The sequence below is a fragment of the Epargyreus clarus genome, unplaced genomic scaffold (assembly GCF_041222505.1).
Source record: "Epargyreus clarus isolate Ecla_fem2 unplaced genomic scaffold, WU_Ecla_fem_2.2 ptg000026l, whole genome shotgun sequence".
NCBI lineage: Eukaryota > Metazoa > Arthropoda > Insecta > Lepidoptera > Hesperiidae > Epargyreus > Epargyreus clarus.
This window is the reverse complement of record NW_027332233.1, coordinates 6,987,691-7,220,454: the sequence shown is the minus strand read 5'-3', so window position 1 is coordinate 7,220,454 and position 232,764 is coordinate 6,987,691. Positions and strand designations below refer to the sequence as shown.

The following is a 232,764-nucleotide window of genomic DNA, read 5'->3' as shown; positions in this document are numbered from 1 at the left end:
GCTAGATCGTCGAGTTCCGATGCTAAAAATAACACGTTGGTTGGGTTCCTTTCACACGATTCTGTGTTTTCAAGATCACTTAACTTCGGTCCCAGTTGTAATAATCCTTCACTAATTTGCGTGGGAGCCGTGGTGTAGTAGGCTCGAGACATCCCTATTAGTTTGGATAGATCTCTGTCCGGTAGTGGGTCTTAAAGACGGTAGCAGCTAAATAAAACTTAAAGAAGATAAACACATCAGACTTTAAACCGGGAACGCGTAAATTCCTAAGTGAAACAACCATAAATTGAAATATAAAGTTTTTGTAATAAATCCAACTGCAAGCAGAGTTGCATTCAGCGGGCAAAGAGTTTTGCTTAGCGAGTTCTTTGTAATGAGAATTAGTTGGTTTTTGTTTGACTTGTTTTTGACAAATGCGAGCTTGTTTGTACGAGGCTGTAATAAAACGTTTGCGGTCGAATAAAAGTTTCAGTGTGCCGTGAAAAAACTTTTTAAACATGATTAGTGGGTAAATTTGGTGTAAATGAGTTATTTTTTATTAGTGGGATAACTTCCACTCTAATTGTGGGACAGTTATACCTTTTACATTATAGTCTATAGGACATAGAGAGAGCTTAATATTCATTTGAAAGGTGGTAGACCCAGTAAGTTTTGACCGGAGAGACACTGTCATACCGATTTCTAACGTAAAGCAGTTTTTGCGTTTCGGTGTAAGGGCGTGGATGCCGGCTAACTTATATTTAAATTGACCATCGTATTCCTGAGGAGTGGGAACGCACTTGGGATCCACTTCAGGTAGGACCTCCGTTCCATATGGAGTTGGTTACGGATGTCCACGGGCGACCGTAGCCATTCAATATGGTACTGACCCTTACCATGAGTTTTTACGTTTTGACAAATATGACTGATTTGGTATTTGTTTACGTATTTGCCCATGCAATTTTCAATCAGCGCCCCTAGCGGATTGTATCAGAACTATAGAGTCAGAAACGTAACATTAAATGTCTAAATTGACAAAATGGCGCTTTATGTTTTATCTCTCTTTTTTGCGAACATGTGAGGTCGACAAAAAGACTTGTGCACTTACTTATTGTTACGTTTACTCAGTCTACTCAAGAAAACGGAACAGAATAATGAATTGAGTAAACGTAACGTAAAATTGTGGGATGTTTTGAAAACTCATGGTAAGGGTACATACAGGTGAACTGCTCGTTTTTTACTTAAATCTTATAAATAAGTGAACTGTGTGATCGTTTATTTATGTATTTAATAAATATAAAACAGGACAAACACTAATAAGTGAAAGAAAGAAGAAATTAATGAATAAAATGTGAACAGCATGTATTTATTACCAGTAGTCTTTTTATACTACTTTAATAAAATAAAATATTTGATGGCATTAAGATTAAAAAAGGCTTCAGCCGTATCACTATATCATCACTATTTATAGTTTTATAGATACAGTGGTCGTATTTTAGTATAATTATGTTAACACAGCTGATTCTCTTATTTACATATATTTGCAAATATTCTTACGGCAGTTTTATTACGAAAAATATTTGCAATGGAAAATAGTTAATGATGTTAATGATGCAAGTAAGGTACACATTTCATAAATTCTTGCCATATTCACGCTGTTTTAGCGTGTTGCCTTATCAACCACGTGCGTATCCCCAACCGTAGCGACGTTACTTCCTACAACCGTATCTCTAATGTTGGCTTAACGCAGTTATGATTTTAAAACCCTTCTCAGATATATATGTAAGTGTATATTTTTTGTTAAATAGAAGTAGGTCATAGAGATCTGTAACTAATCCCAAACTGGATTAGAGTACTACATAAGGTAAGTCATTAATGCATTGAGTGTCTTTCGTCCCAGACGTTTAATTCAGAAATTAGAAATTACTGTAGCAGTAGTGTCACGGAAGTTGAATCACGAAGAGTTTCATCATCACATACATAACTGCATTTAGTTGATTCAGGTCCTTTTCGTAAGTGTTATAGGAGGTGACAAAGATATTAGAACAAGGAAGCAAGGAAGCAAATAAGAGAGCATCCTCTTCCAGCAGAGTAGTCTGTTTACTCTACTTTTCTTAAAGATTTATTGTTACTTTAGCAAAACGCTTTTGTTTAGGGCCGAGCTGTCTTTCAGATTTCTAAGAAGCGATGATTTACCTATGTTTGCTGCTCTTACTTTTTTTTATAATATAAGAGTAGCAGACGAGCATGCAGTCCACCTGATGGTAATTGGCAACTGCCGCCCATGGACGTCTGTAATCAACCCCAGATAGGATTAGATATTCCTACCTGAGATCGGCCACAGATGCGCCGCTACCCCTGAGGACTAAGCTGGAACGCCTCGGAAAAGTCTGTCTCCCTTACCAAACCGGAACACAGTAGCGCCTAACACTGCTGTTATTAGGTAGAAATAGGTGTGGCGATGGTGCTGCCGGCGTCGAACCACAAAGGGTTCTACCACCTTCAAAACTACTACTACTACTATTACTGATATTGAAATATTATAAATCTACGAGGTACCTCGCTTTCAGTAATTAAATATCAATTATTTGTAGTATTAAAGCTTTCCTTAGAAGTATATTTCAATGTAATGAATTACTTTTTAACGAAATATAACAATTTCTTGTTATATTTCCGCTTCCAGCCACGAGGTGTGCGTGCCTCAGGATCGCATCCCCGCTCAGCGCGTGCTCTGAATAAAATGAAACACTCTGTACATCGTCTTCGGGACGAAACAACCTCAGACTCAGATGACCTACATTTTGTTTAAAGTTTCTTTTGATTTAAGTAAAGTTTGTTTGTTTTTGTGGCAAAAAAGTATTAAATAATTTATCGCAGTGTGGCAAAAAAGTATATAATAATTATCGCAGTAACATTGTGAAGTATAAAGTAGTGTTAGTGATAGATTGAAACTCGGCGTTTCGGTCTGAGGTTCAATTCCCAGACGTACTTCTGATTTTTCAAAGTTAGTTGTACGTTTATATTATAAATTAATCATCATTTGCTTTAACGGTGAAGAAAAAACATTGTGAGGAAACGTGCTTACGTGAGAGATCTTTAAAAAAAAAATCTTAATGGTATGTGAAGTCTACTAATACACCTGGCCAGCGCGGTGTACTATGGCCTAATCCTTCTCATTCTGAGAGGAGACCCGTGCCCAGCAGTGGGACAATAATTGTCAACGAAAACATTGTTATGAAAGTGTCAAGTCTCCGTATTATTAAGGGTGGTGTACTAAAGTCTACCCTTGTCATTCTGAGAGGAAACTCGTGCCTAACAGTGAGATGATAATCTCGATGAAATATTGGGCAACTGCAATGAAGATTGTAGAAGAGATGTTTTGTAGGTAAATATGATGCCGAGATTAGAACTTTATATGACGTGAATTTTCGAAGATTTCTCTCTCATAGATAAAAGAAGATTTAGATTTTATTTATACTAAAGTTACTGTGACTATTTTCCAGTAGGACTGAATCTATTCTCCTACAGGTTGACCCAGATACTCACCGGACATGGCTGTTTCGGTGAGTATCTGAACAGGATACAGAGGGAGGAGACGGCCCAGTGCCATCATTGCGGGCATCACGAGGATTCCGCACTGCATACGCTGCAATACTGCCCAGCGTTGGAGTCTTAGCGGCGGATCGTCGCGTCAAAAGTGGGGCCGGACCTGTCTCCAGCGGCCATTGTTGGGGCAGCAAAGCCTGGGAGGGCATGATTACCTTCTGCGACATAGTAATACATGCCGCAAAGGAAGACGCCGAGCGAGCTAGGGAGCGAGCTGAACTCGTTCGGAGGGGGAGTCGCCGCGGGCGTACATAACGCCCACCGGCGCGGTGTCCCTGTAGTTCCGGGACCAGAATAGGGCTACGTTATCCCCTGCCTGTCGTAAGAAGCTACTAAAAGGGGCTTCAAGGGTTGCGGGTGGCAAGAGTGGGAGCTTGAACCGCCCGGCCAGCAACCCCGGGAAGAACGGCTGTATGTGTGGTCGCATACCGTCGTGCACATCTTGGGCGGAGCCCAACGGGGCAAAGCGCTAAGAGGACTCCGGTTGCGTTCCTTTGGAGATCCCGGAATCCTCTACGCAGCGCCGAGGACCGTCACCGGGGGGGTTTTAGTGCGGTAAGAATCCTACATATCCCCGTGTCACTCCCACGGCATAGGCTACCTTTTGAAGGTTTCCCCCTCGTAAACAAAAAAAAAAAAGACTGAATCTATTCTACCTAGAAAATACAATTGGCTTATTACAGGACATCCAATGTCTTTCAATAATGTTTTCTGTCTTTATTTGTTCACATACTATGTAAATATACTTAGTATATGTAAGGCACATTACACGACTTATTAGTATAATGTGTAATGCTACTGTTAACGCCATCTGTGTACGATTATAGTAAACATGCTAAAGCAGTGATAAATGGTGATTAATTTTAGACATTATTTTTAAGGTTGTACTTCAATATGAATGATTTTTTTTTTATTTCCTTTTTCTTAATATTGACATGTATTTTCATTGGAGCATTGGACAAAAATGGCACAATGAGCGTGATTGGAATAAAATACTATATTTATGCGTCTATGGTATACGTGCCACCCTAATGTAATGATATCAGATTTTTTTAAACCAATTAATTGATAATTGTCGATATACCCATGTGGAAAAGCCAAAACATAAACAACAACAGGTACTTGTTACAATATCGTCTTTCTCTATAACGCATCGATGTTTCAATTTCTTTCTTCTTTTAAGTATACTTATTTGTATTTTTTATAACATAACGATGAAATCGAAATAACTGAATAGATAACTGGTAAACTTAACAATAATTTATCAATATTAGGCACGTATGAAGCAATGTAGCCATTTTTTATGCTGTTTGTAAATGCAATAGACTTTGCCTGAAGCATTCGATCATAATCTTTATTTAGTAAATTTTTGGGTTCAATAGATATATAGGATGTACACTTAGTCAAAAACGGACCAAAAATTTAATTAGCCGATTAAGGCGTTGCTATGTACCTACTTATTTCTTAACCAACTTATATTAGAATAACGAAAAATAAAACCAATAAAAAACAAAGTGCAAATAAGCGGAACGTGCTCGTTTATTAAATCTCCAGAAGAGTAATACTAAATACCATTTTGTAAAAATGCAATACCAGAATTTTGGCAATATTTGCTATCGTCCATATCAATTTTGCCTGACGTAGCAATGTTATTCCAAGCAACTACATGTTCTGAATAAAGTGTTCTGTTTTATTCGCCTGTCGTTCTAGCCGTCCTTCTAATTAGATGTCCGACTTTTTTATTAACCGAATATAGTGGACAAACCAGGAAATACGCCAATCAAATTAGGAAGGTGCAAACGTTTGTAGTATCTAATACGACATGTGGTTTTATTCACTCCGGCAACAGTGGTACGTTTTCTAATAATACATTATGTCGAAAGCTGGAATTAGTTTGGGAGAGAGGTACCTACTACCGCTACATTTATTTCTGCCTTGAATCAGTTTTCCGTTTCGTTGAAAGAAATGTGTGGATGCCGGCTAACTGAAATATGAGGCGAATATCTTAGTCCTCAGCACTGGCAATGCATTCTATATGTTTAGGTTAGTTAGGTTGGTTGGAACTTAGTTAGGTTGTGTGCTAGTAAGCACTTACCATTAGGTGGACTGGAAGCTTGCTTGCTAATTCATATGCTTAAACAAAATGTTGCCGAATTGTTTGCCAAGGAAATTACAAAGAATACGGAGTTAATTCAGTACTTCAATTGTTGGTACTTATTTTTTAAATGTCTATTTACTACAATATTTTGGAGTATAAATAATCCTAACTTTTCTAGGACGCACATTTTATTTTTGAGGTGAAAAAGCACGTTTATTATTTTTTCAAATTTTATCTAAATACTATTATACAAAAAACTTATTGAACCTTAGATTTTTCTCAATATTTGCTATCATCGACATATTTTTGTCTTGGCTTGCGTGTACGAAGAAACAGTTCTTGTCAAGCCAGCACCGGCACGACGCGTGTTCTGAATAAAGCGCTCTGTTTATATTTTCCGCCCATATTAGTATCAGCCCTCCTCCTAATGTAATTAGATGAAGGAAGTAATACTTCGATCAAATTAGTAAAGTGCATGTTTTGTGGAACATAAGCAATTCTTCTTCTCAGCTTTTTAGCTAGGGCCGTTAACGCCTTTGAAAGGTTTTAAATTTGTACCTCCAGATACTTTTTCTAGAAAGAGATTTATCATAATCAAACAAATTCTTAAATCTTGACGACCTTTCTTTCTGCCGAATTATTGTAATGTACTTAAACTCCATAGTTACTTTTTCTTATGTGGGTCGGCAAAATGTTTGCGCTAACTAAGTTAAATTTTAAGATTAATTTTTGAAAAGAACCAGGTACCTATTTGTGTTAACATTCCAATATGCTGTGAAAAATCACTTGATTGGTCACAAACGCATGTTTCGTCACACTAAGCCACGCTTTATGCAGTTCTATCATACGTCATCAATTTCATGATTATATAGGTACGATTGACTTAGTATATTTTGCTATAGAATGAAAGGTAGATATTTTAAGAAGTAGTAGTTTACACGACTATTTTATATGGTCCATGAATGTTTTTTTCGAAAATGTAGGGTATTAGGAGTAGAACAGAAAGACGTTTTGGCCAGAGGTAGGTACTGTTTATTTATTCTCCCATCGCATCGGCCGCCCTGATTTAATTAGGTGCCCGACTTTTTACTTAGCGAGTGAATTGATTGTAGTGTAAATCCGACGAAATAATACGTCAATAGAATTAGGAGACAGACTGCAAAAGTAACATAAAATAGAGAAGAAACAAATGAGCATGTAGCATGATGGCAGATAGCCCTTGTCACCTATGGACATCTGTAATTAACTCCAGATAAGATTGAAATCCTACCTAAGGTCGGCCTTCCTAGTGGACTTAGTTGGAATGCCTTATATACCTAAGTAAGTCTTTCTTACTACACTCCTGCACACAATAGCGCTTAATAGTGTTGTTATTGGCAATAATAGGAGTGGTTCTTCTGAAGTTGAACTACAAAGGGGATCTAAAACCAGTGGACCGCTACTACCTAGAATAATCTATTGCTCACTTAAGAATCTAGGTAACAAATATGGAATGTTAGGTATCTGTAGTAATTAATTTAAATCCGGAATATACATGGGAAATTTTCTTATTTTAAAAAGCTTCGCTGAAGCCCCAAGAGAATAATTTGCGAAGTTAATAAAACTTAATTCATTTAACTGGATTCTCTGAGCTTCAAAGGATAGCAAGTGGGAACAGACAGGTAATCGTTATTAATTATACTGTAAGGGTAAGGTTCCAGGAAGACTTTTATAATAAACAATTAAAAGGAAGTTGTATATATGATATATGCGGATGTATGATGAATTTGGCCGTGGTTGTTTATGTATTCGTTTATATGTGTGTCCATGGCACCCAGGATGTAAATAATCTTAGTTAATGGACGTACTCGGTGTACCTTGATCATTTTTTTACCTATTATAAGGATAAAAGCAGTGAAGTCTAGTGGTTAAGAAACTCGGCCTTTCGATCGAGGGGTCTGAGGTTCAAATCCCAGGTACAAATGATTTTTCAATATTATGTGCGTATTACAACTTAATTATCGCTTGCTTAAACAGTGAAGGAAAACATCGTGTGAAAACTTGTACACCGAGAGATTTATAAAAAATGTCTACGGTATGTGAAGTCTACCAATACGCATTTGGAAAACGCGGTGGCCTAACCCTTCTTATGCGAAGAGGAGACCCGTGCCCAGCAGTGGGACAATAAAGGGTTGATGATTATAAGGATTACTCTTATGTATAGTAAATAGTAAATTAAATTATGTAACGTATGTAAATAGTAATAGTAAATTGTTATTCGTATTACTTAAGTAATATTATGTAGAAGTAAAAGCAGCGAGCGTTTTCAGAATAGACCCGTGCTCAGTAGTGCGAAAATCATGAATTAGGTGTATATTCTATTCAATTACGAAAGTACGGGACTAGTTAATTATGATCTCGTAAACATAACCGAAATTGTTGCGACGCCATATGCCGTCTCTATCGGGTTATGGGGATAATTTAGAGATGTACTCGTAACAATATATCCGGCGCCCACACGCGTACGTGCTCATCCTACGCTATTGTAGTTACGAGGTAGGTACGAAATTTACGACCATGCAACATTCTTATTAGCTTCTGATGTAAGTAAGGAATTACTATATTTTTAATTAGTTAATTGTATCAGGCGTTACTTTGCGGAATTCCATGCTAAGTTAGGATCAAAACTACTTCGCAACAATTCGCTACCAATATGTGTGATGGTATGTATTTTAAACCATTATGCTAGCGATTAAATACTCTACCGATAAAATTATGTACACGCTACCTATGTTCTGTGAACACAACAATACACATAATTAATTAAATACTGGATTTAATATTAAAACACCATTATTAAATGGATATCAAAAGTAAAATCAATTTAAATCATTCAAGGTTTTAGCATTTAATTGACTAAATAGTAATCCTCGTCACTCTATTAAAATAAAGTTTTATTAGTAAGTATGCGTTCAAAGATTTTTGTCTCAATTTATAACTCGAATACAGAGAGTATTTCTCTTTCTTATTAACTTTGTTTAATCCGACCACACAAACAAAGAGCGTTCAAAGCACAACGCTCAATTTACAGCAAGTTTTTGCGGTTTTGCACGCGCCCGGCTGAAGACAAATAGATCTCTTTGTTGCAACGAGGAAGTTCTCTCCACACACGATTAGATACACGATTGCGTAAACCTTAAGAATACTAGAGAAGTATTTTTGAGTTTTCCAAAAGGTTTAGGAGGTAGAACCCTTTGTGGTTCGACTCCGGCGGCACCACCGCCACACCTATTTCTACCTAATAACAGCAGTGTTAGGCACTACTGTGTTCCGGTTTGAAGGGTGTGGTAAGGGAGACAAGACTTTTCCGAGGTGTTCCAGCTTAGTCCTCAAGGGTAGCGGCGCATCTGTGGCCGACCTCAGGTAGGAATATCTAATATCTGATATCTAATATCTGGGGTTGATTACAGATGTCCATGGGCGGCAGTAGCCACTTACCATCAGGCGGACTGCATGCTCGTCTGCTACTCCTATATTATAAAAAACAAATACCAGAGAAGTATTTGTGAGTTTTCCAAAAGGTAGATCAAGGTAGACATAAGTGCTATTTGAAAAAGCTAAATTAGCTTCGATAATATTTATGCAAAATAAAAACCAAATTACGATCCTTGTGTGTATGCGTTGATTATAGGTGGCTATCGATGGTATTTGCCACTTACCTTTAGGTGTATTACACCCTCGATTGCCCCTTATGTATTATAATAATTTATAACGAGTTTGCTTATATGGTTACATCGTGGCGAAACCATTAAAGAGGTAATACTTAATTTAATAATAAAAAATAAATAAGAATTATCAAACATATTTTCCTTGTTAATCCTCTAGGGATGTTTGTGAAAGTCCTGTTCCTTATTAAGTAGGTAATATTTGAGCACAAGACCTTAGGCTGTTATTGTTTGTTTAATATGATTTGTTTTCAATGTCCTAACGTGACTTTGGGAAGTAAAGTCAATGTTAGCTAAACGACTATGGTAAAACTAAATATTTTAGATCACGGAAAATTAGCATGTTTAAATAAAATTTGAGTAAATCTCATTAACATAGATTATCAGATACCAAAGTTATATTAATTAAAAAACAGCTTATAAAATTTAAACGAAAAATTTTAAAAACCTTTTTCTTCACGTCTCGTTAAAAGTTTCTATCAGACAAAACGTGACGCTTCCCCCTAAACCTTTCACGGTTTTGATGAATAAAATCGATGCTAAAGTTTACTTGAAAGTTCGAGGCTTACTTTATAGATAATTTTATAAGACTTCAATTAATTATTCTTTAAGACTTTCAGCCTATAGTATTAAATTAGCAAGAATTTATTTGAAATTTATCTTTAACATTTGCATGAGTAATCTAAGTTTTAATTATCTTTTAAATGCTGTGTTTAGCCAAACATGTTTCACACACATTTTTATTCTATTAAAGACATTTTTTTATAGATAAATTAATAATAATAAGGTATTTATTGTTCTATGTAAATCTGTGGCTCTCGTGGTCAATTTTGTATATTCCAAAATAAACGCACTAAGAAACTAATGAGCCTTTTTAACTTACTCGAGTCCTTGAGTTAGTAAACTGGTTAAACGAAATTCGAGTATAAGGTTGTGATGGAAGCAGTAACAGCCTTACTTATCTTCTATAAAATTTTTTAGTCTCAAAACCATAAGATATTTCTAGTACTTTATGCATATTAGATGTTTTCAACACGCATAGTTCCACACTAGAATTATCTGTCTTGGTTGCCATGGACACACACAAACCTGAATGACGAGAAAAGAAACACAGAAATCTTAATTCATCATTTAGATATCTGTCTGACCGGAGATCGAACTCGGAACCCTCTGCATTTTAAACCGGTATGGTGACTGCTCCACCACGCAAGTCGTCAATAAAAATCAGTTATAACTTGCTACAAGAGTGAGGTGAGAAAACTATTCCCAGAGTCCTCCATAATGTTGTCTAAAGTATGTATATGTTTAGTGTGGTGCATTTAATCCTTCTGATTCTGAAAAAAGATTCGAGTCCAGTAGTGGGACAGCAATGGGTCGAGGATAATGATTAATGTAATAAAAATGTTTATTTATTTATTTATTTAATTATTACAAAATCCACAACTCTTAAAATCATACAAATACATTTCTTATATAGTATTTCTTACAGCCAATTACGGATTTACAATTTTTTACAATTTTTTGTTTCATAGATAAACTTTCATCCCGCTTCTCACTGAAACTATTTCGAATTGATTGACAGTTAACATACATTTTAGATCTACTTACTACTAATTGGTAATAAGTTGTGACGACACTTCCTCCCCATGTCCAGTCAATTGCTAGTACCTACACAGTTGAATATCTTTTTCATGCAAAAAGATTTTTCAGCTCTTCAACTTGACAAAAAAGGCAGTTAGCCTAACGCACATCTAAGACGAGGAGTTTTTGTGGCTTTGTCCTCGTTTCTCAGAAGATAAATGATACATACCAACATATTGCTGTATCTATATATATTGAATGATTTGAGTGAATGCCCTCGTGAGATCAGGGATAAAAGTACCGAATATAATTTTTCTTAGAGTGAAATAAAATGTATGTGATTTACGATTTGAAGATAGGACCAGAAAAACGTATTTTGAGTTTTTATTTATTTTAGTGTTTGATTTTTTTTTATATAAGAGTAGCGAGCATGCAGTCCATCTGATGGGAAGTGGCCGCTCGTGGACATCTGTAATCAACCCCAGATATGATTAGATTCCTACCTTCTCCTGAGGTCGGTTACAGATCGCTACCCCGGAGGACTAAGCTGGAACGCCTCGGAAAGGTATAACACTGCATGATCCTATGTATGCAGTATAGGTCACTTTCTAACTAGGTGAACTGCTGACCTGGAAAGCTATTGGTTTTAGTTCCCTCTGGACCTAACGACGTGGTACAAACTTGGAAATGTATGTCTAAAAGTTCTCCAAAGCTTACGTATGATTGATGGAGACAAAGTTTCATTTCTGTTATTCCAATTTTATTACACTAATATAATAATATGATATAACGATATAAATATATGTGACAGCCACGTGATTGAAACGCTCGAAAGAGGGGTCCGAGGTTCAATACCCAACACCTCTGATTTTTCAATTATGTCAATTAGAAATGAATTATCACTTACGTTGCCAGTGCAGGCAAACATCCTGAGGAATCCTGTATATCAGAAAAGTCTCAAAAAATAGATCTCAATGGTGACGTGAAGTGCATCAATTCACAGTTGGCCAGCGCGGTGGAGTATCTTTATGACCTTATCTTTCTCACGGTTTCGGTTACAGTTACGGAGCTCCATAACATTCCTGTTAAATATAGTGTTGCGGGACCAATTAGAGAGTTTATGGAACAACGCGAAATCCACAGCCTCGCAAATAGACTGACGCTTAGCATTAACATTTTACGATGAGTTGAGTAAGGAAGCTAGGAGACCGGTGACAGTTCATGTTGACAACAATCCCTGCTTGTTGTCAGTGATTGTAGCGGCTTGACGTCAGCAATCCTTGATGACTACTGACGCCGTGCATTGTCAGTGATAATCGCGGTTTTACGTCGACAAACCTTGACGACTAATGAGGTCGTCCGTTGACAGCGTTTGATAGCAATTGTCGCCGCCTTTCGTCCACATCTTCGTCGATTGTCGTTGCCTTTTGTTGCCGTATGTCGACAGCAAAATGTCAGTGATTGTCGGCGATATAAATTGCCGCTGTATTAGCTCACTGTTGCTCGTGTGTTACCTTCCTTTTTCTTTTTCTTTGTTTACGAGGGGGAAACCTTTAAAAGGTACAATGTGCCGTGGGAGCGGCACGGGGTTATGTGGGATTCTTACCGCTCTAAAACTCCCCCGGTGACCGTCCTCGGCGCTGCGTAGAGGACTCCGGGATCTCCAGAGGAACGCAACCGGAGTCCTCTTAGCGCGTTGCCCCATCGGGCCCCGCCTAGGTGAGCGTGACGCTCGCCACACCGTCTGGTGTGCACAACGGTATGCGACCACACAAACCGCCGTCCTTCCCGGGGTCGCTGTCCGGGTGGGCCGAGCTCCCACTCTCACCACCCGCAACCCCAAAAGCCCCTTTTAGTCGCCTCTTACGACAGGCAGGGGATACCGTAGCCCTATTCTGGTCCCGGAACTACAGGGACTGTGTGTTACCTTCCTAACAAGATGTCTTCACGGTTGATGAATACTGGGAAGACACACACCTCTACGATAATGGTATGATATCGATTCAGATCTTAATAATTTTATGAACACGAAAGTTTCAGGATGTTTTTTTCCATCAGTTAATAATAATTTAATTAGTTATTTAGTACATTTAAGTAATCAAGGAGTAAATCGATTCGATTTACGGCAATAAGTTATCTGAAGGCCGTCGCTTGTCAAAGTGGTATGGGATTCCTACGGGAGGACTTATAGGATCTTCAAATAGGATGAGACTTATCATTAATATTATATGAAGTGATGAGTTCAGCTCTTGAGACATTTTATGACTGTTGGGATTTCACACTCTCCGACGGTTGTAGATATATTTAAGTTAGTTTTGTTATGTGATGCCAGTTATCTGGTCCAATAAAAATAAGTTGTGAAAATGACCACCGTGTTGGATCATATTGGCGGTCCCGGGCGGTATTAGGTAGGCGGAGTTTTAAATAAAATTTGAATTTTTGATTTTTATGTATATAATTTCAAAACATCTGCTCGTACAATATACTTGGCAAGACAAATGTGTATTAAATGCTTTATTACTACGAAAGGTTAAGAACCACTCTTAACGCCTTGTTTGAGTGGGTTTGTAAAAGTAAACAGGTTTAATAGGACTGTCCCTTTATAATAGACTCTGTCAGAGAGGTAATAAACATAGGCTTTTATTTATCCTGAAAATATTTCGAGATCTTTTTTATTTTTATATGTAGAAGAAACAAACGCGCTTTGATATGATTTAAAGACTTTAACAAATCCTAGTTAGAATTACAATTCTACCTCTGGTCTACCACAATTGCACTTCTACCTATTAAGTTGGTCTCCTCAGAGAGTGTCCTTATTCTTACCACACCCTACAAACAGAACTAAGCAGCACTTAATCCTAATAACCTAAATCCCAATTAATCGCAACATCCTCATGAGTATAAGCACGTAATTTCACTACACGACTACGAGTAGTTCGGGCGTAGTAGCTGGGAACTAATGAACGAAGTTTGACTGCCACTGAATGCAGTTATGATTTATGCAGTTCAGTTCTGGTCCCGCTGCGTCAACTGCTTGTCTTGGCTAACTTGTAACATTATAGAGGTTCTCAAAGTTGTACGTTCGGCCAATTTAAGAAATGTATTCTAGCGACCCCCTAAATTATTAACTTTATTAATATTTATCGATATAAGTTCTTTTCAACAGGGCAGGATGATGTGTAATGATTAGCCTAATGTAGCAAGTTGGTTATGATTTTATTTTAATATAAAAAGCAACAAATCTGTAATTGCGCTTCAACACTCTTTTCTGAGATCTCTATTTCCTCTCTGCCTACAAATACATAGTGATCGAAAATCCTCCTTTCTTGTAGTCGGTTAAAAAGTAATACTACGAGTAATAAAACGATATAAATTTGTCGGTTATCCGTTATTGCTAAACTTGACCAAATTCGTCGAGTAGTCGTTTATTTCCACACGAATATATTTGCGCAATTTCTGTAACTTAATGAAGGAAGTTGGAACTCTCTTCAATGCAATGTGATTTATACGAAGAGTTACTTGAAACTAAGTAACTAACGTTAATTTCATATTTAGCATTAACAGTCGCTTTAACAGCTTATTAACTAAAATCTTAAGACTCGAAATGAAATATACCTTTATTATGGCTGTGTAAAAAAGCCGTTACTTATAACTATAATAAATAAATATGTCATGAGATATTTAGCAACTGTATCGTGATTAAAATTATGTTTCATTTTATCTAAATGATGTATAGGTCTGTTATGTACACCAACCCTGGGAAGAACGGCGGCATGGGTGGTCGCATGCCGTCGTAAACACCAGGTGTGCGGGAGGAGCGTAAACTACTCCCCCTAGGGCAGAGCCCGACCGGGGCATCGCGCTCGGAGGACTCCGGATGTGTTCCATCGGAGATTCTGGAGTTCTCCGCCAAGCGCTGAGGACGGCCACCGGGAGGGCTTTAGTGCGGTAAAAATCCCACATAACCCGGCGTCGCTCCCACGTCATCAGGTACCTTTTGAAGATTTCCCCCTCGAAAACAAAAAAAATACGTGTGGCACTCGGAGACTGCCGCGGTAAAGCTATTGCATAGCATTTTTTATGCTATGAAAACGCTCAGAAGGAATTCCAGAAATGCAATATATTCTTCCATAATCATCAACATTTACATTAATACATCTTTATCCACTATTTTATCATATCTCCATTATATAAGAGACTGCAAATTTCAGCTGACATTTCATAACTCCAAGCAAGACTGAACATTCTAAAATATAAAATAGAAAAGTATTTAATAAGTGACATAAAGTATTAACAACCAGCAATATAAATGGATCAATGCGATGTGCCTGTGACATTTGTAACATTCGGCATGTTACAGGTACATCGCATTTTTCATTAATAGATGCACTTTGTTTATTCATATTTATAACACTTTGTACACAAATTATTTGTACCATAAATCATAATGGCGTGTTTGATTTTGTGCTGTCAAGTCTGTCAGTTGTAATTGTACGTTTAAAAATAACAAACACGTTTACGTTATTTTATCAATCCAGAATTCAACATAGCTTATGTTGATAAAACATATTATTTGGATAATATGGTAATATAATTTTGAATTTTATAATGGGAATATAAAATATACTTCACGCAATTTTAAGATTTCTGCACGGATTATAAAAAAATGTGTATTACTGCCATCTGTGTTCAAGTTGACGAATTAAGGTTATCAAATAAAATAATAAGGAATGTAAAATAATACTTTATTCAATTATATCCATATTTTTCTATTGACAGTCAACAACTCGGTTGCCTGGAGACTTGATATCCAACAGTCCTCCACCGCTATTTTCACTTACACCACCAGGGGCACAGGCAGCATTTGGTCAAGGTGACGGCGCACCAGTATGCCATTTTCAGTTCTGACTTCATAATGGAGTCTACCTAATCTTCGGATGACGACTCCGAACTCCCATTTAACTCTTGGGTTGGTGTAACTGCGGACTTGTACCTTATCACCTTGTCCGAACTCCTACGTTGGCGGTGCATTGTAATGTAATCTGGATAGTGGGGCGGATTTCTTAAATAAGGCATGCATATAGGTTCTTACCTCTCTGCCGAACATTAACTGATAAGGTGATAACTCTTTTGTATTAGGTGTACGTCTCAAGCGTGCCTTGACAGTTAACAGTTTATCAAATAAACTTCCGCTCTTGCTGATATAAAAGAACATTCAGGTATTAGCCGATTATTTTCTTTTTGTACATTCAAAAATTTAAATTTTAGCTTTGTATATATTTCTTCAAATTCGTACCTGTATTTTATTTCCTCTTCGAAATTTTCTTCTTCTGTAAGCCATTCAATTTTTTCTTGAATCGCGTAGAATTTGTTCAAATTTTCTTGTAAAGAATTCAGTCGTATATTTATTTCTTCAATGTCAATTTTTTCTATTCCCGAAATGTAATTTTCGGTTCGTTTCATTAACCCACGTAATGTGGCTCGTATTTCCTTATTGTTTTTTAGTTCATTCGACATCTCGTCGCCAATATCAAATAAAATAATAAGGAATGTAAAATAATACTTTATTCAATTATATCCATATTTTTCTATTGACAGTCAACAACTCGGTTGCCTGGAGACTTGATAGTTGTTGAAACCGAGTTGTTGAAAGGTGTTACTTATTTTCGTTACGGAATTTCTCGATTCGGTCGCCGCGCTCAAAGCCCGCGATAAAAGCTATGCAATAGCTTAAAAAAGGTCTATTATGACATGTTTGTGCAATTTTATCAGTGTTATACGTAGGTATATAATACACAGATCACTGTGTATAATACACATTTGGAGGCTCTTGCTTAATGTCCCTAACATCAAATTGATTGATAGGAATTCAGCTATAAAATATAGCATTATACAATTAATCAGATATGTCTGTGCAATTTCTAATTGATTATTAATTCACACAGTGCCCCTACTTATCTATTCAGTAAAAAACCTATGAATGAGCAGAATGAAATGGGAGCACGGAGCAAAAAGGTTCAAGTACGTATTTCCAATTTTAAAGTTCTGAACCCGAGTCGATTTTCAATAAGCGTAATCGCAAAGTAGAAGCTTTGTTTGGCTTCCAATTAATTTGCAAAACTCAGCTGAAACTCAAAACAAAGATTGCAAAGGCAAAGGGATTTTTTCAGTTAAAACTCAAATGGCTCTAATTGATTTAAAAACATTTTAATAAGCAAATTGCATTGCAAGTGACTCTGATATATATAATAAATGACCATGCATTCATACGATACTAAGTGGCAACTGTGGTCCGTGGAAATGTATTATCAGCCCTAGATACTCGTAGGAGTAGCGTCCTGTCGGAGGTCAGCCACAGATGCTGTTTCGTAGGCCTAATTTGGAACACAATGAAAATGTCTCTTTGTTATTAAACCCTTCAAACAAAGAAACAGCAGCGCTTTACATTGTTGTAATAAGGCAGATATAGGATAGGCTGTGTTGCCTCCGGAGTCGAACTTCAAAGGGATTACCTTTAAAGTAAGTATAAGTTTAATTCCATCCCTTCATAAAAAAATATTGAAATAAAAAAAAAATGTATGGATTTTGTGTTTACGTCTACATTACACAGATTTTTGTCAATTGCGCTAATACGTCACTTTTAGGTGTTATTTATTCATGTTGTTAATAGAAATAATTTTACAACATTTTACAACATATCTCATATTTTCCTAAAAATTTCAGCATCCCTACAAAACTATTGTTGAAAACAAACACTCCTGTTACACAAACAAACAGATCATACAACTAAACGCGATACCGTAATCTGCGGTATACCTAATGAAAGCTTTCCACTTTTCCGCGGCTTAATTATATTAGTATCGCGGCAACGGGCTGTCTGGCTGTCTGTCCAATTACACAAAGCGACGCGCGATTAGTAGAATAATCCTCTTCTATTTTTGTTTGGTTTTCTACGGAGATGAAACGCGTGACCGTCTAGACATTCTTATTTGAGACTAGCTGTGCCCCGCAGTTTCACCCGCGTTAAAAATAAATAAGTTACTCCTTATTACATCATCTACCTGCCAATAAAAGTCCCGTCAAAATCCGTCATGCCATTTCAGAGATTAGCTGGAACAAACTGACAGACAGACAGACAAATTTATATAAAAAAATTTTTTGTTTATTTTTTTTATAATATAGGAATAGCAGACGAGCATGCAGTCCACCTGATGTTAAGTGGCGACTGCCACCCATGGACATCTGTAATCAACCCCAGATAGGATTAGATATTCTTACCTGAGGTCGGCCACATATGCGCCGCTACCCCTGAGGACTAAGCTGGAACGTCTGTTTCCCTTACCACACCCTTCAAAACGGAACACAGCAGCGCCTAACACTGCTGTTATTAGGTAGAAATAGGTGTGGCGGTGGTGCCGCCGGAGTCGAACCACAAACGGTTCTACCAACTTCTACCCTTCTTGGTCATGCATCGTATGTATATTCATTTGCTTGTGGTGAAAAGCGGTTATTTCAATATTAAAAACAGACACTCCAATTTCATTTATATGTATAGATAACACTTGCATAACGTTTCGGATTGCTGTCTTTTGACGGTTGAGGGTTAAATTGTATATTAGAATAAATACGCGGTGCTTATTTTAATTTATTTCATTTGTGGTCAACGCGATATAAGATTTGGTAAGAAATACTTTTATGTACACTAAAGAAAGTGCCTTTTATTGTGTTACTTATTTATTGAGAGCTTACATTGTAACTTAGTAAAGATACAGATGTCTAAATAAGTCGCTTTATTTATCTACGAAAAGTGTTATAAAAACGATTATTTTCAAAGTAGTTATAATAATTATCATCATGAAGTGTTTATAATCAATTGGAAATTAACCCATAATTAATCATAAAGGGAATAATAAATTGGAAATGAACACTGCCAATCCGATCTTGACTATGAGAGGAGTACCGTGCCCAGTAGTGAGACGGTAATGATTTGAGGACAATACTTAAATCAATTTTATTTAACCTAGATGTATAGATAAGAAGTAATAAGATATGTTGTATACATACATGTACAGTTATATATAGATTTTAGTAGACATAGAAACGGCGCAATTACAATTCATTTTCACCAAAAATTATCCTTTGAGTTTCAGCTTACAAAATATCTCCTTTCTTTCTTATTCGAAAATGTTATCTTTACACTTTATAGAAAGGTTTCTTTGAGGTGAATTCAATAAATTTAAGCACTATTCAACGAATCCCCGGGGAACTTTGGAAAGTATCTGGTTACCGGATCTGTTTAGGCAGGAGCTCCTTTGGCATAAGTATTATTTAGCTGGTCTACGAGCTGGTGTTTCTCAATTCCTTTGAATTGTCAGTTTAGATTTAGGTATAGTATGCTGAAATAATGTATACGCCGTTCTAGTACTTATTTCTTTTTTGTTAAAAAAATAGCATGTAGAAAAATTGTAATTTGTCTAAATTCCAAATTAATATCTATGACCATCTCATATAACAAGAGTTTTACCTAGAGCTGGTCAGATGCATTGTGACACCTGACAATTCCATATCGAACAAGGACTCTATCTAGAGCTGGTTTCATTTACGTCGTGATACCTTAGAACTAAGAGGGATGCTACATATGAGATGAAGAAAATTTGTCACTATATGATTAACCAATCAAAAAGTAACGCTATCATTCAACCTTCGAAGATGAATTTCATTTTACTAACCTGTTACTATAACTATTAGAGTATTTATCTACACTAATATTATAAAGAGGAAAACTTTGTTTGTTTGTTTGATTGTAATGAATAGGCTCAAAAACTACTGGACCGATTTTAAAAATTCTTTCACCATTCAAAAGCTACATTATCTACAAGTAACATAGGCTATATTTTATATGAAATATATTTGATAAAAAGATTTTGAGGCGGTATAAAGTTTCCCGGGTCAGCTAGTCATATATATATCATATATATAATACGGTATACTAAAACAGTAATAGCTTCTAAATGAAATTCAGTATATAACGAATAGCTCTCGATTGTATTTTGTAAATAGGTTCATCATTAAACGTAAATAGCTGACCGATACTGATTAGTTTCCGGCAGGTTAATTACAGGCTATCTACCTAATTCTATGTTTACAGTAACGAAATGTTGATTACACCCAAACCACGTACAATTTGTACCGTTCGTGATTCTATAATAAATGTTAGCCACGAAGCCACAATGGATAGTTCTGCTATGTAACTAATTAATATCTATAACCAACTCATATACCAAGAGTTCTACCTAGAAATGGTCACAGATGCGTTGTGACACCTGACAACCATATCGAATAAGGACTCTACCTAGAGCCGGTCACATATGCGTTCAGATTCCTGTGAATTAAGAGGGTTGCTAGGTTGCTACATATGAGACAAAGAAAAATATGTCACTTTATGATTAACCACAAAGTGACGCTATCATTTAATTTTCTAACATGAATTTAATTTTATTAACCTGTTATAGTCCGTGCCAAATTGCTAGTCCGCTCTGAAGTTGTTGCGAGCAGGTGTGGTCATATAATTTGCTATGGCGACGCGACTCATTTCTATATTCAGAGCAGACTAGCAGATTCGTGCGGACTATACTATAACTATTACAGTATTTATCATAGTACTTATGTAATACGGTATACTAATAGTAATAGCTTCTAAACGAAATTCAGCATATTATGAATAGCTCACCATTGTATTTTGTAAATAGGTTCATCATTAAACGTAAATAGCTAACCGATACTGATTAGTTTCCGGCAGGTTAATTACAGGCTATCTACCCAATTCTATGTTTACAGTAACGAAATGTTGATTACACCCAAACCACGTACAATTTGTACCGTTCGTGATTCTATAATAAATGTTAGCCACGAAGCCACAATGGATAGTTCTGCCATGTAACTAATTTGTGTTAATATTTCATTGTTTGAGCGGAGTGAATACAAATATTTGATTAAAATAACTAACAGATGACATATGGTCGAATGAATTTGTAACGGTATGATATTCGGTATGTAATTAACTATCGGTGTTTTATCCGGTATGGTATTCAAAATACCGCTGGGCAGACAGGGTCGAGGCAGATTTGCGCGAACTTAAAGCCAATAAGTGGCTTGAGACTGCGCAAATCAGGGACAAGTGGCGAAATCTCGTGTCGGAGGCCAAGACTCACTTTGGGTCGCTGCGCCAGCGGAGTAAGTAAGTTTACTTACTTACTTACTCCGCTGGTAAGTAATTAACTATCGGTATATAATTAAAAGAATGCTGAAAAAGTTAGTGGACAATGTCCATTTTTCTATACGATTGGAGGCAAAACACGAGCGACAGTCAGCTAATACGAGTACCTGGGGGAGAGTTCATGTCAAGAATCGTTGACGACGGTCGTCGACGACAGGCGGCTTCTTCTCCATAACGAAATACCTTGTGAAGTGGCGGTACATGTATTGACGTTCAAAACAAGCCCTGTAAAGAAATATTTTTGATTTGATTTGATAATAAGCGACAGTTGCTGACATGAACTGTCGCTTGACTATTTTTTTTTGATAATATAGCAGCAGACGAGCATGCAGTCCACCTGATGGTAAGTGGCTACTACCGCCCATGGACATCTGTAATCAACCCCAGATGGGATTAGATATTCTACCTGAGGTCGGCCACAAATGGGCCGCTACCCGTGAGGACTAAGCTGGAACGCCTCGGAAAAGTATGTCTCCCTTACCACACCCTTCAAAACGGAAACAGCAGCGCTTAACACTGCTGTTATTAGGCAGAAATAGGTGTGGCGGTGGTGCCGCCGGAGTCGAACCACAAAGGGTTCTACCACCTTCATATTTAATGATACTATTTGCATATCACTGTTTAAGTGCAAACAACGCTAAAGGACAAATAAGAGTTCCACTGCAGTAAAGAAAGAGTTCTATCACTTTATTCAGCACTCGTCAAAACGCGAAATTCTGAAAAAAATACAACCCTCTTCTTAATTTAATTTAGGCAACCCAAGAGTTGAACCGAGTTCACGAATCTCAGGACAGATGGCGCTACTAGCACGGACAGACGGTCGTCCCTTACGGGGCAATTTTCATAATAAAACCATCCCGCTAAATGGCTCCGTACCAAACGCCGCCGTTCAGCGCTGTCCCATTGCCCTTGCCAATTTGTTTGATACATCTTTTTTCTTTTCCACTGCGACCACTCATTGATTTTATTATCTAAACTTTGGGGATAAAGTAAATCGCGCCTTTGTAAAATAATTTCATAGGCTTATTTTTTCTGAAACTGTCCATTATTAAAATAAATAACGCTTAACGCTTTCAACACTCGCATACTAGGATTCCCTGTATCGTGGGTGCTATGGACACACACACACACACAAGTACACAAACACCCAGATCCAGAAACAAAGATCTAAATTTATCATTTAGGTATCTGTCTGGCCAGGGATCGAACCCGGGACCCTCAGTGCGTCAGACCGCTCCGCCACGCGGGTCGTCAATCAATAACACGTGCGGGGTTTAGGGGTCCCGATCTTCCTTATAGCATAGGAACGTGGAACGAAATATTCTTCAAATGGAGATTAAATAGGAAATACATACAAAATCTTACGAATAATTCATAGACTAGCCAGCCTTCTTTAACCACCCCTTGTCAAATATCAATAGTCTCTCAATTAGTGATGTGAATAGTGAAATGAGTGTAACACATTTTGATTTAAACACATTTCATCCATTAATTACGTCTTAAACAGTTGTTTGTTATATATATTATTCCTTATGTCTACGTAAAAAATATGTGGATAAAGAGAAAACAAGATAAATAATTAAGGGACATAATAACATAATTTTGAGGTTGTTGAAAGGAAAACTCAGGAAGGTACGGAGCAAATCGTTTCAAGTAATTTTTCTTTTGGTCCTGTTTTTGTGATTTTTGATGTTATGGATACATCCAAAGAACGATAAAACCTTGACTCATTAACTTTCTTGATATAGAATTCTCATTCATAATTCTTTGAATACGAAATATTATAACATGAACGTATGTTCTGTAATAAAATACACACATGGTAGAGTCAGTGTGGTTCGACTGGGGAGATACCATCGCTACACATATTTTAAGATCGAAGCAGTTATTACATTTTGGTACAATGGTGCAAATGCTAACTTACATATGAGGCGACCATCATAGCCCTCAGTACCTTTACCATGAAATTTTACGTTTTGACAAATATGACTGTTTTGGTATTAGTTTACGTATTTGCCCATACAAATTCCAATCAGCGCCCCTAGCGGATTGTATCAGAACTATAGTGACAGTAACTAGAGACAAAAAGTTTATCGTCACTTGAGCACTTATTGTTACGTTTACTCAGTCTACTGAAGCAAACGGAACAGAATAATGGATTAAGTAAACGTAACGTAAAATTGTGGGATGTTTTGAAAACTCATGGTAATGGTACAGAAGTGGCATCGCTGTGATTAACTTCACGTAAAACTTGTTCTACATCTAAAAAAAAAAGTGTGTGTGTGTCAGCTACGACGCACGATTGGAGTTTACTCCGGAACGATAATTATGATATATATCGAATAGAAAATAGTTAATGACGTTTTAATGTTTTATATATTGCTAATTATTTTTATTGTAATAATTACTTTCATATGGGATTTGAACTTACTGTATTTTAAATTAATAAAAGCACTCTTGATTCATATTTTGGTAAAAAACGCTACTTCCTTTTTGAGAGGATATGATGATTGTAATAAAAAGGAGGGATTGTAATGGACCCAACGTTGCCGCCCAGCGACATGTATACATGTCCGAAACGAAATGTACCGTAACCGTCCACGGACATGTATACATGTCCGAGTTTAGCACCTTCGTATTTGGCTTATTTTAAACTAGTGGTGCCCGCGGCTTCGCCCGCATTTTAAAGATATAATATGACATACATAAAACAGAAAATTCGTACTTTCATTGGAATGACAGTGGTGCCATCTGTCGAAATTTAGTCTTACCAACTCCCAAACCTTCGTGGGCTCCTGGACAACAACTCTGCAAAAGATCATCACTTGATCATATGCATACTCGTAGTTTCCGATTCTATAAAATTTATATAGACAAATATTCATTTTTATATAAATAGATAGATGATCAACTAATGGATAAGTAAAGTAACTGTAGGTAAAATCGAAAATCGAATTTCAATCTTCTGGGTTGAAAGATCGATTCACTGAATCGATCCATTACCGGAGTCCGTTCTGGTGGGATTTCCGTGGGATAAAAACTATCCTATGTCCTTTCTCGGGTCTCAGACTATCTTTGTACAAAATTCCATTCAAATCGGTTCAGTGGTGTAGCTGTGAAGAAGAGACAGACAGACAGAGTTAATTCAACATTTATAATATTAGTAAGGATTAGTAAGGAAGTAAGGATTTGCTGACGGATACATAATTTCAGTGCTTGTTTGATCCTGATAACCTTTTTTTTCGCTATCCTCGAAAAAATATCGAAGATAGAACGATTCTTAGGGCCTCGATTTTTTGTGAATCGATTTATTGCACTTCGATTCGAATCGATTCAAAAATCGATCTTTTTCGGTAAGAATTGCCACCCCTGTTATAATCCCAATAAATCTATGTTGCAACCGTCTCCGATTGCAAGAACTCATTAAACTCATGGTTATTTAGAGTATGCCAAAAGACCCACAAACGTAGGTAGAATCCATTACCGGAGACCGATTAAAGAAATCGACTTTTTTGGTCAAAAAGATCGCTTCTCTGATTAATAGATCTAAGATCGCTATCCCTAGTTCCTGTGGGATTTCTGGGATAAAAACTATCCTATGTCCATTCTAGGTTCTCAGACTACCTTTGTACAGAATTTCATGAAAATCGGTTCAGTAGTTTAGGCGTGAAGAAGAGACATACAGACAGACAGACAGAGTTACTTTCGCATTTATAATATAAGTAAGGAAGTAAGGATTAGTAAGGATATCGATTAAAATAATCGACTTTTTGGACCAAAAGATCGATTCTCCGATTAATCGATCTTAGATCGCCATCCCTAATTCCCGTGGGATTTCCGGGTAAAAAACTATCCTATGTTCGTTCTCGGGTCTCAGACTATCTTTGTACAAAATTTCATTAAAATCGGTTCAGTGGTTTAGGCGTGAAGAAAAAACAACCAGACGGACAGACAGACAGACAGACAGAGTTACTTTCAGATTTATAATATTAGTATTTATAATATAAGTAAGGATTAGTAAGGATATCGATTAAAATAATCGACTTTTTGGACCAAAAGATCGATTCTCCGATTAATCGATCTTAGATCGCCATCCCTAATTCCCGTGGGATTTCCGGGATAAAAACTATCCTATGTTCGTTCTCGGGTCTCAGACTATCTTTGTACAAAATTTCATTAAAATCGGTTCAGTGGTTTAGGCGTGAAGAAAAGACAACCAGACAGACAGACAGACAGACAGAGTTACTTTCGGATTTATAATATTAGTAAGGATTATCTATGTTTTATTTGTGGCTAAAAATACTTTTAATATGTAGTCTGTGAACCTATTTTACCGATACAACGCATTCCTTCACGTCACTAGTACAAAAAAATAAAATTATGACATTTCTATTCAGTGACTTCACTGGTGTTGCGCGTAAAGTGTGGATATATATGTTTGTCTCTTTCTACGTAACGCCTCAACTTTTCGTGTTACACTTGATTTTACTCCTCATAAAATTTCCGTACTGGGCCTTATAACTCAAATCGTTTCTTAAGGAGTAAACTCCAAAAATACGTACGTTAATCCTAATTGATATTCTAATCGATACCTAAACGAAGGCCTGTCGATTTTGACTTAGGCATATTTTTGTTACTAAACTTGACATTTGTAAAAGGTCGTGTGGCTTCTGAAATAACCCTTAACTGTTCTAAATAGCATGCCCGGCTGCAATATCTAGTTTGAATAGTTCCAGCTCCATTCGAGTAAATTTGCAATAATTATACGAAAACGGTACTGTACCCTTACCATAAGTTTTCAAAACATCCGACAATTTTACGTTACGTAAATTACTCAATGCATTATTCTGTTCCGTTTGCTTCAGTAGACTGAGTAAACGTAACAATAAGTCAGTGCTCAAGTCTTTCTGTTTGGCTCGCAAAAAAGAGAGACAAAACATAAAGAGCCATTTTGTCAATTTAGACATTTAATGTTACGTTACTGACACTATAGTTCTGATACAATCTGCTAGGGGCGCTGATTGGAATTTGTATGGGAAAATACGTAAACAAATACCAAAACAGTCATATTTGTCAAAACGTAAAAACTCATGGTAAGGGTAAAGTATCGGCCTACGCTTCTACGAAATCAAACGTCATTTTATTAGCTCCGCCCAACGACAGATTGGTATTTTAACTGTGGACCTCCACTATGAATAATTCACGATCGCATGAAACCGTATCGATGAAACATCGAAATAAAATCTATCTGAAGGCATCGTCATAACTCGTTTACGTGCTTATGTTACATAGTTTAGAAACAATCGACAACATTGACATTTTATCGAGAAGTTCACTTGACAATTGCCGAATATAAGTAGGTACTGTATTTTTATAATAAACTTTATGCATTATGCGCGATTATTTAAATCGAATTACATCGTTAATGGAGTTTAAAATAGAATAAATGTCGCCATTATACTCGTAGTACCTTTTTGTTGACGAGGGGAAATCCTTCAAAAGGTATGGTGCAGTAGGAGCGACACCAGGTAATTTTTTTTAACCACTTAAACGGGTGGCCCGATGACTTTTTTCAGCGCTACGTGGAGGATTCCGGGATCTCCGACGGAATAATAGACGTTCTCCGAGCTCCGTAACAATGTATTAGGCTAAGCAGCTATTTTACCAGAAGATATTTTACAGATAATAATTATGTTGTCAATTTTTTTCGATTTGATGAATCAACTTACTAGTAAGGCAACATTACCTACTGACCTGTCTCTACCATTTAGAGGACCGTATGATATTTTTATACTAAAAAAAAACACGTCTTTAGTAAAACCCTGTTTTATTACAACTTATACCAAACTGGGAAAAACTTTTCATCCAATTTCGTATTATGTTGTACGGATTTAAATCCATCACTAAGGGAGCTTTATACAAGCTGTGAACAAGGCTAGTTGAATAATAAAACAATCGACGGTCAATAAAATTGAATTTCTGTCGGAAACGTCTAATCAGGTGGTTCGAACTTAATTTACATTAGACAAGCATTAGACCTTATTTATTGACCACTTGTATGTACATACGCGTATGTTTTCAACATTAATATTCATGTCGCTAGTCCGCAAGGGACTTAAGCAATACTTTTGAGATCTCTCTTGAGGTATAAAAAGACTCAGTCCTACACGCAAATCTTATGTTCTTGTACATGACTTGATTTTTGATATCGACAGGATCTTGAAGCTTATGTATCTTCATATCTTTTCGGTAAGTCAATCTTGTATTCGGTTGAAAATGTTTAATTCTCTTGGATTGCCTTCCTCTTATTTTTCAGTTTGTAATTATTGTTATTATTTCTATGCTCAATTTTCAACAGTTTAAATAGTATATACTTGTTTCCAGCTTCTAACAGTAAAACTGTGGAAAACAAATGGCTCATTTATTTTTTTTTGTAATCTTTCTCGTACTTCTTTCAATTTAACATAAAAGGTCCTTTAAGTGGGGACTGAATAAATTAACCGACTTGGTATTACATGGATCTCACCACTTTACAGTAGAAGCACTGAGTTGCGAGACTTGTATTGTTTTTACGAGTTATGTTTTTGATGGCATTATTGAAGTCAAACCAAAATGATAACTTTCTGGTTCTCTATAACATTACTGCTCTAAGGTATCTTCGCATGCTCTAATCTATTCTAATATATTGATTAGTTGATTGATAAGCCTCTTAGTGGCGGTGGTCGGGGCAATAGATCAAACAGTGCGATATTTGATCACATTAGATTGGCAATGTCGTTATAAACGGTTGAATTGACAATAGTACATTCAATTAATTAATTATATGTAGTTGATGTATGTTTTATTTACATGTATGTATGTATTAATAACATATCTTGTATAAACTGGTTATAATGTAATATTAAAACTCTTTAGGAAAGCTTGTTTAAAATGTATTCTTTCTCCTTTGTTTTTCTACGGATTTTCTAGATTTAGTAACTAATGACGAGCTTCAGTGGTAAAAAAAAATGGAAAATATATTATTACTTATGGTCGAATTTCGATGTCTGTACGATCACAGGTTATTGGAATTGGTCGTTATTAATAATTAATTAATCTGTGGATTTTTTACATACCAGTTCGATCGAAATTTGCAATGTCTAGTATGAAGAAAATTTCAAAAATGGCTAAACATTTGATATATTAATATTTAATATAGGGTTAAAGAGAAATAACTAACAACATTTCAAACATTTTACCATTTTTTTTTTGTTTACGAGGGGGAAACCTTCAAAAGGTACCCGACGACGTGGGAGCGACGCCGGGTTATGTGGGATTTTTACCGCACTAACACCCCCCCGGTGGCCGTCCTCGGCGCTTGGTAGAGAACTCCGGGATCTCCGATGGAACACAAGCGGAGTCCTCCGAGCGCGATGCCCCAATCGGGCTCTTCCCTGGGGGAGAAGTTTACGCTCCTCCCACACACCTAGTATTTACAACGGTACGCGGCCACACACACCGTCGTCCTTCCCGGGGTTACTTGCTGGAGGGTTCGAGCTCCCACTCTTGCCGCCCGCAACCCCGGAAGCCCCCTTTTAGTCGCCTCATACGACAGGTAGGGGATACCGTAGCCCTATTCTAGTCCCGAGACTACAAGGACAACAAACATTTTACCTGACTCGGCTTTTCCAATAGATTTAAATAGGTTCCAGGCCCAAAAAACCCAGCCCAGTCTGCGGGTGAGGTTTAGGATATTATCATATTACATAACTTTTACTTTTACATACCCTTTGATATTAGATATATTTACTGTCCGATCATTATCCGTTTTAAGATATTCAAAGGTAGCGTAATAGAGAGATAGGTATTAAGTTCCGTAAGCAATAAAGGGAAAATTGAATACGTTATTTAGTAAGGGACTACAACAATAATAGGATTTTATGGTTGGCACTTATGTGTATATTTTATATATGAAGTTCAAAAATATTACGAGTGTACCATAGTATTGTTTTGATTATCTATAATTAAAACTGGAATTGTTTTGAAACCACAATTAATTATAGTAATAAACTTAACTGTGAATATGCATTGAAATTATCGTTGCTACTCGTTTTTTTATATTATAGGAGTAGCAGACGAGCATGCAGTCCACCTGATGGTAAGTGGCTACTGCCGCCCATGGACATCTGTAATCAACCCCAGATAGGATTAGATATTCCTACCTGAGGTCGGCCACAGATGCGCTGCTACCCCTGAGGACTAAGCTGGAACGCCTCGGAAAAGTCTGTCTCCCTTACCACACCCTTCAAACCGGAACACAGCAGCGCCTAACACTGCTGTTATTAGGTGGAAATAGGTGAGGCGGTGATGCCGCCGGAGTCGAAACACAAAGTGTTCTACCACCTTCAGACCACTCGTATGTTTAAAGAAATAAAAATAAAACTGAAAACAATATTTTTCAATTCCCATTTCAAGCGATCCATGATAAAACTTTTATCGCGTCAATAAGTTTTTTTTTTACAATTCATACTTACTTACTTAATATAAAACATATTTTTAGTTCGTCATTTTTTATATGACATTAGGTAAACATGAAAAGTACTAATCGTACCTACCCAATTTCGTCCTCAATTAACCCACCAATTCTTTTTCTAATAACGAAATGTCTACATAATGTGTTTTACAATACATTTTGACAAGTATTAGAACACAAACACATCGATTGGACGTCCACAGTTACTTAATAGGTATTTTTTATGTGTTTGTGTTTAGTTGATTGATGACATAAGCTTATTATAGTTTTGTGTACAATGTGCTGTGTGGTTCATGTGTAATAAATAGATTGGACGTATAAATTATTTGAGTGGCGCTCGTTCGATATAGAGTTGGTTGGCTCTCAAGGATACAATACACTCAATCAATAGACATAAATTGAATTGTCACGTCTGTTTTACTTCAAAAGTTCGACTTTTAAGCTTTTATTTCTTATCTGCGTAATACTACACTATATAGATAATTAAGAGTCTATTGGTAGAAAAGAGTGTCTAGTAGACCAGCATCCAGATTTTTTTAAAGATCGTGGACTGTGCATTGCGTATGATAAGTTAAGATTCCTACTCTTGACGATTCAGTTGGTCAGCTTCGGATAAGTATGTCTCCCTTAACCCTCCCTTCAAACCGGAATATTATAAATTATAACAGAACTGAACACTACTGTTATTAGGTAAAATCAAGTGCGTCGGTGGTGCCTCCAGCGTCGAACCCACAAAGGGTTGTATATTAATGTATAGAAGATAGTAATAGGCTGATGACGATGAACATAAATAAGGTAACATATGGTACTGGTAAACAAAAAAAAATCACATACAACGAATCCATGTGGAGAAGCTCGTATAAAAATTTTGTAGCGATCGATATTAATCAATATTAGATTTCTAACAGCCTATAGAAGAAAACTAATTTTCAATTTATATTGCATGTCTCGCAGTTACTTATTATTGAGAAATTGAACCAGACTGTGGGCAATATTTAAGAACTCAATCAATCAGCATGTGAAAGGTGCTTAATATTTTACTATAATTGCGACAGAATTCACGATGAAGACATTTGTCTTGCTGTCGTACCTGTTAGAACCAGCTGTCAGTAGTAGCATGAGGACTAAATAATAAAATAATAATAAACATTTATTTCAGACAATATAGACAAAGATACAAAAGTATAATTGAATACAGAGCTCCATATCATATATACCTTACAGACTGACATACATACTAATATATACTTATAACTAAACTAAATGTTTTTTATAACATAATATGAGCATGCCGTCCATCTGATGGTAAGTGGCTACTGCCCTCATGTACATCTGTAATCAATCCCAAATAGGATTAGATAAACCTGAGGTCGGCCACTGATGCGCCGCTACCCCCTAAGACTAAGCTGGAACGCCTCGGAAAAATATGTCTCCCTTATTTCGCCCTTCGAACCAGAACACAGCAACACTGCTATTAGGCAGGAATAAGTGTGGCGGTGGTGCCGACGGAGCCTAATCACAAAGGGTTCTACCACCTTCAAAAAGCTGATAGTTCACTACGAAAAAATATAAATTTATGTTTTATTCTACCCATGCGAAGCGCCGGCCGCGGCGGGTTGCTAGTTTTACTATAATTAAGACAGAATTCACGAATCAACTGTCAGTAGCATGAGGTCATGTTGCTCGAACTTACAATTGAACGCCTGATGTAATAAGCTTGATGTGGTTTATGACGTCATAGTTCGCGTTACGAAGCGGTCATCATGTAAGTCTGACACGCAGAGTATCCCGGGTTCAATCTCTAGCAATACAGACGTTTAAATGATGATTTGAGATTTTAGTTTTAGGGTAATAATAAATTCTATTGTATATTCACCTTTTCTTTTATTATTGGCACCCATGACATGGGTATTGGAGTTTATTATACGATTGTTATTAAAGCACCGACTAGGAGTTATCTATGGCCTGAGGTAAATAGATCGAAAGTAAAATAGCTTAATCAACATAAAATAATCTTTATTTGTATTAATATTTGATATCTTTTTATTACAATTGGTTTACGGGTATCGTATATGCATTAAGCGCCTACTTCCCTATCTGTGAGCAAAAACAATTTAGATGAGATTTGGATGAAATGTTCTGTCATAAATGAAACCGTATACACATGTCACCTGTCATGGGAAATGTGTAGCCGTGCGTTTCCATACTAATGTAACCGCCCACGTCCTGTTATGTTCGAAAATTGTGTGTCAGAATAAATCCTTGTACAGTCAGCTTCAAAAGTAGATGAACAGATTAAGATTTCAAAAATACCTACACACCCAAACGTTTATAAGTAGGTAAACACACCTTTTTTTTTGTTTTTGAGGGGGAAACCTTCAAAAGATACCCGGTGCCGTGGGAGCGACACAGAGTTATGTGGGATTCTTACCGCACTAAAACCCCTCCGGTGGCCGTTCTCGGCGCTGCGTAAAGGACTCCGGGATCTCCAGAGGAACGCAACCGGAGACCTCTTAGCGCGTTGCCCCGTCGGGCTCCGTCCAGGTGAGCATGCCGCTCGCCACACCGTCTGTTGTACATGATGGTATGCGACCACACATACCGCCGTCCTTCCCGGGGTTGCTGGCCGAGCAGTTTGAGCTCCCACTCTTGCCGCCCGCAACCCCGAAAGCCCCTTTTAGTCGCCTCTTACGACAGGCAGGGGGTACCGTAGCCCTATTCTGGTCCCGGAACTACAGGGACAGGGTAAACACACCTAACACCATAATTAGATGTTGTCGTAAAGTTTCAAAAGTAGATGAACACTATAGTGTCAAAAGTATCTGAACAGTGACATATCATATAAGTGTCGTTAGCCATTTTGCACTTGCGGTGTTCAGCTACTTTTACCGCATAAGTTATCTAATTTTGACGCTTTACAATGTTTATTTAAATATGATTGGGGTGTTTAGCTACATATGAATGTTAGGGTGTATATATATTTTTGGAATTTTGATTTGCTCATCTATTACTGAAGCTGACTGTACTTACAGAGTTACTGTTTATGCAGTGGAATAATATAGCTTTTTTGTAAAAGAATTGCAGGGTGTCTGATACAAAGGGAGATCGTCAGTGTAAAGTATTTTTATGTACCCCTTAGGACATTTCCAAAAGGAATGTTTTTTTTTATATTTTTTTGTTTGAAATGGTGAAATTGCAGAGTGGTTCTATGTCAGCGTGGTGAAGATAGGGTGCAAAGACGTCTTTGCATATTAGGTTGTACTAAATCGACTTGATTACACTACATACGTTTCATTAATTATGTAAACCAAAGGTCTATGATGTAAATAATAAGAAAATCAATGGTTATCCTCATTATTGCATAAAAGCACACGTTTAACCTGCGCATTTAACGCGAATCAAATTTTCTTTTTTTTTATAATATAGGAATAGCAGACGAGCATGCAGTCCACCTGATGGTTAGTGGCTACTGCCGCTCATGGACATCTGTAATCAACCCAAGATTGGATTAGATATTCCTACCTGAGGTTGGCCACAGATGCGCCGCTACCCCTGAGGACTAAGCTGGAACGCCTCGGAAAAGTCTGTTTCCCTTACCACACCCTTCAAACCGGAACACAACAGCGCCTAACACTGCTGTTATTAGGTAGAAATAGGTGTGTCGGTAGTGCCGCCGGAGTCGAACCACAAAGGGTTCTACCACCTTCAAAATTCTAAGTTTTAAATACTTCAGCGTACTGCCCGAAATAATTTACGTTTCCTTTTCATTTTCCTAAAATACGTAACTTACGAGTACCCACACCATTATTGACTTGTCTACCGCTGACAGCTTTACATGAGTTATCCTACAGGAACTATGATGGAGGGCGATGTAAAAAGTGTATTAATACGGAAGGTAAACAATATAACCCGGTTTTATTTAAATCGGTTAAGCCAATGAAACGGGGTCAGGTGCCATTTATAATTTTAACGAATGTGTATTTTGTATTGCCAATGCTATGTTCATTTACAACGGGTTTAACGTAAGCTTTATGGATTGTAAGTTAATTAGTAAAGCTCTGGGAGCGAAGTGGTAGAAAATCAGTCTCTCAATCGATAGAACCATGGTTCGAATCTCAGGCAGGCACCTTGTGATTTTTTAAATTAATGTTCGTATTAGAATTACTACTAGAATGATGAAGGAAGACACCGTAAAGAAATATTCGCATTAAAAAGAATTGGCAATGTGTGTGAAGTCTACCGCACTTGACCAGCGTTGTGGACTATGGTCTAAGCCTCTTTAATTTTGACAGGATACTCGTGCCCAGCAGTGGGGCAGTAAAGGTTTGATGACGTATTTAATTAGTAGCGTGGAATTATTAGTGATGTTTGCGGCAGTTTAGTCGACCTTGTCATCGATAGCTTGTAGTCACGTTATGGTCGAACGACGCCAGATGTCACGGAGGCACGCATGACATCTATATTAGGCATAGATTTATGAAAAGAAATAAAACTTTCCTAATAACTATGGAAGTTTAGTTTACTATTTTTCTTGTTATTTAACCTTTCACGCCTATAAATTTTTGTATTGCTTGATAGTGAAGAGTATGAGAATGAATAAGTTATTTAAGTAATTAGAAATGATTATAAAACGTGCTATTTATTTCGCTTATATAATAGAATAGTTAAAATAATGTTGAAATGGTAAATATAATACGTAAATTAAGTATATAAATATATACGACATACGTACACAAATAAATAAAACGAAATTGCAGTTTTAAAGGAGATTTAGGCAGATTTGAGTCGATAATAATTATGTGGCAGCCAGTGATGTAAATATGTATAGTTTTACTAAATATTTAGGTTATAAACATACAGGGTGAATTTTATATGGTATATTTCTGGGTATTAAATGTATACTTAATCAATTTAGTAATCTATATGTAGCAGTTTCAGCACAAATACAATTTGCCAAATAGAAAGTATGAAGTGAATGGAGTCATGTTACATCACTGAAAATGAAAACGTCACTCTGAATGAAATTCAAAACGAGATCCGCGGGTAACTTGTTCTCCTAACTTCAACCGTTTGATCACAAAGGCGTGCGATATTTTATACCTTCCCTATTAATTTCATGAGTTAGGGCTGGATATTCACAGAATATTAGATCGAACTAAAAATATCGATCCACAAAAAATATCGATAATCTTTGATATTTTTCTACAATAGATTTCTTAACTCACCGTTTTTATGTAAATGCAACCCAAATGGTATCGATCGATTTCCTGATATCTAACATCGGTTCGCCACATCGTTTCCTTGTTGCCTATTAATTAAAAAAGTTGAATTTTTGTTTTTAAAAATCAGTACGTACTGCAGAAGTGAAAATTTAAAACCGATTTTAAATTTCCAAAAAATCTTCAATCGCATATATGGAAGATTTTAATTTAAAAATCGATGTTTCGATACTAAATCTCATATCGCCATCCCTAATTTAATTCTTGGCTTGCTAAACAAAGGGTGGTGCACGTTTTCGTTTGTTTCTTTTGCAAAAAGCCGCCGCGCGTGTAAACACCGTATGTTATCCGATTAACACATTGTACACATTGTCTATTAATTAAGGGAAATGAAATCGCCGTGTCGTTAATTTATTGCATATGCTTGTCTCGATGTAATTAAATTTTATTAAAACTGGGTTTGTTATTGCTTCCTTTGTTTACTCCGAGGTTATGTGCAAAGTATTATGAAGTGTGCCCTTAGATAAGAAATGTTTATGAGTTCCCGAAAATTAAGGCATATCTATTACGGAAAATAATGACAGATTTAACGATCAGAAGGCCTTAGACCACTATATATGTATCCATTGACGCCACGTACCATATAAAATATGTCCAACGCATAAGTAAAACGTTCCTAAGTTTTATTTTTTTCATTTAGGAGTAGCAGACGACCATGCAGTCCACCTGATGGTAACTGGCTACTGCCGCCCATGGACATATGTAACCAATATCTAGGGGATAGGGTCCTAGATACCGCAGGTCGGTCACAGATGCGCCGCTACCTCTGAGGACTAAGCTGTAATGCCTCGCAAAAATTATGTCTCCCTTACCACACCGTTCAAAACGGTACACAGCAGCGCCTAACACTGCTGTTATTAGGCAGAAATAGGTGTGGCGGTGGTACCGCCGGAGTCGAACCACAAAGGGTTCTACCACCTTCAACCGAAAAACATACTCGAATACACCATTTACAGATACAAATTAGCAGCACACTTGTTTTAGAAAATTAGTTAAAAATCCAATTCACAAACGTACCACTTGTAAATGCTTTCGATGAATATCCGCTTCGGCAACTCGCGTGGGCGAAGCGGGGGGCGAAACCAGTGGGCGAAGCACGGGCGAAGCTAGTGGGCGATAGAGTTCTGAATTACGTATGATGGTTATAAAACAAAGCATTTTACTGACCTTTGTTTTTGACTCGATATAAATATGGACAGTGTTTACATTACTTCATGATGAATATTTCATGTGTCTTTATTTAGAGTCATTTTATTGCATATCTTATTAATGTAATTTATGTGTTAAAACAAAGAAGTGCAGTGTCAGACGCCACCTTCATTATATGATTATTTAGCAGTTTAAGTTAGCGTAGAATTACTCATTAGTCATAAATTAGGCTAGATCGTAATTAATATAAAGTACCTATTAGTCACTTGGTACCTTATACAAACAAAAAAAAAAGTGTGTGTGTGTCAGCTACGACGCACGATTGGAGTTTACTCCTTACGAACGATAATTATGATATATATCGAATAGAAAATAGTTAATGACGTTTTAATGTTTTATATATTGCTAATTATTTTTATTGTAATAATTACTTTCATATGGGATTTGAACTTACTGTATTTTAAATTAATAAAAGCACTCTTGATTCATATTTTGGTTAAAAACGCTACTTCCTTTTTGAGAGGATATGATGATTGTAATAAAAAGGAGGGATCACAGACCTATATCTAAATAGATGACACATGTACCTTCATTTGTATGAAAACCAAGCGTGCCACTTTTATCCGATCGACTGACACTTGTCAAGAAAGATTTAGAGATGTGCATTGTTAATTCTCCGTCAGAGAGAAAATCGTTTCAAAAGTCGATTCGGTTCTGCTATAAAAATCGATTTTGAAATCGAAAAATCGATCGAGAAATCGATCGTCTAGATTTATTTTACTAGTGCTCTGCGAATGTTTTGGTAAAAAAGTCGCCGAATCATCATTATCAAAATCTACCGTGTCGTCCATAAATTTAGTCAACAAAATAAAACAAGATGTCTACGGAAAAAAGATTTAATACAAAATAAATATTGCTTAAACATTTATTAAATTCTGGTGTTAAAATAGTCTCAGCATGGGGCCAACTGAAGTCCTTCGACTTCAGTAGACCCCGTGTATATGCCGTATTATAAATGGATAATAGACCTAGAAAAACTTATATTGCTTCATTTTTTAACATAAGAACAAATACATAAAATGATAAATAAAAACACTTGCTACATCAAGGTAGCTTACACTGTTTTATATACATAGTTCTCATAGAAAGTTGTAAACAAATCGTTATTTGATTATGGCGATGGTGCGTAGGCGCACTCGCAATCCGCTAGGCGTGCTTAAAGATGTATCGTCATTTGATTTAGATGGTTGGGGGAAATTCTGTAAAACACATAAAAGGTAAATATCAGCTTAAAGACGTCCTGAACTGCAGAGTCATATTATGTTACCGATGTTGACTTTCGCAAGATAATTATATAGGTACGTTTTCCAATTTTCTTTTTCTCGGCGTATTACATTGTAACGGCATGTTTGCTGTAAGTTTTTGGTCCGAGTTCTGTAAATCACAAGAATAATCAAGTTATTGTAATAATATGTAATACCTAAAAAGAGAATAAATAAATCGTACAATGTAGAACATTCATTTATACCAGTATATAATGAAAAAAAAGACTTTTTAACTAAAATACAACCGACTTTAACATCACTACACAAAGTTAAAAAAAATTGTAGCTAAGTTCTACTTGAGGTCGGTCCCAATTGGGTTTCTATCCCCGAGGGCTAAGTCGTAACGCCGTAAATAAATATATCTTTTTATCAAACCCTTTAAAACTATAACGATGTTATTATTAGCACCACCTAACTAGATAAGCTTAATTAAATTCACTAACTTGATAATCAGCGATAGTTTTTAAAATACTCATAGTCGGTATTGCAATTGAAGTCAGTCTTCGAAACTTTCCCTGAAACTGCCTTCATTGAAGTGAGCCGAACAAATTCGGCTATATTTGGTTGGGAACCAATCTTTACGCCCGGTCGCGTCAATCCATTTCTCTTTAATGTTTGGGTCACTTGGAAACCTGTAAATTTAATGGTAAATATTTAATATTTAAAGAACAAAAAACATTAACATGATTAGAATAAAAAAATATGTTACAAAATATTTATTAAGACAGCATTATTATTCATCCATTTCGAAAATCGATTAAATAATCGAGAACAAGAAACTGGCATGTACAACCCCAGGTACTCATTTTGAAATAACCAATGACAATCATCTTTAAGCAACAAGATGAAATATCGATCGTTTTACTTTTCATTGCGTGTTTTAATACAGAAGCTTTACAACTTTGTAACCAAAATTTGCAATGGATTAAAAATTTGATAAAACACAGTCAGTAACTAATTGTCATTGTGAAACCACAACAAATTTTAAATAATTAATTATAAAATAAATAACACATATTTTAAGAAAAACGGTACTTACGTATGAAAGGAAATATTTTCTTTATCGCGGCTACTTTTACTTGTAGAATTTACACAATTTATTATAGCGCAATTCGGCATGTTTATTGCTGTCAATTGACATCCGATGACAACAAATGTTACTTTCGGACTAAATGACATTTCATCGAAGTGAGCTGAATCCACTTCCTTTAACCCGAGTTTTGGCCACGCTAATACGTACACATGCGGGATCTATTAAGATATAGATCTGTGGGAGGGATTGTACGTTGCCGCTCAGCGACATGTATACATGTCCGAAACGAAATGTACCGTAACCGTCCACGGACATGTATACATGTCCGAGTTTAGCACCTTCGTATTTGGCTTATTTTAAATTATCTATGTTTTATTTGTGGCTAAAAATACTTTTAATATGTAGTTTGTGAACCTATTTTACCGATACAACGCATTCCTTCACGTCACTAGTACAAAAAATAGTACATTACAATACGAGGACGAAAAATTTTTTTCTGACAAGTGTGAGTTTGCAGGCCGAGCCGCAGGCGAGGACTGCAATCACACGAGTCAGAAAAACATTTTTCGTCCGCGTGTTGTATAAAATTTTATATTACGGGGTCGGAAATGGGGGTTTTGCGCACGCGAAGCGTGCGTAAAACGTCAATTTACGCACGCCGTGATATAAATAAAATTATGACATTTCTATTCAGTGACTTCACTGGTGTTGCGCGTAAAGTGTGGATATATATGTTTGTCTCTTTCTACGTAACGCCTCAACTTTTCGTGTTACACTTGATTTTACTCCTCATAAAATTTCCGTACCGGGCCTTATAACTCAAATCGTTTCTTAAGGAGTAAACTCCAAAAAATAATGTAATATAATTTCTTATATAATACTTAAAACATTTATAAATAATAAATGAAGTTACATTAGTTTAAATGTTTGAAAGTTGGTAGAACTAGTTTAGTCCGACCATCGCCACACATATTTCTACCGTGAATTAGTTCTTGTGATTCGGTGAAAGGGTATGGATGCTGGCTGATTTCCTTTTAAGGCGACCATCTTAGTACCTACTCAGGAATGGAAAGGCATATATAAACGGGCTTAAATAGAATATCTATTCTATATGAGGTTGCTTACCGATGTCCTTGTCCGACACTGATCATCAAGTGGACTAAAAGCACGCTTGCTAGTCAATGACTACTAACCATCTTGCGGTCTATATGCTCGCCTGCTACTGAATAAAAAAACATAAAAATAGACATCACATCATATAGGTGCAGTAGAAGCCGGTTAATGCTGTCATAATGCAATATTTTAGAAACTTTACCTCAAATTTCGGTTGCCGTAATTTTAGCTATAGTCATAAGCAGAAACGCAATGTATAATATACCAAGCGTCTCAATTAAAATTATTTTTATGTAAACATTCTCTTGGAGTGTCCGCCAAATTTCATTCGAGACGTGTATACAAAAGTTCAATTTAATTGGCTGGGCATAAGAAAAAATCATCTGTAAATTGACCCCAAGATACATACAAATAAAGCAATTTACTCGTATATAAAAACTTTGAAGACAAATCATTTCAATTATCATTTAGCGACAGTACAATTAATAACTATGTACATATAAAAGCTAGACCTATATAAGGTTTGTTCTTGTTCTGTGGTGGTAATAAATACCTAGATCACGTTGTTTGTCGTGCATCTGTTTAATGTTATCCGAGCTATCGTGGTTTGTTTTCTTGGTTAAATAATAACTGTGAACAGATTACGTTGTGGTGTGTTGATAATTATAAAAATAATTTAGGTCAAATGCTAAAGTTTTGAGGAATATTGAGGAGTTACGATAATGTATGTGCATTTTTTTGTCTATTTAGAATGTTTCTTTTTAGCAAATTATATTTTTCCACAATTTATCTGCATCGTTATTAATATTAATTTGATAATTTGTAGAAGGCGGAAATTGGTATATATCTGTATAAGGTGGGCAAAAATTTGGATATTATTTATTTATTTAGTAAGGATCGTATTTTGTGTGTGTATATATGTATATAGCATCTTATAAAATTTGTCATAATATATTTTTTATTAAAGCATCCGATGATAAAGTAAAGCAGGTGCTAGGGATTGCGTTAAGGAGATTGATACGGCGAAGAAATAAAATTTAAGGCCCATTTACACCCCACAAGCGTAATAAACGTGCTATAACGAGTCCACGTTACATTAGCGGTATGAGGTCATTGGATGGAAACTGTCCTGTAAAGAGTCCTTTAGAGAGTCCTCTAAAAAGGACTTTACTCTTCACTAGGTAAAATGTGTCCTAAACCTGGTTATTTGATAGGGATACAGAGGGGTTATATTTTGTATGGAATATTTAAGTGATGTTTTAAAAGGGAATGCTAAAAGACCAGCGAAATACATATTTTCGTGTCAGTAAACAAAATATTATCAAAAATATTGGAAGTAAAACGTGTTTTGTGACCTCATGAATAAAATAGTGATATAGGACTCATACGAGGTGTTTTAACAACAACAGGGTTGTTTTACCCTGCTATTCTTTATATCCTTCGGTTTTATCAACACATAATGGGGTGGACAGGGATTATTCGGGTCTCTTGGATAGCTTTCTCGGCCGGATATATTCTCAAGTATGTGAATACTTCCTGGATTAATATTATTTCATGATACTGTTATATTATTTACAATATACAATATATATTTAAATAAGGCATTATAACAGTACTATTAATATGGAAACCAGTTTAGTGAGGGGGAGTAATTACGAATTAACCACCTTATAACCACCAGATCTTACTGATAAATGAAAATCAAAATATTTTGTTCAAATTACATTTTGGACATCTTTTTAAAATTCAATAACGTGGCACTCCGGAAGCAGAGTTTCGCACTGAATTTCGATTCATACTTTTTCTAAATAATATATATGAATATGCCAAATATATCCAATATACTTATTGAAGTGTCTGCATTATAAATTCAAACTATTTACTCACTAATACACAACGTGTACCCAAAAATAGATCAATATTTGTTTTTCATATTGAAACCGTACATGCATGTGTTACATTTAACAAGACAAACAAACAGTCAATTAACACGTCAGTATTGTGAATGTATAAACATTTCAAAACGTTTATTGAACTAGTCGCATCGACATGAATGAATAAATAATATTATTTGATTAGTCATAAATCAAAAAGTAAATTAGTTGTGTGTTATATTTAATACACTTTTGGCTTTGATTCATCATCATCATCAACCCATTAACGTCCCACTGCTGGGCACGGGTCTCCTCTCATAATGAGAAGGGTTAGGCCATAGTCCACCGCGCTGGCCAAGTGCGTATTGGTAGACTTCACATACCTTTGAGATTTTTTTTATAAATCTCTCAGGTATGCAGGTTTCCTCACGATGTTTTCCTTCGCCGTTTAGCAAGTGATAATTAATTTCTAATATGCACATAACTTTGAAAAATCAGAGGTGCCTGGGATTTGAACCTCGGACCCCTCGATCGAGAGGCCGAGTTTCTTAACCACTAGGCTATCACTCGATATTTGCTTTGGTTATGTGTTACATAATATTAACTATTGTGAAACTTAACTTAAGGTTCTTAAGTTCTAAAAGTCTTCTAGATTTTACTAAGTATTTATAACTTTTAAGCAGATCTTTTATATTTAAAGTCCACTATTGTTGTTATATTAGTATCATAAACTTAATACTTACTTAATAGTTAGTAATCCGTCTAAGATTACTTTGAATAAAGACCTTAACTTTAGGTCCTATTTATTTTTTCAACTCTTTGTTTGTGAACGATTTCCTTCAACTATTTTTAGGCCAAAGTTTCAACTGTCAACAACTGTTTCTTAAGTCAACAACTTCACTTAAGAAATCGTACCTTTGCAAAGAAATTGAAGTAACTGAAGCTTTTTACCTTAACCTTAAGTGATCATTGTTGAGACTTTTCTGAAAGAAAAGTAACCGTTTAGTATTTAATGGTCTAAACTACCAATTGTATTAGGGTTCCGTTCCGGTTAGTGGTTAGGAATTCCGGTAACCCTATTATTAAGACTTCGCTGTCTGGCCGTCTGTCCGTCTGGTACCGTAATAGGTAGACACTTCAATTTTTTACAGAGGATGCATAATGGTAGCCGCTATAACAACAAATACTTAAAATAAAAAAGTGGAAAATAAATTGGGGTCGCCATACAAGAAATCGCTATTACTCGACGTTTTTGGCTTTATCTATTGAACCGTAATATGTAGGCAGTTAAATTTTCACAGTGAATTTAATTCAGTGGCTGCCGTAATAACAAATACTAAAAATAAAAATAAAATGAAAATGTTGGTGGTACGGAACCCTCCATGTGCGTTAGACTTGCACTTGGCCAGTTATTTTATGTAATTTCAAAGTTGTTAGGAGCATGTGAGAATCTTTTTTATATTATTATTCATTTATTCTAAATACCTTTATTTCTATAACTTCATAGGTTATTTAGCTACTATGTTACAGAGAGAAGGGTGCGATAAGTAGCATAAGTGGCTTGGTCAAGTGGGGTCACGAGGCGTACTTATACTTTGGGGAATGCTAAGGTTTTGTGAATTATCATATAATAAGAAATTTATTATATTGTTTTTGTTATAATTGTGGCCTTACATTTTTATAGTTTATAGTGTAGGCCTAATACATTTGAGGTATTTTAATAACCAAAACCCCATCCAAATTGGATGAGTTTTTGAGAAAATTGTGGACGTAACAAATATAGCGGTCGAATTCAGAATCGCGTTTTTTGAAGTCGGTTAAATGTTGACAAATTTCGAAGCATGGTAGATAAAAATTGGTTAAGATTAACGTTTATGACTAACGGATATTAGTGAAGCTCCAATTGTATATCAATCTCTGTATCAAATTTGTTTGTTGTAAACTGTTTAGCAGTTGTTAATAAGAAAGTTTGCTGGCAAGATGAAATAAAATGAAAATACGTAAGGGATTTTATTATACTTTTTATCGTAATAGGGTTCCGTTGTTACACTTTGGGCACATTGCTTTAATTCATAAAGTTGAATATGGATCAAGACGGGAAAACCTAGTAATCTGTAATTATCCTAATGTATCTAATTCGTATGTGCCATTTGATTTATGTACAACTTAATTTAATTAATTTTAATGGATGGATAATTATGTTTTATTTTTAATCATCAAAAATTAATTCTCTTTGATTTAATGAATTGAAAATTCATCAGGTGCATTTAATAGTAATTTTAATGGACATAATTATGTTATATTTTTAATCATCAAAAATTAATTCTCTTTGATTTAATGAACTGAAAATTCATCAGGTGCAATGAATGTCGTAATGTCGACATTTCATTAACCTTCGCAAATCGAATCATTAAAATTTCATTCTCTACTAATTACTCGTTTTATTTTAATTCCTTTGTAAGACTAAAGGTTAATGGTGTAATTTATTTGCATTTGAAAAAGAGATATATGTATTTGAGCTTATCATAGAGACAGCCATTGAGGTAGTTTACGATACCGATTTTTTTATTTTAAAATCGTCATACATTTGTATTCCTTGTTTTTTTTTGTCGTGGGGAAACCCTTCATGGGAGAGACCCTTCAGAGGATATGCCGGACTCCTACCGGCGGTTCCTAAAACCCCACGGTGTTCCTCTGTACGCCCTTTGTCGGGACTGCGTGTACGCTATACATTTGTATACATTTGTATTCCTGTCTTATCCTTTACTCTTACTTAGTAATAACATATTTTACGATACCATACATTCTTAAAGAAAATGTATTTTGAAGAGAAACTAGAGTTAGAATAGTTTTTAAAAATATTCTCAAAGGGTCGTGAAGTCTATTTATTTCCACATGTGTTAAACGTGGTGGACCATGTCCTAAATTCCTCATCATGAGAGAAGACCCGTGTCCAGCATTGGAATAGCAATGCGTTGACATAGTCGAATAATTGTCAAAGGCAATGAATCTTCAGATAAATAATAGATCGCCCTAATGGGTAGTTCCTCTCACTAACCCTGAAACCTATCAAAGGGAATTACTATCCGTTATTGTCATGCGGTCTGCGTAATCCTGGCAATGTGTACCAGGACGTAATGACTGTAATATATCATATTGTACCTAATGTAATATATCATATTGTACCTGTATATCTAGCGTATAGTTTACACCGATTAATGAATGTTTAGGGATAAATAATGACTTGCGCAGTTTAGTTAGGTGATGATAATGATAGAGATTTTTAAATTTTTTGTGGGATAAAGTTTTGAAGAGATGGAAGTTTGGATTTTTTTAATGAGTAATTAAATTGAATTTTGTAGGTTTTTATGCACTTATACGCTGATTTACATAGCGATAATACGGATCTCATTCTGACTTTTGTAATGCGTAGATTTTCATCTCATGTAATGTAAGTTACAATACGATTTCATTTATAGCGATTTCAAGTGTTTATATTTACAAATGCAGAGATAAAGGTATAAATGAATTAATTAATTCGTGTAATTAATTATTAATACTCATATATAAAATTTATACTCTAATTTGATGTATGCAATACTATAAGAGAAACTTTTTAATGTACGTAAAGCTTAAAGCTTCTGTAAGTTTAAATAAAAAGTACTTCTTACTCGAATATATGGATAGTTTCATGCAGAACGTCGATCAGATGAATTATTTTGCAATCCGACGTCTGAAATGTTTTGTATTTCAGTTCTTTTGACTATCAATGTAAAATGGGATACATCGTGAAAAGATGAAACATTTTACAGCATAAAACGTATTTCTTTTTATTCACTACATTTACAAATATATACATTTACAAATACCTACATATTTCTTAAATAGATTTGTTAGCAAAATTTGTTTAATATGTAGCTAATGAAATGTGACTTTATACGCGGATAAAATCAATTAATTGAAGAAATTTCCGAAAACAATAATGTTAAATATGCTATTGGTTTGAAATTCAATTTTACAAGTTGGAGTCTGGGGTTCGAATTCATTACAATTATTTATGGTTTTTCACGATAGACTATGGCCTAAACCTTTATTCTGTGCAGACCTGTGCCCAAAAGAGAAAAAGAAAATAAAATTAATTTCATAATTTAATACAAGAAACTAGAACTTCAACACACATCAACCATTATATAAATTGATATACTAATGTACCTAGGTAATTTTAAAATCGACCAGTGTCATAAAATTACATCAATGTTGCAGTGAATGTGGAAATGGATCGCTAACGATTACAAATTGATATTGAAGTGTAACCGTTAGTTATGTAGGTTATTGAACAGTATAAAACTATAGTAGTTTAATATCAAACGAAAGTCTGTTATATAAACTTTTACTTGTTTTTTTATAATATAGGAGTGGCAGACGAACCTGCAGTGCACCTAATGGCAAGTGGCTATTGCCGCCCATGGCTGTAATCACCTCCAGATAGGATTAGATATTCTTGAGGTCGGCCACAGGCGCGCCTCTAACCCTAAGGCCTAAGCTGGAACGCGTCGGAAAAGTATGTCTACCACAGCTTACGCCTCCCTCACAATTAAAGACAATAATGATCAATTGAAAAAAAAACCTGATTTCAAATATATAGACACGATTTGAACCTCGGACCTCCAGTATGAGAGGCGAAAACATACTATTATGACATCGTACGCGTCTTATCATTCTATAAAAGATTTGTTAAATAACATAATGAATTAAGTTTAAGTCGTTCTTATAGTTTGGCCTACAACTATTACATGACTTTATAATAGACTATTCATGTATTTCCGATATCATTTGGACAAATTATTGCACATTACATTAATCGATAGGCCTATGGTATTCGTATTACATAATCGTAACTGTTCAAAATGATCGGGATATCGGGGTTGCAAACTCTAACTATTAATAAATTTGTGCATATGTACTTTATCTACGAGTAAATGGTTTATTTTCATAACTATGTTTTCGTGGATTCACTTGGTTCACTGGTTTGTTTAAATAATAATGCGACCAGCATTTTTTACAAGATCGAAGTAGTAAAAAAGCTTTCAGTAATGATGGTCACTGTCGCTCCTCGGTATCTTTAACCAATTCCATATAGAAGGGTTTTGAAGGAAGATCGCCTCATTTGTAAGTGAGTCGGCAACCAAAGGCTTCCACCGAAATACAATATCTGCTTCGCAATAGAAATAGGTCCACTAACCTCATCGAACCATACTGATTGTACCTCAATCTTTCGTCTTTCTTCGATCTTTTGATCTTTCAAAATACATTTTACAAATATTCTTTCAGTAGATCTTATTAATCAGGTTTATATAATGATGTTAAAAGAATATTTTATGTACCCTAAACAACGATTTCTTTGTAAATTGAACAAAAATAATCACAAGGTAACATAATTCGCTTGCTTGCGTATTCGGATTAATGATTCAACCGTAAATTCTCCTTTGAAGCCTTCCAATTTATTGTAAAATGGGGCCTTGAATCCTCATACGTAATATTACTTTAGCGAAGACGTGGCGATAACTAGTCTGATTCCAATGAAGTTGGGAGACAAAACTGCAGGATGATCCCATCTGACTACAGATGGCTTTATTATGGAAATCATACTGTAGCAAATATAGATAAGTGGCGGTTACGTGTAAATTATATTACGTGAGCTTTCTTAGAATATTTTAGAATGTATGAAACGAAGATATATATCTAAGGACTTTTATGCGATTAAAATATAGACCGATATCTATTGAAGATACTGTAAAAATTAAATCTTTATAAAAGCGATTATATTCAGATAGAATCGTCCTAAAGTGGAAGAAATTCGTAACAGCCGTACATCATAATCGCTTCGCGGGGCAAGCGTCGCATAGGAAATCCCGAGCGTAACACCGAGCGAGCACTTGAGTTAACCGCGGCAAACATCCGAGACGGCAACACCCTGGGCGAGACGCTGGCAACATCGGTTACTAGTACGGCGTGTTTATTCTGCCGCGTATATCGACCGGTCTTGCGAGCGCGCGCCGCCCGGCTCAGTCACCGTCACCGCACCGGACGCGTCGCGCGACTCCGCGCACCGATGACAGCTGCTGCCGATCGCTACCTGATACACAACAAATACATCAAACATCACGTCGAACAGTCAACTCAGGCTACAGTTCCGTAGTAATATACCGCGTGTGATCGTACAGTACACTGTTGTGTCATGTGATTGTGCTGCGGTTGCTGTGTTGCAATCCTGAGGCAGCTGTCGAAACGGTAAGATTTGTTTCATTAACTAATTTGCTTAAAAATAGCTACTTTGTTGTTCTTTAAGCTAAGGTTAATCGAAGGCCAAATTCGAAGGACCTTGAAAAAGCTCGCACACATTATGTCAAACTGTATGTTGTAAACACTTTGTTACACTGCTTGATAAGAGATTACGTACAGCTTAACAGTGTCCAGTATAAAAGAATCGTGATTATAATTATCAACCAAAATAGTTGTAAACCCTAGTACATAAATAACAAAAAGAAAATAATATTAAAAATACGTAGTTTAGGTTATTCTTAGATGAATCCTACTTATTGTCAAATAACACTAAAAAATAATGAAAGTGGTAAACATAACGTATAAGTAAACTATTCATTTGAATGTTCTCTTAATTTAATTTCAATAATAATCATATCGTATTTCGCAGAATAAAATAACTGCAACCTATTTAAAATTTATTACGAAATGGGTCAATTATATCATCGGGATAATTGTGGCTCTACAATACAATACAAGTGCACACAGTCCAATGACCGTCTACGGGAACGCTACGGCGTAGCGGCGTAGACGCTCGTAGCAATTAGCGTCATATTTCCCGCGTTATTTATCTCTACGCTCCTTGATGGAAAAGTTTGTTTGAAACTTCGTTGTGTAGAGCTAATCAAACATGTTTAACCGACTTTTATAATTACTTTTACATGTACATGTCATAAACATTGTGGCTAATTGCGTACATACTTACATACGTACTTTATGTTTCTATAAGGATACATAATATGGATGACGCTTAATGTTAGTTTAAAAAGGAGTGTATCGTATGTATAATCCATGCTAAATTAGTGTGAAAGTTTTTCGAAATGTCTTCGGTCTTTCATGAAATAATCTAATTCGCACTAACGGACGGACAAAAAATGAGTGCATAATGCATATGTTCTTATTATTATAATACTAAAAACAATAGCAGAAATCTATACAGATTTTTTACTATAGTTTATAATGGAATGACTCGTCAAATAATAAAATATAATATTATTATCAGACTAGATATTCTGTTCCCATTATCTTTATTCCATTATCAAGGGGATGATGCTTCATAATATTTTAATGTATCCGTGCGTCTTGATTTTGAATTTTGGATTTTTGTAATATATAGCGGTACCTCGTTACCTGTGCTACATGTTACGTGTGGGTAATTGACGGCTGCCGCTCATGGACATCTGTTATTAATCGTTGATAACTGGAGTCTTACTAGAGCTCGATCACAAATGTGCTGTTAACCCTTGGGACTGTTGGAATGCCTCGTATTAGTTTTATATCCCTTACCACACACTTGAAACAGCAGCGTTTAACACTGTTGATAGAAGATAAAATTATTTCTTTATGTTCTATCTTATTAAGGCATTTAAATATGTACGAATATTCAGGAAGAATACATTGTTTTTAATCTGCAATATACCAGAAAATATTTCTGCAAAAAGTAATTAAACAATTATTTTGTCGCTGATTAATATTGGGCAGTTCTCTCTAGTAATTTATAGACATACTCTCTATAGCAAAACTTTCAGAACTTTTATGTACAAAAAGTCATTCTTACAAAAAAAACTATAACCAAATAACTATCATAGAAGAGTCTTGAGGAAATACTTCATCTTTAGTAGTTGCATAGTTCAAGATCAAGATCACTTAAGTCTTGACTTCAAAGACAGGTTTGCCGCAAAATGGAATTAAGAACTTCATATATAAAGTTGTTATGTTATGATTATTTTGTTTCATTTATTGTTATCAAAAAACATCATCACAACTACATGTCTATTAGCGGAGTCGTTCAACTGTCATTCAAATTTGTAATATCGAAGAAATTAACAAAAAATAAAAAACCTTCGTTTCTTTTCGATAGAAAGTAGAGCACACATTTTCCTGCTATCACTTTCGGAGTGTGTTTTAAGAATCACATCTTCTTTGAGATTCTGATAGTTTTTGTACCCGCTTGTCTGTTTGTTTTTCTTGAAAACTATAACAATAATATGTCAAATAATAGTATAGTGTTTTAAAAGATTCGGCTTAATTTTAGAATACGAGGCTCTGAAATGAATACTTAGTGGTTAAGTCGTTTTACTCTTAGGACTCCCGTCTGAGTCGTGCAAGTCGTTTAAGCCAAAACGAAACGAATATAGATTCACATCTTTTGGTGCTTAAGCGCATAATTTTGGAGTCTACCTTCCACTTCAAACAGTTCCAGTAAACTTGTCAATGAGTCTTATAAGTCTTTAAGAAACAACTCAGCCCTAAGGTTAAAAGATTTCGACTAATTCTTTAGTTTTAAGACTCAAGACTGAAGACGTAACAGACCAGTCGAGTCGTGAATTGGTAAAAATGAGTCAAGTTTTTTCAACAGGACTTAAAGGAACTTTTGAGTCTCTTTCATTATTTCTAAGGAAATATCGTCTAGACAATAATTACCTCTCGTAGATTTTTAAGGGCTGATGTATAGTGACTTTAAGGGATACTGATTGTGGATAGCACGATTCTGTAAATAGGAATCATTATTTGTAGATTATTACAAAAGCATAACATGCCTATTTCTGTCTACTAAATGAGTTTTAAATTACTACTTACCGATATAACATACTACGCTGGGCTAATTATGATATTTCTAATTTTGAAACGAATTATTTTAGTTCGTCGTTCTATAATAATCCTTTTATTAATAATAAAAAGAGTAGGAATATCACTAACGGCGAAATAAGGTATTATTAGGATAGGAGTGATTGTACTCAGTACTTATTAATGATATATCCGGTTATCACTAGCCTCCAGTTCATCATCATCATCAACTCATTACTGTCCTACTGCTGGGCACGGGTCTCCTCTCATAATGAGAAGGATTAGGCCATAGTCCACCGCGCTGGCCAAGTGCGTATTGGTAGACTTCACATACCTTTTAATTTTTTTTATAAATCTCTCAGATATGCAGATTTCCTCACGAACTTTTCCTTCACCGTTTAGCAAATGACAATTAATTTCTAATACGCACATAACTTTAAAAAAATCATAGGTGCGTGGGTGCGTGGGATTTGAACCTCGGACCCCTCGATTGAGAGGCCGAGTTTCTTAACAACAAGGCTATCACTGCCTATGCCTATCCAGTTAATTCTTATAAATTAAACCGCGGATGTGTCGACGGATAGTGGTCAACTTAGATTATTGGTTACTCGTATGTTGGGTCAAGTTAGATTCCAGTTAGTGTCAACGTATTATTAAAGTTTGGCGGATGCTTCCAGTATTCTCCATCTGTACATGACATTTATTATTATACTAGTCTCTACATCCCTTGTGATTAACTCGTGACTCCGTTCATATCTATACAATGATCGTGTCAGACACTGACCGTGACAGACAAAATCATATTTTACTAAACAATATTTTGAGTGATACGGTTAGTGTTTGCACGGTTGTGTTATGACTTTTTTTTAATATAGGAGTAGCAGACGAGCATACAGTCCACCTGATGGTAAGTGGCTACTGCCGCCCATGGACATCTGTAATCAACCCCAGATAGGAATAGATATTCCCACCTGAGGTCGGCCACAGATGCGCCGCTACTCCTGAGGACTAAGCTGGAACGCCTCGGAAAAGTCTGTCTCCCTTATCACACCCTTCAAACCGGAACACAGCAGCTCCTAACACTGCTGTTATTAGGTAGAAATAGGTGTTGCTGTGGTGCCACCGGAGTCGAACCACAAAGGGTCCACCTTGAAAATGTTAGATGTACATACAATATTTAAAACTATTTGTATATTACTAATAGTATTTTGTCTATAGGCGTCTGATACGCTATGTCTGTAGATGGTAGTTCATCCTACAAAGTAATCTAAATAGACAATATACAAGTAATCCAAACATTAACGTTTTATTTACCTACCCAAAACTATTAACATCGAAACTAGGTTTTGCTATAAATTAAAGAGAAACCTCCACAGGCATCTACGGTGCCTCGAAGGCGACCTTGAATAAAGGCTAACTGAATTAATCATGCGAACACCGCTCGCACCTCATTTAATTAATAACATCCAACGGACATTTCACTCACTATACTTCTGTGGGTATATTTGTAGATTTTAATTACTTTTTTAGGATTCCGTACCCAAAGGGTAAAACGGAACCCTATAAGACGCGACTGTCTGTCCGTCTGTCACAGGGCTCTATCTCCTGAACCGTTCTTTCTTTCTTTTTTTCTTCTTTCTTTCTATTACAACAAATACTGAAAATAAAATAAGTTGAAAATAAACGGGGGTCATCATAAAAGAAACTGCTTTCTTTCGACAATTTTACCCGACTGCCAAGGAAGGGTTATGTTTTTCGCGCGTATCTTGTATGTTTGTTTGTCTTTCTTTAATTGTTTTTTTATAAAGCGCAATAAGTAGACACTTCAATAGCTGCTAAAATAAGAAATATTTACTAAAAATAAAAAATAAGAAATTTTGGTGCTACGGATCTCTTCTGGCAAGTTCGACTTGCAGTTCGCCTATTTTATTTATTTTTCAGTAGGGAATTAATACACGGTTTGACTGATGGAAATTGGTAATTTCTGTAATGAACCAAATTCGATTGAAATCGGTCGTGGATGCGTCGTTATCCCCAAGGACTAAGTCGGCACGCGTCGTGTCAGCTCTGTCTTGAGACACACTCAAATACTAAAAGGAAATAAGATTCAACGCTAAATCACGCTCATATAAGTGCAAAGGGCTCTCTACTAAAATAATAAAACTCACATTTTAAATATTTTGTGAAACCAATGCAAAAATATTTATAGGTGTATATTTTCACATGAATGGGACGGGAATCCTCCAATAGTGACGTCATACATATGATATTTAATATATTACTTTAATTTATTAAATATTTCGTCAATAGGCTTATAACCCGATCCAATTATGTGGACTTTTACCACCTGAGTGGAACTTAACCTAATAAACCTTTTTAAGTTACGAGTAAAAGCGAAGTTAAATACTCGTAGAAAAAGTTGTAGGAATCCAAGAAAACTTATTGAATTGATGCGAATCGTAAAAACAAATTGGTTACCAAAATATATCTGTAATTTTCTGAAAAGTCGGCCACTAGGATTTTATTGGTATACATTTCAAACCGAGTTTTCTTTTAGTTTTTAAAATCATCTCCGACTGGATTCTATGGATGCAGATATTTTGCAATTACCTTTGCAGTGCGCCAGTTTTTATCGAAGTTTTCCTTCGGAAGCGCGGAAAAGATTATTAGATTATAGAATGAAGTGCAAAGCACAATTTTTATTCTAACATTCCAAGATTCAAAAGTTGCCTTATTTGAATAAGATTCAAGTAGCAAACGAGCATGTAGTCCATTGACGGTAAGTCACTGCCGCTCGTGGTCATCCGTCACCAACTCTATATAGAGCACCTCTTCGACCTGAAGTCGATTATAGATGCGTTATCACTTGAGGACTATGACTAAGTCAACTCGCATCCACTCTTTCCCCAAAATGGAAGAACGGCTTCACGTTAGATGTAGAGGCGGAGTTACCATACCAGTCAAACCATGGTCGTATTTCGGTTCAAATGTAATGTTTTAATGTATTTTATTTATGCTATAATTAACTTTTTTTGCCATAGAGTGCTAATTGGGCACTCTACGGCAAATAACGGCTTTGAATATTTTTATCACAAAACAATCTATACAAATACAAGTAATACGTTAAAATCCGAAACAATTCGTCAAAACGGAAGGTTTAACTACAAATTAAAGGTCATGTGTAAAGAAAGAACAAAATGTACAGATTAATATTATTTCCTAGTAGTACCGAGCGGGGTTATAGGCATACAATCTACATGCCTCATTTACATTATTACGTAATTTGTAATAAGTCGCTGTGGGAATATTTGGAACGAGGCATAGAAATATATATGGTGTAGTTCGTTAATTGTAATTTCAGCTCATAGGTCGAGGGCAATAAATTATGAGCTGTCGTCGCCGCAGATTGATGTGTATCGACTGCCCAAAGAAATAGGCACGTAAGCTTAGGCTTTGGACACATTGCGTGTAAAAATGTTAAGACTTACTTTTTGTATAGCAAACTTTATGCAATGCGTCTGATGTAAGTTGATCACTCAGCTGCATAAATATTGCTACCTATTACGACCCGAGAACAGCAGCAATCAACCATGTATACCTAAAGTCTCTCACAGGTATAGTCCGCGTCAAATTGCAAGTCCGTTCTGAAGTTGTTGCGAGCAGGTGTAGTCATACAATTAGCTATGCCGACGTGATTCATCTCTATATTCAGAGCGGACTAGTAGATTTACACGGACTATACTAAGCTTAAGACCTAAGTTACTTCGTGTTTTTTCTTCATTAGCTACTCGTACCACAATCTACAAATCAAAATACACTGCTGTTATAAGGTAGAAATCGATGTGAAGGTAGTGCCATCACAGTCGAAACACGAAGGGTTTTGCCAGCTTTAACACTATTTAATACTTATATAGTTCTTCATTGACGTAACGAATTCTTAAATTCTATTTATTTTATCTTTGCATAGAAATTATGATACGCCTCAAGGATCGACCTTTATACCAACTTTGGTAAAGTTAGAATTGTCGGTAACTTGCTTTGTTATTGAGCGGCGGTATCAAGGATTGTTAAAGAATAAGAGGTCCTTTATAGTCAGGTACATAATAAAAACGTCTGAAGTATTTTTTGCCAAGAAGTATGCAAAGTAGAAGGTGGTAGAACCCTTTGTGGTTCGACTCCGGCGGCACCACCGCCACACCTATTTCTACCTAATAACAGCAGTTTTAGGCGCTGTTGTGTTCCGGTTTGAAGTTTGTAGTAAAGGAGACAGACTTTTCCGAGGCGTTCCAGCTTAGTCCTTAGGGGTAGCGGCGCATCTGTGGCCGACCTCAGGTAGGAATATCTAATCCTACCTGGGGTTGGTTACAGATGTCCAAGGGCGGCAGAAGTCACTTACCATCAGGTGGACTGCATGCTCGTCTTGTTCTCCTATATTATAAAAAAAAAAAAAACTCTTGTCTTGTCTTTATAGATTGACAAATATTTAAAAAACTACATCTAGTATTTTTATTATTAATTTATATTTCTTCTGTACTTTTGTTACTTTAATATCGTGGATATAATATAGATATTTGAGCTAAGATTTTTTTGTAACATTGAGCTAATAACAAAAAATATCATTTTTTATTTGTGTTCAATTATAGATTTAGTTTAACAATTTTGGTATTGTTAGTTTTTAATCTTAACTATTTTAACAAATTTAATATGAGACAGTTATGAAAGGAATAATTTTATACACTTACAATAAATCGGAGGTTTCGTGATATCATTCCATCAAAATGAGACAGTACAATTTGCTTCGTCTGCTCCTCGGAAATAGACGTACGGAATATTTACGATTTATTTTGCGTAAGCGAGCTATTAAGCGGGGATCGTTGATAGAACGTTATTGTTACGTATCATGTATGAGATTAATTGTTTTTAAATAGACGTTGACATACCAGTCATTATTGTATGTTTTTAGTGGCAAAAAATGTTCATGTTTTCTGTTGATATACAAAAAACCTCCTCCTTTTTTGAAGGCGGCTAAATAGTATAGATAATATTTTTATTTGTATGGAGTGATAGATTTCTTTTAATATGTTCCAATTACATTTGCTCCTTTTAAACAAGAAGTCTAAAATTGTTCTTGTCTAAAATTAACTTAGTTAAATAAGTGAGTTAATTTCAGACGTGAACAATTTTATTCGCGTACAATAAATCGGAGGTTTCGTGATATCATTCCATCGAAACGAGAGAGTACAATTTGCTTCGTCTGCTCCTCGGAAATAAGCGTACGGAATGTTTACGATTTATTTTGCGTAAGCGAGCTATTAAGCGGGGATCGTTGATAGAACATTATTGTTTCGTAACATGTATAAGATTGATTGTTTTTTAAATAGACGTTGACAAAACAGTTATTTTTATAAGTACTTAAGTGGAAAAAAATGTTCGTGCTTTATATTCATGTAGAAAATAGTATAATATTTTTATTTGTGTGAAGTGATAGATATACTTTTATTTGCTCAGCTTACCTTTTAACTAAGTTAATTTCAGACGAGAACAATTCTATACGCGTACAATAAATTGGAGGTTTCGTGATATCATTCCAACGAGACAGTACAATTTGCTTCGGCTCCTCGGAAATAAGCGTACGGAATGTTTACGATTTATTTTGCGTAAGCGAGCTATTAAGCGCAGATCGTCGATAAAACGTTATTGTTATGTAACATACATAAGATTGATTATTATTTAAATAGACGTTGATATATTTATCATTTTTGCAGAAAAAAATATAGGTGGTTAGAGTTTTCCAAGAAAACCGTTCAATATTTATTCCTTTTGTGTTTTAATTTTTTAAGTAAGTTCATTTCAGACAAGAACAATTTTATTTGCGGCCAACAAACCGGAGGTTTCGTGATATCGTTTCATCAAAACGAGTCAGTACAATTTGCTTCGTCTGCTCCTCAGAAATAAATGTAGAGAATGTTTACAATTTATTTTGCGTTAGCGAGCTATTAAGCGGGGATCGTTGATAGAACATTATTATTACGTAACATGTATAAGATTGATTGTTTTTAAATAGACGTTGACATATTCGTTATTTTTGTAAGTATTTAAGCAGAAAAATATAGGTGGTTAGAGTTTTCCAAAAAAACCGTTCAATATTTATTTCTTTTGTGTTTTAATCTTCTAAGTAAGTTCATTTCAGACAAGAACAATTTTATTCGCGACTAACAAACCGGTGGCTTCGTGATATCGTTCCATCAAATCGAGTCTGTACAATTTGCTTCGTCTGCTCCTCAGAAATAAATGTAGAGAATGTTTACAATTTATTTTGCGTAAGCGAGCTATTGAGTTGGGATTGTTGATAGAGCGTTATTGTTACGTAACGTGTATAAGATAAAACTTATTGATTTGATGAAATGTCGATACATTTTTTATTTTCGTAGTAAAGACGTTTTATAAAAAAAATCTTTAGCGAACGGTCATCATGAACGAAATTACTTAATCTTCATTCTTCAGGTTATACAACCGACCGCGCACGATGTTCGACCAGTCAATTAACGTTAATTCTCTAATAAGCAATTATAATTTTTAGATAAATTACCTGTATAAATATCGCGGTATTAATTGAGATTGCGTTACACAATTAGTTACATGTTTGTAAAACATGATACATGTATGGTTGGCTAAAGATTGCGTTACCTAACATGTAATTGATATGTACCTACTCTTAACTGAGTTAAAGTTGTTGCGGTGGAGACTACAAGTACCATATGTTATATGAAATACGAATGGATCGATGGTAGGATAAATAAATAGCGGAATGGCCTTATTCATGGATAGGCATTCATATGGTTAGATAAATCGCCAGACTTTTATTCACTACACGTGACCAAAGGTTCAAATTTTAATGTAATTACAAGAACATTTTACAATTATTTGTGATTTACACATTTATCAGCTTTTAAACACATTGTTTAATTATTTTAGAATATTGCCTATTTAAACAGATAAGTATCTGTATTTAATACGTTAAGATTTTATGGGTTCCTAAGGCATCACCTTTACATTTATTCGTTATAACAGCAATGCTGTGTTCTGATTCGAAGGATAGCTGAGATACTTATATCATTTGTATATATTTCATAAAATTCTTCTTTAATAGAATCGATTACAGAAAGAAAGCGTTGACTATAAAATCCTATGGACAGAGTTTTCTTTTCGGTTCCTCTCAAAAAAGCTCAAATTGACATTAAAAGGCGACATCTGACCAGGTGACGTGTAGCACAATGATTACCATGCCGGTCTGTTGCCGCCCAAAATTCCCTTTATTTCCTCTTTCCGTTCCATTCCGATTCGATTACCCCCGAGGCGAATATTTAAATGAATTAAACCTTTCCATTCGCTATTTTTAAAAGTTATTTTGTACCGTTCTTTGTGTATGAATCAGTAGTACAAAGTATATAACTGCGGAGCGTCTGAAAATGAAAAAGGACTTTATAGAGAGAAATACTCAGAAATGTTAAAGTAGATTTGAAAACTTTTATTAAGAAATAAGGGATATAGTCTTACGTCTTTTCTTTAGTGTCTGGACGGCTTCTACGACTGGTTGAATTTTAAATTTATCAGATTATTATTAGATCTGTGGGTAAGTAGGTTTTTGCTTTAAGCAGTGATAAAGCTACAGTTTTGGTTTCAAAAGTGATGTAAAGCTGGGTATACGAAAATAAATAACCCTTTTTAATCCTGAGTGATCAACTTCAGGAAGGATTCCTCTCTTACCTTGAGGTTTAGTTACAAACTCTGTAAAATGAATCAAGTGCATAATATACAAACTTGGTACACAATACACCTAATACGGCGAAGAAAAATTTTGTAAGACAAAAAAAAATAATTTCTAAAAAAGTTTTTAAAAGTGTTTGAAGTCCAGTCCCTTCCAGTCTAGGGGGAGACTCGTGCCCAGCAGTGAGATTTAGCAGGTTGACCACAATATATACACATAAAATATAATATACAAGCAACGAATATTGCAATATACTCGTACATAGAAAGTCGCAAGTCAAAATGTTAGTGGTATGAACAGTAGCACTACTATGAGTTGGCATAGAAACGCCACTATAGAAATAGTAAATAGAAAACTATTGTCATTTTGCTAGTGAATAACATAACTACTATCGTTACGGTATTTCTTGACAACGTCTGTCAAATTAATGACTTATGGGACCGAATTTGTATGGCAATAGATCATAATGACATTCGCTAGCGATTTGATTTCGATAGGTTTTTTACGTTACGAGTGGCTCACACTACGGAATTTAGTTCTACGAGTAACCACCAGAGGCGCTGTACAATTTTTCATACATTTATTTTACGCAGTCGCTAGCGAGTAATACTTTTGTAAACTCATGGTAGTGCTACTGTATATTAAACGGAAATGACCTCGCCGTTCAACGCGTGCTATCGTGACGTGGTCTATACATTTTATAAATACGACTAAACTTTCCGAATTCGCCGCCTATTAGAGCCCAGTTAAATATTTCGTGCCATTCAAACCTTACATTTTCATTTCTATTCAGCCCGTGTGGTCGGTAACTTGTTTCCACGGCTAAAGTTTCGGAATTTTCTATCACGAATTAGTTAGTAATTAAAGCGAAAGTTCGTAAATAGCTGCTTTTAAATGTTGCCGTTAATTGGTTCCCTAAACAAAAAAGAATAAAGTTACTAGTCTGAACGTAATAAAGTTAGTAGTAATAGTCTGAACTATTTTGCTTAAAGTTTGAATTTTTTTATTATTTTTACGCAATAAATGTCAAATTTCAAATATAGGTAGGCAACACTTGGTTATAGTTGACTATTAATAACGGTGTTGTTGTAGAAATAACTGACGTGACGACGTGTGACGTCCATGAAAATTAATTTGTAGCCTATATTTAGTTCTTTTTACTGAAAATTGGAGTTGAAAGAGTTATAGGTACACGTATATAGAAACACGGCTCCAGGTCAACTTTTCAAAGAGAATGTGTTATCTCGACGGCCCTGAGTAATGCTTTCGGAATTTATTCTATAAGATTCCTAACTTTATAATCTCGATCTCAACTTCGCGGGGAAAAGAAACGAAAAGTTGTCAAGAAAACTAAAATCTATTCATTTTTTAATGCACATCGTCGTTACATCTTAATTTTCTTTTGCAGAAATATTTTTTAGAAAGTTTGTGTCGGAATTTATTTCGAATCCCACGAGTCTTTTTGAGAACTATTACCATTTCGAGATGTCTGCAATTCATTCTGAATAATACAAGAAATGAACGATAGCCACGCGTACCTACTTTTTGTTCTTTATTAAAATATCTTTTATTCATTGTTTTAAAATCTCGCTTTGAAAGAACCAAGTAAAATTCTCGCTATTTGAGATGCGGATAGCTAGAATAGCTCCTCTTTTTCGTCCATATACGGAGCGGAGAAGTAGAAGTTATTTATCGAAGAAAAGTAGCTACATAAAATATTAGCTGTCCGCCTTGCTACAAGCCTCGCTTTTGTATTTCGAGCTTATTGATGTAAACGATAATATATATCTTATGATAATAATAAGCAGCGATAGCTCAACGTTTGAAGCCCGGCTCCTGAATTGGTTTTGAATCCTAGACATGCATCTCTGATTTATCAAATGTATGAGCGTATCAAAAGCACTTGCCGTAACGCTGAATCTTGGGAAAACGTACACACTTGAAAATTAAAATTATTCGTCAAGTGCAAGTCGAATTCGCACACGGAGGGTTCCGTACTACCAAAATGTTCATATTTTTTATTTTTTATTTTTTTTATTATAGCAGCCACCTTTTCTACATATTCTGTAAAAAAATCAGCACTATGACAGACGGACAGATGGAAAGACAACGGAGGCTTAGTATTGGATATGAATACGGAACCCTAAAAAAATATATATATACTCGTGTCCAGTAGTGAGACAGTAATGGGTGGTTTGCTATATAGTAAGCTTTATTAGATCTTATAAGCTTTACGAACTATCCGTACACTAACGGAAGCAATCATAAGCGAAAACCTTCCACTCAGAAATGAAATTGCGCAATAAAAATTAATGGTTCAATTTTTAATATTTTCTGGTCATAACAGCGCGTAATAAACGTAACTGGTATTGTATGGAAAGTTCTTTGAGAATGTAATTGCAGTTAGCACTTACAGTGATGATTATATTACAAGAGTCATTTATTTCGAGAATTCTACCGTTTTAATTGTTTTAGCAGGCTGGCGAATATTTTAAAAAAAATAAAGCGAATCGTTTATAATGCAATCATATTTTGGTGTAGTAATACTTTTTTGGGTGATGCAGGTTGGACATAAACTATCTGGAGTTGAGTGATGACCATGGTAATGATCATTACCATCGGATGGACTTTTTTATACAAACTAAGATTCTTTCGATCACATTATACAAGCAGAGCACTAGCATTATTATTAACGGTAAAATCGTGAAAAACTGAGAGTTCTATAAAATGTCTTCAAAGGCCAGCGCTGTCGACTATAACCTAATGCTCTCTACCTTTGGTAGGAGAGGAGACCCGTGCCTAGAAGTGGAACACAAAAAAATACGCCTTTTACTCTCACAGCCCCACACTAGGATTCCCTGTGTCATGGGTACCATGGACACACACATCACACACACAAACATTCAGACCGAGCACACCTGTACTCTAGATATCTATCCAAATACGTCATTCAGATCTCTGACCGGGGATTGAACCCGGATTCCTTTGCGCTTCAGATCGGTATGGTGACCGCTCCGCCACGCAGCCTGTAGTTCCGGGACTAGAATAGGGCTACGGTATCCCCTGCCTGTCGTAGGAGGCGACTAAAAGGGGGCTTCCGGGGTTGCGGGCGGCAAGAGTGGGAGCTCGAACCGTCCAGCAACCGACCCCGGGAAGGACGGCGGTATGTGTGGTCGCATACCGTCGTAAACACTACATGGTGTGGGAGGAGCGAAAATTGCTCCGCCAGGGTAGAGCCCGTTGGGCATCGCGCTTGGAGGGCTCCGGTTGTGTTCCGTCGGAGAACCCGGAGTTCTCCAACAAGCGTTGAGGACGGCCACCGAGGGGGTTTTAGTGCGGTAAAAATCCCACATAACCCGGCGTGGCTCCCACGTCGTCGGGTATCTTTTGAAGGTTTCCCCCTCGAGAAAAAAAAGGTTGTCATAATAATGGGTTGACGCTATAGTATCTAATGTTTGTGTTATTTTGAAAGGAGCGAAACAAGTGTACCTACATTGTTTTTATGACCCCATTAATATAGCTTAGGAAATTCTTATACAAACTTTGAAGATTAGGACGGCATTCTGAAAGTTAAATGTATTTTTTATGAAAATTAAGTGATGAGCATGTACGCTGCGTCCTACGGCATTAAACTGGAAGAAAGATGTAAAAGAAAGAGAAAAATCTAATGTCGTCATATAATTAATATGATATGTCAATCATACAGGAGTCGCGTTATAAAAAGTATAACTATTGTAGAAGAAATAAAAGGTGGAATAAGAGCGACGCGTAGCGAAGCGGTCATTATACTGGTTTTACATACACTGGGTTCCGGTTTCGATGCCCAGCCAGACATATGATTTAAAAAAAACCTTTTTTTTGTTTTGAGTGAAAATATTTTTTAATGAAAGATCCGACTGCTTCGTAGCTGTTTTTAATCCCAAAGGTTGGCCTTCACCAAATGGCCAAAGGAAGTATTAAAACAATAAAGTTCGTAATTGAAGTATTTAATGATGTCTATGATCCGAAATCAGCTTTCATGATACCCCGGTCATATTAGTGCTATCTCAGATAGACGCCATTTTATGGCGGTCTATCCAATGAGCGGCTACTTTAAACCTGTTTCATATTTCATTTGTTATTAACAGTATGTATAGAAGGTACCCTTTAAAGCTCTCAAGGGTACTTATTCCCTCATTTTACACCGTCGACATATGGAAGTATATCTACATATTGGATACAAGCTGTTTCCCGCGGTTTCTTCTGTATTTGAAAGTGCAAGTACTATGGAGATTTCATGACTTACATTTTTTTTGCGGACGCCTAATCATTGAGGATACTTACATACCTAAGAGATTTTTTAATAAGTTCCAATCGCCTTGACCAATACGGTGGACCATGACCTATCGTTCTCGTTCTGAAAGACCCGTTCCCAGTAGGATACTAATGGATTGAAGATGTATTTGATTTTCGACAGCGACAATTTCAACGTCATGGCACTGCAGTTGTATAATACAACTAAGATTTTGCTAACATTTCTTCATCTGTAAGTAAGCTTTCGTTTTATCGGCTTAAAACCTCTTAAAGTAGAGCAAGGTGAACATTTTGTTACAGAGGTTGAATACATAATACAGGGAAGCGGAATAGCCTTCATGTTGAATGTTGCTCGCCAAATAGACAGAATCCTTTGTTGGACGGAGTGCCTGTGCAGTTAGTTGGTACATTTTTAAGAAAAATCCGCCTCCAAAGTTATAAAGAATGACCTTTTTTGTACTAAACTTGAAAACAAGTTTTTGTACTAAACACAAAAACCTACAAAAGTAGCTTTTTGTCTGACATGTCTTGACATTAATATAATTTAGGTCTAATTAAAGGAAGTAAAACCGATTGTAAGAATTTTAATGGAAGTTGAAATGGTTATTGTTCTTTTTTAGCTGCATGGAGGCAAACTTAAGTTCCAATCTTGACATCGGATCACCAGCAACTCAATCTACCATCTACATGTCTAATGCACATTTTTGCTAACAGTTAGTGGACTAATCCGTGCCAGTATAACATTCAATAAAACTTTCGACAGTTTCAACGTCTGCTATCCAAATATAACTAGTGTCCTTCAGATCGGAGCGCATATAAAATTTATCGTCTACCAGTCGTCTATGCCAACCGATGTTGCATAATTTGTAGATGGGTTGCGATCTTTCAACTAATTGTTGGGTGAAGGTTAAGATCTACAAGCGGGGCTCGGGTTATCCAATTTTTAAGTTAAAATATAAAAATCCGGCAAAAAATCGACAACTCAGGCATTATTACAGAGCGTGCAATTTTATTGAATACTAGCTGACCCGGAAAGCTTTGTACCGCCTCAAAATGTATTTATCAAATATATTTCATATAAAATATAGCCAAGCAACAACCGTAGATAATGTAGCTTTCGAATGGTGAAAGAAATTTTAAAATTGGTCCAGTAGTTTTTGAGCCTATTCATTACAAGCAAACAAACATACAAAGTTTTCCTCTTTATAATAATAGTATAGATTATTTATATTGCGTGAATTTAACTTGTTCATATTTGCGATAATTTTTGAAACTTAAAAAAAACATGTTTTTTTCATTGAAAGTTGATTTTTTACAGTTGGACGTCAATATAATACCTATCACCACTTCGCAATGTGTTACATTATGGAAAAGATTCAGCGAAATAAACTCCATAACACACATCTTTTCAAAAAATCTTAAATAGCTTCACTTAAAATGCAAATACTAACATACATATTTTATTATTACAGGAAAACCGTGAGTAATGGGTGTCAGTTTTAATTATTTGGCAGGGTTAGCAGTTTGCTCTTCTTTCAGGTTATAAATATATTCAACAAGTCTTGTAATGAATATTAATATCTATGCATCAGCAGGCAGTAGGTTCGCCTCACACGGGGAAAATGCTAACAGTATTCGCTAATTTGAATAAGTGGCGGATCAAACAACAAAGTGAATAAAAAATAACAACATACAAATAAAGTCAAGGTTTCTTTGCAAGGCTAATTAGCAGATCCGGTTCTAGGCATGTCAGATAACATAGTTTTAGCTGTTTCGCCCGTTTCGGTAACTAATTTTAACGATATTTAGCAACTAACTTTGGTTTTGACGTGGAAAACGTATTAACCTACTTCGTTTGTTTTAAATTTAACACATTTAGGTATTGAGGATATTTATGAGACCATATATACTATTTGATATTTATAACTTTTATTACCTCGGAAAACAAAGAATACTTGTAAATGAGTAACATTCGAATACAAATTGATAAAGTAACTGTCAAGTCAATTTTTATTATGTTAATAAAAATTATGAAAAAATAATTTGAATGACGACTTTTACATATTTTATAAACTGCGTGTAAAATAAATACATTGTGGAAAACGGTTATAAGAAATAAAATATATACATAATCATATTACTGAAATAAAACTCACAACAGTACCGACAGCAATGCGCTGCGGCTTCCTATAATATATAGTACAAATAAGTTCTGAGATGTAACAGATGGCCTGGAATCCAACAGTTATCTTACGTAAGAGCTAACTAGAGACGGAAATAAATGAGGCTGGAATAGACACTAAACAGGCACTTGTTAAATAACAGTTTGCATTTGTTGTATTAAAAACATTATTAGGGCTCTAGATTAATTTTAAGTAAAATGGGTCAACGTTGTTTGTTTCACGTGTAAATAAACAGGGGTGATCTAATTTCGTTTTATTGTACAATATTATTTTAAGTGTTCTTTTGTACGTACTTGTATAGGCTAATATAATGTTAAGTTATACAAGTTTTTTTTTAATTTATTAAAGTCTTTGTGGTTCGACATAGATAATGCGGCTTGATAACAGTTCAATGTTAAGTGTTGCTTTCTGGTTTAAGGGATGTGGCAAGGCAGCACATTTATACAATCCAGTATATAATGAGGCATAGCAACTTTCAATGATCTCAAATAGTACTGTCGTATAGTCCACGTAAAACTGCTAGTCCGCTCTGAATATAGAAATGAATCGCGTCGCCATAGGAAAGTGTATGACCACACCTGCTCGCAACAACTTTAGAGCGGACTAGGAGTTTGGCGCGGACTATAACTGTTGTAACTGTGTGTGTAATATTATAAGTCGGCTACATACGAGTATGTATGTCCAATGTTCCTGATTGGTAGAGACCATTTACAAATAGGTGCGTGTTCGTTAACCAACATAACATAAAGACCGGGACCCATTAAAAGGAACGTTGAAAACAAAGATACAATTTGATATGAAATCCTTTCACTAGTAACGATGGAGCTGTCGGAACCAGGCGACAATAGTTCAACTATTTCTAAAGAACCGAGATCAAAGGATGTTTGCCGTGTGCAATGAATATTTCATTTTATAAATACTTATACCTACCGCTTTTGTCTTTCATGCGTTTCAGATCTCGTATGAAAGTTCGCTGAAATGCAAAATTTCATAACTTTACGCCATAAAAAACTTTACATTAGATCAAAGTTATGTCCAAAATAAAGTTTTGGAGTTATTTGCAATGTTATAAAATCAAACGAAAATATCATTTTGCACCTATTTAGATTTTTAATATAACTTTTTAAAAGGCATAAAATTGAGGATTCTGAAGGTTTTTTACTAGACTACCATTAAAGTTATTACGTGGCTAGCAGGCTATTATAGTAATGGTTTATCTGATGTTACTAGAATATAAGATAAACTAACATATTGAACATGTTCAAGGTCTTGTAACCTCGAGCGCACTGGCACTCGTGCTTTCAAAGATAATTATGTACATTTTTGGAGTTTACTCCTTAAGAAACGATTTGAGTTATAAGGCCCGGTACGGAAATTTTATGAGGAGTAAAATCAAGTGTAACACGAAAAGTTGAGGCGTAACGTAGAAAGAGACAAATATATATATCTGTAGGATTGAACGTGTAAAATGAATGAGATGGAATACATTACACAGCGTATCTCATTCTCGGGGTCTCCTCTTTGCGCGATACTTCGTAGTCTCACTGTATAGTTCACTACCTCCAGTCTGAGAGTTGAATGTGTGCGTATGTTTGTACGTGTGTGTTGCGCGCCTGCGTATTATTTTCTATTCGATATATATCATAATTATCGTTCGTAAGGAGTAAACTCCAATCGTGCGTCGTAGCTGACACACACACACTTTTTTTTTTATAATATAAGAGTAGCAGACGAGCATGCGGTCCACCTGATGGTAAGTGGCTACTGCCGCCCATGGACATCTGTAATCAACCCCAGATAGGATTAGATATTCCTACCTGAGGTCGGCCACAGATGTGCCGCTACCCCTGAGGACTAAGCTGGAACGCCTCGGAAAAGTCTGTCTCCCTTACCACACCGTTCAAATCGGAACACAGCAGCGCCTAACACTGCTGTTATTAGGTAGAAATAGGTGTGGCGTGGCGGTGGTGCCGCCAGAGTCGAACCACAAAGGGTTCTACCACCTTCACCATACATGTATAAGAAAAACTATATTTTGTTGATATTTCCCCAAACTTGAATAGCATTTAAAAAAAAATTATTTGATAACATCTTAGAAATATATCAAACCTTTTTTATTAACCAATTTTTAAAGTAAAATAAAATAATACAGTACAATTTTCAAGTTTTCCTTAATCTATTATCACTTTTCTGTTATTTAATTTTAGACTAAAAAACTATTCAAAAGCTTAGTCTAGTTCAGTTAAAGGACTACGTATAACTAACATGGTTAATACAGAAACAATCAAATGTTTAATGGGCAGTAACATGGGCGGTACGCGTTGAAAGGCTATTTAGATATAATTACTTTGCTGGTGATGATATACAGAGTTAAAGAAGTTTTGTTTTTCATTCGGTTATTCATGTGTCATTCAAATTTACCAATAACTGATTTTGAAGATATAAAAATAGGTATGAGTCGTTCCTGCTTAGTCCTCAGGGGTACCAGCGTATCAGTAGCTGCTTTCCGATCGGCCTGTAATCCTATCTAAGGCTGATACTTGATTATAGATGTCCAGGTGATTTGTCATTTACCGGCAGGTGAACTTATTTGTTATTTGTAATACACAAAATATCAGATGTCAGTGGTTCTCAGAGTTTACGTAATATCTTTATGTGTACCACCCACTACAATTGAATCTCCTAGGGCTATGAATCTAGACATCATTATGGTATTTAATATCAAAGACGAAAAATACAAGTAAGTACATCAAAATATAATGAAATCAAAATACCACTTTTATTAACTGAAACGAAACATCTATTATTAAGTTTGGGTTGGCGTATGTAAATAAAGCCCTTGGGTTCCAAGATAGCTATTACAATGATAATAAGTTGTAACTGATTTTTTTACTATGCTTTTATTAGCTTGACTTGTATGTATCTAGGTATGTATGTATGTAACGGAATCTTTGAACTCGATTTTTAGCCACTTGGAAAAGTCGCTTTAATTAAAATTTTTGAACAATTATCAAGAACCGATGACAATACACGATTTTAATAATTTTGTCCCATTGTCCGTATCAGGATCATCAGGATTACCAATTTTCGACGTAGGTGGCACACAACTAATTAGCCAAGTTATGCTTTTATCGACCTACAAAGCTCACCATGGCAAATTTACTAGATTGCAACATTAAAAAACATTATTTTTTTATTTTAATTAACTATGAATAAAAGCGTATTTTTTTTTAATCAAAAGGGTAAAAAGTATTGTATTAAATTATTTCCATAAAAATGGAATTGCGTTTATTAACGTCATGAAATAAAACGTACGAGTAAATAATAGCCGTACGGCAATTTCTTTTAATTGGCGTGTAGATTGACTTTCACAATGAACTTACAACTCAATATATTTTCAGAGTGGGTTGCGGGTTCGATCTCCGCTCAGACAAATATTGTTAATGAATTTGGATGTCTGTTTTGGGTTCATGTATATGTCCATGGCACCCACGATATATAGAATCCTAGATTGAGGCTATGAGTGTACAAAACATCTTTGTTTTTATTACACCCGTTATAAAAATAACTCTTTCTAGACTCATAGACCCGCATCAGGGTTTTTCCAATGTCGAGAAAGATACCCAGACCCATAACAGAAATTTAAATACCTTAGATATTTTTCTGGTCTGGGATTGAATTAGGAACCTACTGTATATGAAACTGTTATATGGTCAATAAATTAAGCTTTCCTTCATCAAAAAAAATCCAAATATCAACCTTCACTTATTAAATATTTTATTGTAATACCTCATTATACATTGGAGCATGAACAAATTTATTCCAACCAAAGGAATTATTTATTCGCATTATCGTCATAAATTCGGAATTATATTGCTCTACAGCAGTTTTATCCATTTCCGCAGCTCGCTGGTATATCGACGTCGTGCGTTGAATTTCTGCCACATTGTTTTATAGCTTCCGCACTTTATGGTAATAGCAATAAGTCCCGAGCGCTGCTATTACGCCGTCTTGCATTACCTATACCATAATACTCTATTTTAATCGGTATGTTTCTAAATGTTGCGGATATTCTGGTATGTAATGGCAACATTATTCCTGGAAATGGATAATAAATTCAAGTAACCATGGAAACAAGAACAAAAGCAGGGATTCTATGTAATATTTATCGCTTGTGAAGCGTGCGTAAATTGTGAAATAGATTTTTGTGAAAAAATCCTTAAGTTGGCTTGGGGTGAGAGTTAAATAAAACGATTCGTAAGGAAGAACCGTTATGTTTTCTCCATGTAATTTTTCTTTCCTTTTCTGTCTCTTTTTATTATTATGCTATTTAGAGTAGAAAGCATGCGTAGAAATTTCGTAAAAACATTTTTGTTATTTTTTCTTTTAAATGATATTAAATTAATAATTACTGACTTCTTTTAAAGAAATGCTTGTATTAGTACTTATTGCTATTATATATTTCGCACTTTATGGTAATAGCAGTAAGCCGGCCCGAGCGGTGCTATTACCCATACTATAATACCCTATTTTAATCGGTATGTTTCTAAATATTGCGGATGTTCTTTTATTTTATGGCAACATTTTTCCTGAAAATGGATAATAAATTCACGTGTCTAGGGAAACGATAACAATAAATTTTTCGCGAATCGTGCGTAAAGTGTAAAGTATTTTTTATGGTATATTGATAAGAATTAAAATACTTTTACTACGTTTTATTTTTTTAATTCATTTTTTCGAGTTTTACAAATCTTTTTAAGAATGGAAGCAGAAAACCAGTGTACAATCAATTTGATTGTATACAGGGTGTCGGCGCCTTTAATGGTGTAATTTATGGTTAATTCTATCAACAAATAGCCGATTTTTTAAGTACTTTACCAGCCAGCAAATAGCAGTTTTACAAAGCTTCATAGCTTAGTTCGAAAGAACCTCTTAAACTATGAATTTTTACGCCTTTTCATTCAAAGAAGATTCGTGTCCAGTAACGGAACATAAGCTAATAACAGAATGAAATTGACAGAATCACGGAATTCTACCACATTTGATGTAACAAATGCTTTAGAGAGAGGCACGTTGTCGTCGAAACGGAAACTACTTCTCTTGTTACTATTAGGTTAAACGTAACATCGTTAGGTAACCGTATAAGTCAGTGTGTGAAAGAGAAAACAATGGAAAGCGACCCCATTATCCCGACCAGGAGAATCGGTCCGTGAAACTGTAGCTTCCGGGCTCTTTGTGATTTAGGAAAGGACACATGAGAAATTCTTCTCGAGAAAGCAAATTAACAGGCTATTATGTGCGTACTGTTAATTGAAAAGTTATTTGTGTAATTGAAGTTTGTAGTGTTTATTATTTTGGGAATTCGTCCTGCACTCTTTGAAGTTCAAGTGGTTCATGTATCTTATACGACATGTATAACGCAGTCATAGCCTAGTGGTTAAGAAACTCGGCCTCTCGATCGACGGGTCCGAGGTTCAAATCCCAGGCACCTCTGATTTTTCAAAATTATGTGCGTATTAGAGATTAATTATCACTTGGTTAAACGGTGAAGGAAAATATCGTGAGGAAACCTGTGCATACCTGAGAGATTTATAAAAAAAATAATCTCAAAGGTATGTGAAGTGTACCAACACGCACTTGGCCAGCGCGGTGGACTATGGCCTAATCCTTCTCATTCTGAGAGGAGACCCGTGCTCTGCAGTGGTAATGGGTTGATGATGATGATGATGATGATACGACATGTTGCCTATTATACTTCAATCAAATTAATTTAATTTAATTCCTAATTGTATTATTTTATACTATTTACATCTAAGTTCTAATTTAGTTCGTAGTGGTAGCAGATATTCGATACATTGTTTACGCTTCAATTCTATTTGTGGTTGATTACTATTGTCCTTTACAATAACCATGTTCAAGTGAGGTGGACTGCATATTTATCTAGTTAACAGTACTAAAAGTCATTGGTTGAAGTTACTTTTTAGCATCACACACACTATTATAATAATAATATCGCGACATCAGTTTCGGTTAAGCAATATAAAATAATTTTGATACGAAAGAAAATGTTTATTTAAGTTCCCTTACAGATTTGCGGAGGAAATCAAAAAGGCAGAGGTACTATTTTATTGTGAAAAGGTAGCTTCGGGCGCCCAATACAGATACAACAGAGGGTCGACCTTTCCGTCCCTCCATTCAGCGATAACTTGGCCTTTTCTTCACAATGGCATCTCGGAGCCGGGTGACAAGTTAAGTCGCTTGTTCGAAATGCTGTAAAAATAACTCCTTCGATACATTACTTTTGGTGTTAAGTAATTGATATTTTATACTAAAGTTATTAGGATGTTTCCGTTTTGTTGGATAGTTCAGTCTGGTGTTTTTTGTTCATAAGTTTAGAGGAAATATTTATACTCTGAAAAATTGGGGATAGCTGTATGTAACGAGATTCTTTTTTGTAAGCACCGAGGGGTTTCATATTTTTTTTGGTTTTATAGGTGCAGCTGCCGGTAACGTTATTTTGTCATAACATTTTAAAACTGTAGCCTACACTATTACGCTTATAGCGTTTTATTTCAAATTCAAAAATTATTTACAATAGACTAGTAGTACGGTTTCAACATTCCGTGTAAGAAAGTAGCGTAAAAAGATAAGCACAAAAAGAAAAGAAATATGAGACCCCGAGACCTTGGCGGAAAATTCAAGGAAGGCGAAAAGCAGGGCCATTGCATGCAACGATACCTAATGCTAGGTTTTAACTTTAATGAAATATTGCCTGAAAAATTTTAACAACCGCCAGTTATTTTTTACTAAAAACTGTAACGTTTTGCCTCTTTATTCCAATTTGTGTTACGGGAAAATTTATTCGATAAGCCGCATTAAATAACGCTGGCAAAATTTTCTCATTTTGTTTTATTTTTATAGAAGGCCTTTCCATGTATGGGTTAATATTACTTCAAATTTTACGATAATGCTCGCGTGACAGTAAAAAAGTGTTTACGATAATATAATTTTGCGACTTATGGCAAATTTTAGAGGTATGACGGATAAAATTGAGCAGGCGTGATTTTATGGGCGTATCTTAAATGTAAATAAAATAATTGGTATATAACAGTGTAACTAAAAGTGGAAGGATCTATTTATATCTACGTAACTACGTATATAGTCCGCGTTAAACTGCTAGTCCGCTCTGAAGTTGTTGCGAGTAGGTGTATTCATTTCTAACTTCAGAACGGACTAGCAGTTTTACGCGGACTATACTATCACATATATTCTATAACGATATGATTTTTTGTGCTACGAAGTTGTCTCATAAGGTGCACCTACTCCAATTCGGATTTTTCTCATTTTATAGTCTTTCTGTTTACACTTACCTATAACATAACTTAGGTAGTTACAAAAGAAGCTGTTTCTCGCAATTATTAGATTACATTTTATTTCAATTTATAAAAACTACTCAGTTAAATTATTTTTGATTCAAAAGAAATTATCGTAAATAGAAATGCGGAATATTTATATATTTTCTATATCATACAAAGAGAGTGATTAAAAACTTCCTTTGAAATCAGTTTAAAAGATAATGTTACATTTTACAATGTTTTAAAGCATTTATATTTTTGTACTTACATTTTTAAGGTGGTAGACCTACGTAGATAGATTCAGGAGGCACCACCGCCACCGAGGCACCACCCATATTTATTTCTACATCATGACAATGTCGCTACGCGTTGCTGTGTTTTGATTTGAAGGGTGTGGTTAAGGACACTTATATGAGTCCTTCCAACTTAATCCTCATTAGTGGCAACGTATCTGTAGTTGACTTCACGTAGGACTCTAATAATATCTCGTCGGTTACAGATTTCCATAGGCAGTAATGGTCAATTACCATCAGATGGACTGCATAGTTGTTTGTTTTTTATTTTTTATAATATAGGAGTAGCAGACGAGCATGCAGTCCACCTGACAATAAGTGGCTACTACCGCCCATGGACATCTGTAATCAACCCCAGATAGGATTAGATATTCCTACCTGAGGTCGGCTACAGATGCGCCGCTACCCCTGAGGACTAAGCTGGAATGCCTCGGAAAAGTCTGTCTCTCTTACCACACCCTACAAAACGGAACACAGCAGCGCCTAACACTGCTGTTATTAGGCAGAAATAGGTGTGGCGGTGGTGTCGCCGGAGTCGTACCACAAAGGGTTCTACCACCTTAAGTATTATATTGGTTATTTTTATATTATAAAAACAACTTATCATGATTAATGTGGTTACCGATAGATATACTGCGTTTTAATTAAAAGATTGAATCGCTTTTAAGCGCCGTCGTAAACTCTAATGCATATTACTCACGTGAGTCATTACCTTTTTGCGGTTACTGCGTTAATGAAAGTCGATAAACTAAGGAATGACGTGTTGATTATTTCGTTGTTTGCAGTTCAATATTGACCTAGCCAAGTTTAATCACTTAATATGTTTGTTCTATGTGGGTTTAAATGATTTTAAAGTTATCTACTCTTATCGTTTTCATTACTTTGCGACTGTTGGGTTCGCATTGTCTTTGAGAATGTTTAAGTTTAGGTTAGCTAAGGTTTAGGTTATAGGATAATTGTCCCGGTAGTAGTGGTAGTGTCCCGGTAATTGTAGTTCCGGGACCAGAATAGGGCTACGGTATCCCCTGCCTGTCGTAACAGGCGACTAAAAGGGGCTTTCAGGGTTGCGGGCGGCAAGAGTGGGAGCTCGAACCGCCCGGCTCAAGCTCCCACTCTTGCCGCGGCGACCTCGAGAAGTACGGCGGTATGTGTTGTCGCATTCCGTCGTATACACCAGACGGTGTGGTGATACAAACTTACCTGGACGGAGCCCGACGGGGCAGTGCGCTGAGAGGACTCCGGTCGCGTTCCTTTGGAGATCCCGGAGTCCTCTACGCAGCGCTGAGGACGTCCACCGGGGGGGTTTTAGTGCGGTAAAAGTCCCACATAACCCCGTGTTGCTCCCACACCACCGGGTACCTGTTGAAGGTTTCTCCCACGAAAAAAAAAGGTTATAGTATAATGCACTGGTCATATATGGTTCGATTGATTTTACAATATATTATAATCTATCCTATATTTTTTTTACAAATTGGCATGATTTCCCAAAAATGTCTTCCTTATGATTTTAATAAAAAATTTAATACATAACACAATATGCAATTTTTTTAATATGCATATTTAAATCTGTTACTGTTAACTGTTATAACAAATGAATCTTCTAAATTATTTTTATGTATTAAGAAACAAAATATAAGCACGACTTCAATCTCATCTGTTAAAACTTTGTCCAATAAAATTCGTATCATAAAATAGCACAATAAAAAATCCAAAAGCTTTAAACCTCGAAATTTTCGAATTGAATTGCTGTTTGTTTGAAAAACAACAGAGAACGTAAGTTTATGTTGTATTACAGGCCGTTTTATGATTGGTCGTAAAACAGCCTCCGCGAGCCAATTTCATTCTTTAATTAACCAACATTCTTGTTTTACAGGCAACCTCAAAGAAATGCGGATTGTTTAACATATTTCGAGGATAAGATAATTGATTGTTGGGGTTAAATGATAAAGGTTTTTTAATCCTAGTCATAGATAAGTATAGATATCTCATCGCCTTGTGATTGAAGGAAGCCATTAAATGGTTAATTGTATCAGGCGTTACTTTGCGGAAATCCATGCTATTAAGTTAAGATTAAAACTACTTCGCAACAATCCGCTACAAATATGTATGATGGTATATATTTTAAACCATGCAGTATGTACCACCCTCCCTCCCTCAAAGGATGCATGCAGATGCAAAAATTAAAAATATACACCACCATACATACCACCACCAACACGTGTTTCGCTCCAAAACGGAGCATCATCAATCAGTAAACAGATGATTATTCGCAGATTTAATGCGAATAATTAATCTATAACCTTATTATCACACAACTGTCATCAGTTGTTTACATTTCATTGTGGAGGGGAGGGTTGGATACCATTATAAAAGGCATGCATTAGGTTGACAGCGTCACTTAGCGATTAACCGTCGTAGAGTCAACTTACCCTGATGATGCTCCGTTTTGGAGCGAAACACGTGTTGGTGGTGGTATGTATGGTGGTGTATATTTTTAATTTTTGCATCTGCATGCATCCTTTGAGGGAGGGAGGGTGGTACATACTGCATGGTTTAAAATATATACCATCATACATATTTGTAGCGGATTGTTGCGAAGTAGTTTTAATCTTAACTTAATAGCCATTAAATGGCTTAAACAGCTGACACATCTGTCAACAATTTAATGGCTGTCATAGTCTAATTTACGCGGATCAATGCCTACATGCGCAGTTAAGTGGTGCAAAAACACGAAATCGAAGAAAAAGTGCGGAGAAATATCGTTTCATTCGTAAATGATCTAAAAACTACATTTTTTTTTAATATTTTAAAACACGAAAATAGATGACAGTGACAATTTATTGTCAAAACTGTTTACATTTTCTTGATAGGAGTGAGTAATCTTTACTAATCTATGATCCTAGTATGTTAATTTTGAATTTACAATCTTACAGTCGCTTTTGTTGAAATTAAATACCGTTGTACTTTGTACGTGTTTTAGAGGTAAACTTTTTGAATTTCTTTAATATACCTGACTAGCATTCTGCTCACGGATTTTAGAATAATTATAAGTTTTATTTTAATAACAAAGCTCAACTAAAATAGTGTTTTTAAATCATATAAGAGGGTGTGGAATGGGCTGACATGAAATGGTGATCAGCTCCAGATATAACTCCTTACAGATGTCCATGAGTTACGCCGCTTAACAGCAGGTAGATTGTATTCTTGTACACTCCTTCAAAGTTATAAAATAATCTTACGCATTGCATGTTCATCATCATCATCATCACCATCAATACATTACTGCCTCTCTGCTGGACACGGTTCTTCTCTCAGAACGAGAAGAATAAGTCCATCATCCAGTGCGCTAGCAAAGTGGTTACAACGTATTTATCAATATTTCAAAATATAGAGCGTTTTGTTACTGGGATGAAAATATCTTTCAACATTTTTCAAGTACAATACAGTCGAATACTATAGGACAAAAATAACACGACAAAAAGGAAAATGCGGCTCCAGGCGTACAAAGCCGTTGCTGATGCAAGAATAAAATAAAAAGTTCCTTTTCGCATGTTAAAATGTCAAACGTGGGTAGTTTCATTTCGTTACAACGTCAGTTTATTTTGATTACGCTAGCATGTAAAATGTGGATCACGCAATTCAATTCGAAACGAGATTGGAGGCCACTTAAAAATAGTCACTGCCGCGCATGGAGATCTATAATCAACTCATATTAGGATATGGCCTTTGATTTTTTTTGTTCACGAGGGGAAACCTTCAAAACGTACCCGATGCCCCTTTTAGTCGCCTCTTATGACAGGCAGGGGATACCGCAGCACTATTCTTGTCCCGGAACTACAGGGATAGGATTATGGCCTAAAGTCGGTCTTCGACCAGTAAGCTCCTTCCTTGAGAACGTCATTGACTCCTCATAAGTTTCTTCCTAAAATAAGAAAAGAACAGCTCGTTTTGGTTAAGTATGCTCCCGCTCTTGAATGGTACGAGGATATATTTTATGTGATATTTCAGTCAAAGTATTTGACAGATAAAAAGAAAGTAATTTGAAAAGTAGGGACAGAGGTTTTACCAGGAAAAGACTACTGCTACAACCATTCAATAATTTCTCTGTTTGTTCATTTACGAGGCTATCAACTTAGTCTTAGGAGTGGCTATGCATATGTTGGTTTCTGGTAGAGTCTGTAAAATATGAAAATTGTCACAGATGTCCATGGGCGGCAGTTATCATTTACCATCAGGTGAACTGCCGATTCGTTTGCTACTCCAATGTTATAAAAAAACCACAGACCTGGTCTATGATAAAATCCTCGTCGAAAATATAACGAAAACTCATTAAAAAGTCAACCATTCGCTTCTATTACCTTCTATCGATCCAAAACTACATTAAAATCTAAACAGCAATACATTATTCAGATGCAGCTACAATCTAAGATCGGCCTTCGTGAACGTAGTATTCTAGTAAACGCGACACTACTGGCCGTATGGTATTAATATACGTCGGTACCTTGACCTAACCTTCACCCCGGCCGACAAAGCCGGCGATATTAAAAACTTACATTATAGTGCATTATCCACTGCTTTAAAAGTTTGGCAGTAGTTATTAAGATTCTGGTTTTGAGCGGCAATGGATGTCACGTTTTGTCTGTGCAGCAATTATAGTAGACTTTTTCATGAATAAAATTTTAGCTGTCCTTTCTGTTTTTATGTTGTTCTAGTTGTTTGTATGCAGCATTGTTTTCAAAATATTATTTATAAACTAGATTGTCTTTTTATTTTTAGAGAATGCATATCATCATTATCATCATCAACTCATTACTGTCCCACTGCTGGGCACGGGTCTCTTCTTAGAATGAGAATGATTAGGCCATAGTCTGCCGCGCTGGCCAAGTGCGTATTGGTAGACTTCACATACCTTTGAGATTTTTTTTTTTATAAATCGCTCAGGAATGCAGGTTTCCTCACGATGTTTTCCTTCACCAAGTTTTAGCAAGTGATAATTAAATTTAATTTCTAATACATACGCACATAATTCAGAAAAATATAATATATCTAAAATTAAAGTATATATACTTTCCACGCAGCAGGTTCCTCAAAGTTAGTTGTGCGGATGACTATATTTTACAATTGATGATGCTTATTGTATTTCTGTAAATTAAAACAGTAAATTGAAGGTTAACAGACGCAGAAATCATTTGCAAATAAAGGCCACAAGCATTTGCTAATAAAGGACAAATGTATTATACTTTAAATTAGAATGAAAATGAACAATTCCGTGCAGTCACGAATAGAGTAAAATAAAAAGGTTTCAGTTATTTCATGTTTGTGTTAGACGTTCGCTCTACGGCGTGGCGGCGGGCGTGCAAAACTTTAATACTTATTTAACACTTGAGAAATGTGAAGTCCTGGTAAGTTGCCGTGAAGTATTTCTTGGAATATTTATCGTTCGCAATGAGAGTACGAATAGTTGGAACCGCGAGAATAGTTTTGACTATATTATATTATAAATTCTCAAACATACGCGGAAGTCATTTTCAAGTTTCATTTTCGTGGACTGCATGGGTACGGATATTTTATATAGTATTAGTTTTTGCCCGCGGCTTCGCCCGCGTTTATAAGAAAATAATATGACATACTAATACACATAAAACTGAAAATTCGTACCTTCATTGGAATGACAGTGGCGCCATCTGGCGAAAATTGGTCGTACCAACTCTGAAACCTTCGTGGGCTCATGGACAACAACTTTGCTAAAGATCATCAATTGATCAAATGCATAGTTTACGATTCAATCCTTAGTAATATCGAATAAAATAAAAACGATTAATCGATCTTAGATCGCCATCTCTAGTACCCGTGGGATTTCCGGGATAAAAACTATCCTATGTCCTTTCTCGGGTCTCAGACTATCTTTGTACAAAATTTAATTAAAATCGGTTCAGTGGTTTAGGCGTGAAGAAGAGACAGCCAGGCAGACAGACAGAGTTACTTTCGGATTTATAATATTAGTAAGGATAAGGATTTTAGTGGCAATAGCAAAAAAGTGGCGTAGTAAAAATAACATTTAAGTAGTTATAGTGTGCATTTTAATTGCTATTAAAATAATAAGCCATAATAGAAATTCTAAAGAAAATTACAGCAGGCACTAACACAGTAGTCGTAATCAACTTTGTAACGTATTTCTGTCATATTTGCGATTGCAGCTGTATAATTTTAACCTTAATGTTTTAACTGAATGTAATGTTACTTTAGCATGACTGTAATGTTTTATCAAGTTTATTAAGGTATATATAACTTTTGGAGGTAAGTACCTATATTCTTTTAAAACACTTTAAAAATTATAATGTCGCCACGAATACAATAAAATAAATACTATTCTTAGATTTGTTTCTTTATGGGATACTGTAACATACTACAACACATGTTAAACCGGTTTACAATACTTTTTTCTTTCGCGTTTCATCCCTTGGCGTTATAGAAAAACAACTGAAGCGTTTTCAAAACAACCCACTTTGGTCACAAATCTATAAAGTTCATAACGGAAAATATTAAAAAAATGTAATTCCCGTATTATGCGTGCACGCGGGCGGCTATATGCAGTAACTCGATATAATTTCATTTCAAAAGAATTTGTTATTCTTCAACACTTATGGTTCGATGTTTGGCCTTTATCCCCATTGTGGAACCACAGTGGATTTACCCTTTAGCTTAGCGGGTAATGCATCTCCCGCTCCAAATGTTACTTCTTGAGGGAACTCATTATTCAAGTTACAAGGAGCTTAAGTTAGCATTTTAAGACCTGTTTTTGTGTCCATGATACTTACCTCTGCTCTTTTCGAGACAAAGTTCATGATTAATTATGTTTTATTAAGTACAGAAACTTATTATACTTATATAAAATTATAAGTATGTAATAAGTTTTCTTTGTTCAATTTGGAAGGTAATAATACATATTATTCAATAAAAAAATATATAAAATTGTTTGCCTTATTTCTAGACACATTTGACTAAATACGACATTTCAGATACCATGTGACGTCATAATAGTGTAATCACAATATTAATGTTAAATTTTAGACGTCGTAATCGGTCGTTTACCTTAAGTATTTGTATTCCGAGCTTTCGAAGTCCAAAGTTAGGAGCAATACCGTCTCAAAAGTTGTAACTCAGCCGTAAACAATACCGTAAGGGATTAGAGATACTCGTACAATATTATTTACGGCGCGTAGTTCGGTTATAAATATTGTACACAGATAGCGTATCTGAGTTCTCCTTTTGTCTGATTCTGATCTATTGTTAAATAGTAACAATGCGTGAATTACGGCAACGTGATTAATATTGTACCCAGATGCCGCGCTTGATATAATTCCTTAGGTACGTTGATTCAATATTGTGATTTATATATTGTTCTTCCCAGTTTGCTGAACGGATACAATATATTTTGTAATGCGATTCGATTGAGGTGACGCTTGTCTCACCTATTTCTGTGTTATTGTCGCGGTGTTCATACTATTCCTGTCTGACATACTAATATAAGATTAAACTTCAGGAATAGTATCCGTGAAGCCCCATTTAGTGTTGCATCAGACAAATTCATATTTTTCTATTAAATTTTTTGACAAGCATGGGTCGTGTATGGGCGGTAGCGTTGTGGAAGATACCTCAACCTACCTAACTACTAGCTACCTACCTGAATACGTTTACACTCAATGTATATTTTTTACAATGACATTTTTATTTTAACTGATACAGTCTGACTTTTTTGGTATAGATATAAGTTTTTAAATAGTTTGAGTTTTAAACTAGATTTATGAGGATTCAGATGTTCTTCTTCGCTCTTAAAACAAGTGACTATTTATTTTCAATATACATTTTACTTTTGTATGTTGATCATTAACAGAATTAGGCAGTATCGTCGCTTCCATACTCTGCAGGACATATTGAATATTATTGCAGTCGTTAAATCTCGTTTGTCTTTAAAAGCATTCATATAAAGACTAGATCGTATTATTTATATACCTTGCAGCAAAAGTTTGTGTCAAAACTTTTCCTTTTAGTAACTCGGTATATTTATACAATATTTTACTTAGCACTCCCGGTTTTCAGTTTCCATTTTATCGACTGGTGTATATTGAACGAAAACCTATGAACTACTAAGAGTCGAGACGGTACCTATTTAACTGCAAACTGGGTCACAGGAATCAGAAGTAAATTAAAGCTCCGGTGGCCATCTTTAATTTAAAGACACAATTTATTTCGTACCACAATAACTGGATTCAAACTATTCTGATAGTCATGTTTTCGGAGTTATATGGCTATTTCAGTTATAAAGTTGTTTGGTATGTTTTTTTTATAATATAGGATTAGCAGACGAGCATGCAGTCCACCTGATGGTAAGTGACTACTGCCGCCCATGGATATCTGTAATCAACCCCAGATAGGATTAGATATTCCTACCTAAGGTCGGCCACAGATGTGCCGCTACCCCTGAGGACTAAGCTGGAACGCCTCGCCTGCATGTGTTATTATAAAATAATTTAAAAATAGGAAATTGAAAACACCTTTAGTTTATATCTAATCACGTAATAGAACTAATTGGCATTAACCTTTTATTATTCCGTGGAGCTTTGGACTCAATTCTGTTATAAAGTATTGGAGTAACTTTTGCGCTTATTGTTTGATAGGATACGCGAAATAGTCTATGGTAAAGTCTTATAGAGCAAGATCCCAGGGCCACCAGACGTCACGTATTTTCTGACGAAGGAAATGTGGACGATTGAGTAGTGTTAGTATGTACTAAGAACGCATGCCTACCTGCTAGCTTGCTCAGACGGCCAATTTTCAGGTATCAGGTAATCAAGGTAAATAAAAACTTTACTTACCTCACGTAAATTCTCCAAGCTGATTTTTACGTATATTTTAGGCAATATCCTTAAAAATAAGTCGCCAATACTCCCAGACACTTTCCGTCGGCCGTATTGCTTTGCAGACGCTTTAAAGCTCTCAAAATAATTACAATCTCAATAATGGCCCTGGGATCTTGGACTATTAGATAAATACCGTAGTTTTAAATTTAAACTTCTGTTTTCTAAAACAATACACTTGCATTATTTGCCACGCTTTTATTAGCTTGACCTGAATGTATGTAACGGAATATTTGAACCCGATGTTTACTCACTTTGAACGGTGCGATTAATTGAAATTTTTTAACAAATTTCAAGAACCGATGATAATATACGATTTTAATAATTTTATCCCGTTCTCTTACATCTTTTCATACTATACTTAGACACAAGAAGAAATATCGTTAATCCTGATCAGGATTAAATATTTTTCTTCTGCGATTTTAGCGTGGTTTTTAGTTTTTAAACTATATATATTTTTTTTAGATATTTAATCATAATAAGGTGGAAAGGTAGAGCCAGCATGGTTTGGAGAGGACAATCAGCACACCCATTTAAAGCGTGTAGCAGTTTTGCATTTTAGTGGACGGATTTAATGCCCGTTGATTGGCATATGTGGTTAGTTCGCGAGTGGCAACCCATCTGTGTTCGGCTTCAGGTGGAACTTCTTCTAAATGATGTACATAGGCACTGTCACTGGATTTAAAAGACCGTATATAATCTGGTGGACTTAGATATAATAACATAGATTAGTAAAAATGACTCACTCCTAACAATAAAATGTAACCAGTTTTGACAATTGAAATAGTTGCGTAAAAAAGTTTTGTCACGTCTCCGTGCTAAAATGTCCCTTAAAAGTCAAAATTTCAAAAAAATAACCTACAAATCAGCCGTTTGTGGCTTCATTCAATTTCAAGGCGGCGAAGTATCTTTACTTATCAAAGTATAATAATGATAATATTGGAAAAACATGCTTTGATTATCGGTTCACTGTGGATTTTACGGGATAATCATAGGCTATTTTTCAAAAGAAAAGAACCAAAAACCATGCACGTTACACGCGATCGAACCACGGAAGCGTGTCTACAATAAAAAGAAAACAACAGTTGTTTATTGTCATTTACCTTCAAAAGTTTTCACACAACACGTAACCTTTATTAGGAAAAGTTCTTTGACGAGCTATTATTACATTTATAGTAAGGTAACAACAGAAACAAAACGTGCGTTACTGCAGTAATAAAGGCTTTATTTAGTTGTCGTATCGATCGCAAGAAGTCACGGTCGTACTTTTTAGGGTTCGGTACTCAAAGGATAAAAATTAAAAACTGTCTGTCTGTCTCACAGAGGGCTTCATCTCTTGTAACGTAATAGATAGACTCTTATATTTTACACAGTTTACATAATGGTTTGGTGGTTGCTATAATAGAACAACAAATAACAACAATAATAAAGCTTAAAAATAAACGGAGATCGGCATACAAAAAACCGCTATTAATCAGCATTTGAGCCGCAATAGGTAATATATTCAATTTTTCACAATGCATTTACTACTATAGTTGCTATGATAAATGAAAATTTGGTGGTACGGAATTCTCTATGTACAAGTTCAACTCACACTTGGCCAATTATTCAATTAGCTATTTCGAAATGGTGTGCCAGAACCAACACCGGATACTCAATATGTAATAAGCGTAGCGTGAGTGTCGTAATATATTTTACCTACATGATTACCTGTGTGACGTAATGTTTACCACGCCATAAGCCCTGAGGGTCGAAGGTACGATTGTCTAAATATTTGTAGTGTAATACCATAATACTAAGAGTAAACCGAATATTGAGAAATGAATCGCCATTAAGACTAGGAAGACTGATATACAGAAATTGAAATCAAAATGAAACGTAATTAAATCTTTGAAATCACAACCGCGATTGCCTTGAAAGGGCTTTTTATAATATAGGAGTAGCAGACGAGCATGCACTCCACCCTATGGTAACTGGCTACTACTGACCATGGACATCTGTAATCAACCCCATACAAGATTCCTACCTGACCGGACACTACGGACCCAGATGCGCCGCTGCCCCTGTATTAAGTTGGAATGCCTCGAAAAATGATATCTTGGTTGAAGTTAGGACATTGAATTTGTGCCTCAAAAAGAATAAAGTCGAGGGTTGAGATAATCCCCTTACGGATTGCTGTATACATACATAAATCTGATGTCAGAGTTTCTGACACACAATATCCATTTTATCTTCCATCTAAAAGTACCACACTACCGGCGTACTGCCGGTAACTGTAAACGACACGTATTTGATATTTCACTGCGGATTCAAATTTAGACATTAAGAAATGGTCAAACAAAATAGTATTTCTGTTATAGATTCTTTTGGTAGCTTTGTGTATTCGTGTGTAGCTCAGAAGGCTTAGTACGCACTGTTTATCCAAAGCTAACAATAATAGAGTCCTATATATTATGCACACACTGCTTTCCTCTCATTTTTGTTATAATGGTAGGTATACACTTAATTTATTCAACATGGGTCCAGTTTAAGTAACTAATGCATCTAAAATAAGAGATAAAGAGAATAATTATATAAAAAAAAGACAAACCCACTGAGTTTCTTACCGGATCTTCTCAGTAGAAGTCGCGTTCCGATCCGCTAGTAGTATAAGAAAAATATTTTAACTGACAATTTGTAAGTGCCGCCGTTGGCCTATACAAAATAAATATATTTAATTTCATTTCACTATTGCAGTAATCTTTCAAATAATATAAGAAGATGGTAGAATCCTTTGTGGTTCGACTCTGGCAACACTATCGTCACCCCTATCTGCCTAATAACAGTGATAAGGGAGACATATTTTTTCTGAGGCGTTCCAGCTTCCCAGGTAGAATTAATTATCTTATACTATCTGGGTTGATTACAGATGTCCATGAGCGGCAGTAACCACTTATCATCAGGTGGACTGCATACTCGTCTACTACTTCTATATTATTAAAATAACTTCTTCATTGTTAGAATTACAATACCATACGATTGTGATGAATGTAGACCTTTACACGCTAATTAATCAATAATCAACTTGAAATCCCCCGCAGTGGTAATCAATTTGATTCAATTTTACTGACCATCAATCGCATACATTCACAATTCCCAGGCTGACTGGCGTGCTCGTTTGCAACTTAATAACGCAATTAATAAACCCTCTCTAAACATGATCGATAGCTTCTAATTAAAAGCCATGAGCAGTAATGTTCTCGTAATAATGGTCATTGTGTGGTCGCATTTTCATTTAAATTACAGCTTTTAATGCAATTTATATTTATTACGTAAGGTATAAATATAGGTCCCAGTATGTTGTAGTATATTATGTGTATGTTACATAAGAGGGTAATGTATATATGAATAATGGCAGTGAAGCAGCCAATGATAAGGAAAATTTTACCATTACCCATAGATTACTAAAGATTACTCACTCCTAACAAGAAAATGTACCCAGTTTTGAGAATTGAAATAGTTGCGTAAAAAAGTTTTGCCACGTCTCCGTGCTAAAATGTCCCTAAAATATTTGAAATTATTATTATAAATTATTATTTATTAATTATGTAAATTACGCAGTATTACTTATTTATTCGTAAATTTTCTCTAAAAATGTTTTTATTTGTCAAGAATTCAAAAAAAGAACTTACTATAATAAGCCGTTTGCGGCTTCATTCAATTTCAAGGCGGCGAAGTATCTTTACTAATCTATGCCATTACCATTATCTTTTTATTCGTGATCCGCGGTCGTCTAACAAAAGTCTCCATACCACAGTTCCAATAAAAGACCTCCGTCGCAAATCTTTCTCATATATTTTTTTAACAGACTAAGGAAGGTAATGTTGTTTGTGCGTATGTACGTATGTACTCATTATTTCGCATGTCCTACAGTTCAAACGGCTGGACGGATTTTAATTTATGCGGCGTGGTTGGATTCGTCTTAATTGTAGTAATCGCTAGGCTATGTTTTAGCCATTAATATATTGTAATGGTAAATAAATGGTCATTTATGGCTTTGGGCAGTTACAACATTAGACGATTCGTTAATACATTAACGGATTTGATAGATATGTTTTACTCTTCATTTTCAGCCCTTTATAGCAACGTCAAGTTTTTCATAAATAGGTACATGAATTACCAACCTTAATTTTTAATTCAAGGTTCGACAATTATAAAAAAACTAGGTATCGCTTGGGTGCGCGAGCTGCAAGCAGCTCGCGGGGAAATGTCTTGTTTAGTTTTGCATGCAAGATTTTTTACAATTTTTGTTTCTATATATTTATTGAAAATTTGTTAATTTTTGGGGCCGTTTGTAAAGGATACGAGTTAATATTTGCAAAATACCAAGAATTTGGGTCCTGTTTTTTTTGTCTATAAGCCATACATTTTAAAAACATAATGACACAATAGCTTGAAATATTACATACAAAAATACTTATTTATAAAACTTGTTATTTATTGCATGGCAATACTAAAATATTTTTTTACCAAAATGTGTAGTCTATTAGTACATACGCGTCATACATTATAAGGCGTTCAAAAGTATACAGCAACTTGAAATATTACATAAAATAGTGCATATCGACCCAGGAATGCGTTATTGCTGTTACGCCAAAAAGTCTGGAAATACGTTATATACATATTTGGAATCAGATTTTTTCTGTGTTGTATGATCTAACACTCGTGTAGCTCTAAGAGCATTTTAAATTCATTTACAGCGTAGAAAATTTCAATGTTTTTTTTCGACCTTAAATTGCAGTAACCCTGTAAAAGTCCTTCGTTTTATTGTACTGCGCCTGTTACACTAATTTCACTATCAAAACATTTAAACACAACACGGGTTACAGCGTTTTCGCGGTCTGAGAATTTTAGTCCCAGCTCAGTTACAGTATTTACGCGGTATGAGATTTAAAGGCGAATTATAGTTACAGCGTTTATATGGTATAAGAAATACAAATATGTCATATTTAAATCCTTAATTATGTAAAACAAATCACTAAACTTTTAATCTTGTAATGGACACACACATATAAATATGGACATAAAAACTAAATCTAATCACTTGTAATGGACACAAAAAAATATCTTACAACATTTTAAAGGCATCCAATATTTAAGTTTCACAATATTTACGATATTTTTAAATGTTACTACGTGTGCTCGCGCCCTTTTGACGGAGTCGACGAAAATGTTCCATTTGCCGAGCGGTAGGCGAAGTGGCAGGACGTGTAAGGTGTTCATTAAAGTACGTTTAATTATTAAAAATAAGTAGCATTTTAGGTATAAATTGAATATTATAATTACAGTCTGTGTTTAGTAAAAAAATGTAAAAATTTAAGCTATTAATGGCAAAAAGGGCAAAAGGTATATTTAAAATTATTGCTTCTACCCATTTTTTTAATGCGGAGAAATTCAGAAGAGCATCCATGAGGATTCTTGCATATCAGATCAGAAGATCGGGGGAACAGTGGTATGTCAGACTCTTACCAACTAAAACTCCGCAGCGTTCCTCTGGACGTTCAGAGACGGTTCACGAGAAAACATTAGCATTACTGTCACGACCCGGCCACCAGACACTTCCAACCATAGAGCGAACCACCAGCACTACCTCTAGCGTGTGCTGGGCCATCTCTTCGAGGTAATCGTTACAGTGATGGCATGTGGCCGTCGACACCCGCCCGATCCAGCACAAATAATTCCAGAAACATACATAACCACTTCTCAATAACGCACGAATTGCCTCAATAGTCCTCAGGACGGCTCTAGGATGCACCAACCTTGAGTTCCACGTCTCGGTAATCCATTGGCGCAGCTCAGCTCTGTGTCTCTCCAGTTCCTGTCGCACGGGCGGGCGGCTCCAGGATTGGCGTGTTTCCTCGCGCCAATAACCTAGCGACGAAAAGGTCATCGCTCCCAAATCTCAGAGCAAACTTCCCGCCAACACGTAGGCTGCCTCACATGAGATAAGGCAGAAAATCTACCCAAGGTCGCCGCCGACCTCAGGCGCTGAGGGGTCCATCCAAAGCGGGGTCCGACATTTCACCGGCTATCCAGGATGAATCCCAGATACGTTCGCAACGGCCTCACATCGATACGAACTCCGGAGACGACGATATAAGCATCCTGGGGCGGCGCCTTCCGAGGGCCATGAAGCATCGCCATGATTGCCATGAAGCACAGTTTCGGATTTTTCTAGATTTTTAAACACAACCGCCGTATGCGGCCCACTATGAATACCGTGCAAGCGGTGACGCGCAGGAAAGCATCCCTATGGTTTCCGCTACAGACAGTCATCAGGGTGTTGTATACATAACGAACTATGCTGACACCCGGAAGGGGAGCTCCTCGCAGTACTCAGTTTTAGCCGATATTCCACAAGATAGGACCCAGCATCAAACCTTGTGGAACTCCGCACCATATTTCCCGCCGACACCACCGGTCTTGGCCAGGGTATTCCACCATACGCCTAGATAAGTAGTCCCCGACAATCTTCTCCGGTAGAACCTCCGTGGTAACGAGACGCTACCCTCTTGCAATTCCAGGGGCGGGTGTCAAACACGTTGGCCATATCAAGTGATACAGCCAACATTACCTCACCCCGGGTAACTGTATTCTTTGCCAGGGACTTCGCCTACTCGAAACCACGTAACATACGCCAACGGTTGGTTAATGCTATCGTACCGAACTTTCAGGCTTTGCTCTTCGCGAAAGGTCATGCAACATACCGGTTGACCCAGATACTCACCGGACATTGCCGTTTCGGTGAGTATTTAAAAAGGATAGAGGGAGATGACGGCATAGCACACGCTGCAGTACTGCCCAGCGTGGGAGTCTCAGCGGCGGTTCCTCTTGACAAAAGTGGGACCGGACCTATCTCCAGCACCATTATTGGAGCTATAGTTAAGCGTAGCAAAGCCTGGGACGGCATGATCACGTGCGACATTGTCATGTCCACGAAGGAAGACGCCGAGCGAGCTAGCGCACAGCTTGGAGGAGGAGTCGCCGCGGGCATACATAACTCCCATCTGTCCCTGTAGTTCCGGGACCAGAATAGGGTTACGGTATCCTCTGCCTGTCTTAAGAGGCGACTAAAAGGACTTCCAGGGTTGCGGGCGGCAAAAGTGAGAACTCGAACCGCCCGGGCAACGATTCCGGGAAGGACGATTACGTGTGCTCACCTGGACGGAGCCCGACAAGGCAACGCGCTAAAAAGACTTCGGTTGCGTTCTTTTGGAGATTTAAATTTCGAGAGTTAAGGTATCATTATATTCGTCTCAATGACCCGAGTGTCCTTAGATAGGTGTTAGAAAAAATATCACAATGGCGGATTTTTGGCGCGAAATAGTACCACATTTAAAAAATAAAGTTAACCGAACCTATCGAGCAGGGTATCAAATGAAAGAAAATTAAACGAAGATTATAAAAACATATTTGTATATATATAAAACAGCAAGGTGACTGACTGACTGACTAACTAAATGACTAATTCATTTTTCGGAAATAAACGTACAGTCGAAACCACGGACCATAGAGTTCCGAAATTTTGCACATAGGTTCTGTATGTAGCGTTAATAAGTACTAAGGAAGGCCTTTTGAAAATTCTACCCCTAAGAGGGTAAAATAGTCATGTCAGTTTTTTTTTAAATCCTTTAATTTTGAAGCAACTACTGTAAAATTTAGTATTTCCTGGATAGGAACAAGGAAATACCCATTTATCCCCTTCCTAAAAATCAACCCCGTAGAGGATAAAATCGGGGTTGAAAGTTCATTTGAACAACCGTCAATTTTGAAGCAAACGCTATGAAATTTTGTATCTGGTTTGCTGGTAAAAAAATAATGAAATTCTACCCCTAAACGAAGTAAAATAATGTTTGGAACTTTAAATTACTGAAGTTATATATTTTATGGAGCATAAATTGTGATTTTTTTTCGCGAAATAGTAACACGTTTTAAAAAAGTTCTACTTCAGCCTTTTTAGTGCATTCGTATTTTTGATTTTTTAATTAAATGACATGTTTTATATTTTCTTTCATGTTCTAACCTAACCTAACCTAACAAATTCTACATACCTACTATCTTTTTCTGTACTAATGTTACAAAAGTAAAAGATTATTTTTTATCATGATTCAAATATATATAGTGATTGAAGGTGGTAGAGCATTTTGTGGTTAAACCTCATATCAGCAGTGTTAAGCGCTGCTGTGTTCTGGTTTGAAGGGTGTAGGTAAGGGAGACATACGTTTCCGAGACGTTCCAGCTTAGTCCTCAGGGGTAGCGGCGCATCTGTGACCGATTCCAGGTAGGAATATATAATCCTATCTGAGGTTGATTACAGACGTCCATAGGTAATAGCCACCCACCATCAGGTGGACTGCATGCTCGTCTGTTACTCCCATATTGTGAAGTGTAAAAAAGTGAGCGCTAAATGGCCGAATAGACAGGTGGTATCCCTGTATCATCAGGATTAAGGAGTTTAATATTGAATATATGCGCAAGCACAAATAATTTACTTTTATTAAGTTGAAAATAATTGTATATTAACAGGGTTGAGTAGGTTAAATTTGTGGGCAGTACATAGATGGGTGACCGCCACGTAATGTTATTTGTCTCCTCAAACGTTTTCGTGCTTTTGAATTTACGTTCAGCTGCTGGTTCCAGATGTTAACAAATAAGTCTGGTGAAAACCTCAAAAAATATTGTTTTAAAAATTAACAGTTTTAATGTTATTGGATATCCACAACCACTGTTTTTCTTATATGAACTAAAGGATTTACTTTACCTATTCGACTTTCGTTATTATATCGGACCATCGAATCTATATAATCTGTAAGAATCTAGACTGTATTTTGAACTTCACGTCAAATTCAATTCTGGGAATTCTGGAATATCAAATTCTGGAAAGTAATGATAAATGACAAACTAAAGGAAAAGCGTAAATTTTAATAATATACATATTTTTTCATATTAATTTGGCAGTTAAGTTCCCGTCATTCATTAATTTAAACATCTCGCGTATAAACAATGTTTTTGGTCTAATATTTCAAATCATTCAGAAGCGGACGTTTTGTTCTTCTAGAATTTATATTTTTATGTTTGACTTAGTTGAGGTTATTTTTAGGACCATTGTAATAGATTTTCAACTTGCTCTGCGCGGAGTTTCGTTTAATACAAATGTAAAATTGACAATTTGGGAGAATGACTTTTTCAAGTAAAAGTTATGACTTATGTATACTTCTAAGAATTATACATAAGTCATATGTTATGTATAATCTTTAAGGATTAGTATGCCAATATGTATTTTATTCAAAATTTTCCTTTTCCTTTAATTTGTCACATAACATTACTTCCCAGAATTTGATCCTTATAAGCGACACTATCAGATAGTGAAATAATATAGAAGTTTATTATTTTTCAAAATGAACTCGTTCGATTCTCGGCTAAGGAAGAAGATATTTTAAAAACCGAATGATGCAGTTTTAGTTTTATCAAAATCGGCCTCGTAACTCCTTTCAGCATTTTTCGCAAATCCTTATAGTTTCGGATTTAGCCTTGAAGGCCTATTTGAAAAATTCACCCTGTATAGGTGTATTTGGAGGTTGCTAGCATCATCGGCTATTTGGACCACGTAACATACGCCAACGGGTGGTCAATGCTATCGTACTGAACTTTCGGGTTTGGCTCTTCGCGAAAGGTCATGCAACATACCAGTTGACCCAGATACTCATCGGACATGGCCGTTTCGGTGAGTATCTAAACAGGATAGAGGGAGATGACGGCCCTACGAGGATTCCGCATAGCACACGCTGCAGTACTGCCCAGCGTGGGAGTCTCAGCGGCGGATCCTCGTGTCAAAAGTGGGACCGGACCTGTCTCCAGCGCCATTGTTGGATAGCTCCAAGACATAGCATGATCACCTGCGACATTGTCATGTCCACAAAGGAAGAAGCCGAGCGAGCTAGGGAGCGCACAGCTCGGAGGAGGAGTCACCGTGGGCGTATATAACGCCCATCTGATCCCGTAGTTCTGGGACCAGAATAGGGTTACGGTATCCTCTGCCTGTCTTAAGAGGCGACTAAAAGGGGCTTCCGGGATTGCGGGTGGCAAAAGTGAGAGCTGGAACCACCCGGGCAACTACCCAGGGAAGGATGGCAGTAGGTGTGGTCGCATACCGTCATGTACGCCACACCGAGTGGTGAGCGTCATGCTCATCTGGGCAGAGCCCGACGGGGCAACCCGCTAAGAAGACTCCGGTTGCGTTCCTTTGGAGATCCCGAAGTCCTCTATGCAGCGCCGAGGATAATTACCGGGGGGGTTTTAGTGCGGTAAGAATCCCACATAACCCCGTGTCGCTCCCACAGAATAGGGTACCTTTTGAAGGTTTCCCCTCTTGTCAACAAAAAAGGTGTATCTTGAGGGAAGTATTATAGGTACCTTTTTATGTAATATAGGAGTAGCAGACGAACAATTAAATAATTATAAATTATTACGTAAGAAGAGAATCTAACATCTTACGTCCCTTCCCACTATGTGCATGGTAGGGCAACACTCCAAAAAGAATAATCACGAGTAAAATTCATATAGGTAACGTAAGCCACAAACAATTTAACTCAAATAAATAGAATACTCAAAAACTCAAGTCATAAATAATTTCAAACCAGTTATTGCTTTCTTAACATACCAATAAGTTAGCTAATTAAGATTGAATCATATATGTACCTTTTTAAACGACTCATAAATAAATTTCGAAATATACTTATACTTATAAATCCTGTAATCGATAACCATTACTTCTCTCCAAATCTCTCTCCTGAAGGTGGTAGAACCCTTTGTGATTCGACTCCGGCGGCACCACCGCCACACCTATTTCTACCTAATAACAGCAGTGTTAAGCGCTGCTGTGTTCCGTTTTGAAGGGTGTGGTAAGGGAGATATACTTTTCCGAGGCGTTCCAGCTTAGTCCTCAGGGTTAGCGGCGCATCTGTGGCCGACCTCAGGTAGGAATATCTAATCCTATCTGGAGTTGATTACAGATGTCCATCATGGGCGGCAGTGGCCACTTACCATCAGGTGGACTGCATGCTCGCCTGCTACTCCTACTTTATAAAAAAAAAAAAAAAAATTTAAACAATTTGTCTTGCTTTTCTTCTTTTATATCTTATGACTCTTCTATGAACTCTGACTATGAATTCTTCTCCTCCGAAATGGTAACAAGTGATTTAAATACTTTAGTGTTGAATGCCCAGTCCATTATTATTACGTACCAAAGACCACAGGTATTCTCCATTGTTTGATCCAATATAAACATGAAAACTAAAATTAAACTTGCAATTAATTCTATTTAAAAATGTAACTAAGTAAGTACAAGCTGTAACCATACTTTTCCAATTGTTAGTAACGTAATGGATACTTAGGAATAACGCAAATAGAACAAAAATTCAATAACCTAATCCCTTTATTATTATTATACGGATAATATAATGTTAAACAATATAACATCGATAACTTTAAAAATCATTATTACTTTCGAATATTATCAGCACAATAAGCCCTAGTACTAATATAGGACTGTTATAATTATTCGTAATATACGTATACATATTTAACACAAACTCCGAAACGTTAAGTGTTAAATGTATGACAAAATACTAATAATTTGAGCATGCAAAAGTTGCCTTATAACATTAAAGTTCTTCTAAACAAATATAACATTTGCTCATAATAACGGTACTGCCATTTTATATCTCGACTGTGTAAGTAAGAACTTCTAATATGATTAATATTTAAAAATTAAATTATGATTTATATCAAAATAAGGTAAAATGAAAACATAAATATTCGACCCAATCAAATTCCTGTAAAACGGCCGGCTAGGCTACTACATGCCTATTTAATAAACTCAGATAGCAAACTTAAGACAATCTGTACCAACCAACATTTGTATCGATTCTTAATTTGTTGTATTTAAATATATCCAATAAATTAACTTACGCAGTTTTACGCAGGCGATCCCACTGGCTAAATTGTTGGGGGTGTCTCCAATGAAAGGCTTGAATCAAGCTAGTTATTTTTGTTTAATTCCAAGACCTCCACAAACATCGTCCTTGACATCTGCCGTTTCCCGCCATAATACCCTTTTGTTTTTTTTTTAAATCACGAGTACAGCGTTACAGTCAATTAAATATGTGGCCAGCATTATTTTTCGAGTGAAAGGTTTTAAACTAATTTTAATTTAATTTATTTTTATAATGTTGAACTAACGCAGTAAGGTATAATTATATGTGACCTTACAATAAATACTAAGAAAAAATGTAAAATGGTGCCGGTCATCGTGGTGGTGGTCATTAAAGTGGGAGAAGAGCCTGAAACATTGCATACAAAAATGCATATGTATGAAAAAATATTTTTTTGTTTGACAAATTTGATATATTTTTTTAACAAAATGATTTTTTTTCAGACTATAAATACCTACAAACACCTCATACTTTATAATGATATCAAAAGAATACAAGTTTGAAATATTACATACAAAAATACATGCATATGAACTTTTGTATGACAACACTGATATAATTTTTCACCATAATATTCAAACTGTTAAAATCGACAAACACCTCATTAATTGGAATGACGTCAGAAGGAGACAGCAGCTTGAAATATTACATACAAAAATGCATATGTATTTTTTTTTGTATGGCAACACTGAAATATTTTTCCACAAATTTGTACAGTATATATGTACCATTAAACGCCTCATACAGAAAAAATACGTCAAATGGTGCCGGTCATTAAAGGGAAACAACAGCCTCAAAGTTTACATCCAAAAATACAAATGTATGAATATTATTTTTTTTTGTATGGCAACACTAAAATATTTTTTCAAGAAAATGTGAAGTCTATTAGTACCTACAATCGCGTCATACATTATAAGGCTGTCAAAAATATACAACAGCTTGAAATATTACATACAAAAATGCATATGTATGAAACTTATTATTTTTTGTATGGGAACACTGAAATATTTTTTTACCCAAATGTCTTAACTGTTAATATCAACAAACGCTTCATACATTGGAATGACCTCAGAAGGAAACAACAGCTTGAGATATGGCATACAAAAATGCACTTGTATGAAAATTATTATTTTTTATATGGCAACATTGAAATATTTTCTCACCAATTTATACAGTCTATAAGTACCATTAAACGCCTCATACAGAAAACTGACGTTTAGTAATGCTGGGCATGGTGGCGGTGGTCTTTAAAGGGAGACAACAGTCCGAAACACCACATACAAAAATACAAATGTATGAAAATTATTATTTTTTGTATGGCAACACTAAAATATTTTTTAATCAAAAGGTAAAGTCTATTAGTACCCCCAATCGCGTCATACATTATAAGGTTGGCAAAAATATAGTAAAGCTTGAAATATTACATACAAAAATGCATATGTATGAAAATTATTATTTTTTGTATGGGAACATTGAAATATTCTTTTACCCAAATGTTAAAACTGCTAGTATCGACAAACGTCTCATACATTGGAATGACATCAAAAGGAAACAACAGCTTGAAATGTGACATACAAAAATGCATATGTATGAAAATTATTATTTTTCGTATGGGAACACTGAAATATTTTTTTACCCAAATGTCTTAACTGTTAATATCAACAAACGCTTCATACATTGGAATGACCTCAGAAGGAAACAACAGCTTGAGATATGGCATACAAAAATGCACTTGTATGAAAATTATTATTTTTTATATGGCAACATTGAAATATTTTCTCACCAATTTATACAGTCTATAAGTACCATTAAACGCCTCATACAGAAAACTGACGTTTAGTGATGCTGGGCATGGTAGCGGTGGTCTTTAAAGGGAGACAACAGTCCGAAACACCACATACAAAAATACAAATGTATGAAAATTATTATTTTTTGTATGGCAACACTAAAATATTTTTTAATCAAAATGTGCACAATATTAGTACGTACAAACGCCTCATACATTCTAATGTTACCAATACAAGACAACAGCTTGAAATATTACATACAAAAATACATATGTATGAAAATTAATATTTTTTGTATGGCAACACTAAAATATTTTTTTACCAAAATGTGCAGTCTATTAGTACATACAAACGCGTCATACATTATAACGTTGTCAAAAATTTACAACAGCTTGAAATGTGACATACAAAAATGCACATGTATGAAAATTATTATTTTTTGTATGGCAACACTGACATATTTTTTTACACGTTGGTACAGTCTATAAGTGCCATTAAGCGCCTCATACAAAAAAATGACGTCAAATGGTGGCAACAGCTTGAAATCTTCGATAATCCTGTAGAAAATGCATTTGTATGAAAACATTTTTTTTGTATATGGCAACATTGGATTTTCGATTTTTTACATAGGGTCCATTTGAAATAAAAAATATCTCCCATACATTACTTATATGCTCTGTCTACGGTTTCCGCCCAAGTACTCAAAAAGTGAAAATCGCGAAAAAAAATTCTGTATCCCAGTGTTGCCAGTCGATTAAGACGAAAATGGTCAAATGTCATTACGGCGCCCAAAAAAAATTGTCCTGTGAAAAAATTTAATTCAAAATATTTCTCCTTCTACTTTTCACATTTTTGAATGAAAAGTTCCAAAAAATGTATGAGTGGTGAAAAAAAGAACTTTACCTGGCAACACTTCGAGCCGAGCTCCATGACCGCCCAATACAAAGCAACTCGCTTAAATGTTGCCAACCTCAAAATATTTCATTTCGAAAAATGCATTTTTTCGTACATTTTACAAAATGGCTGATACAAGGTCCGCCATCTGGTTTAAAAAATATAACATTGCCATATGATAAAATTGAGGATACACTCCGGCCAATAGAACAAAAATGTCGAAAAAACATTAATAAAACCACCGCGCTACGACCCCACAAACACACCTCGAAAAATGAAAGATTTCAAACTCCAATATCTCGGCGGCCATCTTGTTTTTCCAATTTTTTCTAATTTTATCGTAACAGTCGTCCCACAATTAGCCGAAAATGACACCAATCTCAGGTAGGCGCGCTGAATAAAAAAAAAGTTGAAAATCGCAGGAGGGCCGCCATCTTGAATTTTGTATGTTTCCCATTTTTTCTATAACCACCATAATATACCGAAAAAATATTTCATACATTATTACTACCCCCCACCAATAGTTTAGGCTGGGCTACTCGAAATGTCAAAAAAGTGAAAAAAAAAATCTAGCTCCCAGTGTTGCCAGTTAATTTGGATGAAAATGGTCAAATGTCATTACGACCCCCCTGACAAATACCCATGTAAAATATTTTCATTAAAAATGTTTCTCCTTCTACTTTTTACATTTTTGAATGGAAAGTTCCAAAAAAAGTATGAACGAAGAAAAAAAATCCTAAACCTGGCAACACTTCAAGTCACGCTCCACAACCGCCCCATACAAGGCGATTCGCTAAAATGTTGCCAACCTCAAAATATTTCACTTCAAAAAATGCGATTTTTCATACATTTTACAAATTGCCTGACGAACGATCCGCCATCTGGTTAAAAAATTAAATAAATCCAATTTGGTAAAATTGAGCATATATCCGAGAAAAAAAAAGAAAAAAATAAAAAAAATATTTAAAAAAACACATCAGTGCAACCCCGCGAACACACCTCGAAAAATGAAAAATTTCAAACTCAAGTATCTCGGCGGCCATCTTGTTTTTTCAACTTTTTCTAATTTCATCGTATCAGTCGCCCTCAAGTTAGCCGGAAACGATACCGATCTTGGATAGGTGCAAAATAAAAAAAAAAAGTTGCCCAATCCAGCTCGGCCGCCATCTTGAATTTTGAAAGTTTCAGATTTTTCCCATAGACACGGAGGCAAATAAAAAATTCCACTCATACATCAAACCCACCCCCCACCACTCCTTCAGGTCGAGGAAGTCGATTTTTCGTAAAACTGAAAAAAAATTCCTGCGGCCAGTGTTGCCAGTCGACATCGACGAAAATGGTCAAATGTTATTACGACAGCCAAAAAAAATATTCCAGTGAAAAATTTTCATCAAAAATATTTCTCCTTCTACTTTTCATATTTTTGAATGAAAAGTTTGAAAAATTGTAAGAGTGGGGAGAAAAAAACTCAAACCTGGCAACACCTCGGACCGAGCCCCACGACCGCCCCGAACAAAGCAAATCGCTCAAACGTTGCCAACCTCCGAATATTTCACTTCAAAAAATCTGTTTTTTTCATACATTTTACAAATCGCCTAACAGACGACCCGCCATCTTGTTGAAAAAAAAAATAAATCCGATTTAGCAAAATTGAGGATATATCCGAGAAAATTTAAAAAAATGGCAACAAAATATTAAAAATCCCAAGAGATACGACCTCCCAAAAACACCTCGAAAATTGAAAAATTTCAAACTCAAATATCTCGGCGGCCATCTTGGTTTTTCATTTTTTTCCAATTTCATCGTAATACCCACCCGAATATTATTCGAAAAAGAAACAAACATCAGGATAAAGTCAATAAATAAAAAAGTTAAAAATTTTAAATCGGCCGCCATCTTGAATCTATGGCATCTCATATTTTTCCCTTTGCCTCGGGGGGGAGAGGAGAAAACCCGCCATAGACAACAAAGTCGCTCCTAGACGGCAACATGGAGAACGCACGTCATTCCTTACAGGATTATATATATACTAGGTATCGCTTGTGTGCGCTCGCTGCTAAAGCAGCTCGCGAAACGGTTGTCTTCTTTAGTTTTGCGTGCAAAATTTTTTTACATTTTTTCCCCTATATTGAAGTTTTATTCATTCTGTTTGGGGCTGTTTGGAAAAGATATGAGTTAATATTTGCAAAATACCAAGAATGGTCGTGATTTTTTTGTCTATAAGCCATACATTTTAAAGACATAATAAGGAGACAAAAGCTTGAAATATTACATACAAAAATAACTATTTATAAAAATTGTTATTTCTTGTATGACAACACTAAAATATTTTTTTACCAAAATGTGTAGTCTATTAGTACATACAAACGCGTCATACATTATTTCTATATATTATATTATCTATATTAATTCTATACTTATAATAAATCTGTAGAGAGGTCAATTCTGTACAAGAAATATATTTCCAAAATAACTATCAGGGGGTATTTAGGGATCGATACTGATGTCAAGAATGCAATCATTAAAATTTTTGTCTGTCTGTCTATATAACCGTTATAGAAAAAAAAACTACTCGACGGATTTTAACGAAACTTGATACAATTATTTTTCATACTCCTGAGCTGGTTATAGTATACTTTTCATCACGCTACAATCAATAGGAGCAGAGCAGTGCAGAAAATATACCTCTTACATTATATCCTTCTTTTGTAAATCGTATATCATATTTATCCTGTCCATCCTTTGAAAATATCCAAATATACCTAATAGATCATGGCCCTTCTTTAGTAAATCTTATATTTTACCCCTCTTTTAAAGTCACAAAAATGTTGAAGATTAATACATTTTGTATCCTTTACTTGACTACATACTACATCCACAAAATCTGTGTCTGTGTCTGTTAATAAATAATTATACATTAATACGTAAGAAGAGAATCTAACATCTTACGCCCCTTCCTGCTATGTGCATGGTAGGGCTACACTCCAAAAAGAATAATCACGGGTAAAATTCATATAGGTAACTTAAGCCACAAACAATTTAACACATACAACCAATTAAACTCAAATAAATAGAATACTCCAAAACTCAAGTCATAAAAAAATTTCAAACCAGTTATTGCTTTCTCAACATACCAATAAGTTAGCTCATTAAGATTAAATCATATACATTTTAAACGACTCATAAATTAATTCCGAAATATATACTTATAAACCCTGTAACCGATTTTTTGTATGGCAGCACTGAAATATATTTTCACCCAAATGTTCAAACCATAGATATATTATCCTACTGACGTAGGGTTCAAACTGTTAGTAGCTAACAACGCCACGTATTAGGTAATAACTTCAAAAGGAGACAACAGTTTTAAATATTACATACAAAGATGCATGCGTATAAAAAATATTATTTTGTGTACGGCACCACTGATTTTTTTTTTACCACAATGTGAAATCTATTGATACCTACAAACGCATCGTACATTTTAATGTTGTCAAAATATACAACAGCTTGAAATATTTAATAGAAAATACATATGTATGAAAATTATTATTTTTTGTATGGCCACACTAAAATATTATTTTATAAAAATGTGCAGAATATTAGTACCTACAAACGCCTCATACATTCTAATGATATCAATAGAAGGCAACAGCTTGAAATATTGCATACAAAAATGCATATGTATGAAAATTATTATTTTTTGTATGGGAACACTGAAATATTCTTTTACCCAAATGTTAAAACTGCTAGTATCTACAAACGCCTCTTACATTGGAATGACATCAAAAGGAAACAACAGCTTGAAATATGACATACAAAAATGCACTTGTATGAAAATTATTATTTTTTATATGGCAACACTGAAATATTTTTCCAAAAATCTGTACAGTCTATGAGTACCATTAAACGCCTCATACAGAAAACTGACGTTTAGTGATGCTGGGCATGGTGGTGGTGGTCTTTAAAGGGAGACAACAGCCCGAAACACCACATACAAAAATACAAATGTATGAAAATTATTATTTTTTGTATGGCAACACTAAAATATTTTTTAATCAAAATGTGCACAATATTAGTACGTACAAACGCCTCATACATTCTAATGTTACCAATACAAGACAACAGCTTGAAATATTACATACAAAAATACATATGTATGAAAATTAATATTTTTTGTATGGCAACACTAAAATATTTTTTTACCAAAATGTGCAGTCTATTAGTACATACAAACGCGTCATACATTATAACGTTGTCAAAAATTTACAACAGCTTGAAATGTGACATACAAAAATGCACATGTTTGAAAATTATTATTTTTTGTATGGCAACACTGAAATATTTCGTTACACATTGGTACAGTCTATAACTGCCATTAAGCGCCTCATACAAAAAAATGACCTCAAATGGTGGTAACAGCCTGAAATCTTCGATAATCCTGTAGAAAATGCATTTGTATGAAAACATTTTTTTTGTATATGGCAACATTGGATTTTCGATTTTTTACATAGGGTCCATTTGAAATAAAAAATATCTCCCATACATAACTTATATGCTCTGTCTACGGTTTCCGCCCAAGTACTCAAAAAGTGAAAATCGTGAAAAAAAAATCTGTATCCCAGTGTTGCCAGTTGATTAAGATGAAAATGGTCAAATGTCATTACGGCACCCAAAAAAAATAGTCCTGTGAAAAAAATTCATTAAAAATATTTCTCCTTCTACTTTTTACATTTTTGAATGAAAAGTTCCAAAAAATGTATGAACGATGAAAAAAAAAACTTTACCTGGCAACACTTCGAGCCGAGCTCCATGACCGCCCTATACAAAGCGACTCGCTCAAATGTTGCCAACCTCAAAATATTTCACTTCGAAAAATGCTTTTTTTCGTACATTTTACAAAATGGCTGACACAAGGTGCGCCATCTGGTTTAAAAAAAAAATATTGCCATATGATAAAATTGAGGATACACTCCGGCCAAGAAAACAAAAGTGTCGAAAAAATATTAATAAAACCATCGCGCTACGACCCCACGAACACACCTCGAAAAATGAAAGATTTGAAACTCAAATATCTCGGCGGCCATCTTGTTTTTCCAATTTTTTCTAATTTTATCGTAACAGTCGTCCCACTATTAGCTGAAAATGACACCATTCTCAGGTAGGCGCGCAGAGTAAAAAAAAAGTTGAAAATCGCAAGAGGGCCGCCATCTTGAATTTTGTATGTTTCCGATTTTTCCTATAACCACCATAATATACCGAAAAAATATCTCATACATTATTACTACCCCACACCAATAGTTTAGGCTGGGCTACTCGAAATGTCAAAAAAGTGAAAAAAAAAATCTAGTTCCCAGTGTTGCCAGTTAATTTGGATGAAAATGGTCAAATGTCATTACGACCCCCCTGACAAATACCCATGTAAAATATTTTCATTAAAAATGTTTCTCCTTCTACTTTTTACATTTTTGAATGGAAAGTTCCAAAAAAAGTATGAACAAAGAAAAAAAAACCTAAACCTGGCAACACTTCAAGTCACGCTCCACAACCGCCCCATACAAGGCGATTCGCTGAAATGTTGCCAACGTCAAAATATTTCACTTCAAAAAATGCATTTTTTCATACATTTTACGAATTGCCTGACGAACGATCCGCCATCTGGTTAAAAAAATAAATAAATCCGATTTGGTAAAATTGAGCATATATCCGAGAAAAAAAGCCAAAAAAATCAAAAAAATATTTAAAAAAACACATCATTGCCACCCCGCGAACACACCTCGAAAAATGAAAAATTTCAAACTCAAGTATCTCGGCGGCCATCTTGTTTTTTCAACTTTTTCCAGTTTCATCGTATCAGTCGCCCTCAAATTAGCCGGAAACGATACCGATCTTGGATAGGTGCAAAATAAAAAAAAAAGTTGCCCAATCCAGCTCGGCCGCCATCTTGAATTTTGAAAGTTTCAGATTTTTCCCATAGACACGGAGGCAAATAAAAAATTCCACTCATACATCAAACCCACCCCCCACCACTCCTTCAGGTCGATGAAGTCGATTTTTCGTAAAACTGAAAAAAAAATCCTGCGGCCAGTGTTGCCAGTCGACATCGACGAAAATGGTCAAATGTCATTACGACAGCCAAAAAAAATATTCCAGTGAAAAATTTTCATCAAAAATATTTCTCCTTCTATTTTTCACATTTTTGAATGAAAAGTTTGAAAAATTGTAAGAGTGGGGAGAAAAAAACTCAAACCTGGCAACACTTCGGGCCGAGCCCCACGACCGCCCCGAACAAAGCAAATCGCTCAAACGTTGCCAACCTCCGAATATTTCACTTCAAAAAATCCGTTTTTTCGTACATTTTACAAATCGCCTAACAGACGACCCGCCATCTTGTTGAAAAAAAAAATAAATCCGATTTGGCAAAATTGAGGATATATCCGAGAAAATTTTAAAAAATGGCAACAAAATATTAAAAATCCCAAGAGATACGACCTCCCAAAAACACCTCGAAAATTGAAAAATTTCAAACTCAAATATCTCGGCGGCCATCTTGGTTTTTCATTTTTTTTCAATTTCATCGTAACGCCCACCCGAATATTATTCGAAAAAGAAACAAACATCAGCATAAAGTCAATAAATAAAAAAGTTAAAAATTTTAAATCGGCCGCCATCTTGAATCTATGGCATCTCATATTTTTCCCTTTGCCTCGGGGGGGAGAGGAGAAAACCCGCCATAGACAACAAAGTCGCTCCTAGACGGCATCATGGAGAACGGCATGTCAGTCAGTCAGTGGTAAGTTCAGGATTATATATGTATAATATACTAGGTATCGCTTGTGTGCGCTCGCTGCTAAAGCAGCTCGCGGAACGGTTGTCTTCTTTAGTTTTGCGTGCAACATTTTTTTACATTTTTTCCCCTATATTGAAGTTTTATTAATTCTGATTGGGGCTGTTTGGAAAAGATATGAGTTAATATTTGCAAAATACCAAGAATTTGGGTCGTGATTTTTTTGTCTATAAGCCATACATTTTAAAGACATAATAAGGAGACAAAAGCTTGAAATATTACATACAAAAATAACTATTTATAAAAATTGTTATTTCTTGTATGACAACACTAAAATATTTTTTTATCAAAATGTGCAGAATATTAGTACCTACAAACGCCTCATACATTGTAATGATATCAATAGAAGGCAACAGCTTGAAATATTGCATACAAAAATACATATATATGAAAATTATTATTTCTTGTATGGCAACACTTGAATATTTTGTTACCAAAATGTGAAGTCTATTAGTACCTACAATCGCGTCATACATTATAAGGTTGTCAAAAATATACAAAAGCTTGAAATATAACATACAAAAATGCATATGTATGAAAATTATAATTTTTTGTACGGGAACACTGAAATATTATTTTACCCAAATGTTAATACTTCTAGTATCTACAAACGCCTCATACATTGGAATGACATCAAAAGGAAACAACAGCTTGAAATATGACATACAAAAATACACTTGTATGAAAATTATTATTTTTTATATGGCAACACTGAAATAATTTTCCACCAATTTATACAGTCTATAACTACCATTAAACGCCTCATACAGAAAACGGACGTTTAGTGATGCTGGGCTTGGTGGTGGTGGTATTTAAAGGGAGACAACAGCACGAAACATCACATACAAAAATACAAATGTATGAGAATTACTATTTTTGTATGGCCACACTAAAATATTTTTTTATCAAAATGTGCAGAATATTAGTATCTACAAACGCCTCATACATTCTAATGATATCAACAGAAGACAACAGCTTGAAATATTGCATACAAAAATACATATATATGAAAATTATTATTTTTTATATGGCAACACTTAAATATTTTGTTACCAAAATGTGAAGTCTATTAGTACCTACAATCGCGTGATACATTATAACGTAGTCAAAAAATTACAACAGCTTGAAATGTGCCATACAAAAATGCACATGTATGAAAATTATTATTTTTTGTATGGCAACACTGAAATATTTTTCCACCAATATGTACAGTCTATAAGTACCATTAAACGCCTCATACAGAAAACTGACGTTAAGTGATGCTGGGCATGATGGTGGTGGTCTTTAAAGGGAGACAACAGCCCGAAACACCACATACAAAAATACAAATGTATGAAAATTATTATTTTTTGTATGGCACCACTAAGATATTTTTTAATCAAAATGTGCACAATATTAGTACCAACAAACGCCTCATACATTCTAAAGTTACCAATACAAGACAACAGCTTGAAATATTACGTACAAAAATATATATGTATGAAAATTAATATTTTTTGTATGGCAACACAAAAATATTTTTTTACCAAAATGTGCAGTCTATTAGTACATACAAACACGTCATACATTATAACGTTGTCAAAAATTTACAACAGCTTGAAATGTGACATACAAAAGTGCACATGTATGAAATTTTTTATTTTTTGTATGGCAACACTGAAATATTTTTTTACACATTGGTACAGTCTATAAGTGCCATTAAGCGTCTCGTACAAAAAAATGACGTCAAATGGTGGCAACAGCCTGAAATCTTCGATAATCCTGTAGAAAATGCATTTGTATGAAAACATTTTTTTTGTATATGGCAACATTGGATTTTCGATTTTTTACATAGGGTCCATTTGAAATAAAAAATATCTCCCATACATAACTTATATGCTCTGTCTACGGTTTCCGCCCAAGTACTCAAAAAGTGAAAATCGTGAAATAAAATTCTGTATCCCAGTGTTGCCAGTCGATTAAGACAAAAATGGTCAAATGTCATTACGGCACCCATAAAAAATAGTTCTGTGAAAAAATTTAATTAAAAATATTTCTCCTTCTACTTTTCACATTTTTGAATGAAAAGATTCAAAAAATGTATGAAGCATGAAAAAAAAATCTTTACCTGGCAACACTTCGAGCCGAGCTCCATGACCGCCCAATACAAAGCGACTCGCTCAAATGTTGCCAACCTCAAAATATTTCACTTCGAAAAATGCATTTTTTCGTACATTTTACAAAATGGCTAATACAAGGTCCGCCATCTGGTTTAAAAAATATGACATTGCCATATGACAAAATTGAGGATACACTCCGGCCAATAAAATAAAAATGTCGAAATAATATTAATAAAACCATAGCGCTACGGCCCCACAAACACACCTCGAAAAATGAAAGATTTCAAACTCAAATATCTCGGCGGCCATCTTGTTTTTCCAATTTTTTCTAATTTTATCGTAACAGTCGTCCCACAATTAGCCGAAAATGACACCAATATCAGGTAGGCGCACAGAATAAAAAAAAAGTTGAAAATCGCAGGAGGGCCGCCATCTTGAATTTTGTATGTTTCCCATTTTTCCCATAACCACCATAATATACCGAAAAAATATCTCATACATTATTACTACCCCCCACCAATAGTTTAGGCTGGGCTACTCGAAATGTCAGAAAAGTGAAAAAAAAAATCTAGCTCCCAGTGTTGTCAGTTAATTTGGATGAAAATGGTCAAATGTCATTACGACCCCCCTGAAAAATACCCATGTAAAATATTTTCATTAAAAATGTTTCTCCTTCTACTTTTTACATTTTTGAATGGAAAGTTCCAAAAAAAGTATGAACGAAGAAAAAAAATCCTAAACCTGGCAACACTTCAAGTCACGCTCCACAACCGCCCCATACAAGGCGATTCGCTGAAATGTTGCCAACCTCAAAATATTTCACTTCAAAAAATGCGATTTTTCATACATTTTACAAATTGCCTGACGAACGATCCGCCATCTGGTTAAAAAATTAAATAATTCCAATTTGGTTAAATTGAGCATATATCCGAGAAAAAAAACGAAAAAAATAAAAAAAATATTTAAAAAAACACATCAGTGCCACCCCGCGAACACACCTCGAAAAATGAAAAATTTCAAACTCAAGTATCTCGGCGGCCATCTTGTTTTTTCAACTTTTTCTAATTTCAACGTATCAGTCGCCCTCAAGTTAGTCGGAAACGATACCGATCTTGGATAGGTGCAAAATAAAAAAAAAAAGTTGCCCAATCCAACTCGGCCGCCATCTTGAATTTTGAAAGTTTCAGATTTTTCCCATAGACACGGAGGCAAATAAAAAATTCCACTCATACATCAAACCCACCCCCCACCACTCCTTCAGGTCGAGGAAGTCGATTTTTCGTAAAACTGAAAAAAAATTCCTGCGGCCAGTGTTGCCAGTCGACATCGACGAAAATGGTCAAATGTCATTACGACAGCCAAAAAAAATATTCCAGTGAAAAATTTTCATCAAAAATATTTATCCTTCTACTTTTCATATTTTTGAATGAAAAGTTTGAAAAATTGTAAGAGTGGGGAGAAAAAAACTCAAACCTGGCAACACCTCGGATCGAGCTCCATGACCGCCCCGAACAAAGCAAATCGCTCAAACGTTGCCAACCACCGAATATTTCACTTCAAAAAAATCTGTTTTTTCATACATTTTACAAATCGCCTAACAGACGACCCGCCATCTTGTTGAAAAAAAAAATAAATCCGATTTGGCAAAATTGAGGATATATCCGAGAAAACTTTAAAACATGGCAACAAAATATTAAAAATCCCAAGAGATACGACCTCCCAAAAACACCTCGAAAATTGAAAAATTTCAAACTCAAATATCTCGGCGGCCATCTTGGTTTTTCATTTTTTTCCAATTTCATCGTAACACCCACCCGAATATTATTCGAAAAAGAAACAAACATCAGCATAAAGTCAATAAATAAAAAAGTTAAAAATTTTAAATCGGCCGCCATCTTGAATCTATGGCATCTCATATTTTTCCCTTTGCCTCGGGGGGGAGAGGAGAAAACCCGCCATAGACAACAAAGTCGCTCCTAGACGGCAACATGGAGAACGCACGTCATTCCTTACAGGATTATATATATATAATAACTAGGTATCGCGTGGGTGCGCGAGCTGCAAGCAGCTCGCGGGGAAATGTCTTGTTTAGTTTTGCGTGCAAGATTTTTTACAATTTTTGTTTCTATATATTTATTGAAAATGTGTTAATTCATGGGGCCGTTTGTAAAGGATACGAGTTAATATTTGCAAAATACCAAGAATTTGGGTCCTGATTTTTTTGTCTATAAGCCATACATTTTAAAAACATAATGACACAATAGCTTGAAATATTACATACAAAAATACTTATTTATAAAACTTGTTATTTTTTGCATGGCAATACTAAAATATTTTTTTACCAAAATGTGTAGTCTATTAGTACATACGCGTCATACATTATAAGGCGTTCAAAAATATACAGCAACTTGAAATATTACATAAAATAGTGCATATCGACCCAGGAATGCGTTATTGCTGTTACGCCAAAAAGTCTGGAAATACGTTATATACATATTTGGAATCAGATTTTTTTCTGTGTTGAATGATCTAACACTCGTGTAGCTCTAAGAGCATTTTAAATTCATTTACAGCGTAGAATATTTCAATGAAATGTTTTTTGTCGACCTTAAATTGCAGTAACCCTGTAAAAGTCCTTCGTTTTATTGTACTGCGCCTGTTACACTAATTTCACTATCAAAACATTTAAACACAACACGGGTTACAGCGTTTTCGCGGTCTGAGAATTTTAGTCTCAGCTCAGTTACAGTATTTACGCGGTATGAGATTTAAAGGCGAATTATAGTTACAGCGTTTATATGGTATAAGAAATACAAATATGTCATATTTAAATACTTAATTATGTAAAATAAATCACTAAACTTTTAATCTTGTAATGGACACACACATGTAAATATGGACATAAAAACTAAACCTAATCACTTGTAATGGACACAAAAACATATCTTACAACATTTTAAAGGCATCCAACATTTTAATGGCATTTTAAAGGCATCCAATATTTAAGTTTCACAATATTTACGATATTTTTAAATGTTACTACGTGTGCTCGCGCCCTTTTGACGGAGGCGACGAAAATGTTCCATTTGCCGAGCGGTAGGCGAAGTGGCAGGACGTGTAAGGTGTTCATTAAAGTACATTTAATAATTAAAAATAAGAAGCATTTTAGGTATAAATTGAATATTATAATTACAGTCTTTGTTCAGTAAAAAATTGTAAAAATTTAAGCTATTAATGGCAAAAAGTAGGTAGGTAGGTATATTTAAAATTATTGCTTCTACCCATTTTTTTAACGCGGAGAAATCCAGAAGAGCATCAATGAGGATTCATGCATATCAGATCAGAAGATCGGGGGAACGGTGGTATGTTAGACTCTTATCAACTAAAACTCCGCGGCGTTCCTCTGGACGTTCAGAGACGGTTCACGAGAAGCACGGCACGGACCCGGCAACCAGACACTTCCATCCATAGCGCGAACCACCAGCACTACCTCTAGCGTGTGCTGGGCCATCTCTTCGAGGTAATCGTCACAGTGATGGCATCTGGCCGTCGACACCCGCCCGATCCAGCACAAATAATTCCAGAAACAACCATATACCCAGAGTACGTGTGTCCGACGGAAAGACAGGACGCCCTTGCGCTTACATAACCACTTCTCAATAACGCACGAATTGCCTCAATAGTCCTCAGGACGGCTCTAGGATGCACCAACCTTGAGTTTCACGTCTCGGTAACCCATTGGCGCAGCTCAGCTCTGTGTCTCTCCAGTTCCTGTTGCACGGGCGGGCGGCTTCAGGATTGGTGTGTTTCCTCGCGCCAATAACATAGCGACGAAAAGGTCATCGCTCCCAAATCCCAGAGCAAACTTCCCGCCAAGACGTAGGCTGCCTCACATGAGATAAGGCAGAAAATCTACCCAAGGTCGCCGCCGACCTCAGGCGCTGAGGGGTCCATCCAAAGCTGGGTCCGACATTTCACCGGCTATCCAGGTTTAATCTCAGATACGTTCGCAACGGCCTCACGTCGATACGAACTTCGGAGACGACGATTTAAGCACCCTGGGGCGGCGCCTTCCGAGGGCCATGAAGTATCGCCATGATTGCCATGAAGCACAGTTTCGGATTTTTCAAGATTTTTAAACACAACCGCCGTACGCGGCCCACTATGAATACCGTGTAAGCGGTGACGCGCAGGAAAGCATCCCTATGGCTTCCGCTACAGACAGTCATCAGGGTGTCATCTACATAACGAACTATGCTGACACCCGGAAGGGGAGTTCCTCGCAGCACTCAGTTTTAGCCGATATTCCACAAGAGAGGACCCAGCATCAAACCTTGAGGAACTCCGCACCATATTTCCCGCCGACACCACCGGTCTTGGCCAGGGTATTCCACCATACGCCTAGATAAGTAGTCCCCGACAATCTTCTCCGGGAGAACCTCTGTGGTAATGGGACGCTATCCTCTTACAATTCCAGGGGCGGGTGTCAAACACGTTGGCCATATCAAGTGATACAGCCAACATTACCTCACCCCGGGTAACTGTATTCTTCGCCAGGGACTTCGTCTACTGTACCACGTCTGCGGGGGATTTCCCTCTGCGAAATCTCAACTGGTTGTCAGACAGATCCAGACCGACATCCTCGAGGTGCCCGTCCTCGTCAAGCAACACGACGGAACGGTACGTGGATGGGGTTGCGCTGGACGCCCTGCTTTCCAGGAGGACCAGACGATCTGTCTTCCACTATTGTAGTATTCTGGACTGATACCCATCTATAAATCAAGGTTTAATGTGACTGTTGTGAACGCCTTTGTCCAGTGGACGTCTAGACTAAGGTATAGAGATTTTTTTGTGAGCTTTGATATATAGGTGTATCTAGAGGTTGTTAGCATGATCGGCTATTGAAACCACGTAACATACGCCAACGGTTGGTCAATGCTATTGTACCGAACTTTCGGGCTTTGCTCTTCGCGAAAGGTCATGCAACATACCGGTTGACCCAGATACTCACCGGACATGGCCGTTTCGGTGAGTATCTAAACAGGATAGAGGGAGATGACGGCCCTACGAGGATTCCGCATAGCATACGCTGCAGTACTGCCCAGCGTGGGAGTCTCAGCGGCGGATCCTCGTGTCAAAAGTGGGACCGGACCTGTCTCCAGCGCCATTGTTGGATAGCTCCAAGATATAGCATGATCACCTGCGACATTTTCAAGTCCACGAAGGAAGAAGCCGAGCGAGCTAGGGAGCGCACAGCTCGGAGGAGGAGTCGCCGTGGGCGTAGATAACGCCCATCTGTTCCCGTAGTTCTGGGACCAGAATAGGGTATCCTCTGCCTGTCTTAAGGGGCGACTAAAAGGGGCTTCCGGGATTGCGGGTGGTAAAAGTGAGAGCTGGAACCACCCGGGCAACTACCCAGGGAAGGACGGCAGTATGTGTGGTCGCATACCGTCGTGTACGCCACACCGAGTGGTGAGCGTCATGCTCACCTGGGCAGAGCTCGACGGGGCAACACGCTAAGAAGACTCCGGTTGCGTTCCTTTGGAGATCCCGAAGTCCTCTATGCAGCGCCGAGGATAACTACCGGGGGGGTTTTAGTGCGGTAAGAATCCCACATAACCCCGTGTCGCTCCCACGGCATAGGGTATCTTTTGAAAGTTTCCCCTCTTGTCAACAAAAAAAAGGTGTATCTTGAGGGAAGTATTATAGGTACCTTTTTATGTAATATAGGAGTAGCAGACGAACATACAGTCGAGACAGTAGCCACTTACCATCAGGAGGACTGATAAAGCCTTGTACTAAAGTAAAAATATTGTTTAGAAGAAACAGACGGGGAAGATGTTGATGTATAAGAAGAGTGATAACATAAGAGACAAATTAATCAATGATGAGATGAAAGGTTTTATGAGTTGAGTTGAGGCGTTAAAAAATCAGAAAAGTTTAATTATAACGTTTAAGTGAAAATTATTTAAAATTACGTTTTACGTATAATGTACGATTTTTTTCATAAGTCATTTCAATATTTAAAACGATAAAGAATTACATTTTCATTACCTGCAATAAAAAATAAAGTAAGATTTTAAAGTGTTTTAGTTTTAGACCATACGTCTTTTTAATTTAATATTAATTTTGTTTATGCCACAACTTACAGCATTTTTTTCGCGTAAAAAAAATAAACTCATCGGATTATAGCTTTTTAAAGTAACAATGAGTTAAAAATATGATGTTTACAGCATATACGCTTCCCAAAAAAAGAGATTAGAGATGCATAGTGCATATTTTTTTCGTATGGCAACACTGAAATATTTTTTCACACATTGGTACAGTATATACCTAAGTACCATTAAGCGCCTCATACAAAAAAATGATGTCAAATGGTGGAAACAGTCTGAAACATTCGATAATCCTGTTGAAAATGCATTTGTATGAAAACATTTCTTTTGATTATGGCAACATTGGATATTGTATTTTTACGTAACGATCATTTTAAGTAAAAAGTTTATCCTCTGTCAACGGTTCTCCCTCAACTATTCAAAAAGTGAAAATCATGAAAAAAAATCTGTATGCCAGTGTTGCCAGTTGATTAATACGAAAATGGTCAAATGTCATTACGGCATCATGAAAATGTCCAAATATACATCATAGTTTATGGCCCTTCTTTAGTAAATTTTATATTTTAACCCTCTTTAATAACTCACAAAAATGTAGAAGATTATTACATTTTATATCCTTTACTTGAGTACATACGACATCCACAAAATCTGTTTATCTGTGTCTGTTAATAAATAATTATAAATTATTACGTAAGAAGAGAATCTAACATCTTACATCCCTTCCCACTATGTGCATGGTAGGGCAACACTCCAAAAATAATAATCACGAGTAACATTCATATAGGTAACGTAAGCCACAAACAATTTAACACATACAAACAATTTAACTCAAATAAATAGAATACTCAAAAACTCAAGTCATAAATAATTTCAAACATTTTTTAACATACCAATAAGTTAACTAATTAAGATTGAATCATATATGTACCTTTTTAAACGACTCATAAATAAATTTCGAAATATACTTATACTTATACTTATAAACCCTGTAATCGATAACCATTACTTCTCTCCAAATAATTTAAACAATTTGTCTTGCTTTTCTTCTTTCATATCTTATGACCCTTCTATGAACTCTGACTATGAATTCTTCTCCTCCGAAATGGTAACAAGTGATTTAAATACTTTAGTGTTGAATGCCCAGTCCATTATTATTACATTCCAAAGACCACAGGTATTCTTCATTGTTTGATCCAATATAAACATGAACACAAAAATAAAACTTGCAATTAATTCTATTTAAAAATGTAACTAAGTAAGTACAAGCTGTATCCATACTTTTCCAATTGTTAGTAACGTAATGGATACTTAGGAATAACGCAAATAGAACAAAAATTCAATAACCTAATCCCTTTATTATTATTATACGGATAATATAATGTTAACAATATAACATCGATAACTTTAAAAATCAATATTACTTTCGAATATTATCAGCACAATAAGCTCTAGTACTAATATAGGACTGTTTATAATTATTCGTAATATACGTATAAATATTTAACACATACTCCGAAACGTTAAGTGTTAAATGTATGACAAAATATTAATAATTTGAAGCATGCAAAAGTTGCCTTATAACATTAAAGTTCTTCTAAACAAATATAATATAAAACATTTGCTCATAACAACGGTACTGCCATTTTATATCTCGACTGTGTAAGTAAGAACTTCTAATATGATTAATATTTAAAAATTAAATTATGATTTATATCAAAATAAGGTAAAATGAAAACATAAATATTTGACCCAATCAAATTCCTGTAAAACGGCCGGCTAGGCTACTACATGCCTATTTAATAAACTCAGATAGCAAACTTAAGACAATCTGTACCAACCAACATTTGTATCGATTCTTAATTTGTTGTATTTAAATATATCCAATAAATTAACTTACGCAGTTTTACGCAGGCGATCCCACTGGCTAAATTGTTGGGGGTGTCTCCAATGAAAGGCTTGAATCAAGCTAGTTATTTTTATTTAATTCCAAGACCTCCACAAACATCGTCCTTGACATTTGCCGTTTCCCGCCATAATACACTTTTGTTTTTTTTTTAAATCACGAGTACAGCGTTACAGCCAATTAAATATGTGGCCAGCATTATTTTTCGAGTGAAAGGTTTTAAACTAATTTTAATTTAATTTATTTTTATAATGTTGAACTAACGCAGTAAGGTATAATAAAAAATGTGACCTTACAATAAATACTAAGAAAAAAATGTAAAATGGTGCCGGTCATCGTGATGGTGGTCATTAAAGTGAGAGAAGAGCCTGAAACATTGCATACAAAAATGCATGTGTATGAAAAAATATTTTTTTGTTTGACAATTTTGATATATTTTTTATAAAACTGATTTTTTTTTCAGACTATAAATACCTACAAACACCTCATACTTTGTAATGATATCAAAAGAATACAAGTTTGAAATATGACATACAAAAATACATGCATATGAACTTTTGTATGACAACACTGATATAATATTTCACCATAATATTCAAACTGATCGACAAACACCTCATTAATTGGAATGACGTCAGAAGGAGACAGCAGTTTGAAATATTACATACAAAAATGCATAGGTATTTTTTTTTAATTTTTGTATGGCAACACTGAAATATTTTTCCACAAATTTGTACAGTATATATGTACCATTAAACGCCTCATACGGAAAATATACGTCAAATGGCGCCGGTCATTAAAGGGAAACAACAGCCTCAAAGTTTACATCCAAAAATACAAATGTATGAATTTTTTTTTGTATGGCAACACTAAAATATTTTTTCAAGAAAATATGAAGTCTATTAGTACCTACAATCGCGTCATACATTATAAGGCAGTCAAAAATATACAACAGCTTGAAATATTACATACAAAAATGCATATGTATGAAAATTATTATTTTTTGTATGGGAACACTGAAATGTTCTTTTACCGAAATGTTAAAACTGTTAGTATCTACAAACGCCTCATATATTGGAATGACATCAGAAGGAAACAACCGCTTCAAATATTACATACAAAAGTGCATATGTATGAAAAAAAATATTTTTTGTATGGCAACACTGAAATATTTTTCCACAAATTTTTAAAGTCTATAAGTACCATTAAACGCCTCATACAGAAAAATGACGTCAAATGATGCTGGTCATAGTGGTGGTGGTCATTAAAGGGAAACAACAGACTCAAAGTTTACATCCAAAAATACAAATGTATGAAAATTATTATTTTTTGTATGGCAACACTAAAATATTTTTTTATCGAAATCTGCAGAATATTAGTACCTCTAAACCTCCCATACATTTTAATGATATCAATACAAGACAACAGCTTGAAATATTGCATATAAAAACACATACATATGAAAATTATTATTTTTTGTATGGCAACACTTACATATTTTGTTACCAAAAGGTAAAGTCTATTAGTACCCACAATCGCGTCATACATTATAAGGTTGGCGAAAATATAGTAAAGCTTGAAATATTACATACAAAAATGCATATGTATGAAAATTATTATTTTTTGTATGGGAACATTGAAATATTCTTTTACCCAAATGTTGAAACTGCTAGTATCGACAAACGTCTCATACATTGGAATGACATCAAAAGGAAACAACCGCTTGAAATATGGCATACAAAAATGCACTTGTATGAAAATTATTATTTTTTATATGGCAACACTGAAATATTTTCTCACCAATTTATACAGTCTATAAGTACCATTAAACGCCTCATACAGAAAACTGACGTTAAGTGATGCTGGGCATGGTGGTGGTGGTCTTTAAAGGGAGACAACAGCCCGAAACACCACATACAAAAATACAAATGTATGAAAATTAATATTTTTTGTATGGCAACACTAAAATATTTTTTAATCAAAATGTGCACAATATTAGGACGTACAAACGCCGCATACATTCTAATGTTACCAATACAAGACAACAGCTTGAAATATTACATACAAAAATACATATGGATGAAAATTAATATTTTTTGTATGGCAACACTAAAATATTTTTTTACCAAAATGTGCAGTCTATTAGTACATACAAACGCGTCATACATTATAACGTTGTCAAAAATTTACAACAGCTTGAAATGTGACATTCAAAAATGCACATGTATGAAAATTATTATGTTTTGTATGGCAACACTGAAATATTTTGTTACACATTGGTACAGTCTATAAGTGCCATTAAGCGCTTCATACAAAAAAATGACGTCAAATGGTGGCAACAGCCTGAAATCTTCGATAATCCTGTAGAAAATGCATTTGTATGAAAACATTTTTTTTGTATATGGCAACATTGGATTTTCGATTTTTTACATAGGGTCCATTTGAAATAAAAAATATCTCCCATACATTACTTACATGCTCTGTCTACGGTTTCCGCCCAAGTACTCAAAAAGTGAAAAGCGTGAAAAAAAATTCTGTATCCCAGTGTTGCCAGTCGATTAAGACGAAAATGGTCAAATGTCATTACGGCACCCATAAAAAATAGTCCTGTGAAAAAATTTAATTAAAAATATTTCTCCTTCTACTTTTCACATTTTTGAATGAAAAGTTCCAAAAAATGTATGAAAGGTGAAAAAAAAAACTTTACCTGGCAACACTTCGAGCTGAGCTCCATAACCGCTCAATACAAAGCGACTCGCTCAAATGTTGCCAACCTCAAAATATTTCACTTCGAAAAATGCATTTTTTCGTACATTTTACAAAATGGCTGATTCAAGGTCCGCCATCTGGTTAAAAAAATATGACACTGCCATATGATAAAATTGAGGATACACTCCGGCCAATAAAATAAAAATGTCGAAAAAATATTATTAAAACCATCGCGCTACGGCCCCACAAACACACCTCGAAAAATTAAAGATTTCAAACTGAAATATCTTGGCGGCCATCTTGTTTTTCCAATTTTTTCTAATTTTATCCTAACAGTTGTCCCACAATTAGCCGAAAATGACACCAATCTCAGGTAGGCGCGCAGAATAAAAAAAAAGTTGAAAATCGCAGGAGGGCCGCCATCTTGAATTTTGTATGTTTCCCATTTTTCCTATAACCACCATTATTTACCGAAAAAATATCTCATACATTATTACTACCCCCCACCAATAGTTTAGGCTGGGCTACTCGAAATGTCAAAAAAGTGAAAAAAGAAATCTAGCTCCCAGTGTTGCCAGTTAATTTGGATGAAAATGGTCAAATGTCATTACGACCCCTCTGACAAATACCCATGTAAAATATTTTCATTAAAAATGTTTCTCCTTCTACTTTTTACATTTTTGAATGGAAAGTTCCAAAAAAAGTATGAACGAAGAAAAAAAATCCTAAACCTGGCAACACTTCAAGTCACGTTCCACAACCGCCCCATACAAGGCGATTCGCTGAAATGTTGCCAACCTCAAAATATTTCAATTCAAAAAATGCATTTTTTCATACATTTTACAAATTGCCTGACCCAAGATCCGCCATCTGGTTAAAAAAATAAATAAATCCGATTTGGTAAAATTGAGCATATATCCGAGAAAAAAAACGAAAAAAATCAAAAAAATATTTAAAAAAACACATCAGTGCCACCCCGCGAACACACCTCGAAAAATGAAAAATTTCAAACTCAAGTATCTCGACGGCCATCTTGTTTTTTCAACTTTTTCTAATTTCATCGTATCAGTCGCCCTCAAGTTAGCCGGAAACGATACCGATCTTGGATAGGTGCAAAATAAAAAAAAAAGTTGCCCAATCCAGCTCGGCCGCCATCTTGAATTTTGAAAGTTTCAGATTTTTCCCATAGACACGGAGGCAAATAAAAAATTCCACTCATACATCAAACCCACCCCCCACCACTCCTTCAGGTCGAGGAAGTCGATTTTACGTAAAACTGAAAAAAAAATCCAGCGGCCAGTGTTGCCAGTCGACATCGAAGAAAATGGTCAAATGTCATTACGACAGCCAAAAAAAATATTCCAGTGAAAAATTTTCATCAAAAATATTTCTCCTTCTACTTTTCATATTTTTGAATGAAAAGTTTAAAAAATTGTAAGAGTGGGGAGAAAAAAACTCAAACCTGGCAACACTTCGGGCCGAGCCCCACGACCGCCCCGAACAAACCAAATCGCTCAAACGTTGCCAACCTCCGAATATTTCACTTCAAAAAAATCCGATTTTTCGTACATTTTACAAATCGCCTAACAGACGACCCGCCATCTTGTTGAAAAAAAAAATAAATCCGATTTGGCAAAATTGAGGATATATCCGAGAAAATTTTAAAAAATGGCAACAAAATATTAAAAATCCCAAGAGATACGACCTCCCAAAAACACCTCGAAAATTGAAAAATTTCAAACTCAAATATCTCGGCGGCCATCTTGGTTTTTCATTTTTTTTCAATTTCATCGTAACACCCACCTGAATATTATTCGAAAAAGAAACAAACATCAGCATAAAGTCAATAAATGAAAAAGTTAAAAATTTTAAATCGGCCGCCATCTTGAATCTATGGCATCTCATATTTTTCCCTTTGCCTCGGGGGGGAGAGGAGAAAACCCGCCATAGACAACAAAGTCGCTCCTCGCCGGCATCATGGAGAACGGCATGTCAGTCAGTCAGTGGTAAGTTCAGGATTATATATATATAACTAGGTATCGCGTGGGTGCGCGAGCTGCAAGCAGCTCGCGGGGAAATGTCTTGTTTAGTTTTGCGTGCAAGATTTTTTACAATTTTTGTTTCTATATATTTATTGAAAATGTGTTAATTCATGGGGCCGTTTGTAAAGGATACGAGTTAATATTTGCAAAATACCAAGAATTTGGGTCCTGATTTTTTTGTCTATAAGCCATACATTTTAAAAACATAATGACACAATAGCTTGAAATATTACATACAAAAATACTTATTTATAAAACTTGTTATTTTTTGCATGGCAATACTAAAATATTTTTTTACCAAAATGTGTAGTCTATTAGTACATACGCGTCATACATTATAAGGCGTTCAAAAATATACAGCAACTTGAAATATTACATAAAATAGTGCATATCGACCCAGGAATGCGTTATTGCTGTTACGCCAAAAAGTCTGGAAATACGTTATATACATATTTGGAATCAGATTTTTTTCTGTGTTGAATGATCTAACACTCGTGTAGCTCTAAGAGCATTTTAAATTCATTTACAGCGTAGAATATTTCAATGAAATGTTTTTTGTCGACCTTAAATTGCAGTAACCCTGTAAAAGTCCTTCGTTTTATTGTACTGCGCCTGTTACACTAATTTCACTATCAAAACATTTAAACACAACACGGGTTACAGCGTTTTCGCGGTCTGAGAATTTTAGTCTCAGCTCAGTTACAGTATTTACGCGGTATGAGATTTAAAGGCGAATTATAGTTACAGCGTTTATATGGTATAAGAAATACAAATATGTCATATTTAAATACTTAATTATGTAAAATAAATCACTAAACTTTTAATCTTGTAATGGACACACACATGTAAATATGGACATAAAAACTAAACCTAATCACTTGTAATGGACACAAAAACATATCTTACAACATTTTAAAGGCATCCAACATTTTAATGGCATTTTAAAGGCATCCAATATTTAAGTTTCACAATATTTACGATATTTTTAAATGTTACTACGTGTGCTCGCGCCCTTTTGACGGAGGCGACGAAAATGTTCCATTTGCCGAGCGGTAGGCGAAGTGGCAGGACGTGTAAGGTGTTCATTAAAGTACATTTAATAATTAAAAATAAGAAGCATTTTAGGTATAAATTGAATATTATAATTACAGTCTTTGTTCAGTAAAAAATTGTAAAAATTTAAGCTATTAATGGCAAAAAGTAGGTAGGTAGGTATATTTAAAATTATTGCTTCTACCCATTTTTTTAACGCGGAGAAATCCAGAAGAGCATCAATGAGGATTCATGCATATCAGATCAGAAGATCGGGGGAACGGTGGTATGTTAGACTCTTATCAACTAAAACTCCGCGGCGTTCCTCTGGACGTTCAGAGACGGTTCACGAGAAGCACGGCACGGACCCGGCAACCAGACACTTCCATCCATAGCGCGAACCACCAGCACTACCTCTAGCGTGTGCTGGGCCATCTCTTCGAGGTAATCGTCACAGTGATGGCATCTGGCCGTCGACACCCGCCCGATCCAGCACAAATAATTCCAGAAACAACCATATACCCAGAGTACGTGTGTCCGACGGAAAGACAGGACGCCCTTGCGCTTACATAACCACTTCTCAATAACGCACGAATTGCCTCAATAGTCCTCAGGACGGCTCTAGGATGCACCAACCTTGAGTTTCACGTCTCGGTAACCCATTGGCGCAGCTCAGCTCTGTGTCTCTCCAGTTCCTGTTGCACGGGCGGGCGGCTTCAGGATTGGTGTGTTTCCTCGCGCCAATAACATAGCGACGAAAAGGTCATCGCTCCCAAATCCCAGAGCAAACTTCCCGCCAAGACGTAGGCTGCCTCACATGAGATAAGGCAGAAAATCTACCCAAGGTCGCCGCCGACCTCAGGCGCTGAGGGGTCCATCCAAAGCTGGGTCCGACATTTCACCGGCTATCCAGGTTTAATCTCAGATACGTTCGCAACGGCCTCACGTCGATACGAACTTCGGAGACGACGATTTAAGCACCCTGGGGCGGCGCCTTCCGAGGGCCATGAAGTATCGCCATGATTGCCATGAAGCACAGTTTCGGATTTTTCAAGATTTTTAAACACAACCGCCGTACGCGGCCCACTATGAATACCGTGTAAGCGGTGACGCGCAGGAAAGCATCCCTATGGCTTCCGCTACAGACAGTCATCAGGGTGTCATCTACATAACGAACTATGCTGACACCCGGAAGGGGAGTTCCTCGCAGCACTCAGTTTTAGCCGATATTCCACAAGAGAGGACCCAGCATCAAACCTTGAGGAACTCCGCACCATATTTCCCGCCGACACCACCGGTCTTGGCCAGGGTATTCCACCATACGCCTAGATAAGTAGTCCCCGACAATCTTCTCCGGGAGAACCTCTGTGGTAATGGGACGCTATCCTCTTACAATTCCAGGGGCGGGTGTCAAACACGTTGGCCATATCAAGTGATACAGCCAACATTACCTCACCCCGGGTAACTGTATTCTTCGCCAGGGACTTCGTCTACTGTACCACGTCTGCGGGGGATTTCCCTCTGCGAAATCTCAACTGGTTGTCAGACAGATCCAGACCGACATCCTCGAGGTGCCCGTCCTCGTCAAGCAACACGACGGAACGGTACGTGGATGGGGTTGCGCTGGACGCCCTGCTTTCCAGGAGGACCAGACGATCTGTCTTCCACTATTGTAGTATTCTGGACTGATACCCATCTATAAATCAAGGTTTAATGTGACTGTTGTGAACGCCTTTGTCCAGTGGACGTCTAGACTAAGGTATAGAGATTTTTTTGTGAGCTTTGATATATAGGTGTATCTAGAGGTTGTTAGCATGATCGGCTATTGAAACCACGTAACATACGCCAACGGTTGGTCAATGCTATTGTACCGAACTTTCGGGCTTTGCTCTTCGCGAAAGGTCATGCAACATACCGGTTGACCCAGATACTCACCGGACATGGCCGTTTCGGTGAGTATCTAAACAGGATAGAGGGAGATGACGGCCCTACGAGGATTCCGCATAGCATACGCTGCAGTACTGCCCAGCGTGGGAGTCTCAGCGGCGGATCCTCGTGTCAAAAGTGGGACCGGACCTGTCTCCAGCGCCATTGTTGGATAGCTCCAAGATATAGCATGATCACCTGCGACATTTTCAAGTCCACGAAGGAAGAAGCCGAGCGAGCTAGGGAGCGCACAGCTCGGAGGAGGAGTCGCCGTGGGCGTAGATAACGCCCATCTGTTCCCGTAGTTCTGGGACCAGAATAGGGTATCCTCTGCCTGTCTTAAGGGGCGACTAAAAGGGGCTTCCGGGATTGCGGGTGGTAAAAGTGAGAGCTGGAACCACCCGGGCAACTACCCAGGGAAGGACGGCAGTATGTGTGGTCGCATACCGTCGTGTACGCCACACCGAGTGGTGAGCGTCATGCTCACCTGGGCAGAGCTCGACGGGGCAACACGCTAAGAAGACTCCGGTTGCGTTCCTTTGGAGATCCCGAAGTCCTCTATGCAGCGCCGAGGATAACTACCGGGGGGGTTTTAGTGCGGTAAGAATCCCACATAACCCCGTGTCGCTCCCACGGCATAGGGTATCTTTTGAAAGTTTCCCCTCTTGTCAACAAAAAAAAGGTGTATCTTGAGGGAAGTATTATAGGTACCTTTTTATGTAATATAGGAGTAGCAGACGAACATACAGTCGAGACAGTAGCCACTTACCATCAGGAGGACTGATAAAGCCTTGTACTAAAGTAAAAATATTGTTTAGAAGAAACAGACGGGGAAGATGTTGATGTATAAGAAGAGTGATAACATAAGAGACAAATTAATCAATGATGAGATGAAAGGTTTTATGAGTTGAGTTGAGGCGTTAAAAAATCAGAAAAGTTTAATTATAACGTTTAAGTGAAAATTATTTAAAATTACGTTTTACGTATAATGTACGATTTTTTTCATAAGTCATTTCAATATTTAAAACGATAAAGAATTACATTTTCATTACCTGCAATAAAAAATAAAGTAAGATTTTAAAGTGTTTTAGTTTTAGACCATACGTCTTTTTAATTTAATATTAATTTTGTTTATGCCACAACTTACAGCATTTTTTTCGCGTAAAAAAAATAAACTCATCGGATTATAGCTTTTTAAAGTAACAATGAGTTAAAAATATGATGTTTACAGCATATACGCTTCCCAAAAAAAGAGATTAGAGATGCATAGTGCATATTTTTTTCGTATGGCAACACTGAAATATTTTTTCACACATTGGTACAGTATATACCTAAGTACCATTAAGCGCCTCATACAAAAAAATGATGTCAAATGGTGGAAACAGTCTGAAACATTCGATAATCCTGTTGAAAATGCATTTGTATGAAAACATTTCTTTTGATTATGGCAACATTGGATATTGTATTTTTACGTAACGATCATTTTAAGTAAAAAGTTTATCCTCTGTCAACGGTTCTCCCTCAACTATTCAAAAAGTGAAAATCATGAAAAAAAATCTGTATGCCAGTGTTGCCAGTTGATTAATACGAAAATGGTCAAATGTCATTACGGCATCATGAAAATGTCCAAATATACATCATAGTTTATGGCCCTTCTTTAGTAAATTTTATATTTTAACCCTCTTTAATAACTCACAAAAATGTAGAAGATTATTACATTTTATATCCTTTACTTGAGTACATACGACATCCACAAAATCTGTTTATCTGTGTCTGTTAATAAATAATTATAAATTATTACGTAAGAAGAGAATCTAACATCTTACATCCCTTCCCACTATGTGCATGGTAGGGCAACACTCCAAAAATAATAATCACGAGTAACATTCATATAGGTAACGTAAGCCACAAACAATTTAACACATACAAACAATTTAACTCAAATAAATAGAATACTCAAAAACTCAAGTCATAAATAATTTCAAACATTTTTTAACATACCAATAAGTTAACTAATTAAGATTGAATCATATATGTACCTTTTTAAACGACTCATAAATAAATTTCGAAATATACTTATACTTATACTTATAAACCCTGTAATCGATAACCATTACTTCTCTCCAAATAATTTAAACAATTTGTCTTGCTTTTCTTCTTTCATATCTTATGACCCTTCTATGAACTCTGACTATGAATTCTTCTCCTCCGAAATGGTAACAAGTGATTTAAATACTTTAGTGTTGAATGCCCAGTCCATTATTATTACATTCCAAAGACCACAGGTATTCTTCATTGTTTGATCCAATATAAACATGAACACAAAAATAAAACTTGCAATTAATTCTATTTAAAAATGTAACTAAGTAAGTACAAGCTGTATCCATACTTTTCCAATTGTTAGTAACGTAATGGATACTTAGGAATAACGCAAATAGAACAAAAATTCAATAACCTAATCCCTTTATTATTATTATACGGATAATATAATGTTAACAATATAACATCGATAACTTTAAAAATCAATATTACTTTCGAATATTATCAGCACAATAAGCTCTAGTACTAATATAGGACTGTTTATAATTATTCGTAATATACGTATAAATATTTAACACATACTCCGAAACGTTAAGTGTTAAATGTATGACAAAATATTAATAATTTGAAGCATGCAAAAGTTGCCTTATAACATTAAAGTTCTTCTAAACAAATATAATATAAAACATTTGCTCATAACAACGGTACTGCCATTTTATATCTCGACTGTGTAAGTAAGAACTTCTAATATGATTAATATTTAAAAATTAAATTATGATTTATATCAAAATAAGGTAAAATGAAAACATAAATATTTGACCCAATCAAATTCCTGTAAAACGGCCGGCTAGGCTACTACATGCCTATTTAATAAACTCAGATAGCAAACTTAAGACAATCTGTACCAACCAACATTTGTATCGATTCTTAATTTGTTGTATTTAAATATATCCAATAAATTAACTTACGCAGTTTTACGCAGGCGATCCCACTGGCTAAATTGTTGGGGGTGTCTCCAATGAAAGGCTTGAATCAAGCTAGTTATTTTTATTTAATTCCAAGACCTCCACAAACATCGTCCTTGACATTTGCCGTTTCCCGCCATAATACACTTTTGTTTTTTTTTTAAATCACGAGTACAGCGTTACAGCCAATTAAATATGTGGCCAGCATTATTTTTCGAGTGAAAGGTTTTAAACTAATTTTAATTTAATTTATTTTTATAATGTTGAACTAACGCAGTAAGGTATAATAAAAAATGTGACCTTACAATAAATACTAAGAAAAAAATGTAAAATGGTGCCGGTCATCGTGATGGTGGTCATTAAAGTGAGAGAAGAGCCTGAAACATTGCATACAAAAATGCATGTGTATGAAAAAATATTTTTTTGTTTGACAATTTTGATATATTTTTTATAAAACTGATTTTTTTTTCAGACTATAAATACCTACAAACACCTCATACTTTGTAATGATATCAAAAGAATACAAGTTTGAAATATGACATACAAAAATACATGCATATGAACTTTTGTATGACAACACTGATATAATATTTCACCATAATATTCAAACTGATCGACAAACACCTCATTAATTGGAATGACGTCAGAAGGAGACAGCAGTTTGAAATATTACATACAAAAATGCATAGGTATTTTTTTTTAATTTTTGTATGGCAACACTGAAATATTTTTCCACAAATTTGTACAGTATATATGTACCATTAAACGCCTCATACGGAAAATATACGTCAAATGGCGCCGGTCATTAAAGGGAAACAACAGCCTCAAAGTTTACATCCAAAAATACAAATGTATGAATTTTTTTTTGTATGGCAACACTAAAATATTTTTTCAAGAAAATATGAAGTCTATTAGTACCTACAATCGCGTCATACATTATAAGGCAGTCAAAAATATACAACAGCTTGAAATATTACATACAAAAATGCATATGTATGAAAATTATTATTTTTTGTATGGGAACACTGAAATGTTCTTTTACCGAAATGTTAAAACTGTTAGTATCTACAAACGCCTCATATATTGGAATGACATCAGAAGGAAACAACCGCTTCAAATATTACATACAAAAGTGCATATGTATGAAAAAAAATATTTTTTGTATGGCAACACTGAAATATTTTTCCACAAATTTTTAAAGTCTATAAGTACCATTAAACGCCTCATACAGAAAAATGACGTCAAATGATGCTGGTCATAGTGGTGGTGGTCATTAAAGGGAAACAACAGACTCAAAGTTTACATCCAAAAATACAAATGTATGAAAATTATTATTTTTTGTATGGCAACACTAAAATATTTTTTTATCGAAATCTGCAGAATATTAGTACCTCTAAACCTCCCATACATTTTAATGATATCAATACAAGACAACAGCTTGAAATATTGCATATAAAAACACATACATATGAAAATTATTATTTTTTGTATGGCAACACTTACATATTTTGTTACCAAAAGGTAAAGTCTATTAGTACCCACAATCGCGTCATACATTATAAGGTTGGCGAAAATATAGTAAAGCTTGAAATATTACATACAAAAATGCATATGTATGAAAATTATTATTTTTTGTATGGGAACATTGAAATATTCTTTTACCCAAATGTTGAAACTGCTAGTATCGACAAACGTCTCATACATTGGAATGACATCAAAAGGAAACAACCGCTTGAAATATGGCATACAAAAATGCACTTGTATGAAAATTATTATTTTTTATATGGCAACACTGAAATATTTTCTCACCAATTTATACAGTCTATAAGTACCATTAAACGCCTCATACAGAAAACTGACGTTAAGTGATGCTGGGCATGGTGGTGGTGGTCTTTAAAGGGAGACAACAGCCCGAAACACCACATACAAAAATACAAATGTATGAAAATTAATATTTTTTGTATGGCAACACTAAAATATTTTTTAATCAAAATGTGCACAATATTAGGACGTACAAACGCCGCATACATTCTAATGTTACCAATACAAGACAACAGCTTGAAATATTACATACAAAAATACATATGGATGAAAATTAATATTTTTTGTATGGCAACACTAAAATATTTTTTTACCAAAATGTGCAGTCTATTAGTACATACAAACGCGTCATACATTATAACGTTGTCAAAAATTTACAACAGCTTGAAATGTGACATTCAAAAATGCACATGTATGAAAATTATTATGTTTTGTATGGCAACACTGAAATATTTTGTTACACATTGGTACAGTCTATAAGTGCCATTAAGCGCTTCATACAAAAAAATGACGTCAAATGGTGGCAACAGCCTGAAATCTTCGATAATCCTGTAGAAAATGCATTTGTATGAAAACATTTTTTTTGTATATGGCAACATTGGATTTTCGATTTTTTACATAGGGTCCATTTGAAATAAAAAATATCTCCCATACATTACTTACATGCTCTGTCTACGGTTTCCGCCCAAGTACTCAAAAAGTGAAAAGCGTGAAAAAAAATTCTGTATCCCAGTGTTGCCAGTCGATTAAGACGAAAATGGTCAAATGTCATTACGGCACCCATAAAAAATAGTCCTGTGAAAAAATTTAATTAAAAATATTTCTCCTTCTACTTTTCACATTTTTGAATGAAAAGTTCCAAAAAATGTATGAAAGGTGAAAAAAAAAACTTTACCTGGCAACACTTCGAGCTGAGCTCCATAACCGCTCAATACAAAGCGACTCGCTCAAATGTTGCCAACCTCAAAATATTTCACTTCGAAAAATGCATTTTTTCGTACATTTTACAAAATGGCTGATTCAAGGTCCGCCATCTGGTTAAAAAAATATGACACTGCCATATGATAAAATTGAGGATACACTCCGGCCAATAAAATAAAAATGTCGAAAAAATATTATTAAAACCATCGCGCTACGGCCCCACAAACACACCTCGAAAAATTAAAGATTTCAAACTGAAATATCTTGGCGGCCATCTTGTTTTTCCAATTTTTTCTAATTTTATCCTAACAGTTGTCCCACAATTAGCCGAAAATGACACCAATCTCAGGTAGGCGCGCAGAATAAAAAAAAAGTTGAAAATCGCAGGAGGGCCGCCATCTTGAATTTTGTATGTTTCCCATTTTTCCTATAACCACCATTATTTACCGAAAAAATATCTCATACATTATTACTACCCCCCACCAATAGTTTAGGCTGGGCTACTCGAAATGTCAAAAAAGTGAAAAAAGAAATCTAGCTCCCAGTGTTGCCAGTTAATTTGGATGAAAATGGTCAAATGTCATTACGACCCCTCTGACAAATACCCATGTAAAATATTTTCATTAAAAATGTTTCTCCTTCTACTTTTTACATTTTTGAATGGAAAGTTCCAAAAAAAGTATGAACGAAGAAAAAAAATCCTAAACCTGGCAACACTTCAAGTCACGTTCCACAACCGCCCCATACAAGGCGATTCGCTGAAATGTTGCCAACCTCAAAATATTTCAATTCAAAAAATGCATTTTTTCATACATTTTACAAATTGCCTGACCCAAGATCCGCCATCTGGTTAAAAAAATAAATAAATCCGATTTGGTAAAATTGAGCATATATCCGAGAAAAAAAACGAAAAAAATCAAAAAAATATTTAAAAAAACACATCAGTGCCACCCCGCGAACACACCTCGAAAAATGAAAAATTTCAAACTCAAGTATCTCGACGGCCATCTTGTTTTTTCAACTTTTTCTAATTTCATCGTATCAGTCGCCCTCAAGTTAGCCGGAAACGATACCGATCTTGGATAGGTGCAAAATAAAAAAAAAAGTTGCCCAATCCAGCTCGGCCGCCATCTTGAATTTTGAAAGTTTCAGATTTTTCCCATAGACACGGAGGCAAATAAAAAATTCCACTCATACATCAAACCCACCCCCCACCACTCCTTCAGGTCGAGGAAGTCGATTTTACGTAAAACTGAAAAAAAAATCCAGCGGCCAGTGTTGCCAGTCGACATCGAAGAAAATGGTCAAATGTCATTACGACAGCCAAAAAAAATATTCCAGTGAAAAATTTTCATCAAAAATATTTCTCCTTCTACTTTTCATATTTTTGAATGAAAAGTTTAAAAAATTGTAAGAGTGGGGAGAAAAAAACTCAAACCTGGCAACACTTCGGGCCGAGCCCCACGACCGCCCCGAACAAACCAAATCGCTCAAACGTTGCCAACCTCCGAATATTTCACTTCAAAAAAATCCGATTTTTCGTACATTTTACAAATCGCCTAACAGACGACCCGCCATCTTGTTGAAAAAAAAAATAAATCCGATTTGGCAAAATTGAGGATATATCCGAGAAAATTTTAAAAAATGGCAACAAAATATTAAAAATCCCAAGAGATACGACCTCCCAAAAACACCTCGAAAATTGAAAAATTTCAAACTCAAATATCTCGGCGGCCATCTTGGTTTTTCATTTTTTTTCAATTTCATCGTAACACCCACCTGAATATTATTCGAAAAAGAAACAAACATCAGCATAAAGTCAATAAATGAAAAAGTTAAAAATTTTAAATCGGCCGCCATCTTGAATCTATGGCATCTCATATTTTTCCCTTTGCCTCGGGGGGGAGAGGAGAAAACCCGCCATAGACAACAAAGTCGCTCCTCGCCGGCATCATGGAGAACGGCATGTCAGTCAGTCAGTGGTAAGTTCAGGATTATATATATATAATTTCATAAATAGGTACATGAATTACCAACCTTAATTTTTAATTCAAGGTTCGACAATTATAAAAAAATGTATATTGTACTTGGCATAAAACTTAATTCGCCGCGTCCCTTATTTCCTTTCGAATAATTGCCAACTGACCTTCCAGAATACATTATGGGCCAACCCCAACATCTGGTGTGTTGCCAAATTAATATATCAAGGTAAGCTTTGTAGGGATTTGCTACTAACACCACGACAATATGCGATATCAAAGTATGTTGAACTTCATATTATATGAGGATTTTTAATTAATATCAATGGATTAATATCAATGGTAGTCATTTACACTTGATTGGAAAGTAAGCTTTATTTTTTTTATTTTAAGTACTAGTAAGTAAGTACTAGTAAGCGTTAAAAATATTTTATTAATAAAATATTTTCAACGCAATTATGTTTTAAGAGATATTTTCTATTTCTTGGCGAAAATATCTGCAAATTTGGTTCAATGGCTTTTCATATATTCCGTTTCATATCGATTCTTTGCATTCGCTTAATTATCAGTAAAACATTATAAAATAGATTTCGAAATGTTATGATCACTTTTTAAATTGACTTCATCACTGATATAGGTATAGTAATAATTTATTATTATATAGCATATAGTTGTAACCTATATAATGTACGAGTAAATTATATATAGTTGAATTTAATAATATTATCATATCAGGACGAAGGTGTACTTTTAAATTGGCTTTTAAATTGGAGATATTTCACCAGGCTGTATCAATCCGGAATGATACTGATATTTTTATATGACAAAACGAAGTTCAAAAGAAAAGCTACAAACTTTTTAATGATCCTGCCCGTTCAAATTAGGACAAGCAATTTGTGTTTCGATGTAATGCGGCGGTGTAATTTGTCGGTCTAGGTTTCAACTTTCAAGGTTTACAGTATCATTTATCACCAAATCCACAAGGAGATGATAATTATTCAAGAGAATAATATTTAAACATGTACTTCTTAAAAGCTTTCTTAAGGTAACTTACACCTTAAGGGTTAATTTATATATATACAGACTTAAAACGTATCAAAACGGTGTTGTGGTAGACAAAAAAGTATTGTGCATTAACGTACTCGTATCTATATGTTCCGTAACACAGCCGTGCAGACACGGGTCGTGCCAGTCAAAATATTGTATAAAAAAATGTGAGCCGTCACGGGACGCCTGGCAGATGTGAAACATCGACATTATTTTGTAAAAGTAATATGCAGAAAAGAACATATTGTGATAGGAACTGAATATGTCATAATGATAAAATATTACGATTTTTTACGTCGCCACGGCATGCGTCGCCAGCCAGAAATCGGTTTTACGTGCGGCTATAGATGTTTCACATCAAAAATTATTTTGTCTGATGCGGCCCGTGTTTGATGAGTTTAATGTTTGTAGATACAAGCAGGACTTAGTCATAATATACTATACTTTATGTAATCAAATTGAAATGAAATTTGAAATAGTAACAAATTAGCAAAAAAAGGTATGATAAGGAAGTAATAAAAAATATTCTTTAGACGTTTTATGTAATTTACTTATTGCTTAAACAGTTGTTTTACTCATTTTCAAGTTATTATATGATATTTTAACCAACGATACATTTTATTTATTGAGTTAAAAATAGACTAGGGCAATCAAAATAAACATTCCGAATTCTAACTGAAAATTAACCATAGATATCTTTCACGGCACAACCGTAACCCAATAACATTGCAGAATGTGTTTCATCAAATTCTCAATTCACTATTCCTTTAAAATGATACAGTGTTGTTCAAAACTGTTTCTATTATTGCAGGTGCTGGCGCAGTGTGCAGTATAATATGGTACGTCATAAATATCCAACCGAGTTCATTTATACTGTAGTTTCCTTGGAGCACAATTGAAAAATAAAATACCCGTCCGTTCTACCCACTAATCAAATGTATTCCGACTGTACGAGTGAAGAATGGACTTTGGTTGCGCTTCGCTATTGTTGTATACTCTAGTTAAATTGACTTTAGGACTTAAATATCAAAACTAAGTAGAGTGTAGTGTTGTTTACGTAAAGTTGAATTTAAGTGTTTATGTTAATCCTAAATATGCGATGCGTGTACTACTGATATAACAAACTTTCATATTAACATAAGCTAGTATTCGCATATTGTTTACACACACAAATCGTCGCGGCGCAGCGGCATCAAACGGGTCTAGCACGCAATGGTCTAGGTTCAAACCCTGGTCATGCAGACATTAAATTTTGATTTTAAGTTTTAAATCATACCGTGAATATCGACCTTCGCTACATCTGAAAAAATAGGCATTTTTACTTCAGTTACGATACATGTAATAGTAGTTCATTAAATGGGTATATTACTTAAAATGGTAATTATTTAAAAAAAAAAGACTTTAGTTTTATACGGAATACTTAGATTAGTTTCCGGAAACATTCATTGAAGCTATTAGTTTTGTTTCCACGAACGTATTTTCAGTTGCATAGAATGTAATTAAGCTCGGTCCTATGGGATTAGAGTCATAAATACTACCTTAGAACTGCCTGCACTGACCTGCAGCCAGGCCATTAGTTCAGATAGTACTCCTTTATTACCATAGACGAAGTGACCAAATAAACTCCTAATGCTAACATACTTTTTGGTAACACTTCTTTCAAATAGATCTTATGGTAAGTCACACTAAACAGTAAACTAGGGTAACTTGGATCATAAGGTATGTGAAGGAAAAGTATAAATTACAACAACCAAATACTATTAAATTTGATTGTTATTCGGCGAACTATTCAAACACGAAATCGAACTATTCGAAATATATGTCCAATGGGAACTATTCATCTCTCTAAATAGCTTGCTTTTGTTTAATCAACGCTGTAAGTACGAAAGTAATAATAATTGTGAATATATTTACCGTTACGTGTATTTATGTTCTATATTAAAACTACTTTATCTTTTCGCAATATATTGATTGAACCTTCAACTAGACTGATTAAAAAATATAACCTTTTTATAGCCCATTGAGTTTTACATGTCATCAAGCATTGTGGGCCAAGGTTTTATTTTTATACAAGGTCGTGTCATATTATAATAACGTTTTTTTAGATACACGTGTCTGATAGGTTCCATTTTAATGCTAGTATTTTTGTCCTTCATTTAGATATGGGCTATTATACTACTACTGTATTGGTTTTGGCGCTATTTGAATAGTTAATGTTTGAATACCACTTTTGAACAGGTCACATTTTTGGAAAGGTCATAAAAACTAGTAACATTTTGATATTTATTTCTTATACATTTTAGGGTCCATATTACTTCATTTGTCTTCAAAAGTCAGAATATCTCAGAAAGTAAATCACTTATGAAATTTCGTAACAAAGTATTTAGCTTATTAATTTTAATAACGTATACTGTAGATTGGCACATATGTATTTCATTGGCTATCGGAAGAGATTTTTAACAATGGCGGATTTATAGGTTATATGCAATCATGTCCGCTGCCCTTCTTTTCTAAATAATAAATTAGGACGTAAGTACTACAATTATAAAAGTCTTTGTTTCAGATGCGTTCTATAAGACCGACAACCTAGTTTTAAACTTAGTCTCTCCTATACAAACAATGACTGTGGTGGTCGGAACGTTAGATTCATTAGATCAATGAAATTGGTTTAATGGGAGACCCATGGAGACGCGCGTCCAGATGAGTCAGTCTCTGTCGAGCAAACACAGACCTGAAGCCTACAGAAGCTGCTCTCAATCCCTGCCGCTTGATATCTTGTAAGTATAAATTAAGGAAACATTTTTAGATAAAGAAGTAAAAGGATATACAATATATACCTGTAATGTTAATTGTTCACTGCAATCAATAGATATCTTGAGATATTCACAGATATGTTGCTACTCTTGAAGACTAAGTTGGAACGCTTTCTATACGAGTAAGTTGCTTGATACCTGTTCAAAATAAAACACAACATCCCTACACACTACTGGTGTAGTTGTAGTACTTATAGTTCTTATTCTTATACTATAGAAGAAGCAATCTATAAGTACTATAGAAAAAGAAAACAAGCATATAGTCCACCTGATCGTAAGTGGTCACTGTCAACCATGGACATTTATAACGGACAACATTTAGAACAGGGTCCTAACTGAAACCGACCACTTACTCAGAAGTTACTACAGTAGGACTACCATGAGTTTACAAAAGTATTACTCGCTAGCGACTGCGTAAAATAAATGTATGAAAAATTGTACAGCGCCTTTGGTGGTTACTCGTAGAACTAAAATCCGTAGTGGCGTAACTCGATACGTAAAAAACCTATCGAAATCAAATCGCTAGCGAATGTCATTATGATCTATTGCCATACAGAGTCATTAATTTGACAGACGTTGTCAAGAAATACCGTAACGATAGTAGTTATTTTATTCACTAGCAAAATGACAATAGTTTTCTATTTACAATTTCTATAGTGGCGTTTCTATGCCAACTCATGGTAGTGCTACAGAAGACTGAGATTGTTATCATATATAAGTTAGTCGGTATCTAAAATATTCCAACGAAACACAAAAACTGCTTCATATTAGAAACAGACAGTCTACCGCCTTTCAAATAGTATTAAAATAGTATTAATAGTAATATAGTCAATTAATATTAGTAATTTTGGGAAAGTTAGAAGGATATGCATAGAACATGAGGAAACGTGGAGACATGATGTTACCCTCTTAGTAAAATCATATTTGGATATCCGAAACCCTTAAGTTTATCTCAACAAGTTTCTTCAATTTAGAGTACCCACTGAAAGTTTCTGGTTCAATATTCAGGCTAAGTTATTCAGTTTACAGAAGTTTCTCTACACACTCCGCTTCAGAGATTTAGTGACAAGAATTACTTGAATATATCTAGTATATCTGTCCTTTGAGAATAGACAATATTTGGTATTTTTACTTATGTACAAGTATACAAAAATTATTAATTATATATTTGATCGATAATCAAGCAGGTAGGTGATATCTAATGGCAGTTAATATAGAAGTAGTAGTGATAAGTGATACTGGGTGCAACTCGACTTCTCAATCAGGGTCTGAAGTTCGAATACCAAGCACATCTACTGATTTTGTCGTAATTATGTACATGCTAGGAATTAATTAGTACTTGCTATAGCGATGAGGAAAAATATCTTGAGGAAACCTACATACCTCAGAGTTCCTTAAAATAAAAAATAAAACTCAGTGGAGTGTGAAGTCACCAAGTATTAATTCGCACTTGAACAGCGTCGTGGACTATAGCCTCACCGCTCTCAGTCTGAGAGAAAATTCGTACTCAACAGTGGGACAATATAGATCGATGACATGAACCACGAAATACGAGCATAGAAGTCAGCAAGTTACAAGTGAAGCGCGAAAACAACGCCACACGACTTTACTAAGACGGAAGACCTCTCAAGTTCCTAAAAACATTAATTAGCTATATTGCCACCGCCGACAAAGGATGCCGCTTAAACCTGAATTGGTCCTTTGTTGTATGTCCCTAATTGTACTTGTACAACGATTATTTGGTACATTAACGCTTGTGCGGTTTTGTCCCCAACTTTTGCTTTCAATTTGGCCCGTAAAAACTTTCAAAGTTCAGTGAGGGCAAATTAGTAACGTGTGGCTTTGAGCGTTACGTTCTGGTGAGGTGACTTTATGTATGTGAAAGGCAAGATTTATTTATAAGTGCTGTGTAGAATTTGGTGGTAAATAATTTGCGGTAAAGGAACACACTTGCATTACAGACTAACTCAGTCAACGACTACAAAGCAACTGTTTCTGGTTTTAGGACTCCATTCCAAATAGGGACTCATTGCAGATGATAATTGGCAGTAGAAATCAAATACGATCAGGTGAACTACTTGTTTGGTTGTTCAATTACATAAAAAAGTTATTAATAATGTAACAGAAGTCGTACACTGGTTTAAATAAGTTGTATTTCTCCAGATGGTTGCCGCGCTCCTCGTTCAGGCCAGCAGAAGGCGAGCTGGCGGACTGCGTGCTGGTGGTGGGGGTGTCGCGGCCCAAGCTCGCCGCGGCCCTGCTCTCCGTCACGCTGCTGTCGCTCTTCCTCACCTTCCACGTGCTCTATGACAGCGCACTATACAGCATACAGGTGACGTCATGTTATACAACATTATGAAGTTTGTTTAGGTCGTTGCGGCGTGCCTCGTTCAGGCCAGCAGAGGGCGAGCTGGCGGACTGCGTACTGGTAGTGACGTGTCCCGGCCTAAGCCCGCCGCGGCTATTTTCTGTTACGTTATAAATGACGACGCGCTGTACATCATCCCAGTGACTTTATCGTGCCGTACAGCATTCGTTTACAAGATTATACTTATACACCAACGACTGTATCAAAATATAGTAAACAGTAAGCTGCGAGTAAACTTATATCTTAAAAATTGAGTACAGTATGTAATGCTATCAGCGGTATATTAACAAGAAATGAAATAAATACCTACACAATAAAATATAATATGTAATACAGTAATGTTACACTTGAAACAAGCATCGAAGACACATTCTATGTGATTTAAACGCTTATACATAGTTTTCCACAGGGAATAATCGAGATTACGTTTAATTATTTAATTAATTATTTAGACCAGTTCTTAAAGGTCCAATTTTCCATTACGGAAATCTCGTGTAAATCCCATTAGTAAATTTGTATTAGATTATTGTTTGTGATTTTAAAGATAAGTAAATTTGTATTACATTATTGTTTCGGATTTAAAAGATAATGGGTAAACTTGTCTTCCTAATCGACGTGTTACAGCGCATGACTGCATCCATGTTCACTTGTGTTTGTTTTTACAAATATCTGCACCGAATACAAATATCGACCACTGTATGATCCTAACGTAACGTTCAAAACATTTCCGACAACCATACATTTTGTATGGAAAATCACCTCCTCAGTCTACCAACTCACACCTGCGTTCCACTGCATGTATCGTAATAAAACTTACATTCAACATTATAACGAAAAAAAAACGACATATGTATCATCACGATATATGGGGAAAACACTCTAAAAGACGTACGACACAGCGACCCTATTAATAAATGGATGTCAAAACCATACACATCTTTGGAGATAAAAGTAGGTAATGTTGCTCCTCGCAAAATTACTTTCCCGTGTCTTAAAGATTCATATATACTTATATTTGAAGTAAATCGACAAAATTAACAAATAACGGATAGTTTTTTACAGGTTTAACACGTTCCCTGCGGCACAGATTTTTCTGTACTTTCCATTACTGCGTTACGAGTTGTTTTAAACCTCGTCCTATATCCGACATTGTGGCGGCACGAGGCGTGTTAAATCCCACCGCCCGAAGGAGACTAAAATCCTTTTTTTGGCGCCAAATAAGACAAAATCGACGGCTTTTGTCTTGATTATTATTAACAATGAGTTGATTAACCTAAAACTGCCGCCGCCCTTGGTTAAATTCGTTACTTTAGATTCTATGGGTAAAATAAAATGTGGGTCTAATGCACCTCGGACCGCACTGAAAAATGGCAGGTTTCCATATAATTTAGTGATGGGAAAATAAATATCGATTTTATTTTATTGTTTTTATTTATCAACGTTATGGACAGAATGAATACAAAAAGGGGAAAAGTTATGGATGTTTTTCATTGAAACATTTCAGACAATAAGGTTTTTTGCAAACAGTGCATTCCGTGAGATATTTTTTTTTGGTTTTTTTGTCTGCCTCACGACATGTCAAGAATGTGCGGAGTTTTCGTAGCATCCGACACATCTCTTCTTCTTTGGACCCTTATCGAGATGATGTGCTTTCTTTGCAGTGGATTCTGAAAAGTAGGAGCGAGTAGATTAGGGTAAAGAGTAATCGGAATACTCGGTAACGATTTTGCCTACGTTTCCTATATCAATAATGTAGCTGCTTAACTTTTGTTTGAACCATAACAGGAAACGTAATTATCTATAATGTAATTTCTTACTATACGGATATATGCCTAGCCTGCCAAGTCTCACTACTGGACTTTCACCTAGACAGAGTATATTTGTGACTTACCTGTTTTTGAAATATCTTCCTGTATTCTGATTCTGGCTCAGATTTTTCAACCGCTTTTTCTTCATCTTCCTCCATGATCAACTTTTTTCGGCAACGTTTCGACATGATAATTTTCAACATAAAGACAGCGGTCCTACTTCGTCGCTACGCAGCCTCGACTGCGTTGCACAACACTAACCACGTGAAGCTAGCGTGGGGTGCGGTACGAGGTGCGTGGGGAAACGAGGCGTTCCCAACCTCGTTCCGCACTGTGTTAGCATTATTATTTGTTCAGTGCGGTACGAGGTCTAACAAACCCGACATTAGGTTGGTGTACCATAGAACTAGGAATCAGTAGCACATCACAAACATATAGTTATCACTCTCCTACACTGAACCAGACGGAAGTTATGCCTCTCGCACCACAGAGAAGTTAAAGTTTTTTCTTACCGCTATAACGACCAGACATGGACGAGGTGTTTTAAGCCGCGTTCCGCAGCTAACGTGTTAAATGCAATATTTTGTATAAAGTTTGAGTGCCACTTATATTTACCGAAGTAATAAAAATACCCTTTTTAAACTAAAATAATTAATTAATAAACCGTCTAAATTTACAGTAATTTTAAAGAAATATTACTTATAAAAACATCGCCAAATATATGTTTATTATTTTAAGTCAGCACTTAAGTTCAGTTTGATGAACTACTTAATTACTCGTATAATCAATTTATTATTGTGTAAGTATCTATTAAATACCTTAAATTGCCTGTTATCTTGTTATCCTCAACTTCCATAGCAAAGTAATCTGTTAACTTAGGATATAATTCTTAATTTGAGTCTATTATTCGGGATCAGCGTAAATCTTAATAAACGAAGGCTTAACCCTGAATATTTTAAGCTACTTAAATCCGTATCAAAAATTTTGTTAAATTTCCATTTTGTTTGTAAATTTAAATAATACAGGCATAAAATATTTTTTGAATAATTACGCTGGCAATTTGTAAAGCGGCAACTCATAGGATACGTACTCTAATTTACATTATTATGAATGAATATCCTTTATGAATATGTAATTGGGATCTACCTAACAAGTTTGCACTGTACGTACCAATTGTATCAGATTATACGAACGTACGAGCTTCTACGGCACATGTAGATACGGTAATGGTTTCATTGTAAACGAGTGGCGATTTTACAAACGAACTAGCTGACCCGGCAAACGTTGTGTTGCCATATAAATAAAAACATGTTAAGGGTGAACAACCCTTGTCACTAAGAGGTATGAAACATAGATAGTAGCCGATTCTCAGACCTACTAAATATGCATATAAAATTTGGTGAAAATCAGTAAAGCCGTTGCGGAGGAGTACGGTAACTAACACTGTGACACGAGAATTTTATATATAAGATATAAAAAGACTTTGCAAAGGGGAACGATTAAGGGTTTACTTACATCTGCAGGTATGGTGTGTGTCAGATGCATACCGTAGCAGACAAATTACCATTTTCCTATAAAATGTGTATTAATGTATTTGTATCTCCGATTACATCCGTCAAAATATTGTATAGAAAAATACTTTGACTGTCACGACCCGTGTGTAATATGTTCAATGATTATAAATAGAATCATGGTCTAACTAATCCACCATGCTGATATAAATTTTTCAAAGATATAATAAAATAGAGCCTACAGAAATTGATGTAACCTTTCGTACGTGGATACGTAGTACGTAGTCGTTCGTAGATCCATTGTCAAAGGGACACAAAAATATTTCAATTAATTAAGGGATGATTGTTTTTATAATTGCCTCGTATTGTACAACTTCGAGATTATTATCGCATCACCGATGAAGACTCTTTCTTTCCTTTTGTCCTTTATAATGGGAAGCAAATGTCATTGGAATATCAAATATAAAATACATTTATGTTGTAAGAAACTTATATTTTTTACTAATAATACTGATTTATTCAGTTAAAGGATCATCATCCACTTATCAAGTGATGGCTGATAGATTTCACATTCCTTTGAAAACTTAACTCAGTTGTAATATTCGTATTCAAACTTTTGACATAATCTTATTCGTTGCGTCGACTAGTGCCTTAGTTTCCGTTAGAGTAAGGGTGCGTGCTGAGGCGTGCCGGCCAAGCCCACAGCTGGGATAGCGTATCGGGCGACCTCTAATCGTAATTAATGTTCTTCGCCGCAACTCCTCAGATAACATCGACATGTACTGCCCTACATCCTGTATCATACGTGCCAATCTGGTCTCTACCGTAACATATTTAGTAACTACATTTGCGTGAAGCTCACCCGCCCATAAATTAACATATGGACCACAGTAACTCTCTTTATGATGCCCCTGTTGTTTAACTTCATTATTTTGTACAAGCTGTCGTCCGAGCATTTACTTGTTTCATGCTGGACCAATAATAACTTCTGATTGAGTTAGTCGATTGTGATGAAATAAATGTTAGGTTCTTCATAAGATATTATGTGACGGTGCAAATATTTAGATTTTTATAATATTGGCAGACGATCCATCTGATGGTAAGTGATCACTGTTATTCACGGACATGTCCACTATCCGTGGGTGGCAGCAGGTATGTGATCAATTTCATGCAGACCAGTGGTTCTATTTGAATTCAATCAAAGATACCACTTATGACGACTAAGATGGTTGTCTCATAATTTAGTCAACAGCATTCAAACTTTCCTAACGTAACAGAGAACTGATTCACGACAAGTATATGTATAGCGGAGGTTCCTCCCCGCCCGACCTGTACTGACTCTACCAACCTTATACGCGACGAGTTGGGGTAAAGAGCATAAATAAATAGAGGAGCGATACCTTTACGCTTTTCACGTCATATATTCCGCACGCATATGCTTGTCACGCACACATCACTCAAAAAATAAGTTATTTATCAAGTGCCGTTTGTTCCGGGTGGAATTTAAACGTACATCCTTGTACAAATTGGGTCATGATGTTAAATAAAGAGGGTGACATTATTTTCAAAATTCACATAAGTATTAACATCTTGTCTTATTATTGTTCTTTTTTGCAATTTCATGTAAACGCTGAAGGTTTGGTATAAAACACATAGATTTGAAGGTGGTAGAACCCTTTGTGGTTCGACTCCGGCGGCACCACCGCCACACCTATTTGTACCTAATAACACCAGTGTTAGGCGCTGCTGTGTTCCGGTTTGAAGAGTGTGGTAAGGGAGACATACTTTTCCGAGGCGTTCCAGCTTAGTCCTCAGGGGTAGCGGCGCATCTGTGACCGACCTCAGGTAGGAATGTCTAATCCTATCTGGAGTTGATTATATAAATGTCCATGGGCGGCAGTATCCACTTACCATCAGATGGACTGCATGCTCGTCTGCTACTCCTATATTGTATAAAAAAAAAAGATTAGTAAAGATACTTCGCCGCCTTGAAATTGAATGAAGCCACAAATGGCTTATTAGTAAGTTCTTTTTTTGGATTCTTGACAAATAAAAACATTTTTAGAGAAAATTTACGAATAAACAACTAATACTGCGTAATTTACATAATAAATAAATAATTATTTCAAATATTTTAGGGACATTTTGGCACGGAGACGTGGCAAAACTTTTTTTCTTGTTAGGAGTGAGTAATCTTTACTAATCTATGATAAAGCATTAAAATAAGGTATACTAAGTAGTATCATGTACTTTAGATACCATCAAAACATGAAATCTACATTTATTTGTAACCGAACTGCCCTCAGCGTCGCCCATAGTGTCGCGATTAAGTGGACCAATACACACTTTCCTTTTTTAATTCGAGTTTTCTTTAAAAATCTAATTATGTTTTATAATAAACTATTATACCCACTGAAAGTTTATACACAATTATTCACGTGGTGAGCTATAAATTTGAAGATTTAATTTCTTCATTAACGTAAAGGCGCATCGTCATTACCAACTTTAATTTAGTTGCTCGAAACAGTTCTAGTTTCTAGTTCTAGGCTAAAATTGTAGTGCGGGTTTAATTTAGGCGTGCGGGTTAAATAATTAATTACAGTTGAGTAACTATAAGGGAGTGTGTGGAAACGGCGAGCAACGCAGCATACGTATAATTATAATTTCAGGATATTCCATCCTATTGCCGGATTATCGGATTACCCGTTTCAAATATTAATACACGATCATTTTGTGCGCTGTGAGAACAGTGGTGTGAAGTTTCGCTTGTCATATTGTGGGACCAGGGTTCGAATCCAGGGCACTTACGAATTTTCGACATAATGTGCGAATTGTACATGACTCGGAGTTCTCTGAAAGTAATGTGAAAAAATTGGCTGTGGAATAAAATGGGCTCTCATGGTGTTTTATAACAAATAGTATAAATGGCTTTATTTGTTACTTTTTGTGAAACAAATACCTCAACTTTCTCATTGGCTGTTTATTAGAAAATATCGTGCAAGTCCGTGAAAATATCATGGGTTCGTGACTCCGTGTAGGCGATAAGGGACCTTGTACTTAGGCTGGCCACCCAGTTGCTACTGTCGCTTGAGGCGCTGGTGGCTTTAGCAATCAAGTGGTTGGTTGCTCAAGTTGTTCGGCTACTATAACTTAGCTCAACAATATACAGCGGATTAAACGACTGCTCAGCGACAATATTGTAGCTTACCCAAACTATCGCTTAACCTACAATGTGGTAGCCTAAGCAAACATGTCATAGTAGCTAATGGGCGGTCAGCCTTAATAAGCTATTACAGAAAGCTTAATAAGATTACAAAACGAGTTATTACATAAGATTTTGTACACCATTCTGACATAAATTATTTTTGTTTCATTCCATTTTAAACTTCCCAAAAAGGCACGGTGTAATACCAGTATTTCTATTAAGTAAACATATTATAGAACGAAAACACACAGTAAATAGTACTAAGTAAAGGAGTCTAGAACTTATTTTGAAATTACAATCGCTTCAACTGTATTTGTGTATGTTATTACATATTTTGTTGAAATATATCGCTTGAGTGTTACCAGTACTTGGTGAGATACAGAATTCTTGTACCGGCAAATTGAAGTCGATAAGTAATCTGAAGCCATATTATTACTTCGGATATGCGAGATGCGAGATGTAATTTACTTTTAAATATGTGTCCTCTTTATCTGTTTTATTGACTTGAGAATAAAATCTTCAGAATAGAAAGTTACAAGCACGAGTATGAGTATTAGAATTGAGATTTTTGCTGGATCTTTCCGTTGAGATCGTGTTTCGATTCCAAGATATAGAAAACATAATTATTATAACTTACAACTTGTATTGATCCCGTAGGTCTATAAAATAAATAGATTTTATTTCATAAGATAATAAAAATCATTTCGGTATAATTATTTACTACAACACCATCTATTTAACAACTTTCTCGACAACTTCGTGTAGGTTTATATCTTCTTTACAACGCAGTTTTCATTCGCTCAAAACACGATCACCGAAGCCAGTTAAAATGTAAGAATTCTAAAAATCCCGGATACATGAACGACAAAGAAGTAGGACAATTTTATGAATAATGCATCATCGACTGCATTGGGGAGGAGCGCTCTACAAGAATCGCAAAGACTAACTTGTCGTAACTTTGTTCTTCTAAACTCCTTGTAACTATTTAACCGACTTAAGTAGCCCATTGTGCTTTTCATTTTGCCACAAACTTCATCAGGATCTACAATTGCTTTACCAACATACCGATTAGATTCCGTGTGGAAGAAACCATTGCCTTATTCAATTTGTTAATGTTTCTGAAAGAGATGTTATAAATGGTTTTTTAAAAGTTTTATACTTGGAGCTAAATATGTACCAATGTTTTAGGATTTAATTTTCTCTAAATGATTATGTTATTAAGAACAAATAAATAAGACAAAAGATACGACATAATTGGGCTTCAAATCAATTAATCATTTATTTTAAAATTTCAGCCGAACTCATTATATCATAAAACACTTTGACTTTACTATCTGTGCAAAAGTTTATTAATAGACCACTTGCCTCAGTTATGAATCACATAAGTTTACAAAATTGTACCAAATTGAACTCATCATCGTGAATTCTTAGACCTTTATTAGGTACTTGATATATTTAAAAATTTCCAAAATGTGTTGTGCTATCGATAATTATTTAGAACGGGTTTTGGTCTCATTGGGTTGCGTTTTTCACTGTCATAACACCAATGATAATGAAAATCGACCGGCGATCACCATACAGACCAGTCACAATATATTTTGAAATGAAAACTTTAGATTTTTGTACTTATTCTAGGCGTCCATGGGCTCAACGATACAGGTCAATTTTAAGCATGGGGTTATGGGAGTAGAAAATGTTATTTACAATTAAATTTAAATGAACTTCGAAAAAAGTGTTTTTTTTTGTTTTTGCAGACTAATTTTGCCTTTTGTATGCACATTTCTGTCCCAGGGTTGCTGAAAGAAATTCCATTTTGGAATAAGCAATCCTTTGTACTTCATTTCTATCTCTTCTGTATCTTTTGTTTGTGTACAAAAACGTATTAAAAAAAATAAGGTTTAGATTGCGTCTGGAATTGAACCTATACCATTTGCTTGGTTTGAAGTCATTCCACGGGCTATCCCTGCTAATCATTATTACATTCACGTGTAGCAGTAATGATTTGGTTTGGATTGATGCCCATTGCCAAATTGCGGCAAAGAGCGATGGTTCTGCGGTTGCAGTGGTTCAATGAAACATGTTGAACAGGTTCATCCGTTTTCTAATTAGATGTTGCAAAATATAAAGCGGAAAATGTAATTGGATACATATACATTCTCAGTTACAGTCCGTTACATTTACAGTTCTTATAAATGAAAACTATAGTGATATATATGAAGTATCTAGATGACCGAGCTTTGCTCTGTGTTTTTTAACCGACTTCAAAAAGGAGGAGGTTTCTCAATTTTACCGAATATGTTTTATTTTCTTTTAAACGACATTTTCTGAAAATAAAACCTAGCTAGATCGATTTATCGCCCCCGAAACCCTCTAATTACAAAATTTCAAGGAAATCGTTGGAGCCGTTTCCGATATCGTTGATATAAATATATATACAAGAATTTCTCGTTTAAAGGTATTAGATATAATGTAATGACTATAGTTTTCATAGATAGCGAAGCAGTATGTTTCCACCGGGTATCAGCATAACATCAATTTCTAGCACAGACCTGTATCTAAAAGGTCTGTGATTTGTGTGGTGCAGTTCTTACGTTACTGTTGTGTAGTTACTGTCTACGGCTGTCTTCCGATTTGAATGGTGTGATAAGGGAGACATAAAATTCGAGGCATCCTAACTTAGTCCTCAGAAGTAGCAAACTTTATATAGTAATCAAATCTTATCTTACGGATGTCCATAAGCGGCAGTAGCTTATTATTAAATCTTCCGAGTCAGCATTCAAGCAGCGGGGTGAAGTATGGTGTAGGTTTCCCAAGTTGTCAAACGTTACAATATTGGAGCCGTAAATATCACAACTGTCAATTAATTGATAGCTCTTAATTGAAAGAGCTCGTAATATATTTGTTTGACATGACGTGTAGTATCAATTATTTGAATGGTGCATGAAACATGTTCAAACGAGGCGACCACGAAGAGCTTCAAATTAATGGCATTTCAATAGAGCCATTAATTAATCAATAGCATAGTTATGTATCAAACAATGATTTTGATGTTACATTACACTTAATTGTACCAATTTAGTTCATTTTAGAACAATATAATTTTGGATTTACCTCGTATCGAACACTATATACTACCGCTTAATATATGTACTATATTTACAATACGTATATGTAATTCCAATTTGAAAATGAAAACATAATTTTCAATATCTACTGCTCTTTCAAACCAGAGTATCGCTAGTTCAAATCTTGACTAAGCATTTATTGGTCCAGATTTAACGTCTCATGTGTTGTATATATCCATAGATAATAATAATATGGTGATATGAATGTCGGAAGTGTTTAATTCTACGTTAAACTTATGACGTCATTATTTCATAGAACTTATAATACGCTCAAATCAAATTAAATCACTTTATTGTGGCACACAGGTTTAAAACTGTGTAATAGGTACTGCGCAATCATATACAATTAATACTGTTATGTGTTATTATTATCTGTATATTTATAACAAAATGAGTAATCGATCATTTAGTAACAAATCACTCTACTGTACCATTGATTAAATGTTATTATTAGTAATTATAATCCTCTGTAACTCATATGTAAGTTCCGTATCAAAACGTGTATTCGGTCACATATATCAATGTTAGTGCCATTGTCTGGAGATTTCAAAGTTCATAAGTTTATTTCCACAGGCGGCTAGCATGGCGTCGGCTGCCAGCGAAGGTCGTAAGATCCTGCAGAGCCAAGAGATCAGCAGCCGGACGATAAACCACCCTATGGCGTTGAGGAAACGACTCAAACCTCTCCGAACGCCGCGGCCCGCTCGCAGACTCCCTCAGGTATAAACTTCTTGACACATATATTTGTGCTCTGACATATGTTACCGCGAATATGCAACATAACTTGATACACAATGATTCATATGCGTTTATTTAAATTGTGTTTTGATATTTTGTTATCGATTTAAATAAAGTTAGACGTTATTTGTTCTGATAAGTGTGTATCATAATTCATCATTATAATAATGAGGGCTAATATAATATTTCAATCACGTAAACATTTCTAAGTTAAAAAAATGCTTAGATAATATAAAGCTAAGAGGTCTCTTGTAGGCACACAGCCTAAGGCATGTAGTTCACCTCCAGTTTAACATTCAAGATGATTTTTACGCCTCGAAATTTTTGGATAAAGAATTTTTACCTGAATTAATACACTAAAAATATTTTTAATCATAATTGTTTATAGTGAATAATTTTAACGCAATACCTGTTAATATGTAGTAGAAATAGTTATAAATTACGTGCAGATGAGAAAAAGTCGCATGAGAAAAAAAATTAAGTGCTAGAAGCTAAAAGTGCTTTTGATACTGCCACATGTGGGCAGTAGTGACATATGAATCTGAAATATACAATTATGATACTACTCTTCAACTAATTTGGAACGGCTTATGTAAATACTCGTAATTAGCTCTGCCGTATAGCATCATAGCCTATTTTTACCAAATTTAATTATGTCAAACCACAAAGGCAACAAAGTTCCCGCTATAAGTAACTTTAGTACAATTACAACAATACTATTATACATTAATACAATTTAAAATACAAATAGGTTGAGGTGAAGGCTACTCTACTACGTCTATGTTCAAATTTAAAGTCGTAAAGTTAAAATACAAATTTGAAAAATATTCTGTCAAATCGCTAACGTACTTGACCTGTTTGAGAAACGAGAACCCACGAGAATAGATCGGTGGCTCCGTTATTCATGTGATACAGATAAACACGTGAGCAAAGTACACGCTCAACGAATACAACAAAACGTATGAGATATTTTGAAATAGCTTCTTGGCAAATGATTTTAGTTTTAATTGATGTCTTTATAATACTGACATTCGTACTTTATATTAGTACCTGACCTGGCAAACTTTGTACTGCTTCAAAATATATGTATCAAATATATTTCATATAAAATATAGCTTATGTTACTCGTGGATAATGTAGCTTTCGAATGGTGAAAGAATTTTTAAAATCGGTCCAGTAGTTTTTGAGCCTACTCATTACAACCAAACAAACAAACAAAGTTTTCCTCTTTATAATATTATTGTAGATATTATTATAGTACAGATGAGGAAGCTAAATGAATTTGTGTGCTAGCTATTTTGTACTGATCATTATAATTAATAAAGGATTATATCTTTAGAAGGCAAATTGTTATTAAAATTGAGTCATTAAGGGGTCAAAATTCATTTCCAAATGTTTCGTGTACCTACCACACGGTGCTTTTTTTAGAATTTGGCCACCGCATGTCTCAATTAATTATCATGGCTATATTTCACACGGTTTTATTACAATTAACCGTTGTTTAATATATTTATCTCTTACCATGGATCATCGTCCTCAAAGAAGTCACCGAGAAAATATTTTATTATTTCTGCCTGGGGCGTTCGCTAGTTCATTAATTGGGCTTATCGTAACCAATTTCATCATTGTGGAGTCATTCAGAACCATCAGTAACCTGTAGACTAATGGTTCAGAATGGTTGCTCTAACATAAGGCATTCCCCTATCGATATTCTATATGTTCATTGCAGTGGTTTACTTAACATATAATATTTTTAAAATGTCGCATTACTAAAACAATTACTACAAATCGACTAAGATAGTATGATTCGACATTAATTGCTCTAGCCCTGCTTACGCTTAGCTAGTTCAATTCTGTATGAATGGCTCTAGTTCGGTTCGTCACATTCTCTCGGCTATTTTTATTCGGCTACGACGACTCCAAAAAAAGAAGCTGGACCGACTAGTTTTTTATTTGTTGAGCTAAAAAATTGAACCGGCCTTTGGTGCCACAAAAATTTTCAGTTTCATACCGCAAAGCCCCAAAAATTTTGGGAAGCTATAGTATGGAAATATAATATCACGTATTCCATATTATACCAATATTGTACAATTATTACTAAACATAACATGTAATGAAAGAAACATTTTCTATATATATTTGATAAATATAAGATTCAATTTCAAATTATGCACAGTTATACGAGTAGAATACTTACTATTTCTTCTAGACGCGTTTTGTCATAAATGTGTTCACGCCTAAACGAGGAAGGATTTTTTTTTAAATTACAGAGAATAATTTATGAAAGACGATACCCAAAAGATATTCTGCATTGGCACAATAAAATGGTGTGTAGGCCCTCTGATGTCCGTATTTACACAGAACGCCCCATTTGTAAAGAAACTTATGCACAAGCTGAATTGAAAGAAACTGGTTATTTCGCCTTAAATTTACTGTCAAAAATGAATGATTGTATTTATTTTTATTTGTTACAAATGTTTCACCTGAAAATCAATACATACCTGCTCCTTGCTTTGATCTCAGGCATTAATAGTCGGTGTCAGAAAATGCGGAACTCGAGCCCTTCTCGAGATGCTGTACCTTCATCCGATGGTTCAGAAGGCTTCCGGAGAAGTCCACTTCTTCGATCGTGACGAGAACTACGCTCTGGGCCTTGAGTGGTACCGGAGCAAAATGCCACTTTCCTTCAAGGGACAAATAACTATAGAGAAAAGCCCTAGTTACTTTGTCACGCCTGAGGTGAGTTTAATAAATAAGGTACCCTTATGATTATATTTTTGATTTTGTTGTTCATTGTAAACTTAAAGTGCTTATTGTGAATCATCCTGGTTTGAACCTTGGACCTTCAATCTAAGAGGCCGAATTTCATAGCAGTTATCACCATGCACTACAAGTTATTAAACATGCTTTTACCCGCATTTTTGCATCAAACGGCCATGCAATCCACCTTGTTGGATATGGTCATTGCTATTCCTGAAAACTCTAAATAATTCTATTTAGCATTTAAATACTACCCAAGTTCGGTCTCAGTTACTTTGCAACCTCTGAAGCCTAAGGGAGTGTTCCTTTAAGGCATTCAAATCAGAACACATTGAATGATTCTAAAAGTTTCGTGAGTGTGAGTGTAGACTTAGTTAAATGGCTCACGTAGTTGCGGTTCGACCGACCTATTCGAGACCCTTCCTGAACTCCCGTTAGTCGCACCGAGTGTGCAACAGAGACTGTTACAATTATTTCTTGATAATGCTCTGATGCAATGCAGAAACACGTAATGATTATTTGATTGCCAGGTACCAGAACGTGTTCGCGCAATGAACTCGTCAGTCCGACTGCTGCTGATCGTCCGGGAGCCGGTCACGCGCGCGATATCAGACTACACGCAACTAAGGAGCCGTGCCACTCCATCAGCACCGGCCATCGCCCAGACCGGCCACCCACCAGCAGACGCTGGGAAACCCTTCGAACATCTAGCTATATCGCCTGATGGATCCATTAACATCGCTTATAGGTATGTTTCATCCAACCTTCTACTGAATAAAATTCTATTACTGACAACGTACAGATTATATAGGTGGGTTTTGAACTCTTGAAACTTGAAGTATGAAACTTTGTTCAGGAGGTGTCTTGAAATTGTCTGGATAAAAACTATTTTTTTTCGTACATTATGTAAAATATCTCAAAACTGGGCTGAATACTCTTTTTTATGACATTTGATTTTATTTATAAAATAAATGTATTAAATAGACATTTAATTCATCTTTTACATATTTGCCTCTCTGAAACTCAAACGCGGTTCTTTGGCAATAGATATATTATGCGTTAATTGGTCCTTCTTTTAACTCATATAATCTTATGATTTATATTATATAAAGAACTTCTGAAAGAACCTTTATGCAGTTGCCTTACGAATAGTTGCATTTAGCTAAATATTATATTTTGTTCACAGGCCAATTGCTATATCATTGTACCACGCGTACCTACATCGCTGGCTAGAAGTATTCCCCCGGGAACAAATTCTGGTGGTAAATGGCGATCAGCTCATCGAAGATCCTGTGCCGCAGCTGCGTCGAATTGAGAAATTTCTTGGACTGGAGCATAAAATTGGTAAACCTTCTTTCGACTTCTTTATTAACGTCATCATCAAAATCTCCATTTTTATAATTCTTATTATCATTATTTTTGCAATCATCATTATCATTGTCGTATTCAATCCCTGTTCGAAATCCTCTAATGGGCACGGGTCAGCATTCAGGAAAAGAATAGAAGTAAATCAGCCAAGTAAATGAATGTTAATTTTTCACACTAGAACATTATACAGAACTATCATGTTCATATTCGAAATTTACACATAAGAATCCAAATTAATAGCGTGTTTTTTAGTTAATATATATTGAATTGATTATAACAACGTTTACTATGATAAAATTACTAAATACGAATATAACATATGATCTCATAATACATATGTCTAATGTTATACACGGCTGAATCTGCGGAAACTGCGGTTTACCACAAATTGATCAATACTGTCAGCTTTAGAAAGAAACGTTATATGAAATTGCTTTACCCAATTAAAATACTTAGTTGCGATGAAAATAGTTAAATCCGGTATAACAAATTTAAAATTAAATAAACCCGACACAAGTGCTACTCACGTTTGGTTCTTGTTCCGGAGACCCTTGACCTAATTACAGTACCCTACTTGTTCCTTAGGAAGGAAGAACTTCTACTTCAACGAGACAAAAGGTTTCTACTGTTTACGCAATGACACCACCGACAAATGTCTGCGCGAGACAAAGGGCCGTAAGCACCCTAGAGTGGACCCGGCGGTTGTCACGAAGCTACGAAAGTTCTTCGTGCAACACAACCAGAGGTTCTACGACCTCGTCGGCGAAGACCTCGGGTGGCCTGAGGACTGAACGCATCCGTCAATACGATTAGCACCATATCGTTGTGATCGACATATCAATGTTACATACATAACTTAAACATATCACTAGTTGTAAGTTTTTTAAAAAAATGTTTATGTATACATCTAGCTATTTTAGGGTAAGGCACCTGAGAAAGATTTGATTATTTATTTATTTATTTATTATAGTTACATTAATTATAATCTATCATAGGTAAATGTTTTGGAGTGATGATACGGAATTATTATTAGCTATGTATTTTAGTGATGGCGTTGGTTTATTTAAAATTATTCTTATTCTCGTTAAGTATTTAAATTCCTTTGAAAATCTATGGGCAGTGTCTAAGAATGGGAACAAGAGTAACAAATAAAGAAAGTCGGGTGGTATTTTAGTTGGTAGTTGAATTTTTTTACGTGTTTTATACAGTCTACTAATAGAAATAATCTACAGGCACCTATCATTGTACTGATTCAATAAACCGACCCACTGCAACCCTGAGCAATATATTTTTATATATAATTAAGTATTATGTGCAAACTTATACAAAGTTGATTAGATATACAGTAAATTTACCTATTTGTGATCGTTTGGTTTTTATATCGAATTATTTTATAGTCGTAAGCTAACTAAATGTAATTGGAGTAATATTAATTCGACGAATGAATGTTGTATGTACAATTGTACATTTTCGCTTTTCCCTTTAGATGTTGTCATATGTGCAGTGTGTCTCGATGTGTTTACGTTGTAGTGGATGTGATTTTCCGATCTTAGATAAATCTTATTGTCCAAATTCGAAAGTGGTGTTTGAAATTTTAAAGTTCGTAGCGTAATTGAATCTTCTTTAGATGATTATGAGCGATTAGGCTATTCCATACTAAATCTGTGTCTATGATATCTATCTATCTAAGTCTCTTTCTCGAACTTTCTGAATCCTTATTGATGTGTGTGGTTCACGCTGTAGTACTCATTCACGCGGATAAAGTTTATAATTTCGACTTAAATGAAAATCGACAAACATTCGACGCGGGTAGAAGTATTTCTATTTAAGTGTAACGTCCAAGACTGAAGAGTTAGTTGAATAAGTCTAAGTAATACCTATTTAGCATAAAATGTCCATAGGTAATACGAGACGGAGAGAACCTGAGACCCTCAGTTAGTAACGTAAGACCGAAGGCACTTGGGACTCGGTAGTTGATAATTTGGTTGTAGACAATTTGCTTCTAAATCCAAATTTCAAAATCAACGAATATTTATATGTTTTGTAATTCCAAATTTAAATGGCATATAAATAAGCACACGCACGTGAAATATACGATAATATATAATACTAATGTGATTAAAATCTACAGATTTAGTGATAGATTGTACCTACTTACGAATTGAGCGTACTCGCTATTTGTAGTCACATGTTATTAAAGTTACTTCGATTTAATACAAGCTGAAAATAGTGCACAATATCAATTTTACTTGTATTTTGTACGTTTATTTTTAAATGTATATATTTTAGAGACTATTATTACTACCTAAGTATTACCTACGTTAGTGTATTTTTAAGATCTTTACTGTTGTATTTTATTTTTAAATACTTAATTTCTTTTAATTTAACCAGATTAACTGAAAACGCTATGACACATTAGAATACGGAATATCAGTTTGGGTAGTATATGGCCATTTTTTTATTTATTATATTAACGATTTTTGACACAATTGTTTGGAAGAACTAAAGCAAACAAACATGCATTTTAACTTATTTTATTTAGTTACTAAAATCGATATAAAGTAATATATACGGACGATCACATACTTGATAAAAAGTGAAACGTAATTTTGTCCCTCCATACCATGCTAAGACTTTTTTTACGGTTTCGTACATAAAGGGTAAAAACGGAAACGTATTACAAAGTCTGGCCGATATAACAAGAAATATTAAAAAAGGTATATATAAAGGGGGTAACTATAATAGGCAGATACTTAGAATTTTTACAATGATTGTACTTTTGGAAAATTTTGGGGTACAAAAACCTCCGTATGGAAATTCGACTTGGCCGAATATTTAGGCAGGCTATAAGACAAGTAAGAAAATATCTTGCTACGAGTAGAGTAGGCAACGCGGATATTACCGACATAATTTCGTACTTGTATATTAGGTTCGAAAGTGGTAGAATCATTTATGGTTCAACACTGGAACGCACTACCGCCACACTTATTTCTACCAATTAACAGACTATTAAGCGCTGTTGCGTTCTAATTTGATGATTGTGGTAAGGGAGACACACTTATCCGAAGTGTTCTAACACCACAGGAGTAGCGATGCATCTGCGGCCAACCTCAGGTAGGAGTTTAATCTGATTAAAGACATCTACGAACAGCAGTACCAGGTGGACTGCATGTCCATTTTCTACTTACCTATACATATAAATAAAATTTGAGTATCTGTTTTTAACATTGAAATAACCGCATGCATATGAAATACGCAAAACGCGGGGCACACCTAGTATGTTATAAAAAAGGTTATATTATAAAATAACGAAGTAACTTCAACAACATGTGACAGAACAAGAATATCAAACATATCTAAAATGATAATTATGGTTAAGTTTTTTAATATAAATTAGAATTCTAAATTAAGTTATATCTTTTTAATGTTAAGAATATGTCTTTATTTATTTAGATCTAAATCACTAGTAATAGATAATTTTAATCACTGTTAAATGTTGTGCACAGTCATAAGTAGTATCTCATTAGGGCAATAATTTTTATAGTATATTATTATTTATATATGTATAAAATCCGTATATTCTATGTTGTTATTATACTGTTTACTTCGATTATTTAAATTCTATTCATTATTAATAATGTATCATAATTAATTACATCAAAATATTTTCGATCTGTATAAATGTAAACACTATACTAAATTTATTTACTAAGTTGAAATTTATGCACTAATACAATTTTACAAAGTATTACTTAAATCTTAACATTCCATTTGTCTGTAAATATCTTCTGAAATTCCTTTTAATACCTAAGTTAATTGTACGTCTTCAATAAATTAATATCAAGTAACAATGTGTATTATTTCTTTAAACCTTACTATCCCTTTGTAGCTAACCTAACTCCGTAATTTTGAAGGAAAAATAAGTACCAAAAGGTGAATTTGATTAAAGCCAATACTATATACCAAGACACAGTTCCTGTTACCAAACTTAATACAATTACGAAATAAGTGAGTAAGTAATATACAAATGTACTTAAAATATTATTAATATAGCTCTGAAACAAACAGTATCAAAAGTCAACATTCATAGCAATTAAAACGATAATACTCGTAGTTGCAGCTAGAGGGCATTGAATGACTAACGACGAATTTTAAAAAGTTGAAACAAGGACTTGTTAAACCAAGACCACTACCAAACCAAACAAAACCAACCAAAGACCACTATACAAAACATACAATAAACATAGTTGCCTATACTAGATAGATATCGGAAATCATTTAGGAGACAAATCAATCTGAACCCGAGACGGCGCCATTACCACTGGCTGCATCAATCACTGGTCTGTAATCTTCTCCCCGCATCAACGACGCAAGCAAATGGAGGTTACGACCTCTCAAATTGATCCACATAACACTCCAGGAAAACCCAGGACACATCACGTCACACAATGTAAATAGCCTATTACAAAGAGCGCACAAGAAAATAAATTTCACGAAATATCTTTATGACGGGTACCAGAATACATCTTAAGCGACCATGCCTGGAAGCGACGTCGGAAATTCAAATGGAGGTTCACTTTCCTGTTTCCTGAGTATGACAAGGAGCCTGGTGCCTGCAGGCACGAGTTATGACACAGGTTTTTATCCTACATTCGTCCCTGGTTTTACCCCTGGAATAGGATTCTAGTGCTCCACAAAGCCCCAGGACAAAAGGTCGCGGAGCAAATCTGGCAGTATGTGAATTCCTTCCTCTCAAGTTTTTGTTTTGAACATTTTGCTTTGAGAATTGTGCCACATGACTTTTACTAATTGGGGGGTTTTTGAACTCGTTAAGCGTACGAAAATGTAGCTTTACAATTTGTTAAAGAAAGAAGAAGAAGATTGAATTGCAAAGAAGTCTCTGACAGTAATTATTTACGCCTGTCGACGGACATCTATAACCGATTCCATCAAGACTATGGGTTCTATCTGAAGTCGATTACACAGGTGTTGCAATGTGATATGTACTAAGATGGCAGCCTCATATGTAAGTAAGTATGACAGTCGGCATCAACACTCTTCAACCGAAGCGCAAGAACTGCTTCATGTTTAAAATTGTTATAGTGCTTTCTGGTACTGTCGTTCAACCTTTTTGGTTATGTGTTTAAGGTTTGTGCAAGAAAATAAATATTATAAGCTGTGAAACGTGCAAAACGGAACTGAACACTACGAGTGTTTATTGAAGTTTTGATTGAATTTCCTACACGATTACCTACGTTCTGTGAGTATGGAAGGCAATAGTTTAGAATTCGTATACAAGAATTTTCAAGTGCACACTAAGTCTTATGTTTTAGGAATGGAATTGAAATCCACTGAATCGGCTTACACTCGCGAAATTCTCAAGGTTTGACAGAGCTCGAATATTTTACTAAATAAAATACGTACATACAGTAAAGAGATGTAATTTTGTAGGATTATAAGCATAAAGGTTAAATATCCAGCAATTAGTATAAATTACTGCTTTACTTAGGTTAAGTATTAATTATTACATAATGGTTTTAAAACGGCCTAAAGATAAAATTAAATATTAAACGTACTTATAATGTTACCTTATGGGTAGGTACAGTAGTAATATAAAAAGGCGGTAGAAATCTTTTTCATCTGTCCGTGGCTGCAAAACTGCCTTGCTTTTGCTGCCTTGTTTTTGCGTCATGACAGTTTCATTTACGTTACTGTGTTGTGTGCAGGATGTGGTAGAATAGACTTATTTACAGTGTTCATAGTTAAGTAACGCCTGGAATTAACTTCAAGTTCAAATCCTTTTCTACTTGACAATAAAAGTTCATAGGCAGCAGCATTTTATATATCGCTAATCTTCATTATATAAATAGATCACGCCTGCCAATATTATTCTCAACATTGATTAGTGATTAGCTTGATTACAAAGCGCTGTGGTACCTATAAAAGATTTAACGATGCATAATTTCAATTTTGACGTTAAAAATCTTCCAAAAGTGTATTGATTTTATAACAATGTATGCCTTATAAAGCAAGAAATGTGAGGTAAGTCAGATTTTTTATAAATCTTATTTTTAAACAAAATTATAGAAAGGTGGTCTAAAACAAAGATATGGACATAATCATATACCACGAATACCGCGCGCGTATACCACGAATATATAAACACCTAGATCTAAAAATCAAATTAATCATTTAGCTTTGCTTGGCCGGTCGAACCCGGAAACCTGTCAGACCGCTATGGTGACCGTGCCACTCGGGTCAAACAGGAGAACCCATGGTGCCGAACCCATGTCAGATTTCAAAACGCCCATAAACTTTCCAAACGGCCTTACAATTTACCCCATAACAACCGGAACGGCTTAACGTATACGAGATACGAATGGAATATAATCAGAAGCTATTATATTATTCAAACGATACAGTTCTATTCAAAATGCCGGGCGGAGAGGACATTATGTCATTATGCAACACGGGGTGTCCGCATACAATATTCATCATTCCCCGCCTTCTAATGAGACAATGTATTCTAGGTTTACGTTCCTCTAACCAAATCTAAGTTATGAGCGAGTTAACGAATCGAGCGAAATGTTATCATAACGAAAACCTTGTTATCATATCAATACCTTGTTTTGACAGTTGACACATATTTAACGTTAGTACGAGTAGTATGATCTGTGGAAGAGTTTGTTTTGGAAAATATGAATATTAGTTAGTAATGAGAACACAAAAGCTAATATAAAGCTTTCTGAGAAAAAATGATTAATTTATACTTTGTCTGTAAAGTATATTTATTCTATCTTATAGGTATATTTAATTATAATTAGAAATCACATACCAAACAATAGATTTAAAAGCAACTGAATAAAGTGATTTCATAAAAAAGGCAGTAATAACACTAGTGTTCGATCAACGCTACTGCAGTTAATTATAGACTAAAGTATTACTCTGTATTTAACGCCCCTAGGGCTCATTATTAGTTAAGGTTTAAATGTTACGTAGAACAGCAAATGAACAATCCACATGTGAATTGTAATGTAAAATCATTTGTTGATGTCAATGATGTTACACTGTTATTACTTATAAGATAAATGAAGATATGAGCGCATTTTTTTCTTTATACAAACAATGACTTGATTAAATCAGCGTTATAACTCAAATACATATTTAAACAAAGTGTTTATAAGCAAGAAATGGACATGCAGTGCGCATGTTCACCAGTATGTACCTATTAGTCAAATCGAATAATTTACTAGCGGTCTGAATCCCGCGATAAAACGGGCTGTCTTCGCAGCGAACATGCCCGGAATTCAGGCCGCGTGCGACCGGGATTATTACGACATCCTTTGTCCCATGCGTTTGAATGTCCAATATTTACACGATTTTTATCGAGACTGCATGCAAATGTGTTCACGCGTCGCTTCTTTATAAAGTGCTTGCGATATGTTGAAATTAATCAAACTGCATTTATGATTTTTTAGTCCCGCATTGTATGTAATATTTAAAGAACTGATAAAATAACCAATCAGCAGCGAACATGCCCGGAGTTCAGGCCGCGTGCGACCGGGATTATTACGACATCCTTTGATTTTATTGAGATTCTGTATGCATATAATCACGCGTCGTTTCTTTCTAAAGTTGTTCTTTACAATATGTGTTTAAATTAATAAAATTGTTGTTCCCGTATTCTATGTAATTTTTAAAGAACTGTTATAACCATACTAAGCACGCCCGGAACACTGGACGCGTGCCCATATGCCTAGTATTTTATAAGCTCACGCGCCGTTTATAATATAAAGTACGTCTATATGTTCAAATTATTAAAAGTATATAGGTACACATTAAAAAATGTGCAGGCTTTTTTGCCGAGGATCTAAAAACGGGCAACCCAAAAAAACAACCAACCTAGCATCTATATGCTAGGTTGGGTCACACGAGTTGTACCAGTACAAAAGAATAATTTCGGTTCAGATGTAAGTGACTACAGACCGGTGGCTGTATTATCAGTGTTCGGCAAATTGTTTGAGTCAGTATTGCATCAGTTGATAAGTGTCCAGGTTGAAAGTCAATTATCAGATGCGCAACATGGCTTTAGAGTCGGTTGTTCCACGACTAGTAATTTATTATCTTTTTACTCATACACTGCTAAGGCAGTTGATGAAGGTTGCCAGGTTGACACTGCATATTTTGATTTTCGGAAGGCGTTTGATACGGTTGAAAACGACATCCTTCTCCGTAAGTTTTCTGCTGCCGGATTTACTCCTGCCTTACTAAGTTTTTTCTCCTGCTACCTCCGAAACCGGAGGCAGTATGTGCAGTACAATGGATTTATCTCTGAACCGTATTATACGTTTTCCGGAATAAGCCAGGGTTCGAATTTGGGTCCTTTGGCATTTTTAATTTTTATAAACGATTTGCCGGACACAGTTAGTACGGCTCGCTGTCTGTTATTTGCAGATGATCTGAAATTATTTTTTAAAGTCAGAAGTGCATCTGACTGTATTGTGTTGCAAAAAGACATACAAAATATCAGCAAATGGAGTGAACGTAACAAGTTAATGTTTAACGAAGCTAAGTGTTCTGTAATGTCTTATACTCGGGCCCATAATCCTATTGAATACAAATATCAGTTAGGTGAGGTAGTCCTAGAAAGAAAGGTAGCAGTCAAGGACTTAGGTGTGCTAATGCGTAGTAACCTAAGCTTTGCTGATCATATTACTGCGGTAACTACCAAAGCCTATAGGTCACTAGGATTCGTACTGAGACAAGCTAAAGATCTGGAGAACGAGAAGGCGATGAAAATGTTATACAACAGCTTTGTAAGAAGTTTGTTAGAATCGAACGCAGTTATCTGGAGTCCACATGAATATAAATACAAATACATGTTGGAAAAACTCCAAAATAAATTTTTAAGGTGGCTGTACCGTAATAAGTATGGTTACTTTGTAGGCTTTCCATACGTATATCCAAGTTTATTCTTACTTGGCATGTTAGGTTATGATTCCCTCGCAGTTAGACGTGATATTTCATTGATTGATTATTTTTATAGATTATTAAGGGGTAATATATTTAATCCATTAGTGCTTGAATTAATTTCGCTAAATGTTCCTAATATAAATAATCGTGTGCGTCGGGGTAAATTATTCGCCGTTCCGGGGTGCAGATTGGTGTTAGTCAGTGAGTCGCCGTTAATTCGCGCGTTGACATTGCTTAATGGTGTCCTGACTTCGGATACCAGCATTGACCTGTTTTACACGGCACCTGCTGTATGTCGTAGAACAGCTAGCGCCTATGTTCAATCACTTGCTAATAAAACTAATTGAACGCATTAGGTTAAGAAAATCTGTAATGTTTAGTTAGTATTTCGATGTAAAAAAATGTAAATAAATAAATAAATAAATAAATAAATAAATAAATAAATAAATAAATAAATTTATTTATTTATTTATTTATTTTATTTATGCACACATAGATAATTAATAAAAAAACTTATAAATAGAATATCGTGCAAAGGTGTTTTATTTCTATATATTGTTTTATTTCTATAAATACAAGCATGCGGCAAAGTAGGCAGCGACGCTAACGGTGACGCTGATGTCGATTTTTCTGCACATTAGACCATATACAATACACGGTCCCACCTTTACTTGTAACGATTAAGCTTCTACAAAATTATACCACCTTTTCAAAGGGTTACCTATTAGTAAAATGTGAATAATTTATTAGCGGCTGAATCACCCTGCAGATAAGGCGGCGGGAATTCAGGTCGCATCTCCGCCGGGATTATTATGACCCGAGTTGAGTGCGATGTCCTTTGTCCTTACCGTGTTTGATCGCGAATATACTCAATAAGGATTCAATGTGTGATGTAAAATGCCATCAAAATATATACATATCGAAATGAGATTCTTATTTTTATAAGATTACTTAAAACAGCGATTGAGTTATAATTTTAAAAAATATCTATCTAAATATATTAATGTAATAGAATACAATAATAGATTAGATTAATCGATTGAATTTTACGATGTTATTTACTTACTACTATTTATATAATCTAGAAGAGCATGCAGTCTACCTCATGGTAAGTGGTCACTGCCGCCCATGGACACCTGTCTATCTGAGGTCGGCCACAGATGCGCTGCTGGCCGTGAGGATTAAACAAGACGAACCAGAACACAGCAGTGCTTAACACTATTATGAGGCAGAAATAGATTTGGCGGTGGTGCGCTGGAGTCAAACCACATAGGGTTCACCCACCTTTAAAAACTTTACCGATATAAAGGTATAATTTTCATAACAAAAACGCTAATGTTAACTTCAATATGTGTATCTAAAGGAACCTTAATAGGGCATTGTTGCATGTACCAAAATCGATATGCTATTAACTTTTCAAAGGCCGATACTTCTACAAAGAATAATTGAATTATCTATCAGGTGGTATGTGCTTCGGTGTAACTAAGCCGTTATCAAAATAGTAGTTTTAGTCCGCGACTCCACGTTTTTTTGTAAAAGAATTTTCCGTAGTCTTTGTCGGTATTGTAATTCCTCAGAATGAAGTACAAGTGGCCGTATGAAAATATATTATTAAATAAAATTTAAATTGTTTTGCCAAACCCTTAAAACAGCAACGTAAACACTATGACATGTGTATCTTCTATGAATAAATAACACATAGTCTGACCGCTCATTGGCTACTATCACCTGAGCTACCGATAATCTATGCCCTTCAATCTTTGGTAATATTTTTGATAGATTGAGTATTGATAACGGACGATAGCGATTATGTATACGTTACTGCGAGTGTCAAAACAATTGTCAAACTGCTTGGCTATTATTTAATCGCTTAAGCATCAGGCGCGTTAATACTAGTACAGACTTTTTGAATGATATAATTTTGAATTTTTGAATAATCTCGTCTCTGCTCAAGCAACAAACTGGAAATCCGAGCGGCAGCTGCTTAACCAGTAGCTTAAGCGGCGAGTTTGCAGCTTTAGCAACTAACTATCGCTCAAGCTATAAAATGAGAAATCAATGGACGGTTAGTCTTAGTGTAACGTTTCCTAAAAAAATCTATACACTCCAAGAAATATAAACGTAAAGACAGACAGACAAACACACGATTTTCTGTGTTTTTACACGTATTGTATCGTGCACAATGTGGAGAGTAATAACATTTTATTAATTCACACATGCGTTCAAAAAGCTCTAGAGAATTAACTTTTGAACTAGCAAAAGTAATTTCAGCCAATACTGCAGTACCTATTATTGAGTCCGAACTCAACTTTCTAATCCAATTGCCGTATACACATAAATATAAATGCAATAGTGGTGCTTTATTTTTTGGATTTTAATCGATTAGTAGCATTGATGGTATGCGATCACAGGCTATTACATACATATGTATTAATATAATCTTGTCATCCACATAATTAACCGAACAGGAAAGCAGTCCTTCGGGCACAGATGCGTTACTCACATTGAGAACTAAATTCAAACGTCTCTAGTTATGTTCGTGATCATCGGCGACGGTCGGCGACTGTTACCATCTGTCATCAGCGACCGTCGCTATTGTGGTTAGCGACCAAGCGCTTGTGGTAATGATCATCAACATGAACTGTCGCTCGTATATCACCAACTTAACTTTCTGCTTAACCATATCGAATTTGCGCTGAATACAACCGACTATACAATATAGATAAGGAATTCGACATTTACTTTGATACATTATCTTCTTTAAAAAATAAAATTTTAGCAAATAAGTAGCACTTATCATCATCATCAGCAACCCATTACTGTCCCACTACTTATATCAGTAGAACTTATATCATAGTTAAATGGCACGGATCGAAACTAGTGGGCAACAGTTGCGGTTGTTTCATTATTACCATGCTCAGTCAGCATTATAATGGTTGCGTATGGTTCGATTTGTTCCATACAAATTAAAAATACAGACTAATATAATATAAACGTTGTTCATGCCATAATTGGCACTCATACGAACCTTATATTATTAATACTACTATAGTGTACTTCTAAGTACTATATAATGTATTGTGTGTGTTGCTGTTGGCATGTAAATAAATAAATATCCTTCAAACTAGAATATAGCCGAGCTTACATTATATTACCTATAAGTAAATAAGTGGAGCTGTGAAGGGTGCTTGAACATTTATATATTTATTCAACAAGCACTTGAATATTAACTTTGGAGCTGAAGGTTCTCAATCAATGTTGCTTTATTAGGTCAGCTCTTGAGTCTTAAAAATCTGATAGGTACGAAGGTCTGTAAATATTTAAAAGCGAAGCCTTACATTCATTTACATATTTTTTCAAAGCTTCGCTTTACTTTTAAACGAGTTTTCAATCAGTTGCAGTTATTAGGTCAGCGTTCGACTTCCTACAAATATACAAATAAATACGCTCATATTCAGAATTCAGAAGTGAATGAGAACAATTTTAGAGCAGATCGGGGATTTACTATAGTTCTTTCGTTCAATATTTTATACTACAAATGAAAGAATATTCAATATCCCTTACTATGTAATTAAAATAAAGTGTAAAAACTAATCGTTGGACAAAAGTACTCAGTTTTCATCAAAACTAGTAATTATTTATAATTAATTCACTAAGTAAATATAATAAGTTTTGTTTTACACCTAATGAAATATACATTTTCAACCATCAAGTGTTATTGTGGCTGATATCATACAGGGATATAAAATAATAAATAAAGGGGATCCTCCTACAATAATTAACCTAATTATTTCAACGTTTATGTTTATCCATATTTTTTTAATACTTACAAATAATTAAAATTGGCTAAGTATTTGAACCAATGTTACGCAAAGGATCTTAAATTGAACGAAAAAATTTTTTTGGTAAAAGCATAACACAAATAATTATGTATACTTGTATAGAACTCTTAGTACGCGAATTCAATGTACAGTTCACCCTTTTTTAAATTAATGGTGTTAATTACGACGCAAGCATGGACATTTTCGAAATACGCTCAAAATAAACTACTATCTCGATAAAAGTAAATCTATTAAAGTGATTACACTTGGCACGATTAAAACAGTTTTAGCCAACGTAGAGTCTGCGGTAAGGGGTACAGGGGTGTAAGGGGTGAGTGTTGAAGGGTACATTTGTCCCGCCTCACTAATTAAACTGTCGTCTGCCTCTTTGCAGGCTTCGATATTTCTATTCTATCGGGCGGTTTATGACAAATACGTATAACGATATTCCTGGTATATTGTCATTAATTAGATTGTGCAAATACAATGCAAATACGAGCATATAGGTCTGTCAGGCTGATTTCTATTTCCGGCTAGAGACATTTCTGATGAAGAAGAAATGATGAATTTAAATATCTGGTCTGGGTCTAGATATTTGTATATCTTACGTCTTAGTATATGTCTATGTGTCCCACAACACAATAATAAGCTTAAGTTAATCGTACGTCTGTACTAAGCTCCTTAAATGGAACTTAACCAATACTAGAGAGAAGATTTTACTATACCTATATCACTACTATCAAATTTGAATAAGTAAATGATCTACTGTAAAGTAGAGATAGGCGTTTTTGCATTCGGTCCACATTGACCCCTACCTGTAAAATTAGTATGTAAGCATGGTTATTAGTACGTGAATTTTCGTTCTATGAGAGAGCACTTCAACCTAGCTATGTACGTCCTTATCGCTTCAAATTGGAAAGTTCTATAGTTCAATGAGAGAACATAGTATTAAAATCAATATTCTACTGTGTACCGAACGTGCTTCAAATACTAATTCAATCCTAAATGGAGGAATATAGGATGAAAGCATTATTTTATTTCTATTGTACACTTTGTTACGTTGATTTGGTAGTCAATTATTACTTTTTTATTTATGGGTGAATTTGTAGAACAAACGAATCATAATTATTCTGGTATTAAATACTTTAATAACGTAATATTGAAAAGCTTAATTAAAATTTATTAAAACGTGTGAATTAAATCCACAAAAATCTAGAATTATTAACTTAAGTTTTTTTTTCACAAATAGAAACACCTTTTAGAGAGTTTAAACTTATTTTTCTCCTTATAAAAAATATTTTTCGTGGTGGTAATATCGCTGCAGATAAATCACGAAGGATTTAAATTAAAATTAATTGCAAAACAAATAATATCAAAGATGCATAGCTAGTTAATGGAACTGAGATGGAATATTTTATTTGTTAGCCCCCAAGGAATTCTGATTAAAACAGTTTTAACCTGACAAGTCAAAGTGGCTATTTGTGCAGTCGTAATCAAAAATACAAGTTGCTATTACAGTCGTCATGAAAAATACAACAAATGTTTACACTTTGTTGATTGTTATTGTTCAAGTTTATATCATCATAGTTTATAGTTCCGTTGGGATAAATTCATATTTTAACGCTATCAGTCATCAAATCCTTGGGGGCAGATAGTTTTTAAAGTCTGCCTGAACCTCCCATTTGTAAAATCAAGTTAGTGTATTTAAAAACACCTTTAAACAAATATTTATTGAAAATATAATTCACGCACTTTATTTTACAAATAATTAAGTAAATATTGTACAGATACACGTACGGGTAAGTAGAGGATGCTTCCAAACTAATTGAAATATTTTAGTGAGTTAGATCTTGACTGTAACATAAATAATACCCGAAATTAAGTTGTTTTCGAAAAGTTTGTTCAAGCAAGTCCACGGACAGGGTATAATATTGTCGGCTTATTTAATTATGCCGGAATTTGTGAAAGCACTCCGTGCTTTTTGATAAATATGAATGGGATAAAAAAAATGACAATGCGTGCGTCAGTGGTCACCATATCAATCACGTTGACAATTTTGAAATCAATTGTGGTGAGGCAAAGATTTAAATAAGCTTTTGTGTTTTAGTCTTTATGTAGTCAATTAATAAATATTTCTTTACATAACTTCCGTTGCAAACAGCTGGACTACTGTTATTGCATACATTTTTCCTTCCAAACCGTGTACTCATAATGTACAATGTATTTCCTCTTCGGCTTGTCTCCAATGGGAATCCGTCGACACAGCTATACTTGCCACTTGTTTACTGAGCTGAGAGGCGTCACTTCGCTGCGCCTTTCCAAGTGGCTAGCCTAGTCAGTCCAATTGACCTTCTTCTTGTAGTAATCGATTAATCGGCCGTCAATAAGGGTTGTAAGTCTTTGACGTCCGTTTGTATTAGATTACTTTGATTTATTGGCAGAGAAATAATTACTGATAATGCAAGGTACGGAGAAGGATTTCAGTTATGTATTCAATATTCGCATATACTAAGGAATTAATGAGGGGGTATGAATTTATGTAATAAACTTAAATGGGTCTACAAGTATAAAAAATTGAAATTTCCATATATATAATGTGGATTGAACATTCATCCCTAAGAGAATAAAAATAAAAGTTGGAATGAAAATAAATGTAAAATCTCAAATAAAACTTTTGTCATTCACATAAATTCAATCATTTACTTTGTATTATAAGTTTTATAATAAATATTTAAGCAAACTCATTGTAACTTCAACTTATATTATAAAATGTTGACTTAGCCGATTATTTATCATCTTTACATATCTATAAAGTAAAGAACGACTTATTAATGAAAGTTGCATAAATAACTAGCGGTTAATTTGCCCCTTCTAATAAATGAGACTCAACTCATTCATTTGTCTTGTTCGGGGCGGTAAACTAACCACTCAACGGTTCATTTGGAGAAGCATTCCGTGCATCTATCATATTACTATGCCGTATACTTGAGAACTATTAACTTTATTCCCAGACAATTGCTTTAACATTGGTTTATAAATATTAGAATTACGCTCTTTATTTTCTTGACCGTAGTTTTACCATTGGTTAATATAATGATTTTTTATTCACTTTTTAACTCGAAGTGACCGAGGATAAAATCCTCTGTAATAGTTACTGAAATATTTTGTTTAAAAATAATTTAATTAATTAATAATTAAAAATAATTTAATAATATTGATAGTTCATTGAGAATAGAGTGGTAACTTGTTAGTAATCCGAATGAAATTGCAGTTTTATCCCAAATAAATTAATGTTTGTGATGAGGATTAACATTCCATGTTCCTACGTGCCGCTTTATACATCATAGATCTATAGTAACAATTTCTGTATCGTGGTTATCATAACATACACAAAGACGAACGTATATTAGTCTATTGTGTCTATTGCGATCACGACACAGAAAATTCTAGCATTACTCTAGCATCAACTGTAATATTTAAAGGTTCTGTCACAAACATGTTTTCATAACTTTTACATTAAATGGTAAAAATGAAGGCGAAAAAGCTCAACAAATTAAAAAACGTCTCTAATGAAATATGAGTTTGAATAAAGTAATATTCCAGTGAGGTTTTGCTAGGCTCATTTTCGGTATAATAGTTTAATTTATTTGCAGCCCTTTTTCTGTTATAACAATATATTTCACAGTTAATCAAAGCTTAATATAGCTTTTTGTGAAGTTATTTGCTTCGTTCATTTTAAAATTTGCATAGTTTATGTTTGAGCTTGCAGTAGCGGATCATATTTTTTAGTTTTTATAAAATTTAAAGTAGCAAACAAGCATTCAGTCTACCTGATGTTCTTCTATGGTTTCTGCCACCAACCGGAACCAACTCCATTTTTGTTTATTTTTGTTTACGAGGGTTTTAACCTTCAAAAGGTACCCGACGACGTGGGAGCGACACCGGGTTATGTGGGATATTTACTGCACTAAAACCCCCCCGGTGGCCGTCCTCAACGCTTGGTGGAGAACTCCGGGATCTCCGACGGGAACACTACCGAAGTCCTCCGAGCGCGATGCCCCGATCGGGCTCTGCCCTGGGGGAACAGTTTTCGCACCTCCCACACCATCTGTTCCACCAAAAACCTGTTTTTACTTACGAGAACTAACATAATCGCCTTATATGTAAGTCACCCAGCATCCGTATTCTTCTACCAAAATACTTCACGCTAGAATTATACACTCTCAAATATTAGGCTGAATATTTATTTTAAATGGGGGGAAGGGGGTCGCGTTTCAGCCACATGTCTAGTTAGTTCGACCCAAGTTTATAATACACTAAACGTATGGTATAGTTAATTTGTGTTTTCAACTCCTGAAATTTAATTTTCATTCCGTACCCTTAGTATGAGTTTTTACGTTTTGACAAAAATGACTGTTTTTGTTTTTGTTTACGTAATTCCCATATATTTCCAATCAGTTCTGATACAGTCCGCTAGGGGCGCTGAAATTAAAGAACTCTTTGTTCAACTTCAAAGCTTACTTACTTAGATCTGCCACATTGCTATGTTTTAGTTTGAAGGGTGTGGTAAGGAAGATGCACTTTTATAAGGCACTTTAGCCACAGTACAAATATTTCTACTGTGCTTCAGCTTAGTTCTTATTTATGCAATGTAATGTACGACCTCAAGTAAGTATCTAAACTCATTTGACAGTCGCAGCGAGGGTAGTAGTGAAACCTTCAGTAAGACAAAACTTTGAATAAATGAGACAACAGTATAATATTGAATTCTATCACATTCCCTCTCAAGCAAAATCCAAATTATAAATCTATTTCTCTCTTTTTAGTACATCGAGTTCAAAATCGCAGTGCCAAAAAAATGTTCACTTCAAAATACGTATAGGGTTTTTCAGTGTCCATCGAAATAGATTCAGGCGCTTACTGGATTTAACTTTTCGCAAATGGTCCTGTTACATTAGGAATAATCGTAGATCCAGATTTCAATCACGATAGCAGGTGCCTGCTATATGTAAGCACTAGTACTTGTGCACAATGGGACTCCGGAACTGCTTCCGGGACGAAAATATAAAAGAGCTTGCTATACATATGTTACATGTAGTTTTTAGAAAGTTTGGTGGCTAATTTTGTATATAATTCAATCCCTGTTTGAATGATTAGTCACGACCTATGCTTAGTAATGAACACAAATATTTTTTAACAATCAATCATTATTATTGATTCTAATATTCTGATGATTTTATTTATTTATTTATTTGTTAATAGTTGCACCAACGAGGTAATTACTGACAAACCCATTGTACAATTTATATGTATATAAGCAGTAAGTGTCACTTCACTTATAGGTGCAAACGGCATGCAATAGAAAAACAAGTAAGAGCACATAAAAATACATAACAAAATATCTACAATTTAAAAAAAAACGGATAATATGCGACAAGAATATAAAATAACTACATGAATTCATAAAAAAGATTATAACACAATATTAAATTGACTAAGAAATTAATTATGAAAATTCAATACAATTAAAAACACAATACAATACAGATGTTTATTATTGTAACTATCCTAATTCTTAGTCTCCCGACAGAATAAACAAGGATTCAGATTATAGTCAACCCCATTGGCGTATTTAAAGGGGCGAGGGTTGGAAGGTGGACTCCTTAGGTTAGCCGGGAAAAAAATCTTGAAACCTTTGTGGGGACTTTTTTGTTTCCGTCGAAAAATTTTAGAGATTATTTATTCCAGAATTAGCAATGAAGACCTTTTTCGGAATCATCGTTTCACCACGATTTTGAACCCCTTTCTCCTCCCTTAACAAAATCGTAGTTACGCCCATGGCATACCCTCTAATCGAATTCTTAGACAGTAAGTTTCCTGATAATGTATTCTGTTAACATATCAACCGACTGGCATATCGGCGGCAGTGACTACGAATACGAAACGATAGGAAGACGTCACGCTCATTTGTAGCTTCCTTTAGGTTTTCTATACAATATTGGAGTAGCAAGTGCAATCCACATGATGGTAAATACCGCCAAGAAATATCTGTAATCTGTTCCAGATAAGAAACGACTCTGCGTTCTCGTAACTGCGTTGGAAAACGGATGCGCCGCTGCCCCTGACGAGAAAGCTGGAATGCCTCGGAAATTTCACACCCTCACTCACTCCTTTATCACACCCTTCAAACCATAACAAAAAAGGCAGAAATAGATGTAGTGGTGGTGCTACCAGAGATGAACCACAGAGGGTTCTACCACCTGCAAAACCTTCTTCCTTTAGGTACATAAGAAAAACCAGTCCTTATGAAGGAAAAATCAATTTGGTCCAATTAACTACGACCTAACTTCAATATCCTGGGCCCTGCGGTCTCTGGTAGGAGGGTGACTTAATTAAATTCTATCGGATTTTTATATCAGCCCTTCAATACCATTTCAATGTTTCTGACATGTTTAACCAATATGAGGATATTACTGAAGCTTTTTGTGATTGTTCTTAATAAGTTTATCATTTCTAAGAACAATAACATTTGTTTAGCCGATTAATAATACAAATTTCCAGCCGGTACTTAATATTTTTTGGTTAAATCCTTTTGATTTTTCAATGGATTCCATAAATAAATTAGAGTTATCAAAGTTACGGTTATATAAATTTTATATCATTTACATTTTTAATCAACAGGCTTTTAACTAAATTGTACATTTCAGAAAAGTTGACATTTAGAAAAATCGGAATGGCTTGCGCAATCAGCCACCTTGTAGAACGTTTTAAGAGATGAAAATTGTTTTTCCTTGAACTTTAAAATGTTGAGAAATTTCAAGGTTCCCGGCAAATTATTATCAACTTTGACATTTGTGGGGCTGGCTGAAATCAGAGTGCTTGGAGCAGGTACTTAAAAATTGCAATAAATTCAATGTCGAAAAAGATTTTTATGCAGCTAAGTGTTTATTGAGGGTACCTACTTATGTATGGGTTTATTCAAAACTCATTTTATTACATGGGCAAACATTCATGTACAAATTCATATAGTTACACCTTATTTTCATATCGTCTGATAAAATTATAAGTGCGCCTTTCACCATTAAATATTAAGACCTTATAAAATCTTTTCAAGAAAATTTCAATAGATTTATCTTAGAGCAGAATTTTAATAGACTGCTCTTTCGTTCACCGTTTTCAAACAGTGAAATAAAAATATCAAAGTTTCCATTTACCCTGCATCAACATTGGCTGGCAGCTGCTCAACTATTATAATTAACTTCCGTTGCACGATCTAATAATGTGCAACAAGTAAGTGAAAACGGAAAAATATTTCTTAAACTAACCACGAGCTAATAACTAAGGTAGCGGAGTAATCAATTTAAACTTAGATTAGGAATGGTGCTTGAAGCTTACTGATAAGGTGAAGTTAAGTTACATGATTTTTTACTTATTTCTAACAAATATATATTTTGTTATTTTGTGTTAAAATGAATGATCGTACATATCAACTGATTAAAAATAAACATTTTTGATGTAAGGTCATTCAAGTATAATGTACGTACCAAAGATAGATCGATTATAGATGATGGTTACCACAGCAAGATTTACTTATTATTTCTGATTTTTGCAATTTTTTGTTAGTTTTCATTCTCATTTTAACTTTCGCCGACAAGGGGGAATGGGTCAAAACTACATTTTTATTAGGTACATAAATGAATTCATAAATAATGGGGATGATGTGATTATATACCTATAACAAATGCCTTACGTATTAACAGTTGCCTTATATATTGATTAACAAAATTTATTTTCTGATAACCCTAAAAAGCACACTTGGGGTTTGTTTTAAAATTATTCTACATGAAATTCGGCTGACGTATAGTCTGTTTGCACTATGACGTTTAGACGTTCCTGCGTTATTTGTGACGTCATGCTTGCATATTAATCGATCAGTATTCGGGCGGGAACATCCGATGCGGTGTATATTCATTTGTGCGTCCATGAATTTTGTAGAAACCTATACAGCGTACATCAATATTCATGACCGAAATTCTGTTTGTTGAAGGATGAATTGACAAACAAACGTAATTTACTAGCGCTGCTCATTCTATGTGGATAACGATGAGGAAATTAGGACAACAGAGTAATAAAACAGTGTTGTTTATGTTTTTCCTACCTTTGTCAATACGGGGGTAGCGTCTGTTTTATATTCATGTAACTAGTAAGGCATATGTTTAAGATATTTTACAATCAATTAATATTTTGCCTAAAATATAAACATCTTCTGATAAAACTTTTGTAGGTTGAAGAGGGTAGAGATTTTGATGATTGTCTATTTATGACTTATGACGGCAATATGTGTATTAGGCTCAGACGTAGAAAAGGATATCTTTATGTTTAAACGATAAAAACGCATATTGGTGACAATAAAATTGTTGCTCTAAATATATATAACTCAAAGGTGACTGACTGACGTAGTGATCTATCAACACACAGCCCAAACCACTGCACGGATCGGGCTGAAATTTGGCATGCAGGTAGATGTTATGACGTAGGCATCCGCTAAAAATGGATTTTGATCAATTTTTCCCCCAAAGGGGATAAAATAGGGGATGGAAATATTACTTCGTAACGCGAGCGAAGCCGCGGACAAATGCTCGTTGAAGTATAAAACCAAGAGGCGTCTCATATGCTTTGCTATCTTTAACTTACAAAAATAGTTTAATTATCTTAATATATACCTTGTGGTATTATCTTAATATATATTTTGGTGGTAGAACCCTTTGTGGTTCGACTCCGCCGGCATCGCAGCCACACTTATTTGTGCCTAATAACAGCTCTCATAAGCGCTGCTGTGGTCTGGTTTAAAAAGTGTCGTAAGGTAGGAACACATTTCCGAGGCGTTCCAGCGTAGAATTTAGGGGTAGCCGCGCTTGTATGACCGACCCCAGGTAGGAATTTAATATTATCTGGGGTTGACAGCAGTAGCCACTTACCATCAGGTGGACTGCATGCCCGACTGCTACTTGTATGTTATGAAAAGAACGCTTCCATCGATCGCACGTAGATTATATTAACATCAAGACTACCGATGAAGTTATGAAAGTCAGTGTCGGCATGTATGCATAGGTAATCGTTTCGTGTCCGAAGGAAGGCGGTACAAAGGTCAGGAGTATCATTAATCTTGTCAGATTTACGAGTCGAGCCGCGTCTAGTTTATCTTACGACCCATGCCCACCGGATTACAGTACAGCCCACCTACATCCTTGCAATGTAAATTAGGTATCCCAAGTTTTTTATAGGTGTGCCATAAAAAGGTTGGTTGGATAACTTTTGATCGGCTCTTTCTGTGTGGGTGTTGCTACTGTCTCTCTTGTTGATGTGGTTTAGAATGTAACACACTGACTTGATTTTTTGATGTGAAACATCTATAGCCGCACGTAAAACCGATTTCTGGCGTGGCGACGCGTCGCCACGCTATACTAAGGTATATATATACAGTCTATATGCAGTAGTGTGTACGGTGTGGCGACGCGACGCATGCGCAAAAATCGTAATATTTTATTTTATCATTATGACATATTTAGTTCCTATCACAATATGTTCTTTTATGCATATTACTTTTACAAAATAATTTCGATGTTTCACATCTGCCAGGCGTCCCGTGACGGCTCACATTGTTTTTTTTTTAAATATACAAGTAGCATACGCGCATGCAGCTTGAGACTGCTTCCGGACCACAAAGTGTTACACCGCCTTCTAATAATATTTTATATAATTTTTCTATATGATACTGAGCTGTATCGAAGAACCTAAACAAATATAAAACGAATTTGATGTAGTAAATACGTAGCCATAAGCGTAGCAAAATTTCGTAGCACTGCTACACTGCTACGAATTATTTGCCTACATTACAGTGGTATCATTCCGTGATTACTTCGAGTAAAATCGTCTGAGACCAAATAACAAATAATTGTAAGCAGGTATAACAAGCCACGTCTAGCCATTGTTTGCTCGAGTGACGCCTCGTGAGACATCACGCGAAGGAACAGTTGATTGGATTTAATCGGTCGGTTACTAATCATTATTTGCTCGCCGATAATTATGACTAATGGGACTTTGAGGTATGATTGCCTGCCAATCTATTATAACAGATAACTGGTGCTTTTAATTCATCATTGTACTTTTTATAGAATTAAATGTCTTAAACTATTGACTGAAATTGTGACTGTACGTTGGCTTGCTTTCGCTAGCTTACTTTTGGACACTTGAACAACTGGTAGCTTTAGCGAGTTGTTAACGTGACTGTTCAACTGTTCTGCGGTTTTTAGGTGCGTATGCATCAATTCAGATGATAAAGAAATCAAACATGTACTGCTCGTCGGTTGCTCTAGAAAAAACCAAGTGGCAGCGGTGTCAGCAACTGTTCAGTACCCTTACCAGGAGTTTTTACATTTCGACAAATATGACTGTTTTGGTATTTGTTTACGTATTTGCCCATACTAATTCCAATCAGCGCCCCTAGCGGATTATGTCAGAACTAGAAAATCGTATGGGCCAATAAGTAAACAAATACCAAAACAGTCATATTTGTCGAAACGTAAAAACTCCTGGTAAGGGTACAGTAGATTAAGCGACAAAATGGTATATTTAGCAACTATCGCTCAAATAATCGAAGCTAAAGGGCGGTCACTCTAAGCCCAAGACTTTTAAGGATACGATTAAATTTCACACACATACGAATCTTGAACATGCAGACAGGTCCACGCGCACACGTATACTTACACTTACCTTTTACACGAGAATAGCATTAAAAAACAGAGGATTTAACATTAATGGTGAAAATTTAAATTGCAAATTAAGAATATGAGACATTTGTCAGTTCCACGAGTAATTAATCAGGCTTTTTCTAGCATTTACATTTCAACCATGAACCTTGGCCTATAAAGTAGCCGCGTGGCAATGAGTATATTAATTTCGGGTCAGTTACCCCACCTTGTGTAGAACCTCCACTAAGCGTTCGCTCTTTGCCCTTCGCATTCTTTAAGCGTTGTTAACCGTTGAGTTGTTTAAATTTGTTTTGCTATTAGTACGACATTAAACATTTAGGTACCAAACTTTTATGAGAATTATTTTTGTAGAGTCCTTTATTACTTTATCCATACTCATGTCATGAAGTGAAGAGATTTTTTAATGCGTTAGAGATCAATATACCGATCGATCATCAATCGATTTTCTCGATTAGTGGTAGAAACTATCATTCAAAGTCTATCGTTAATTGTTGCGACACTAATCCATCGATTCCTTCGATTGACGATATAAACGATGTCGATTTCTACTATTTCAAATATGGGTTTATGGTAAATTCAATCGTCGATGGATCATCGATCGACGGTTTATTGGTCGATATTTCGTATATAAGATACGATACGATATTCATTGAGAAAGGTTTGAGGTTATAAATATTACATCTTGAATGAGACTCAGATGAATACAACCTTATTCACTTGATTTGATTTATATACAAGTAAAACCAAATGTCATAACTCGTTTCTTTTTACACCTATATGCAAAAAAAATAAAAGAATTTCTAAACGTTTAATAAAAATAAAAAATAAATTTGTGAAAATAATTTACGCTTTTAATCTAGAGCCATTTAGCAGTACATTAATCTCGAGCCAGTTTCCTCTGCACGTGACGTAGCTCCACTAAGCGAGCCCTCTGACCTTTAATACTTAGTCTAAGCAAATATTTATCAAGTGCACGTTCGGATTTTAACGCTAACACTACTAAATGGGTGTTTACTAGCGCAGTGTTTATTAGCGCAGAATACTATACGATAACTTTATTGAGATAGAAAATGGTTTGTTAGTTTAAGATGAATGCAATTTGCCTTAGGCAAGTTCCTGTTATTCTCAAGTCCTGCATTCAGGAATAAGTTAGGTAGTTTTTGGTGTTTTCATCTATATACAAGCTTCTGGGGGAAATCGTTCTATCAAGATCGGCAACAAAAGGTATGGTCAATGGAAAGAGTCGAGTCTTATGAGAGTCTTGGGCGGTTGAAACTTTAAATAAATTCTTCAGATCTGATTGATGGAATTGATTTCAGGTCATACTCAGTTAAGACGTTACGATAGTAATATATGTGTAGTCTGAGAAGATCCCTAATTAGTAATACATTAATAGCCCATAAAAAGCGTGCAATGCCGCAGCTAAGCAAATTTTAACAAACTTACAAACATACTTATAGAGTTATCTTATTTTTTTATTTTAGGGGCTAATTCTTATAGTAAATGTTTTCAAATTTAATAAAAAATAAAAATGCTAATTAAAATAATATTTGGGTTGCGTGTTTCATGTCAACTCACTAAATAAGCGCCTAGATAAAATAAGACAAATGCCTGTAGCATTAAATTCAGACATTTTATTCTCTAAGTTTTCTGCATTAGACAGGTAGGTCGGCTGAACTACTCTTTAATTCTTTTTAAAGCGAATATATTTTTTTAAGTTTAAAAGGTTTTTTAGGAAAATATTTTTCCTTGGAACTCAACGCTAGAATTGCTAATGTGGGTACAATAGAACGTGTAGAAAGGCGGAGTTTACACCAGACATAAAGCAGAAATTTAAATGCATTATGTTAAATGACTTAGATCGAGCTGAAAATTTCTGTCCCTGTTAAGACGACAACACAATCAAGTCTCTATCTATTACCGTTTAAGAGATAGAGCCCTGTGGAATACGGACAGACAACGGGGGCTCAATAATAAGGTTTCGTTTTTACCGTTTGCATATGGAACCTCAAAAATAGTAGTGTTTAGTACTTCCACCATTTAGACGAATCCACGAGACCTTATAAGTTAAAAGTTAAAAAATCAAACATATATAGATACCAAAAAAACTAACCCCCGATAAAAGGAGTAGAATATTCGAGGTAATAGGTTTTAGTTTTAATTCTAGATAGAAAGTTAATCTCAGGTCAGCTTCCTCTGCATGTGACAGGAAGTGAGTTAAGCGGTTGCCCTCTGGCATTTGCATCCTATTCCAAGCGAATATCTGAATGCTCTCATTTTACGAACATTCCATGTGTGAGTGTATAAACTATCTATAGACATGAAAATAAAAAGTTATGCTTGTGTGGAGGTTTAAAGAGTTCATTTAGGTTTTTAGTCTACTGTTTGTATAGTCGTTATTTTGTTGCGTTTAATTTAGGAAAAAATGCGGATTTCATTTTTAGTAAATAAATTGTAACTATTGGACGTACTTATGTTTGTTTCGGGCTTTTTTGGACTTACGTTACCCAAAACCTGATTTTTTAGTTTGACATTTTTTATGGAGTTCAGGTATTTCTCAGAATAGATCCTATGCACACATACATCTACAGAAAAAAAAATCTCGTACCTACTATTTTAGAAATATTTGTATTATCTTTAGTTTCTTCGTATTTTTCCAAATATTTTGAAATCTTTCCAAAACAAAATATAGAAAATCCCTTATTCAGTACAAAAGTTATTGTGTGTATTAGGGTAACATAAGTTTCTGGTTGAGGCAGGAAGCCTCGCTAAGCGGTCGCCCCCCGATCTCTGACCTTTACATCCCTCTTCAAGCAAATACCCGAATGCATACGTTTCACTTTGAACATGTTCAGACATATTTCAACGTTGTGAATAGATGACGTGGCCCATTGTCTTCGTTTAAGACCTTCAACATGATTTAATATATGTTCTCCGCTTTTGGAATTATCTATGTAACTTTATTGTATTGTTACTTTATTGAATAATAGAAGTAGCAAACGAGCATGGAGTCCACCATCGGTAAGTGACCACTGCCACCCATGGGCCTGTGTATACAATCTCAAATAAGGTTACATTTTTTAATCCAAATTCGACCACAGATGCGATGCTATCCCTGAGAACTAAGCTGGATCGCCTCGTCCTTTTAAGTAGAACACAATAAAGTTTTTATCTTCAGCCCAAATTAGTCCACTGCTGGACATAGGCCCTTCCAATAAGGCCAATAAAGTTTAATACTGCTATTATTAGGCAGAAACCGTGGTATCTCTGGAGACCAACCAGAAACGGTCATGTAGGCTATGCATAGTATTATTAGCATTATATGAGTTAATCACGGATAGGGTATATACGGATATATACGGATAGGGTACGGTATAGGGTAACGTAAGGTGTAACCTTAAAACATCTTAAACGTAAAAAATAATGTCTAGTTTTTAATCCTTCTGGTTTTTCAAAGTTTAATTCCAGCTACAAGGAAAGTCAAATTCTGTTTCGCTATCACAGTATTATCCACCCATATATTAATCCCTATAAGTATACATCCCTAATACACATAATAAAAGCCACTGCGGAAAAAAACTATATACACCTATAACATGTTATGTAAAACAAATCGAACACGGGAGCGATCACCGCAAAAGCAATATGGCATAAAACCTAGGTACACATAAAATATTAAACTGCAGATAAAACGTTACGCGAACATAAAAATCATTCCGCTGTATACTAACAATTTATTTTGTATTTCTGCCGAGTGGATCTCGAAGCGTTTATGTTTCGTATTTCTTTCATTTTTGGGGACAAGGTGTTGGTACTCATGAGTAGTGTTGAAAAGTATCGATACTTTGACGTATCGAAAAAGTATATCGACGTTTCTTAGGGCCCCATACAAGTGCACGTTATGAAAAATACTGAATGGAAACTTTGGGGGTTTCTTCTTAAATTTCGTGACAATATATTTTTTGGCGTAAAATATTAAGAATATATAAAAAAAACATATTTTTTTTAGATAATATCTCTATGATAATATCCAAGTTAAATTGATAGTTTCTTCAATTAGATGCTATTCGATTCAGTATATCTGTCAAAAAGCGCTCATTAAGTAAAAATATCGAAAACAAAGTATCGTATAAAAGTACTACTAACCACAAAGTATCGATACTTTTTTGTCCGTATCATTGCTTTTGAGAAGGAAAATGTTGACAAAATACAGTGGTACGCCCGCCTACACCCCACTAACCGAAATGTCGTTATTTTGTACGCATTACCATATGATAATAATAACAGATCTGTGTAACTCGCTTGTTACATGCGCGACCTAGATGAAGACCGCCGACGCTGCAGCGCGTGTTAACTCCACGCGCGCCCTCAATTTAGATGTAGCTGACGCGACATCAGCATTTAATAATTTTCATTTGAATTATAATTAGAATTATTTGTCATTATATAGCTGGATCTCACATCGACCACTATAATCTTAAATTGTAATTTAATTAGTTTAATAAATTAGTTTAAAGTAACTTTGGTTTTTTTTGAGTCCTCCGGCTGTCGTTAACGTAATTGGCGCAGTCGGTAGGATACTTCGAAGCAGTGGTTAGGCTCTAGAAGACCAAGAAATCGGACAGAAGAGGACCAGCTGCGTACACTATCAAGTGTTTCGTCGAGGTATCCCGAACATCGTACGTTCAGCCGAGGCCGCACTCAGAAATCAGCGCCGAAAAAGACCAGAGAAGACACATGTAAGTGCTTTGAATTGCATTTTCTTTTCGTGTTGTCTATCCCTTCCCACCATTTTCCATCTAAGAAAACTCGGGGAAGAATCTGTCTCTTCAAGACAGATTCATAGAAATAGTGCTTTAGATTATAATAGAAATTTGGATACATTAGATTCGGATTCTAATAATTCAGATTCATTAAACTGTAGCGTAGATTTAAATTGTTCTAGCTTATATTTAGATAGTACGATAATTAATTTAAATATGGACCCAGATACGATTTTTAAGGCTTTACGCTCAGTCCCAGATTTTGACGGCAATCCTAATATTCTCACACGATTTATAAGATTTTGTGACCAATTAGTACTACAATATATTAAAAATGATCCAGGCTACGAGTTGACGAATTTATGTTTAATAAATGGCATCTTAAATAAAATTACGGGCGCCGCAGCTCGTACAATTAATTCCAACGGCATTCCCGATAGTTGGCTAGGTATTAGAGAGGCCTTAATTAATAACTTTGCCGACCAGAGGGATGAAACTGCCCTCTACAATGATCTATCTCTAGCGACTCAAGGTAACGACACCCCTCAAGAGTTTTATGACAGATGCCAGACCCTTTTTAGTACAATTATGACATACGTTTCTTTGCATGAGTCTGTGGCTACAACCATTGAGGCCAAGCGAAACCTTTATCGTAAATTAACCAAGCAGGCGTATGTCAGAGGTTTGAAAGAACCTCTCGGGTCCCGTATACGGTGTATGAGACCCGAAACTATAGAGAAGGCTCTGGAATTTGTCCAAGAGGAACTTAACGTGATGTATCTTCAGAATCGCAATAGCTCTTCCTCGGACCGGCGTCCACCTATCACACCACAACCAACACCAAAAGTACCGTATTTTAACAATTATTCTGTGCCTAATTTAAATTCTCCCGGACCAAGCTGGCAGAGGCCTGCCCCCACGCCTGTTAATGCACCCCAGCATTGGCGTCCCCCTCCTCAATCTAACCAACCCCCGCAGCGTATGTTTATGCAGCCCACTCGTACGCAGCAAATGTTCAGAGCTCCCCCTCCAAACTATAATAATAGTGGATTTAGACTTCCTCCCAGGAACGCCCCTCAGGCTACAGGACCAAAACCTATGAGCGGAGTTAGTCATTTTACACCTAAGCCGTTACCCCCGCGAATCTCTGGTCACGATTGGCAAAGATTTGGCAATCCCCCTCCATCTAACTACTTTAAGACAAGAGAAATGAACTTTAATGAGAGTTATGACTACGATGACTATAATTATGATTATTATGACTATTATTATAACTATCAGACCGACTATACAGAACCTGACTATAATAATTATTATGACTACCACACTGTACCAGACTACCACTACGAAAATTACCCTCAGTACTGTGAGAGTCAGGGCTCACGTCCCATGCACTCTAAAGAACCGCCGCAACCCTCTAACAGAAAACCCGAGAAGGATTTTCCCAAGGACCACTGCGAAACCACACCAGAATAGAACTTAATTTGCAATCAAAAAAAGAATTACCATATATTCAGTTCCACAATCCACCTCTTAAATTCCTTGTAGATACCGGTGCAAACCAGTCCTTTATAAGCCCTGAAGCCGTAAATACTTTTTTCTCACACATACAAAGAAACTTTGATCCTTTTGAAGTCACTAATTCGCGTGTGACAAGTACGCATGAACATTCAATTACTATACCTAGTTTTCCGGAATTCAATAGCCAGAAAAATATTAAATTATTCATATATAAATTTCATAACTATTTCGACGGATTAATTGGCTTAGATTTGTTAGAAAATTGTAAAATAGATTTAAAACATAACCTTTTGTTAACTGAATTTGCAAGTATACCGTTATTACGTTATCAGTGTAGAAAACCTAAGTCAGAAGAAATTATTCCGGCCAACTCCTCTCGCCTAGTGACCATCCCTATTCATCACCCTAATGGCGACGTATACATCCCTGAACAGTTTTTATGCAATTGTGTTATACACGAATGCATTACGACAGTGACAGACGATACTGGTATAGTGGAGATCCGAAACCCGACAAACAATGACGTATTACTTACCTTTGACCGACCAATGACTATTGAACTCTGTAACGCAGAGTGTACCCTTAAGGAACAAGACCCAAGTCGCGTTAATGACGTACTAGCCCGACTTCGAACTGACCACCTAAACCCCGAAGAACAAGCTAACTTAAAGACCTTGTGTGCACAGTATGCCGACGTATTTTATATAGAAGGAGAACCCCTGACATTTACCAACAAAATCAAACACAATATTAGGACCCATGACGAAATCCCAGTATATACCAAAAGTTATCGCTACCCTTTCGTACACCGACAAGAAGTTAGAGACCAGATAGAAAAAATGTTACAACAAGGCATAATACGACCTTCGGACTCTGCTTGGAGCTCGCCTATTTGGGTAGTACCCAAGAAAGCGGACGCTTCCGGCAAACAAAAGTGGAGACTGGTAGTCGACTTTCGAAAACTTAACGACAAGACTATTGACGATAAATACCCCATCCCTAATATTTCAGACGTCTTAGACAAACTTGGTAGGTGTCAATATTTTACAACTTTGGACTTAGCCTCAGGTTTTTATCAGGTCGAAATGAACCCCGACGACATCCCTAAGACCGCGTTCAATGTCGAACATGGGCACTTTGAGTTCTTACGCATGCCCATGGGACTTAAAAATTCTCCATCGACGTTCCAACGAGTCATGGACAATGTACTCAGAGGACTTCAAAATGAAATATGTTTGGTTTATTTAGATGACATCATAGTTTTCAGTACTTCTCTACAAGAACACATGTTGAATCTCGAGAAGGTTTTCAGTAGACTTCGAGAATCTAATTTTAAGATTCAGATGGATAAATCTGAATTTCTAAAATTAGAAACAGCCTATCTTGGACATGTAATTACTAGAGAAGGCATCAAACCGAACCCTGATAAAATTAAGTCCATTCAAAATTACCCAATACCTAAGACAAGTAAAGAAATAAAACAATTTTTAGGACTTTTAGGCTATTATAGGAAATTTATACCGGACTTTGCACGACTGACAAAACCAATGACTAAATGCTTAAAAAAATCAAATAAAATAACTTTAGACTCAGAATACATTAACTGTTTTGAGAGATGTAAGACTTTACTGACTAACGACCCCATTCTCCAATATCCCGACTTTACAAAGGACTTTATCTTAACGACAGACGCTTCTAACGTAGCGATAGGAGCCGTACTTTCACAAGGTACTATAGGTTCAGACAAACCCATCTGCTATGCTTCTAGAACCTTAAACGATAGTGAAATGAACTACAGCACTATCGAGAAAGAACTTTTAGCCATAGTATGGGCGACTAAGTATTTCAGACCCTATTTGTTTGGACGAAAATTTAAAATTTTGACTGACCACAAACCCCTCCAATGGATAATGAACCTGAAAGAACCGAACTCTAGACTGACACGATGGCGACTTAAACTGAGCGAATACGACTACACTATCATTTACAAAAAAGGAAAATGTAACACCAACGCAGACGCCCTATCCCGAGTTCAGATTAATAACGAGGAAATAGAATCCCTCCTTAGAGAATGTGGAATCGATCTATCCACGAGACCTGAACCCCCTGGATCTTCAACAGCCACCATACACACATCCAATGAAGACCCTATTTTAGAGATCCCCATCACAGACGAACCCTTAAATAAATTCCACAGACAAATTTGCTTGACAATCGTAGGTGACATTAAACGACGGACAACAGTTACAAAACCTTTTGACACGCACACACGAACCCACATCCAAATCTCCGAGTCGACTTTAGAACAAGACGTTGTCAATGCAATTAAAGAATACGTTAACCCCAAAATAAAGACCGCCCTTAAAATCACACCACCACTAGGGATGTATTCTGTTATTCCAATCCTTCAGAGGAACTTTAGAAACTCGTCTATGAACTTAGTTTTAGCTAAAACTGAGCTAGAAGACGTAAAGGAATATCTAAGACAACAGGAGATAATAAAACACTATCACGAGGGAAAGACTAACCATCGAGGCATTAATGAATGCTATTTGTCCCTCTCCCGTCGTTATTACTGGCCTAAAATGAAGGAAGAAATAACCAAATACATAAACGAATGTACAATATGCGGACAGACTAAATATGACAGAAACCCTATCAAACCACAATTTAATATCGTACCACCCGCAACTAGACCCTTTGAGATAGTACATATGGATTTATTCACTGCACAGAATGAGAAATATTTGACCTTCGTAGATTCCTTTTCAAAATACGGACAAGCCTATCATTTACGTGACGGTACAGCCCTCAGTATCTTACAAGGATTATTGACCTACTGTACACATCACGGACTACCCCTGACTATAGTGACCGACAATGGAACCGAATTCACAAATCAACTTTTCGCCGAATTTATAAGACTTCACAAAATTAACCACCACCGAACATTGCCTAATTCACCTAATGATAATGGAATCATAGAACGATTTCATTCGACGTTATTAGAGCATTTACGTATATTACGACTTAGACAAAAGGACGAACCGACAATTAATCAGATGCCTTATGCGATATTAGCATATAATAGTTCAGTACACAGCTTTACTAAATGCAGACCCCACGACATAATAAGAGGACATTTTGACCCTAGAGACCCACTGGACATTGACATTACCGAGCACTTAATGCAACAGTATATCTTAACTCATCGTGAACAAATGAAGACTGTATACGACTTGATAAACGAGTCTACCACAGCTGACCGTAACCAATTAATGAATAACCGAAATAAGAACCGCGAACCCGAAATAGAATACTCACCTGACCAACAAGTATTTATTAAAAACCCATTAGCTAATAGACAGAAACTAGCACCACGATATACACAGGATACCGTCCTTGCCGACCTCCCTATTCACATATATACCTCAAAAAAGAAAGGACCCATCGCTAAATCCCGCCTTAAACGTGCGCCTAAGAAACCCAAATAAAATTGTTACAGGTTTCGACTGGTACTGTTAGCTCACCTGACGATGGCGCTCGAGATAAGACTGGAACCACTTGACAATGGACCTGGACTACTATCCTTTAACCTTGGACAAACTAAAATTATTACCCATTACCATTCTTTTGTACAGTATATACAGCTCTCAGACTTGGAAAACCAACTTAACTCTATTGACAACCAATTGAACTATTTTAAGACTGAATTAGACAACAACACCCTACCCATATATGAACTTCAAATTGACTATTTGACCTCCAAACTTATAAAGATAAGATCCCAACTAAAAAGCTTAGAACCTAACCGCACAAAAAGAGGTATTTTCGATGGATTAGGATCATTAATTAAGAGTGTAACTGGTAACTTGGATCATTCGGATGCCGAAAAATATAACAGCGCAATAGAAATATTAGAGAATAACGAGCAAAGATTGTTATCTGAGTTCAATAATCATGTTAGCCTTAATAAAGCCTGGATGGTTCAACATTCACAATTGATTGACATCTTAGTGGAGAACCAACAGAAGTTAAATGAAACATTTAAATTACTTTTAGATAAAAATTACATTTACGAAGTTAAGTATGCCAAATTTGCACAACTCTTAGCTATTATCAGTGAAAACGCTGAGGATTTATATTTAGAAATAATTAAACTAGAAAATATTTTAGCATTTATTCGTGCATCGAGCACTCATCATAGTATGATAAGTATAGATAACTTAGAACATATGTTAACTAAACTTAGGAAAATTTATAGTAGTAATGAGATATTAGATGCTGATTTAAGAGAGTATTATAACGTCATTAAACCTGGTAGTTATTTCGTTGATAAACGATTAGTATTAGTATTTAAATTTCCGATTATATCCCCGGACACTTACGAATTATTTCGCCTTTCCATCGTTCCTAACAAGTTCTTACAAACCTTTTTACCTCCGTATCCTTTCATGGCAACCGATGGAAAAGCATTCATGTACATGGAGGCTGAATGCCCGAAGTTCGGTCACCACCTTCTCTGTGAAGAAAATATTAACCATCTCTTAAGAGAGCACACTGATTGTATCCAGAGCATCATTACGCACCAGCTGATAGATAAATCCTGCAGTCCTACAAAAATTACAGTCACCAAGGAGGCCATGGAGCAGTTGGACGGACAACACTACACTCTTTTCTTCCCACAACCTACGAAAGTGGATTTAAAGTGTGGCCGTGAAGAATACTTATCTCTTTCTGGAAGTTATCTCGCCACTATTCCATATGAATGTTCCCTGCGTACAGAATCTATCACAATCATTAACATCAACGATGAAGTAAAAGGACAGCCACTGAAAATTACGGAGATCCCCAATCATCACATTTCCGTAGACGATAGTAATATGAACCAACTAACTCTTAACTCCGTCAACCTGAAAAGTCTACATAAATTAGAAGACAGGATATTTCTTCAGAAGCCACTCACCTTGGACAACACAAATTCTTCACTATACCATACGACGCTACCCTTCTACACTATTATATTTGGGGTACTCGCAGTCACCGCAGTTATAATAATTCGCCGCTATGTGAACCGCACTACCGCTACCTCTGAAAAGAAACCAGAACCCAAAAAGGACGAGGCTCACACCTATGCTACTCCTGAAGGATCCAGAACCCAGGAGGCCGTACCAGCAACATTTTCGGTCAAGGTACTCAAATAGTTGCTGCTCTGGGGGTGGAGGTGTTACATGCGCGACCTAGATGAAGACCGCCGACGCTGCAGCGCGTGTTAACTCCACGCGCGCCCTCAATTTAGATGTAGCTGACGCGACATCAGCATTTAATAATTTTCATTTGAATTATAATTAGAATTATTTGTCATTATATAGCTGGATCTCACATCGACCACTATAATCTTAAATTGTAATTTAATTAGTTTAATAAATTAGTTTAAAGTAACTTTGGTTTTTTTTGAGTCCTCCGGCTGTCGTTAACGTAATTCGCTGGAATAAAGTTATTGAAGTTTTTATTCTATTACATATATTTCGTTTTTCCTTTGTGATTATATTTTTGTTTATAATACTGACAAGCTTTCTATAGCTTTCAGTGTAGGTAGTTAATTAAAAGTGAAAGAAAATGTTTTTCAATGCTTCTATATTTGGTTTAACTTGTCAAAATGTGCAAAAGGGAATTGTTAATGTATTAAATTTGAAAAAATAGACACTAATGAACGTTGAGGGTTGAATTATAAGCAAAATAAGTTCTTGTTATCATCAGAATACACTTTATAATACTGAGAATCTGACTTTCTGTAGTGTAGGTAGTTAATTAAAAGTAAAAAAAAATGTTGTACAATGCTTCTATATTTGATTTAACTTGTCAAAATTGCCAAAGGGAATTGTTAATGTATTAAATTTGAAAAAATAGACACTAATGAAGGTTGAGGGTTGAATTATAAGCAAAATAAGTTCTTGTTATCTTCAGAATACACCTCCGAAAATTTCTAGGCTATTGTAATCTTAGTCGTTAGGCTTAGCCCTACCTTATGCAAATCCGAATTTGTTTCGCAGAACATTAATATCTTGTCATGATTATTATGAGTAAAATTTATAGTGCTACAGCCAGTCTGGTTCAAACAGGGTGGGTACTCCTGCTACATCCATTTTAAACATGATTCAATTATGCATTGTAGTGGAACCGTGAGCATGTCGGCTGACTTACGTATGAGGCGACTACCATAGTTTTCAAGAGTGAAAACAGCAGTGATCGGCTTCAAATAGTATCTACTCTTAATGGGGTTGGTCATTTAAACCATTCTTACAGTAGCACTTACCAATAATGTTATTAGGCAGCTGTGTCTGTAGTGTCTCTGTAGACAAACTATAAATAAACTAGTCTTTGCCCGCGGCTTCGCCCGCGTTTAAAAGAAAATATCATGACATACTAACATACATAAAACTGAAAATTCGTACCTTCATTGGAAAATTGGTCGTACCAACTCTGAAACCTTCGTGGGCTTATGGATAACAACTTTGTTAAAGATCATCACTTGATCAAATGCCTAGTTTACGATTCAATCCTACTAATATCGATTAAAATAATCGACTTTTTGGTCCAAAAGATCGATTCTCCGATTAATCAATCTTAGATCGCCATCCCTAGTTCCCGTGGGATTTACGGGATAAAAACTATCCTATGTCCTTTCTCGGGTTTTAGACTATCTTTGTGCAAAATTTCATTAAAATCGGTCCAGTGGTTTAGGCGTGAAGAAGAGACAACCAGGCAGACAGACAGAGTTACTTTCGTATTTATAATATTAGTAAGGATCTACCACTTAATAGTATTTACAATTTATTACTTGCAGCAATGTTTGAATCGAATCAAGATGACCTCTCTACTTTAATTTGATATAAGCCATTGCATTATCTTTAAGTTACCGTTGCTTTCTATTTGTCTTATCCTTGCTAGTGACCTTTCAAGTCGTTGCTTCCAGCGGAACAATCTCATTTCGTTGTGACGACTTCTGTACTTTGAACTTTGAAAGTAGTGATGGGGACCTCACACGTAAGGGTCAGGTTCGAATCCCAGGCGTCTGATATTTAGAAGTTACGCGTGTATTAGATATAAGTTGTCATTTTAACGGTGAAGGAATTAATTGTGAAAAAATCGACATGTATAAGTGTTGGATTGCAACAAGAGTTCAAGAGTAAGGTTAACTGGAAAAAGAGTTCTTGAAGGTATCTGAAGTCTGCTAAACCGTCTTTGGCTAGCATGGTGGTGTAACTGCTTATATTTTGAGAGAAAACCCGTGCCCAGCAGTGGGACTATAATGGGTCGATAAGGATGTTTTTTTCTGCATATTAAAGATAATATTCTATAGTAACCACTGTTAAAGTTTACTATGTACTGAATACAACTCGAGTCATGTCAGCAGTATAAGACAATGCGATACATGGCATTGCAGGTTTTATGAGTCTCGGATGCTTTCTAATAGTCTTCGTTGTAAGGATCGTTAAAATCCTTGCGTCCATTACATTTTGTCCTTTTACCACCCGACGGCAAAAGGTAATGCTTTTCGAGCATGTATGTGTGTATGTCTCATTCTTTGACATGCTCGATAGCCCAAAAAGCTTGTCGAATTTTAACTCATGAGATGTCATTAGATTCGTCTATTGTGCTTGTAATGATTTCATAAAATTTGTAATATTATTTAATGTTTTTCTGTTATATTTTACAACGCTAGATGAGTTAATCTTTCTATTGAGTAGCTAACTTGATTCGTACTTTTAATCAAAATGTTAATTGTGATGTACCGACATTTTTTTAAGAAAAAAAAGAAGAAAAGAGGGTTGTCTTTAGGCAGATAATATGAGAGGCTAAAAAAAAGATCATTAGAAAATCTGCCACGAAACGAGAAGGTTCTCGGGTGATAGTTGCACTCAAGATTATTTTAGAAATAAGTTAAATAAGTGAAAGTGAAGTGTAATTTGTAAGTGTGTGGAAATATAGAATATTATTTTAACTGAGGTGTTTAATTTATTACATGCTATATTTATAAACAGTCCGATTTTTATTTTTACAATAATTTTGTGTCTCATTAGGTTAGGTTAGACAAGACTAGACTAGTTAGGTTGCTGATACTAGATGACCCATTATAGAGTTACAATTTGTGGGACCTTTTATTAAAAGAAAAATATTTTTTCTTTTTATTCCAAAGAATAAAATGTAAGAAATGTTTTGAACACTCAGAGATCTTAGATTGAGAAAAATAGGGCTTGCTCTTCATTCTAGAGTAATTTATCGATATTCGATACTGTTTTAAGTGCTCTCCATTAGTCCATTGCTAAGCTATAAGACGTTAGAATTGTTAGAGTTATTACATACGGGCTGCTATAAGACTGGTGGTTTGACTGCCCGAATACTATAGACATTAGAAGGTGGTAGAACCCTTTGTAGTTCGAGTCGGGCGGCACCACCACCACACATATTTCTGACTATTAACTTGTTATGCGCTGTTGAGTTCTAATTTGAAATGTGTTGTAAGGGAGACATACTTTTTCGAGGCATTACAGCTTAGTCCTCGGGAGTAATTTTTTAAACGAAATTAGTTATGTAATGTCGTAATGCATACACGTGTATCTTTTAAGCGTCTTTTAGCAAAAACTACATTGTATACGTCATTCGTCATTATTAGGATCGATTGCTGCGGGTAAATTACCGTTCAGGCGTGCATTACGTTACGTTTTGGTAATTCACCTGCAACGTTTAAACCGCCCGTGTACAAATTATATTAGAGATGCTATTGTATGACGACCCGCGTGGCGGAGCGGTCACCATATCGGTCTGACGCGCAGAGGGTCCCGGGTTCGATCCCCGGCCAGACAGAAATCTGAAGGAATCCTAGTGTGGGGCTTTAAAAAATTATGCACGTAATCTTTGTTATTATTGTTACAATAGTTTTCTAGTGTAATACTGTCTTCACTTTCATACTTGTACTTTACTTTCGTACTTGTATTATTTTAGTTGCACTTGTAATTTTTGTTATGATAGATATCGTTTGGTACATTTCTTTCATTTTCAAATTAATGGCGTATTTATTTAAATACGAGGTTCACTGACACTCCAACTTTCTAGACGCGATAATATTCAGATAAATCTTGATTTAATTTAAATATTCAAATATTGGCAAAATTCTACAATTATTTGATTTGGATTAAATTGATTAAAACATATTAGAGTTATAACTCTAGATAAAAAATACATATTTGCACATTTTTTTCTTTTTATTCAGTTCAAGTGAAAGCTGAAATAAATTCTTCTACAAGTCTTCTCCATTTCGTGAAAAGAAAAACACATCCTATTATGAAAATCAATTTAAGTTTAAAAAGAATAATTAGACACAATGTTAGGCAAACAAATTTTTTTTATATAATTACTATGAAATAAATTCTTCTACAAGTCTTCTTCATTTCGTGAAAAGAAAACATACCTTATTAGGAAATCAATTTAAGTTTAAAAAGTATAATTAGACACAATGTTAGGCACACATAATTGTTCTTTTTATATAATAACTATTATTTATGAAAGTATTGCACAGTATCATAATAGCAAATGTTCTGCAATGCCCTTTCCACCCTCGGGAACGCTAACGGGTCATCGAATAACCTTTGCACTTTAAAACTGCATTGTCGTTCCGTAAACGTCTGCAGTACGTACTCCTTTTTATTTTCGCTTTTATATACTGATGACACTCAACCGTGAATTGTTTTGGCTTTCGTTTAATATCGATTTGAAGGTGGAAGAACCCTTTATGGTTCGACTCCGGCGGCACCATCGCCACACCTGTTTCTGCCTCATAACAGCAGTGTTAAGAGCTGTTGTGTTCTGGTTTGAAGGGTGTGGTAAGGGAATCATACTTTGAATATGTGTGTTACTTCTATTAAGTAAAGTATTAACTAGAATATTATTTAACGGCCGTGCCGCTTTTTTTGGCTCGACTTGGCGGAGGCACTGCCGTGCCTCCTGATATTCTTATTTCATAATCCTACAAAGGAGTAAACAGAATGACTAACTCAATGAAATCTATTACTAGCGCCACTAGTGCAAATGTCTAGAAATGCCCTTTACACCCTCGGGAACGTTCACAGTTCACCGAAATAACCTTTGAACTTCAGAAATAATGCATTTTCTGATTGCGGCATTCATTAAAGTTATGACAATTATAACTACTGCACTTATGCATATATATTTTGTAGGTATATGTAAATGTTTGTTTGTTATGTATGTTTGTTTGTCATAATGTTTTGAGGATGACTGTCTTTCACATTGCAGTATTACCTATAACACTCGTCACAAAGATATACAAACAAATAATACGTCCCGAGTAACAACTAAGCGAAATATGTGTAACTGTTGTAGTAGTCATCACTGCAAATGTCTTGCACTGTTCGAGCGCGCCTGGGAGCGCTTATGACCTGTGCACTTTAGCGCGGTTTTGCATGACTCTGTGCAGCGATTCAAGGCAAAAATCGCGATACAGTCGTGATGTTGTCGCGTTACCCTCCGCTTAACCAATGTCACGAGAAATAGAATCAAACGCGCGATAGTAATATTGCAGTTAGTCACAAAACGCGTTACTGAATCGCCGAAAAATCGCAGTCATGTGTAACCGCGTCTAGATATGCGCGGTATTGCATTCTGTTTAGTTTAGGTGTCCTTCTACTTTGTTATCATTTTTTCATTCATAAATTTGCTAATAATATTTTGGATTTACATAACTTATATATAAACAGATAAGCTATTTTAGCTGATGAACATATTAAGAACATTGTTTAATAATAAAATAGGTACACTAAGAATCTTAAAAGTAAACGTTTATGAAATTTCATAGAAGGTACACCGTCGATTATTACTGTAGAAGACCCATGGAAAATGAAACATTCTTGGTAGTAAAATTATTACTACAGGATTGTTTAAGAAACACACGTGTAGGTATTACAATCTGTTATTGGAAGAATCCACTAAAGAAAAATGGAACATAAATAACAACAACAAACATTCATTTTCTATGACCCTAAATATTTTCAATGAGGGTAAGTAAATATTTCCGGGGAGGCAATAGTGTTGATAAACAGAGTTCAATCTCGTGCCAGATGAAACTGGGGACTGAGGCCTCGAGGGTTGTCGGGCATGATGTGACGTATCGCCTGAAAAAGGTTTGAGCGCTGTTTACACTTTTAATACGAAAGATCTACTCAAAGTGGAGTAGCAGCACATAGTCACGTAATTAACCCCACATACAATAAGTGACTTATCTTAAGTTCAATTTATTAATGCCTTACTTTTGATTGCTGATTAATTAGAGAGCAGGATTCAATGGATACGTATCCAAAAAAAAAACGAACTACGACTGGTACTGGATTGGACTGAAGTAGGTATAGTCCGCGTCAAACTGCTATTTCACTCTGAAGTTGTTCCGATTAATGTCTATATTCAGAACGGACTAGCAGTTTGGCGCGGACTATACCTTCTTCATAATAAAAAACCAACAAAAGTCTCAAAAGCTCGATACATGATAGCTTGGATGAGGAAATAAAAAATATATTCTGGTTTAAATTAACCGATTGAAATTAATTATTTATATTTCAGAACAATTTATCACCAATTGGTAGTCGATGATGATACTTTTTCTGCCAATTCCTGCCTTTTCTTATATACATTTGAATTGTATATACTTAATTGGTTTCATACCTATTTTATCGACCATAAAATTACTTAAAAGGAAAACAGTGAAAAGCTACTGATAATAGCATTTTGTCCGTAAACAGCAGGGTCAATCTCGTCCAAATGGATCCGAACGGCGTCCCCGCGAGACTCATATGACATGATGTGACGAATCGCCGAATCAAGCCTAATTTACCGCCGGCTCGCTGTTGTTTGCCCTCATCAATTCGCATTTCTGTCTACTCGTTACGGGAAAGTCAACAAGATATTATGGGCTTTGTGACGGAAATTCGCCTTCTTCGATACGTATTTCAGGTAATTTGACGATACGCGTGGCGGAGTCATCGGTCTGACTCGTTCCAGGTTCAATCTCTGATGTCCAATTTTCATTTTAGAATTCATGTTCTAGAGATGATAAACAAGTTAGTAAAGTTTGTTTTTGGATACTGCTAATTTTTTTTATGAGGTGTAGGAAATATGGTATGAATTTTTGTTAAGTTCATATAAATTCCGCAGGATAAATATTTTGAAGGATTAAAAGCTATTTGTTAATAAACTAAATTAAATTTACTAGTTTTACGGAACCATTTTAAAAGTTCACTTACGAGAATCGACTGGAATACGTAAAACGTACCTAAAACCGTAGCGGCATTTGCATTGATTTCCATTTTATGAAGCCATGTTTACGATTGGTTACCATATCTGCACGAAATTTTACCCGTATTTTCAAGTGTTTACAATGCATAAATTTGATTTTTATTGTGTTTACAGTCTGGCGTGGGGTGCTGATGTGCGGTCATTGGTGGCTGTGACTCGTATATTTGGGAAAAAGAAAATGTTCCTTATATTTTTAAGCAATATATGTAGGTATTTGTGCTTATGCATGACTTTGTTCAAAGAATAAACCTCAGATTTACACTTTAGATGCGGATTGCTTGAGATCAATGTTTAAAATCTGGATTTTTTTTTATTGGAGTAGCAAATGAGCTTATAGTCGACATAAAAGTAAGCGGTCAATGCGGCCCATGGAAATCTGTGACCAACCGCACTTTTTTATATAATATAAGAGTAGCAGACGAGCATGCAGTCCATCTGATGGTAAGTGGCTACTGCCGCCCATGGACATCTGTAATCAACCCCAGATAGGATTAGATATTCCTACCTGAAGTCGGCCACAGATGCGCCGCTACTGAGGACTAAGCTGGAACGCCTCGGAAAAGTCTGTCTCCCTTACCACACCCTTCAAACCGGAACACAGCAGCGCCTTACACTGCCGTTACCTAGCATCTAGCACTCCATATAGCACCGGTTTTATCAGACTACACATCACGAGTCTAAGATGGCGACCACATAATCAAATCAGCTGGCTTTTATACCCTTCTCCTGAAATGCAGAAATAGTATGAAACAGCTAGAAATAGACGTGACGGTGAACCCTCCCCGGCACCAAACCCAATATTTTGATAAAAAGGATTTTAGGTTTTATATTAAAATTTCATTACAGTTCAATTATCTTTAATCTCCATTTATTTTGGCTGTTACTTTTTGTCTATCGTTCATTAAGTCGGTCATCAGGCGAATTCCTCGGAAATTTGTGCAAATTTCCCCGAGCAAATCCCTCGTCTTCGGGTAGTGACAGTTAAAGCCTCCGAGATCTACTAAAGCGAAAACTTCTATTGGCGTGGGAGTACTCAAATCGTTTTACTTTGCAAGCCAATTCGTCATTGAAACCGACATGGTTAAGTGGCTACTTTTTCCTTCCAAGAATAGATATCGTTACTATTTTTTGTGATTGAAATAAGAGAGAAAACTGTAAGTATTTTGTAACTGAAATAGAAAATGGTAAAGAATTTCTTCTAGTTATTGAAGCAAATGATTGGCAAACAAAATCAAGATTCCTAGAAAGCATTTATCGTTATTTATAGATATCTTCGACTCAGATGGTATTTTCAAAGAACTCATATTGTATTTTTTCCACATGATAAGATTGAAAGAATTCCATATTAAGAGAATTCCACATAGGATTAAAGGAATACTTGGAAACGAAATTAAATTCCATGTCCTGCACCTTCCTAATAAAAGAATAATATGAGTTACTTACTACACATACATAGAAATAGCAATAGAAGATACCGATAGAGGATTTTAAATATCTTTTTTTCTGAAGACTAATTTCATCATCATCATCAACCCATTACTGTCCACCTGCTGGGGACGGGTCTCCTCTCAGAATGAGAAAGTTTAGGTCATAGTCCACCGCGTTGGCGAATTGGTGGACTTTACATACCCATAAAACATTTTTTTTAAGATTTCTCAAATATGCAGCTTTCCTCACGATGTTTTCCTTCACCGTTTAAGCAAGTTATCATTAATTTGTAATACGCACACCACTTTGAAAAATCAAGAGCCAAGTTTTGTACCTGCTACGCTATCACTGCTTTTTGAAGTCTAATTTAGAATGCCTTAATTAAGAATAAGTATGTGTTTTATCATAAACATACAACCAAAACATGCCGTAATACTGATTTAAGATTGAAATAAAAGTGTCCGTCAGCTTTATAAAAGGTAGTCTGTTGTTTCCTACTTGTTTCGGTATAAATTAAAATTCATGAAAACAAATGACTAAAAAAAATTTCGCCGTTGTGCTTTTCACGATTATCGCCGCAGCTTGCCAAAGCTCGTTTACATAAAAGAAGCTCCTTGTTTTGTCAATTGCATTTAAATTTTTAACAATGCTGTTGTCCTGTTCATCGGCTTTGTTTTTTAAAACGCTGACAAGAAGAGACTGAAGAAGTCATTTGAATAACTTTTATAAAGTAGAAGAAACAAAGTAGAATTCTTTGTGGAATCTGAACTAAACTGGAGATCTTTAAATATGATCCTTAAAGTACCTGGTGCTGTTAAAGTGACACTGGGTTATGTGGGATTTTAAATTACAAAAACCCCAGTGTTCGTTTTTAGCGTTACGTTCCGGAGTCCTCCGGAGACTCCGGAATCTCGAATGTAACACAATCGGAGTCCTCCGAGCCGAACGTTGCCCCTCTCGGACTCTGCTCTGGAGAGCGTTCGCTCATCCTATACCTTTAGGTGTTTACGGCCGCATGCAGCATACATGTGCTCTTCTTTTCCGGGGTAGCTGGCTGGGTGGTTCGAACTTCCATTCTTGCCGCTCGAAACGCTACAAGTCTTCTTACGATAAGCAGAGTATACGAAACTAATGGTTTGTCCGTTGAATACATACCTAGCTATGTTATAAATAATCTGCTTGGAGTTATTCAAGTGGCGAATTATTATCTGTAATTAACGTAAACGAAAACAAATTTGGTGCATTAAACAGTGCTGCGTAATAAACCATTCGCACAAAACCAGTGTTCATAATGGACTTATTTAGCACATTAAACAACGGGAAATTTGCCTGTAGTTTTAAAAGAGCACTGGTGTAAATCGGCCCTTTACATTCGTTGAAAGCGTTCTCGGTATTCGGAGCTATTTTCCTTTCATTTGCACAGAATTCTGTTCGGGCGGTGGTCAGCTAGCAGACTACATGGTGCTTAGTCAAGCGTTCCAGCCATTATGCAGCTGTGGTTGCTGTTTTAAGGTCAGTGTGTTATTGAATGAGTGAATGTGAATTTGAAGTTGAATTTTAATGAGATAAAACGGAATTACAACAGCTTAAAAAACGTTTAGTTGTTGGCTTATGAACATATTGTGATTGACCGACACGTCGACGGTTTTGTCGGTACAAAAGGTAAATGGTACGAGTAGAACCCTCCGTTTTTCGACTCTGGAAGCACCATTTTTGTACTCATTACTGCCAAATAAGAGCTCTATTAAGCATTGCTATATGAGTTGGGATAGCAGACATACACCTATACGAATAGATCTGATCAGCTAGGACTATATTGTATCTGGTATTGATTACAAATAGCCATCACATTACCATCAGATATGATGATGAGATATTTTCGTTTACTTCACTTTTATAAATCAAAATTAAACTTAAATTTAACTACGCGACGTCAATTTTGTTAAAACAATTTGTATAGAATCTTCCTAACATTGAATAGCGGTACACATTCACGATAAAATTAAGCCCCGACTCCCACCCAACTAAATACAAGTTTCATGCAAATTGTAACCTACAACGTCACATCCTTATTTACGAATTCACGTGTTAAGAAAATAATTAAAACCGGGCGAGTGAACACAAGCACTGACAGCGCAACTGCCGAGGCGCAGCAATTATAATAATGAAGTGCACCTGTTTTAAGCATGTAAATTTTGGAGTATGAAAACCGTGCTTGTGAATTTTGAAAAAAACATTTTTTAAACTCATTTCAGGGTTCCATATACAAAAGAAAATATCTAGAACTTCACTGATCGAACGTTTGAAACGAGGCTCTGCGTCAAGATTCGTATTAGATAGATTTTTCAGTGCGTATTACTATGAGCAAGAAAGTTAACACTTTCTTCACACAATATTATTATTATTTTTTTTTTAATATAGGAGTAGCAGACGAACATGCAGTCCACCTGATGGTAAGTGGCTACTGCCGCTCATGGACATCTGTAATCAACCCCAGATAGGATTAGATATTCCTATCTGAGGTCGGCCACAGATGCGCCGCTACACCTGAGGACTAAGGTGGAACGCCTCGGAAAAGTCTGTCTCCCTTAGCACACCCTTCAAACCGGAACACAGGAGCGCCTAACACTGCTGTTATTAGGTAGAAATAGGTGTGGCGGTGGTGTCGCTGGAGTCGAACCACAAAGGGTTCTACCACCTTCAAAAATGACTGCTATAAATATTATTACCTACAAGATAGAACGTATCTATAAAACTATAGTCTACGTATAAAGGTAGAACATGTTTAAATAGATAACATTTAGAATACGAGAAACTAAAAGGAATTCCCATTTTATTCAATTGTATTTACATAACATGTCTCCTTACTATTTTAATTACAACTTAATAGATAATTATGTAAACAGAGTTCCGTAGCACGACACATTACAAGTTCCGATGTCAACGGACGGCGATAGTTGCCTCGGTTTATGTAGATCCACGATAATGCCTGTTCAATCGGTGTCAGTATTGCGTAAATAGATAAGGGTTAGGCTGACCACCCATTGACTACTAGCGCTTGAAAAAATGTATCTTTGACAATCGACCGCAGTTATTAATATTCAAACGATCCAATGTTCATCAACATTCAATCGTCTATTAATATTCTGATCAACATTCTGTTAGGGAAATATTGTCATTTTTATACTTTAGTAGGCAAAATTATTGAATAGATTAGTAATAACAGACGTGGGTGGTTAGCGCGACTGTCGACACTACTCTGAATATGCTCGGCGACTGTTTAGCATCTTACGTTTGTTGACAAACGCAAAAACAATGGACACTTTACAGGTTGTGGACTAAAGTATTTTAATTAGTACTAAACAGATAATAAAGCAAAGTTCCGTAGCACGAAAACATTACAAATTCCGATGTCCACGGACGGTCGGTCGCGACGTTTTATGTAGATCGACGCTAATGCTTGTTCAATCGGTGTCAGTATTGCGTAAATAGATAAGGGTTAGGCTCACCGCCCATTGGCTAATATCGCTTGATTTCGCTTAAGAAATTGGTGTTTTACCTACCAAATATAGACATTTGACCATTATAATAGGGTCAAATTTATATCTTTGGTGAGCAAAATATTGGTTAGTAGGTAGGATTAGTAGGTAATAACTAGCGTTAGTTTTGAATGCGACTAAAACTGCTGTTACTTGACGACTATTTAGTAATTTACGTTTTTTACATAAACGTGGAAAACATCTACAGTTTACAGATACGTCGCCTAAAATATTTTAATTACAACTTACCTAATAGATAATTATGTAAAGCAGAGTTCCGTAGCACGGACACATTACAAGTTCCGATGTCAACGGACGGTCGGTTGCGACGGTTTATGTAGATCGACGATAATGCTTGTTCAATCGGTGTCTGTACTGCGTAAATAGATAAGAGTTAGGCTGACCGCCCATTGGCTAATATCGCTTGAGGAATTTGTACCTTTGACGATTAATCCCCGTTTTTTTAAGGTAATTGTTACTATTAGTATAAGTATTAGCAAGTACGTAAGTAATAAGTTACTGAACTTAAACGACAAGATGGTAGCTTTACTTTACATCATAGAATGTAATATAAAGAATTTGTAAACCCAAGATAATTCCAGAAGACGTTAAATAAATAAGTATAGATTTATGTAGCACACTTTCCAATTTATTTACAAGATTTAAACTTGTGCTTCATGATCGGAAAGCGCTAAGAAAAGTTAACTGCGTTACGCCAAAGCTGTTTCCCATTCAATTCGATTGCCAGGCCGGCGGAGTTAATGGCTTTAGTTCCATTGCTCAAGACGATACGGCAAAAGTGTCGGAAAAGGAACGTAATGGTGGCACTCTAGAGGCACCGTCGCCACGCCTATTTCTGCTAAATATAATGTAAGTACGTATATGTTTATTTTCATAATATTGAGGTACACGTGGGTCACATGTGCGTTAGATATTCCTACCTGCGGTCGGCCACAGATGCGCCGCTATCCCTGAGGACTAAGCTGGAACGCCTCGGAAAAGTATGTCTCCCTTACCACACCCTTCACAACAAAACACAGCAGCGCCTAACACTGATGTTATTAGGCAGAAATAGGTGTGGCGGTGCCGCCGGAGTCGAACCACAAAGGTAGAACCCGCCTTCAAAATAGTATGTATCGTATTCACACGGTATACACTGGTATAGGTACTGACCTACACTATTAATAAACCTTAAGAATAGTTATGGTCGCTCTGGTTCGAATTTATTACTATAAATATTATGTTTCTCAAGATATTAACCTAAAAGAAGTCATTATTATAATAAAAAAGAGTAAAATTAAAGAGTAACTAGTCACATACTCACGTTATGGTAAGCCATAAAAATATAAATCGATTTTTTATAAATCTAACCAGATATAGAGTGAGGCTCTGTGGGAAACTGTTCAATAGCATTTTCTGTAATTTTCTCTCTGCCCGCGATCTTGTTGAAGCTCTAGTGCAAAGCGAGTTGTGTCGACACTAGCTGAGCATAGACATGAGAAACATACACTATTCTTGTACACATATGTTATATTGTTCAAACATTTGCATATATAATATAAACAATGTAATTCAGATTAACTCGCGTGGCGTAGCGTTTACTGTATCGTTCTGATTCGCAAAGGGTTCCGGGTTCGATTGCCGACTGGTCAATATTTTAATGGTTTTAGATTTTTGTATTATGTCTTGAAGGTGGTAGAACCCTTTGTGGTTCGACTCTGCCGGCACCACCGTCACACCTATTTCTACCTAATAACAGCAGTGTTAGGCGCTGCTGTGTTCCGTTTTGAAGGGTGTGGTAAGGAAGACAGACTTTTCCGAGGCGTTCCAGCCACACCAGTCAAACAACCACATCCACTCTTCTTATAGATGTAGGAGCAACTTAAGACTTAAATCCATCAATCCATCAAAAGTATTTTTTCTTTCACCGCGATCACATGTGATGCGGCGGTGACTAGCATCCTTGGTTTGGGCCTATGTTAGAAGAAGTATGTATATTCTTAAAGTAAACTTCAAATCATCACATCATCAACCCAAAATCTTTCAGGTGTGCAGGTTTCCTCATGATGTTATCCTTCAGCGTTTAAGCAAGTGATCATTAATTTCTAATACGCACATAACTTTGAAAAATCAGAGGTGCGTGCCTGGGATTTGAACCTCGGACCCCTCGATCGAGAGGCCGAGTTTCTTAACCACTAGGCTGTTAATGCTGTTCTTCAAATATGCATAGATATTTATAAACGTAGCACATATTATACCGTCCTCACTATTCTTGTTATTATGTCAATTGACCTTTTGCCATATAATCCTTCGTAATTTGTACCCGGGAACCAAATATTGCTAATAAAAGGGAAATCGGATGTTGCAACGGGCGTAGGATTACCACAGCTTATTGTTTGTTTTGTGTAGCTCCCCTACACGTCCTCCCCTACGTTTTGTAAACTTTTTGTGTAAACATAGGTATCGGGTTGCTACAAATAATTACATTCCTACCATTGTAATATAAAACTATAATCAAATGCTACGGTGTATATATATATATATATATATATATACACCGTATATATATATATATATATATATATATATATATATATATATATATATATATCATATGTATAAAACACCTTTTGACCCTAAGCACTGCATACATTCATCATCATCACCCATTATTGAGTAAGTGACAATTATTTTTAATACGCACATAATTTTGATAAATCAGAGGTGCCGTGCTGTGTCTGAGATTTGATCCTAGGACCCCTCAATCGAGGAGACGAGACGGCGCCACTCCAACCGGTCCCATGCTCTTTGAATTGGATTGGCTGTTTCCCGCCGGCTTCTTCAGGTCGTCGGTCCACCTGGTCGGGTGGCGGCCTGAACTCCTTTTGCCTACGCGTGGTCGCTACTCGAGGCCCTTTCTTCCACTAGTTAGTTGAATGGATTAGTGGTTTGTTTTATTTGATGCAAGTAGTAAATGGGTATACAGTCTGCCTGATGTAAAGTATTTGTAATATATAGGAGTCACACTTTATTGCGACCTCATTTGCGTTGCGTTGTTGTTGTTGGTTACACTGGGTTCAATTATGTAACTATATGTAGCTTACACTACCCTTTAAAAATTGCAGCAGTTAATTGGCGCTACAAGGCAGAAATATGTGTAGGAGTGGAGGCACCGTCGAACAACATATTCATCATCATCAACCCATCAATGTCCCACTACTGGGCACGGTACGAATTTACAGTTTTATGTATGTTAGTATGTTATATTATTTTCTTTTAAACGCGGGCGAAGCCGCGGGCATAAACTAGTTTTATAATAATTCTCTATTTTTTCTAAAATCAGATGGTAATAATAAAGTAATTTATGAGTTATGTTATATTCACTCATTAATATTTTCTAGTTAAAGTTACAAAATACAAGATAATCAAAATACCAAATAGCAACACACTCCACGCCCAAAATGTTTGTTAATAAGAGCAAAACGGTGAATAATATTTTCTGTGTAAACAATCTTTCATTTCTTAACGTAATCAATTATTAATAGGTTCTAAGAGACTGTTTATTAATTAAAACAGCCAGGGACTGTGTATTTCTATGTTCTTATAATTTTATAATGGTGCTTGAAGGCTACCTGATATTTTTTTTTTTTTATTGTTATATGTTTACAAAATTGACTTATCACATTCACTGGGAAATAATATTTTACCCTTAAATAAACACAGGTTAAATGGTATACCTGTCGCACACATATCGCCGTCCGGTCCAGGGTTGCTGGCTGGGCGGTTCGAGATCCCACTCTTACCGTATGCAACCCCGGAAGGCTCCTTTTAGTCGTTTCTTACGACAGGCAGTAGATACTATAGATCTAAACTCTCGAACCTACAGGGACACTTATAAGTGATACATAACAATTCGCTATAAATATTACAAACGTTTCGATCTTATTAACAAACATTTTGGGCGTATTTGTCTGTATTCTAGGTAGATAATCATGAATATCTGTAAAACATGAACGGTTTCAAGATTAAAAGAAGGGAACAACATTAAATTAATGACTTCGTAGAACCTTCGTAGACATGCCTTAAATATTATTTTCTAAGAAATACATGTATAGCAATAGAACATTTCGTGTTATCAAATGTCAACCTTTTTCCAGGAATGAACGTGTCACATGTATGTAACATACGAGTATTATAATAAGGATAATAAACACAAAACCTTTAGGTTTTCTAAATTAAATGTGTTGTGTAAGTTACAACATTTACCTTGTATTTTCAACAAACCGACACACGCTCGAACTAATTTTCTTCATTAGAGCAATATCATAATTATGTGTAAATTACAATTTTCGTGTTTTGCACAACTTGTAACACGTAGCTTCACTTTATTTAATTAGTCCTTCCTTTGATTTATCTAAGCGTAGCTTTCCTCGGCTAATTATGTACGTTCCCAACAGCTGCGTGGGTGGTGACTGGAACGTCTCAAAAACCTGGCAAGTAGTGAGCTAGCGTAGTGAGGGTTCCGTACAAAAACACACTAAATGAAAAATGCTATCCCATACGTAATGTATGAGTAATGTATTTACAGACTGAAAATGTAAGTTTGTTCTATTTCTTTTAAAACCATAGACTTCCTATAGAAGATAGAGCTATCTCTGTATTTATTTCAAAATTCTAACCTCAGTAGTTTCGGGACGGGGCGAATGCTAAATTTTCCACTTATTTCTTAAATACTTTGAAATTATGTATAACCATAACAAATGTATATTAGCGATCCCTATTACAAGCCCTTTCATTCATACATATGTATTAGTACTAGTCAATACAGTTTGTAATATTTTTTTAACATTTTGCATTTTGCCGTTCAAAAGTCACCCGTTAATTCAAACGCACGAGTGATCCTATAAGGGTTCCGTTATGTTTTTTCATACGGAACCCTAAATACACATGGTATATGTTCCCTGTGGGTTACGTTTCCGTATATTATACGTAAACAGTGACTTCCATTTCGATTTATTAAAATAACATTCGTAACCTTTCGTTCGGGGAACTTAGACTGATTTCACACGCTAACAAAACATACACTGAAATCCTAATGGAACACGGATTCTTTGTTTCATTGTCGACCGACACAATACGGGACAATCCGCGATTTCTAACAATGGCAGCATTATCGCATCGGTGTAAAGCCAAATCTCTGGAGTTCAAGACGGCGAGTACTCGAACAGAGAGCAGTTAGCGCAAGTTCAGACGTTATCACAGTTTAACTGGAGCACCCTCTGTCCGTCCCCAAGGTACGTGACTCGGACGGCGGCCAACTTGCGACACCTCGACTTACGAAAAAAATTACCCAACTCGACAAGAAACTATGAAACATCTTCGAGATAATTGCGAAAATACTCGTGACTTCTGAATCGATATCCATTATCTACTGAGCTAAATCTCATTAATAAATATTGTTATTCTGGTAGCTAGTGCTACAATTCTTTATGGGTTTCATCTTAATATACCTTTTTTTTACGAGGGGGAAACCTTCAAAAGGTACCCTATGCCGTGGGAGCGGCACGGAGTTATGTGGGATTCCTACCGCACTAAAGCCCCCCCGGTGGCCGTCCTCGGCGCTGTATAGAGGACTCCGGGATCTCCAAAGGAACGCAATCGGTTCGCGTTGCCCCATCGGGCTCTGCCCAGGTGAGCTTGATGCTCGCCACACCGTCTGGTGGGCACGACGGTATGCGACCACATATACCGCCGTCCTTCCCGGGGTCACTAGCCGGGCGGTTCGAGCTCCCACTCTTGCCGCCCGCAACTCCGGAAGCCCCTTTTAGTCGCCTCTTACGACAGGGGATACCGTAGCCCTATTCTGGTCCCGGAACTATAGGGACATCATCTTAATATACCTTACGGTTAGAAGCGGTAATCTTTTTCCGGCTTTCTTTTTGTTATTATTAAGCGGTATTCTTTTTTATGTGATCTTCCTCGACATAGCTGCATCACATCTTTAAATCCTATGTATTTACTGTGGTTTCATCCATTATTTTTTAGAATGTGCTGCCGGAATACCACTCTCTGAATTCTCACTATCTCAGTCGTAATTTAAATCCAGGATGTGGACAGTAAACAGGATGTGTTAACACTGTAAAACTTAAGGGCACCTTTCCACTAAGGTTGTGGGAGTTAGCTAGATCTCAACCGGTGTAGCTATAGCATTTTCGAGCACATCGTACTCGCTTAGCTTAGCTTATTTTCTTCGACCGCGCATACTTATCTACCCCGCACACCTTTATTGGAAAGCCACCCAGATACATAGCGGGATACGATCTAAGGATCGCAACTGGTGTAACTATAGAATTTTCTAGAACATCTTACTAGCTTAACTTAGCTTAGCTAAACTTTGCATAACGTTTAACTACCTCGCACATCTCTGGTGGAAAGGTACCCTTTCTTCCTTGTTCCAAAGGGCCAAGCAGCAAGAAGAGACATGATAAATCTAATCATCTATCATAGAGCCAAAAAAATACAAAGCCATGGCAGCAAAGTTGTATTTGACACCGTTATAATTCTTCACCCCGTTTTTACAGCTTCGTTAAAAGGGTTCTGTTTGTGAAAGAGCTTAACAGATCAGCTCTTAATCTCAGACTGCAGGTCGACAGGTATTTATGGAGATTTAGATTGTGTTTAAGTATTTCTAAGTCACTACAGATAAAATTTAAATAAGTGATTGTTTTTGCATGTAAATTTCCAATTAGGATAAATATATTTAATTTAATTTTAAGAGATATTTATTTTCCATTTCTATGCTCATATATACACACTATACATTCAGTCTTCTAATACATAATGTTATAAATTCGTTGTAGTAACGTATTTTCTCATCCTTTTTACTGTTTTCCACGATTTCAATTTGAAAAGTATACCAAAATTATATTAATTAGTTCACCGTTAATTACTTGACACTTAATACCCTACAAACTTATCAATTTAAACTTTCCGTAAATTTAGCCGGATGCCGTAGAAGTCTTTGAGGAACTATTTCATAAAGGGGTTTCAAAATTTAATCCCACGCTTCTTCACCAAATCTGCCCAAACGCCCACTTTCTTAGGTAATGAGCTTGATACTGCTTTGTCATTGGAATTACTCTATCCGTAACAAAGTGGGGGTCGCATATTAAATTACGTGGTACTATCTATCACCTGTCAGAAACCCAGAGGTGTCATCAGACCCGCCCGCACTGAAATTGAACTCTATTACAAGCTTTGGGAGACTGGTTCTCAAACTTTTACCAAACACTTTCAAATTACTCGTACGTAAGTAAACCCGTTTAAAAAAGCAGTGATAGCCTAGTGGTTAAGAAACGCGGCCTCTCGATCGAGGGGTCCGAGGTTCAAATCCCAGGCACGCACCTCTGATTTTCAAATTTATGTGCGTATTAAAAATTAATTGTCACTTGCTTAAACGGTGAAGGAAAACATCATGAGGAAACCTGCATACCTGAGAGATTTATAAAAAAAAAATCTTAAAGGTATGTGAAGTCTACCAATACGCACTTGGCCAGCGCGGTGGACTATGCCCTAATCCTTCTCATTCTGAGAGGAGACCCGTGCCCAGCAGTGGGACAGTAATGGGTTGATGATGAAGTAAACCCGATCATCTGTCTCGCGCCCAAACTGGAAAATCGCTACGTACTTTGGTTTGTACTTTTTCAAAGATTTGTGCTACTTAGAAATTATTTAACACTCTTTAAACGCGACGTTGGATACAGAAACAGTAACTCTATATTTTCTGATATTTATGTGTGTAAGGCATAATGTTCTCCAATGCATATGATGTCAGTACTTGACTAGCATAATTATAATGCTGACAGTATAGATTAGTAAAGATTACTCACTCCTAACAAAAAAATGTACCCAGTTTTGAGAATTGAAATAGTTGCGTAAAAAAGTTTTGCCACGTCTCCGTGCTAGAATGTCCCTAAAATATTTGAAATAATTATAAATTTATTATGTAAATTACGCAGTATTAGTTATGTATTCGTAAACTTGCTCTAAAAATGTTTTTCATCATCATCATCAACAACCCATTACTGTCCCACTGCTGGGCACGGGTCTCCTCTCAGAATGAGAAGGATTAGGCCATAGTCCACCGCGCTGGCCAAGTGCGTATTGGTAGACTTCACATACCTTTGAGATTTTTTTTTTTTATAAATCTCTCAGGTATGCAGGTTTCCTCACGATGTTTTCCTTCACCGTTTAGCAAGTGATAATTAATTTCTAATACGCACATAACTTTGAAAAATCAGAGGTGTGTGCCTGGGATTTGAACTCGATCGAGAGGCCGAGTTTCTTAACCACTAGGCTATCACTGCTTTTGTTTGTTAAAAATGTTTTTATTTCTTAAGAATTCAAAAAAAGAACTTACTATTAAGCCGTTAGTGGCTTCATTCAATTTCAAGGCGGCGAAGTATCTTTACTAATCTATGGCTGACAGTCGATTAGTTAGTTGTTACCATATCTGACTAGTTGTGCGTCTACACATACTGTAAACTTTAGATCCCAGATCCCAGCGTAATTTTAAATAATAATTATATTGGTTTATTTTCCGTCGATGTAGATTGAGAAGCGCTGGCGTACGATATAGGCGCCTTTAACCTACTTGTAGAGGTAACACCTGCCGCCTGCGAACACTTTTAAGATTACAAGGTGGCGATTTTACCATCAATGAACCGGGTCATGTAATTTATCTCGTGGTAAATGTATCTCAAGGAACTCTTTGTGGTTCCTTCCCTTACCGATATCAATTTTGCGTAGAATAATCCTTAAAATTACAGATATGTTGTGCATATATGTATAAAATATTAGGTTTTTTTATAATATTGATATAGCAAACTAGTATGCATCCGATGGTAAATTGCTACTGACATCTATGGCCATCTGTAATCAACCCCAGATAAAATTAGATTCCTACCTAGAGATTACCTATACATTGTTTGCTGCGGATTAGTATGTCTCCAATACCACATCCTGTAAAACGGACCACAACAATGCTTATTGCTGCAATTATTATACAGAAATATGTGTAATTCTGTAGCGGTGGTGCTTCCGGGGTCTAATTACAACGGTTTCTACGACCTCCAAAGTAGAATTATTGGAATCAGACCATATCATAAACATATTTTAATAATTCTGATATAATAAAATCTGTATAACTTACCTAAGCAGTTATAATTGGTCAAGATTTAATTTATATAGCACTCCAGAATAAGGTATTGGTAATGTGTACTGCATTACATAATATATTATGATACTAGACAAACAGTACATTATCCGTAAGTGGTCCAGATATTTTATATCCCATTTAAGGCAGAATATATTCACATACTGAGCTTACTGACCTTATTCTTGACAAAGTCTTGAAGTAACCCAGTCGAAAAGTCAACAAAACCAAATAACAGAAACAATAAAGATAAAAGAAATTAGGCCGTAGATCTGTCTATATGATTTAGACGCGGGTGCTTACGAGACATGAATTCAAATCGACGCCGACTCAATACAAATGGCCAGGGTGCGAAATTGAACTATATCCTCATATTTCAGATCGGTCTTCCGGCTAGAATATTTTACCAGCGTGGTCTCCGTGTGCTTATGTAAAGCAGTATATAATATATCGTTGTGAACCCATTACTTTCTTACTGGTTTGCCTAGATTTTAATACGCACACAACTTTAAAAAGTTAGAGGTTTGTGTCTGGGATTTGAACCTCGGACCCCTCGATCGAGAGGCCAAGTTTCAATTAATGATGTGCCGAGTCGGTCATTTTTGGTATTCGAGTACTTTGGTACTCATATAAAAAAGAATGGAGTCAGTACTCGAGTCCAAAGTATTCACAAATTACTCAAGTACTTTGTAACATACAGTCTAATACCTATATGAGCATATACAAATACGCCACTCACTCAACAAAATTTAACAAGTTGTTACTAGTACGCGTAGTAGTTGTAGTGTACGAGTACCGTCAGTATTCGAGTATCACTGGTACTCGAGTATCACTATTGGTACTCGAGAATGCGAGTTTATGTATGTACTCGAGTACTGACTCGAGTCGACCTGACTCGGCACATCTCTGGTTTCAACCACTAGACTAATGCTAAAGTATAGCAGTCGTCATCAACTCATTATTCCCACTATTGGGCAGGGGTCTCCTCTCAGAATGAAATGATTAATTATATAGTATATATGGGCGGTGAGGCATTTTATAATATATAATATTAATTTTTATCATGTTAATTTTGATTGTCAATGTGGAATTAATATTTAGATTAAAATATGGACGACTTCCGGTAGTACTTCAAAACACTTTGTTAGTCATACCAAATAAATTATATAAATTATAATAATATTAAAATATTTATTCTAGTATTTTTAAAACAATATTTTCAATGTAATGTTATTTTATTAATAGTTAAATTATTGTGAATCACGTCACTTGTTATAACAAAACAAGTGATGTGAGAGGGTAGTTCATAGGCTGTTTGTCACTAGAGTAGTATTTAAGTCCACGCGCTGGTAGAGCGTGGTTCATTCGCATTTAATCAGTCGTGTAAGCCGTTACTCTGCCCGAATTGTAAATAAAAGTGAATAAAAGTGATTCTCATATTAAAGTCGTTTCGTTCAGTTTATTAATAAAGTGCGGTAGTGGGATATCGCCGACATATACCATGATGGCTTAATATGGTAGACTTCACACCATTAACTACTTTGTTAAGAAGTTTTAGGTATATAAGTTTCCTAAAGTTTTTTTAAAGAAGTTTTAGGTACATAAGTTTCGTAAAGATTTTACCCTTCACCTTTAAAGCAAGTTATGATTAATTTGCAATAGGCATATACGACAATACCTTCTTAAAATGAGAGTTCTGGCCTTGGATTCACACCTTGGACCTCAGGAATGAAAGGCCGAATATCAAACCACTAGGCTATCTTGAGTACTCGTTACCGAGTAGGTACACAGTATGTATTGCGTCTTAAATATGTATTGGAGGTTGGAGCCCTCTGAGATTTATCTAGAAAGCTTTCCGTGGCTATTTCCTCTTTTCCAATGCCAATTGGAATGCCAATAAACGTTGGAAGCCTAGCCTCTGATCAAATGTAAAGTAACACACACACACCGCCACACCTATTTCTACCTAATAACAGCAGTGTTAAGCGCTGTTGTGTTCCGGTTTGAAGGGTGTGGTAAGGGAGACAGACTTTTCCGAGGCGTTCCAGCTTAGTCCTCAGGGGTAGCGGCGCATCTGTGGCCGACCTCAGGTAGGAATATCTAATCCTATCTGGGGTTGATTACAGATGTTCATGGGCGGCAGTAGCCACTTACCATCAGGTGGACTGCATGCTCGTCTGCTACTCTTATATTATAAAAAAAAAGAAGAAAACTCTTGGTCACTTTGATCATGGCAGTACCATTGCTACATTTATTTTTTCTTTACAGTAACATCGTAGCCATACATGCAGAATGATCTAGCAAAAAAATCTAATGAATCGATCAACAATGCCAATTGATATTATTGATCAAAGGCCACAGATTAATAAATAGTTACTACCAAAGGCGTAGTACCATCATTATCTACTTAGTATCCGTTTAATTTGGAATTAATAACATAAAGGCTTGCAATCTTTGAAAGCATATTTTTAATACATTATTGTGATTATTATTTCAGTCACTAAATATGTAAATTTTTACGTACCTGTAATTTCGAAGCTGCGCAATGGCGCTGCTATCCAACCTTAGGCAGGACTCTGATCTTACCTGGGGTTAATTACAGATGTCCATGGGCAGTAGTACCTTACCATGAGGTGGATTCTAAAAACTATATGTAAGTACAGCATTTTTGATTTACATTTTTGGTCGCCTTTTAATATTACGACAGATAACAACAAGAAACATTTATGTGTTAATTATTAAAAGTAACAAGTATAAGCTATCTCACAGTACTTCTGTTATCTCTTTACCCACAAGTACGAAACTCTGCGACAAATTAATATGGAAATGTAGACCCTGTTATGTATACGAGTACAAAATTATACAGTAATGTAATTATAATAATCAAGGGAATAATCTGTTCTCGAAATACCTAATTTTCTTCAGAGTAATTTCCGTGTTCTTTGTAGGAATTCCATTTAGTAGGTAATTTTATCTTTTACCTTATCTGAAATTAAATAATTATTAGAAGCTTTTACTACAAGCTTTTGTTTAACTTGCTCGGTTAGTTCGTATGTACGTAAGGGTCAAATATAAGTTAAATTTAATAAACATCCCGGTATTCGATTGAGCTGAATTTTAGCATAAACGTTTGATTTAGATGACACTGCATGATTAGATTAGTGACATCCTACTATGCCCCAGAATGAGAAAATTACGAAAAAAATACGTTTCACAATTAAGGACATAAAAAAGGCATTTTTAACGAATGTGGTTATATATCATAGGGACTACACAGCTACAATTTCAGCTAATCATCAAAGATAAACTAGTAACATCTAACTAATCGAGTACCTCGTCCCAAAGGCCGGTTACAGCAGATTTTTTGCTATTCCGGGTACGTTTCATGTACCAGAGAGCGACGTATATAAGAGTACACATTATTCGCCACATCTATTTCTGCCACATAACAGCAATCTTAAACGCTGCTGTATTCTGGTTTAAAAGGTGTGGTAAGGAAATATAATTTTCCTAGGCGTTCCAGTTTAATTCTTAGGGGCAGCAGCGCTTCTGTGGTCGACCTCAGGTAGGAATCTAATTCTATCTGGGGTGGATTACAGATGTACACGAGCGGCATTAGCCACTTACCATGAGATGGACTACATGCTTGTCTGCTATTATTATATTATAAAATATATGTATACATGGAAACAATGGAAACAGTAATTGTATTGCTTTATAAGTGAAAAATGTTAAAATTTATAATAACTCTGAATTTTCGAGAAGTGGAATAAATTAAAGCAGTCGCGTCGCAATATTCCTGAAATTGTTAAATGAGAGAACTCTCAAACTTAATGAAATAAATTTCAACCTTTTTATATTGTATTCTTGTTATATTTTTTAATAAAAGTTCATTACATAAATTATTTTGGCTTACATTAATATTTCCTCTGGAAATACGGCGTTCGAGTTTTTACCGTATTGCGTACCTTTAGATGTGTTTTAGAATTCCAAAGCCTTAAAAGAGAAAAACCTTAAAGCTGAAATAAATCATCGTGATTATCGTGACGAACTAAGAAACATAACGGAACTCCTGTACCTAAGTAATATCCCTAATATTTTTACAGATGTTAAAGGTCTACACTTTGCTTAGAAGATGGGCGGCAGCCTCAACCCTACTCATTGGAATGTGTTAGTAAATATAAAGATGCTCATTATAAAAACATGTCTGCAACATATTTAATGTTGGAACGGAAACCTGGAGCATACCTACTCCACCACATTTCTCCAATGTGGTATGGTGCAGGTCAAACACATAATGAGTAACTATTCGCATTTGACATTATTTAAAATAGAACCTCCTCCTCCTCGCGTCGTTTTTCACATTACTAAGGGTCGTGATCCCTCCGTGATGTTACTAAAATCATGCGTTTTCATCCGAACCAAACGTATATACGATTCGTGCTTAATCGATTGAGTACCTATAACTAATTTGAAATTCAATTTAAAGTTTTGAACCGCGTATATACTAGCAAAGGTAAGTGTTAAATAAAATCTTGTAAAAAGAACATAAAATTTTATTTTACACAAAATTACAGCGAGCAGCGTCAAGCCCCCGTCCTAACTTGAACTCTGGTTAAAGTGATTACGTCCGGAGTACAGCCAGCTACATCTGGTTGGAAAACGCTAGAGCTAAATTTATCTTGATACTAGATTGAATACAGCCCCGCCTGAGGCAGATATGAATCTAGTCGAGTGAACATTTATAAGGTAAGTGATTAGTTTATAGTAAAAGAAACAAAAATATTTTTAATAAATAAATATTTTACTTGAATTTACGAGACAAGTACGAGTATCATAGTGATATTGACTTGAAAATATGGATTTTAATTTTTTTGTGTTTTTGAAAATATTTTTCGTGTCTATGTTTGTTAATCCAAAGATCGAGACAATTTCTAGTGGGTAGAAAAAGTCAAATTACTATCTTTGGTAGGCAAGACGTTGGATAAATTGATTATAAATAAGGGATGTATATTGATTGATTGTGAATAACTTACACATTACTAAGAGGTTACGTCCACTCGCTCTAAACCTCAACAAACCGTCACAAATTGAAACGTGTTGATACTTGACTTGACTTGCTTTTTTTTTTATAATATAAGAGTAGCAGACGAGCATGCAGTCCACCTGATGGTAAGTGGCTACTGCCGCCCATGGACATCTGTAATAAACCCCAGATAGGATTAGATATTCCTACCTGAGGTCGGCCACAGATGCGCCGCTACCCCTGAGGACTAAGCTGGAATGCCTCGGAAAACTCTTTCTCCCTTACCACACCCTTCAAACCGGAACACAGCAGCACCTAACACTGCAGTTATTAGGTAGAAATAGGTGTGGCGGTGGTGCCGCCGGAGTCGAACCACAAAGGGTTCTACCACCTTCAAGAAGTTCTACCACCTTCTTGCTTATCAAATAGTCCCAAATAATTCAAGACAAACTTTTGTGGACGCCTGCAGTTTGCGTCTAGTATAAGTCTAAGTGTGCGGATGTGGCGTTAAAAGTATATTTTATGCGCTAGAAGGTATCGTTGCAAAGAGATGCGGCAGAACCCTAAATGATCTAGAGCGACCGATAACGTTCCTTGAAGTGTCGGCTTTCCACGTCGTATTCCTTTGATGTAAAACTTGCGTAAAACGTCCATTGAGTGCAAGTGTTAAATAATAAGAGTTGTTTTTAATACTACTTAAATACGAGAAAATGTCTTGCTACTAAATATAATAAATGTGTATGCTGAACTGTACCTAAATTGTAATTTAGAATAAGTATCAAATATGTTCTCATGTAAGTGGATTTCTTGAAATTTTTAATGAGAATAAAGTTTCTTAAACCATAAGTGACACTGGTTTTGATAGCTGTGCTTTGTAAGTACCAGTTTTATAGAAGGTGGTAGAACTCTTTGTGGTTCGACTTCAGAGCAACACCACAACAGCTATTTCTACCTGACAACAGCAGTGTTAAAGGGGATATGCTAATCCGGAATCTTTCAACTTCGTCCTCATGGGTCACGCATCTGTGGCCGACGTCAGACAGTAATCTCATTCTACGTTCTATGGGGTTGATCTGCATCCCATGAAAATCAGTATATCTATGGGCGGTAGTAACCACTTACCATCAGATGGACTGTGTGCTCATTTGCTACTTCATTATTGTAAGAAAAAAGGCAAAATGGCGCCTATAAAGGAAAATATACCTATATCCACCAAATATATCGCTGAATTGAATTGCTGATATTGGTTGAATATATCAATGCTTCCTGGAATAATCTGTCCCTTGTCTTAATAACAGTACAATGCATTGAGACCACTGAGCGATCCAATCGTCTAAGTGACTGGATTGATCATCTATGGGAATTGTCTATGACACCAATCTATTGTTATTCCAATGCAGGTATTATACGTAGCTCTAATTAAATTGATTCGTGTTTTCATTAAATTGTTTTTGTAAAGATTGTCATCGAAAATGACGGTTTTGTCTATGTTTATCTATGAAAGGTGATAACTTCGGCTTCGAAGCACCACACCTGTTTTTGTATCATATAAGCGTTAAGCGAGCTTTGTTCTGGTTCCTACTAGATCTCCTTGTGGAATTCGTCCAGATTCTCGATTGCTATTTGCATTTATCGCTTATCGTTAATTCGACTATTACATACGGATAAATCAGATTGAAATGCCGCTTTTTTGGAGTGCAATCTTTATACCCCGCCATTTTCTCATGACTACGAACAGGGATCTGATAAAATCTGTTTAAAATAATGCTCTGAATGTCTCCACCACTGTAATTGCATTTCCCTGTAACGCTGATCTGGCAGCCAATTCCAGTGACACCGAAATGTCTTCAGCCTTCTTTTAAATAGATTTGTCGATTTGCATCCCAAATCTAAGCACTTAATATATTTCTATTAGCTTTTCTCTCGTTATTTGTGTGGTAAAAGTGCCTTACCTAAATCCACTGCCGCGAGATGACAAAATTATGAGATGTTTTTAGTAATCTGAGGCTAAGGGGTTCCAATACTGTCAATGGAACCTTAAAAACATTAACCCAAATACTCCGCTTGCCAGATGTCCATGACAGGGCTGTATATTTTTAATCGGTTGATCTTTAAGATACGCGAAATTTTCATAAAATGTGTATTGCTGTGCTGTCATAACAAGAAACAACAAAAGTAAAACACAGTTAATTCAAAATTAATGAAAATGAAAGAAACATTATCTTTCGGCGTTTTTAGCTGTAGCGAAAATAGATGACAGTGACAATTTCAATTTTTTTCAGTTACTTTCTCTTGTTAGGAATGCGTAATCTTTACTAATCTATGTATGTTAGTATAAAAGGCCTTAGGCCGTAGTCGCTCTCGCTGGCGAAATGCTAGTTAGTTGACTTTATATTGATGGTATGGGTATTATTTATTTATATAAAAATATTGCTTTCCTGAAACATTACCGGCTACTGTTTTATATAAAATCTTATTCTTTTGATCTTATTTAGGCGGAGTACCGGCTGATACATAAAAGCTAACAAAGAGAGAGCCAAGTTACTATTCGCTAAAGTACCTTTGTATTTCGCCCAGTCGTTATCCAAGCCGATGAAGTGTGAACTTCGCTTAGGTTTACTATGTAATACTGCCCACGATAGCTTATTTACTTAAATTATTTTTTCTTTAACATTCTATTTTGTATTTTTGGGGCAGCGTGGTAGAGGACTCTCCCAGTTTACAGTATTTTTAAATATCATGTCAGTTATATAATATAATAATTCACTCATTGAGAAAATCTAGTGTCTACCTTTTAAGTACGGTTTAATAGATAAACCGATATAGCAGCCATAGCAATACCGACTATCAGGTGGACTGCATGCTCGTATGCTCCTGTAGAAAATGTCGGGTCTCTATCTGTTACGGTCCAAAAAGTTTATTCCCTTTAACAGACAACTAACAAATTGCAAAGGCTTGTGACTAGTACAGATCCTAAAAAACTACAAAAAATCACTTGGCACTTTCGTGAGACTTGGCGAATTTTAAATTTCAAGTTGCAAATAACGAAAAATAATTTCAAAAAGCGGAAGGATCCCGGCATTCTTGTTATCCTTATGAGGAAAACATGCACAAACTCGATTAGCAATTTGTTTGCTAGCTGCCTTACGAAAACATTGCACGGAAATTACTTGAATTACTTTTAACATAAGCCTCGGCACAGAACAGAAGGGTCCTTGTGAATTCGTTATTTAATTTTGTAACTGAAAAACAAACTAGTTTTCGAGTAATGAGTAAACACTTAAATGAAAAGTAGGTTATCATTGTGCACTATAACTAAATTATAAGGTTGTATGTAAGGTAGTATATACATATTTGTATTGTACCAATTTGCATTTGTTCAATTAAATACTCGTAGTTATGTTTTTTGGTAACACATCAAAAATGAAACCTGCTGTAAGATAAATTTAAATGTTAAGTTTTTTTTTTTTATTATATAGGAGTAGCAGACTTATCACACTCTTCAAAATGGAACACAGTAGTGCTTAACGCTGCTGTTATTAGGCAGAAATAGGTGGTGCCGCCGTAATCGAACCACAAAAGGTCCAACCACCTACAATTCTACATTACGATTAATATATAAAATCATTGCTTTAATAATTACAATGTTATTATCTGCAGTCTTAACTGTATTATAAAATATATTTTTTACCCGTTTATATGATATAGTTTTTTTAGTTTTAGACGGTACTATAAAACATCAATGTCCGTAAAATCTACATTAGCGTCTAGTCTTAACTTTCAAAGGACTCAGGTGTCTTAAGACACTCTGTGACGAAACTAGAGCGCGAAAATTGCTTTGACGAACTTCCCTATAACGAAACTACACTAACCCTACAGCGGCTAGGTCCTGTTTAGTGCAGACGTCGGCTCTTTTCGAAAAAGATCGATTCAAATGGAGTCTGAAAAATCGATGCACAAAAATATCAGATTATAGAATCGATTTCGTAACATTTCTTTCATTAAAGTCATCTATTTTGCATGCCGCGCAGAAATATCCGACGAAAAGAAAAAAAAGCGAACACAAATTTTTCGCCTTTGAAAAAGGAGGAGAATCTATTTATGTAATCACACCAGAAGACAAGTAGATTTCCGATATTTGGTATCTATTATTTACTAGATCGATTTATTGCGATTTCCTGAAAACGATCGATTAAAATATATTTCGTTTAAACAATCGATTATTCGATTAATCGATATTAGACCGCATCCCTAGTCTAGTTGCGGAACTAAATAATTGAAGCCTTCCGGCACCGCTCCAGTTCCGTCGAAAACTTTTAAAAACAACCATGTAAAATGCCGTTCTCAAAATCCACCATTCAAGTTGGCAATCGACGTTTTTATTTTCTCGCATTTTGCCTTCTATTAAGAGATCTCGTTTGTAGCATCACTATCGTACACGTCTCTGTTGGATTGTTGATTTTACAAAAAAATATAGCGGAAATATACGGTCTAAGATTTTCAATATACTCTTTGACATATTTAATTTGATATAAAAAAAGTTTCATCAATTAAGCAGCTCGGTGATGGTCGTCCTATATCGGGATCTTCTACCAGTACGGTGCAAAGAAATTTTGAGACTAGTGGAATAAATTACGGATTTGCTTGGGGAGCATTTTTGAGACACACATCTCTAATACTTAAAAGACAAACACAAATATAAGGTAGGTATACCTACTACATTACTTTTGCAAATTTTATCAATTTATTTGAATACGGTATTTTACTTTTGGCACAATTTTGATGATACTTTCAAATCAATAACTTGTTCTTATTTCTTCACTTATTTATTTTATCGATTAGTTATATTTTGTCATAATTATTTTATAAGAAGTGCCTAATGATTGTGGTTTTGCATATCATCTTCTCTTATATTTGTGTTGCCACTGTAGTTTCAAAAGGCGTCCAATTTTACTCGCAGGCCACGAGACTAAGAACAAAGTGAGTGCTACGAGGTCTTACTTTCCATAAAAATAGCTCCTTTAGACCTCAGGTGGTCAATTTAGATCGAAGAAGTTAGTTAGAATTTAGATAGTATTTGCAATCGGTTTTAGATACGAGTTACGACTTTAGATTTTCTTAACATTGGTTTTAAACGTTATCGCTTAGGTATGCATTTCTTTGAGTTATTTAAGTGTAAGATACATTTTTCTTAGCTTTTATTAGGCAAGGCTTTATTATTTACTCGGGATCTTGATACTGATACTTCACTCTTCCTCTATTTTCTATCATAAAGGCAGGAATATTGTGCATACAGAACTAATCGTCAATATTTTCACAATAGCCTACTAGTTCTAGTTCTCCAAACAATTCCACGGCGTTTTACGTACTCCAAAGTTCATGCAATTTAACTTTTTACTATTCGAACTCGGTCCATGGTGAGGCTCGCTCGATTAAGTGTCGCAATCGTACAGTACGCTACTTTTATGGACTTGTAACTTTACTCAAAGGTTGTGTGATTTCGAATACCAATATCTCACACATTTCTTTGTCTGTAAATGAGTTTGAAGGGTACACAAAATATACAATTATACAACTTGTTAGCGCCAAAAACACTCCACCGCACTTAGGTGTTTTTGGGCAAATGGAAACCTCCAAAAGGTATTCGATGTCCTGTGAGCAAGACCATTTTATGTGTGATTTTTCGCAAAAAAAATAATAGGATTAGAGATTTACGTGAGGTAGGCTAAATTGCGTCGAACTCCTGAGGACTAAGTTGGAATGCACAAAGTGGTTCTCCTTTACCACGTACTTCAAATGAGAAAAATAAGTCATGAACGCGGTTTATTAAGTATTGATAGGAGTGGCGGAGGTACTAAGTGCCGCTGAGTTCCAACTATGAATAGTACAACTTTTCAGCCAAAACACAAAGGGCCCTACCACCTCCACCGTCTTACTTCTGAAACAGTGAGTAGCTACACTTTTATTTGTAGTAAGTAGCTACGCCTTTATTTCATCTTTTCTCAGTGTTGTTAATTAATATCTGACATTTGGTTTGCCGTTTCCAATGCTATAACTCGAAAAAAGCTCTCCAAGAACCGACTGAAACTTTAAATTTAATCCTTTGTAAGCTTCGAATTTTCCGATTAATCCACGGCAAATACTGATTGTTCGAATGTTTCAATTGGCAGTGGAATTTTTAATGAGCGAAGTGGATTTCATTTGGGTATTCATGCGTATAGTGCGCAGGACTCATGAATGTGTGCGTACAATGTTTTTTTATCTGTGTAAATGGTCAAAATGAATATGGAGATGTTGGCGTTGGTCCTCCTTAAAATATTTATGAATTTTAACGTAAAAGTATAATTATGGAAGCATTTGTTTTTCAAACGCTCTAAAAGGGTGAAATTATTTAAAAATATATTTTCGTCAATGAAGATTTCATTAATATGTATCTCTACAATTGTTACTAGGACAGCTATATTTGTCTGTTATCCATTCAAAACTTAAGCGAGTGGGAAAATCAAAATGCTTTTACTTTCGTAAATGCAGCTGACACTGTATAATAAACAGAAATAAAATTCACGTTCACATTTTCAAAAACTGCCTAAGCCTTCTATTTCCTTCAAACGCTCAAAAATACATATTACAAGAGAAATCAAGGTAACAAAATGATAGCAGTTTTAATTATTCATCCCGCAAGTCTTTATAAGTGGGGCGAGGGAACATCTCAATCAATTTGGGTCCGTCGTAATCGAGAACTTGCTATGACAAGACTTTATAATTGTCCCTCCAAGTTTCTATTGCATTGAAAATTTATTAATCAGAATCTGGACAACTTTCTTTACTTTAATATATTCATTTTCGATCAATATTTTACAGGTATGTGATTTCAGGTGTTTTGTGTTGTATGTTTACATTCGTATGTCGGTAATAATTAAGCAAACATATTACGCATGATGCGGTCAATGATACAAATTTTAAGTGTTGATCCTCACTATTAAAAACATCAAACCATTGTGCTCAATTATATACCAAATATTAGATTACTTACTTACTAAAAGCACAAATATATAACCTACAAGTACAACGACATCGATTATTAAGTTGTTATTGTGTGCTTTCATAAGATTCGACAACAAATTTCTTACATTTTATTAGCACAGCATGAACCCTATGAATGATTTAGCACCTATAAGTCTGAGGTCAGTAACAATTACAACATGTAAAATAATAACAATGGAATATTGAACATCTAAAAAATATGTCTCGAAATATATCAACAATATTGCTGGCCAAAAGCTAGTGTGTCATAAAACAATGTTGCTAGTACACAACTGCACTTGCACATGTTTGTTGGTTGTTAATATAAGTTCCCGCATTAGGATACGCTGCTTTCCAGCACTGTCAATGTATGGAAATCTTCTTATGTGCTTACATTGCTGTACAAACAGAATGGAAATCCAGCGAGATTCCGCTTTAAGCGCATTAACTGCTCTATTGTAGAACTTGGAGCATCTAGTCAGTAAACATTGTGATGCAAAAATGTAATGCCCGCTTCGATTGTATGAATATAATAAAAGTTTTGTTTAATGCAGTTAGAACTTCGTAGTGGATGTTTCATGCTTTGTTCGACCTTTCAGTCCGAGGTTTGTCCCTGGAACGCACCTCTGATTTTTTAACCCATGTATGTACTAGAACGGAGTGGAACATATGTAGATACTGAATCAAGCATGTCTGACGTTGGATCCCTAGCACCTGACCAGCGAGGTGGATATTTGCCTCACTCAGTGGGACAGTGGGATTGTCACCGATTGTGTAGCAGAACTCACGTAGCATTTTTTCAGTAACGTTTTTCTTCCACTACCCCGTGTAGATGCGGAAGCGGCAAAGGCATAGAAATATGAAAAAGTAGATAAGTGATAGTCTTCACGGCGCGATTTGTTGCTGTTGCGACGTTATTGTTTGCTGTTTTCGCTGCAACGGTTGACAAGATATATCGATTTATTTCCGTCATGTAGTTTCCACGTAATCGCGGCGACTGCTTAATCGGACGGATTATATATTCCTACTGGAGGTCGGCCACAGATGCGCCTCTAGGTACTAATGAGGACTAAGCTGGAACGCCTTGGAAAAGTACTCGTATATTTCCCTTACCACGCCCTTCAAACCAGAACTCAGCAGCGTTTAATACTGCTGTTATGAGGCAGACATATAAAATGAGTGTAGCGGTGGTGTCGCCGGAGTCGAACCACAAAGGGTTCTACCACCTTCTAAAGGTGGAAGAAAAACGCTTCATAAATTTTCATGCTGTCCCAGCCCATCGCCGGCGGTAGTCACTAGCGCAATCTGACGCTCGTGTGTTACCATCATTATACTTCTAACATTATACAGAGAGTGTTATTAGCATTAATATACCCGAGACCTCTCCTCGTAACTCATTCGCGCCCCACTCAGTCTCCATCTTACCTTAATGACCGCTAAACACACTGGCTCTAAGTTATTCATTAAGTATTGTGCGAAACAGAGGCCCATTTCAGCTTAGTTTCAGCACATAATAAGCTTTTATTTATGATATTACATCTTATATTACAGATAAACATGTATTATCTACTTATTTAAGACAAGAAGTTATTTCTTTACGAAACGAAGTAGTAAACGAGCAACTACTCTATCTGGTAGTAAGTAAATCACCGTTCATGCATATTTGGAGTTAAACTTTAGACGTTTTTGACACTCACGCTCTCATACTAAAAAAAATCCTTGTGTCGTAGGAGCTATGGTCAAACAAAGACGAATACACAAACATCTAGACTTAGAACAGAAATCTCATCACTAGATTTCTGTCTGGTCGGAGATCCCGGTACCCTTTGCATGTCAGACTAGAATAGTGACCGCTCCAATACGTAGTTCGTATTACACAAACCCTAGTAATATACCAGATAACTATTTTGAAGTGAAGGTAGTAACTACAGTTAAACCATGAAAATTACTACTTACTACATTTTGCTTGAAAGTACTTTGTAAACCAAACTCCATGTAATATGATAATGATATTATATGAAACTTTGTACCTTTTGTATCTAAGTCATACTAAGGCTATTCAAGCCGATAGTAAATCCCTTTGTGCAGCAATTAACCTTTAAAATTCAAAGGTCGTTCCTAATTTATTTATTAAACAGATGCAGCCCACAGATTAGGTAATTAACTCATAACAGAACAATAGAATTCATCAAAGATTCATTACTATTGTTTAGTAACTACTAACTTAGAACAGTTATAACTTTATGAAAACAATTTTAAGTTGCACAAAAAATAAAAGTCACAGGTCAACCACCGCAGTGGCCAAGTGGCAATCTATAAATTCGTATAGATTTCACACACATTTAATATCTCTTTTTAAAAACTCTCAGGCTTAGGTAGGTTTCCTGTCGATGTCTCTTGTCACCGTTTAAGCAAGTGATAATTAATTTTCACACCGCAGATATCTTTGAAAAACCAAAATGTCTGTCTGGGATTCAAACCTCTAACACCTAGTTCAGAGGTGAGTTTACTCAAAAAACTCAGTTACATGTGAAAGTGAAGTGAAGTTTGTCATTTTCAAAGTAACGCTGTACTGCACATACTTCAAAACTCATATAACACAGCAAAACATTGTCGTAAACACCAAATAACATATTACTTAAGTAGTACTTGTATGTTATACCGGCATATTCGCACATAATTTGAACAGCTCGTTAATTAGCAGAGTGGGCTCGTATGGCGAGTGTCCGCTGTTAGTTACGCAAACATTGGACATTGTACATTATCATGAAGCACTCGCGACACACTCGCCATCACCTGGTGTAATGGTAACTTAACTGTGTAATTGTATTAATTTATTTATTATATTAACTAAAAAATATTTACAATTATAATTAAACTTACAGAAAATTAAAATAAATAAATTAAACTATAAATATAAAACAACTTATTTACAAAATTTACATATATACAAAAAGGAATAGTGTGTAATTACTTCATAAATCAAAGGTAACAAATATACGATGATATATTTTTATTTCAGACGGATTATTTAATTAATACATAATATATTATTGATTTAATGCTTAATTAAATCAATAATATATTATATATTAATTCATACGAAAAAAACAAAAAACGGAACCTTTGTAGGTTCACTCGCGTGTCTGTCTGTCCGTCTATCACAGACAATTTGTTCCAAAACAGCTGGACAAAATGAGTTAAAATTTAGTATTCATATAAAATCATATGGCGCAGACTTACAATTCAAACAACACAGCAAATAAATGAAATAACATAGTAAGTACTAAATGCTTGTTATGTTATTGTTATACTGACATGTTAGCACATAATTTGAACAGCTCGTTAATTAGCAGAGTGGGCTCGTGTGGCGAGTATCCGCTGTTAGTTACGCAAACATTGTTCATTGTACATCATCATGAAGCACTCGCGACACACTCGCCATCACCTGGTGTAATGGTTACTTAACTGTATAATTACTTCATAAATTAAATATACGATTATTTTTATGTGAGAGGATCAAACAAGCGTGCAGTTTATTTTTTATCGGATTCCGTACGAAAAACAAAAAAGGCGACCCTTATAGGATCACTTGTGCGTCAGCCCGTCCGTCCATCACAGCATTTTTACTCCGAAACTACTGGATCAAATGAGTTTAAATTTAGTATTCATATAAAGTCATATGGCACAGACTTATAATACAAACAACACAGCAAAACATTGCAATAAATATAAAATAAATCAAATAACGTAGTAAGTACTTAATTCTTGTTATGTTATACCAAATTGGCACTTAATTTGAACAGTTCGTCAATTAGCAGAGTTGCTCGTATGGCGAGTGTCCGCTGTTAGTTACACATACATTGTAAATTGTACATCATCATGAAGCACTCGCGATACACTCGCCATCACCTGGTGTAATGCTCACTTAACTGTGTAATTATTTCATAAATCAACGGTATCAAATATACGATTATTTTTATGTAGACCAAACGAACGTGCCGCTGCCGTAATCAAACCACGAAAATATTCTAATACCATCAAATACATACATAAGCAGTAATAGCCTAGTGGTTAAGAAACTCGGCCGCTTGATGGAGGGGTCGAAGTTCAAATCCGAGGCACGCACCTCTGATTTTTCAAAGTAATGTGAAGTCTACCAATACGCACTTGGCCAGCACATGGCACTATGGCCTAATCCTTTTCATTCTGAAAGGAAATCCGTACTCAGGGTTGTTGATGATGATGAACCAATTCACAAATGTCAAAGTCTTCTAGGCTTTAGTTTCACTACAATGGAACAAACACAAGTATAGTGTTGGTACCCAAGTTACCTTATTTTTCTACGGCCCTAATTTTAGAGCGATATAAAAACATTAAACAAAATTATGAACTAGTTAAAAGTTTTAAAAGCCGAGTTCCCAGGAATTATTCGCCGTGTAATATTGTAAAAGCTGGCATACACTGGAACACGAGGCGTTGCAACTTAGTATCTGTGACCTGGTTTGAAAGTTTCCTTTTAACTTTTTTAGACTGCTATTTCCTCTTTGGCATACGGCACAGTGAGTCGTTATTTCATATTTAATTTCGTTTCCAAGTTTCGAGTCTTTAAAATCTCTAAATAAGCCTAGGAATAAATATCGTTTTAGACTGTAGTAAGGAGACGACATTTTATTGGATGTGGTGTGAAGATTGATTATTGAGGTAAGATCCCTTCTTGAACAACTAAGACAATAAGGATTCAATTGTTGCGGCCATAGATCTGGTCTATAGAGAGATGGTACGATCAATATGGTTCCTGGACGAGACCACCACACTTGTTTCTAACGTGGAGCATTTCTTGCGTTAAGGCGGCATATGAGCAGTCCTCTGAAGTGACATGCATCTGTGATCGGCTTAAGTAAAAACCCCTGTGTTATATGGAGTCGATATCCACATGTGTCCAGGGACCACTTACCACCAGGTAAACTGCAAGGTAGTTTGGTACTTAAACGAAAATATATGTCAGAATCGTCTAAAATAGTTCAAAGATTTTCGAAAGCAAAATGTCGAGCCGTTCTCATAATTTAAATCCACCGACTGTACACGTGTCCAGGTAATCCAATTGCAAATATTCGGACGGACCTCGGCAAGGCGATAGTTGCGGGATGAATTCCAAATTAGCGCTGCATAGAACCCGAGTTCAGCCTGCATACACTTCTACATGACGTATACCTAGACTGCTTTCTGTTTTTGGAGTTCAGTTTTATCTAGGATTTTTTTTCTAAAATTGAATTTGCTATCCGCCTGATGGTTAATGGTCAGTGTCGCCTATGGACATCTTTAACCAACTCTTTATAGAAAAGGGGCTCTACCCGAAGTCGATCACAAACAAGTAACCACTTCCGAGGACGAATTCAGTCGCCACTCGTATGTAACTCAGCCGACAAACTCACTCTTCAAAGAAATAAAATAAGAACTGCTTTACGTTAAAAACAGATAGGTACCTCTTCAGCCGAACTATACTGAATTTCCTTGCTAGATTACTCATCTAACCGTTATCTGTGTAATATGTAGGTAATGTGTTACTGTTAATAAGAACTGCTTTACGTTAAAAACAGATAATGTGGTACCTCTTCAACCGAACTATACTGAATTTCTTTGCTAGATTACTCATCTAACCATATTCTGTGTAATATGTAGGTAATGTGTTACGCTGTTGTTAAAAAGTTCAATACCTACTAAGAACTTTTTTTATCTACAAACATTAAAAAAATTTTAATAGCCCTACTATTAAAAGATACGAATAAATAAAATAACTGTACGGTCAGTTTATATATCAAACAATTTCGTAATTGTTTCAGGTCTAGTAACATCTGTCAAAACGTCGCAATTAATGTCCGATTCTGGTAGACAGACTAAAATATAAAATACTGCATTGCTCTCAAATATTCCTCTCTGCTTGACGCATATATGAAACAGAATGTTTTATTTCTGTATGTGACAATTAATTCCGAATGCAGTTATAAAAATATTGAATTTATTTAATTAACTTTGTTTCATCGGCTACGTTCAGTTAAATTTCCATTTATTAAGGCTTGTGATAAAAATCTGTTTTATACAGTTGAGAGAGACAGGAGTAGAAATATACTATCTATAGTAAATATATATAAAGGGGTGACTAGCATTTTCTATACTGCTATAGCCTTCTCCTATAACAGTTCTGTAATCTGGTTAGAAAGATGATAAAGCAAACTTGCGTACAGTATTATTATATTTGCTACGACACTGGTCACCAATGCATCCTATAATAAACTTTAGGAAAAACTTCCCTTCAATTTGGTCTTAGGCCAGCTTATATCAGCCAAATATACATTAACACACAAAAGAACAGCCTGACCGCATCAAACGTAACTTCAGAGCTAAACTTAGCTTCTGTAAATTCGTTCCTATTCGTAACTTTACTACCTGGGTGCCAGAATACTAATTACATGCACGCTTGCAAAGGAGCAGGAGCGGGTTAATTAAAGGTTAATATAAGAGCCTCGTGTACAGGCGCAAGTTACTTTACATATTTTTATGTATCAGAGATAGCGGTCAGGGATAGGTCAGGAAGAAATTTGTCAGGAATAGCGTAAACACTAAGCTTCATATGTGCTACGGTACATCGGAGTTCAATGCTCTCGGTTACTATTGGATAGCCAGCGCTAAATCTTCTTGAAACTTTTGACATTTGAAAACATTCGATGTGAATTAGAAGCTAACTTTTGCCTTTTTTCATGCTATCCCTTCAGCCTGTTAGACTTTGGTAAGCAGGATATACCATCGGTTCTGGTTGTAATCACTAGATGATTTAAAAATATTCGCCGCAGATTATCCACAAACTCACATCTTACTTTTACTAATTCCTTTATAAGTGTACCTTTTATAAACAAATTTATGAGTGTCATTTCATCGAAGTGAATGTATAGCTTATTAAATCACAAACGGACGACAAAGTTTAATTGATTTTTATTAATAATTAATAAACTGCAAACACTCGATTATAAAAACGCAGAACACTGTGTAAATATTAAAAAACCTGCAAGTACAGGATTTTTAATATTTCAAAACTTAATTTTCATTCGTTAGTAACGACTTTAAGAATGTTTAGAGCACCTAATTACACGCTCGCAGGACCAAGGAGCGAGTAACGAGCGGTAGAGGGTTAATTAAAGTTTGAGAGGTACTACCCATGTGTAACAAAGCATTGTTTGTGTGTTACCTAATAAACACATATACATTGTAAAAATAAAATAAAATTTATATTCCTTAATAGTGACATGAAAATGTTTTCAGCAATTAAACACACACTCGTAGGACAAAGTAGTTTTAATGGTATAATCAGTGCGGTAATTGTGGCGTAAACCCTCTCTCGCTCTAAAAGGGAGACCCATAAACCTAAATAGGACAGTAAATGGTGACCACGAACCTAAGAAAACACATATTTTTATCTTATATATAAAATTCCCGTATCACAATATTAGTTACCGTACTCCTCCGAAACAGTTTTACCGATTTTCACCAAATTTTATATGCATATTCAGTAGGTCTGAGAATCGGCTACTATCTATTTTTCATACCCCTAAGTGATAAGGGTTGTTCACCCTTAACATTTATATGGCAACACAACGTTTGCCGGGTCGGATAGTAATTAAAAAAATCGTTAATTGTGACTTTTAAAATGTTTGGGGCTCGCAGGACGATGATAAATGTAAAGCGATGAAGGGCTAACTAAAAAGGTACTATGTATGTAGTAAGGCATTTAATGTGATTTAATGTCATTTCATGTGTAGATGTAATTTAACAAAAACAACTATGTTTCTGTATTATTAAAATATAAATTCGTTTAAATTTTTATTTTCATTCATTCTTTTTTCGATTTAATTCAAAATGTTCATTGGTCGTAACAACTTAATGAATGTTTGTGGCACGCTCGCAGGACTAAGGTACAAGTAACGAGATGTGAAGGGTTAATTAAAGTTTGGAGAGCTACTTTATGCAATGTGATGAAGCATTACTTACAAATAACTATAATATGTTTGTATAGTGATAATAGATTAAAAATATTAAACACGATACAAATCTTTTGGGTTCGACTGTAAAGGTAACATCGTCATATATTAATTTTTAAACTCTTATTTGATTGTATATCTGTCCATCATAGTTTCATAATTATCTGTATATTGTTTATACAACAACGTAATCGACACCTTGACGTAAATGAGTAATTATCGAGAAATATAATATCTAGTGATTATCGTAGTCTTAGAGCAAAGTTTATCTAAATTTGTCGCATCTGTATCGTATTCCTCGCAATATGTTATCTCGGTACATTCTACTATCTCCAAACGGGCTTCCCCGTTGCCCCTGTGCATCTTTTATTTGATAAGCATAAGCGTAGGTATATGTTATCTGTCCGTTTTTAGGGCTCCGTACCCAAAGGGTAAAAACGGAACCCTATTACAAAAACTTCGCAGTCTGTCCGTGTGTCCGTCTGTCACAGGTCTCTATATCTAGAACCGCAATAGACTATACTTGAAATTTTTACAGAGGTTGTATAACGGTGGCCCCTATAGCAACAAATACTAAAAATAATATAAAGTTCAATATTAAAGGGGGTTTCCATAGAACAAACCGATATTTTTGCCATTTTTCGATCTGACTGTTAAACCATACTAGGAAGACAGTTGAATTTTTTCCAATCCATGTACTACTACAACTGCTATTATTATAAATACAAATAAGTACAATAAAACATATTGTAATATGGTTATTTTGTAAAAATAAATAAAATATAATGAACATTTGGAGGCACGGAACCTTCCATGTGCGAGTTCGACTCGTACTCGAATTATTTGGAGTACTTATAATATATCTTATCTTTTTTTTAATTAGATGAAAATGCAAATCCGTGTACATAAACATACAGACCGAGAGAAATAAATAAGAAATTAATTATTTGTTGAGTTGTGCACTAGCTTATTTTATTATTTCCACCCCACGGTATAGTAGCGGGACCACATTAAATAGTTTTATCACCACCACTATCTATTAAAATGGCAGTGACGCCTTTGGACTTCATCATTTCATCGAATTATTTATACGAATATAAACAAGTCGTATTTAAACGTCTAATACCAAATGTTTGTTATGTTGTACATAGCTATACTATACAAACAATTTCTTAGCTTAAATCCCTGATAGATGGACAGACGGACAGGTCAAAATTATAAGTGTTTTGGTTTTACCAATTAGATAAAGAACCACGATAAGGCCCTTATATTACGTTTTAGTATTAAATAACAAATAAGCATAAGTATTTTAAAATAGTAGTATAAGACGGACAGACACTTCAGTTTCCTTTGTTTTTATAGATCAACGTTAAGACTGCTACTCAGTTACACAATTTACTGGCCACAGAAGCAAAGACTTAGATGAGATGAGAAAAAAATAAAGTATAAACAGTGTTTAGCTGGAGTGCAGTTTAGAATAAACTGTTCTTGCTCTTCTACTTTATATTATCCCTCTTAATTTTTGCTTATTTCTTAGTTGCAATGTCATGACTCTTACATTTCTCGAGATTAATCGATGGTAATTGAAATAATGAAGACTTAATTATATATATAGGTAAGAAAAATGAAATCAGGTAAATGAATAAGTTGAAGGTAGTAGAACCCTTTGTGATTCGACTCCGGCTGCAGCACCGCCACACCTATTTCTACCTAATAACAGCAGTGTTAAGCGCTGCTATGTTCCGTTTTGAACGTTTTGTGGTAAGGGAGACAGACTTTTCCGAGGCGTTCCAGCTTAGTCCTCAGGGGTAGCATTTATGGCTGACCTCAGGTAGGAATATCTAATCCTATCTGGGGTTGATTACAGATGTCCATGGTCGGCAGTAGCCACTTACCATCAGATGGACTGCATGCTCGTCCACCTGATACTATATAAAAAACAGGGTTTTAGAATAATCTGCTTCTCCGATTTATTCATGTCTGTGTAATTTCGTAATGCATGATCTCGATCTAGAAATAATAAGGACTAAAGCTCAGTCTAAGTCTAAGGCTAAGAAAATTACGGAGACTTAAATTTAACAATATAAATAACATTGATGTTAATATCTCAAAAACTCATAAATATATTCAATAAATACATACATAAAAAAATACTAAAATGTATTATAACAAAGGATTAAATACATATAAACGCATTTTCCTTCGCTGTATTTTTTCCAGCGAAAAAACATTACACGTACCTAGCATAGATTAGTAAAGATTACTCACTCCTAACAAGAAAATGTACCCAGTTTTGAGAATTGAAATAGTTGCGCAAAAAAGTTTTGCCACGTCTCCGTGCTAAAATGTCCCTAAAATCTTTGAAATTATTATTATAAATTATTTAATTATCATGGAAATTACGCAGTATTAGTTATTTATTCGTAAATTTTCTCTAAAAATGTTTTTATTTGTCAAGAATTCAAAAAAAGAACTTACTATAATAAGCCATTTGCGGCTTCATTCAATTTCAAGGCGGCGAAGTATCTTTACTAATCTATGGTACCTAGACAAAATGCGTAAATGTAACAAAATGTCTAAAATGTATCCAAAAGTGTATTGGATTGGTGTAATTTTCCCATCCAAAGTAACAAAACTTCAATTCACTTAAACCAAATGCTTTAGTTAAAACGTAACAAAAAGTTCAAAATGTATCAAAAAGTATTCTAGTTAGCTGACTTTTTCCCACCCAAGGCATTTCTCGTAAGAAAACTGCCACTTGTGCATGAAGTTACGAGCGCGCGGTAATCGCATCTGACCGCAACACCACTTACCGCTGTTTTCAATTACCAGTAAGAATAGCTTTTTTACTCAGTAGACAACACTTTTTTATTAAATAGCAGAGGAGCACGAAGTCCACCTGATGGTAAGAGGCTACTGCCGGCAGTTGACATCTGTAATCGACTCCAGATAGAATTAGATATTCCTACCTGAGGTCGGCCTTAGATGCGCCGCTACCCCTGAGGACTAAGTTGGAACGCCTCGGAAAAGTGTGTTTTCCTTACCACACTTACCATCAGATAGGCTTTTATTAAAAAATATGAAAAAATACGATTCTAAAGTGACGATTTTGAAAGTGGTAAGACTACGCGGTACACTGTAATGGCGGTGTATGTTCCTATTTCTGCCTCATAACAACACTGACATGCTGCTTGGTTCTGGTTATGTAAGAATCAATCCTATTTGGGGTTGACAGAATTGCATTGGTAGTTAATTTTGTAGTTGACAGAAGATTTATATTGGCAGAAATGACCGCTTACTATCAGACAACATGACTGCATGTTCATTTAGTACCACATTTTCATAAAAAACGTTACAAAATGAACTATAGAAATCAACGTTTCATTATTCATTAAGTATAAATAAGTATTTTCTTTTCGTATACTTTGTAAATTTTAGTACACAGTTATCTTGTTGTATTGTCTACGTACGTAATTACAACTTTTTCCAAAAATCTTTAATTTGTAAAAATAAGCGCCTGAAGTTTAGTGAAGGCTTAAACTGAATCGCTTAGAACATTTGATCAAAGACGTTATACACAGATTGATTTTTGGCCTAGGGCGTGAACGATAAGATTAAACTTGAGTTGTAAAGCGATAATAATGGGGAAACTTCGCAGGGAAGATTTCGATTTAGCAAAATTCATTATGCGCTTAATTGGTGTTGTGCAATAGGGGCGAGGATTTTGTTGGAGGGTATGGGCGCAATTTATAATATGTATCTATGTAACGGCCTAGGCAAATGGTTGAAAATCGGCCTCTCAATCGAGGTGTTCGAGGTTCATATCCCCGGTAGGCGTATTAACTAATCATTGCTTGCTTTAAGGGTGAAGGAAAACTTATTGAAGACCTTTACATACGTTCTCAAAGGTATGTGAAGTCTGCCAATTCGCACTTGGCCAGCACTGTGGACTATAGCCTGATCCTTCTCATTCTCAAAGGATACCGGTGCTCAGCATTCTAAGCAGTATAAATCGATCTAAGTAGGACTGGAGACAAAATCTAATGAAATATAACTATTTTCCTATTATTGCCTTTTCTCTAGTCAAAATAAGTATACTTATTACCATTGCTTAGATTTTACACCCCCAACTATAAGTAAATACCATAATCTAGTCTGTGATCACCAATACTAGATACTGACAAATTTATTCCACATACTGGCTGCCGAAAACAATACTACATGTTTGTACATTTAACTCTCAAGTGTAACATTTTATGGAAGCTCGTTGTAACTCCCCTTTAGTGGAAAGCTTCGAAACTTCCCTTGTACTGTTTAACAAGTGTACTTAATTGTACACATACAACTATGGAAAATAGAACCTTATTCTTGATCGCTTTGTTAATTCGATATATTTCAAAAGAAACACCTTGTGAAGTGGTGGTAGTTATATTAATATTCAAAAAGTACATATTTTGAACAAAAAAAATGATTTGATTAGATTTTCGGTTCTCCTAATTAAAGGAAATAATGTGGAGTACATAAACACTTGTTGATTTATTTTGAGAATTTAAGAGTTAATTATATTAAATATAATTCCCATTAGAGTAGTATGGTCCAGGCCTTTTCCAGATATTGGGAGACCTATGCATAAGGCAGAAAACAACGAGAGCCTCTTCAAGAAAAGGCAGTAGCGTGAAGCTGTTCTTCATTCCTATTCCTCTGGTCTATTCAAAATCGTCTTTGAACTGTAATGCTCTCATTAAAATAGGTGTAGACTAGTAATTAATAAATATTAATATTAATAAAATATTAATAATTTAATAAATTAATAGAAATAGGAGTAGTAATGTTCTGAAATGCGAGTATTGAACTCGCATTTCAGAACATTACTACACAAAAGAACGTTCATTTTTGCCTCCCCCGGGGGCATCACCAAGCGACATTCTTACAACACTACAGCAGAAAGACATAACATGTTAACTATCTCTATGTTATAGAGAAGTTAAAGTTTTTTCGATAAAGTACCACGAAAATTTCCATATATTCATAACAAGCAAAAAGCAAGTTTGAACGCTTCAGTATTTTTATCTCTCTCCGGATCTCCGTTCAATTGCATTTTGCTAACATTTGCATATGCAGTGTACTCGCTGTCACTACGTTCGGTTTATGTAAAGAGTCGACCTCGGAACTCTTTTGACTAAAACAACTTTTCGGTCGAAGCTTTGTTTACGAAGAATAAGGAAAAGGGAGAGAATATTTTTAACACAAATATATAGATTTTTAATACGTTTAAAGTTGGTAGAATCCTCTGTGGTTCGACTCCGGCGGCACTAACGCTACACCTATTTGTACCTAATAATAGCAATGTTCAGCGCTGCTGTGTTCTGGCTATAAGAGTGTGGTAATTGAGACATGCTTAGCTAAGGTGTTCTAGCTTAGACCTTAGGGGTAGCGGTACATCTGTCAGCGACGCGAGGAAGGCATCTTATCTGGGGTAGATTACACATATGGGCTGCATGCTCGACTGCTACTCATATATAATAAAAAAATCTATAGTTAACTAACCCGCTTTGCAGCTTCGAGTGCTATTAAATATACAGAAGAAATATACAAAGATACATCACTAGATCTTGGTTGTATATGAAGTTCTCAACGACCATTGCTTTCGCAACAATTGACAATTGACAATTGCGACGATTGATTGCGACGTCTCCCTCTAGTTAGAAAACTTTAGTTGTAAGAATTAAAGCATATGTTGTATATAAGCAAAATATTCCATCAATAAACCAGAAACAAAAACTGACGAAATGAAATTCAAAAAATGTCGCCGACAAACTGCACTGACCCAATCCGAATTTACAATTTTTGCAAATTTTCATAATTCATACGGGCGATTGAATTTAACTTTTCGGTACGTTCGTAGTTAAAATTCAAGAGTACGGATACAAAAAACGGACTGTACGAATCCAACATAATCGAATTGGACAGAGACGGAGTTGGCGCTGTAAAGTTAAATTGCATGAACCCGTGAACTGAGGAATTGTTTGACCTGAGTTACTTCGTGCCACGAAAATACAGTGCCGAAATCTGTTAGCATGTTATAATACGTTGACGACTTATGAGAGCGGTCGACATCTAGTAAGTATTATGTAGAGGGTTCCGGGTTCGAGCTCCGGTTTGGATTTTGTAACAACGAATTTAGGTAAACCGGTGTAAAGTTCCTTGTGGATGACTGTGTTATCCACTTCAAAGTAAACAAATGTGAGTGACGATAAGTGTAAAGCGTAATTTATTTATTAATATTTTTGGATTGTCCTTATGTTCGTGTATCTCAAAATGAGAAAGCTGTAGCCCGCCACTTGCTCCTTGAGTGTATCGGAACTTTTCGGGTCTTTACGGGACAATTCCTGTTACATAATGTAAGTATATATGTATATTATGTAACTGTAAATACTTAAATCGTAAATATTATGAAAAATCTGGGTAGTTACTCACATTATATTACATTTAAGGCGTTTTAGGCGTATACCCATATTATATGTATATAAGCATGATAGAGATACAGTCCGTATAGGAATGTATTTATATCCTTCCTCTTATGTGTTTACCGCTTTAAGGTAACATAAACAGAGCGGCCCAATTGCCGTGGTGGGACTAATTCAAGTCGTTTTGGCTTCCCCATGATAAATACATCCATTATCTTTCAGCGCTGTTAGCGCTTAACGTATTTATTTTGTAAACCGGCTCTATATGGCTCTATTTTGACGTTTTTATAACGCTTAAACCGATTGAATTTCTTGAAGTGAATTTAGACTAATTTTACGATTTTAATAAATCAAAAGAAAATGGAGTAACATTTTGTAACAAGTATATTTGTTAACATACTATTAACATTACACATCCTATTAAAATTATATGTCAATGTTAAATGACTTGGATTAGGGCATAGCATTATATATTTGTTTATTTTTGCCTGCATTTAAAATAGGCATTTATCAAGTTTGAAGGGCGAAAAAGAATATAAATTACATTGACGTTAGTCGTTATAGAATTAATTCAAGTCGGATGGTCACGGACAACTCATCTGTAAAAAATTAAGAGAGTTAACGTGCACGGTAAAGTTAATTGAATGGAAATTCTGCAAGAAGTGTTTTGTTTAGTACTTTGGGCCTTCCCGAGTGGAAATAGAAAAGTTATTATTTGTTTAAACATACTAAACATTAGA

At 35.5% G+C, this 232,764-nt stretch overlaps 1 protein-coding gene and 2 long non-coding RNA genes across 3 annotated transcripts; 1 reads left to right on the top strand and 2 right to left on the bottom strand.

Annotated features, from left to right (window-relative positions):
* Nucleotides 1-36,990: 36,990 nt before the first annotated feature.
* LOC140753559 (uncharacterized) lies at nt 36,991-38,023 on the bottom strand. Its single transcript, XR_012103586.1, has 2 exons — nt 37,953-38,023; nt 36,991-37,618 (listed from the first exon to the last, which is right to left on the bottom strand). It is a non-coding gene; the product is annotated as an uncharacterized LOC140753559 (long non-coding RNA).
* Nucleotides 38,024-47,609: 9,586 nt separating this feature from the next.
* On the top strand, nt 47,610-150,537 carry Hs3st-A (Heparan sulfate 3-O sulfotransferase-A). Its single transcript, XM_073087635.1, has 9 exons — nt 47,610-47,820; nt 130,197-130,224; nt 131,949-132,162; nt 134,362-134,530; nt 144,789-144,935; nt 147,477-147,692; nt 148,244-148,461; nt 148,900-149,057; nt 149,667-150,537. Exons 3-9 carry the CDS (start codon nt 132,068-132,070, stop codon nt 149,870-149,872), a joined length of 1,209 nt encoding a protein of 402 aa, XP_072943736.1. The 5' UTR covers nt 47,610-47,820; nt 130,197-130,224; nt 131,949-132,067; the 3' UTR covers nt 149,873-150,537.
* LOC140753576 (uncharacterized) lies at nt 92,388-93,510 on the bottom strand. The gene is made up of 2 exons (XR_012103587.1): nt 93,238-93,510; nt 92,388-92,472 (listed from the first exon to the last, which is right to left on the bottom strand). It is a non-coding gene; the product is annotated as an uncharacterized LOC140753576 (long non-coding RNA).
* Nucleotides 150,538-232,764: the final 82,227 nt, after the last annotated feature.

What these genes read in the sequence shown, in the direction of transcription:
- Hs3st-A (XM_073087635.1), top strand. Translation starts at nt 132,068, where the DNA reads ATGGAGACGCGCGTCCAGATGAGTCAGTCTCTGTCGAGCAAACACAGA. An exon ending in GCGCACTATACAGCATACAG is followed by an intron (nt 134,531 to 144,788) that starts GTGACGTCATGT and finishes TTATTTCCACAG; the next exon opens with GCGGCTAGCATGGCGTCGGC. An exon ending in TGGACTGGAGCATAAAATTG is followed by an intron (nt 149,058 to 149,666) that starts GTAAACCTTCTT and finishes CTTGTTCCTTAG; the next exon opens with GAAGGAAGAACTTCTACTTC.